Source organism: Dendronephthya gigantea, unplaced genomic scaffold, assembly GCF_004324835.1.
Source record: "Dendronephthya gigantea isolate DGI-Jeju-01 unplaced genomic scaffold, DenGig_1.0 000034F, whole genome shotgun sequence".
In the NCBI taxonomy this organism is placed as follows: Eukaryota; Metazoa; Cnidaria; class Anthozoa; order Malacalcyonacea; family Nephtheidae; genus Dendronephthya; species Dendronephthya gigantea.
The window spans coordinates 579,218-854,218 of NW_021163044.1; the positions used below are offsets into that span (position 1 = coordinate 579,218).

At 37.6% G+C, this 275,001-nt stretch overlaps 35 protein-coding genes and 2 long non-coding RNA genes across 93 annotated transcripts in view; 14 read left to right on the forward strand and 23 right to left on the reverse strand.

Moving 5' to 3' along the window:
* Positions 1-14,759: 14,759 nt before the first annotated feature.
* On the reverse strand, positions 14,760-16,941 carry LOC114525507. Its single transcript, XM_028546884.1, has 4 exons — positions 16,605-16,941; positions 16,072-16,344; positions 15,706-15,963; positions 14,760-15,611 (listed from the first exon to the last, which is right to left on the reverse strand). Exons 1-4 carry the CDS (start codon positions 16,858-16,860, stop codon positions 14,908-14,910), a joined length of 1,491 nt encoding a protein of 496 aa, XP_028402685.1. The 5' UTR covers positions 16,861-16,941; the 3' UTR covers positions 14,760-14,907.
* A 2,031-nt stretch (positions 16,942-18,972) lies between these two features.
* LOC114525374 lies at positions 18,973-22,465 on the reverse strand. The gene is made up of 5 exons (XM_028546696.1): positions 21,719-22,465; positions 20,756-21,118; positions 20,059-20,424; positions 19,689-19,961; positions 18,973-19,603 (listed from the first exon to the last, which is right to left on the reverse strand). The coding sequence occupies exons 1-5, from the start codon at positions 21,795-21,797 to the stop codon at positions 19,122-19,124; spliced, it is 1,563 nt and encodes a 520-aa protein (XP_028402497.1). The 5' UTR covers positions 21,798-22,465; the 3' UTR covers positions 18,973-19,121.
* A 562-nt stretch (positions 22,466-23,027) lies between these two features.
* On the forward strand, positions 23,028-24,216 carry LOC114525375 (protein trapped in endoderm-1-like). Its single transcript, XM_028546697.1, has one exon. The coding sequence runs from the start codon at positions 23,248-23,250 to the stop codon at positions 24,184-24,186; it is 939 nt and encodes a 312-aa protein (XP_028402498.1). The 5' UTR covers positions 23,028-23,247; the 3' UTR covers positions 24,187-24,216.
* A 36-nt stretch (positions 24,217-24,252) lies between these two features.
* Positions 24,253-25,804, reverse strand: LOC114525376 (ankyrin repeat domain-containing protein 66-like). Its single transcript, XM_028546698.1, has 2 exons — positions 24,905-25,804; positions 24,253-24,742 (listed from the first exon to the last, which is right to left on the reverse strand). The coding sequence occupies exons 1-2, from the start codon at positions 25,041-25,043 to the stop codon at positions 24,492-24,494; spliced, it is 390 nt and encodes a 129-aa protein (XP_028402499.1). The 5' UTR covers positions 25,044-25,804; the 3' UTR covers positions 24,253-24,491.
* Positions 25,805-25,900: 96 nt separating this feature from the next.
* On the reverse strand, positions 25,901-33,397 carry LOC114525373 (adhesion G protein-coupled receptor L3-like). 4 transcript variants are annotated; one of them, XM_028546693.1, is made up of 17 exons: positions 33,218-33,397; positions 30,998-31,168; positions 30,039-30,252; positions 29,727-29,824; positions 29,269-29,526; positions 28,993-29,110; positions 28,782-28,888; positions 28,353-28,646; positions 28,037-28,246; positions 27,699-27,905; positions 27,424-27,603; positions 27,108-27,314; positions 26,870-27,029; positions 26,642-26,778; positions 26,262-26,516; positions 26,102-26,180; positions 25,901-26,020 (listed from the first exon to the last, which is right to left on the reverse strand). In XM_028546693.1, the coding sequence occupies exons 6-17, from the start codon at positions 29,108-29,110 to the stop codon at positions 25,980-25,982; spliced, it is 1,995 nt and encodes a 664-aa protein (XP_028402494.1). In that variant the 5' UTR covers positions 29,269-29,526; positions 29,727-29,824; positions 30,039-30,252; positions 30,998-31,168; positions 33,218-33,397; the 3' UTR covers positions 25,901-25,979. The 4 variants fall into 4 exon arrangements, with proteins under 4 accessions (XP_028402494.1, XP_028402496.1, XP_028402492.1 ...); XM_028546695.1 differs by lacking the exon at positions 33,218-33,397 and adding an exon at positions 32,765-32,867; XM_028546691.1 differs by lacking the exon at positions 33,218-33,397 and adding an exon at positions 32,652-32,867.
* Positions 33,398-35,441: 2,044 nt separating this feature from the next.
* Positions 35,442-41,897, forward strand: LOC114525372 (adhesion G protein-coupled receptor L3-like). Its single transcript, XM_028546690.1, has 11 exons — positions 35,442-36,081; positions 38,641-38,789; positions 38,899-39,162; positions 39,346-39,747; positions 39,852-40,013; positions 40,094-40,318; positions 40,469-40,631; positions 40,798-40,934; positions 41,064-41,372; positions 41,470-41,548; positions 41,685-41,897. The coding sequence occupies exons 1-11, from the start codon at positions 35,526-35,528 to the stop codon at positions 41,879-41,881; spliced, it is 2,643 nt and encodes an 880-aa protein (XP_028402491.1). The 5' UTR covers positions 35,442-35,525; the 3' UTR covers positions 41,882-41,897.
* Positions 41,439-77,586, reverse strand: LOC114525371. 50 transcript variants are annotated; one of them, XM_028546635.1, is made up of 111 exons: positions 77,461-77,586; positions 77,286-77,353; positions 76,059-76,125; positions 74,559-74,807; positions 74,303-74,410; positions 74,118-74,198; positions 73,554-74,006; positions 73,131-73,376; positions 72,703-72,953; positions 72,473-72,545; positions 71,892-72,212; positions 71,439-71,771; positions 70,853-71,167; positions 70,464-70,784; positions 69,892-70,227; positions 69,340-69,648; positions 68,826-69,140; positions 68,329-68,661; positions 67,778-68,083; positions 67,287-67,595; positions 67,082-67,207; positions 66,858-66,974; positions 66,653-66,769; positions 66,453-66,572; positions 66,263-66,379; positions 64,845-64,961; positions 64,652-64,768; positions 64,452-64,568; positions 64,262-64,378; positions 64,062-64,178; positions 63,862-63,978; positions 63,672-63,788; positions 63,472-63,588; positions 63,281-63,397; positions 63,090-63,206; positions 62,899-63,015; positions 62,699-62,815; positions 62,508-62,624; positions 62,318-62,434; positions 62,127-62,243; positions 61,937-62,053; positions 61,737-61,853; positions 61,546-61,662; positions 61,355-61,471; positions 61,165-61,281; positions 60,965-61,081; positions 60,386-60,502; positions 60,195-60,311; positions 59,437-59,553; positions 57,742-57,858; positions 57,542-57,658; positions 57,342-57,458; positions 57,152-57,268; positions 56,961-57,077; positions 56,771-56,887; positions 56,571-56,687; positions 56,381-56,497; positions 56,190-56,306; positions 56,000-56,116; positions 55,790-55,909; positions 55,603-55,719; positions 55,408-55,524; positions 55,213-55,335; positions 55,018-55,134; positions 54,828-54,944; positions 54,635-54,751; positions 54,442-54,558; positions 54,252-54,368; positions 54,059-54,175; positions 53,865-53,981; positions 53,591-53,707; positions 53,401-53,517; positions 53,210-53,326; positions 53,021-53,137; positions 52,833-52,949; positions 52,489-52,605; positions 52,258-52,377; positions 51,991-52,107; positions 51,800-51,916; positions 51,613-51,729; positions 51,425-51,541; positions 51,081-51,197; positions 50,850-50,969; positions 50,582-50,698; positions 50,391-50,507; positions 50,204-50,320; positions 50,016-50,132; positions 49,673-49,789; positions 49,441-49,557; positions 49,233-49,355; positions 48,917-49,035; positions 48,769-48,827; positions 48,529-48,680; positions 48,215-48,443; positions 47,992-48,086; positions 47,589-47,816; positions 47,052-47,280; positions 46,853-46,947; positions 46,436-46,672; positions 46,206-46,307; positions 45,882-45,985; positions 45,497-45,727; positions 44,806-45,228; positions 44,418-44,594; positions 44,001-44,210; positions 43,751-43,907; positions 43,432-43,568; positions 43,079-43,333; positions 42,913-43,000; positions 42,641-42,835; positions 41,439-42,426 (listed from the first exon to the last, which is right to left on the reverse strand). In XM_028546635.1, exons 3-111 carry the CDS (start codon positions 76,114-76,116, stop codon positions 42,248-42,250), a joined length of 16,641 nt encoding a protein of 5,546 aa, XP_028402436.1. In that variant the 5' UTR covers positions 76,117-76,125; positions 77,286-77,353; positions 77,461-77,586; the 3' UTR covers positions 41,439-42,247. The 50 variants fall into 50 exon arrangements, with proteins under 50 accessions (XP_028402436.1, XP_028402435.1, XP_028402434.1 ...); XM_028546634.1 differs by having other exon boundaries at positions 77,286-77,586; XM_028546633.1 differs by lacking the exons at positions 77,286-77,353; positions 77,461-77,586 and adding an exon at positions 77,129-77,272.
* A 1,457-nt stretch (positions 77,587-79,043) lies between these two features.
* On the reverse strand, positions 79,044-81,356 carry LOC114525385 (proteasome subunit beta type-2-like). The gene is made up of 7 exons (XM_028546711.1): positions 80,809-81,356; positions 80,240-80,362; positions 80,054-80,124; positions 79,889-79,981; positions 79,714-79,783; positions 79,533-79,582; positions 79,044-79,453 (listed from the first exon to the last, which is right to left on the reverse strand). The coding sequence occupies exons 1-7, from the start codon at positions 80,897-80,899 to the stop codon at positions 79,349-79,351; spliced, it is 603 nt and encodes a 200-aa protein (XP_028402512.1). The 5' UTR covers positions 80,900-81,356; the 3' UTR covers positions 79,044-79,348.
* Positions 81,357-81,409: 53 nt separating this feature from the next.
* On the forward strand, positions 81,410-87,431 carry LOC114525384 (probable DNA double-strand break repair Rad50 ATPase). Its single transcript, XM_028546710.1, has 14 exons — positions 81,410-81,820; positions 82,547-82,931; positions 83,135-83,380; positions 83,452-83,676; positions 83,843-83,984; positions 84,096-84,400; positions 84,474-84,636; positions 84,738-84,875; positions 84,947-85,182; positions 85,277-85,436; positions 85,583-85,812; positions 86,050-86,250; positions 86,393-86,473; positions 86,698-87,431. Exons 1-14 carry the CDS (start codon positions 81,792-81,794, stop codon positions 86,836-86,838), a joined length of 2,682 nt encoding a protein of 893 aa, XP_028402511.1. The 5' UTR covers positions 81,410-81,791; the 3' UTR covers positions 86,839-87,431.
* Positions 87,432-98,275: 10,844 nt separating this feature from the next.
* On the reverse strand, positions 98,276-100,521 carry LOC114525408 (poly(U)-specific endoribonuclease-B-like). Its single transcript, XM_028546739.1, has 5 exons — positions 100,366-100,521; positions 99,571-99,764; positions 99,250-99,484; positions 98,907-99,060; positions 98,276-98,649 (listed from the first exon to the last, which is right to left on the reverse strand). The coding sequence occupies exons 1-5, from the start codon at positions 100,374-100,376 to the stop codon at positions 98,386-98,388; spliced, it is 858 nt and encodes a 285-aa protein (XP_028402540.1). The 5' UTR covers positions 100,377-100,521; the 3' UTR covers positions 98,276-98,385.
* A 4,954-nt stretch (positions 100,522-105,475) lies between these two features.
* Positions 105,476-115,312, forward strand: LOC114525264. The gene is made up of 13 exons (XM_028546496.1): positions 105,476-105,508; positions 110,563-110,982; positions 111,163-111,465; positions 111,679-111,975; positions 112,103-112,404; positions 112,589-112,727; positions 112,849-113,142; positions 113,235-113,525; positions 113,652-113,727; positions 113,818-114,121; positions 114,215-114,269; positions 114,402-114,692; positions 114,791-115,312. The coding sequence occupies exons 1-13, from the start codon at positions 105,502-105,504 to the stop codon at positions 115,084-115,086; spliced, it is 3,075 nt and encodes a 1,024-aa protein (XP_028402297.1). The 5' UTR covers positions 105,476-105,501; the 3' UTR covers positions 115,087-115,312.
* LOC114525263 (mediator of DNA damage checkpoint protein 1-like) lies at positions 114,623-122,192 on the reverse strand. Of its 2 annotated transcripts, XR_003687178.1 has the most exons (25): positions 122,014-122,192; positions 121,830-121,893; positions 121,654-121,703; positions 121,425-121,517; positions 121,253-121,354; positions 121,013-121,096; positions 120,818-120,896; positions 120,615-120,722; positions 120,244-120,526; positions 120,009-120,106; positions 119,281-119,898; positions 119,111-119,209; positions 118,858-118,904; positions 118,657-118,770; positions 117,750-118,457; positions 117,535-117,684; positions 117,368-117,433; positions 117,116-117,184; positions 116,672-116,771; positions 116,524-116,587; positions 116,290-116,381; positions 116,158-116,183; positions 115,907-116,070; positions 115,543-115,796; positions 114,623-114,679 (listed from the first exon to the last, which is right to left on the reverse strand). XR_003687178.1 is itself a non-coding variant. In XM_028546495.1 (24 exons), the coding sequence occupies exons 1-24, from the start codon at positions 122,080-122,082 to the stop codon at positions 115,733-115,735; spliced, it is 3,402 nt and encodes a 1,133-aa protein (XP_028402296.1). In that variant the 5' UTR covers positions 122,083-122,192; the 3' UTR covers positions 115,545-115,732. The 2 variants fall into 2 exon arrangements, 1 of the variants encoding a protein (XP_028402296.1); XM_028546495.1 differs by lacking the exon at positions 114,623-114,679 and having other exon boundaries at positions 115,545-115,796; positions 117,544-117,684.
* A 70-nt stretch (positions 122,193-122,262) lies between these two features.
* Positions 122,263-132,952, reverse strand: LOC114525338. Its single transcript, XM_028546597.1, has 4 exons — positions 132,597-132,952; positions 129,419-131,676; positions 127,929-129,142; positions 122,263-127,827 (listed from the first exon to the last, which is right to left on the reverse strand). Exons 1-4 carry the CDS (start codon positions 132,813-132,815, stop codon positions 122,384-122,386), a joined length of 9,135 nt encoding a protein of 3,044 aa, XP_028402398.1. The 5' UTR covers positions 132,816-132,952; the 3' UTR covers positions 122,263-122,383.
* Positions 132,953-133,196: 244 nt separating this feature from the next.
* Positions 133,197-137,902, reverse strand: LOC114525564 (zinc metalloproteinase nas-14-like). The gene is made up of 14 exons (XM_028546948.1): positions 137,693-137,902; positions 137,502-137,579; positions 137,078-137,215; positions 136,833-136,953; positions 136,550-136,734; positions 136,238-136,456; positions 135,876-136,046; positions 135,611-135,790; positions 134,822-134,968; positions 134,287-134,543; positions 134,077-134,170; positions 133,812-133,951; positions 133,525-133,664; positions 133,197-133,346 (listed from the first exon to the last, which is right to left on the reverse strand). Exons 1-13 carry the CDS (start codon positions 137,769-137,771, stop codon positions 133,527-133,529), a joined length of 1,947 nt encoding a protein of 648 aa, XP_028402749.1. The 5' UTR covers positions 137,772-137,902; the 3' UTR covers positions 133,197-133,346; positions 133,525-133,526.
* Positions 137,903-144,284: 6,382 nt separating this feature from the next.
* Positions 144,285-149,434, reverse strand: LOC114525383 (nucleolar protein 10-like). Its single transcript, XM_028546708.1, has 23 exons — positions 149,254-149,434; positions 149,038-149,083; positions 148,845-148,943; positions 148,555-148,632; positions 148,441-148,478; positions 148,311-148,355; positions 148,126-148,217; positions 147,970-148,035; positions 147,820-147,880; positions 147,574-147,656; positions 147,382-147,463; positions 147,029-147,178; positions 146,857-146,923; positions 146,692-146,744; positions 146,525-146,603; positions 146,172-146,299; positions 145,964-146,062; positions 145,804-145,878; positions 145,604-145,687; positions 145,424-145,525; positions 145,143-145,336; positions 144,973-145,075; positions 144,285-144,730 (listed from the first exon to the last, which is right to left on the reverse strand). The coding sequence occupies exons 1-23, from the start codon at positions 149,317-149,319 to the stop codon at positions 144,596-144,598; spliced, it is 2,025 nt and encodes a 674-aa protein (XP_028402509.1). The 5' UTR covers positions 149,320-149,434; the 3' UTR covers positions 144,285-144,595.
* A 218-nt stretch (positions 149,435-149,652) lies between these two features.
* LOC114525553 (Krueppel-like factor 11) lies at positions 149,653-154,034 on the reverse strand. 2 transcript variants are annotated; one of them, XM_028546939.1, is made up of 4 exons: positions 153,946-154,034; positions 152,027-152,230; positions 151,396-151,783; positions 149,653-150,480 (listed from the first exon to the last, which is right to left on the reverse strand). In XM_028546939.1, the coding sequence occupies exons 2-4, from the start codon at positions 152,144-152,146 to the stop codon at positions 150,053-150,055; spliced, it is 936 nt and encodes a 311-aa protein (XP_028402740.1). In that variant the 5' UTR covers positions 152,147-152,230; positions 153,946-154,034; the 3' UTR covers positions 149,653-150,052. The 2 variants fall into 2 exon arrangements, with proteins under 2 accessions (XP_028402740.1, XP_028402739.1); XM_028546938.1 differs by lacking the exon at positions 153,946-154,034 and adding an exon at positions 152,392-152,471.
* A 228-nt stretch (positions 154,035-154,262) lies between these two features.
* LOC114525426 (zinc metalloproteinase nas-15-like) lies at positions 154,263-159,932 on the reverse strand. Its single transcript, XM_028546759.1, has 10 exons — positions 159,851-159,932; positions 159,400-159,544; positions 158,994-159,187; positions 158,085-158,198; positions 157,460-157,576; positions 157,142-157,279; positions 156,016-156,165; positions 155,704-155,779; positions 155,414-155,594; positions 154,263-155,007 (listed from the first exon to the last, which is right to left on the reverse strand). Exons 1-10 carry the CDS (start codon positions 159,912-159,914, stop codon positions 154,942-154,944), a joined length of 1,245 nt encoding a protein of 414 aa, XP_028402560.1. The 5' UTR covers positions 159,915-159,932; the 3' UTR covers positions 154,263-154,941.
* Positions 159,933-160,499: 567 nt separating this feature from the next.
* Positions 160,500-162,133, reverse strand: LOC114525339 (protein PFC0760c-like). The gene is made up of 5 exons (XM_028546598.1): positions 162,109-162,133; positions 161,605-161,658; positions 161,446-161,505; positions 161,206-161,301; positions 160,500-160,996 (listed from the first exon to the last, which is right to left on the reverse strand). The coding sequence occupies exons 1-5, from the start codon at positions 162,131-162,133 to the stop codon at positions 160,500-160,502; spliced, it is 732 nt and encodes a 243-aa protein (XP_028402399.1).
* A 1,494-nt stretch (positions 162,134-163,627) lies between these two features.
* Positions 163,628-168,157, forward strand: LOC114525516 (sister chromatid cohesion protein DCC1-like). The gene is made up of 13 exons (XM_028546895.1): positions 163,628-163,641; positions 163,869-164,033; positions 164,375-164,505; positions 164,602-164,636; positions 164,770-164,907; positions 165,052-165,142; positions 165,370-165,508; positions 165,635-165,696; positions 165,877-165,959; positions 166,044-166,121; positions 166,467-166,552; positions 166,687-166,749; positions 166,912-168,157. Exons 1-13 carry the CDS (start codon positions 163,628-163,630, stop codon positions 167,021-167,023), a joined length of 1,197 nt encoding a protein of 398 aa, XP_028402696.1. The 3' UTR covers positions 167,024-168,157.
* Positions 168,158-168,260: 103 nt separating this feature from the next.
* LOC114525517 (eukaryotic translation initiation factor 3 subunit H-like) lies at positions 168,261-170,343 on the reverse strand. The gene is given in 8 exon segments (XM_028546896.1): positions 168,261-168,614; positions 168,732-168,867; positions 168,951-169,100; positions 169,179-169,278; positions 169,372-169,539; positions 169,774-169,794; positions 169,797-169,926; positions 170,260-170,343. Coding segments are annotated over 8 exon segments (999 nt in total). The 5' UTR covers positions 170,338-170,343; the 3' UTR covers positions 168,261-168,398.
* Positions 170,344-170,733: 390 nt separating this feature from the next.
* On the forward strand, positions 170,734-173,828 carry LOC114525402 (tyrosine-protein kinase SRK2-like). The gene is made up of 2 exons (XM_028546732.1): positions 170,734-171,297; positions 172,378-173,828. The coding sequence occupies exons 1-2, from the start codon at positions 170,957-170,959 to the stop codon at positions 173,540-173,542; spliced, it is 1,506 nt and encodes a 501-aa protein (XP_028402533.1). The 5' UTR covers positions 170,734-170,956; the 3' UTR covers positions 173,543-173,828.
* A 13-nt stretch (positions 173,829-173,841) lies between these two features.
* On the reverse strand, positions 173,842-175,922 carry LOC114525403. Its single transcript, XM_028546733.1, has 2 exons — positions 175,179-175,922; positions 173,842-174,641 (listed from the first exon to the last, which is right to left on the reverse strand). Exons 1-2 carry the CDS (start codon positions 175,287-175,289, stop codon positions 174,198-174,200), a joined length of 555 nt encoding a protein of 184 aa, XP_028402534.1. The 5' UTR covers positions 175,290-175,922; the 3' UTR covers positions 173,842-174,197.
* Positions 175,923-182,156: 6,234 nt separating this feature from the next.
* Positions 182,157-183,503, reverse strand: LOC114525340 (rho GTPase-activating protein gacN-like). The gene has a single exon (XM_028546599.1). It carries the CDS (start codon positions 183,501-183,503, stop codon positions 182,157-182,159), a length of 1,347 nt encoding a protein of 448 aa, XP_028402400.1.
* Positions 183,504-186,341: 2,838 nt separating this feature from the next.
* LOC114525415 lies at positions 186,342-190,524 on the reverse strand. The gene is made up of 2 exons (XM_028546746.1): positions 189,954-190,524; positions 186,342-187,778 (listed from the first exon to the last, which is right to left on the reverse strand). Exons 1-2 carry the CDS (start codon positions 190,452-190,454, stop codon positions 186,870-186,872), a joined length of 1,410 nt encoding a protein of 469 aa, XP_028402547.1. The 5' UTR covers positions 190,455-190,524; the 3' UTR covers positions 186,342-186,869.
* A 779-nt stretch (positions 190,525-191,303) lies between these two features.
* LOC114525427 (paired amphipathic helix protein Sin3a-like) lies at positions 191,304-200,460 on the forward strand. Of its 2 annotated transcripts, none has more exons than XM_028546760.1 (32): positions 191,304-191,653; positions 192,641-192,853; positions 193,004-193,061; positions 193,158-193,238; positions 193,342-193,448; positions 193,548-193,746; positions 193,882-194,175; positions 194,291-194,344; positions 194,478-194,564; positions 194,643-194,675; positions 194,802-194,825; positions 194,921-195,055; positions 195,134-195,212; positions 195,303-195,370; positions 195,486-195,575; positions 195,641-195,759; positions 195,834-195,952; positions 196,247-196,700; positions 196,871-196,958; positions 197,036-197,131; positions 197,216-197,281; positions 197,429-197,565; positions 197,728-197,777; positions 197,872-197,912; positions 198,032-198,094; positions 198,188-198,371; positions 198,592-198,698; positions 198,816-198,998; positions 199,079-199,162; positions 199,320-199,492; positions 199,657-199,810; positions 199,903-200,460. In XM_028546760.1, exons 2-32 carry the CDS (start codon positions 192,675-192,677, stop codon positions 200,149-200,151), a joined length of 3,855 nt encoding a protein of 1,284 aa, XP_028402561.1. In that variant the 5' UTR covers positions 191,304-191,653; positions 192,641-192,674; the 3' UTR covers positions 200,152-200,460. The 2 variants fall into 2 exon arrangements, with proteins under 2 accessions (XP_028402561.1, XP_028402562.1); XM_028546761.1 differs by lacking the exon at positions 191,304-191,653 and adding an exon at positions 191,678-192,219.
* A 233-nt stretch (positions 200,461-200,693) lies between these two features.
* On the forward strand, positions 200,694-203,356 carry LOC114525453 (centrosomal protein POC5-like). Its single transcript, XM_028546811.1, has 10 exons — positions 200,694-201,068; positions 201,202-201,377; positions 201,465-201,535; positions 201,620-201,749; positions 201,833-201,901; positions 201,974-202,093; positions 202,210-202,269; positions 202,349-202,565; positions 202,656-202,874; positions 202,972-203,356. The coding sequence occupies exons 1-10, from the start codon at positions 200,768-200,770 to the stop codon at positions 203,160-203,162; spliced, it is 1,554 nt and encodes a 517-aa protein (XP_028402612.1). The 5' UTR covers positions 200,694-200,767; the 3' UTR covers positions 203,163-203,356.
* Positions 203,357-203,932: 576 nt separating this feature from the next.
* LOC114525531 (stress response protein nst1-like) lies at positions 203,933-212,044 on the forward strand. Its single transcript, XM_028546912.1, has 26 exons — positions 203,933-204,085; positions 204,964-205,086; positions 205,270-205,317; positions 205,426-205,473; positions 205,566-205,598; positions 205,688-205,744; positions 205,830-205,912; positions 206,010-206,060; positions 206,324-206,390; positions 206,465-207,328; positions 207,424-207,536; positions 207,645-207,703; positions 207,816-207,958; positions 208,174-208,323; positions 208,523-208,789; positions 209,072-209,221; positions 209,304-209,330; positions 209,451-209,471; positions 209,568-209,591; positions 209,668-209,739; positions 209,914-210,057; positions 210,127-210,345; positions 210,419-210,543; positions 210,909-210,957; positions 211,100-211,291; positions 211,407-212,044. The coding sequence occupies exons 1-26, from the start codon at positions 203,992-203,994 to the stop codon at positions 211,634-211,636; spliced, it is 3,453 nt and encodes a 1,150-aa protein (XP_028402713.1). The 5' UTR covers positions 203,933-203,991; the 3' UTR covers positions 211,637-212,044.
* Positions 212,045-214,805: 2,761 nt separating this feature from the next.
* LOC114525488 (neuropeptides capa receptor-like) lies at positions 214,806-217,027 on the forward strand. Its single transcript, XM_028546861.1, has 3 exons — positions 214,806-215,142; positions 215,687-216,156; positions 216,235-217,027. Exons 2-3 carry the CDS (start codon positions 215,688-215,690, stop codon positions 216,621-216,623), a joined length of 858 nt encoding a protein of 285 aa, XP_028402662.1. The 5' UTR covers positions 214,806-215,142; position 215,687; the 3' UTR covers positions 216,624-217,027.
* A 343-nt stretch (positions 217,028-217,370) lies between these two features.
* Positions 217,371-232,697, forward strand: LOC114525324. The gene is made up of 35 exons (XM_028546582.1): positions 217,371-218,106; positions 219,357-219,530; positions 219,747-219,829; positions 220,147-220,253; positions 220,578-220,693; positions 220,815-220,918; positions 221,058-221,177; positions 221,296-221,437; positions 221,566-221,694; positions 221,905-221,955; positions 222,116-222,187; positions 222,408-222,484; positions 222,553-222,634; positions 222,812-222,966; positions 223,091-223,354; positions 223,531-223,644; positions 223,727-223,799; positions 223,884-224,102; positions 224,239-224,438; positions 224,597-224,731; positions 225,226-225,636; positions 225,830-225,899; positions 226,140-226,403; positions 226,567-226,818; positions 229,446-229,468; positions 229,567-229,593; positions 229,693-229,785; positions 230,175-230,234; positions 230,404-230,449; positions 230,541-230,612; positions 230,701-230,781; positions 230,886-230,942; positions 231,052-231,123; positions 231,367-231,396; positions 231,617-232,697. The coding sequence occupies exons 1-35, from the start codon at positions 217,750-217,752 to the stop codon at positions 231,701-231,703; spliced, it is 4,419 nt and encodes a 1,472-aa protein (XP_028402383.1). The 5' UTR covers positions 217,371-217,749; the 3' UTR covers positions 231,704-232,697.
* Positions 232,698-233,059: 362 nt separating this feature from the next.
* LOC114525460 (TBC1 domain family member 15-like) lies at positions 233,060-235,620 on the forward strand. The gene is made up of 10 exons (XM_028546821.1): positions 233,060-233,462; positions 233,687-233,762; positions 233,865-234,096; positions 234,225-234,328; positions 234,407-234,468; positions 234,550-234,696; positions 234,784-234,874; positions 234,973-235,121; positions 235,223-235,364; positions 235,502-235,620. The coding sequence occupies exons 1-10, from the start codon at positions 233,246-233,248 to the stop codon at positions 235,617-235,619; spliced, it is 1,338 nt and encodes a 445-aa protein (XP_028402622.1). The 5' UTR covers positions 233,060-233,245; the 3' UTR covers position 235,620.
* A 73-nt stretch (positions 235,621-235,693) lies between these two features.
* On the reverse strand, positions 235,694-236,765 carry LOC114525534. The gene is made up of 3 exons (XR_003687207.1): positions 236,556-236,765; positions 236,204-236,464; positions 235,694-235,901 (listed from the first exon to the last, which is right to left on the reverse strand). It is a non-coding gene; the product is annotated as an uncharacterized LOC114525534 (long non-coding RNA).
* A 114-nt stretch (positions 236,766-236,879) lies between these two features.
* LOC114525541 (cold shock domain-containing protein E1-like) lies at positions 236,880-243,751 on the forward strand. Its single transcript, XM_028546924.1, has 27 exons — positions 236,880-236,961; positions 237,756-238,070; positions 238,191-238,319; positions 238,446-238,542; positions 238,652-238,746; positions 238,832-238,906; positions 238,981-239,037; positions 239,124-239,221; positions 239,384-239,510; positions 239,615-239,701; positions 239,790-240,039; positions 240,146-240,231; positions 240,312-240,407; positions 240,521-240,568; positions 240,650-240,721; positions 240,795-240,883; positions 240,987-241,095; positions 241,275-241,367; positions 241,454-241,533; positions 241,717-241,834; positions 241,967-242,029; positions 242,124-242,270; positions 242,340-242,447; positions 242,656-242,742; positions 242,817-242,896; positions 242,981-243,049; positions 243,245-243,751. Exons 2-27 carry the CDS (start codon positions 238,050-238,052, stop codon positions 243,360-243,362), a joined length of 2,499 nt encoding a protein of 832 aa, XP_028402725.1. The 5' UTR covers positions 236,880-236,961; positions 237,756-238,049; the 3' UTR covers positions 243,363-243,751.
* A 214-nt stretch (positions 243,752-243,965) lies between these two features.
* Positions 243,966-271,741, forward strand: LOC114525470. Its single transcript, XR_003687194.1, has 4 exons — positions 243,966-244,091; positions 261,550-261,647; positions 268,507-268,599; positions 271,656-271,741. It is a non-coding gene; the product is annotated as an uncharacterized LOC114525470 (long non-coding RNA).
* LOC114525464 (receptor-type tyrosine-protein phosphatase F-like) lies at positions 244,190-255,267 on the reverse strand. The gene is made up of 29 exons (XM_028546825.1): positions 255,114-255,267; positions 253,630-254,049; positions 252,452-252,751; positions 251,925-252,221; positions 251,553-251,848; positions 250,966-251,101; positions 250,578-250,868; positions 249,964-250,254; positions 249,802-249,877; positions 249,392-249,686; positions 249,219-249,291; positions 248,972-249,071; positions 248,428-248,675; positions 248,086-248,189; positions 247,883-247,970; positions 247,704-247,771; positions 247,582-247,615; positions 247,326-247,423; positions 247,101-247,217; positions 246,865-247,013; positions 246,584-246,725; positions 246,272-246,418; positions 245,997-246,096; positions 245,852-245,928; positions 245,632-245,763; positions 245,308-245,436; positions 245,047-245,204; positions 244,805-244,940; positions 244,190-244,691 (listed from the first exon to the last, which is right to left on the reverse strand). The coding sequence occupies exons 1-29, from the start codon at positions 255,175-255,177 to the stop codon at positions 244,611-244,613; spliced, it is 4,647 nt and encodes a 1,548-aa protein (XP_028402626.1). The 5' UTR covers positions 255,178-255,267; the 3' UTR covers positions 244,190-244,610.
* LOC114525462 (receptor-type tyrosine-protein phosphatase F-like) lies at positions 255,458-265,187 on the reverse strand. 2 transcript variants are annotated; one of them, XM_028546824.1, is made up of 29 exons: positions 265,057-265,187; positions 264,044-264,466; positions 263,384-263,683; positions 262,898-263,194; positions 262,534-262,829; positions 262,165-262,300; positions 261,775-262,062; positions 261,334-261,624; positions 261,129-261,204; positions 260,735-261,035; positions 260,520-260,631; positions 260,189-260,303; positions 259,613-259,869; positions 259,362-259,465; positions 259,147-259,234; positions 258,966-259,033; positions 258,856-258,889; positions 258,634-258,731; positions 258,399-258,515; positions 258,163-258,311; positions 257,885-258,026; positions 257,573-257,719; positions 257,313-257,412; positions 257,168-257,244; positions 256,949-257,080; positions 256,642-256,770; positions 256,399-256,556; positions 256,139-256,274; positions 255,458-256,003 (listed from the first exon to the last, which is right to left on the reverse strand). In XM_028546824.1, exons 1-29 carry the CDS (start codon positions 265,118-265,120, stop codon positions 255,914-255,916), a joined length of 4,725 nt encoding a protein of 1,574 aa, XP_028402625.1. In that variant the 5' UTR covers positions 265,121-265,187; the 3' UTR covers positions 255,458-255,913. The 2 variants fall into 2 exon arrangements, with proteins under 2 accessions (XP_028402625.1, XP_028402624.1); XM_028546823.1 differs by having other exon boundaries at positions 260,514-260,631.
* LOC114525468 lies at positions 265,829-272,100 on the reverse strand. The gene is made up of 12 exons (XM_028546832.1): positions 271,431-272,100; positions 270,969-271,268; positions 270,138-270,437; positions 269,727-270,028; positions 269,361-269,496; positions 268,961-269,248; positions 268,291-268,581; positions 267,940-268,015; positions 267,559-267,862; positions 267,238-267,303; positions 266,862-267,149; positions 265,829-266,550 (listed from the first exon to the last, which is right to left on the reverse strand). Exons 1-11 carry the CDS (start codon positions 271,861-271,863, stop codon positions 267,132-267,134), a joined length of 2,514 nt encoding a protein of 837 aa, XP_028402633.1. The 5' UTR covers positions 271,864-272,100; the 3' UTR covers positions 265,829-266,550; positions 266,862-267,131.
* A 2,449-nt stretch (positions 272,101-274,549) lies between these two features.
* LOC114525341 overlaps positions 274,550-275,001 on the reverse strand; it is a 786-nt gene continuing 334 nt past the window's right edge. Inside the window, exon 2 of the mRNA XM_028546600.1 lies at positions 274,550-274,991. Within this exon, the coding sequence (XP_028402401.1) occupies positions 274,728-274,991 (264 nt within the window). The 3' untranslated portion in view covers positions 274,550-274,727. The remainder of the gene's footprint in view (positions 274,992-275,001) is intronic.

Consider the following 275,001-nt stretch of genomic DNA (forward strand, 5'->3'; position numbering starts at 1 on the left):
CGTGGCCTTTTGTGTCATCATTAACGTCCAAAACAGTATTTTTGTAATTTAAGAAATTGGTCAATGTTGTATCAGAGTTCGTGACAACTGATATTCGATTTCCACTTGACCACGTCTCAATCATAACTAAAGCAATGCGGATATGAAATACGTCTTTGTAAATCTAAAAAATACAAATGAGTTGAAGATATTGGATATTGTATGCATGACACATACAGATCCTTGCTTAGCTTTTTAAACTGATTTAGCCTGAGTTCAGGTACACCAAAACGAGGGTGGAACAATGACCACGCCCATCAATTGCACATTCAAGCTTATTCTTGGTATGTATAAATACAAATAACTAATCACAGAAGAAAATCACCATATTAACTAATACGAAAAGATCATCGTTAATCTTCATCAATCTTTTTTTGATTTGAACTCACCGAATCCACAACATTTGCAATACTGATAGCTCTGAGTTTCGTTTTAGCAATATCACTTTCATAAAACACAAACTAAAAATAAAATTAAAAATGATTTGTTAATTGATTTTATCTGCATCATGAGCTAAGTGAACGTCTTCAGAGTTGACGATGAAATAAATGAAGCTGTTACCTGAGTATAGTCATTCACCAATATCAATTCCACATATTTCGTCTCAGTTAAAACATCACGGCGAACCTGGAAGACAGAAAAAAATGCTAAAGGTGAATATTTGTCGCAAATACCACTTTGTGAAGTTCCGCTTTCTAAACAAATTTTAGAAACTAAACTATTTCGAAAACTATATGGAATATGGTATACTCCACATTGGTGATAAAATGATATTGGTATTTCAATTTTAAATCAGTACTCACTCGATGGTGCTTTTCTTTGGAAATCTGATTCAACAAATCGTAGTCGTGATGAGCTGAATGCATTCCGTCATGACCTGGAAATATAAATACAATTAAATTATTATTTGACCACCATATATAATAAACACTTTACTTTGTTAGCTGATAGCATTGTGATAAATCAATATTATCATAGTCTCTCATTATTCCACTCAGTGCAAACAATAACTAACCACATCGAAATTTCTTGCTTGAGAAAATACTGCATGTATTCTCGACATCTTATATAATCTGAACTCTGAAGTGTAAAATCTTATACCTTTTTTTTCTGGTCGAAAAGTGGGTGCATATAAAAAGCTTTGTCGTTTATTCTGAAGTAACCACTGCAAAAATGAAGAGATGACGTTTTCTGAACATCAGTAGAAACATTAAAAGCTGATGTTAAGGTGTATATGTCATATAGGTTTGGTGAAACGGACGGCAACTTACTCGAAACCTTCACAGGTGGCCAAAGCCAGATTTGAATCTTCTTCGCTTCTTGCATGACCGTGAAAAAAACAATCGTGTGTTCGCTGGAATGAAAAATTTAGCATAGAAATGATTAATTCAGGACTTTTTTATACGTGACAACAAATTAATGCATCTCATGGGTTGCAGTTAAGCATTCAGTTAAGTTCATGTAGATGGTATTCAAACCTTTCTTAACGCTGATTTTCCATCAGCAAGAAAATACCTCTCCTTATATCGAGATGAAAATAAGTTTCTAAAAAAGATTGGAAGCGATAATCGTAAGAAAGTTGTCCAACTGAAGTTGTATTTACCCTTAATTGTTGTTGGTTTAGACTTTCAGTCAGGTAAGAATTAAACGGAGTTGATACCTGTTTGGTACAAGATCAAGAACTATGTTCTTCTTGTTAAGCACAAAAGATATACTTCGTTCCACATTTTCACCCTGCATCAAAATATATTTGTTTTTAGAACCACCAAAAAATACGAACCAGCAAATGGCAACCGAAGTCTTCCAATTTTACCTCATCGTAAAAATCTGGGAATTCATTTGCAATTGGCGAGACATCGCGGGGATGAATAATTTCATAATCCTTCAACCTGTCCAGGAGTTCTTTATCTTTTATTTCAAGTTTGTTATAAATGTTATCAGGTATTTCCCTCTTTTTTGCTTTATCTGAAAAAGTTTAATTTTTTCGTTGAAACTCTTCGGAATAGGCAGTGAAGAAGCAGCTAGGTGTTGAACAGTTTGTGTGACGAAGGTTATAGTGGTTGTCGGTTTAATATAATGTGTTTTTTTGTGTCAAAAATGATTTATAGTTCGACATATTGCTGAACTAAAACACAACAGGTTTCTCTCTACATGATACTACACTTTGCTCCTGTAGTAACTGAGGATATTCAACAGGTATAAACATCTCAGAAAACAGGACTGGCCAGGTGAAAACATGCACAATTGAAATCACTAAATAAACAAATATGTCCAGTTATGAATATCCCAGCCTGACCGTCGCTATATGTTGCTTTCTATACAAAATCCATGCACGCCACATTTGTTGATACATGGATCTAAAAATAGGCTCTTTCATTTGGACAACAATGAAACGCAACATGGGTTCTTCAGCAATTTTCTTTAGTGCCCGAGTGCGGGCCTACATTAAGCATAATAATTGCCTATAAAGTACCGGCGCTATTGTTAAATGTGAATTTCAACGGATGATAGCTGAATATAATAAAGACTTTTCGCAAAAAATGAAAACTATATTAAGTCAGACAAAATTTCTTCTTTCTAGAACCTCAACTTAATAAATGGCCGATAAACTCGATTTACAAGTTCGTATTAACCTGAGCTTATCCTAATCGGCTGTTCTTGAAATGGTCCGTTAAAAATTCGAGCGAACGTTTAGAGGACTATTTGGTATTAAGTACGAATGTCAATTAGCCTAATGTCGTCAATTTAATGTGAATATCTGTCATCTCATCGTTTCTTACCGTGCTCAAATGAAATGGAATTTGAAGTCCAATAAAGAATTAGGATGACCAGCACCTACAGATAAATCAAGCCAAAATTAACATTTAAATAAATTTTTGCATAATGAGAATATTTCATTATAACTATAACTAGGTAATTAAAGGAAGAGTTGAGTCCGCAACCTGCCCACTTTATAATAACAACGCATTACTCAATGTCGTACTGCAGTTATGAGCTATTTCTGATTGACTTCCCTCGTCTGGCCTTTTCAGACGAAGAGCCATTTTATCCGACATGTCGAGAGTTCTCGCTCATGACGAACTTAACTCCCTCCGGCTGACGTTTTCTATTCGTCAGATAACCTGTTTGTCTGCCTGCGTTTCTGGACGGAATAAAAAGACAAATTATCCGACGACTTATACTCTTTTTCTGTCATAGTTTGCAATGACAGTTCATCTGGCGTAAATTCCAGTGGCCAAAAATGGGAAAAATCTACGATGAACATACGAAACACAGGAATAGTAGATGCCCAAAATAAAATATATCAATGTCTGACCGTTCTTATGTTAAAAAACGCTAGAAAATAAAACTTGTGGACTTATTGATCCAGAGAAATATCTGATTTAACCAACTCATCTATCTTTCCGAGCAGCTTTAATCCTAGCTCCGAAGAATGACTAAATAATTTTGACTATAGATGCTTATAAGCTCTTGAAATATTCTTATATAATAGACAACTGTTATCGTAAAATTTTCGACACCAACCTGAATTTTTGAGACCAAATGGAACATTTCTTTTTAGCTGAAATTCGTTAGTTAGCGTTAGTCTATACTGACTGTTACAATGTCTTTAAATAAGATTCTGTATTGTTGGTATTTTAAACATGCAAATATGCAGTTATTGGCACCATGTTTAGTGATCCATTCATTCTATTCAACTATTTCAAAAGATAGTATTTAAAACAAATGAGCGACAATTCAGCCGTTGCCAGGAGCTTTGACGAGGCGGGAAACAAACAGGAGGAACAAAAGTTAGCAAAAAAAGCAGTTAAAATGAAAAGGAAGAAATGCAATGAAAGTACTTGAAAGACCGATCTGATATTTTGTTTTAGGGAAGTAGCAATGCTGATGGTATTCTAGGGCGAAATTATGAAATCCTTTGCCACTACACGCACGCTCACCATGTTCTCAGCCAACGCAATGTAAAGACAGCATGATGTCGCTTAAACCAGTATATTGAATATAACAACTGCGCAAGCGATGGCTAGTTACGTAATGATGATGGCGGTCATTTTTGAAGACGCAAAGACACTAAACGGATTGAAAAGAAATGAACTCTAACAAGCCAACGATTTCGCAACCATCTTTCGACGGCGTCAAAATAAACCAAAACAGAATGGTTTTAAAATCTTTTTGCTATGAAATAAAACCACATATCGTAAGCATTCGTAAAACAAACCGTCTTTTAGAGCATATTTTTCATATTCCTCTTTTATTTTCATTGTCCATTAGTAATAAACGTCATCTATCAAAATATAGGAAGCATGTTAAATAACAAGTGTTTTTTTTTATCTTAACAAAAATCACATTTTGAAAAAGCGTTTTATCAATAAGATCTTGCAGTTCCTTACTGTGCAATAGTAGCCAAAGAATTCCGCGTGGGCTTCATCCTGGCATCCTACGCTTATAATTATTTAAACGCAACGACCGATTAAAATACATTTGCTGTAAAATTTTTTTATATCTAAAATTTCATTATTTATATTACTTACATGCATATAGAATATTTGAAGTTTTGTTTAGAACTTATTAGTCATTACCATTAATCGTATCACTTTGATATCATAACTGGATGGATGTAAATATTAGTAGAATAAAATGAGAGAAATATTCATATGGTTATATGATTGGTCGTTTCCTTTGACATTAATTTAAAGATCATAGTGTTTTGTTCGCATATCTGGGATGAAATGTATAAAAATTATTTATAATAAATATGATATATTCGCATAGATTATAACCAATTCATGTCACAGCAATTCCAGCTCGCTCGTGCACGGACAATTCTGTACATTAAATTGTCCTGATAGCCCAGTGCATGCAAAAAATGTTTAAATTCAATCAACATATTCATAATAATGCTTCATAATGCTCGAAGAGTTGTTGCGTTGAGAAGGCACGATCACTTTGTTATATATACTATTTATATCGTATAATTCCATTGGTGGTTTCTGAGGTGCTTCTGGTGCAATACATCTAGATGAAGGAATGATATGAGAATATATTTCTGATCATGTGTTGATTATATTTACAGTATTTTACTTACAGTAATATTGAAGCTGCCAGCAAGCAACATGTGCCACAAAGGAAAGACACTGCAATAGTGACTAGGACTGCAAGTAATAAATATTTCACTGTTTCCATGTCATCTTTGGATACTATTGGAAAAAAATAAACAATGTGACTACATATTTCAGCGAACCCCTTAAAAATGGAGCTGATTGCAAACACACTTACCATAAAAACTCGAGTCTATATCTGGAAACAAAATAAAAGGAAAAATTTTGTTGAAATTATGGCTGGAAGTGCCGAATATCATTACACATCAATTCTGCAACAGGATGATCTAGCAACCATTTCAAATCAAAACACACACCTGAAGACAGAAGGTTAACTTCAGAAACATTCAAACTTCCAAACGTTCCATTAGAAACAGCATCTTCAACCTCTTGTAAAGGTGCTGAGGAAGGTTCTTTGAAAAGGACTGTCACATTTGCTTTAACGCTACCAGGACTAAGTCAATGAAAAAAAGCGTTTCAAAAATACTGACATGCACTGATGTGACGTAACCTGGCTGATGATTTAGTTCAGGCTGTTCAGCTGCGAAAATTAAAAGTCATTACGTTTGTTCATTTCTTTAGAAATTCATTACAGGCTATGATTATGATTATGATTAACACCGAAATATTTGAATGGCTGGATAATCGTCAGGTTGGCAAAACGAAGACTGATGAGGGAAAAATATTTCTATATTGCTAGTTAGAAGTATAAAATATGATAAAATATGTTATTTACCTGAAATTGTTAACAAAAATACCGATGTAAAGCGGATTATTTCTGTATGCATTATCAAACTAAAGAAACAAACGAGGAATGGTATTTTATGACAATGACAAGAAACGACTGATCTAAATCCACTTACTGCAATTGTCACTTGAATTACAAGCGTCACAAATATCACACTGCGTCTATTATTCAATTCTGGCGTGAATATCGCGACAATTGTCAACTGGACACGATAAGACACTCCTAAAAGTGGATGAAAAAACAATAAATTTAAACTATAAGCGATCAACTCCTATCTGGTTTTAAATATAAATTAATCTATTGATACTAAGTCAGAGGTATATTATAATCAACGCCTGAAATCGCTTACGAAAAAGAAATGGAGCTTTACTTGTTGTTGGAGCTTTAGTTGTTGTTAGCTCTTCAGCTGTTGTTGGAGCTTTAGTTGTTGTTGGAACTTCAGTTGTTGTTGGAGCTTCAGTTGTTGTTGCAGCTTCAGTTGTTGTTGCAGCTTCAGGTGTTGTTGGAGCTTTAGTTGTTGTTGGAGCTTTAGTTGTTGTTGGAGCTCTAGTTGTTGTTGGAGCTTTAGTTGTTGTTGGAGCTTCAGTTGTTGTTGGAGCTTTAGTTGTTGTTGCAGCTTCAGTTGTTGTTGCAGCTTTAGTTGTTGTTGCAACTTTAGTTGTTGTTGGAGCTTCAGTTGTTGTTGGAGCTTCAGTTGTAGTTGTTGTTGTTGTTGTTGGAGCATCAGTTGTAGTTGTGGTTGTTGGAGCATCAGTTGTAGTTGTTGTTGTTGGAGCTTCAGTTGTAGTTGTTGTTGTTGGAGCTTCAGTTGTAGTTGTTGTTGTTGGAGCTTCAGTTGTAGTTGTTGTTGTTGGAGCTTCAGTTGTAGTTGTTGTTGTTGGAACTTTAGTTGTTGTTGCAGCTTCAGTTGTTGTTGCAGCTTCAGTTGTTGTTGGAGCTTTAGTTGTTGTTGCAGCTTTAGTTGTTGTTGGAGCTTTAGTTGTTGTTGCAGCTTCAGTTGTTGTTGCAGCTTCAGTTTTTGTTGCAGCTTCAGTTGTTGTTGGAACTTTAGTTGTTGTTGGAGCTTTAGTTGTTGTTGGAGCTTCAGTTGTGGTTGCATCTTCAGTTGTTGTTGGAGCTTTAGTTGTTGTTGCAGCTTCAGTTGCTGTTGGAGCTTTAGTTGTTGTTGGAGCTTCAGTTGTTGTTGGAGCTACAGTTGTTGTTGTAACTGCCCCACAATTAAGACCGCTATCGATGCTTCCACCTGGACCGTCATACGCTTGAGTACAATTCGGACATTTCCATCCTGCATCACAATGACAATTTCCATTTTCATTACAGACCTATATCAACATAAGAGTGAATGAAATTACTCATCACGTTGCCAACCACCAAGAAGGTCTGAAATAAAACTTACTCCTTTTCCGTTACAATTGTTCGCACAGGTTGGTTGACCAGCATAAGCAACTGTCAGTGAAACACACTCATTGCTTTTACAAACCTACAAAGAATGAAGAATCAACCATTTTAGCTGTAAAAGATGAATGATCTTAGTGGTTCCTTAAGAACTGTAGTATAGTAAACTGTATAGTTAACACTCTCCGCTTATTGAAAGCTCTTTAATCTTTCGCATGCAAGTAAACTCCTTGTAACATACCATCTCGTTTCCACATTTTGTTCCATCCAGTACAGTTCCTAACTCTGGTAAACCACCAGCCTGGAAGATTCTCGCAGACCTTAATTCAGGAACAGGATATTTTGTTTGAACTTGGAACTTTATTTATGTACAATGATTTATGATTACGACGTTCCTTATTTTTATTTCATGACGTTGACAAGTTATCTGAGTCCAGCCGTATAGAATTAGTTATAATTTTATAAAATATCATTGTGAATGTGAATGGCAGACGAACGCACTGAAGGCAAGAGAGATATTTCGTTTTGTCAAATACGTGGGGAAAAACATCAGCAAGGTAAACCAATAAATATTCAGTGATATATTCTTTGAAATAAACTAAACTACAAAGAGTTTCGCCAGTGATTTTAAGTATTTCTTCAGGCATGTAAAAATTTAATTTGTGAACGTACCAACACATGACCTTTCCGTCGCTACCAATAAGAGTTGTATATCGCCAGCCACTGCCAAGGTTCTTAGGTGTTATGGTGCCATTAACATCGATACAATGTAACTTACCGCATTGAACATTTCTAAAAGAAACATAACGATCGTTGCTTAGGTAGATCATTTACTGTCCAGGCAACACTCGAAGTGTTATATTGCATGGTGGCTGTTTGCCACATCACAGTTCCTCGTTTGAAACAGGCTTAAGCCTTACGCTTTTCCGCCACAAGGATGAGCAGATTATATACAAAATTACACATATTTGCTACAAAGCACATTCGCTGACAATTGGCTCATTGCGTCTCATGAAAGTGAGGAATATGCAATTAATCATCAAAAATTCAACTACATACTCTGAAGTACAAGCAATATATGAACCAGCATCAGTTCTCGTGCAGTAACCATTTTCTGACCCCAGCGTGTTTCCATACGTATAACACGATTCCTTTGCTTTCACAGCCTCTAAAGAAGTAGAAAACAACGTGTTAAAAAATGGCAAAGCCTGGGTTATAAATGAGCATTACATAAAGCCCGCAGCACACAAGAGCTATCAGCTAAGCCAACGACCTAGCTTAGCCCGAAGACCATCCACACACGCGATAAATTTTCCTCTCGAGGCGAAAACTATCCGCACACGAGAGTAACTTACTGAGCTAACAGCCTCGTGAGGTCTTTTGCTCAGCTAATATGGCTCTCGATCGTGTGCGACGGGGTTGAATATTACATACGCTGTTCACGTTCGGATGAAGAGCATGCATGCTATACTCTCACATTGTAGTACAACAGTTTGGCCAAACAACAAAGATATCTTTGTAAGAAAAGTTTACGTACCACCAATCCATAATTCGTTGCATTGATCATCGTGGGTTGAACATTTCCCTTCATAACAATATCCCTACAGAAACAGAATGTGAATAAAACTCATATCACACGTGGGAGAACTCCGTTCACATCACCTGTGGCGTAGCTGGCCTGACGATTTCATCCGCGTAACAAATCAGTTTAGGTTATCATTATTCATTTCTTTAGAAATCTATTGTTTTCACAGTCAATGAACACCAAACATAGCAGGACAAAATCGCCTATAGCTACTGCAATATAAAACATCCGAGTTTTAAACTTAAAATGTTTACTTTTTTCAAGCGATTTTGATTTCTATAAACGTGCCGATTCCTCTAAGAAATGATGAAAATTTTCACGGTCAATCTTACCTTATCATCACCGCACGATGCACCATTCAGTGTTACAAGATCAGGGGGACACTGAAATATTGAACAAGGAACTTGGCGTCATTATAATCTGATCTCATGATAGTTAGCGCTTAAACTACAAAGCTACAAAGCTAACTACAAAGCTAGAATCATTCGTTTGGACGGACTTTGTCAAAGAATTGAGATAGCTCTTTCCCTCTCTGCAAAGTTTGTCAGATTTCATTATCCGACAAACATTATCTCTTTCGTTCAGACAGGTGATGAAAATCCCTCTCTCTCCGGCAAAAATCGAGTCATTATTGTCACCAAAGACACTCACCACTTCGCTCGTACCATTGCAGTATTCCGGCACATCACATGAGTTTACAGCGCCACGGCAGACAGTTCCTCTTGTGATAAACTGGAAAAAAAGTCCAAACGAGAGTTAGTTCATACAACCAGACAAAACTACCTAAACTCTGACTTAGAGCTGTATTCATTTATTTCCTACCTTGCATTCACTACAGCAAGCGCCGTCTGAACACTGAGCATCGTTAAACAACTTACATGAAGTATGATTACAGCAAGTGTCATTAACACGTTGACAATCCTGAAACATAAGTGAAAATAGGAAATCAATTTCTGTAGTTTCAATACAATAGTGTTCACTTTATGAATCACCTCAAGAGTGCCACAGTCACATTCTTCTCCAGGTTCAATAAAACCATTACCGCAGGCAGCGTCTGTCGCAAACTGTTATATAAGAAGACGCACATAAATAACTCATACTTTATATAAACCTGAAATTACTTCACATCTTAATTCCAAGAGCTACCTTCGTTGGGTGGTTAAACAGACAATGTCCAACATTGTCAACGGCAAGGAAATTCTGAAGGTCATCTTTGCTGCATTGCGAGAACGTCACCGGTGGTGAACTTGTACTAAGATAATAAATTCAAGTTTCATATTAACGTCATGTGTCCAAGATTAAAACATACTGATAGAAAATGAAATTACCTTAGTAGAGCATTCATCACACAGCCATTAGAAGTTGGACAGCTTTGACAACCTAAGAAAATAGAGAAAGGATATTTAATGGATATTTAGTGCATCCCAAATGATTGCCATCAATTGTTCAATTGTGAAATTAGAAAGATATTTCTTACTGTCATCGTGTTGAAGACCAAAGTTGTGTCCCATTTCATGAGCCATTAGAGAACCAGTGAACGCGGCGCTGTACCCGAGATCCTGATCAATAAAAAGAAAAGAGTAATGAATGATCCCTCAATAACAGAACATGAAATACGCAGGTCATCGCTCTTCACTCACTGAGACAATACCAGCAGAATTTGAACGGCATATTGTTTTTATATACGCATAACCAGCGACATTCCCATCATAATCCATTTGTCTGTAATTTAAGAGAAGATTTTACCGTCAGGTTTATGCTAGCTATCATGATCGGAAACGAGTGCGCGAGTTGGAAACACAGCCGAAAGAACTATAGTACTTTCCAGTTCACCAACAATAATCGTGCTGGATCACCATGCATGCCACTATTACAAACAGTTCCTCTCCCTGAAGCTAAAAAATATATCGCTTTTCAAGACTGAAATCACGTACGAGAGTAATTGAGCATTATCATGATCTTTTGTCGTATCATTAACATCCAAGACATTATTTTTGTAATTCAAGAAATTAGACAATGTTGTTTGGGGGCTTGTGACCAACGATATTTGATTTCCGTTTGTCCACGTCTCAATCATAACTAAAGCGACACGGATGTGAAATACGTCTTTGTAGATCTAAAAAATACAAATGAGTTGGGATAGATACGACATATGCATATAGATCTTAGCGTGTAGAGACACTGAAATCATAGTAGAACGACGGTCAGCGATAATCTGCCAGGCCCTTGACGGAATATCCATGAAGTCTGGGTTCAAAATAAACTGATTATTTGCAGAACGGATTCCGATATTCAGATATATTATACTGGGGCCGGTTGTATGAAAGCCGGATAGCGCTATCCACCGGATAGTGATTTTTTCAATCGCTTTAAAATCGCCCATTGTTGGGTATAACTTTGATTAAATCTTAGTTTTCCTAAATTGAGGATCCTCTTTAACAAAATTTGGCTACAAAGCTGAAATTTTATAGCTATTCAAGCATTTTTAGAAGGGTTGAAAAAATCACTATCCGGTGGATAGCGCTATCCGGCTTTCATACAACCGGCCCCTGATCGAGAAGGCAACCATTTGTTTTCATCAATCTGTTTAGATAGATTTGAACTCACCGAATCTACAATATTTGCAATAGTGATAGCTCTGAGTTTCGTTTTAACAATATCACTTTCATAGAAGACAAACTGAAAATAAAATTTAAAAATATTCGTTGATGATTTTACCTCTGGATAAATGAAGAGAAATGAAGCCTTTATACCTGACTATGGTCATTCACTAAAATCAATTCCACGTATTTCGTCTCAGTTAAAACATCACGGCGAACCTGGAAGAGACGAGAAAGGTTTTCATAATTATTTTATCCACTTCCTTTCACAATATCAATCTTGATTCGAGACTCACTCGATGGCTTTTTTTTCTGGAAATCTGATTCAACAAATCGTAGTCGTGATGAGCTGACTGCATTCCGTCATGAGCTGAGATTAAATATATAAGATTAAATTATTGTATAACCACTGCATGCAGTGTAAGCGCTTTTAAATTACTCTACCTAAAGGTATTTTGTTGTTCTTATATTTTTTCATGCCTGGTTCTTCGTTATTTTGTAAACCTTCATGTATATAATAACTTACCACACCGAAGATTCGGCCCTGTGATGTCATCAGGAGTGTAGACAATATGGCTGGTGATCTATAAACAAATAAACAGTTCATTGGATGATACCATAAACACAATAAGGTCGTCACACTGTAGAATATCAAATCTTAAATTTTTACCTTTTGATCCTGGTCAAACAGAGGCTGGATAAAAAACGTTTTGTCATTTATTCTGAAGTAACCACTGCAAAAATAAAGAGACGACGTTAGCGAACTTCAGCGGGAACGGACATATTTAAATCTGGCGTGCATGATACTGGGGTATTCTTGTATGAAATATATATTTAGTGGGAAGGACGGAAGTCACGGAACTTACTGAAAACCGTCGCAGGTGGCCAAAGCTAGATTTGAATCTTCTTCGCTTCTTGCATGACCGTGAAAACAACAATCGTGTGTTCGCTGGAAAAAGAAATTTGGGATGGAAATTCAACTCTAAAAGTATTATAAAAAATTACCAGTACGTGGGTTATATAATAATCACACCTTTCTAAACGTAGTTTTTCCGTTTGGAAGGAAATACCTCTCCTTATATCGAGGTGAAAATAAGTTTCTGAAAAAAGGTAGGTATTCATAAAGATAAGATCGAATGTTGTCAATGATGCCATGCTTGCTCGTGTCGGAAATTTAGGGCGAAATTGATATACCTGTTTGGTACAAGATCAAGAACTATGTTCTTTTTGTTGACCACAAAAGATATACTTCGCTCCACTTTTTCATCCTGCATCAAAATATATTTGTTCATGGTTTTTAGAAAGTCAAAACAGAAAAACGTTCCAGCGGACGAATATAAACTGAAGTCTATTTACCTCATCGTAAAAATCTGGGAATTCATTTGAAATTGGCGAGACATCGTGGGGATGAATAATTTCATAATCCTTCAACCTGTCCAGGAGATCTTTATCTTTCGAGTCAAGTTTGTTATAAATGCTATCAGAGATTTCGTTTGTTTGTCTGTGGTCTGAAATTACATAGATTCGATCGTCTTAAAAATGACAAATAGAATTTATAGACGAAAGTATTGTGTTGGATAATTGATATGATAGAAAGAGCGTGACATAGTGGCCAGAAAATAGTTTCAAAACAACGTTTTACTAAACGAGGTTTCGCATTTTTTCTGTAGAGCTCACCAAACATAGAAAAAGTTCCACAGATGCGAATGACAAGTCGCTAGGTTGCCATGTCACCCATCATTTGTTTAAAGATGTTGTACAAAATAAACTCCTCGATTTGTATAACAAAAGAAACGCAACATGAGTTCTTGTGCCCCCACTTTTTTGTCATGAGAATGTGAGTGAAATTTTGAAAGGAACGGTATTTAGGGGTTCCTTACCATGCTGAAGTGAAAATAAACTCAAAGCCAAATGCAAAAGCAGGATAACCAGCACCTAGATATGAATAAAACACCACGCTACATATATTTTCACTTTTTATCAAATTTTTAATCATTACAACCTCCTAGGGCTCGCACTAATTGGGTTAGATGACTGCATGATAACAAGAAATTATCTCAGTGTTATTCAGTGGCTTTCGGTGTTTATTTTGTGGATTTTAACCTAACAAGTACTGACTATAATTTTAAAAATCCTGAGTCGAGAATCCATGCCGAGCGAAAGCTTTTGAAAAGTTTTTAAATTGGCTGTATTTATAATAGAGATGGTTCATTCGCATGGACTAGAGACAAATTGACCGCGTTCATGGATAAAGAATACAGACAAACTATCAGTTGAATCACCTTTCTTTTCACTGAAGTTGGCCAAATAAATCATCCATCTCTAGTATACACCTGGCCATAGATCGTATAACCATACGAGCCAACCTATTTTGAACTAACAGGTGTTCAAGCTTACTGACTTGTATGGCTGTTCGCTTGGTCAACCCTTGAACTACTCTAACTTAATTATTTCATTTTCTTTAAATCTATATACCCAAGTACCCAACCCATTTAAATAAAGGAATTTTGGACCCTTGGCCTTGAAGTTGATTTCATTCTAATTACCCGGGTCTTATTGGGTTAACTTTGTTTGTAATCGTAAATTTATCTCAACCAACCTGAGATTTTAAAACCAGCTGAGTCATTCCTCCGTCGCACACGTTAGTTAGCTAAAGTCTATACAGTGTAGTCAATAGTACAATGTTTCCAGTAATTTAATTTAACGTCACCTTGATCGTTGGTCATGCATGTGTTCAATTTCACAATGATTATGAAATTTATCTTGGTAAGAAACAATCAAAATGAGCAACAATCCAGCTGTTGCTAGGAGGTCAGTTGACGAGGCGAGAAATAAACAAGAGGAACGAATGTTACTAAAAGAGACCACGAAAATGAAAGGGATGAATCTGACACATTTGAGGAAACAGCAAAGTTGATAATATTCTCATTCTGCCATCGCAAGTCGTTGTTAAATGACTGAAATCGACGCAAGAATGACAGCATGATGTCGCATTTTTCAGCGGAATATTGCTTATATTAACTGCGCAATGATACTTGATTACGTATAATGATTTACTAAACCAATAGTTCTTAGTTTTAAGACGAATAAATAAAAGAAGACTAAACAGGATTGATACAAGCGTGTGTGTGGCTTCAATCTTGATAACGCTTTTGGCACTGCACGTTTAGTTCCTGACGTCAAAAGATTCCTGCGGAGGCGTTTGGCGCCATTCCTACATCACAAGGTGAATTAATTGGCAACCATATTCAGATAATTGTTCACCAAAATAAACACTTTATTAAATGCTTCAGTTGAAATCATGACGAAACGGAATATGTAAAGTGCGAAACTTAGAGTATAGAACTCGCTGAATAAACAGAAACTACAGCTCTTGAAGTGATTGAGTTTGTTGATGTACATTTTAATCAGTGGTTAGTTATAATTCTCCGAAAACGATATTTAATCCTTCACCTTGACTCGCTCATTAACATAATAATGAGATTTCGCATGACCGCTATTCGCTGATCTTAAACTATGATAGAAGTTTTCTTCAATCTCATCTGAGCTATCAAGATCTTGGTATCCTAGCATTGGTTCTGTGTTTGCGCGAGGCTTTGTAAGAACGCGCGGCGGGCATTTTTTCTTTGTTGTTGTCTCGGTTTCGGAGTTTGCCTGAACTTCTTCTTCCGCCTGATTTTCTTCGGATTCCTCCCCACCATCGTCTGTCAGTGACTCATCTGGTGACTGATACACCCGATCATCATCTTCCGGGGGCTTCCTTGCCTGTGTTTCCCTAAGATTCTGGTTCTCACCCGCTCTCGTTTCCCCCAGCCTCTCTCTCGAGGAAACAACGGTATCTGGATCAACATAGACCGCCATATTGTCATTCGCTCCCCCCTGCGGGATGCTTGGTAATACATGCACATCAATATAATTCAGGGGGTCCATCTTTCGGCCTTGGGAAATAGGCAGAGTGGCAGGATCAATATACACCGGGGAATTTTGGTCGTTTTGCTCCGCTTCTTCTTCAGATTTCCTGCAGTCAGATGACTGATATATTCTCAACAGCAAAAACCCCAATAATATCCCAATTAATGCGGCACCACCGACAATATACCACACATACTGTTGAAGGAAGGATTTTTGATTTCCGGCCGTCCCATCTGTAACGAGAGAAATACAAATCGATAGCCACGATTAGGTTGAAAGCCGACACCAACAGAAATAATAATAATAAGAGAAAAGAAAGAAACCCACCTTTGGAAATAGTTAGAATTCCATTCAACCGCCACTGATCTTCACCCTGACTGTTCTTCGCAATGCAAACATAAGTTGTATTAACTATAACTTTGTAATCCTTTATAACAATCACTCCAGAAATATCGGCAGTGTAGGACAAACCATTTGAAAGTTTGATAACATAAGTTGGTTTAGGCAGACCGTCCGCAAGGCAGGTCATCTTCATTGACTTATCTTCGAGAAGCTTTCCGTTGAATGAACGGATCTTTGGAGCATCTAAATGATGGATACTTGTAGTTAAAAACAGAACAACATCCATGTATCGTACAGTTGCTTCATACAGTAATTTGTTTTGCTATCATTGTATGAGATGTGAGAACTTACAGAGAACTGATAATGTCAATTTCTTTTCAACTATCATGGAGTGAAGCTGTGCTCTGCATATGTACGTTCCAGTCATGTGATTTTGAACATCTTGAAGAAACAGTTCAACACCTCCGTCTCTCCTCCTTCCATCCAGAAACGGAGGAGCTCCGTCCATTTGCCAGAAGGATTTTGGAGTAAAATAACGACTGTGCGCAAAACACCAGCATGAAAAATTCATCCCTTGTGGGACATTTACTCTTTCGGGGCATCTCATTTCTGCCGTTGGATTTCCTGAAATATCACAAGATGATTTAGGTTACTGTGTTTCCACGAAAATCGTGGAATAATTCACAGGATCGAATCCTGATCTAATATGATTTTACCATGATCTATGCACCATAAGGCTTTATACCGTTTTTGCTAGATCCGGTATAACCCATACCAAGCTAAACAAACTGTTGATCAATGTTTTCTGACAGTAGAACACACAATGAACGGCATTGTGAAGCATTCTTTCATGACTAAGTTGGTTTACCAACGCATATATGTACCTTGAACTGTAACATTAAAGTGCAACACAGGATAATGTTGCGATGGTAGAGAAAACACATTGCACCAATAGATCCCACTATCTGACGAAGTTGTATCAACAAGTACCAAACTTGCGCTGTCCAGTATCGATGCTCGGTCATCGTAAAACTCTTCAGACACAACGTGGCCTCGATCCCATGTGACAGAAAGTAGTCGCTTCTCAAAATTCGATTTGTCAGCGCGAAAGTTCCAATCAAGAAACACCAGCATTGGCATAGTATCATCTGTTCCTTTCAAGGAGATGTTCAGTTGCAATGTTTGCCCCTGTATTATGACGATGCGATTTGAAGAAGATCTTTGAACAGAGAACTTTCCATTGCTGAGTTCTAAATATTGCAAGCAAGCAAAATCACTTTATGCGAGGATTTTAACCTTTAAGTCCTTTAAAAGTTTATATACCAAACCCAAAAACTCTAAAAACCGATAACAACAGATTCATTGCACTCGCTAACCTGAGAACAGTTTCAAAGAAAATAAGATGAATAACACATTTCTGGGAAGGTTGAACCACATTTGTACGTTTGTTGGACTGTGTTAAAAACAGAATAGCAAAATATAGTAAGTATGCAGTCAGACCTAAAACCTTTGTTTAACTAATTAATATATTTTAAATCAACTGTAAACTAATGAATATTGTGTTTGAAGCCTGAAGTTGTGAGTAAACTTTCATCGACACTATCAGTAACATGAACTAGGAATTTTCTGGAAAATTTTCTCATCATAATGGTTTGGCAACTGCCTGAGATATATATACAAGAGCCTTCTCGATGTTTCGACTGAAGGGCCTTCGTCTGGAAATGGAGAAAGCCATACCAAAAAGATTTCTGATTCTTCTTGAATAGTACTTAAACAAGACGTTTCCAAACGTTTATATAAATGCATGAAAATTACTCCAATTACTTAGTTATCATTGCAAGACATTATTCAGGTACATAAATTTCAATCATCAAACAACAAAAGCACAATATGATCAAATACATTGAGATATGAGGCTGACTGTGCAGCTACATGGTCGCATCTTGACGTGCATAGCAACACGATCAATAAAAAACAATGACCATAATATCGTAACGTATCGTAATACATAACCACAACTTGTCTTCAGGAATACGAATTATTTAAACGAGTGAAACGAGTCTTCCAAATGGTAAAGCAAAGTTTGATAAATAATAATTAAGGAGTGGTGACGAAATAAATGAATATAGTCTTCCAAACGAGTGATTTGGTTGAGTTGGTTCGATTCATTTCGCATACAAATTTCACGCTACTTAATTACAAGTCAGTTTGCGCATTGAGATCAATATTGCTTAGAGGTCGGTGTGAACAGAACCGCCTGAAAAAATAAGCATATTTTGCAGATCTTTGACGTTTTGTACAAGAATCCCTTCGTCTAGGAATTGTTAGAAATACCAGGAAAACGTAGGAGGTAATCCTCTTTCATAATTTTGTAAACGTAGACATTTTCGCAAACGCAACAAGCAAGCTTTCTTGAAGAATGAGTTAACAATATTACATGGGTATAGCCTGCAATAAAAAGCAGTATTTAAATAATTCGTCATTCGACTTGCTTTAACATGATAAACTAAATGAAAAGACGCCTTCAAATAACTAGTGTACCCGAATACAAATTTTTCCATTACGAAACTTTGAGTTTCTCATCTCCCACGAAGATGAAACGAGCCCGAATAATATATACAAATTATTTCCAACAAAAGTTCAATATTAAGGAACAAATGAACTCACCTTTAAACTTTGGACTCAGTACAAAATTATGGAAAAACGAATTGAAGTCATTGGGAAAAATTAATCATCAAAGTTTTAAAACACTTTGTTTTCTCCTAGTATATGCATCGATGAAGCTTCTACTCTTCTAGTACTCACTGTTTTGAGTTGTCATGACTCATGAGGATCTGAAAGAGTGTTCCATCCACACTTGATATTCACAATCAACCCCATATCCACGGTCAATGCCTAATACAGAGTGACTGACCGATAAAGCCAAACAGCCTTACTGTACTGCTGATATGCTGGGTTCCCAAGTAAAATTTTGGCGTCGCGGCCACAAAAATTGCAGCAGTAGCCTATATATGAAGAAAATTATATTCATCACAGATATCGGGTCCCTAACATAAAAAAGTCAATGCAAAGCTTTGAGAGTTTAGAAAATACCAACGAGGATAAGGAATTCTTGGGATTTTTACACTTTTTCAAATGAATGTGAAATATTTTTGTCTAGCCCCGAGGGAAAAATGTCGGTAGAAGTAGTTTTAATATCGTGCAGAGTTAACGCAGGAAGACTTTTCCTATTACGACATATTTATTGATCGCTAACAATACACAATATTTTCATTATTTACAAGCTTCAGTTACAGTTGTTGCTCCCATCTTGTGGTTCTGAAATTGCCCAGACAAGCAGGAGACGGTCCATATGTAAAAATGGCAGCAAAAAATTAAAGGAAATCTTCGGGAAAAACTATTTACACCTCGACATTTTCTGGAAGGCAATATTGTTGCAGGTCCTGATATGGATGCGAGTCAACTCTGAATCGATTATCCAAGTCTGTGTAACCAGGAACTAAGCTCGTTTCATCTTCTTGTAAACACAGTTCCGGAACGATTTCCTGGCCTGGTGAGCTGGCTTGGTTGACATTAACATAAGTCGTATACGTTTCGGGAAGATCAGCAACTTCATACGGAGAAGCAGAGTCGGCCACTTCATGCAACGACATATTTCTATTCATGTCTTGATACTGCGCTGTTACATCCAATTCGAGACCGCTGCTGTTAAAACGAACGTCTTCATAAACACCTTTGGATTTACGACATTTACCACGAACATGCTTAATGACCAAAACCAAAACTATGCCAAGGAGAACACCAACGCCAAGTGATCCAGCCAGGTACAACCATGTAGGACGGCGCTTTACTGTTGGTTTCTCAACTTTCATTTCTTCTTTCACTGGTTAGAAAAAAACCCCAGTAACTATATCTTTTCAAAATGAGGTATCGAACTGAACCATTCTGCAAAAGCAAGAATATCTTACCTGGCAGGATAAGAACTTCCAGGGAGATTTCAACTATCGCTGTTTCGGTACGAACACGGCAGATATAAAATCCCTCATCGTTACGAGTGACATTTTCAAGATATAACTCTTCCTCGTGAAAAGGTCTCGAGTTTTTCAGCGTTTGGCCATTGCGTAGCCACATCGCTTGAGCTGTGACTTCTGATTGGGAAATGTCTTTGCACAAACAGAAAAAGCTTTGCTCTTCCAACAATCGCACGATACTTGGGCAAGTTATGCTTGCAACTGGTTTTTCTGTCAAATAGAAAGTTTATCTGGTAAATACAATGAAAAATCGAAGTACAACGTAATGCATTGAAACACAATGGAACAAATGAAACTCCAGATTTACCTTCAACATCAACGTTAAAGTCAACATGAATAGCTGTAGTGGTTGACTTCGGTTTCATCATGCGAAAATGATAAACGCCACTCTCATTCAAAGTAGTATTTCTCAAGACTAAAGTCGTTCCATTTTCTTCGAGTGATATCTTGTTATCTACGTCTTTTATGGAACTTTCTGTCCAACTGATAATTCTAACATCGGCGTTTTCTTCTTTCCTCGATCTCAACACAGAAGAAAAGTCCCAAAATTTTTCGTAGTTTTCGCCAGAAGAACTGACAAATACCTCTGGTAAACTTGGACGAAGCTTCAAATTTTGGCCTCTTGTAACGTGGACTATCTGTGGTACAGCATCGTATAAGTTCATCTCCTCCTCTACGTGGAAATTCAATACGAGCAACACAACGTTAGGAAAATACAAGGTGCAAAAAATAATTTTGATTTTCATTAAATTACGTTAAATAGCTTGAAAGTTTCACTACACGCAAAGAGAAACGTTTCCGTGCATGTATAAAAATGCTGATGAATTCCTCATCAGCAAAATGAAATAAGATTACAATATTGGCGGCAATAGCGGGCGGAACAATGTAAGGAGGTGCTAAATAGCTTAGAAGATTTCTTCTGGTAGAGAAAACAAACAAATTCTGACAAATTATTAATCTAATTCCTGACAAATTATGCGATTTATATCAACAAGTGATTTCACCTTCAACTATGACGCGAAATTCCACTCTAATGCTCCAAGGACGAGGTGGTCTCCGGAACTTGCAACGATAAACACCGGAATCAGCTAGGGTCATATTCTTCACAACTAAATCAATATATCTTTCTCGTGAAACTCTTGCAGTATCGTAGGAGAAATAAACTTCACTGCTTGAACCAAGTTGTCGTACCATCTGCAGCTCGCGAACATAGCTACGTTCCGTAAAGTCTGGAGAAAAGGCCCAGTATCCAGTTGTGTTCCCTCGATACAAATCCAGGCCGTCAATATCAAGTCTGATTTTCAAGCTTTGTCCTACTCTTACGAAGTCTGGGTCGGGCGTTACCTTTCTGACGGAGATCCAATCATCTGAAAATGGTGCAAATATATTGAGCCTTACAAAAACAAACTTGTTTGGATAGAAGGCTGATTAGAAGTGGCCGCCCTTTAGATGCGAAAGCCACAAAAGTGGGACGCCAACGCCTTCTATTCTTATAGAATTCCACTCGGAAACCACTTGGAAGAAAAACATGTGAGAGCCAATACTTGTATACCACCTCTAAGAGAAATTACTTTAAACTAAAACAATTTCCCTATTCTTTTGTGCCCGTCAATTCCGTATCATTTATTCCACGCCTGTACTCGTGTAAAACTAACTTCTTTTAAAGTAATCACGTTCACACATTATTTCTCTCTTTGTAGATAGCCATAAATCACATGATGAATACTGAGGTATGCAATCCGTGAAACAGCTTTAATCAAACATTATATTGTAGTATGGAGAGTGCCAAAAGCCTCATCTTGCAAAATAATGTTATTGCCAGAAGGCAAAACGTTTAAAAAAGAACGTTTCGTACTTGCTTTAAAAAGCCTTCAATATAGCTCTTGATCGAACGTAATCGTAAAAAAATCGTTAAATAATCAGCACTTCTGAGAATTACTTAACTTAACATGAAACAAACACATTACCTGAACTTCTTACAGCTGTCAAACATAAAGCAATGCAGATAAACAGGAAAGCATCACCAAGCGAAGAATCTAACGCCATTACTTTAATGAACTTCTTCGAACAGTAAATTTATACGAATTACGAAGACCAGTGATACTCTGGGTTGTGATGTTCACAGACTTCACTCCTACTCACACAAGGGCAAATGAACAAAATGTTCATATCTTCTCGCTGTTTAGCATTTACGTATTTTGTTCCATTGTGTAAGTACAATAAAAAACGTCACCGTTTCCGTTTGCTTTTGAAACACGAGAGCCTTCGTTTCTTAAGGTCTGCAAAACAATTATGAATATAATTAGGACATGTAAGATGCTGTTTTGCTTTATTGGTGTAATATTGAAAGCACGAGATCGCGGCTCGTGTAGTCAAAGATCTTTTCCTTGCAATTGTATTACATTTTAGTCAAAGTTGTTCAAATAACGCGTGTCTTTTGAAGGGTGTGTTATATAGTTGTTTTTCGGGAATGACAGCAACCGTATAATGATGATTTTATATGAGAGTCATTTCCATTGTTTGTGCATGTGTTATAGCGCTAATCGTTATCGACTTAGGAGATCCCTCTCAGGAAGCAATCTCCCCCTGGAAATTCTCAGCAATATGGCCTAAATCCAAGAGTGAGGTGCTCACTAAGTGGCAAAGCAAAGACAAAAAAGCTTAAGCAAGAATAAATGTTGAATAGGAGGATTGCATTCTGTGCCAAGGCATACTTGATCCAATATCAAGTATATAAATATAACCAGTATAAACCGGCGTAGACTAGTCTGATTTCAAACTTCGCCCTTAACCACGATAAGTAATTGATTACCATCCTATAAAGAGAAATCAGCGATAATTTCATCCGACCAAACCTTTTTGGGCGAGGCTTGTATTGGATGTTGGCTGAAAAACAGGAAACAAGCTTACTTGATCAAATGTGACGTAGTTCTTTTTTCTCAGCTAAATTTTCACCAGACGACCAATTGATGGCCAATCATTTAAGAGCCATATTCCATATTCGGACGTTTTTGTTTTCACTTTTGTCGACGGTATTGCAATGGCATTGTTCTGTTTGTTATATGAGCGAATATAGGCCTGTCGTGGTCAATACCAAGAGCGGTGTTATTAATATCTCTTTCTGTACGACACAGTCACGAGATTGATAAAAAGGATCCTTGGAAACACCGCAGCCGGTTGACAATGCCAACATCGACAGCGAGGACGATACTTTGAGAGATTTTATTTACCAGCTACAACTGTCATTGATTTTAGTAGCAGAATATTCCACTCTTCTTTGAAATTAAACAGTCTAACAACCAATAAATAACTTGATCGTATTAATATCAGTCGTATTTACATTGCTAGTTTGTAAAACATTTTAATATACTGCGGTATGGACATATGTCACTTGGATGATGAAGCGGCAGTGAGCTAACTTGTGAATCTATATTGCAGCTGTCACTCATTTTGTGACTGAACTAAAGAGAAGTAAAAGTTTGGTTGTTCAAGTAAAATGTCCGGAAATATCTCAATGTACACAGACTTGGCTATCAATGAGAGTGCGTCAGTATTCTTAATGGTATTAACATGTCTTCAAGTAATTCTTGGGTCAGTGGCCAACTTTATTGTAATCTTTATAATACTGAAATCACGAGAACTGACGAAACGCTCAGAAGATCGACTTATACTAAATTTGGCGTTTGCGGATTTCCTGGCGCTGACGACGTTCGTACCACTGCATATTTATGTCCTCTGGCAGGGGAAAATTAGCATTGGAATACAAAGAATCTACGAAGCGTTGAACTCCTTAGTTGTTTATTACGGAGGGAATGCAGTTATGTCTATTGCTTGCGATCGCTTTGTTGCAGTTCTATTACCTTTACGTCACTGGACATTGATATCAAAGAGAGTTACGTTTGTGATGGTATCGTTGACGCTTTTCGTAGCTGTTATCTTAGCAATCGTCGACTACGTTAGCCCAGATTTGACGCAAGAATCACGCAAACTTTTGATCAAAACAATATTTATTCCGTACAACGTTCTCTTTTGTAGCGTACTAGCAATACTTTATAGCTTCATCTTATACAGCACCTTAAAACAAGCGAGGCAAATTGCGAGGCAAAGAAGAAGTATCGGAGTTTCGTTTAGCAACTACCAAGGAAGATTATTTGTTAAAACAATTTTGAAAATAACTCTTTTAGTTGTGTTATACTATGCAACCTATTTGCCTTTATCAATTTACGTTTTAGTATACTCAAATTTGGTAGAAAATCAACAGAGAATTGTGCAGGCAACAGCTCGTTGCTGGTTATATTCATTTCTTTTTTTAAACTGTTGCGCGAATCCTTATGTTTACGCTTTGCAAACGGCAAGATTTAAAATTGCATTTTATAAAACTTTCCCAATCAGTTTTCGGCTGAAAGCTAACAAAACTGCAGTCATAGCAACTTAGAAACAAACACGCTTTAGACCTGTAAATAAATGTTCCTATAATAACATCATATTGTGATTGAAGTAGTCATAATTTTTTACAAATTTTAATAACGTCTCTGTATTTAAGTGTCACATCATGTTTACTAAACAATATTATAGCAAAGTCAATTATATGACAATCATTGCTGGGTCGTTAAAACGGCAGATGGTCGTCTATTCAGCTTCTTGTGACTGGCCTGCAGAAGATTGTGGGTTGATTGATTGTAATTTGCGCCATAACCGCGGTATTTGAATACAGTTCAATGTGATATTATGAGCCGTGCTTCAAGCCATAACTGCTACCGCCGCCTTTAATAAGGCTGTCGCCATCTTGTGACCATAGACAGCAGCAACATCAGCTGGAGTGTCCCCTGAATCATCAGTTAAATGCATAGGGCATTTGTGCTCGATCAATATCCTCAGTACTTCAAGATGTCCGCCTTCGGCTGCACAATGTGCTGGGGTCCAACCTCCAGTCATACGCATCCTGGGATCTGCCCCAGAATCCAGCAGAAGTTTCGTAACCGTTGCAAAGCCTGAGAGCGAGTTAACACAGAAGTTATCACTGTGATGAAGTGTACAGATTAGATTAGGCAAGTTTTTACCCTTGATCGCTACAGTGTAGGTGAATATAGGGAACCAGATTATAGGGAATGTGAAGTGGAAAAGCCAGTTTAAGGACTGCGGGCTCTACTCACCGTTGGAGGCAGCAATATGCAAAGCTGTACGCTTGCCCCAGTCCCAATCCTCAGCGTCGATATCAATGTCTGATCCCACTAAGACACACTGGAGTGTCTTCATGTCATTGTTCGCTGCAGCTTCGTGAAGCTCCGTCATGCGTCAAAACCTAATTAATTCAGTAGAAATGCGTTTAATATGACTTGGCCGCTTTATCACTGGATATTATAACAACTACAGATAAAAGAATAGAAAAAATGATTGAGTAGAGTAATGTAAGAGCCGTATATGTATTATAATATAGTTCGTCAATTGCAGTCAATAAAATGGGAAACTGAAAATTACGCTATGCACACAAACCATTTTACTCAAGTTAATTGTCTGGCGTTTCAACATGATGCGAAACTTACCTTAAATTGGACACAAAACAGCCTCCAGTAATTTCAAAACAAAAGATAATCGTCCAAAACTTCACGTTATTTGAGAAACCAAGGGAAACCACGAGATACAAGGAGGGAATTTAAGTTTACATGCAAGAAATTATTCGCATTGATAAGGATTGTTATGAAAGGAACCGACCACCTGCCGTTACCTGGGAAATTGAATAATTTAAAAGATAGCGGACTTAAAAAAACGGACTAATTTTATCGAAATATCTCTCTTCCAGAAACATTTCTTTTAATCGTGTTTTTGCGCAAAATTCCTTTGCATCTTCTTTCCATATTTCGGGACCGCCTTTTACATAATTTTGAACTCGTTTCAGACGAGATAATTTACAGATAATATACTCTATATATGAAAATATTTCCGCACTAAAATATGTCTACGCATGTCCGCTATAGGAGAATACCCGTTCACGTTATATGATATTGTGAAGTACTGTAGCGACACATCGCCGCTTAGTTTATGTTCAGTTAGTTCAGTATAACATACTTTTAACTGTCAAACCTTACTGAACAACCACCTCTGTATATTATAAGATGTATGACAGATTTTCTTCGCTGCTCGACCTTCCACAGCTAGAAATCCATGACTTTTCACGTTAACTCTTCGCGAAATCTTTCAGTTTCATTCAGAAACACAAATATAATCGTTTTATTTAATGGTTTCAAGGCTATCTTGGGATCCCGTCATACCTAAAGGTAGTATAGAATACACGTTTCACCTAGGGCAGAATTTTTGTAAATAAATGCCGCAAGCTGACTGCTAATACTCACGCAATTCTTGAGTTTTTACTCTATCTAAGATCCCTTTACGTTCAGGCGGTCTACTCTTCTTGAACATTGCTTGATGTACCTGCAGAAATATATAAAATAGTTGAATGCAGATATGTACAGGGTTTGACTCTCCCGGAGCAACCAAACAGGAGATATTTACCTGTTTGTTCATGACACAGTGGAAAATGAATATGAAAAGTCCTTGAAGAGAATTGAAGATTGCAAACAAGTATTTGAAAGCCAGTTCATCAAAGAAAAAGTCGAGAATTGCAAAGGTCCACGTGAAGCCGAGTACAGGCATAATGATGATTGAAGCTCGTGCGGTTGCTTTAACTTTTCCCAAAGTGTCTTCCTGTTGAACTTTGTGAGAGGTGAGGACACGATGTAGCATCAAGAAATATACAACGTAACTTGCCTAGAAAATGACGGGAAGGGGTTGCATCAAGAGAAGATATACCATGCATAGACAAGAGGATAAATGAGGCTATGTAAAGTTGTATTAAGCGAAAGAGTAGGTGTAAGTAGTTCATATATACTTACCAATAAGACCACGATCATCGGCGCTATAGCTGCCCAGATAAAACCTCTCGACCGGCTCAACCAACAGTGTCCATCGAGACCATAAAACGAAGCACCCCGAATACCAACTGATGTAATCACAATCAAGGCTGGTAAACCTGCAAAAGAATAAACATTATCAATCAGAACTGGAGAGCAGTGGACAGAATCTGTATGCTGTTTGGTAATATGATCGAGAAGAATATATACCCCATCCAACTAGATGAACCAGAAGATACCATCTTCGTCCATAATTCTTCTTAAACATATTCGTCAAGAGAAGACAAAGTAAAACTCCCTCACACAACATCCACATAAATAGTGCAAGGACAAAAAAATGAAGAAGAATTCCAATGGCAGTACAAGGAACCTATACGAACAACAAGGTGTTTATGATCATTTCAATGCAATCCTGTGTTTTCGCACGATTTTCATATCATATACCCACCTCATCGTCCTTGAAAGGTCCTCTCAAAACAGAAAATATATCCAGTAATGCAATCGCAGCGCAAAGGTTCATGAAGTTTACGAATCGTGGCGACCACAAAGCCTTCCAGTAATAAACATACACAATCATTGTCAAAATAATAGCTGCCAGCGAGATGGCAGATCCGACTGTTGATATGATTTCAAGTTTCGCTTGTTCTTCAGCGTCCTGGGAAAATGTATGAGAATAGCAAAAAAGAAAACCATTTAATACATATAAATATATAGCTCAAGCCATTAAATCTCATGTCGCTGAGATATGTTCATGCGAGTCTTACCATCTCTCCTTTACCACTTTCCACCATCACAGCAAACAGCGTCAAATGATCGCATTCACATGTTGTTACCTCTTTCGTGGTCTCGTTCCTAACCAGTCGGCAACCTTCGTCACCCCATCGGCTGTTGGCCTTTTCAGGTTGCCAAAACACACATTTTCTTTGATAACGTTCGTCGTTGGACTAAATGAAATAAACATGAGTAGACTCTAATTCTCTCTAGCGAGAACACCCATCCATTCAAGTACTCAAAGGATAGCTTCTTCTATACAACCTACCGTGCCATTATTCTCCAAAACAATTCTCACAGGTTGTTTAAATTTCGAAACACCTAAAGGCTTCACAGTGCTCGATATTATCCTCGAGTTTGAGAGAAGTTTGAGATGGCTGCTGCTTAAACTTCCAGACGTGGTGTTCACATCACCCAGAATGGATGCAAGTGTATTGTAGACCACACTGACCACTGTGACTGCTTCGCTGGTTGTCTGAAATCAATTTTGACAATTAATGGGTCGATTTATTACTTAAAAATGAATGATCTGAGGGAGGATTTTTTAAACCTGCTCCATCAAGCATGAAATATTAAACTTGGTAGAGCTGAGTCTTAATAAGATACCTGGTTGAACACAGCCTGCGGCAGAAAAATACGACTCTTATTCTGTTCAAAGACGAAGTCTCTTTTCCTTCGAAAACGACGCATTTGAAAAGCTAGATTCCTCTCCACACGGTTCTGAATGATATCACCATCTCCGGCAAAATCTTCTTCCAAATCAAAACCAAAATTATCCAGAGAGGTCACAAGATTGGCAGGCGTCTCTGGATTGTTCTGTGCAGAATTTGAGAAGGGGGTGAATCAGTATAACCAAGCTGATTCTATTATATTGCTAATTTATATCCCAGTTCAAAATAAAGACCACGGACATCGTCCTGACCTCTTCAATCTCCAACCAAGTTTCTTGATTCTCCAGGTCTAAAACATTGCTAGCAGTTTCTGTGTAGGATGAAAGGGTTTCTGTCGCCAGTGTCTTATTTCCTTTTTCTTTTTGAAAGAAGCTTTTCGTTCGTTGTAAGATGCCCACAGTTGCCAAAAGATCTTTCCCAAACAATCTCGCCGAGCCTTTCATGCCAGGTCGTGGCGGTTTCTTTGGACTCGTCAAGGATCTCAACTGATCTAACGCTTGTTTAATGTCCAAGTTTACTTTAAAACCTTCATCTAAGGCATCCAGCTATGCACGACAATGGAAAAACAAATGAAAACAGCTTAGTCGCCTTACCCGGGAGAGTATTATCGGTATTGTGACTGTGATGTATACACGATGATTCTAAGAAGCAAGCGAAGTAAGAATTGCGTTGATTCTTACCTGATCTTCCAGTGAAGAAAACGCAGGACTGCTGCAGTCTTTCAAGTTGGGTGCACGCCATCTTGGTGGTTGACCTGGAAAAGCTTCACAAACCCGTTTAGCCACACCTGTATTGAAAGACGAAAGCTTTAATCGTTTCTTTCACTGTTTTCAGAAACTTTTAGAAAGACTTCTGAACGATTTAGACAACGGAACTGAAACTTGCACCCACCTGAGTTTTCGTCACCTACTAAACATGACTTAGAATCCACCAATCCAAAGAGAGTTTCTTCCCATTGTATTCCTTCAGACGTTTCAGCCGGACAAGATCCCAGAGTCTCCGCTGACATCTGCAATCAAAAGTTGTGTTTGAAAACAACGGTGTTTGAAACCGTTCTCGCAGTGAAAACGAATGCGAATATAACCGTTCTCGCGTGAAAATGAGTGCGAACATGCACGAAAACGTTACCGTGTGCACATAACCTATATAAATATAGCATGTACATACCTGGTTTTGTAACCCGAATTCGCCCTATGGGACCACGAACAGTCACTCCTTTGTATGTGATTTGACAGTACATGTCATAAACATCATAGCTATCTTTCTCTGCGTGCAATCTCTCTGGGATCTTCCACCTAAATATTGCTTTGTTGTTGTCAATTTTTTTCCACGGTGCTTCTGGGAGCAACTTACGAAACCAAGAATATGTTGCATTCACCAAGCGGCCTTCGCTGTTTTCGCAAAACCATTCATAAATCCCGGTTTCTGTAAAACATTGCAGTTTTCATTAATAGCCCTAGTAACTGACATGATAAACACAGGAAAGTTTTGTGAAGATATGCAATGATGACGCCAAAGCGTTCAGGCGTATATGAGCAAGTAAACGTCGTATTTTTCGCTAGTGTATTTTTTCAATGGCGTTTTCTGCGGGTGTTCAAAGAAGAATTGAAATGAAGCTTGTTCACCTGTCGTAACTCGGGCATCTTTGGGCTTGATCTTAATCTTTAGTGGAGGGGTCACCTGCACAGCAAAACTTGGCGCCCATTTTGTACCGTTGGACAGGCTACGATAGAAGAGAAGCACAGTAAGGTAATGAAAGATAAAAAATCTTCACTACATGTGGTAAACAAACCGTCAAACAAGAAACTTTAATTAAGGCCGTTGCAAATGATGATCATGCTTAGAAAGAACGATTGTTTATGGTCGGTTTTGTAATTTTCACGCTAGGAAACTACGTCAATAGTAGAGCTTATGTAAATGTCAGAGATAACACATACGTTGCAGTACATCCGTAAATACCAGAATCCGATTTTCCAGCTTTTCGTATTTTAAGGTCAGAACTTCGGTCTTCACTTTGAATGAGAACTCTCTCGTTTTCATGAAGTGTAACGTTGTCAAAATTCCACAAGAAACGCACTGAATTTGTGATGTTGGCGATGCATTGTAGATGCAAGTGTTTACCATAACTATTTGCAATCACTTTAACTTTCACTAAAATGGGAGAGAGGTAAAGATGCAATGTATTTAAACAATTGAAAATCGAAACAATTGCATGTAATGTACGATAATGTCTCTTGCACAACGATACTCCGCGAGCGATGTTTTTTAAAAAAATTATTTCGTTTTAGGTTATTGCTTATCGTACTGTAGGATGGCCGTCATTTAATGCCAAGCAGAAAGCAGTAGAAAAATTACTGGACAAATGCCATAATTCATTATGCTAATGATTCCGGACGAGACCACTTCAGATGTATTTTCATTAAATCCTGATCTCCCTCTGCACACATTAACCTTTCATTTATATTTTACGTGGCGAAATGGTAAACAAGGAACAGGTACATGAAGTCAACCTTTCACGACGTGGCGACCAAACAAAACTTTATTTACATGACCGCATATTCTCTACATCGACCCGGAAAAAGTCCTTTTAATCTCTCTACTCAAAGTTTTAACAATCCTTGCCTTAAGGATATATTTTCCTCAGGACTGATAGTCAACTAGCCAAGGGAATTGTCAGGTGATGAAGTATCACTAAAACAACCCAAACAGGGACAGGAAAAGGAAGAATTTCTTTTTTTTAGTCAGATGGATCCAGTCGGATGGAATGCAATCGGGTTATACGAGATAATCAGTCTGGACTGTAAGATATTTGACATAACTGCAAGCCAGATTCCTATCGTATTGTTACTGTGACACAAGCGCAAACCATATTACTTTTACACCCGCATATATGTACCTGGTCCATCTTGAGATACAAACTCGTTCAAACGAGACAGCAATCTAGTTTCTTGTTCTCTCCTTTTCTTCCCCTTTGGTTTCATTTTGCACTCAATGAGCAGCAGAAAACCAACCAAAACGATAAAACTCAGCCTGATTCGTCTCATCGTCAATGAAATGTTGTTTATGTCTAAATAATTGTATAAATAAATTCAGAGCTTTATGTTTAATTTTCTTTTTAATACCTTTCACTTACAGGTGGTCAAGAACAATTATTTCCTCCAAATATAAATTTATTTATCACTAGTCCAATCTTTCTTCCCGGCGAGAGACGCAATTATTTCTGGTCATTTAAACATCATAAAAGCGGTATAGCTGATTAATTAGAAGATCTATATTCTACATGTTTATATGTAGTAGGAAAAGATGTTTTGCTCTTTTTGAAAACTTCACGAGACTCGTCAAGAATTCGAAAAATCATAAATCTCGTCCTTGTCTTCAGTCTCATCGCGTTGTTTTGCTAATCAATGACGGTCTTCAATTATCCTCTTTCATACAACTATTTTCACATATTATATACGAATTCAGTTATTCACAACCGCGGTGGATTTCAATGACAATTACCGGAGCAGGTTGACCGATTCCCTGTGATCTTATCTGGATGCCATAGCAATTAGCAAAAATTTTGTCTTGAAAGCATTCATTATCTCATAAATGGTTTCCTATATTAATTTCAGTATTTCGAAACAACTGCATGAATAATCTTTTTTTTCCCAATACCTAATTTGCTTTTTTGAGAAATTTGGACAAACTATTCGTATAATGAAAGAGATAACCGATATTTCTGCTTTATCAATTCCTCACATCTTTGCGAATTGTAATGCATGAATTATGTAAAAACTTTTCTTCAGTTAGACAAACACGTCAAAGAAATGACAAATATTTACATTGACTTCACCGCGACAACTGACATTAAAGTGTTCCGTGTATAACATGACGACAACAACACGCGAGCTGGGTGTTGATGATATTTTCACCACGATAATCCTACCTGGGTACACAGACTCGCAGAGCCATATATCTTAGTTATAATAAGGAGATTTTATGATATGATATAAAGCTATATATATTATTGCTTCAAACACATAATATAAGAATACGATATTGAGCGTGTGAAAATTTTTTGTTTCTTTTGAGAGTCAGTGTACTAAACACCATTAACCTGCATGCATATTTGATATTTCATCGGTCTAGATTTAGAGCTATGGCATGAATCCATCGTTACTCTGGAGGCTGTGCAGCACAATAGCTGTTTATGAAAAATATTATAAGCACATTTGCAAACTTGGTAAATTTAAAAGTCAACAAAACAAATGAGATTTTATATCGCAACGGACACAATATTTGAATGACTGTGAGCAAGAGAATTAGTTTTAGCCTTGAGGTAGTTTGGAACGTATATAGATAATATCTACTGTAGTTTGTATTGAGTTGCGATTTGGCTGCGATAACCGCAATACAAAAGTATGCAATAATCAAGAATACGATGCCACTTGTGAATCGAAGCGACAGATCAGTTGGATCTGTGTGTGATCACCACAAACCAAAGTAATGTATATAAAGTGGCATTGATATTGACCATATATTAGCTACGTAGGTGATAGATGACTTACACATCAAGAGAAATAATTAAAAAACGTATAGTCAATAGAAGTAAGGCCATTGATAAAATACATTGGTAAGCAAACCAGGAATAAGATGGCGTCCAGCAGAGAATCACGCTAACCTTTGCGATATTTGCTGTGGCTGAGATGATGAGAGTCCTTGTAGAAATATGAGTTATACGACCTTTATGGCCTTTGAAGTATAAACAAACGTGTTGCACCATCCGCGCGCGCAGTGTACCAACCGACAGGCAAATAGGTAGTGGTATCGGATATAATAACTCACAAAGATTTCTATTAACAATAGTTCTACATTATAATTTATTTAATGCCCCTAGGGCAATCCGTGCAGCTACAGTCTTAAGAATCTCGATCATACAGTGAGAATTTAGGTTAGAATTGCTGTTTTCAAACATATATCACGGTGATAAATATATCTAACATCGCTATAAATACAAAACTGGTCAGTTGTAGAGACATGTGTAATTTATTGGCGAAGGTAATTCAATTTGAAGCGAGATCAATTTTGAAAAGGCATTATTGCAGTATCTTGTTTACATGGCATGCATACATACCAGTACGATGTATTATAGCTCTGGTTCGCTGTCAAAAATACGTCTTCTGATACCACATAAATTTCATCAATCTCACAGTTTATGAAGGAATATTGCAATCGATTGTAACAAAAATGTTTTGATACCACGTATCCCACGAAACTTTCATAACTTATATACGATTCTGTCGATTCATAGCCAGACTCATTGAGCCTAATTGAACATAGCGTGGTGAGGTGATCGCTGTGACGTCATATGACGTAAGAAGAAAACAGGCCGGGGCACTGATACATAATAAAAAGTTTTCCGCCCATTTTGTCGGTTTTATTTCTTATTTTGAATTGAAAATACACAAATACGAGCTCTTTAGTAAATAGTAAAAAGTAGTCCTGTGGTTTGAACGTCAATAAATATTGGGCCAACTCTTCACCTTTTCTCTGTGGCTTATGGTGGGTGGTGATACCGTGACGGTGGTCAGTGGTTAACCTACTTGTGATGTCTTCCGGACAGACCAAAGTTGCATTCTTCAGTAAATCGACCATGGTCGAGTTCGCCGGAAAATGACGTATTCGACCATGGTTGAGTCCGCCGGAAAAGACTAAAATTTCTAAGAATATCAAATTTCTCGCTAAAATCACTTCAAAAACGTTCAGGCGTTTAAATCTTGACATTTCAAAGCGTGTGCATTATTAGTCGTTTTCTATGCATATACTTGTTAGAGACCGCCTCCCGAGACCAGGAAAAGCTTAAATACGTTAAATTTATCTTCGCTCTCAAGGCTTGCCACTGTAGCTGATTCGTCTATGACGCGCTAGGCGTGTGGCATACAGCCCACTCTGTTTCTCACTGAGACGTAACGGTTAGGTGCACATACATCATGGTCTGGGGGCCGTAGTGCATCTCCCCCTTAGACGGCCGTTAAGATGTGAGTTATGGGGGGGAGTTCTTCCTATAGCAACTGTCCTTGCACCTTTCGTAGTTGTAATCTATGCTGGTATATCGCAGCTGGTTGTAATATCACCGGTTAGATTGTGGCATAGAGCTGGATGATCTCTTTTGCGTGTTTTTACATTCTTTCCAACTTTTTTTTTTTGGCGTGCTTTCCAAATTTTTCTTTTACATACAAAAAAAATACTGGTATTAAACATGTATGGACCGGATATGGTTCGAAAAAAAAATTATAACGACTAAAAACCACCTTAATTACCCCTGAATACTCTCCCCAGTCTCTGCATCGCTGAATCTCTGAAAGAAACAATAGCAGAGATCATTCATAAACATCAAACATTTATTATCAGCATTTTCATTAACCTTACAGCAGTAAAACAGCAAAAAAGACATTCAGACAGTCAACTCTGCTTTCTCGTTAGTGCCTTCTCGTTAGTGCCTTTTCGTTAGTGCCTGTACACCGTTTTCCGGCGTTTTTGGTCGAGTCCGCCGGAAAATGGCGTATTCGACCATGGTCGAGTTCGCCGGAAAATGGCGTATTCGACCATGGTCGAGTGATTTTCACGGTGTTAGTCTTCCTAATAATCCCATGTTTTTGCTTTGTTCTCCTTGGAATGAGAACAACGAAGCAATGGCAATTTCTAAACAATTATTGTTTTTCTTCGGAAACGATGAATATTTCACTAAATATTTTATAAAACAAAAACAACCAACTAATTATTTCATTCGAAAGTCATCACTGGCGGGACGATTATTTTGAAATATGGCAACTAGCGTTTACTATTCTTTAACATCGTCCTAAATCCGAAATGATAACCAGATTTCAGGCAGCTGGTATAGCAATATTCTGATGTAATATGATATAAAGGTTATAGCATTTCTCCCCTTGGGTCATCTCTCATCACTTCACCCCGCGACACGTATTATGTCATTACACAACATTAAACAAATGATGAAAAACTAGGCCAGATTTAATCTTCAGCAGGCGAAAATATTTCCCCAAAATGTTGTGACAAGATATGCTAAAGAGTTGTTTTTTTTGGATCATATATATGCTATCGTTTCCACATTTTCATATCGCAGGGAATCAAATCACAGTTTTAAAGTGTGGATTAGATTTAATGAGCGTGTTACATAAGGTTTATCTCATTATGTTACGTTTTATCTCATCTTTTTTGTGACCTAACAGGCTAACACACGAGTTTCCATTTATCAACAATCGACGACGTCTGAATTTGATATCAGAAATCAGAATTGTTCTCATATTTTCCGTTTATGCCACGACAGGTGAAATGAGGTACTGTCGACATTTTTGTCTCGCGTCTGACCTTCTATAAACAACAGCGCCAGTCTCACGAATTGCAAAGCAAACACAGGAGTTATGCCTGGGAGAAGAAGGAATAAAACAATCACTATTGATTTGAAGTTATCCATTACGTTGCTACTTCTTGGAAAGCATATTATAGTAAATGTTTCTGGGTTTCCAAATCAATGTAGGAATCATCTTGAGCTCAAGAAAGGAAAACGTAACGTGAACAACAGTATACCTGCAAGATATTGGCAATGTGATAAAAAAATCTCAAAGAAAGCTTGGTATAGGTTCTCGGGTGATGCTGGGAATATAATAACTTCGATGGCGGTTACGCCAGGTATGTGTGGATCAACGAACCCTGGATGGTTGAATGGACAACATCCTTGTATGATGAATGAAACGAAAACCGGTGATGTATGCTTTGTTGATCAGCACGGTGATTGCGGAACACGAGTAGATATCTCGATAACACATTGCGGGGAGTTTTATGTGTATCAACTACCAAAGATGAAAAATTGTAGGAAGGGAATGGGATCATTCTGCGGAGAAACCAGCAAAATTCCCATCTCGTCCTGCAACACCACAAAAACATCAATATCAAGTTCCACTTCGACGACAAAGCAAAGTAAGTACATATGGTTACATTTTCGCTTATAAATGATGCAATTATTGTTACACTGAATATCCAATAGTACTTTCACACAGTATTTGTTTTGTAAAACCATCAAAGTTACATATTTTCCCTACTTGTTAAAGATATGGCCAACGAACTCTTTTTTTTTTACCTCCCCGTGTTATATAGAGATCCATTTATCTAAAAAATGTTCAAAGCAATCCGCCCCAAAATTGAACCGAAAGAAAGGTGATATAGATGTCACATCTAGGTCAAATTGTGTAGACGACTCTAACAACTAAGCTATTAGCCATTTTGGATTGTCCTGAAAAAAAGTCAGGCCTGGAACCCTCTGATCTTGTGTAGACCACCTACTGTCTTGAGCCAGGCTTCTGTCAAGCTCAGCCAGGTCAAGGTGTGCAAGACAAGGCTTAAACCAGGCTGCAGTTGAAGTCCTAGTCTAATTAGCTGTGTTTACAGCTACAGACCTAAATTAGGTTTAGTCCTGTCTTTGGCATTGATCTTCGTAGTGCAAGCTCACTTTGGAATGAGCTAAAATAAGACGTGTTGAATAAAGACATGTTACCTTCATATGAAGATAACTTATGCAAGAAAATTAAGAAAGAAAAGTTTAATTACAACGTTCACTTCACAAAGAAGTCTACGGCAAATAATTAACATAACGCCCACAGATTAAATGCAACAACAAATATCTCTTATCATCGATTTTCTGAAATGAAGTAAATGAAACGCACGTTTGCGTCAAGAATGCTCTCATTTCGCTTTGATTTTAGTTTCAGCCTTCTAAAACCCTCCTACACTGCATTACGCGCATGATAGACCTAAAAAGCTTTGTCCAAAAATTAAAAATTGCTATTACACTCCGAAAATCGTTATTAGATTCACTTTGGCGACTAATTACCAATAATATCAGTTTCCGTTTAAAAAAACAGACTATTGTTAAAAAAACCGGTATATATAAACACTGATGTCGCTAAAAAAATTATTTCCCACTTTAGAAACACGCTTACATTTTACATTTTTCCGGTTTCGTGTAAGAGTTTCGAAAAAAGATGTGACGACCTTTGCAAAACTATATCTTTCAGAAATTATAGTTCAGTCTTGAATTACTAGTTATAGCTTTGTTTAGATCTATTTTCCCGTGTTTAGATTTATTGGAAACTTCTCCTTCAGTTAAAATCGACCCAACTTTGTGTTTAATCATCACAAGTGATTCAACACGCTGGACATGGTGGGATTGGCCAGGAACAATCAAAGAGTTTTATCTTAGGTTGAGAGATAGAAACAATCCATCAGGGCAATCATCAACGTCTTTATGTTTACCTCCTTTATTTACCACAAGTCATGCTGACACAAGTCAAACGATCTCTTCAACAACAAGTGAATTCTTAACCATTTCGTCCATTGCAATTAAGACGGAACCAAGTCCAACCATTTCTTTCACTGCATTAAACTATTATTCAACTATTTCCATCGTTGTTAACAGACATGATCAAAGTTCAGATCATTTTCTTGACGCACGTAAAATTGATCTGGGTTCGACTTTCATAACAAGTAAAATCCATCAAAGTTTAACCATTGCTTTCATCTCATCAAGTACAACCGATCTAAGATCAACAATTTCACCCACTACAACGAAAGAGCATCGAAGTTCAATTTTTGATTCAACCGTATCTTTCACAACGAGTGAGGTAGATCCAACTTTAATCAGTTATTCCATCACGAGTGTCGATCTCAATCCAACCATTTCTTCAATCACAAACAGAGTCAAGCCAAGTTCAACCAATTCTTTTATCGCTCACAATATCTATAAAAGTTCAAACATTCCTCCAATCTCAAATAAAGTTGATCGAAGCATCACAATTTTAACCGCTACAAAGAAAGTCGATACAAGTTCAATCACTCCATGTGAAGTTGGTGCCACTATAATTTCTTCTTCTGTAGCAAGTAAAGTCGATCTAACTACAACTGTTTCTTCAATCACAAGTAAAGGAGTCAGTCAAAGTTTAGCCATTTCTTCCATTTCAAGTAAAGTTAATCCACGTTCAACTATATCTTCCATCACAACTACAATCGATCCAAATTCCACTACTTTTTCCATCACAAAAAAAGTCAAACGAAGCTCAGCAACTTCCTTGATTAAACACAACATTGTTCATCGTTCAAACATTGCTGCCATTATAAATACAGTTGATCCAAGCGCAACATCTTCATTCATCACAACGAAAGTTGATGAAAGTTCAACATTGTTTTATCCAAATTCAATCTATTCTTCCACAACAGCTAAAGTCAATTCAAGTCCAACCATTTCTTCCATCACAGCTAAAGTCGATCCATGTGCCACCATTTCTTCTATAAGTAGAGTTCATCCATGTGCCATTTCTCCCATTGCAAGTAAAGTTGATCGAAGTTCAACCTTATCATCCACCACAGGTAAACTCATTTCACATTCACCTCTTCCATCCATCGTAAGTAAGGTTGTAACGTTTGTAGACTTCTTTGAACACATATAAAGCTGATTCAAATTTTCATTCAACTTTTTTACCACAGGTGAAATCGAACAGCGTTCAACATTTCCAGCCGGTGATCAACGTTCAACCTTTGCTTTCACCAGAAGTGAAGGTTATCCAAAGTCAACATTTCCTTCAACCACAAGGAGCGTCAGAATCGAAAAACATTTGGCCAAACTGGAGAACGAGGCAAGAGAGTCTTATGTTGCTAACACTTATCATTATAATCAATATGAGGACAGGCCGGAAAACGTTTAGATATCTGTGCTGTGCTTAAATACCTTATTTCAATTTTCAGGCAGATAAACTTTATAGTAACACAATATCTGAAGCTTCTCGAAAGAAGATGGCGAAAAGGATTATCCACCAATTGTCAAACATAACATATCTTGAAATAACAAATGGAGGGGGAAATGAGAGAAAAGAAAGTGTTCTTGTTTATACAGTTACAATACTTCAAAAAATCGTTGATTTGAATATCTCTGATAGCAGCCTCGACGTTTTGGAACCTGCAAACTATGTGTTGCATAGCTCATATGCAAATTCCTGGAGACAAGTAAAGGTAAGTAATGATAGCATGATGAAACTGAAAACACAATCGAAATAGACCTCTAGCCCAGACCTCTCGTTTCTGTAAACGAATCTTGTACTGAGCGTATTAACTAGTGTGGTGTACTTTTAGATAAGAACGAAATTTTAAGGAGCTTTTCCTTTCAAAACTCTTAGTCGACAAGCTTTTTTTTAGGAGAAAAACACCATTCGTAAGATGATAATCACCTTGAAAAATTATGGTTTCCAGAATGGTGAGAACATCAAAAAGAATCCAAATGCTTCGAGTTTTTTTATATTCAAAAACCACTCGAATGTGCAGCTTTACGCGACGTATGCACAACACACAAGACGTTTGTCGAGAGAAGGAAGATCGTTCAAATTTCCGGATGCAACATTTAAACTCTCGTCTGATGCATTGCCTAAACATTCTGGCGCTTTGGTCGTTGTTATCTGGTTCAAAACTATGCATTCTTTCCTTAATGACGACATGCATAATCCAATGATTACGAGCAACATGATAAGTGCAAGTGTTAGACCTGAGCCAAGAACGAAGTTCAAACGACCTGTTCGCATCAGATGGGACATGAAGGAATTGGTAATCTTCCACTTGAAGTGAATTAAAGTTAGAAAAAGATAAGATATAAAATGATCACGGTAGCAAATAAAAACATGAAATTTGAAATCTTTCTCGGTTTTCAGAACGACTCAACAACGTGTGTTTACTGGAAACCAGAACGCAAAGAGAGTAATTGGGAAACAAGCGGATGTGTAAGAGTAAAAGAGAAAATGAAGAATAATCTTCTGATATGTGAATGTGATCATCTTACAGCTTTTGCTGCTATGGACATCTCGAGAGATGTGGTAAGGTTTGATATATTAAACAACAGAAATTACAGAACCGACCATGAATCACATCAGCATACTTCTTTCATTCTTTCAAGGAAAGCAAAGCTGAACGGCAAGCTTTGGAGGCGATATCGACTGTTGGATGTTCCTTGTCACTTCTTGCCATATTCTTGACAATTCTCGCGCACGTTTTGTTATGGAAAAAACTCCAGCAGAATTCAAAGAGCGAAATACCTTCACGAGTACTTATGCATCTTTGCGTAGCCATTGGAATGACTGATATCATGGCTATTTTAGCAGGGCCTGCCAGAAGTGATGAGGTAGACAGATACAGTACTCTAAGTCCTGACTCCTGAAACCTTGCTTGTCGTTCTAAATATAAAATCTATTACCAGATGCAGTTAGCAACATAGTGCTTTGCAAATGTTGAGTAATACCTACGTGAATGCACTCCTTTGTTCCTCTTTCAGACATTCTGCATTTCCGTGTCCATATTATTGTATTTCTTTGTGCTGGCTGCGTTTGGCTGGATGTTATGCGAAGGAGCGATTATCTATCTTCAACTTGTGAACGTCTACACTGGATTGGGCTTAGGAGGAAGACACATGAAAGTATTTTATATCATTGGTTGGGGTAAGTCACCGGAACTGATATTCATGCATCCCTTTATATATAGTATAAGTTGATTAAATATTAGTTGAAGGGAAGGAAAGGTTAGATTAGGGAAGAAAAGAAGAAACATTTGGTGATTTTTTAGACATGAATAACTCACAGCCTTGTTGTATTTTACATAAAATAGGTTTTCCAGTTGTTGTTGTGTCATTCTTGGTTGCTCTAAATAATCGGAAGGACTTTATTACTGAGCATGCATGCTGGTGTAATAATGATGGTGCATTGTTCTGGGTATTTGTTAGCACCATGATTTTAATTCTGCTGGTGAGTTCTGTTTTATTTTTTACTCATTTGAAATGGCTTTGAGGATGCATGAGAATCGAGGAGGAAGGAAGTATGAGGAAGGTTTTCAATCTAAACACAACTCAAAATAATGTATTGCATTGCTTTTAGATAAACTTTGTTATCTTCATTCTCGCGTTGCGGAGTGCCTTGTCCTCGAGCGAAGTGAGCACAACTCGCTCGCTAAGCAAACGAGTTGGTAGCAAGAACAGCATTAAAGCATCGGCCGGAGTAACATTGCGAAAAGCAAAACTTGGTCTCAAAGGCACAGCTATATTACTTCCATTACTTGGTCTGACGTGGGTATTTGGACTGTTGGTGTTTAATCGAGATACTATTGTGTTTAAGTATCTCTTTGCTATTTTCAACTCAATTCAAGGATTGATGATTTTCGTTTTTCATGTTTTAATCAATAGAAAGGTAGGACTACTGCTTTGGACTATAGTTTACTTACCTATACACTGGCCTCTCATATTAGTAGTGTGATTTAAGTAGTTCAATATTTCTCTTTTTTAAGATTCATGATGCAATCATTAAAGGAAAAAAAACATTTCACGCGACACACATCAATGTCACAGCTCTCAACAATAACACCTGTGAGTGATTTTTGAAAAGTTCGTTTACCATAGCTTGTCCTGCACAATACCAACATTAACAAGGCCGGTATTCTGAAAGATTACGCCTAATCTCGAAGTGTCATTTTTCGTTTTTCATGAGTTTAACCTTTTTCAGGTGGTACCCTTTCAACTAGTGACGAGAGAAGTCGAAGGAAGTCAAGTATTTCTGTCACTCCGGAATTTTTACAGAAAACATTAAGTCGACCTCTCGCAGTGAACAATACGTACACCATCAATAATAATAAGTACAAGAACAACATTAACTCAGAAAACGTTATTTTAGAAGATGTAGAACCTATGAAGGAGCTATAATGATCATATCCGGGTTGAATTTAATATTCAACAGCATTAGCACTTCAAGGCTTTGATTGGCAGAATTAGGTGCGATGTCAAAATCTTCAAAATCAAAACAAATTTTTGACATTGATTTAAAGCTCATGGCTAACATTGCATTGTTTGAGAGAGGTCGAAAAATTGACGCATCTCGATTTTACTTTCTGACATAACATAGTTCTTTATATATAAACTTATGAATTCTACTGTTCGTGAAATATGGGATACAAAAGTTACTTAATTGTGCACAATATTGGCGGATTTTAGTCATTTCACCACAACACTGTGTTGATTGCAAGGCAACAGCTTGCAGCGAAGCTTTGCTGATAAGAATATTTCATGAGATTATACATTTAAGGGGGCTTCCTCGTTGCTAGAAGGTCTGTCTGTTGAAGACGAATGCTCCTCAGAGCCTGCACTGTGGTAGCCCTTGCTGTCTGTTTCAAAAGCATCATTGTTCCTTTCAACAGGGTTTTCACGTCCTTCGGACACATTTGACAAGCTATTACCAGCTTCATCATCTCCTAATATGTAGAGAAGACATTAGGATGTACAAATGAACAGGCCAAATTTTTCTTTAACGAAGCCTTTACTCAACACAGTTGTCTTATACTGCATAAAACAGATTTAACTCAGTCCTACTGGGTACAGATAGGTGGCAATGACAATCTGGATTGATAAAATATCAATAAAAAATTATCAGGGCTGATTTGATCCGGCACTCGTTACATCACCAACCTTGAACGGGCGAAATGTTGTTTTCATTTTGATCATCATTTTCCTTCATTTCCTCTGCTACAGACACGTTGAAATTATTATAACCTCCGCTCTCAGAGGTCCAGTTGCTACTTTCCAACTGAAGTCTGGCATTTTGTCTCACCATCTTCTCGTTAATACCAGAATCGGAATTCTTCGTCGGTGAACTAGTTGAGTCTAAAAACAATTCAAGTTGAATGAATGAGGGAGAGAATATACGTAAAATGTCAAAACTGGACACACAGTTTCCTTACTCTTAGGTGCCTTTTTCATAGTCTTCTTGTCAAAACTAGTGGAGAATGTACTTCGTCTTATTGTACTGTTGCGGACAACATCTCGCATCTAAAATATAAAATTTTGGTGACTGGATAACTGGATCGGTCGACAACCATGCTTACGATGCAAGTACGTATCTTTTACCTGTTTATTTAGGACGCAATGGAAGAGGAAAATGAGCATGCCTTGTGCGGAGTTGAACACGGCAAAAAGATATCGGAAAATTAAAGTTTCTCTGTTGAATGTCATCAATCCAAACACCCAAGTTAAACCAAGAATTGGGAAAATGACAACAGCAGCTTTTACACCTGTTCTGACTTTAGTAATATTGTCCTGTGATTTCACTTTGTGAGATCGCATCATTGTTCGTAGGACCATGACAAATACGATAGTATTGGCCTAAAAAGTGGGAGAAAGAAGAAGGCATACATATATCCAGATAGCATTTTTTATATTGGTTGTAATCTATCGTATCTTAACAAGAATGAGATGCTTACCAATATAACAAGAAATGCTGGTCCAACAAACGCCCAAATCAAATTGTTGTCAATACTGAGCCAACACGAAGAGTCACTGCCATATCCTTCACCTTGAGTTGCTCCAAGTGACACGACAACAATGAGAAGAGGGATACCTGTAGAGATTTTTTACCTCTGCTTAATATTTTTCCCTTTCCTTGATCCAAAAATGAAAGAAGGGAATATGCCGAACTATGATACACACAACAGTGGCTCAATAAATGCCCTGAGTGTTTTGAATCAACTTTGTATTAGATGAACTCTTTCTTGCATTATGCAAGTTTGGCAGATCACTTACCCCAGCCGATGAAATTGAAGATTTTCCAATGTTTGCCACGTACTCCATCAAAGACCCTGATCAGCAAGATATACAGTAATATCCCCTCACACAACATCCATCCGAACGCAGAAAGCACGAAATAATGGAGAAGAGCGGCGACTGCTTTGCAAAAATTCTGTTGAAAGGAGAAATACACTATGTTTACATCCTTTGAACATACTCATCAAATGAACATACTAATTTACTCAGGTGCAAAGGACAGACTTACGGGACTATCTCTTGCAACGCCTTCAAGTATCGCGAAAATATCCGTGAAACCAATAGCCACACATAGACTGAGTAACACTTTAGCGCGAGGTGATTTTACTTGCTTCCAGAAGCAAACTTGCATGAGAGCTGTGAGGACAATCCCGAGCAACGATAGTGAACATCCTACGGTTGAAATCGTCTCCAATATTTTAAGTTCCTCCTCTGTTACCTGGAAGAGAAATCCTCATGATGTAATGGGCAATATTTACAAAGATACACGAGAATTTTCAAACTGATTTAAACAATGATGAAGATTTAAACAATGATTCTAAAGGTAGTGGTTTCTTCTGGTGTAATGGGCAATATTCACAAAAGTACACGAGAATTTTCAAACTGATTTAAACAATGATTCTGAAGGTAGTCGTATCCAGCTTACTTCTACTCCAGAGACATCCATCATGATGGCAAAGGCAGAGTTATGGTTACAATCACACGTCACATTTCTTTCGTTTGATTCTTCCTCGTTCAGTACACAACCTTCACTACTCCATTTACTGTTGTTAACGCTTGGTTCTGTGAACGCACACGTTCGTTTTGGATTCTTATAACCAGTCTAAAATGGTTGTATATGTTTTTCACTTGTATGAACACAATATTATTAACTCCTTGATTGTACAACTTGCATTGTATTGTGTATATCTTCATAGCCTACTCTCCAATTTTAATTTAATTTGTGATCTAATTGCTTCAATGTCAATACCTTTCACAAATATGTCTATATTAATTTGATTTTTAACTATATAACAACGAAGACCTGTTCGTACCTGGTTATTTTGAAGAATGATCTTAAAAGGCTCATCAAGCAATTCGGGCAGTCGTGGTTCTGTTGTGAAGGACATTACGGTACTTCTTATAGTCAGCGAATCACTCGATGTTATGCTGTCATCCACACTTTTCTCCAATTCATCCTCAGATAAAATTTCCTTAATTGAACTGTACTTTACCACCGTTGCTTGGGTGATGTTAGTTGTCACATTACCGGGAATAACAACGCCTTCGCCCACAGTATCCATTAAGTACAAGTCTTTAGGTTCGTCAGGTTTTACTGCAGATAATCGTATCCCACGGACGTCTATATTTGGGGTGGTATACGATACAACTTCTCCTGTTTTTCCACTTTGTGAAACGAAGTTTTTCGCATTTAGATCTGCACCACTAATAATCTTCTTAGCCAAACTATTTCTTGACTGTAATAAAAACACGTTTATAGTTAGGCTTTAGGGTAGGGCGAAAAGACTATATTCTCTTGAATAGCGAGTTTTCTGGTCACTGACATGATCTTTTACAGATGAGAATTTCGTTTCCCTGTTGGTGAAAGAATCTTGCTCATATTTTCCCCAAATATTCAAAAGTTTAATAAAATTAGGTTTAAAAATTCGATCCACCTGACTCTATTGCCAAAAAATATTTTAGTAAAAAAAACTCGTCTGATGCGGAATAAAATGTATTTCTTACCGGCACTTTCTTCCAAACATCTTTCCTTTCCGGATTAATGATATTACTTGATGAACGAATGAAATTCTCACGATCATTTTGGGTTTGGGTTTTCTGTTTTGTCTTCTCAAGAACATCGACGATGTCTTCCACGTCTTGAACAAAAAGATCATCTTCATTTGAAACATTTGTAGTCTCTTGAATTATATCGCTGATATCATCTGTTTTAAAGCCTTCGTCAAATAAGATGATCTGAAATTTAGTGAGATTTAGTTAGAACGAAGAAAAGGAATTCGTGATTCTGTATTATGAAATTCTTCGTCCTCAAATGGAGTTACCAGCAAAGCCACGACTCAAAAGGATAATGAAAACCACTTTAATTATCCTCAACAATATCATCGATTACCTTATCAAGGAGATCAATAACTTTATTATTTCTACAATTGTCTTGATTCACATCACCCCAGACGGGCTTGCCATTTGTGTTGCTGCAGGATCTGCGAACAGTTCCTGCAAAAAATATCATGTGGAAACCCACATAGTTACCACCTGATGCTACGTTACGCTGATTACGCTAATGCTTTATCCGGCAAAGATTCATCCTAGTTGTTCACGATATGATGGCCTCGATCTTTATTTAACCAAATCTCTCTAACCGAATCTTTCTAACCGAATCTCTTTCTCTAACATTTGCTCAGATCAACTAAAATAAACTATTTGGTTAGCATACCTGATGTCCCTTCAGGGCAATCTTTTAGAACTAAAGTACCAACAGTAGTCTTCTCCCAGTTGTAACCTCCCTTATTGTCACTGAAACAGAACTCGTCGAAATCTTAAAAGAAAGAAAGCAATGACAATCAAACTACTGCTTCAATGCCGTGTCGTACGCCAGGAGTTTAGGATGAAGAAATTTAATATATAGAATATTGAAAAGCCAACAAAAACAAACGGAACTTTCACCTTTGGAAACAATATTCACGCTAACGTCGTTACTCTTTTCACTTGTCCTGTAGGAATTCTTTGCGGTGCACCAGTATACTGCAGTGAAACTAGGTTCACTATCTGTCAATTTTTTACCAGATAAGTCCAATTCTTTGCTTTCAGCAATGACACCAGACTGTTTTGAATTGAACCATTTGATTTGTATATTTGGCTCATCGCCTTCAGTAACGTTGCATGTTAATTTTATTGGATCACCTGAATGCAAAAAAAATGAGTCTTCCGTTAGAGGATTTCAAAAAACACTTACGGCTGGTTAGACAACACTCTTGTTAAGGCTTGTTAGAGTCTTGTCAACGGTTTTTACAATCAAAAAGTGGCCCTTGCCTGAACTATAGAAAAACACATTTTAAAAGAAGTGATGCTAGTATACCGCACCTTCAGTCATAGAAACGGATAACGGTAATGCTTCAACAACAGGAATGATATTAACTTCTATCTGTACACTACTATTAATTGTATCTTTCCCTTTACTAGAAAATAAAAAAAGCTCAATAATTTCACTATATTAAGTTCGCCTGGTTTGTTTGAAGACGACGCTACGCTGCTTCTTGTTTGAAAAATTAAATCAACTCACTTAACAATACAGTAGTAAGTGCCGGAGTCTGATTTCTTTGTTTGGCGGACAGAAAGAATTGAAACTTTGTCGTTGGTTTCAATCTTCACTCTGTCTGATAAGGATAATATCGTATCATTGTGTCTCCATTCAAAGCTTGGTAATGATGGTCCACTAACGGTGCATGTTATTTCCAAGAGTTTACCAGCTTCACCACTGTACTTGACTTCCATTTTAATATCACTCAAAGCTTAGTAAATAAAAGAAATAATTTGTTGTTCAGTCTCGTTTAAGGACCATTAAGTAATTCTATTACTGAAAACACTACGACTAAGGTATTCTATATGTTTAAACATTCATTTATATCTATAAGAAAAAATATTATGAAAAATCACTCATGAGTTGCATAAAAAACGAAATTCAAACATACTTTATACCTTAAAGAAAGAAAGCAATGACAATCAAACAACTGCTTCAGTGCCGTTTCGTAACCAGGAGTTTAGGATGAAGAAGTTTAATATATATGAAAAGCCAACAAAAAATAAACAGAACTTTCACCTTTAGAAATATGTACGCTAACGTTGTTACTCTTCTCACTTGTCCTGTAGGAATTATTTGCGGTGCACCAGTATATTGCAGTAAAACTCGGATCTGACAGTTTTTTACCCGATAAGTCTAATTCTTTGCTTTCAGCAATGACACCAGACTGTTTTGAATTGAACCATTTGATTTGTATATTTGGCTCATCGCCTTTAGTAACGTTGCACGTTAATTTTATTGGATCACCTGAATGCAAGAAAAAAATGAGTCTGCCGTTAGAGGATATCAAGAAACACTTAAGGCTGGTTAGACAACACTCTTGTCAAGTAGACTCTTGTCAACAGTGTTTACCATCTAAAAGTGGCCCTTGCCTGAACTATAGAAAACACATTTTATAAGAAGTGATGCTGGTATACCGCACCTTCAGTCATGGCAACGGATAACGGTAATGCTTCAACAACAAGAATGACTTTAACTTCTATCTGTACACTGCTATTAATTGTATCTCTCCATTTACTAGAAAAGAAAATGTTCAATACTTTCACTGCATAAAGTTCGCCTGGATTTCATATTTACTATTTGATGGAAAGTTGTTTGAAGACGACGCTACGCTTCTTCCTGGTTGAAAAATTAAATCAACTCACTTAACAATACAGTAGTAAGTGCCGGAGTCTGATTTCTTTGTTTGGCGGACAGAAAGAATTGAAACTTTGTCGTTGGTTTCAATCTTCACTCTGTCTGATAAGGACAATATCGTATCATTGTGTCTCCATTCAAAGCTTGGTAATGATGGTCCACTAACGGTGCATGTTATTTCCAAGAGTTTACCAGCTTCACCACTGTACTTGACTTCCATTTTAATATTACTCAAAGCTTAGTAAATAAAAGAAATAATTTGTTGTTCAGTCGCGTTTAAGGACCGTCAAGATAGTCTATGTTTCACTTTTTGTTAAATTACCTGGTATATCCGTAGTGATATTAAATGAATCAGGTACGACTGTCAAGTTACCAAGATTCCCAGTCTTAACGATGTCGTCCAAAATAAGATTAATTTTTTCCAAGGAATCTGGCACCATAACGATTTCGACCTGACAAATCACACTTCCTTTACTTAAAAGACAAACATAAATCGTTGAGTAAATTTTAAAGCATTCATTTTGGACACGAGGCCACGTGGAGTTTCGCTAACAAGACCTACCTGAAACCAAGGACATTAGCTCGACGATATTCTGGCGTGTTAGCATATTCAGCATCAAACTGAGAACATAAGATAAAAAACAAGTTACCAAGAATACAAAGAACAGTGATGTTTACCCACTTCATCTACAAAGAATTGTAACACTTACATTTCTGGTAACAGTTTGTGCAAGAATTTTATAGTCTTCGGAGTTTTTATCGTTTAGTGATTCAGTGAACACTGCATTTTGTAGTTGGAATGTGATGTCAATGAACGTGTCGGGTAAGACTGCAAAAAAGTGATATTTTAATTCCAATTCGGGTTTCAAAATATGAGAAATAAGAATGGAAATCCAACGGGCACGTGGAAATCTTCAACGAAGATGCGGGAATAGAATTTTTGCACTAATTATAATAATAACAACCGCCTGGAAAAAAGCGTAGTGAGCACATTAGACAGTTATTCATGTCCAAAAGTACACTTACTTGTACACGATGATGATGACCCACCATAACCAACATTACAATCGCAACTATGAGAGCCTTGCTTGTTTACACATTTACTGTTCTCGGGACAAATGTCCGGATTATTAATACATTCATCGATATCTGAAAATAATGTGCTTAATTTTTCCTTATTATTTTAACATATACTGTGTCCAATTACATGTTCTTATTAGTAGCTTAATATTACCTTCACAAAAAGTCACTCCAGTATATCCTTGAAAACAGGAACATCGGTATGATCCAATACTGTCGATACATATTCCACCAACTCCACACGCAGTGCCAGTTGAACATTCATCAATGTCTAAAAGATTGATAAAAAATACCTATCATTAGAAAGCTGCCTGTAAGATTTGGTTGGCTCAAAGTTCCTGCAATATCACCCCTAATTTTTCTTGGAAAACGAAATCCAAACATACTTGTGCAAGTAAAACCATTTCCAGTGTAGCCATCATTACAACGACATTCAAAAGAACCAGGATTGTCAGTACATTTAGCGTTTACATGACATGGATTGCTTGAACATTCATCAATATCTAAAGGACAGGAAAACCTAAATTAATCATAGCATAATCTCACCCGAGTGAATTATATTTTGAAACAAAATAAAAAAATGTGTTTATGTTCATTTTGACAATTCGAAGTCCCAATTCACGTGAAGCCAGAGTTACATTTGTTAATTCAGAGTTACAAGTTGTTATTCACTTATTGAAATAGCAAATAAATGTCAAGCATCAGTTTATGAAAGATCATTATACTCACTGGAACAGTTCAGTCCATTTCCAGTATATCCGCCATTACAATGACATTCATAAGATCCTTGGTTGTCAGTACAGTTAGCATTTCTATCACATGGATCCATCTTACATTCGTCAATATCTATATATTTCAACTTATAGTTAGGTGAGGGATTTTAAGAAAATTACTACATATAAAATAATTGTACTCACTAGAGCAATTCAAACCATCTCCAGAAAATCCATCACGGCATTGGCATTGATAAGAACCCTCGTTGTCAGTACAAGTGGCATTTGCATCGCATGGGTTGTTTAAACATTCATCGATGTCTTAAAAACATAGTTTTAGGAATAAGAAAAAATCTAATGTTGGAAACATATTGGTAATGATTGCGCTTACTGGAACAATTGAATCCATTTCCTGAAAATCCAGCATTGCATTTACACTTATAAGAACCCTCGTTGTCAGTGCAACTGGCATTTGCATCGCATGGGTTAGTCAAACATTCATCGATGTCTTAAAAATACAGTTTTAAGAGTCAGAACAGGCTATTTGATTTCGGAAAAAATTTTAGTTAAGATTGTTCTTACTGGAACAATTGAATCCATTTCCTGAAAATCCACCATTGCATTGACACTTATAAGAACCCTCGTTGTCAGTACAACTGGCATTTGCATCGCATGGGTTGTTTAAACATTCATCGATGTCTTAAAATTACAGTTTAAGAGTAAGAATAGGATATTTGATGTTGGAAAAATTTTTAGTAAGGATTGTTCTTACTGGAACAGTTCAATCTATAGATTAATATTACCTTCACAAAATGTCAAGCATCAGTTTATGAAAGATCATTATACTCACTGGAACAGTTCAGTCCATTTCCAGTATATCCTTGAAAACAGGAACATCGGTATGATCCAATACTGTCGATACATATTCCACCAGCTCCACACGCAGTGCCAATTGAACATTCATTAATGTCTAAAGGATTGATAAAAATACCTTTCATTAGAAAGCTGCCAGTGAGATTTGGTTGGCTCAATGTTCCTGCAATATCACCTAATGTTTCTTGGAAAAAAAATCCAAACATACTTGTGCAAGTAAAACCATTTCCAGTGTAGCCATCATTACAACGACATTCATAGGAACCAGGATTGTCAGTACATTTAGCGTTTACATCACATGGATCGCTTGAACATTCATCAATATCTAAAGGACAGGAAAACCTAAATTAATCATAACATAATCTCACCCCAGTGAATTATATTTTGAAAACAAAATAAAAAAATGTGTTCATGTTCTTTTTGACAATTCGAAGTCCCAATTCACGTGAAGCCAGAGTTACATTTGTTAATTCAGAGTTACAAGTTGTTATTCACTTATTGAAATAGCAAATAAATGTCAAGCATCAGTTTATGAAAGATCATTATACTCACTGGAACAGTTCAGTCCATTTCCAGTATATCCGCCATTACAATGACATTCATAAGATCCTTGGTTGTCAGTACAGTTAGCATTTCTATCACATGGATCCATCTTACATTCGTCAATATCTATATATTTCAACTTATAGTTAGGTGAGGGATTTTAAGAAAATTACTACATATAAAATAATTGTACTCACTAGAGCAATTCAAACCATCTCCAGAAAATCCATCACGGCATTGGCATTGATAAGAACCCTCGTTGTCAGTACAAGTGGCATTTGCATCGCATGGGTTGTTTAAACATTCATCGATGTCTTAAAAACATAGTTTTAGGAATAAGAAAAAATCTAATGTTGGAAACATATTGGTAATGATTGCGCTTACTGGAACAATTGAATCCATTTCCTGAAAATCCAGCATTGCATTTACACTTATAAGAACCCTCGTTGTCAGTGCAACTGGCATTTGCATCGCATGGGTTAGTCAAACATTCATCGATGTCTTAAAAATACAGTTTTAAGAGTCAGAACAGGCTATTTGATTTCGGAAAAAATTTTAGTTAAGATTGTTCTTACTGGAACAATTGAATCCATTTCCTGAAAATCCACCATTGCATTGACACTTATAAGAACCCTCGTTGTCAGTACAACTGGCATTTGCATCGCATGGGTTGTTTAAACATTCATCGATGTCTTAAAATTACAGTTTAAGAGTAAGAATAGGATATTTGATGTTGGAAAAATTTTAGTAAGGATTGTTCTTACTGGAACAGTTCAATCTATAGATTAATATTACCTTCACAAAATGTCAAGCATCAGTTTATGAAAGATCATTATACTCACTGGAACAGTTCAGTCCATTTCCAGTATATCCTTGAAAACAGGAACATCGGTATGATCCAATACTGTCGATACATATTCCACCAGCTCCACACGCAGTGCCAATTGAACATTCATTAATGTCTAAAGGATTGATAAAAATACCTTTCATTAGAAAGCTGCCAGTGAGATTTGGTTGGCTCAATGTTCCTGCAATATCACCTAATGTTTCTTGGAAAAAAAATCCAAACATACTTGTGCAAGTAAAACCATTTCCAGTGTAGCCATCATTACAACGACATTCATAGGAACCAGGATTGTCAGTACATTTAGCGTTTACATCACATGGATCGCTTGAACATTCATCAATATCTAAAGGACAGGAAAACCTAAATTAATCATAACATAATCTCACCCCAGTGAATTATATTTTGAAAACAAAATAAAAAAATGTGTTCATGTTCTTTTTGACAATTCGAAGTCCCAATTCACGTGAAGCCAGAGTTACATTTGTTAATTCAGAGTTACGAGTTGTTATTCACTTATTGAAATAACAATCAAATATCAAGCATCAGTTTACGAAAGATCATTATACTTACTGGAACAGTTCAGTCCATTTCCAGTATATCCGTCATTACAATGACATTCATAAGATCCTTGGTTGTCAGTACAGTTAGCATTTCTACCACATGGATCCATCTTACATTCGTCAATATCTATATGTTTCAACTTATAGTTAGGTGAGGGATTTTAAGAAAATTACTACATATAAAATAATTGTACTCACTAGAGCAATTCAAGCCATCTCCAGAAAATCCATCACGGCATTGGCATTGATAAGAACCCTCGTTGTCAGTACAAGTGGCATTTGCATCGCATGGGTTGTTTAAACATTCATCGATGTCTTAAAAACATAGTTTTAAAAATAAAAAAAAATATCTAATGTTGGAAACATGTTGGTAATGATTGCGCTTACTGGAACAGTTAAATCCATTTCCTGAAAATCCACTATTGCACTGACACTGATAAGAACCCTCGTTGTCAGTACAAGTGGAATTTGCATCGCATGGGTTAGTCAAACATTCATTGATGTCTTAAAAACACAGTTTTAGGAGTAAGAATAGGATATTTGATGTTAGGAACATTGTTAGTAAAAATTGTTCTTACTGGAACAGTTGAATCCATTTCCTGAAAATCCACCATTGCACTGACACTGATAAGAACCCTCGTTGTCAGTACAAGTTGCATTTGCATTGCATGGGTTAGTCAAACATTCATTGATGTCTTAAAAATACAGTTTTAAGAGTAAGATCAGGATATTTGATCTTGGAAACATTGTTAGTAAAGATTTTCTTACTGGAACAGTTGAATCCATTTCCTGAAAATCCACCATTGCATTCACACTGATAAGAACCCTCGTTGTCAGTACAAGTGGCATTTGCATCGCATGCGTTAGTCAAACATTCATCAATGTCTTAAAAATACAGTTTTAAGAGTAAGAATAGGATATTTGATGTTGCAAAAATTTTTAGTAAAGATTGTTCTTACTGGAACAGTTGATCAATCTATAGATTAATATTACCTTCACAAAGTGTGAAACATCAGTTTATGAAAGATATCAGTATACTCACTGGAACAGTTCAGTCCATTTCCAGTATATCCGTTATTACAATGACAGTCATAAGATCCTTTGTTGTCAGTACAGTTAGCATTTCTACCACATGGATCCATCTTACATTCGTCAATATCTATATGTTTTAACTTATAGTTATAAAAAGGTGAGGAATTTTAAGAAAATTAGTACATATAAAATAATTGTACTCACTAGAGCAATTCAAGCCATCTCCAGAAAATCCATCACTGCATTGGCATTGATAAGAACCCTCGTTGTCAGTACAAGTGGCATTTGCATCGCATGGGTCAGTCAAACATTCATCAATGTCTTTAAAATTTAGTTTTAAGAGCATGAATAGCCGGATATTTAACGTTGGAAACATGATAGTAAAGATTGTTCTTACTTGAACAATTGAATCCATTTCCTGAAAATCCACCATTGCATTGACACTGATAAGAACCCTCGTTGTCAGTACAAGTGGCATTTGCATCGCATGGGTTAGTCAAACATTCGTCAATGTCTTAAATATAGAGTTTTAAGAGTAAGAATAGGCCATTTAATGTCGGAAATATGTTTGTAAAGATTGTTCTTACTGGAACAGTTGAATCCATTTCCTGAAAATCCAACATTACATCGACACTCATAAGAACCCTCGTTGTCAGTACAAGTGGCATTTGTATCGCATGGGTTAATCAAACATTCATCAATGTCTTAAAAATTTAGTTTTAAGAATAAGAACAGCCGGATATAAAAGGTTGGAAAACTGTTAGTAAAGATTATTCTTACTGGAGCAATTGAATCCATTTCCTGAAAATCCATCATTGCATTGACACTGATAAGAACCCTCGTTGTCAGTACAAGTGGCGTTTGCATCGCATGGGTTAGTCAAACATTCGTCAATGTCTTAGAAATAGAGTTTTAAGAGTAAGAATAGGCAATTTAATATTGAAAAGATGTTATTAGTAAAGATTTTTCTTACTAGAACAGTTGAATCCATTTCCTGAAAATCCATCATTACATTGACACTGATAAGAACCCTCGTTGTCAGTACAAGTGGCATTTGCATCGCATGGGTTAGTCAAACATTCATCAATGTCTTAAAAATAGAGTTTTTAGAGTAATTACAGGATATTTAATGTTGGAAACATGTTAGTAAAGATTGTTCTTACTGGAACAGTTGAATCCATTTCCTGAAAATCCACCATTACATTGACACTGATAAGAACCCTCGTTGTCAGTACAAGTGGCATTTGCATCGCATGGGTTAGTCAAACATTCATCAATGTCTGGAAACATTCACAATTCAGTGTTAAAGATTTAACAACTGATAGAAACGGGCGAAATATATGAAAAATTTTACCCACTTGAACAATTAAATCCATCCCCAGTATATCCAGCACGACACTGGCAGTCATAGGAACCATCATTGTCAAAACAATCAGCATTTGCATGGCATACATGTTTGCTGGTCAAACATTCATTTACATCTGGAAAAATAATAGCGTTAATGTTATAAAATTATTAATTATTTGTTTATACTTATGGTACAATTTACTCACTTGAACAATTCAATCCATTTCCAGAATATCCAAGATCACATTGACAATCATATGAACCATTACTGTCAGTACACTTGGCATTACCATCGCATGGTCGTGTCAGGCATTCGTCTATGTCTGCAAATAGAAAAAATGATCAATTGAACTGAATTCTTCTCTTTAAAAAAATAATGAGCATAATATTATATATTTTACTTTCACAAACAGTTCCATTTCCACTAAATCCAGATTTACAACGACAGGTGTACGATCCATGGGAATCCAGGCAATCTGCGTTAGCATCGCATAAAATTTTTAAGCACTCATCAATATCTGAAAGAGATGAAACATATTTCGTGGAGATTGTTCAAAGGAAAACTCTACCATTCTTTTCAATGCTTACTTGCACAATTTGAAATTCCATCCCCTGTGTAGCCAACATTGCACAGGCATTCATAAGAACCTTGATTGTCAGCACAGCTTGCATTAGCATGACACGGGTCAGCTAAACATTCATCAATGTCTATAAATATTCATAATTTCAAATTAGAAAAAAGTAACATAATTAAAACGGGCAAAATAATATTGCAAATATACATTAGATTGTTCTAACTAGAACAGTTGAATCCATTTCCTGAAAATCCAACATTACATCCACACTCATAAGAACCCTCGTTGTCAGTACAACTGGCATTTGCATCGCATGGGTTAGTCAAACATTCATTCATGTCTTTAAAACAAAGTTTTAAGAGTAAGAATAGGATATTTGATGTTGGATACATCTTAGCAAAGATTGGTCTTACTGGAACAGTTGAATCCATTTCCCGAAAATCCACCATTGCATCGACACTTATAAGAACCCTCGTTGTCAGTACAAGTGGCATATGCATCGCATGGGTTAGTCAAACATTCATCAATGTCTTAAAAACATAGTTTTAAGAGTAAGAATACGATATTTGACGTTGGAAACATTCTTAGTAAAGATTGTTCTTACTGGAACAGTTGAATCCATTTCCTGAAAGTCCAGCATTGCATTGACACTGATAAGAACCTTCATTGTCAGTACAAGTGGCATTTGCATCGCATGGGTTAGTCAAACATTCATTCATGTCTTAAAAATACAGTTTTAAGAGTAAGAACAGGATATTTGATGTTGGAGACATGTTAATAACGCTTGTTCTTACTGGAACAATTGAATCCATTTCCTGTAAATCCACCATTGCATTGACACTGATAAGAACCCTCGTTGTCAGTACAAGTGGCATTTGCATCGCACGGGTTAGTCATACATTCATCAATGTCTTTAAAACAAAGTTTTAAGAGTAAGAATAGGATATTTGATGTTCGAAACGAATTATTTGATGTTAGTAAAGATTGTTCTTACTGGAACAGTTGAATCCATTTCCTGTAAATCCAGCATTGCATTGACACTGATAAGAACCCTCGTTGTCAGTACAAGTGGCATTTGCATCGCACGGGTTAGTCAAACATTCATTCATGTCTTAAAAATACAGTTTTAAGAGTAAGAACAGGATATTTGATATTGGAGACATGTTAATAACGCTTGTTCTTACTGGAACAGTTGACTCCATTTCCTGAAAATCCACCATCGCATTGACACTGATAAGAACCCTCGTTGTCAGTACAAGTAGAATTTGCATGGCATGGGTTAGTCAAACATTCATCAATGTCTTAAAAACATAGTTTTAAGAGTAAGAATACGATATTTGACGTTGGAAACATTCTTAGTAAAGATTGTTCTTACTGGAACAGTTGAATCCATTTCCTGAAAGTCCAGCATTGCATTGACACTGATAAGAACCTTCGTTGTCAGTACAAGTGGCATTTGCATCGCATGGGTTAGTCAAACATTCATTCATGTCTTAAAAATACAGTTTTAAGAGTAAGAACAGGATATTTGATGTTGGAGACATGTTAATAACGCTTGTTCTTACTGGAACAATTGAATCCATTTCCTGTAAATCCACCATTGCATTGACACTGATAAGAACCCTCGTTGTCAGTACAAGTGGCATTTGCATCGCACGGGTTAGTCATACATTCATCAATGTCTTTAAAACAAAGTTTTAAGAGTAAGAATAGGATATTTGATGTTGGAAACGAATTATTTGATGCTAGTAACGATTCTTCTTACTGGAACAGTTGAATCCATTTCCTGAAAATCCACCATTGCATTGACACTGATAAGAACCCTCGTTGTCAGTACAAGTGGCATTTGCATCGCACGGGTTAGTCATACACTCATCAATGTCTTTAAAACAAAGTTTTAAGAGTAAGAATAGGATATTTGATGTTGGAAACGAATTATTTGATGTTAGTAAAGATTGTTCTTACTGGAACAGTTGAATCCATTTCCTGTAAATCCAGCATTGCATTGACACTGATAAGAACCCTCGTTGTCAGTACAAGTTGCATTTGCATCGCATGGGTTAGTCAAACATTCATTCATGTCTTAAAAATACAGTTTTAAGAGTAAGAACAGGATATTTGATGTTGGAGACATGTTAATAACGCTTGTTCTTACTGGAACAGTTGACTCCATTTCCTGTAAATCCAGCATTCGCATTGACACTGATAAGAACCCTCGTTGTCAGTACAAGTGGCATTTGCATGGCACGGGTTAGTTAACATTCATCAATGTCTTTAAACAAAGTTTTAACAGTAAGAATAGGATATTTGATGTTGAAACGAATTATTTGATGTTACGTAAAGATTCTTCTTACTGGAACAGTGGAATCCATTTCCTGAAAATCCACCATTGCATTGACACTGATAAGAACCCTCGCTGTCAGTACAAGTGGCATTTGCATGGCATGGGTTAGTCAAACATTCATTGATGTCTTAAAAATACAGTTTTAAGAGTAAGAACAGGATATTTGATGTTGGAAAGATGTTAGTAAAGCTTTTCTTACTGGAACAATTGAATCCATTTCCTGTAAATCCACCATTGCATTGACACTGATAAGAACCCTCGTTGTCAGTACAAGTTGCATTTGCATCGCATGGGTTAGTCAAAACATTCATCAATGTCTTAAAAACAGTTTTAAGAGTAAGAATACGATATTTGGTTGGAACATGTTATAATGTTCTTACTGGAACAGTTGATCCATTTCCTGAAAATCCACCATTGCATTGACACTGATAAGAACCCTCGTTGTCAGTACAAGTGGCATTTGCATGGCATGGGTTAGTAAACATTCATCAATGTCTTAAAACAAATTTTAACAGTAAGAACAGGATATTTGATGTTGGACATGTTTAAAGCTTCTTCTTACTGGAACAGTGAATCCATTTCCTGAAAATCCACCATTGCATTGACACTGATAAGAACCCGCGTTGTCAGTACAAGTGGCATTTGCATCGCATGGGTTAGTCAAACATTCATGATGTCTTAAAAAAAAGTTTTAACAGTAAGAATAGGATATTTGATGTTGGAAAGATTGTTAGTAAGATTCTTCTTACTGGAACAGTTGAATCCATTTCCTGAAAATCCACCATTGCATTGACACTGATAAGAACCCTCGTTGTCAGTACAAGTGCATTTGCATCGCATGGGTTAGTCAACATTCATCATGTCTTAAAAAACAGTTTTAAGAGTAAGAACAGGATATTTGATATTGGAGACATGTTTAAAACGTTCTTCTTACTGGAACAGTTGACTCCATTTCCTGAAAATCCACCATCACATTGACACTGATAAGAACCCTCGTTGTCAGTACAAGTGGCATTTGCATGGCATGGGTTAGTCAAACATTCATTGATGTCTTAAAAACACAGTTTTAACAGTAAGAACAGGATATTTGATGTTGGAAAGATTGTTAGTAAAGATTGTTCTTACTGGAACAGTTGAATCCATTTCCTGTAAATCCACCAATGCATTGACACTGATAAGAACCCTCGTTGTCAGTACAAGTTGCATTTGCATCGCATGGGTTAGTAAACATTCATCAATGTCTTAAAAACAGTTTTAAGAGTAAGAACAGGATATTTGATTGGACGAATATTGATGTTTAAAACGCTTGTTCTTACTGGAACATTTGACTCCATTTCCTGAAAATCCACCATCGCATTGACACTGATAAGAACCCTCGTTGTCAGTACAAGTGGCATTTGCATGGCATGGGTTAGTCAAACATTCATTGATGTCTTAAAAATACAGTTTTAACAGTAAGAACAGGATATTGATGTTGGAAAGATTGTTAGTAAAGATTGTTTTTACTGGAACAGTTGAATCCATTTCCTGAAAATCCACATTGCATCCACACTATAAGAACCTCGTTGTCAGTACAAATTGCATTTGCATCGCATGGGTTAGTACACATTCGTCAATGTCTTTAAAACAAATTTTAACAGTAAGAATACGATATTTGATGTTGGAAACGAATTATTTGATGTTAGTAAAGATTCTTCTTACTGGAACAGTTGAATCCATTTCCTGAAAATCCAGCATTGCATTGACACTGATAAGAACCCTCGTTGTCAGTACAAGTGGCATTTGCATCGCATGGGTTAGTCAACATTCATCATGTCTTAAAACAAGTTTTAAGAGTAAGAATAGGATATTTCATGTTGGAAGATTGTTAGTAAAGATTGTTCTTACTGGAACAGTTGAATCCATTTCCTGAAAATCCACCATTGCATTGACACTGATAAGAACCCTCGTTGTCAGTACAAGTTGCATTTGCATCGCATGGGTTAGCCAAACATTCATGATGTCTTAAAACACGTTTTAAAGTAAGAACAGGATATTTGATGTTGGAAAGATTGTTAGTAAAGATTGTTCTTACTGGAACAGTTGAATCCATTTCCTGAAAATCCACCATTGCATTGACACTGATAAGAACCCTCGTTGTCAGTACAAGTTGCATTTGCATCGCATGGGTTAGTCAAACATTCATTGATGTCTTAAAAATACAGTTTTAACAGTAAGAACAGGATATTTGATGTTGGAAAGATTGTTAGTAAAGATTCTTCTTACTGGAACAGTTGAATCCATTTCCTGAAAATCCACCATTACATTGACACTGATAAGAACCCTCGTTGTCAATACAAGTGGCATTTGCATCGCATGGGTTAGTCATACATTCATCAATGTCTTTAAAACAAAGTTTTAAGAGTAAGAATAGGATATTTGATGTTGGAAACGAATTATTTGATGTTAGTAAAGATTCTTCTTACTGGAACAGTTGAATCCATTTCCTGAAAATCCACCATTGCATTGACACTGATAAGAACCCTCGTTGTCAGTACAAGTTGCATTTGCATCGCATGGGTTAGTCAACATTCATTCATGTCTTAAAATACAGTTTTAAGAGTAAGAACAGGATATTTGATGTTGGGACATGTAAATAACGCTTGTTCTTACTGGAACAGTTGATCCATTTCCTGAAAATCCACCATTGCATTGACACTGATAAGAACCCTCGTTGTCAGTACAAGTGGCATTTGCATCGCATGGGTTAGTCATACATTCATCATGTCTTTAAAAACAAATTTTAAAAGTAAGATATGATATTTGATGTTGGAACGGATTTTGATGTTATAAGCTTGTTCTTACTGGAACAGTTGAATCCATTTCCTGAAAATCCACCATTGCATTGACACTGATAAGAACCCTCGTTGTCAGTACAAGTGGCATTTGCATCGCATGGGTTAGTCATACATTCATCAATGTCTTTAAAACAAAGTTTTAACAATAAGTATAGGATATTTGATGTTGGAAACGAATTATTTGATGTTGGTAAAGATTCTTCTTACTGGAACAGTTGAATCCATTTCCTGTAAAACCAGCATTGCATTGACACTGATAAGAACCCTCGTTGTCAGTACAAGTGGCATTTGCATAGCATGGGTTAGTCAAACATTCATCAATGTCTTTAAAACACAGTTTCAAGAGTAAGAATAGGATATTTGATGTTGGAGAAATGTTAATAAAGATTGTTCTTACTGGAACAGTTGAATCCATTTCCTGTAAATCCACCATTGCATTGACACTGATAAGAACCCTCGTTGTCAGTACAAGTGGCATTTGCATCGCATGGGTTAGTCATACATTCATCAATGTCTTTAAAACAAAGTTTTAAGAGTAAGAATAGGATATTTCATGTTGGAAAGATTGTTAGTAAAGATTGTTCTTACTGGAACAGTTGAATCCATTTCCTGAAAATCCACCATTGCATTGACACTGATAAGAACCCTCGTTGTCAGTACAAGTTGCATTTGCATCGCATGGGTTAGCCAAACATTTATTGATGTCTTAAAAACACAGTTTTAACAGTAAGAACAGGATATTTGATGTTGGAAAGATTGTTAGTAACGCTTGTTCTTACTGGAACAGTTGAATCCATTTCCTGAAAATCCACCATCGCATTGACACTGATAAGAACCCTCGTTGTCAGTACAAGTGGCATTTGCATGGCATGGGTTAGTTAAACATTCATCAATGTCTTTAAAACAAAATTTTAACAGTAAGAATAGGATATTTGATGTTGGAAACGAATTATTTGATGTTGGTAAAGATTCTTCTTACTGGAACAGTGGAATCCATTTCCTGAAAATCCACCATTGCATTGACACTGATAAGAACCCTCGCTGTCAGTACAAGTGGCATTTGCATGGCATGGGTTAGTCAAACATTCATTGATGTCTTAAAAATACAGTTTTAACAGTAAGAACAGGATATTTGATGTTGGAAACATGTTAATAACGCTTGTTCTTACTGGAACAGTTGACTCCATTTCCTGAAAATCCACCATCACATTGACACTGATAAGAACCCTCGTTGTCAGTACAAGTGGCATTTGCATGGCATGGGTTAGTCAAACATTCATTGATGTCTTAAAAACACAGTTTTAACAGTAAGAACAGGATATTTGATGTTGGAAAGATTGTTAGTAAAGATTGTTCTTACTGGAACAGTTGAATCCATTTCCTGTAAATCCACCATTGCATTGACACTGATAAGAACCCTCGTTGTCAGTACAAGTTGCACTTGCATCGCATGGGTTAGTCAAACATTCATTCATGTCTTAAAAATACAGTTTTAAGAGTAAGAACAGGATATTTGATATTGGAGACATGTTAATAACGCTTGTTCTTACTGGAACATTTGACTCCATTTCCTGAAAATCCACCATCGCATTGACAGTGATAAGAACCCTCGTTGTCAGTACAAGTGGCATTTGCATGGCATGGGTTAGTCAAACATTCATTGATGTCTTAAAAATACAGTTTTAACAGTAAGAACAGGATATTTGATGTTGGAAAGATTGTTAGTAAAGATTGTTTTTACTGGAACAGTTGAATCCATTTCCTGAAAATCCAACATTGCATCCACACTTATAAGAACCCTCGTTGTCAGTACAAATTGCATTTGCATCGCATGGGTTAGTTACACATTCGTCAATGTCTTTAAAACAAAATTTTAACAGTAAGAATACGATATTTGATGTTGGAAACGAATTATTTGATGTTAGTAAAGATTCTTCTTACTGGAACAGTTGAATCCATTTCCTGAAAATCCAGCATTGCATTGACACTGATAAGAACCCTCGTTGTCAGTACAAGTGGCATTTGCATCGCATGGGTTAGTCATACATTCATCAATGTCTTTAAAACAAAGTTTTAAGAGTAAGAATAGGATATTTCATGTTGGAAAGATTGTTAGTAAAGATTGTTCTTACTGGAACAGTTGAATCCATTTCCTGAAAATCCACCATTGCATTGACACTGATAAGAACCCTCGTTGTCAGTACAAGTTGCATTTGCATCGCATGGGTTAGCCAAACATTCATTGATGTCTTAAAAACACAGTTTTAACAGTAAGAACAGGATATTTGATGTTGGAAAGATTGTTAGTAAAGATTGTTCTTACTGGAACAGTTGAATCCATTTCCTGAAAATCCACCATTGCATTGACACTGATAAGAACCCTCGTTGTCAGTACAAGTTGCATTTGCATCGCATGGGTTAGTCAAACATTCATTGATGTCTTAAAAATACAGTTTTAACAGTAAGAACAGGATATTTGATGTTGGAAAGATTGTTAGTAAAGATTCTTCTTACTGGAACAGTTGAATCCATTTCCTGAAAATCCACCATTACATTGACACTGATAAGAACCCTCGTTGTCAATACAAGTGGCATTTGCATCGCATGGGTTAGTCATACATTCATCAATGTCTTTAAAACAAAGTTTTAAGAGTAAGAATAGGATATTTGATGTTGGAAACGAATTATTTGATGTTAGTAAAGATTCTTCTTACTGGAACAGTTGAATCCATTTCCTGAAAATCCACCATTGCATTGACACTGATAAGAACCCTCGTTGTCAGTACAAGTTGCATTTGCATCGCATGGGTTAGTCAAACATTCATTCATGTCTTAAAAATACAGTTTTAAGAGTAAGAACAGGATATTTGATGTTGGAGACATGTAAATAACGCTTGTTCTTACTGGAACAGTTGACTCCATTTCCTGAAAATCCACCATTGCATTGACACTGATAAGAACCCTCGTTGTCAGTACAAGTGGCATTTGCATCGCATGGGTTAGTCATACATTCATCAATGTCTTTAAAACAAATTTTTAAAAGTAAGAATATGATATTTGATGTTGGAAACGGATTATTTGATGTTAGTAAAGCTTGTTCTTACTGGAACAGTTGAATCCATTTCCTGAAAATCCACCATTGCATTGACACTGATAAGAACCCTCGTTGTCAGTACAAGTGGCATTTGCATCGCATGGGTTAGTCATACATTCATCAATGTCTTTAAAACAAAGTTTTAACAATAAGTATAGGATATTTGATGTTGGAAACGAATTATTTGATATTGGTAAAGATTCTTCTTACTGGAACAGTTGAATCCATTTCCTGTAAAACCAGCATTGCATTGACACTGATAAGAACCCTCGTTGTCAGTACAAGTGGCATTTGCATAGCATGGGTTAGTCAAACATTCATCAATGTCTTTAAAACACAGTTTCAAGAGTAAGAATAGGATATTTGATGTTGGAGAAATGTTAATAAAGATTGTTCTTACTGAAACAGTTTAATCCATTTCCTGTAAATCCACCATTGCATTGACATTGATAAGAACCCTCGTTGTCAGTACAAGTGGCATTTGCATCGCATGGGTTAGTCATACATTCATCAATGTCTTTAAAACAAAGTTTTAAGAGTAAGAATAGGATATTTCATGTTGGAAACGAATTATTTGATGTTAGTAAAGATTGTTCTTACTGAAACAGTTGAATCCATTTCCTGAAAATCCACCATTGCATTCACACTGATAAGAACCCTCGTTGTCAGTACAAGTGGCATTTGCATCGCATGGGTCAGTCAAACATTCATTGATGTCTTAAAAACACAGTTTTAAGAGTAAGAATGGGATATTTGATGTTGGAACATTGTCAGTAAAGAAGATTGCGCTTACTGGAACAGTTTAATCCATTTCCATAAAATCCATCATTGCATTGACACTTATAAGAACCCTCGTTGTCTGTACAACTGGCATTTGCATCGCATGGGTTGTTTAAACATTCATCGATGTCTTAAAAATACAGTTTTGAAGAGTAACGCCGGTATTCTAAGACCTCACTCACACTCTCTCTCATTGAGTGGATGCTCAATCTCAATTAGTGCAACTCACCACTCAATGAGTGTCCACTCGCACTCACATAGTAAATGCTACACTCACACTCCAGCTATTCAAAGACACCACTCACACTCAAATAAGGCTCAGATTTTGAGTGAAGTGTGAGTGAGAGGAATACGTTCCTCGAGCTCCACTCAGTTATTCTAAGTTGTACTTTGTGACTCAAATATAATGATTCAAATATGGCGGAAATGTGGTCACATCAAACACATCATACTTAAGCTGTTTATTTGCGCCGGAATCGTAAAAGGAAAAGAAGCAGCTTCATCGTCTTGTTTCGATGATGAAGAACCACCACCATTTAACTTTCTCTCTCTTCTCCATCGCCTGTTTCGTTTCTGTGCGGGTCTTTAAATTTTCCCAACACGTTTTTTAACCGTTTTGAATCCCTGTTTTTTCACACCTCATCGGGAAGTGATTTGGTCGAATAAAGCTTCCTCGTTTTATTTTTCTCTTGCATGGTTTTGTAATCGTTCTTTTTATTTTCTGAAAGATCTTTTTGCTGCCGCACTAATTTGGTTGACAGCGACCTTTCCAATTGCAAGAAATATTGTCTACTATTGCCTACTATATCAGTAACGTCATACGAACGCATTGTGAAGTCTAACTACAGGATTACATGGTGTCTTTTCAGCCGGGGCTGAGTTTCAGCCCGGCAAACTGGGGCCAAAGTATTTTTCAATTACATGACAAGTTTCAGCCCGGGCTGTGTTTATGACACGTCAGAATTATTTTAAAACCAGGCTGAAATTTCAGCCCGGGCTCAGTTTGTAAAGGCTGGTAGTAGAACTATTTCAATTCTTCCAGCGCTTCAAAATCCCGAATGACAATAACTTGACCTTTAAAACACTATGACAGCACATGCATAAAAGTGCAATAAACAAACGAAAAAGCATTGTCAAGGCGAATTTTTTTGTCCGGGTTTAAGTTTATTTACGATTACATGACAATAACACTATGTTTCAGCCCAGGCTGAAGTTTCAGCCCGGGTAACTCAAACCGGGCTGAAATTCTTGTCATGTAATCGCGTGCGCGATTTCGTTAAGATTTTATAACAACCCCAGGCTCCATGTAAAAACACTCCATGTAATCAGCCTCTTAAAGGCATTCGTCAATGTCTTAAAAATTATAGGGTTAAGACCTCTGTGAGAATAGGCCATTTAATGTAAAACATATCAGGTAAAGATTGTTCTTACCGGAACAGTTAAATCCATTTCCTGAAAATCCATCATTGCATTGACACTGATAAGAACCCTCGTTGTCAGTACAATTGGCATTTGCATCGCACGGGTTAGTCAAACATTCATTGATGTCTTAAAAATACAGTTTTAAGAGTAAGATTAGGATATTTGATGTTGGAAATATGTCAGTAAAGATTGTTCTTACTGGAACAGTTGAATCCATTTCCTGAAAATCCACCATTGCATTCACACTGATAAGAACCCTCGTTGTCAGTACAATTGGCATTTGCATTGCATGGATTGCTTAAACGGCATTCGTCAATGTCTTAAAAATGATAGCGTTAACACGTCAGTGTAAGAATAGGCCATTTAATGTAAAGCATATTAGGTAAAGATTGTTCTTACTGGAACAGTTAAATCCATTTCCTGAAAATCCATCATTACATCGACACTCATAAGAACTTTCTTTGTCAGTACAAGTGGCATTTGCATGACAAGGTTTCGTTAAACATTCATCAGTGTCTAGTAATTATAATCACAAATTATCAGCCAGAAGACAACAATACACAACATTTCAAGTTACATGGTATTTAAAACAATTTTGACCTACTTGTACAATTTACTCCATTGCCAGAAAATCCCGGATTACAAATGCATTCAAAAGAACCCTCGTTGTCAGAACAGTTAGCATTGGTATGACATGGGCTGTTTAAACATTCATTTATATCTACAAATTACCACAAATAAACAGAACAATAAGCTACAAAGCTGTATATTTGAACTAAATTACAGTTGCAAAATTCAACGGCTTGCAATGGAAAAAATCCAGCTTACTTGAACACGAAAGTCGACCATCACCGGAAAATCCTGGTTTACATCGACAATCATAGGAACCGATTTTATCTATGCATTCTGCATTGACATCGCAAGAACTATTTTGCAGGCATTCATTAATAGTATCTAGAGATATAGAAGTAGATAGGATTGCGATTACAAGTATTTTAACTTTCTACAGCAGAGACTATGCAGGAAAACTTACCAACAACAACGGCTTCAAAAAGTGGACTTGGTTGACTTGTGGCTTCATCAGAACCTTCACCATATATAACACTGACATTCCAATAATAGGTTTCATTCGCTATAACTGTAATATTCTCTACAATCTGATAACCAATTCCAGTTTCGTTATCCCAATTAGTTGAATTGAATGAGAGGACCACGCCACTTCCCGCTTGCTCAATTCTTAACTTCTTAACGCCAGCAAAGTTGCATCGTTTTGCTTTCCACGTAATTTTTGCACGGGTTGAAGAAAGATACTCGACTGATACGATAGACGGTGGATCAGGATCTAAGCGTAAATGGAATTGCTTTTGACAAAGTTATGAAAATCCTGTTGTGGAACGAAATGATTGCACTAGAACCTGTCCGGCTTGTGGTTGGTCAGATGCTAAACACTGAATGCCTTGAAGTGTCAATGTAATAGCAAATGGAACAACTAAGATACCATTGAAATGTTCTGCTTTTACATACCTATCAATGGTGTACGGTCCACCAAGTTTACAAAATGTTTCATATTCTCATCCAAAACAACAAAACGGATAAGACCAGTATCCGCACATGTCAGGTTACGTTCAACCTTAACCCTCCAATAAACATCTTCACTCATCACTCTTAGATAATCCGTATAGTTCATCCATGAACTGTCTGGGTGATCCAATCTTTCAGCGTAAATTTGTGGTCTGGGATAGCCAAGAAATAGAACCTTGATTGTTTTTAGTCTTCCACGTCGTACTTTTGACCTCAAATTATTCTCTACATGTTGCACAACAATAGGCGCTGAAATTTAGGAGAAAATTAGAATCTATAAAGCTTTTCGAATATCAGTCCTCAATTGGAAATGACTTGGCTAAACTATTTAATTAGAATATTCAATGAAAGGTTTTCTGAAGGAAACGCATGTCAGTGGTCAGAATAAAGTAGAAAACCTTCATAATAAGATTTAATAAACTTCTACAATAAAAATATGTATCTATGCTTGAAAACGCCTACTTGATGTGTATAAATATACTGGCGCTCAATACCTTCCACGGTCAGAGGGATTTTTCCTTCTTGAAACATCCCACCAGAGTTTATTTGACAAGTGTACACGCCACAATCGTGATAGTCGAAGTTATATAAAGTTATGGAACCATACAGATATTCTCCTTCAATCCAAGACCGTTTGTTACTGTTGTTCAAATGCGATGGTTCTCCTATCGTTTTCTTGTACCATAAGAAGGTGGATGACGTTTCCGTATCCAAGATTTGACAGGTGATGGTCACTGTCTCATTCCTTTTCAAAAGATAACCAACTGGACGTCTCTCAGTTGCTGTACTTGACGAAGTATTCGACTTAAAACTGATGGTTATGTTATCTGAAAATATCCAAATTAATTACACTGAAAATTCAGGAAGGTAATGAAGTGGATTTTCAACTCAACAATTAATCGACTACGTTCATTGACTAATCATTTGTTGGTGCATAGATTTGAATACCATGCAAGTGTCTTTTCAATTGCAATAAAGAATCTTTACATACCAGATAAAACAGCATAATATGACAGCGAATCTTGACTCCATACGGGATATGACACCCGTATGATCCACTGTGTTTTGAATGTTGTGCTGAACTCAGGTCCTTTTTCAACCATCGTAATACCGACACCAGATTCGGTGTTATAACTATTGTTGGCACTCGAAGTGTTTTGATAGAGAGTAGTTCCACTTATTACATCCGTCACAGTAATGTAGATTTGTTGAGGAGGGAGCATATTGCATAGACCAGCGCTCCACGTCAGTTTCACTCTTGACTGTGACTCGCTCGTCACAGAAATAATTTTTGGAGGGTCAGGATCTAAAAGTAGTTAGGATCATATACGATGCCATACGATACAATGTATCAACACCACATGCAAGTTATATCAAATACACAAAACATAACATAAATTGGGTTGCAACGTCTATAAAGGTGATCCAAAAAAAGACCACAGAGTCTAGCTGACCTTGGATTACAGTTTTTTGAAAATTCTATGAACCAGGAGGTTATACAGTACCTGTAATAATAAATGGTGAGGAGAATGAAAACCTTGACCGTGAGTAATCTGCTTGTTCCACAGCAACGAGATGAGGTCCAGTATTTGAACACATGAAAGAGGGATACTGGGCAGACAGTTTTAAGTAACCATCTGCAGTAAACTCGGATTTTCTTCCTCTGAAGTTGATGTAGTTTCCTGTCCTCACATTAAGTATTTGAATTTCGGCGTTATAGATCGGAAAACCTTGAAGAATCATTGCTGCTGTGTATGTGGAATTGTAAGCCGCTCCAAGAGGCATCAAAGATTGTTGTACAACCTTGACGCTTGCTAAAATTGTAGAGAATGCTCGTGTAAATATAAATATAAATGCTTGAAAGGACATGTGGAAGAAAAGAGGCAGAATAGTAATATCACTTAATATAAAGAAAATGAAAAGAGAATTGAAGAACAGTCATTAATAAAAGGAACTGTGCCAAATACAAGAAGGGAAGAACGATCACATCAGGAAATGAACAGGAATCGGAATTGAAGAAGGAAAGAAGATAGAGGATTGAAAGAAATAAGACTCACCATAGACATATAATGTTGCGTGGTCAGCTCCTTCATTATTTCCCGCAGAGCCAAAGCAACTGTAAGTGCCTGAGTCCGCGTACTCAAACTTGGAAATATTTATCACACTTGTCCATGCAAAGCCAGATGATGAAAATTCTGGATGAAATTCCTCGCTTATAACTGATTCATTTCCTCGATATGAACGCTTATTCCATGTTCTCTGGGGTGGGGTACTGGAGATTACTGTGCAAGTGAGCACTATACTTTGTTCCAGTTGAATATGGTATGCACCGTCATTTCCAGGTAGCACGTACGAATTGCCATCTTGTATTGATATTTTGACAGCAATTTCGTCTGTTGATGAAATGGAAATATATCAATTCCTCCTGCAGTTCTTTCTATTGTGACTGATTAGTTGGTTTGAGATGCACAATGATAATCAATCATGGCACATGTGTGCGACAACCTATGCTGTTTTATTAGAGAATTGCAGATGTGAAGAGATTTGCATGATAAAATGAATGATAATATTTTCCGTCAGTTACCAAATATATCACGTTTACTCTCCGCACTCAGTTTTCTATACTCACCTGAGATCTTTGTCGAAACAGCGGCACTTTCCTGACTCCAAATCGTCTCATCACCATAATTATAGAGTACAGCGACCGTCCACTTATACTCAATATTCAAAGCAAACTCATTTTGAGGCACAATGAAAGAACCTTTACCAGTGCTTGCGTTCCAGGACGTGTTATTTGTTTCAAAGAGGATCGGAGTATTTGAAGCATTAGGGTAGAATGAAACACGAACTGCTCTTACTGGCCCCCCATTACATCCGGGGGAGTACCACTGGACCACAGCTCGGCTGGTACCGTTGTATGTTACTGTGACGGATGTGGGGGGATCTGGGTCTGAAATTATAAAAAGATATTTTAATCGACAAATTCTAAAATTTACATCGCTGTTTACAATCACTCACCTTTTAATCGCAGTGTTTTCGGAAACAGATATCTTTTGCTGGTACCATCAGTCCTGACACTAAAGCTATGTTGTCCGGTATGAGCACATCTGCATTTATCGTAAACTCCAAAAAGAACAGCAAAAAATTGTAGCGTCCAACCTTGCCCAGCCCTTGCCGAGCTGCGTACGTACTGTCCTGTTGACCAATCTTTTCTTTCAAAGATAAACTCATCAAATGCTTCCCCCAAACCAATCAAGAAAAATACAAAACTGGAATCGAAGTTGGCGATATATTCGCTTGACGAACTCGAAGTGGCAACTGCTTCAAAATAACCTAACATGATAGAACGAATATTGGAAAAACATGAATGCAGTCTTTTGGCCATATTTTATCAAGGGCATCATATAATTATCGCTATGTTAACAGTTAACTTAATTTTTGTGGAACGAGACTTGCCATCATCTATCAGCCATAGTATCCAGGACAACAGACCGCAGGACAAATTTGTGAGCACACCCTTCCTTCCCAATCAAGAAAGCAGGCAGGTGTTTTGCTGCCCTTGCCAGACTTGTCGCGGTTTCAGTTACAAAAATCCATTATTTACCTTGTATATTGAGATACAGCTCTCTATGTTGAACACTCTTATTTCCAATCTTTGTTTCGCAAGTGTATTTACCAGCAACGTCTTTGTCGAAAGGTGGGATATCTATGTCAATTTTCCACAGATTTTTGCCTTCAGAGCGGGGATTGTTAAACGTAGCAAGTGTTTCGACTGGCCATAAAAGAATAGGGTCTCGTTTCAGTATTAAAGTTGGTTTTATTACTGAAGCAACTTGACATGTAGCTGTGAGATTTGTCCCTCTTTTCACCAACAAGCCACGAAACGAGTTTGGCAGTCCTGGGGCATCAACTTGGATAATGGAGGATATGAAAGAATCTAAAGAACATAAGATTGTTGGTAATAAGTGCGTTGCATTCAACCGCAGAATTTAAAATAACGTTTTCAATCAGTAAATTTAAAATTACTTTAGTGATATTTGTCTGCAAGATCGATTACCTGGAATCAGGAAATTGAACACCGCACTATCATCACTGAATACAACATCACCATTCACAACATAGCGTGTATTTAGTTTGATTGTAAGTGTGGTGTTAGGGTAAAGTAGAATTGAAGAGATTACATGAAAAGTGCTGTTTGTGTTGGTTAGTAGAGTCCAGTTTGTGGAACCATTCACTGTCTCATCTGTTGATTCTGTTTGGTAATATACCATGGTTGTAAAAGGAAATATGAGAGAACAACCACCATGTGACCACGTGATATTCACACCACCATTATCCTCGGCAGTTACATTAGTGACGTTCGGCTGAACATTAGGATCTATAGATGTGGATCAATTGTGAATATATGGGTAATTTTTCTTAACTGGGAGTTTTAAAATGAAGGGTCTGTATGTTTGAACCTTTTTAAGGTTCTAGATAGTTTGGTCAAACTGCATTAATGTAGAAAATTTTGTATTGATAGTTTGATGAAACTGTTGATAAATCGTTCTTCTTTATTAATAGAGCCATGCTTAGATTTATTCCATTTTTGTTTAAAGTTCTATTGTCATATTGGGCAAAAAAGTTAAAAATTCCTACCACAAACTTGAAGACTAAGATCATCCAAAGCAATCGCCAGATTTGGACCAGCGAAAAACGCCACTAAATTTGCCTAGAAGAAGATAACTCGATGAAATCACTGCACGACTTGTTGTAGAAGAATACACGCTACCATATGTGCGATATATTCTCTATTGCTGTCCGAGGGAGAGGCTGAAGTCATGAAGGTAACATGTCATGAAATAACTATGAAAATCAAACCAACCTACCGAGAAAGATGAATTCACTTTCATTTCAAATTGTTTATATTGCCAGTTCCTTACACCACGTGAAGTTGTGTTCCAGATTGATAAAGTTTCAGAAGCATGTTTAATAGAAGCGGACAAAACTCCTTCGTCCTGTCCGTAGATGAAAAACCAGAATCGTAAACGGAACAATTGTCCTCCAGAAAACTGAGAAATAGAAGAGGAGAGGCTGCCTCCAGGCAGTTGTCTGAATGTCAAAAATTTCGCAGTGGGATCTGAAATAATCAAAAAGAAATTGAAATTTATGAAAATTATTATACTCAGAAATCGGACTTGCTGATCGTGGTAGGCCTCAATGTCATGATTGGGATCGAGCAAAGTTAAAATGAAATAGCCGTCGTGGAATAAATGTGGGCAATGTCATTTTTCTGGGTCTAATAATAATTAATTACCTTCACATTTTCCAGAAGTATGATCATAATAGGGCATATTCCCCATAAATACATTCTGATTACCAATACCAGTTATCGCAGCACTGACATCTCCAAAACCATTACACACACTATTCTCAAAAGAACAATCTTGATTTGTGGGCTGCACACACTTGCGTGTATTAGCGGAGTAGTCTTGAGCACACCAGGTTCCTGAGTCACATGGTGTTGACAGACATGATGCACGACCAACACTAGATGAGGTTCCTTATGAAAGAAAGAATAAAAAAGATGAAACAGATGTTTAACCACCGACAAATGAAAGCAACAACCATTTGTTCAACTCCTCGATATTAAAAGGTAAAGCATTTATCATTTATCCTTTGTTCTAACATCATTCTCTATCATTTTATAAAAAGAAGAAGAAAATAACAGCGAGCCTACCATTCTTATGCAGTTGTTCGACTTCTGAAGAATTAAGTGCTCGTTTCCATATAATCAGGTCATCAATGAGCAAACTTGAAAAGCTTTCACCGCTGGAAGTTTTCTCATAGCCCACTGTGATGACATCATCAAAATATCCAGGAGTTTGATTTGCATCAGAAATATTGGTTGAGACGACAAGTTTCCCGTTTTCGTAATACTTCAATCCATCTGCCTCTTTCCACGTGGCTGTCACGAGGAAGACACCCATAGGGATGCAGCTACGTTCAATAGTCCAGCTCTTGTCCACACCTTGGTAAGTGATGAAGAATTTCCCTGCTTTAACAAAGACGTGAAAACCAGCATTGCCCATGCGCAATACGATCTCTCCAGATAAATACTGCAGCCAAAATGATACGGTTAATCCCTCTGTGCAATGTACTGGGTTTACCAAGCAAGGATCTTTAATTGTCGCTATGAAACAGAACGTTTACTGTCAAGATTATTTACATATGGAAAAATGGAAAGGATTGCCTGTTGCTGCAACCCTACGAAAACGGAACAGTAAGAACTTGCAAGGATTACCTGAAATCAGTGCTCCTGAGCCATCACGATCTAATTTTGCAACATTACCAAGGTCAACAGATTTGTAAATACGCGCATCTCCTAAAGCAGTGACATATAAAGTTGGATTGAAGTGGAAGCTATCTTAATAAAGCTAGTGATACGAAGTATACCTATATATAATGCACACAATGTCGGAGACGTACCATATCTGGTAAAATGAATACGGCTAACTTTGTCGATAAAGCGATTTCCGAATAGAATAATGTTAAATCCCCAGTAATGTAGTAATCCATTCGTTGAGACTGTGAGATCTAGAGAAAATGGAAAACTGGATTTAAAAACAAGGAGTAAAGGAATATACTTGTCGAGTGATAAACTTTATTTATTATTCATTTTCTCCACACCATTCAGCTAGTGTGCCACCCCCCGTAACCAATTATGTATTGAAATATATCTCACCTTTGCTGACACTCATATTGCAGTAAAAACCAGTTGCATCGTCACCACAATCACAATATCTCTGGCCGTTATACTCTTGACAAGTCTTATTCCCAAAGCACTGACTATCATCGTTGCACTCTATAGCTTGAGAACAGTCAACTCCGATGTAACTGGCTGGACAGTTACACCTGCTCTCTCCACTCCCATCATCAGTAACACAAGAACCTCCGTTGAGACAGGCGGAAGAACACGTTGCTGACGTTGTAACTGTTGACAAGAGCAAAAAAAGAATTATAAAGAGAGGTTGATTCTGCCTCCTCCACAGGCCCTCGTTCTTCCCATGAGGCAACTGAACGAGGGTCTGCGGAGGAGGCAGAGGTTGACTGGGGATGGCGGGTGACATTTTAGTTTAACCCTCAGTTTTCACACCTGTGTGTGCGGGTGAACTCGTAGGTCTTTGCCAATCAAGTCACTTCTTATAATCTGAAGTTATCAATTTCTATCAGAGCTCCCCCATGAAAAATACCCTCAATTTCATTCATTGAAGCAAGGCTGTCAAATGTGTTACATAATCGTTGCGTAGGTACCAAAAATTATTAAGAGAATTCAACAATGAAATGGCTGGTTGAAATGCGTGGAAGCCCTCCTTCGAGTGCGATCTAATATGTCCCTCAAGGTCTCAAAAATATATGCCTCAAACCCGCCTTAGTATAGAACGTGACGGTTGGTTATTCCAGGCATAATAAACTAGACGAGTAAGATCTAGATGGATTAGTCTCTCGGTGGCAATTTCACAGCAGCATGCTGAAGCATTGAAATATCACATTAGGTGGGATGAATAGACAACCAGAACATATATTTTATATCCTTGCTGGCGTCAGCTGCTTTTAAGTTTGGTCGATAAGAGTTTAGCTTTTCGTTTCTGCAAGAGTTCAGTTTTTAAACGATGTGGCAACAATAGCCTAGAGGGATTTTCGGTTAGGTTTATTTAGCGAACTGACTCAAACGAAGAAACAAAATTTAGGAAATAAATTGTTCGGCATTCTGAGTGCGTGGGAGAGTGACCGGCAGCTTTGACGTGCCTTTAGAAAACGGTAAAATCATTCAAATCCTCCGCATTGTGTTCAATTAGCTGTAAAATATGGCCAAATTGTTGCTGTTGCAAAATTTAAAAACGTCGACTTTACATATATCAGGCTAGCCACGTAGAGATATGAAAAAACTCAATTTTTGAGCATCTTAAGTATTTGTATGTCGCATTAATTCTACCTTAAAACAGCAGTTAATGTTAACACAGGGAATGTAAATATTGTTAATTCAGGATCAAGCAAAGTTCAATGACCTTCTGACAGAATATGACTTGCTATGTCACATTAAATTACACTTTACCTTTGTGACGATTCTCACTGCTTTTCCCTATTATTTGTGTTTCTTTGTAGCTGCACTTTCCCGTGCGAACATTACAATTATATATTACAAGCAGAGAAAAGAATATAAAAAATTAGCAGTCTTGCTTACCAATTATATTTGAGGATGACCACACTAGGAATAACCAGTAAAGGTTGGGCACAATCATTGCCCCGACCTGTAGAAAATATGAAATAGGTTTAATTGAGGAGATTGCAAAGTGAATGTTCAAAATTTTGTTAAAAAATGTTGTGGGATGGCGATTATCAGTTTGATTGCCGTATTACTGGATGAATGAGCGAAAGAAATTCCACTATCCCAGACCTTTCATCACACTTCGTCTTCAAGAAACTGGTAATTGGGTTACATACCAACCAGGCAAGCTAAAAATTAGCCTCACCACGGTAGGATCGAACCTGCGACCTTTGGTTTACCATGGACAAGTCTGATGCTCGACGAATGAAAGTTCCGAAATAACACCGAACCGTCTAAACCTAGTGGCCGCTCAGTTGGAGTAATCGATTGACCTGAGTAATACAATCATTGTCAATAATTGTTAGTCTTAATTTCTCCTTATACTTCAGTGAAAGAGGTTTCTCAGTGCATGATGACAGCGCGTGATAAGGAAACGACAACATATATTTCTTTACTTCTGGTCGGCTCGAAAATATACCGAAGCACTCGCAGGCTAAGTTTGAATAAAAATCATTACACATTACTTTGCAAAAGGCTATGAAGTTTCCTGAGAAGACAAAAAACAAGATTTGAAGTGCGGAAAGCATGTACGTATAGATTAAACACTCACTGTCGACAGCATTGGATATATTTAATATGTCTTATATGATCATTCTTCATTCAAATCAGTTCCCTTCACTCATATATTAAGATGATTTCAAATTCTTTCGATTGCTTTTTATCCTGAGAAGTCCTCAGACATAGAATCAGTATTTGGCAAGCAATCATGTTTACCAAATCTAGTAAATATTTACCTAACCCTATTAGTTGATGTCGAGAATTTTCAGTATCAACAAATCTTTGCTGATGGCAAAACAGTTGAAAAATAATTGGTTAAGCCTATAAAAGTCGAGTATCATCCAGAAAAGGTGGTATTTCTTCTCCAATATTGCTAAATGAATATTATTAGACGCGAGTACTTGTCGAATACTGTATGATGTACTTACAGTGAAGTTTTTAACCGATCATAATATACAATGCGGCCATTGGTAAAACTCATTGTGTCGTTTAATGAGGAATCAATTTGTACATTAAGAGGTTAATGACCACAACTGTTTTGTCAACTATAAGAGGTCGGCTGCCGCATGCCTAACACTTACTTACCAGTATTCCAGTGTCCTGAGGCTCAGTCGAGTTTAGTCGCCGAAATCGACAAGCAAGGCAAGTTTACGCTGAAAATACAAACTGTCAAGTATACAGATACAAGAACAAACAATACCGGTGATCTTCTGTGTTGTCACTCCAAGAAGTACGATTATAATATTTCGATACAACGTACCTTGGTTAAAAACGAAAATAAAAACAAAATAAGCTACCCACAACGCAATATGAAGTTCGTATCGATAATCTTTAGATTGATTAAATATCCTAAGATAGATATCCTGTTGAGTAAGACAATGCCGACTGTGAATAAATGAAATTCTCGGTCATAATAGAAACCTTGAAATACTCTCGTGATATGCTTGGAAGAACACCTGGACAAAAGAACGCTTACATCGGAATAATAAAATTGAGAAATCACGCTGTGCACAGCGATTATGTAGGTTGAAAATGATGGATAACGAAAAGTCTCTTTGTATAAACAGATTCCTAAATTCTATCTCTCATGTATGTGGTATATCCCGGTATTATACACAACGCAGGTTAGTCAGGTTTTGAAAATAGACAAGCTTGTTTATTTATTTCATTTCCAGGATTCGAAAGAGTTGTTTTTATAGGTCTGCCTAATTGCATCCATGCTTATCAATCCTATACCTTCATTCAGGGTCTTTCTGCAAGGAATCTTTAATAGAATCTACTGCAAGTAAGGTGTTCTGAGGAAATGAAAAAGCCTCGATCGTATAAACAAGTCCTTGCCTGCCGTACACGGAATGTCTGAGCAATATGTAATTACCGTGGGTGGCATTTGACTCAGTTGGTTCAATTCCAACCTCCAAAATGATATGACGTCATTTTCTCTTGATCAAACATTGAAATATGCTCTCAAATTAGCCCTAAAACTGAAGCTAACCCCGACCCCTGTCCCTTACCAAGAGGTTTATTATTATAATGTATAGCGCCATGTCATATTGGCGGATGGAAACAAGTGAAAATCCGGCTAAGAATGAAAGCATAAACTATTTCGCAGCAAAAATTCTCTCCAAACGTACGTGATACCCGATTGAGCTGTTCGTTGTCATATTAGCCCAGATCAGAAAAAATATTGTAACATCTTCAGCAAGCTTAAATCACTAGTGAGATATCAAAATACCTCAGTCGAATTGTGCGATAAAAATCTACGTAAATGATTTACCTAAATATAGATGGCCTTGTAATAAACTTTCCACCCACTGTCCACAGATAGCATCAGTTTAAAAGAGTGGATAATTATACCTCATTATTGCGTAAAATCCATTAGTATCATTGACTGCGTAAAATAGTCAGGTTTTGGTTTTAGATGCGAGCAGAAAGATCACGACGTTATGGCCGACTGCCATTTGTTAACCGTGTTTAATACCCCACTGGTTTACGCAGAAGTCTAGGTCTAGCCTTGCTTTGAACTATATTTTCGTACTAGATTTCAACCCAATTCAGCGTAGTCTTAATCAAATAATCATGATTGTATTTCCTTGAAAGGAGGCTCCCTAAAATCCAGTTGTCAATGTCTGTGTGTGTTCAGGCTCTAGGATTGATCTAGCCCAGCATTAGCCGTAGTGTAAAGTACGGCTTATGGTCCCCTCTTTAAATCATTATACCAGATGATTTAATTAATGAAATGCAGAAATTCTTTTGAATACATCCTGACTGCAATTTTTTATAACATGTGGGCGAAGTATAAGAAGAAAATGGGTGTTATAAGTGCCAAATTAAAAAAATACATCACACGCTAATACTTTTGATTTTATTTGTCATACAAATATGCTAACCAGTAACCATGCAACTGAAGTAGCTCTACTCAGCAATATGTGCACACAGTGTCGTTTTCAATCGTTTTAAACTATTTGAACTCTTATCCTTCATCACAGTCCAACATTAAAGACATACATTATTGTTTTTATCCATTTTGTTTTGTAAGAACACAAATTCGATCAGAAATAGAAAGGAAACAGCATAGTGTGTACATATTCTCAGCTACAGTTATCATAAATCCGTCAGAGTGGTGAAGAACGTTTGCATCAATATTTCTATTACAATGGATCAACAGTTGATGGTTTTTCAAGATCATGAATGCCATCTCCGTCAACGTAGCGAATTATAAAACTTGGCATGTTTATAAGGAATCTTTTTTGGATCTAAATGGTGTAAAAAACAAGGTTTTCAATTACTTAACATGTGTTTGGCATAAACAGACAAACAAACAATCTCTCATACCTCTGCAATGCACTTTTTAATGACATTTTGAGCTTCTTCAATCGACATATCTTCAATAAAAAGATTAATTAAGTATCAAATAAGTAAACAACTATAATAGATGAAATTTTTAAATAACTGTTTGGTAGTGTAAATACTTCATTTAAACGAAGAAATACTCAGTTTGCATGTACATAGATACCTTTCTTATAATATCTGTCTAAAATTCCCATGATGAAAAATGCCCCATAACCATGAGCAGCAAATGGTACCTGATTGAAAATAAACAAATTAGCATGAAGACTAGTCAGCGGTGCTTTGCAGCCCATCACCAGTAAATCCCCTAAAGTTCATGTAATTTCCTGGCTTTCACCTACTTTTTGTTGCGATGCCAAATAATCCATGAAATATAATTCAGGTCCTGAATGCTTGTCATAACCAGCCAACAGTAAGTTTACTTGATACGGAGTCTAAGATAAGAATGACTTTAGTGATTATCTTCTTATGATGAAAATCACGTAACTAAACGCAATATATTGTACCATGCTACGGAGGTAATCTGCAAGCTCTTTTCTTGTGAAATTAGCTGCTGCATGTGGTGATAATTCATATCCTAAATCAGAGAGAAATAACACTTGTTGCTTTGTAAACTAGATGGGTTAGAACTGTGACTACCACAAATTAAAAACTGGTCATGGGACAACCAAATTAATCCAACCAAGGCTTACCATTCCTCATCTTATACAGTTGAATTTTCTTCTTCATGTGCTCTGCAAACTGTACTGTATCACCTGATTCTCCAGTTACCAACATCACCAACTGATCACTTAGTTTAAACATCTTATCATAATCTAAAAGGGTTGACAATTCAAACATGCTGTAAAGATCAGTTCACACAATCCAATTTTGTTGGATCCAATAAACTTTTGATGGATGTTTTATAGTCTGTTAATGTGTAATATATACGGGCAGCAAATCAACTGCAAGCCAATGCCGTACTGCTCTATTAATACCAGACTACATTCCATACGTCAGAAGTGAATTGGACCCAACTGACCAACGAAATTGAATGGTGTGAACAAACCTTAAAAAGATGTGGGCACAATAACGCATGCAATACTACATGCTATTTTAACAACGTTAACAACCATATATATTAATTTACAAAATATAGCTGAGTAATAGTGTTATGTCATGAGGCAGAACAATTTGTGAAAGAATATGATTTGCATACGCGTGCACACCCATTTTGACACGAGAAAAGGACAACAGGTGATGATGTCTGAGTTATACTTACCATCTTTCATACGAACAATACTTCGTCCTTGATTACAATCGCTTGCAATCATCACAAAATCTTTTCCTTGAACTCCGAGTAGAAACTCCATTTTGAAATTATCTCACAACCGAGCATGCGGTCTTTGAGCCAGCGCCGCAGAACACCTGCCGTCCGGGGGGGGGAGAGCTTTGCTTCTGAGAAGTCAAGTTACTTTATATTACAAAAACATCGATATTTTCTGCAACTAAATAAAAGTGTTTGGTATGAAAAAGATTCATTTTATCATGCTGAATAATGTTTTCAGATTTCCCATCCACCGTGCACAAAACTCTGTGCAGACTGTAGGGTATTACGTTGCATCATTTTTGGTACTGAGATTCAATCTATATAATCCAAAGACCATTAATAGCTCTTCTGCAAAAGCAAAACTTATTTTGTTAAGGGAAAAGCTCGGAGAAAACTAAAATATTCGTACTTTTAGTGGTTTTAAAATAAACTTCATAGAAATGCTGCCTGAATTTTGGGTGAGCCTGCACGCCCGCAATTTAAAGTTGACTTTACCTTCGTGATCAAAGTGTAAACAAACGTGAATCCATGGAGTTGAAACGAAGCTAAAACAAATAATTTCAGAGTCATTTATCAAACAACGGCGGGCTAAGCGCATTCGTTTATCCGCGGATAGAAACGTACGTCTGAGAAAGTTTTTTCTCGCAAAAACGCGAAATATACAGGTGGCCGAAAATGGGAGTACAACATTTAGAGATGCGAAGAATGATCGATTCTGCCTTGGGACATCCCGAGAAAGGAATTGTCAATTTAAACATTCTCCACTCACTTCTTCACGAAATACTTAATCATCTGGACAAAAAGACATCGAATAACGACGCTGCAGGTTCTGGAAAAGACGAAATCGATTTTTTATCGGAAAGGAAACCGTATCAATCGGACGCAAATATAGACTCCGCGAAGAACGGTGAAGAGACCTCAAACGGAGTATTGGGATGACAGGAAGCAAAGAAAATCTTTCGAGGTAATGGTACAGTTGTATGATTTATTAAAGAAATATCGTTAGTGCATGGTTACAGGTTTAAGGTATTTGTAGCGCGCGATGTAAAAATGCGCGCCTAAATGTAGATGAATATAAACAACGATAAAGTTAATTGAATCCTAATTGCGTATTACTATCTACACTCTAATTGTCAGAGTATTTCTTATCATTTTGTTTTGGTAAAAGTTGAGATATTTCGCAGTGTTGGGGGTGGCTGGAAAAAGCTTTAAATAAAACCCCTTAGTGTCTTAACGACATTAAATATTTACAACTAAGTACTGCCATTTGCATTAGTTTAAAACTTCTTTCCTCAAACGGCTTATTTACGAATAATTAGGTTTATTAAGCGATGTCTTTTGCAATTTTAAGTGCCATCTTTATTGACTTGTGGCTTAAGTTTGGATATTTCGGCGTGCTGAAGGATTTGCAACACAAAAGATAGTGCATTCTGTAATAAATTTTTAATGATATGTTTTATTAAGCATGCATGGTTTAATAATCGTTGTTTATGCCGGGTGAAATTGAACCATCTGTAAGCTATTGTGTCTGCAATAACCAGACAGTCACATGCAATCACAGTGCAAAATGTTTATTGTTGTATTCTGTTGTCTGTACTGTTTTTACATTCCCCATACGCATGACACTTTAATAATAGTTCTAGTTGATGATATCGTACACAAGATGTTAACCACCTTTTAATCCACACAGCAGTGAATCATTGAATCTGAATGAGTTTGAAGCAAGACTGGCCTCTATTGAAGCAAAGCTTAGTACCTTAGAAAATCTGTCAGTAGACAAATCCTTTCTTGCGCAAAGTGCAAACTCAGATGATAGCCATAATACAGCTCAGGATAAAAAAGAAAATGCATTAGCTATGATGTGGAAATACATGAAAATACAGAAAAGAGTTCAAGCGACCGAAGAAGCAGTTGAGAAAGTCATGAACATTCTGAATGATGTGATTGAGGATGTTGGGCAACTAAAGAATGTTAAGTCCAATCTTGAGGAGTTACGCAAGGAACAAATGAAAATGTCAGGAGCGTTCGACACTTTAAAAAGTGGTGGAGAGTTGACATCAAATTCAAAAAGGAAGGTTGGTGAACTGTATTCTTAGGAATACTTTCCAGTCCATTATCATCACGATAACATATAATCTAGCCTTAATTAGATCTTAATTAATGCCACCCAAGGAGCACTAAAATGATGGTTTGCAAGGTCACCATAAATCCGTCCAATTTTCAACATAGATACACGAGATATCACTTGTGTAATTTCATCTCTCAATCTTTTCAAAAGTTGGATCATTCGGACGAGGTTGCATTCAAGAGTGATCTTGCACCGTTTGTCACGTGGACAGCTCTGGAACAAGCTTTGAACAAAAGAGAAGTTGAAGCAAAAGGGGTTGTAACAGCAGATGATGGTGGAGAAGAACATGTGATGCTGGAGAAACCAGACACTGCATCCGTAACACCGGGTCCACGCGATGTTCCTGTGGATCATGAACCCCCGACGACTGCAATGAGTCCAAAGGAGGATACCAAGGTAAAGACGGTGAATTAGGCAAACAAGAATCTTCCAAAAATATCTGACAGGTAAATAATTTCTTGTCTTAGCATACAGGTGAAAACCCCGATGAATCAAAGCCGTTCGTTGCAAAGGAAGCATCGTTGTCGTCGAAAGAAAACAGTCTTAGTGAAATATCCTTGAATCTTGATGAGAATATGATCTCGCAGGAAGAAACCAAGGACTCTATCACGAATAAACCTTCACCGGAATTGCTGAACCAGTTAAACAGGATTGGTGAGCTGCCGAAACAGTACGATGATGTAGCCGTCCAGGTCAGCTTCATCTTTTGAAATGTGTTTTGTAAAAGAACATTTTGTCCCTTGTATAGTCTTAGAAGTTTACGGCGACTTTATTTTAAGTGGCCGGCTATTTTTGCTGCCCAGAGACGCTTTTAACTTACTCAGTAAATCCAACAATGGACTTAATATTTCATTATAGGTATCCATGATGTCTGAATTACAAACAAAGCTTGCTAGTGATGTGCATAAAGTTGAAGTAGATATTCTGCCAAGAAAAGTCGACAAGGAAGACTTACAGTTACCCGAAAATCTGATCGAGCAAATTAGCATGCTAAAACAAGGTTGGTTTTATCTCGACGTTGCACGAGAACCCACAGAAACGTAGTGGTTAAACGGTTAGTAATCAACTTTTCAAAAGGATCACAAAAAGCACGAATCCGCTTCTATTTCAGGTCTTGATATGTTAAACACAAACCAAGATCTGAAGATGTTGGCAACTATCAAAGAAACTTCAATAAAAAATAAAGAAAACATCGACAACATAAGAGGTGAACTGTCAATGCTCTCGCAGCATCTCAAAAGACTTGACCAGCTCCGTGAAGTTAAGCCACAGGAAGATAACGCTCCCAGCTATGATCTGGAGGTATTGAATTCTGTCCGGGAGAAGTTGAACAGCGTTGAACAGGACCAAGAGAAGATGGTTTTGAAGAGTAAAGAAGATATTGATAAGATTCTCGAGAATTTAGATGAAAAACAAGTACGTTGTTCGAGCGTGTACTGAGTTGATATCAATAAGTTTTATATGATGCAGTTGTCAATCGTTTTTACAGCGAACAATTGATGGTTTATTCCAATATGTTGAGCGACTGCAAGAGAGGAAAGCAGATCGTGAAAACGTGGCCAACGAGATGGACATCAAAGCTGACAAGCACGCTTTGGAAGGCAAAGTCAACCAAAGCACTTTTGATGAAACTTTCCAAATGTTCGATAGAGGTACGTTGAGAGCTGAGAAGCAAGATTATCGAGTGACGATGTGATAAACCGCAAGTGTTGAATGATTTACGAGATGATTGACCATAGATTTTCTTCACCAGGTTTACAGGAAGCGTTGCAAAAGATGGAAGATTATATGAACGAAGAAATGGCGCTCAAAGACACTCTTTCGAGGATTTCGCGGGAGATGGAAGGAAAGATCGACAATGATTCTCTACAAATGATGAAAAATTACTTTGGTAGGTCTTCTAAAAGCATCAGTATGTGCCGAAGCTTGGAAAGAATACGAAAATCTCATTTTTCTTTTCAGAGAAACAAATCAAAGATGTTCAGGATTCACGTGATAAGATTGTGCGCGAAACACGCGTGGACGCAACCGCAAATGCTGCCGGAGTCCGCCGTAAACTTCCGATTCATTATCATTGCATCTCATGCAACAGGCCGGTGGAGTTGGCGGTCCGTGATTCAGAACCAACTTTACCTGAGAGCGAGAGTTTGCCTCTTAGAAGAATGAAAATTCCTTTTACCTCGTACGACGTAGAACAGGTATGAAGAATGTCAACGTGAAAGCCGATTAGCATCTCGTGATAATTACATGTATAATTTGCCAAACAAGAATACAATATATATATGATTTTAGTTACGTCAAAAGTCAATGAAGAATGGTCAAAATGCGGAGGAAAGCGCTGCAGCTATACGAGATCTTGTATCCGGAAGACCTTGTGGTGGTAGTCATACTCTCATCAACTCCCACCTCAGAAAGTCCACGAAAGTTCATCAGTATAATCAAGCTATGTCAGGTACACGAGTTATATATACCATACAGTTCTTACAGTACTATACCCATGCCACTGTATACTGTCTCATGCCCGACTATCGCCTAGCATACCACATAACACCATAGTGTTTTCTAGACTCACTAAATTAATTTATCATCTTACCGCAGTTCGAGAAGATTCACGTTATGTTCCAAAACTTGTGCGTGAAGTCTCCGTGCTCGACTTTTTGCGTGGTTCTGATGGTCATTATTACAAAGGACGTTCAAAACAGCTGCTGCCTGCAATCCCGAGACGTGCTAAGTATCCTAGTAACGCTGACGTGAGCCCAGACACTGGCTCATATATAGCCAGCGGCCCATTACAAGACGAGCCATCTCAAGCAACTGACAGAGAGAAGGTACATGCTGTACTTGTATTGACTTTAATAAATCGTCGAAAAAATACTTTGTGCACTTGAATTAGATAAACCTTCTTCACAATTCCTTATCTCAATGGGTAAAAAGGTTGACTAGAAACCCAAAGATATACTGTACACACTGAATTCGATGTAAATATATACCTCACCGAACAACGATTCTCAGCTTGTTATACTCTTCATACAGACATATTCCATTTTTTTATTTGAATTTCATAGACGGGAACACATTATTTTGAACGTACGCCGTCACCCCCCGTTCAGGACAATCTGTCGTCATCATATCCTGAAATATCGGATCCAAAGTCCACTCATATCCAGGGTCAACGTTACAGCTCGGACGACATCAACTTGCCCTCAAATACTGCGCTTAACAGAGAGTCGTTGAAGATATTTCGTCGAAAACGTGGACAAGAAAAGGTACGGAAAAAGCGAAGTAAATCCGCTTTGTTTTGAATGGAAAAAAGCGTTTGTTGTGTAGCTAGGTTTCTCGAGAACGCAAGTAGGGAAAACAGAATTTGATTATCTGGATTAAGAGTTAAACCAAAATGCATGTTTACAGGATTCGAGACGAGAGCGTTGCTGGAATGGTCAGTTAACAAAAGAAGAAGGCAATGAATCAAACGAGTCAACGAGTCCAAAGGTAGAAAATTATTGTAAAGTTGGATTTTGTCGCCCTTAAAGGTGTACAAAATGATGCAGAAATACTCCATTAAATATTGCGTCCTCTGAATTGGATTAAAGTTGGTTGGGTTAATTTAAGTGTGGATTGAGATCGGGATTATGGATCAGGAATACTTTAATTCACAGTAGAGCGATGAAAGGATCTCATTTAATTGTTCAAATATTTCTTTCTCATCATTTCAGAGTATGAAAAGAACAACACCGCTTGGAGAAGAACAGCCTCGAATATCTTCGCCTGAAGGATCACCTCAAAAACCGCAAGGCATACACAACGATACAACAGGGGATATATCTAGGATAACAGACAGTGACAAGGAGCACTAAGCAACGTCTGTTTTTAGCTGACTGCGTCACGCTGCTGTGCCTGACGACTGTAGAAAATAAACGCAATAAAGTAGTTTATTTAAGTTATTTAAGGTTGTAACATGGCTACTCTGTATTTCAGGCAGTTTCTGTGTTGTCAACGACAGTGTAAATATAAAAGTATTAAACATCTTCATAGTTCAAGCGATAACATTTGCCAAAAATTGTGAGACTGTAGCATTGAACTAAAATAGATATATAGTTCAATGGACTGTAGTAACAAACAAGTTGTATATTAATTATAATAACTTGTAGGTACACCACGTAAGTATTAAATACTGCAAAGCTTTCGGTCCGTTAACCCGGACCTTCAAGCCAACCTTCAAGTTAACCTTCAAGTTATTATAATTACTAAAGTCGCCATGCAATCATACAAGAAAATTATTAAGTTGTATATTGTAGATGTTTGTAAATGTATTCAAAGTATTTATCAGCATTCCGCATCTTGAATCGTGGTGTTTATGTTTAGCGCTAGAAAGCAAAGTGTCCATACGGACCGGCAAAAAGGAAAACAGGAAAAAGGAAAGTGAATAGGGTGTAATGATAGGATGGGAAACGGGTGACAGGTGTTCTGAATTTGCGTCTGTATTAATAATAAAATTTATTCGAACATTACTATAAATACATAATAAATCGATATCATATACTTTTTATAATGCATGCACAATACAAGAGGAAAAATATAAAATTACGCATATAAACTTAATATAAATATAAACTAGAGAAAACTACTTTATCTAATATTTGCGTCTGTATCCGCCTGTATGCAGGTTTAATAACCTGAGCTTCGTTGCTATGCAACAACTCTAAAAACAATATGGCGGCCTTATTTGTCAACATTTTGCGATAATTCGAATATTTTTATGGAAAATTACATTTAAAACCATTCAATAATGCCGATAAATCGTGTACCAGTTGTCCACAAGTTTGGAATCATTTCTCAAACGCAAAGAGTGGATTTAGAGAAGCGGATTGCAAAGAAAGCCTACATCGAAACACGACGAAAGTTCGAAGCTCAGCAACGTCCGGAACAGAAGTACTATCATTTTATACCTTTAAGATCTTATGCTTGTATTTTCGTTTATTGAGCATTGAGATGCAAGCCACTACAATATTCGAGAAGATGGGATACTCACAGAGCTCCTTACTGCTTTTATCTTTAGCTTTGTCACGATTAGAAACATCTTTCTTTATTTTTTACCAGACCTCTTCCATTCGAGGTGACGGAAGAGTTTGTCTACAAGGTAGGAGTTAAAAAACATGCGTATCATACAATGTGGTGTCAGATCTCGTTCCATATATGCGCGAGTTTGTCCATACTTGCATGATGATCGTTCAAATCAGCCGAAACTGTATATCCAGACCAGTGACGTATATTGTATACTGTATAGCATGAGCAGTAATAATTCCTCTATGCTGCTGTTTTGAATTTAGTTTAATGACAGTAATCAAGAGGAGAGAGAAAAGCTCGAGGATACAGCTATGAAAATGCTAAAACGATTGCAGGTAGTTTGTAGTAAATATCGCTGGTTTACGTCCGGTGCGATGAAACGTTGTCCTCTGGAAATATAACGTACTGAGGTACGTAAATCCTTCATATCTGAAAGTGAACAATTCTCATTCTCTAGAGATTAGCTGGCCTTAGACAAGCTGGCGAAGCTGATCACGTTGATCTTCCAAGAGCCTGGGTTGATTTGGCATTGCTTTCGCAATGTCGCAGCTCCAAATTAGAGGAAGGTCCGCGTTTCTGTGTCGTATAGGCATCACGACGTATAAAACAGCAATCTCTGACTTCTAACTCTTTCCTTTAGCGTGTATAGAAAGTCTTATAGCTTCGCTTGATCAGGCCGTAATGAACGAGGAACAGATTTTGAGGTGAATAAGGTTGCGTTAATTTGATTCAGGCATGTAAGTTTTCAAATCCATTGCCATCCAGATAACGCAAGTGCTCATGTTCTATGGCGGTGGAATCATGGAATTAATGCACGTATATTAACATTGCAATAATAAATTTTAACTTCTGGTTTCTCTGTCTTTTCTGCGTTTTATTAAACAGTTTATTTTACCTCGCAAAAAGTGGCGTGCATTGGCTAAAGAAGAATACAGGAAATTCATCCGTTTTACGAAGCAATGAAATTTTACTTCTCAAGGTAGTCGGTCAAAAAATACACCCGTGACCATTCTTAGGTGATATTCACCTCCACTTTATTATGTTATTTCGCTCTCAACTTCATCAACTGCAAACTTTCCTAAGCTCAAGAGAGAGCGTGCAATCAAATTCAATTTTCCTACTGATACATATTTCAAATTCCAGATGACAAGATTGGTATTCATTCGACTCTACTGTCACTATCTCCTGGATCAGTTACAGGTGAAACTCTTGATTGTCAATTTAAGAAACACCAAAATTTCTGTAGTTTTTAATGTGTTTTTTGTTTACAGGGATACGAAGATCAACAAACGTCTCTGGAACAATATTTAAGAGGTAGATCGATTACAAAATATTTGTGTTGAAATCACGTTATTTAAGAATGCACTAAGCTTGTATACAATTCTCTGATTCTCAGGTTTCTCGGAAAAAGCTTTAGCGTTTGACCAGTTTCCAGGAGCATATCTTTCAGTTCGCATAATTGACGAGGCCGTGAGTTAATTTGGGTGCTTTGTATTTATGTGACATTGTCCTTCAACACGATTTAAAAGTAAAACAATAAAACAATTTTCCCCAGGGTCGTATCATATGCAGTATGATCAGAAATTCTAAGAAAGAGGGGTTATCTCAAGACGAATCAAGGATTGATCCGGCTCGGAAAGGAGATCCACAAGACGCGACGATGAATATGAATGATAGTAGTCAAATGAACAGAGAGAGCATGACTGAAACAAAGTTTGATAAAGTTTCTAATCACGGTGTTTCAGCAGAAGAACCAGTTTGTGTAGCGGAAGATCCGAAAGATGATGAAACTGACTATGATAAAGGCATCTCTATTTTTCTTCAGTGCACTCTTAACGTTTGGCACGTTGTAAATCATGATGTCAGTTCACTTAGTGAGGTTTTGTGCGACTTACTTGAGAGTGCCACGCGATTACTTCAGGAAGAATGGTTAGTTTTACTCAGCAATGTCGTTTAGACAAGCATTCATCACAAGATGACACTAATATATACCTAAATCCACTTTATTAAAATCTAGGTTGGAAGTAGTCTTGGCATTTTATTTTCTCGCCGATGCCAGTTGTAAAAACGTGCGTGTTCTGAAAGCCTTCCAATGCCTCATGTCACAGGAATTCTCACCGGTGATAATGCCGTTTGAAAAAGCCCCTCATTTATGTGAAACCTGTTACTCCAGTTTACCCACCAGTCCGTAAGTAATCACTCGACTGTTTGCATGCTATAAACGGAAGTGTAAAAATTTGCAGCTTCTGATATTGCTCTCGTTTGACTGTGGAATTAAATGGACAAGACAGCTCTCAACCCTTTTAACTTTATCAATCAAAGCTGATTTTCTCCATTGCAGAGATAAAAAGGCACGTAATTCAACTGCATTTCGGGATAGTCTTCTAAGGAATGAACGCGTGTCAGATGAAGAACAAAACACAAGATCGAGTTTGGTGGAAACCTTGCAAGAATTTGTTGGTTTAGATTTAACTCAGGAACAGTTTACGACGGAAAACATGGAGTCGTATAAAACTCACGACTCGGCACTTTACAGCAGGCATCGGGGAAGTGCTGGCAAAGATATTCCTGTTTCCTCTTTCACAATGGCTACCCGACCAAAAAGACGTCATGGCTGGCCTTGGGAACTGGTTTACACATTTTGTGAATGTCTGACAACAGTTTGTTTGAACGGAAAATGCGCAGAAGTACAGAAAATCTCGATTGTAGGCACAGAAGAGAGAAATAGACGTGAAGTGAAACCAAACTGCGGTTTGATTGGATTTCTACAATATGGTAAGTGACTTTGGGAAGGTTTCCCGGTTTCCCAATGAACACAAACCACACACATTTTGACCCAAACTGATGGCTTAAGAGGAAAATAAATGTATTTTTATCATTTTAGATGACAACAAGGACAGCTGGAAAGTCCGTTACGGGGCCGTGAAGAGCCTGGTACAGATATGTCGTTACTTTAGAAATGACGCCACTAAGGATGGCGTGACCAACGCTGCTTGGTCTTCACTAATGCAACGTCAAACTACTGAGAGCGAACTGCGTGTTCTTGAGGCAATGAAAATAGCAAAGGTAATGTATGTAGCCTTGTGACACATATGAAATTTGGCTGTCCCCACTGTTGTGTTTTTGGACATGACAAATTAAGAATATTAAATTTACCAGCATATATCTCAATGTTGAGTACAGGCTGAAACGGAGCTTGCAAGAAAGTTTACCAAAGATGACATACCTTCATCACTGTGGACCACGCGACTTGCATCAGCTTTAACACAGATCCCTCAATATCAAGTTATCCCCGCTCAAACACATACACCACACGTTCATCCGACACGCTCGGAGCAACGTCGAACTGGAGACAAGCAGAAAGATCCAACACCAGGTCATCCTGAGGGATATAAAAAACCGACATTGAGGTAAACGAAAAATGAAAATATTTAAGTGTGCATCATATGCCAACATTGAAAGGCTATTGTATAGCAGAAACAATAAAAAGGGAAACACTATGTGTTAAATTTTCTCCATTTTTTATAGGCAAGACATAAATCTTTCGAACGCCTGTTTTGAGCCCAGAGCAGATTACAACACCCGGCAGAATCTTGAACTACGAGCGGTGATCGAGGAACAATGGAAAAAGAACTTCTGGAAGATATAGAGAATGAAACTAAACAAATATGAACAGTTAGATAAAGAACGAGAACAAGAACTCGAATCAAAACGAACTAAAAACCAAGAAAATAGGGATTACAAATAAATAAACTGAATATAAAATCAATCTATCTCTCTTTTGTCTATGGTATATTGTCGAAGACCATGCATATGTCAATGCGTGCTGCTACTCGTGCCCTCTCCTACTCAACGCCCCCCCTGACTACTCACCCGCTCCCTGACTGTTTGAAAACTCGCAGGGAATGCCAGGTGATTTATCCAGACTGTTGATCGACAGTTCTCGGCTGAAGCACTAACGAGAATGCAGAGTTGACTGTCTGAATGTCTTTGTTTGTGTTTTATTGCTGTAAGGTTAATGAAAATGCTGATAATAAATGTTTGATGTTTTGAATGTCTCTGCTATTGTTTCTTTCAGAATTCAGCGATGCAGAGACTGGGGAGAGTATTCAGGGGTAATTAAGGTGGTTTTTAGTTGTTATTTTTTTTTCGAACCATATCCGGTCCATACATGTTTAATACCAGTATTTGTTTTGTTTGTAAAAGAAAAATTTGGAAAGCACGCCAAAAAAAAAAGTTGGAAAGAACGTAAAAACACGCAAAAGAGATCATCCAGCTCTATGCCACAATCTAACCGGTGATATTACAACCAGCTGCGATATACCAGCATAGATTACAACTACGAAAGGTGCAAGGACAGTTGCTATAGGAAGAACTCCCCCCCATAACTCACATCTTAACGGCCGCCTAAGGGGGAGATGCACTACGGCCCCCAGACCATGATGTATGTGCACCTAACCGTTACGTCTCAGTGAGAAACAGAGTGGGCTGTATGCCACACGCCTAGCGCGTCATAGACGAATCAGCTACAGTGGCAAGCCTTGAGAGCGAAGATAAATTTAACGTATTTAAGCTTTTCCTGGTCTCGGGAGGCGGTCTCTAACAAGTATATGCATAGAAAACGACTAATAATGCACATGCTTGGAAATGTCAAGATTTAAACGCCTGAACGTTTTTGAAGTGATTTTAGCGAGAAATTTTAGTCTTTTGATATTCTTTTAAAAATTTTAGTGTTTTCCGGCGGACTCAACCATGGTCGAATACGTCATTTTCCGGCGAACTCGACCATGGTCGATTAACTTTCGAATGAAATAATTAGTTGGTTGTTTTTGTTTTACAAAATATTTAATGAAATATTCATCGTTTCCGAAGAAAAACAATAATTGTTTAGAAATTGCTAGTGCTTCGTTGTTCTCATTCCAAGGAGAACAAAGCAAAAACATGGGATTATTAGGAGGACTAACACTGTGAAGATCACTCGACCATGGTCGAATACGCCATTTTCCGACGAACTCGACCATGGTTGAATTACTTGAATACGCTATTTTCCGACGAACTCGACCATGGTTGAATTACTTGAATACGCCATTTTCCGGCGGACTCGACCATGGTCGAAAAAGACGTTTTCGGGCGGACTTGACCAAAAACGCCGGAAAACAGCGTACAGGCACTAACGAAAAGGCACTAACGAGAATGCAGAGTTGACTATCTGAATGTCTTTTTTGCTGTTTTACTGCTGTAAGGTTGATGAAAATGCTGATGATAAATGTTTGATGTTTATGAATGATCTCTGCTATTGTTTCTTTCAGAGATTCAGCGATGCAGAGACTGGGGAGAGTACTCAGGGGTAATTAAGGTGGTTTTTAGTTGTTATAATTTTTTTTTCGAACCATATCCGGTCCATATATGTTTAATACCAGTATTTGTTTTGTTTGTAAAAGAAAAATTTGGAAAGCACGGCAAAAAAAAAAGTTGGAAAACGTAAAAACACGCAAAAGAGATCATCCAGCTCTATGCCACAATCTAACCGGTGATATTACAACCAGCTGCGATATACCAGCATAGATTACAACTACGAAAGGTGCAAGGACAGTTGCTATAGGAAGAACTCCCCCCCATAACTCACATCTTAACGGCCGTCTAAGGGGGAGATGCACTACGGCCCCCAGACCATGATGTATGTGCACCTAACCGTTACGTCTCAGTGAGAAACAGAGTGGGCTGTATGCCACACGCCTAGCGTCATAGACGAATCAGCTACAGTGGCAAGCCTTGAGAGCGAAGATAAATTTAACGTATTTAAGCTTTTCCTGGTCTCGGGAGGCGGTCCCTAACAAGTATATGCATAGAAAACGACTAATAAAGCACACGCTTGGAAATGACAAGATTTAAACGCCTAAACGTTTTTTAAGTGTTTTTAGCGAGAAATTTTAGTGTTTTGATATTCTTTTAGGGTTTTGAAACAATCCCTGTCTCAGTCACAGTTGATATAATTTGTGCATCTAAAATAAATACGAGTAAGTTTCTGACGAATTATAGTCATGTCCACACATACATTTAATTAACAACAAGTTTAGTACAAACTAAGTCATCAATAATGATCGTCTTCTTACAACCAACTGATTAACAAACTGGAGATGTCCAAATTCATTTGAGTCGATGACTGAAATCACACGTCATTAAATTTAAGTGTGATAAATATTAACTGTAGCATGATTGGTTGTGGAGCCAGTGCACTTGCAAACAAACCGTAACGTGACGGAACACACAGGAACATGGAGAGTAAATTCGTCATAATCATGATGACTCATTTCTTGCCAAACCGCCTTGCCTCCAACGCCAACCCCCAGCTTATTCTTCCCTGAGGTCGGATTGCTGAAAGCAAACGTAATGGTTGTACCATTGATGTCATAACTGGTGTAGCCACTGCAGCCAGCCAGGGAGTTGTCTCTTTCGTAACTTAAGATATCCATATGTCTGCCATCTGCTACATTCTGAGGCCATTTGTACGTGTCTGCTAAGCGACCACTATCAAACCAATCACCCTTAAATTTCATTGCAAAACCAGACTGATTTTCAACAGTCAGTCGCACAGTATGTTGCTTTACCATTATAAAAACCCGAGCTTTTTATTTATCGCAGCAAAGTGAAGCAATTTTATTACGAAACTGATATTTTGATAAACAAAGCCAGCCTCGAATTTGTTTGTTTGCGTGGACTTTAGAAGTCACTCGAGTCAGTCATCCGTAAGCCTCGTGTTACACGTTTCTCGGTAAAACCGGATGTGAACTACAATTAGCATTAGGAGAATTCAGAGACGAGTCTGCATAGTAGCTAGTACACAGTGAACTGTACTAATGTGAGCATCTCTTGCAGACAATATAAGCAGACAATATAAGCTGAATCTATAAAACCTTGGGAAAACCCAATGTAATCTAAATTTAAAGTTTGGCCAAGGTTTACAGCATGTCAGAATTGCTCATTTTTACAGGCGATGTTTTGCTTGTAGTAATATCCCCACATATGTTTGCATTCTTCTAAACAGTGGCACCATTCAGAACTGCCCTCGGTTTCGTAAACAGTTCATGGTTATCGACAACTGAACCTCGCATCATTGAATCATACTCAAAGAAGCTCGCAAATATTGCTTTTAAGATCATGCATTATAAGTGCACAAACAACGATAATTTACATAACCACAACAGGTACCATAGGCATAGGCATAGCTATATCTGCCAGCCTGTAGTGTCAAAGTAGCATTCATGAAACACCAGTCTGTCAAGCGCTATTAACGAGACTGCAGTTTAAAACAACAATTTAAAACCAATTTTTGTTTGAATTGCTATATAGCTTGAGCCTTGAGGGGGAAACAGGACAACAAGGTTTTTGTCGTATCAGTATCAATGGTTTTACTGGAGATCGCGATATTTGGAGCACTTACTTCTGTGTATGTGGCTGTGCAAGCGTACTTCTGTCGACATCCAGAGATACCAAACGGAGTTCAGAATATCTTCCACGAAGACGGGGAGGAGGCATGGCAATACGCCATGTACAACAAATACACAATCTGGTGAATAACTTCACGAACTAGAATACGTTTTTGCTTTGGCTCCCTGAGAGTTTGGGGAGTTTTACTCCTTTAGAATTGGGATTAAATAAACCACCCGTCTGTTTTCAGACGCTTTAAGAGCTGAGTTCAGTATTTGAATATTTGAACACAGAGAAAAGTTGTGAAACATTTTCGTGTGCAATGACCATATAGTTGCTAATCATAGTTCAATAATTATAATATTATGTAGTTCAGTTCTTATAATAATATTATCATATTCGTGTATAATGATTTATACTATCTATGCAAAGTGCACATCTTCAGTACAATGGCTATTGTGAGTATTGTCGGTGATCATTGATGAATAAAGTGTGCTTTGTTATTTTGAATAGTTTTGAATAAATTTTCTTCGTCATTTAAAATAACAAATGAATAATACATCGCGGATGTCGGAACCAGGCTTAAGATCTACTTGTCAGTGATGTGTAAGTTTGTACAGGGGAGATTTTTCAGTGTTATAGTTGCCATGAGAACACTTCGAAAGGATCTTTCCAGGAATGTCTTCCTGTGTAGATATTCTCGTATCCTCATTCAGGAATTACGGGATGTCGGACTTTGCATTGAGACTCATTGCACAGTCCGACATTCGAAAGTCCTCTAATTTCACCGTCACTTCTTCATTTTTATGGCGAGTTGCGGCCAAAAAGCTCAGAGCGAAATACCCTATTGGTAAAACTGTATATGATAGGATTTATGGCAGAATTAGCGAGGATCAGCGAGACAGCAATGATTTCATACTCTGGATAATTTAAAGCCTTAAAACCATGTGCGATTGCTCGGATCCACAGAGGAGTGTAGCAAGCGTATAAACTTATCATAACACAGAAGAACATCTTAGCCACTTTCTTCTGCACGCCATGGTGCCACATTCTGTGATTGACCGCGGCGGTGCCGACTCTCTTTCTTATTTTACGTAGCTCATAATAGATCGCGATCCAACTGCAGATGATAGCACAGGCCACGCCGAAGCCAACAAATGCGCGAATCATTATAATGTATTTGCCAAAAACACCTGGAAACGTACATTAATGATTAACATGACAATAATGATCATCGTTTTAGTTTATGCAGTAGACTCAAACGACACCGGCTCAGTATATTAAGATACTTATGGTCTGAGATTCGCGGTCTACTGATCATTCCCGTCGTGTCCAAATAATCACGATAACTCTAAAGGCTAGTTTCCATTCAGGAAAAATCTCCTTTGGATCGGAACGGACAGGAAAATTTCCTTTGTCGGTAAGTTCTCAGGCGTCGTTTAGACAAAGGAAACTTTCCTGTCCTGTCCGATCCAAAGGAGAATTTTCCTGAATGGAAACTAACCTTAACTGAACATAAATTGGACCCCAAGAATGAATTTAATGATGCAAGATACAGAATGTAGACTGATACTTTTCTCTCTCGATGAATCCTAAAATTACCATATGATCTGAATAGCACAGGAGTAATTAAGCATTTAAGAAATAAATGACAAAATTTTTAATTGCAAATATGTTTCGACCTAACTTTAAGCCATTTTCAGTGCGAATGAATTAGTTATTTGCATTATGAAATATATAAAGTAGAAATATGATACAGGCGAGGTGATACTCAATGAATAACATAATTATTTAAATCATTCAAATGCTTAATCCTAAAATTATACTTTGGCAGAAACCTGAGCTAGAGTAACTAAGAGAGAGCTAGAGTAATCTTTATTTTCTGCGGCATGCAAACATGAATATATTAATATCCCCACCCCAGAAGTGTCAGAAGATCTGAAAACCATCTACATGTAATTCTTTTGAAAAACTGTGAAATCAAATAATATAAGTAGCGAAATGGTTTGTTCCATTACCTGGAAGAAATGGAAACCAGATCCATGTTGAGGCATACATCCAGGTAAAACAGATCCACTTGTACACTCGTGTACGGTATAGGGTAGTTTTATAACTCTGCGGCCATTTTATCGAAATAAAACGATCCACACTCGCTCCTAGCACGGTCCATATCGAGACTGTGGAGAGAAGTGGCATAAACAGAGATTCCAATACAGCACGAAGGAATAAAACGTGGCCCAGTGCAATAAAAATATCTGTTACGATCATAAGAGGAAGAAGAAACAAGCCAACAGCCACATCTGAAACGGCCAGATTTGCAACGAGCAAATCCGGTGGTCTCCGCGTCTCACGGCCGTGAAGACGTTTTCCATAGACCAGTAGAACTAGCAAATTACCGCTGATTGATATCACTCCACAAACAACGTGGAAAAGTATTGAAATAATGAGTACAGTGTACGTGTTTTGACTCAGAGGCAGCGCGAACTTCTCGTATATGTTTGTAGAGAACATACCGAGAAAATGGTTTGTTCTACTTCAAAACAGGTGCTATTATAATGTCTGAGGGCCCAGGGATGGGGCTTGGCCTGGCTCGTTAAGAATGATGCAGATGTATTGGGATAAAACACGTGATTTAAATCTTCCGGCGACCCCTTCATTTGCCGATTACTGAATTTTAGAGTATCGAAAATTGGAGGAAACACAAAGAAGTTTCATTTTAATTTTATATTAAATATTCTTAGATTGATATAAAAACACATTTTCATTGCCACGTTGCCATTTATTAAAATATGTAATAAAATACAAACTGCGTTGATTCGACGAAGATAAAAATATGAATATCGCGCATTTATTTGAAATTTCTGTATTCTGAACTTCCACAGAAGCATTGAACGGAATATTGCATCATTTCACATAGCTTTTGGAAACGAAGAAGCGATGAAATGTTTTTCTCTGTTATTCGATCCTCGGCCAATGAAGCGATGAGTGGTTATCGTAAGATCCATGTCTTCCATCTCAAGGCTCGTACTGCCAGACGAGTCCATCAACAAACAAACTGTATACAATGCAACCTCGAATTCCGGGCTGGTTCCTATGAATGAACTCCCCATTGGTTTAACTTGATCTTTCCATTGAAACTGAATCGTAATCAAATGAGTATCTTCACTTGGTTTCTACAAAGAAAACGAAGTGAAGATGTTAGAGAGATACTTGTCAGTCTTCACTTTTATACTGCATGTCATCATTCTGGAAAATAACACTGTCAATGCCATTGCGCGACCTAACAAAATATCGTACTTTTAGAATACACATCGATAGATAAAGTTGGGAAAAATCACCGACGTAAGAGTACCAAGGTCCAAGTGGACGTACATGTATTGGTGGTGCACATCAGTATAAAGATTTCTAGAAAACAAATTATCAATCTCACCCCACGGCATCCTCGACCTCTAATATAGCCCTGGTAATCAACATTTCCTCGCTTCTCTTGAAGATAAAACTGAATCCAGTTATGAAAGCCAATTACTTCCTTCGCTCGACTTTCCCCAACAAAAACGTGTTCAAATCCAGATGAATCTTTATTTCTAACCACATAAAATGATGAAAAATAATACAATATACTCTACAATGATCTACATGGCCAAAGATACAAAAAAATCCTTCACAGTTTAATAACATTGTTGATAAAAAACATCATGTTGTGTACTTTTTTAATTGCCTATTTCAATCACATATGTATTTCTGTGTTTTTGCTGAATAATCTGTATGATTACCTATTTCCTTTGGTTCTTGAGTACAGCTCAAACCAGATCTGATAAAGCTGATGCTTAAAACCTGGAACATCTGGTGGAGATTTTTTATACTTGGCTAATACTTCATGGGCAATTTTCATTGGTTCAGTTTGCATGATGAGATCAATAAACCTTCGATTCTCATTAATCTCCTCTTGGGTGACAACTTCAGCAAGGCCTGTGTCACGTTCATAGTTATCCAGTAATGCAATAAAGGCTGCGTAAAAGTAATATTTCATCTTTTCAGTTATAAACATAGTGTTTTTATTTACATACAAATTCACAATAACTAGATTAGATCACCTTTATATGTAGGCCTTTCAAAAACCTCAGGTTTCACCCAGCTAAAAAGTGGGTTTTCAGCTCGATCTGTTCTTTGGTAACTCTTAGTGTACCCCTGAAGGTCAAGGTCATAATCAACACCCGGGGTCAGTCTATTTTTATCAGCATTCCAGAGTCTGGTGGCAATTTGGGAAGCCTGTGGATGTGGTTTGAATCTAAAGTATTTGGGATATTTGAGGATATTTATTTTTGAAATGGCTTACAAGCATATGTGCACACAAAAGCAATGCATAGACAGCAAATATCAATTGTTCCAGTATTCTAAGCTATCATACACATATGTCACCTAGATTAGGATCAAAGATTAGATAAAATCAAGGTTTTAATTTGGGTCAAAGTGTTAAGTACATCATGTGTAAAGTGATAGAACTTAGAAGACCATATAGCAAACAATATATGATTTATATAAAGAAAAATTTTCCACAGTATTAAATTAATATATAATATATGTGATTAATACAGAAGGTTCTATCTAAAATCATAAAATCTAGATCATTCCAAACATTTATAAAGCAATGTTTAAAACAATCGCTAGTACAAACTAAAATATTATCAGAATATACTATAAAATAAACAAAACTACAGATGCAACGTGTCACTATAGATATTAAAATTTATGAAAGATGTCATTGTAATCTTTATATGCTCTCGGTAGACTAATAATTAATATTCTTACAACAATCAACACAATATTATAGTAACAATTCATTTCTAACGATTTATATGGAAAATAAACCGTTTCACAATCGTACTTACTCTGAAGCCATTCCGTAGTGGTTTATATTGATACTAAAAAATATTGGAGAAATGGTAGTTATTTTGATCAGTGCACAATCAGTGTAATCAGACACACGAATTGACACAAATGTGGCAAATCACTGAGTGTAGCAAATTAGGCGAATCCAAAGACCAAACAACGCCTGTTGTCGAGCCTGCGATATATTGCAAGTTCCAGTGAGATACGTCGTATAAGGTGCTTGAATGCAATATTTCGTTTCAATTAACTACGTAGGGGTGTGGCATATACGACATCACCAGTGACTAACCACCTCATCAGAGATTGAAACAAATGTTTCAAGTTCACACGTTAGTATCATTAATTAAATGTTAAATTGCCTGTGATCATTTTTTCCATAGAGCGCAGGCAGATACCTGGACGTAGAATATCGCCGATTAATACTTCCATACGTGGAAGTCTCACAAACGTTGAAACCGGAATAAAGCCTTTGTCACAACCGGTAACTCATTACAGACACCGCCGCCTATTGCCTAATATATTGTTTCACCATGAACCTATGACGTCACATGAAACTCATAAGCAAATATATATTGTATTACAATATTTCTCACTCTTTAGCGAGTTTTTTTTTCACATTTTTATTGGGATTTATATATAGTTGCATAAGTTGAAAGATGTTTTCGCGTTGTTGCAGATGGTACTCAACATGGATGGTTGTAATATACTTGATCACCTATATCCAAGGTAGTTAGTAGACTGTTAGTTTACTTCGTACGCTAGAGCGAAGTATATGAATATCCGCTTTCTTTGGATGAGATAATGCTATATACAAAATTTACTTCAAATATAAAAGATATCTAATTGTAATGTCCTTACATAATATCAATTACAAACACAATAAAAGTGGAACTGTGATAACATAGAAAAAAAAACGTTACAATGCATGTATGATTAATGGTAAATAATTTCTTGACAATATGTTGACCAATATATTAGTCAAGTGCTCGAGAATTCGTCTCTGTGAATGAATCCGACTGGAGATTCGAAATAAAAGAGCTTGTCACAACAAAGCTTCATGGAAGTCGGAATTCGTACGAGGTCGAGAAAAAAAAATACAAGATCGTTAATCAACCTATTGCTACACTATAACAATCTAAAATCAACATGGGTTTTGCTGCACTTCCGTTATCATGCTTGTTAGGTTTGGAACAAATATTAAATAAATTTCACTATTAAGCATCGCTGCTATACATTTGCAAAACTACCAATGACATGGGATTAATCGCTATAGACTCTTGTCTAAAGCTAACGCATCGGCTTAATACCCGAAAGTATGGTAAATTTACCCGCTAGCGCTTTGAAATGTTGCGATAGGTATCTATACCACCTGTAGTCTGGTATACTATAGATGCTGGTTGATTAATGTTTATCGTTCTGTCTGTTCACCTCGTTAAAACTATCTTGAGAAAAGTAACCACATTTGTTGCTAAAGCGAGTACGTAACACAGATTAACCCCCACCAAATTGAAGGTAAATTCAAAACTCTTTATCAAGATTTTCCAATATTTGCAACCTTTTCAAGTTTTTAGTTGAAATCACAGGAAAAAGTTTCGTTAAATATTAAGGTTGAAACTCCAGCTTGCTAATTATTTTTCACGAAAATAATGAATGAAAACAGAAATGAGATATTTTTCTGTACTACAGTACTGTTTTTTGGTATTACTTTTTATGCTGTGTTTCAGGTGTTGCTGGTTTCTTTGTGAAACATGTGAAGACAGGAAAGTGTATCTATGACACAGCACAAATACATTCAAACCGCTCGAGCTGGGGCAGCGTATCTTTTCTTGAACTCTCCCACAACTGTCTGGATCCAGCTGCTCAGTTTCGGTTTCGTGATAATGGCGCTATGTTGAATTTGAAACGACAAGGATGTCTTGCTATATATAATAAGGATCATGAAGATGAAATGTTTTACGTCTACGTTCCGCCAAACAAAGGAGCTATAGAATCATCTGCCTGTGCTGACCACCGGGTTATAAAACAAACCTCTTGGGGAGGTTTACGTGGGAAATTTAATTCTGCAGACAGGTGTGCAGACCCTGATGGATACCTAAAAACGACCACAAGCTGTGAAGACGGGAAGAAAAACGTTTTAATTTGGTAAATTCTTTCCTGCCGGTACGATCTTCGCTGATAGAGTGTCTGAGAAATGTATTCAACAGTAAAGAGAAGAAGTGCTCAGAACCTAATTAATATTCTCAAACCAAGTGGACATGCAAACTCACTGCATCTTTTTAAGTTTCGATCGCGATTAACATTTCGTGTTATCCTTATCAAGGTTCAGTGACATGTTATGGAAAAACAACAGAGAATGTCACTTGTCCTAAAGATCAGTTCATGGTGGTCAAGACTGCATCTTACCGTGGATTGTCTGACTCAAAGACATGTGGTTTGAGTGATGATTATAGTTGTACAGTTGATGTAACATGTCTTGTTAAGAAACAATGTGATGGTCAACATGAGTGTAAAAACTGTGGATGAAACCTTGTTCTCTGATGATCTGTGTCTTGGATGGAGAAAATATCTTTACTTTGAATATCAATGTGATTACACTGTCAGGTCTTTTACGAAGCCGTGTGGTAAGAGATAACAATCAACATTCACGTTCATAATTCTATGTGTAATTCATTGTATGTTGATGAAGAGTTATCAGAAGATATTACACCGGGTAAACTGTTCTAATTGTAATTTTTATCATATTTAGAACAACCAGAGGTGACCACAACTCGAACATCCACAACATTAACTTTCACATTGCAGATTCCTCCTGGAAATTTTTCGTACGTTTTTGCTTTGTCAGTCTTGAAAAGTACGGTCGAAATAGTAGTTTTAATTTCAATGCTGCACTGGATTTGTTTGTAGATATTTTACGTGGTAGCCCTGAAATTTAAGGACGAAGAAAGAACGACGATCAACGATAGTTATGACAACAATGAACTAGTGACGTACGCTGAGGCAAGAAGACACCGACCATAAACCTTATATTGCTGCTGTATTTTCATACAGCAGTGTTGTTGAAAACAAATTCATACTTGGTGATGGTAGGAATAGAAGTGATGCAACATTAGGAAGTTCAACTACTCAGTAATTATTACAATGGTCCGTTGGAACCTGGTACTAGTTATAGGATCTTTCAAAGGATTATTCTGAATAAAAAGGTGTGAAAACTGAAAACTTGCAGCATTCAAAAGGATAGTAACACACATAAAAACGAGACATGAACTAAACAATCCTTACTAATTATCACAGGACGATTTACTCCACAGACTGGAGTCGTGCTTTAAAAAACAAATGAATACGCAGGTGAATATCTTATTAATTTATCGTCAAAAAGATTATAATTCTTACAGCGATATTATGACTCAATTGATTTTATATTAACATCTCTGAAAATACTACGAATTTTTAGTAAAAATGTATGTACTGTTATTATTATTCAGAGAATAAGGCATGACTATTCCTACTGAAAGAGAAAGCATTGAGTTTGTCTTTATTGCACTTTTTTATGAGGCGTTTTGAAACGTTTTATCAATTTTCCCGTGTTCGTTTTCCAAGGCGGTCCTCGTGAGTTAACCAACATGTCCAGTGGTGACGTAATGGCAAAGGAAGGTGATCTTGTCAACTTGTTGTGTTCTGCTCAAGGTGAACCACCGATTACTCTCAGTTGGGAAAAAGATCAGAAGCCACTGAAAAGTTTTGTGGAGAAAGACGTGCCTTATCGTAGTTCTCTGCTCGTTGCATCAATGAAAGACCAATCAAGTTTTGGAAAATACATTTGTCATATCAAAGATCGATTTCAAAGCACTGCCACTTATACAATTTCAGTCGAAAAATTAAAAGAAACAGGTAAACTATACATGAATAGAAAAATATGTTTATATTCATTTTGCGAAAATAATTAAACTTTTTTTCCTCTAACACAATAATCACGGCTTGCATTTCAGGAAATTATGTTGCTGGAATTATAGTGTTATCAATCCTGCTTTTCATTTCACCTTTAATCATTGCTTTTCTGATTTATTGTAATCGCGCCAAATCATTAAACTCTGAGACAAACGTGGAGAAGAAACCAACCAACGACGAAAACGTAATCGATGATCCAGGGAATTATGATGAGATAAATGATGAGCAGGCGACTTACACTTCTCTCAAGTGGACTGGGAAGGAAGAAAAATGACGATGCTCAATACACTCATCTAAATGAAGTACCCATGAGTACTATCAATGTAAAAACTGAATGAAGGGGAAACTGGAAGCTCTCAGGACTCTGAGCTCCCAGGTTTTCAATTATACGCTATGTGTTTTTGAGTTTAGAAACTAGAAATAAAATACAGTTAGTGTTCTTAGCTTTCAACTCCTACTCGTAGGGAGTGGTGGTAATTGAAAGAACTCTGCGACAATGGTTGCTAAAGTTCTAACAGCTTAAATAACTTTTAAAGATAAACAGTTTAACACCGAGAAAATTTCTTTTAATTTGAATATCTGTAATTGTACAGACCTATACATTTTTATACAGTCGACAGGATATAATAAACTGAGTGGTAACACTCGTCTTATTCAATCATTATTAGATGTCGTCTTCATTGAGAGATCGTGGATCTTAAGTTGTCCACTGACACAATGGTGTTATCTTAATAATTACACTGTAATTCTACATCATTGCTATAGGAGTATTCATAATAAACCATCACTTTGACTATGGCCACTTTGACTTCAAGAACTATGTATTTAAGTATATCGTTATTTTCATCTGTATAGGACGGAAAATGGAGTTTCACTGCTTTATTCTTAACGAAATACTGTATTTTAATTCAAAATACGACCGGTTTCCCATTTTGGCCGCTCAGTCGCTTTAAAGGAAAGCGCTCTTAGCCTTAGACCACTTGAATGTATGACGTCACATGAAACCCAATAATACGAATAAGAGTTTATATTGTAACTATAAGCCTATATAATATAATCCACGCTTAAGCGAGTTTTTATTTTCACATTCCCATTGGGATTTTTATGTGGATTGCATTAGTTGAAAGATGTTTTCGCATGGTTGCAGATGGTACTCGACATGTATGGTCGTAGTGTACCTGATCACCTGCATGCAAGGTATGACTGTTAGTTTACCTCGTAACTTTAGTTAGTTTTACTTCGCAACTTATCGACTTCCTTTCACTGCGACAGTGCTTCATGCAAAATATACTTTTAGGGATAATTTCCTTACAAAATTATTAAGTGATATTTGTAAAAAAATGTGTAAAATATAACTCGGAATTAAAAGAAACGTCACCGTATTTATGTTGACCAATGTGTTATTTGGTAGCCATAGCTTGCTAGTTGCTTTCGCGCTAAATGCTCAAGGATTCGTCTCTGTGACGAGCTGTGAATCACGGAATTCCGCCGAAGATTCGTGATTAAAGAGCATTGTCACAACAAAGCCGGCTTCAGTTGGTTTGGGAATTTATAGAAGTCGGAATTCATACGAAGTCAAGAAAAAAACAAGATAGTCTATTGATCTATCGCATAATCGCAACACTAACAAAATTTATCTAATCAAGATGGTGATTTCTGCAGCACTTCCGTTATCACGTTTGTTTGTTTGTTTTTACTGAATTTCACCGGTGTGGATTTTACTTGCGGCTGTAAATTTGCAAAACTATGAATGACAATGATTTATTCAATGAATCTCGTCAAAACCAACGCTTCTTAAAACCCGGAAGTATGGAAAATATTTCCGGGTTTTAAGAAGTTGCGATTGGTAGGCTAGTAGCTTTGCCACTTCGGTACTGTTTTTTCGTTTGTATAACTACAATCGTAGGCTAAGGTGAGTTGCTTAAACTAGATTTACCACTCGTCCACTCCCAAATTGAATGTAAATAAAAAAAATTTAATCGAGATTTTCCAATATTTCCCACCTTTTCAAGAATTCTTCAAGGAAATTAAGCCTGGTTTCCATATAACGCCGACCTGTCGCCGACATGCCGCAGACTCGAGTCTGCGCAAATTCCAGGCATATGGAAACACGTTGTCGGTTCGTTGTCGGCGACATCTGCGACTAATTTGTAGTCGCCGACTCGAGTCGGGAAAGTCGGGACGGGTTCAACTTTTTTAATAGCCGGGGACTACTCGCAGACTTGTCGCAGTGAATTTTCGATATGGAAACACCAATCTGCGATGCCTGCGCCTTATTTTTCCCATGTTGCACTGGTGCAACAAAGCAGCATGCCAATTTTCAAAATGGCGGCAGAGAAAGCAAATTCAGTCCCAAACGAAAGATTAATGGAAATAATACAAAATTACGAAGCTATTTACAATAAAGCTTGTAAGGACTATAAAGATCAGCAAAAGAAGAAAAATGCGTGGGCGGCAGTGGCAGATGAATTGAAAATTCCTGTTTCCGAAGCCCAGTCAAGGTACAGTTCCATCCGAACGATGTTTTCTAAGTATTTAAAGAGCATCAAAGCAGTCCGTTCGGGATCAGGACGAAAAGACATCGAACTCAAGGAGGAGTATGAGTATCTGAGGTGGTTAATTGTTCATATCAAGCATCGTGAAACGACAAGCACTACGATGAAAATCCCAGATAATGAAGTTGATGTGACTATGTCGCAGGAAAGTAGTCTTGAGCAGCCAACACTGCCTCTGTCAGACGGAGAAGATGCCAGCTCTTCGACAAACAAAAGCCCAATAGATGCTGAAAAAGGCCAGGGAAAAGTTACACCATTGTCTGAAAATAAAAAAATAGCCGCGAAATCGTTTGGGCAGAAACGTCCATGGGCACCAGAAAACAAAATAGATTCTGTAGACAAAGCTATTATTAGTACAATGAAGATGTTCCAAGAAAATTATCAGACTTTGAGGAAAAATAAAACTGAAGACGAAGGGCAGCCGAAAGACGACGAGACTCTATTTTGTTTAAGTCTTGTTTCAAAACTCAAAAGATTGCCTCCACATTTACTTACTCGAGCGCAGCTTCAAATTTTACAAGTTATTAATGATATGGAAACAATGTCTAATTCTGTAGTTCAGGAAAATTCATCATCTCGTAGCTTTTTTCAAGGTACAAATTGGCCTTTTTCAGTACCAATGCCAACTCATCATGGATCGAGTAGCAGCCAATTTTTGCACCAGCAGGGTAGTGGTGTCAATGAGACATACACCAACCCTCATATGCGTCAGGGTCTGGACAGCTATTGCACACTTCAGCAAACGCAAAGACCGATGAACCATGATACCTCATCTTCACAAGGTGGTCAGGAGCCATAGAAACCAGTGTGTTATATGTAAGCTTTATTTAATGTACAATGGACCAAAAAACCATTTAATATTATGCAGAAGTTAAAAGGTTATGTTACACAGTGAATATTTTTCTTGCAACTTACAATATTTGTAAGAATAAATATTGCTAATGTTGTAATGACATGTGAAACAAGATTGAAACTTGTTTTGCAATCTGCAGTGGTGCATATAATTGCCACAGAAATCATCCTTATCACAGACTATTCAAAACCCTGAGTGGCTAATTTGCTAAGTACTGCAAGAAACGTTGCAGATTAGGGTTTAAGATGCTGCAACCTGCCACTCAGCATTGCAAAAAGTAAAAGCTGGCTCAATGTTGCATGCAACTTACTATGCAATTTTTTATTGCATTGCAAGTTGCCAACTAGAGGTGTTAGATGATGCAATCTGCTTTGCAACTTGCAATTTAAGCCATTGCATTGCAAGTGAAGTTGCTAGAAGAATTCCACTGTGTGACATGGCCTTAACTGGTTGTCTTGAAGTTCTAAAACAACTTTTAAAACATTCAAAGCCAAGATTGGTAAAACATTATTATTTAGTTTGTTAAATGTTAGATTAAAGTATCCTTTCAAGCCTAGCCAGGGGAAGAGAGGCACTTGGATTTCAATGTACAGGAACATACTGTCTTGATATTGCAACACAGTAACATAATGGCTTGTCCTTTGGATTTTAGAGTTAGTATTCTAGTTAAAGTTAAACTGTGAACAGCTGTTTGTTAACAAGTTATACATTTAAGGTAGATTTTAGCCCTTATTTTGTTTCCCACAGCTTCTAACGTGATCAATCTGCCATGGTAGTGCTCCTGTTGAACCATTGAAATATTTCTCAAACAGTTCTCTCGTATTCTTTGCCACATGCGTATATGTATTTGAGCCAACATGTCTCATATGCTGAAAAGCACCCTGTCCTTCAGTACTTCCATCAGAAACAGTCGCACGCCAGTCCCCTGGAATGATTTGACCTGAATTGTTCTCTGAGTCTACAAATCCTTGGGGAATATAATGGGCATTTTCTGTTGTGCGCAAGTAATTATGTAGGCAAACTGTAGCTTGTACAATCTTATCAACTGTGTCAACATTTGCCCTGATTGGTCTTCTAAATATCCTCCAGCGAGCAGAAAATACTCCAAAGGTGTTCTCTATGGTTCGTCTAGCTCTACTTAAGCGGTAGTTAAAAATTGCTTGTGATTCACTGAGTCCTTTCCCAGGGTACGGTTTCATGAGCCATGGTTTCAATGGGAATATTTCATCAGACACTAGAACATAGGGTAATTTATGGCCATCAATAGTTTTAGGACCAGGGATATTGTTTTGTCTTGCTTCAAAATATTTAGACAACTCTGTTTCTGCAAATATTGATGCATCATTGTCTCTTCCATAACTGCCAATGTCCACAAAGGTGAAACAATAATTGGCATCGCAACATGCCATTAAAACAGTGCTGTGAAAATTCTTGTAATTAAAGAACATCGATCCAGCCTTTTTGGGACAGTCAATTGATATGTGTTTGCCATCAATTGCCCCCAAACAGTTTGGAAAATTCCATTCCGTTTCAAATCCTCTTGCTATATCTAACCATTCTTTCAGTGTCTGTGGGGTTTTCAAATATTTTTCATTCAATGCCAGCCATATTGCACTGCATGTTTCTTTAATGATTTTGCACACAGTTCCTCTTCCAACTCTGAAATTAAATGACTGAGACTGTTGGGAGTCTCCTGTAGCTAGGTACCTTAGTGTGATAACTAGTCTTTCAGCAGGGGTAATTGGCTCTCTACTTCTGCATGGCTTTTTGGTGATAAGTGGTCCAACCAATTCCAAGAGATTCTCAAGCCTCTCTGGTGACATTCGTAGGAACCTGAAATGACATAATTAAGTAGTTGGTTAGTTATTATTCCTTCGTAAGTATGTTTTGTGGTGCAAAAAGACTACCTCTGGTTTAACCATGTCTCATTTTTAGACATATCTATTACTACTATTGATTTGAATCACATTTTTGCTTTTATATCAAGAACTTTTTTGGCATCCTTTAAATATGTATTGTTAAAAATCAAAATTGAAAAACAAAAATGACTAGGCTCTATTGAATTATGTAGTTCAAGATTTGTTAGAACTGAAAAAATATTACCTGAAAAAGTATTCTCTGTCTCCCAATCTCATCTCCTGAACCAAGGTGTAATACTGACTCATTTCCTTCCTCTTTTTAAGTATATCCCTCACCCAACATAAGTGCTTTCGTTTTCTCAATGTCTTCTTCCGTCGTCTCCTAAGGAGAACTAGCAGCGCAAAAAATTGGACTTCAAGCATAAACCTTTCGTTTATTGCCGCCATTTTTAAAACTCCCGCCCGCAAGCTAGTCGGCGACATAGTTTGCTTTCACCGACTCAATACGCCGACTCGAGTCCGCGGCATGTCGGCGACAGGTCGGCGTTATATGGAAACCAGGCTTAAATGTCCAGCAAATAATCCAGCAATCAAGTTTATGAAATCCACCGTGTTAATTAGTTCTCATGAAGCCATGATGAAGGTGATGAATGATAACAGAAATTAGGTATTTAGTTTGAGAAACTGAACCGCATACACAATTATTTACTCAATAAAACGAAATCTGCATAAAGTATATTTTGTTTTGCTTCAAATTAGGTTGTACAAAACATATAAACTCCCAGAAGTTCAGAAATGTCAAGGTCATCAAACTAATGTTAATAATAATAATTAACAATCATAATAAATAATAATATTATAGTGATTAGTGAATGATGATTTCATCTGTTGTTCTTTGGGGGGGAGGGCACATTGTGTTTTATATTCATCTGTACGAGTCACTTTCTTTTTTATATCGTTCTACCTTTTTGTGCTGTGTTTCAGATGTTGCTGGTTTCTTTGTGAAACATGTGAAGACAGGAAAGTGTATCTATGACACAGCACGAATACAGTCACAAGACTCGGACTGGGGCAGCGTATCTTTTCTTGAACTCTCCAACAACTGTCTGGATCCAGCTGCTCAGTTTCGGTTTCGTGATAATGGCGCCATGTTGAATTTGAAAAGACGAGGATGTCTTGCTATATATAAAAAGTACAGGATTGATGAAATGTTTTACGTCTACGTTCCTAATACCCCAGGAGCTATAGAAGTATCTGCCTGTGCTGACCACCGGGTTATAAAACAAACCTCTTGGGGAGGTTTATCTGGCCTTTTGCATTCTGCAGCCAGGTGTGCAGACCCTGATAGATACTTAAAAACAAACGCAAGCTGTGTAGACGGGGAGAATAAACGTTTTATTTTTGGTAAGTTTCTTTTCTGCCAGTACGATCTTTCTGCCTGATAGGGTTGTCTGAGAAATGTATTCAACAGTAAAGAGGAGAAGTGCTCAAAATCTAATTATATATTCTCAAACCAAGTAAACAAACTCACTTCATCTTTTTAAGTTTCGATCACGATTAACATTTCGTGTTATCCTTATCAAGGTTCAGTGACATGTTATGGAAAAACGACAGAGAATGTCGCCTGTTCTAAAGATCAGTTCATGGTGGTCAAGACTGCATCTTACCGTGGATTGTCTGACTCAAAGACATGTGGTTTGAGTGATGATTATAGTTGTACAGTTGATGTAACATGTCTTGTTAAGAAACAATGTGATGGTCAACATGAATGTAAAATAACTGTGGATGAAACCTTGTTCTCTGATGATCTGTGTCCTGGGTTGAAAAAATATCTTTACTTTGAATATCAATGTATTGATACTTCCACGTCTTTTACCAAGCCGTGTGGTAAGAGCTAAAAAAACATTCACGTTCATGATTCTATTGTTTAGGCTTGGTTCACACTATGTCCTAAGAATGGAGGATCCATTGTATTATTTTCCGATAGACAATTATTTTGAATTCAAACAAAAGGTCGCCGATTCTTAAGACAAGTGTGAACCTGGCTTTAATCTACCGTATGTTGAATAAACAGTTTTATTTCATTTCGTTCTACAATAGTTGAATCTGTCTCATTGACTTCGTCAACTTCACCAAACAAAGGCTTCCTGACCGTAACTATCAATAATAAGAACGAAATTGTCTGCAGCAAAGCTCTAAAATCTCAGGCCAAGGATATCGTGTGCCGTCAGCTGGGCTACTGGAAAAGACTTAAAGAAACTTCGACTGTTTCGGGGAAGAGAAAAGAAGACGTCTTTCAAGGAAGTATTGACTGTAATGGAGGAGAAGCAACTTTATCACAATGTCAAACAACAAGAAGTTCTGCCAACGATTGCAAGGAACTATCATACGTGACATGTAGGTTGATGTAGCATAGATAACGAAACAGACAACTTTTTCGACAACATACAACGTTGTTTATTGGGTCTTGTTTGGTTATCTTTTCCACACACAAATCTTATTCTTGGCAATTCTTGATTTCCAGGTGCAGTTTGCGAGAATCCTCTGTTAGAATACAAAGATTATTTTCCCGACTCCTTCTTCACGGCATCAGATTCACTGAGTGGTCACAATCCAGCCAAAGCAAGGATATCTAGTGGTAGTTCTTGGTGTGCTCCTGTCGCAAATGGTAAACATTATCTTCAAGTTGACTTAGGAAGATCTTATGTTGTATATTATGTGGCGACATTTGGTGATAGAACTAACAGCAAGTGGGTGACTTCGTATCATCTGAATTACTCGGTTGATATGATACAATGGAAACAAGCTTCAAACCAAACTGAAAAAGTAAGCTCTAAAAATCACTACATTTCATGTTTGAAACTGATTCCGAATACGTCCAGATTTCAGCTTCAATTTCTATTGTTGTTAATAATCCTTTTACTTTATAAACTGTGAAGTACTTAGCGGAATCTAGCTCTCTGTTGCTCTACTAAAATTGCGACGCCAATTATCTTTTATTTTCTTGCAGATATTTCGTGGCAATAGAAATGCTAATAATCATGTTGTCAGACAATCTGTGGACGATAATATTGAACTAAAAGCCTTGAGATTTATTCCGCTTGATTCAGTGGTTCAGCCGTGTATGAGAGTGCAGATTTGTGGAAAGTGTAAGCCAATTTTTGCAACTGTACTTATATCATAAACACAGATCAATAATGGCTGATCTTAATTAACCTTAACTCTCACCCTACCATTTGTTTGTTAAAGTTTTCTTGATTTATATTTTAGCCATAAAGCCAGGAAGACCATTCAACTTGACAGTCAACAAGATCACGTCCAGAAGCGCAGAAGTGTCTTGGTTGGATCCCGTGGTTTCTTCCAAGAATCCTGTTACCAGGTTTTGGATAATACTGAAACATGGCGGTGCTCGAGTCATAAACAAGGTTATAATATTTCGTGGTGAAAACAAGTTCTCAATGAAGGATCTGACTCCATTTACGAATTACGAAGTTTCAGTGGCTCTTGCTAACAGTAAGGCTTATGGTGATCGTGTTAAGATAGCGTTTAGGACTGGTGAAGAAGGTAAGATCATAATGCATCATTAGCATCCCACCTTCTTATCATCGTTTTCTTTATCACTATCAATATATTTACACAGTATTGTTCGTGCTTAGCTCCAGATGGTCCTCCACTGAATGTCAAAGTTATTTCAGAAAGTTCATCCTCATTATCAGTCACGTGGGATCCTCCTGAAGAAGAGAAAAGAAATGGGGTCATTATCAGTTACACTGTGTGTGTTTTACAGTCAAGAAATGAGCCCTGCCTTCAAACATTCACGATGGGTGCAAGAAAATGGGTCATAAGCAATTTAAATCCATTAACCAAATATTACGTTCGTGTCCTCGCCATTACCAGTGTCGGTCAGGGAAGCTACAGTAAGAGTAAAGAAGCATTTACAAATGGAAGTAAGTGTTCATTGTTCGATTATTTCTGCTTATTTATCAGAAGATATTACACTCATTTTTGAAAGGTTCTTTGCAAATAATTGTTCAAGGTAAATTATTCTAATTGTAATTTTTATTCGTATTTAGAACAACCAGAGGTGACCACAACTCGAACATCCAGAACATTAACTTTCACATTGCAGATTCCTCCTGGAAATTTTTCGTACGTTTATGCTTTGTCAGTCTTTGAAAAACTCAAAGAACGGTCGAATTAATAGTTTTAATTTCAATGCTGTACTGGATTTGTTTGTAGATATTTTTACGTGGTAGCTTTGAAATTAAAGGACGAAGGTCAAGAACTAAGCTCAACTGGTAGTTATGACAACAATGAACTAGTGACGTATGCTGAGGCAAGAAGATCACCTGGCCATAAACCTTATATTGCTGCTGTATTTTCATCCAGCAGTGTTGTTGAAAACAAATTCATACTTGGTGATGGTAGGAAGAGAAGTGATGCAACATTAGGAAGTTCAACTACCTCTAGTAATTATTACAATGGTCCGTTGGAACCTGGTACTAGTTATAGAATCTTTCAAAGGATTATCCTGGATAAAAAGGTGTAAAAACTGAAAACTTGCAGCATTCAAAAGGACAGTAGCACACATAAAACGAAACATGAACTAAACATATCCTTGTCTAATTTATCACAGGACGATGTTTACTCCACAGACTGGAGTCTTGCTTTAAAAACAAATGAATACGCAGGTGAATATCTTATTAATTTATCGTCAAAAAGATTATAATTCCTACTGAAAGAGAGAGCATTGAGTTTGTCCTTATTACGCTTTTTATGACAGAAACGTTCTGTGTTAATTCCCCCGTGTTCTTTTTCCCCAGGCACTCCTCGTGTGTTAACCAACATGTCCAGTAGTGACGAAATTGCAAAGGAAGGTGATCTTGTCAACTTGTTGTGTTCTGCTCAAGGGGAACCACCGATCACTTTCAGTTGGGAAAAAGATCAGACGTCACTGGAGGCTTTCATGGAAAAGGACACACCTCATCGTAGTTCTTTGCTGGTTGCATCAATGAAAGACCAATCAAGTTTTGGAAAATACATTTGTCATATCAAAGATCGATTTCAAAGCACTACCACTTATACAATTTCAGTCGAAAAACTAAAAGAAACAGGTAAACTACATGAATAGAAAAATATGTTCATATTCATTTTGCGGAAAGAATTAAACTTTTTTTCTCTAACTCAATAATCACGGCTTTATACATTTCAGGAAATTATGTTGCTGGAATTATAGTGTTATCAATCCTGCTTTTCATTTCACTTTTGATCATCGCCTTTCTGATTTATCGTTATCGCACCAAATCATTAAACTCTGAGACAATCGTGGAGAACAAACCAACCAACGACAAAAATGATATTGATGATGGGAATTATGAACAGATAAATGAAGAGCAGGCCGCGGCGATTTACACTTCTCTCAAGTGGACTGGGAAGAAAGAAAATGACGATGCTCAATACACTCATCTAAATGAAGTACCGATGAGTACTATCAATGTAAAAAACTGAATGAAGGGGGAAACTGGAATGTGATGCTCTGAGCTTCGAGGTTTTCAACTATACGCTATGTGTTTTTGAGTTTAGAAACTAGAAATCAAATATAGTTAGTGTTCTTAGCTTTCAACTCCTACTCGTAGGGAGTGGTGGTAATTGAAAGAACTCTGCGACAATGCTTGCTAAAGTTCTAACAGCTGAAATAACTTTTAAAGATGAAAAGTTTAACACCGAGAAAATTTCGTTTTATTTGAATATCTGTAATTGTACAGACCTATACATTTTTATACAGTCGACACGATATAATAAACTGAGTGCATGGTAACACTCGTCTTATTCAATCATTATTAGATATCGTCTTCATTGAGACGTCGTGGATCTTAAGTTGTTCACTGACATAATGGTGTTACCTTAATAATTACACCGTAATTCTACATCATTGCTATAGGCGTATTAATAATAAACCATTACTTTGACTATGGCCACTTTGACTATGGCCACTTTGACTTCAACACCATATCAGTGACAGCAAAACCAATTTTGCCAGAAAACGACCCCTAGCCACGAAGGTATCCGGGTAAAAACTCCTACGAATTCTTCACCTCCTAGACAGAATCAATGACAGCATCTACTGTATTGTCTGATCTGATTTGATACGAGTTTACTTTAGAGACTTTTGTCTTCGTTTTGACGGCTTCGTTTCTGTATTCAACGATAATTCATACCTGATATCGCTTGAGTGAAAGAAAACATGATTTAAAGCGATAGGATTCTTTGATAAACCCACCTGTACGTCAACTTGAAAATGATTAAAATATTCCGACAAAAAGGATACTGTTCTAGATCAAGCTGCTGTTTAAGAATGCCAGTCAGAAGCAGCTCAGCAGTGTATGCCTTCTTTATCTTTGCTTTTATACACAAGTTTTTATCCTCCTCACATGACAACACGATGACGTTGTCATTCTTAACATCACGTGTCGTTGGCATCCTTGTTAAAACCTGAAGTCAGGGCATTATTTGCATGTTTATAAAGGCACAAACATAGCAAAATACGTGTAAACATGAAAAAATAAATAGTTTCCTCACCTCTCCTTTGGCACTTTTAATTATTTCTGCAAAAATGATTTACGAAAAACAAGTTGCATTTCCTGTTATGAAAACGTAGCGCTGAGCTACTGTCGCTTGCTTCAGGTTTACAAGGTTATTTAGTTCTCGTACCTTTCATTTCCGGAGGGGATGGACGAACATTGGGAGTGACATGAATTTTGTAACCATCCAGAAGAGCATTATCCCGGGCGAGTTTAAGAGATCTGAAACACGGGAACACATCAATAACTTTAGTTAGTCGCAAGGATTTCTTTTACGTTTTAGAAATGGAAGAAAAGGACTCCTTATGATGAAAATATTTCACATCTATGGTAGTGTATGATAAAAATTCTATACAAAACGAACCTTTCCATAGAAAAACTAAATTTTTGCTGGGCATCGTCATCTTTTAAGATGTAGCTTTCGGAATCTGTAAGATGAAACCCAGTACTTCAGATGAAGTGGCTCAATGCTTCAAAACAAATACCAGAACAAAAAAGTGCCCGGCGATTACCAGCAAACGACTTTCTTTTCTTCGAAGCCTCCAACCAACACATATCCACGACTGGTATTCCCCGTGATATTGCACACAAGAGTTTCACTGTACGTCGAACCTGGAAATGAATCTCTATTAAGTATGACGGCACGGCTGTACTGGCTAGTGTGCCATATATATTTTATAGAATAACAGTTCACTTAAAGAACTCCGGAAATTTGAGAGCAAATTCCTCTCGCATACGACGTTCAGCAGTTGCCAGTATTGCAGGATTGAATAAGCTTTTCTTCGCATAACGTTAAACACAGAGACCATGTACATATTACACGGAGTTTGATTAGCTCGTTAGTTAGCCGACCAAACTTCGTATGACATTTGCATTCCGTCATTATGAGAAAGGTTTATACACGGTACAGGGTAGAAGCGTTAACATGTTTGTAAGAAGCAGCTTTGTTGAATTACCTTATCAGTGACCAAATGCGTACAGTCCTCAAGATGTTCAACAACTTTCCCGCCAAGTGCTTGCACAATCTAAACAAACCGAATTCACGAACGGCTGTGGATCATTCAAGGAAAGAATAACGCAGAATTTTGAAGCAGTATTTTTCGATAAACGTTTCTGCGTAAACTAGTATGTTCTAGATATTACGAGAGACATATTATAGCAATTCCAAAGGCCATCCTGAATTAAAAAAACTGGAGTTCGTTGTTTACCTTGTTTGCTTTGTTGAATGCACTATCTTGCAATCCCGTGAAAACAATTTTCACATCAGCGGAATCCTGTATCGAAATAAAACTTGATCACTAAAAGATATTCCTCCCTTCACGAGTAAATATCTCAGAAACACCGTCCGCTTCCTACACGATATAAAGCTACCTACATCAAGTACCTCGCTGTTTTCTTTCATTTGTTTCTTTCCTTTTCTTCCCGAACGAGAAACTTTACTGCTCGCGTTGGATGAAGTTGACGCAGTCGATGATGAACGTTTTACTAAAGAACTCGTTGGTGGTGAAATATCTTCTGTATCAAACTGACAAAAAATACTATCAGAACGATTAACAACAAGAAAAATATGAACAAAAACAGTCTAGCTACCTTTATTCCCTCATTCTCCGGCGAGATGACCTCTGTTCTGGTATTTCTACGACTCTTCTTTGCAGTTCCTTTCTTTTGCTGTTCGTTTTCCGACGACTTTCTTTTCCTCGCAGGTGTCCGAGGCTGTATCATTTTAGGTTCATCCACCACAACGTCTTCATTGACATCCACACCCTGAACATCTTCAAATTTCGACCCAACTTTCCTTCTTGAGGTCTTCGCTGCAGCTTGTCTTCCTTTCTTACCACTTGTTTTGCTTTTACTTGCTTCAGGAGTCCCAATATCCGCCAAATCCTGCCCTAATGATGCAGTCCTTTCTTCCGAGGCCTGTTTACCCGGCGTATCTTTGTTACTAACCTTTCTCTCATTCTTTTCGACATCTTCAATTTCTTTACCTCGACCTTTCTTGGTGTTTTTTACCCCACAGTCCTCTTTCTCACTCACTGTATGTTTCTCATCATCAATACTTTCATCTCTTCCTTCTTCATCAATGTCTAACTCTTTCTTTTTCCCGCTTCTTCCTTTTCTCACAGGCTTTGCAGCTTCCTTCTTACTATCACTTTTACCCTCTGATCCATCGTTGCTCTCAAGTTCTCCCTTACGTCCCTTCCTACTGCGTCGTGCCACCCCTTTTCCCTCCCTCATTATTTTACACTTCGGGACGAAATCGTCATTTTCCGCCGACGGGTCAAGTAACGAAGTCTGCAGCTATAAATTGAAAAACATACAACATAGCTTTAGTTTATTTGTATTTATGATTGATTGATTTCCTAAAGGTTTATCTCTTAATTTAGACTGGAAACATTCCTTTATTGCATGGAAATAGTTTGTGTTTGTAAAAAAACTTTTAGTTTTAACACATGACGATAAGGGATCAGGTCTTAACACATATTCAGGTTAGACAGACCTTTTCATCGCTTATTTCATCTTCCGGGAGTTCAACGCGGCATCGTTTTCCTGTACTCAAGGTTTTCCCCCCCTCGATTACGACGGACGATTTCCTAACTGCTGGCGTCGACGTCTAAAGTTTGAGAAAATCTATAAACATGGTTGTAAATGTGGCCTAATATTCTGGTGATTGCTGTGAAGGAGCGCAATCATAACTTACTTCAGATTTGACCTCCTCTTTTGTTGACATGAAATCACTGTCACTTTCTGTAAATACGAAAACAGTTAAAAAAGCAAATGAAACGTTAAAGTGCCATACATGAAGACACCATATATCTTTGTCTAGTGGCCACAACTCTTCCACAATATTAAATAGATGTACATACTGCAACTAAGTCAGTCGTCTATTGGCCGTCACAGTTTTGGTCAGTATCAACGAGTGACTCACTCTACAAGTGCATTGATGATCATACCTGACAGGAATCCCAGGAAACGAGACACTAATGGATTGTCAGGGTCGGAAGACTCGCTTGTTTCTTCCACGTACTTCTGTGTCGGCTGAAAATCCATCTCTGCCAAACAACAATCATTTCAATTTAACATTAGTTTCAGGACATAACTCAATCGTTCAAATAATCCCTACCATCATTATACTCTTCCTTTCCACCACCATCATCGCAAATATCTTTATGCAAATCCTGCGTATTCATTGCACCAGGCACCTTAAAGACACTCTTGGTTGGAGCAGCCAGTTTGGGAATTTCCAAATCACTTTCGACTCCATAGGCCTGCGTTTCCGCCAACTCGTCTTCAGTACCGGCCGTGTCGGTATCAAGCAACCCGTAGGCTTGGGTTGGCATATCATCATATTCATCTTGAGGTAAAACATACGCCTGAGTTTCTTCCAGCGTACTACAATTCGGTATTGTGTCCTCAGATGTCACATTACCAGAATCCCTACCATACGACTTTTTATCACCAGAGACTTTATTCTCTGGATTTTCGCCATCCGAGATTTTATCCTCGGAGAATTTGTTCTCAGGTTCTTGATTTTTACAGTTCGGTATTGTATCCTCTGGTGTTTTCCTCGCCGTTGTTTTCGCCGTATTTTCTGTGGTGAGTTCTTCGTCATTCTTGTCTGATTCTAAATACTCTGGAGACTCTGGTATCTCCATCGGCTCATAAAGTTGTGTCGCCAAAAGATCGTCAAATGGTTCGTCTTGTTTTGGAAGTGGACATGAAGGTCTTGGGCTTTCTTTATCTGTAATAATATACGTACAACACTTTTGTCAAGATTCAAAATTATGCAATCGAGTTTTAAAGTGGATAACATACAATTTCGAGTATCGTTTTCGGCTATACGCTGTATACCTGGAGTGTTGTCAAACAAAAGTTTGTTCTTCACTTTTTCACATTCACCAGACGTTTCTGACTTTGCGCTGTCGTTTTGGGAAACGTCAATCGACTCCCTAAAGTAAAAAGATCTTTATAGCCATTACCCAGGCAGGATTTACAACGAGAGATCAGAGAATATCAGCAATCAAAATGAAAACATAATATACGATAACAAAGAGTTTTACCACAAAATTTAATAAGATCACTTTACCGTGTAGTATCGGCCGGACTCTCCAAGGTCGACAAACCATAAGCTAGTGTGTTTCCTGCAGACACTCGTCTTGAAGTGTCAACTTTTACATCCACAGATCTTTTTAGTTTAAATGGCGACTCAGTGCTGTTGGTTTGAGGAAAAGGTGTCTCAGGAATGACGTCTGGTTCCTGCGTATTTGGTATGGTATTGTAAGGCATCGTAGTTTCTAAGGTTGAGTCATTTGCAGTGGCCTGAGCGGAATATTCGACTGTCTTTTCTTTACTGAATGATGGCTTGGTATCTACTCAATAAGGAATTATAAAACAATTAACTTACCCAGATTAATACTCTGCACAAGCAAATGAAAAGGAAACCATGTGTTTACTCACTACATGAAGTGTTATTGCCATTATCATTAGTTTCACTTTCATCATCCGTTTTATCATCATCTGTCTCATCATCATCTGTTTCCGCACAGAAAAGTGTAGAATGTTCACCTGAGTTAAGAGGAATGATGATAATGACATTTGAACAGTTCTACCTTTTCATCTCATATATTGATATAGTTATACTCATATTTAAGGTACAGTACCTGGATTTTCATAATCGTACTCTAGTGTAGGTTGGTCAAGATATTTTTCCAAGGATTCTTTCTGTGGTTCTTCCTTGAGCTAAATCATTAATACCGTACGTTATATGTGAGGAATATCAACTTCTTAGGCAGCCATCATAGTAAGGCAAAGTTTGCATAAATTTAGATGATTAAAAAGTATAAAAGAAAACGAACCTCTTCATCTTCATCTTCTATGGATTCTGGCATCATTGACTCAGATGCAGTTTCTGATCCAGAATCAGTAATTTCCTTTTCAACCTATCAATTAAAAATCATTATTTGACATTCAACAGTACCAACGTCACAGGTCTAGCAACTAATAACTAACAGTGGACCTAAAAGTTGCATATAGAATACAGTTGCAGTGAATTTAATATACAGTGGTATATGTTACATATTAGACTATAAACATACCACATCCTCAGTTTGTGCAAGTAAATACTGACATTTAACATCAGCAAACATCAGTTCAACTTCATTAACAAGTTCATAGAATGCTTGGGGCTTTAGGAACATCTGTGAAGACAAAGGTTAAGATATGGTGAGGATGTTGGTGTTTCCTCGGCACAACATAAGGTTTACTAACCTGATTTCTCCGCGTTTTGTTGCGACTATTGTAGTCACATATCAAGTGGTTCCTTCCATGCACATCAATACAAGCATGTTTCTTTGACACAGCCTGTTAATAATTATCACAATGATTATGTACAGATATATTAATTACAATTGGTTAATCAATATAGTAAGCAGTAGCGCTTTACGTAAGAGATGTCAAAGAGGATCAGATGTTAGGTAAAGCTGTGTCAGTTATTTACCTGCAGTGGTAATGTGATATCACAATTGTGCCTTCCAACTACGTTTTCACCTGCATTGTAAATGCAAATTATGTTATGATTTATGGAGAGAACATCCACGTCTTTCCTCTAATTCTCTTCCACGACATTCCTCTATTAAATTCTCTTCTATAAAGTCTAAAGAGTCCGCACTCTACCTTCATAAACTGGAAACAGGGTCTCTGGAAAACTCCCCACAGCAAAAACCTTTAAAAATGCAACCTATTAAGATGAAGATTTTAAGATTGACTGATTGATATTTGAGAAGAGAATGGTTTCACTGGTTTGTTGGTGGTCAACTTTCTAATCGCCTCCTGCCCGATCCATTCATTCAATACACACCGTTTTCTTTGTTCCACTGTGATTAATGTCTTCCTCGTCCAAATCTTCAAGAATCTGAGTAGCATCCATTCAAAAATCAAACAGAAAAATATTGTTTTTCGACGTAAATATTGTAAAGTGTAAACAAATTGAAAATTGTCACATGGACTACAGTTAGGGATACGTCATGTAAATTTTTTGAATTGGCGAAATATGTGTAATTTATGCCGCGCGAAAAGCCTGAAGATCAGTGGTAAAATAAATTCTACATAAAATTATTAAAATATATTTGATGAAAATAGCTAAATACAATGCCTTAACAAGCATTTGATCCTTGGTAGACTATAATACATTATGCAAGAGAGTTCATGCAACATTGAACGTTAAATCTCTATTTTCTGTTAAGGTATGATTCCAAGTATTTATCCATATCTTTCCTTCTGTCCAACTCTCTATTAACTGTCTCTCGTAACTGACCCAAAACTTCATGCAAGTCATTTGACCTGGGCTCATTAGTTGGCCTTTGCTGTCTGTGGTCAATATACGGCACACGGTTCTGCAGGAGCGGAAACCCGAGGGGACTTTGAATCCCTAGCTGAGTTCTTTCCCGTATAGGGGTTCCGTAAGATATGGGACTTTGAATTCCCAGTTGTGATCGTTCCCGAATCGGGGTTCCGTATGGGTATTCGGTGTATGCTGGTGGATTGGCGTAGCTATTTGGGGATGCTGTAGGTGCTTCCGATGGGGTGAGAGTGTGTCTGACATTATACGTATTATTGACTGTGGTCTGTGAATAATTTGGGGTTTGTAACGGAGTTGAATAAACGCTTGGAGATGGGCTGTTTGGTGTGTTGTTTGATGGTGAAGAAGGAGAGTTACCAAGTGAAGAAGCTGGAGTATTGTTTAAAGGTTTAGGAACCGGAGGTAACCGAAGTGTACCAACTTCGGGCGGTGTCGGAAGTCGTAATCTGTTACGACGTGGTATCGGGTCATCTTCTTCATCAAACGCACCCCATGTGTCGTTAGGTACCGAGAGAGGCGATGGTTTACGAGTCGCTTGAATCATTTCCACCGGTGGTCGTCCGTCTACTTCCGATTGATGATCCGGAATAGCTTCACTGGACGGCGCAACTTCGCGTTTGATCACGGGTATCTCGTGCATTTCAATGGCAGAATTTGCTTGGTGTCTCTCCCTAGGCTTCCGATCAGGTTTGGTTGCCAAGTGTACCGCGGCATCGCTGTATAGCGGCGGTGTAGGAACTAATACAGGCTCAGGCTCGACAACATCGCGCGTCGAAGTTGGCTTATCGCTCTGAATTGGACCCGAGGACAGGTCAGTTGTCAGGCTTGATTTTGAAGGCGAGACTCTCTTATCAAGGAAGATCTCGGGTAGGTCGATTGCGTGATTGCTTCCAAGGTAACCGTCGTTTATGATTGTTGTTGATGCGCTGTTGTACAGAGAAGCATTGCTGCGGCTTATTCTATCAGTGACATGAATCTCATTGTCTGGTGAGTCGGCTAAAATAACTTCCTGCTTTTTGCTCTCGTACGGAAATACAACACACCGACAAATGAAGAATATAAATGAAAACAACAAAAATATCAAAAGAACGACTATAGGAACAATGTACAGTTTCCATCTATCCTTTTCACCACCTTTTACCACATTTTCAAGAACTCCGGGTTTTGCCTGGCATTTTTCTTCAGATATATTCACTAACACGAACGTAGGTAAAAGTGCGGCCTTGAATCCTGTTAAGGCGCTGCCATTGCTGTCCGTCATTTTCTCGGAAAGCGACTGAAGCGTCGCATTCACTTTGAAGCAAACACCGCAGGTTCTTGCATGGCTCCAAACAATACTAAACGAATTGTTGCCTTCTGATGTCGTAGAAAGGATCGTAAAGTTTGTGTCAGTTAACCAAGTTTGAAAATACATTTCCAATTTTTGAAGAAATCTTTGATTTATATCCTCTTTATTCCCTGCGTAAACAACTTCAGAGAAAACTTTATAACTGAGCAGGTTTGGGCGGCATCTTTGTTCTAGGAATACCTCGAAAATATCAACGGCTTCGTTACCATGTTGATCACGGGCAACCAATCGAAACGAGTTTTTCCAAGCGTTCTCCACCAATAAGACACCTGATATAACCAGACTGACGTTATCAAATTTCAACCAATAGGAAGCTGGAACGGTGACTTTGTTAGTAAACTGCATTTTCAACGAGAGATTCAAGGCGTTGCCATCTTCGCTATCCACAAATGCATCCTTCGGAAGGGCATATGTCAATAAGCCACCAGAGTAAGCGAATATTCTACCAATTGGTCTAAGAAGTCTAGGAGGCGATTTCTCTGCCTCGATTCTACACAGACCATACTTTTCCAAGGTAATAAAATTGGGAACAAAATATGGAAGCATAGATTGAGAAAAGGTCCGATCCACATCGCCTGTGTTCAAGTTAAACTTCTCGCTAATTATCCTAATTTGGTTTGAATCGCACGAATTCGCAGCAACCGAGCAGTTTGTCCACGTCACAGATAACCTCGAATTACTGGCTGAAGTCTTTCTACAATACTTGGTCACCATTATCGATCTCGTCTCGGCTTTTAAGAATAATGCAAGCTTCTCAACGAAGTACTTCAAGTGATACACATCAGCAATGCTTTCTGCGACATAACTAGACATTTTTATCAACACTCCGTAATGGACATCTGGAGTTCTATCACCAAAGATAATCTCCAGCCTCATTGTCGCAAACTTTCCCTGTGAATCCCCTGCTATCAAGATGTACACCTCCCTGGTCGTAGTACTTGAATTACTGGAATTGCTCATAGCAGGAAACCCGTACAAGGTCTGGTTTTCCTGCTTCAGTTGAATCCACGAATCGGTGCTGATTTCAAGCGAGTGGATTGTTTTTAACGAAAGTGTCAGGTTTCTTGTTCCGCCATCTTCAGTGTCATGAAAGAAATCAGACGGTATTTGAAACTGCCACACTCCGCAAAAGTTCTTAATCGTTAGCTGGTAAAGAGAGTGTTTAGCTTTGGGTTGATGGTTAGTATCATCAACACATGATCCAAATCTTTGCTCAAACACAAATTGCACGTCGAAGTTTGGGCGAAAAGCTTCCCTAAGTTGTTCTGATATTTTCCCATCGTTCCTTAAACGTTTTGAAATCTCTGTGATTCCTAGTATGTCACAGCCACTGGGGTCCAGACTGCAGTTACTCCAAGTGAAGAAAGATGTTGTAGAATTCACACCAGAGCGTAGAAACGAATGTGCGCGAATTAAATGCTCAGTTCCACCCATGAAGCCTGCTAGAGCTGGCAATATAATCCTCATTTGATCAACAGAACGGCTCATATTTCCAAACTTTGCTTGTAATACCAACGTGACCTCGTATGTACTCTGTGGTATCTCACCTTTGTGGAAAATCTTTATGGGTAAATTCGTACTCAAGCCGTATTTGTCCCTGGCGTTTATTAAAAACTCGTACCCAGATTTCGGTTGGGATTTGAAAGCATCCACATTCGGGTACGCTACGATAGTTTGAGAATGGTCCAGTGTAATCCAGTAGTTGTCGCTCAGAGGAGTAGATGTTGAGGACAATAAAGATAGAGTCAAGTTTGGAGTGTACCCGTCCTCTTTATCAAAGAATGTGTTGTAGGGAATGGGGTATTTTAAAAGGCTGCTACACAGGGTTATATTGAGTCGTTCCAACTGATGCAACACCGTAGGTCGTTGGTTCAAACACGGCCCACGCATCTCGTCTTCCACGCTATCCACGATCAACGCCGGGGCAAGGGATTGGATGAATCTTGGATGTGGTAAGGTTCCGCTATGAATCGTCGCTTGTCGGATTCTTTCGATGTTCTGATAATCACACGGCGAGTAACGAAGAGAGCAGTAGGACCACACAACTTTCAACAATGATTGTGAAATCTTGGTAAACTCTGCAACACGAATTTCATTTCTCATTGAGCTATCAAGATAGCGTTCAGTTGCCTCGACAAATTCGATTGTTTTTAGAACTAGATTTTCTTTCGAGAGAACCAATGAAGGGACTTGAACAATAGCACTTGTCCTGTAGCTGTCCCGAAGAATTGTATCCTTCACTGACACAATCAAATCTATTGATGCGTTTCTTCCATGCGAGTCTACCGCAGTCAGCTTAAAGATTGATCCACCATCAGGCTGGTTAGCAACAGCATTTAATGTTGGAACAGCGTAAATTATTTGCGAGAGATGATCGAAATATACCCACTCTGAATTTTGAGGTAAAACACTTTCCAAATTCAGACTCAAGTTTCTGGTGTTGCCGTCTTCGTCATGAAACGTATCCTCCGGTATTTGAAATTTCAATATTTCACAAATTGTTATGTCAATTGTAGGAATTACCTTGGCGACTCTTGGCGGGTTATTTGGAGGATTCAGACAAGGCCCATGTCTTTGAATGTACGATTCCTGAACAACGAATTCCGGTAGGAATCTTGCAGTAAACTCGCTTTTGAGATTCTTTGAAGAATCTTGAAATGTATTTGTTACTCCAGAAATTACCGAGAAATCACAGACACTTTGATTGACATCTGAGGTCGAGTTAATAAAACCAGCCTGGAATTTCGCAGGATAACCTGAGGATCTCACATAGCTCGTGACTTGCATCCCACGAAAGGCTCCAAAACCATTTAATTTCTCCTGGAAATTTATAAGATGTTTGACGTCAGGCGAGGTTGAGCTAAGATAACTCGTGAAGGTCAAATATAATTCAAAGTTTTGTGATATAATGTTGTTTTCAAGATTTATATTAAGGAGACTACTGGCTGTCTTTCCACCACTATCTGTTGCTAGTAAGGTAAATCTCATGGAAATTGAATTAGAACTTATGTCCCTTTTCACGACACGAGAATTTGTCCTCAAATCACTCTCTGTGAAAATCCCATACAACACTTGTAGGGATTGGTCGAGCTGTAAAGATGAGTTTCTTAGAACCACTTTGTTATCCTCATCCAACAATGTCAAAATTAGGTTCCTGGTGTCCCCATCTTCTGCGTCTGAAAACACATTTCTTGGAACTTCGTAATGAAAAACTGTTGGAATTGTGGTGACGTTTAAACTCAGAGTTGGAACGACCACCGTTGGTAAAGAGTTTAGTGCATCTGCGCAAGATCCCAGCCTCTGTTCAAACACTATCAATATTTCAAACTCCGGAAGCAATGCCCGTCCGAATTCGGCATTTGGATGATTATTGTCGGAGCGCGCCTTCTCGGAAATTTCGTGCAGAAGCGGCAGATCACAATTCTCGTAATCCAGTTCTGAAACACTCCAGGATAGGATATCAGTAGATGGTACACCAGAACCTCGTTCGTAGGATAAGACCTCGAGGCTGATATTTCCACCAAAATAACTTGTTGCTTTAAAAAGAAAAAGTCTCATGATATCGACATGAAAAACGATGGACGAGAAATTACTTCTAAATATTACGTTCATTTTAAAACCAATGTTTTGAAGCCTCGAAGTGAGCTCTACAGTGAAACTTGCGTTTGCTTTCAAGCCATAACTGTCTTCAGCTTTCAAAAGGAATGTGTAGTTCTCGTTTGGCTTTATTCTATTTGTAACAACTCCGTATAGTTCGTCCGTGGTGTCATTAAATTGCAACCAACTTTCCGGTGGTAGAATATTCCCAGATGAACTGAACATGGTAAGACTGAGATTAGAAGTGAATCCGTCTTCTGCATCATAAAATGTTCTTACTGGTAGAACGATGGAAAAGAATCCGTGTGTTGGAATGACAAAATGTGGGATTGGATGAAGAAGAATCGGCGGTGTGTTGGAACAAGATCCTGAAACGATGAAATAAATTAGTCTTTTTAACCAAATCCATGTAAATAAGTTACAATTGTTATGAAGTCATAAGTGTTATGAAGTTACTTGCAATATTTACCTGTTTTGTATTCCGTTACACCTAATATTAGAAAATCTGGCTCCATCGCTCTGGTAAAGTTTTTACTTGGTTGAAAGTTATGGCGAGGTTTCGTAGAATTCATTCTCCCTCCCACAATTTCACTGCTGTTTTCTTGGAGCAATAAATGGCGCCTGATCTCCTGGAGTTCTGCGAAATTACATTCAAGTCCACGAAAGTTCATTGCTGATATTCCAACCCTTAAAGTCGTATTGCCCTTGAAGTAACTCGTGACAATAATACCAGAGTTTCCTAAGAAAGCCTTTACCTTGTCTAGAAATTTTAATACTAAGTCAATATCTTGATATTTCTGGCTGGTATTGTAAGCCATATTGAATTCCATCACGAAATTCACAGCATCAAAGGTGTCATTAACAATGATGCGTATGGTAGCATTTGCCGTGTTGGAGTGGCTATCCATGGCAACGATGTTTATGTCGTAGCCGTCGGTTGGTTGTTCCTTAGCAACAATTGACGTTGGCAAGGCATAGAGCTGTTGAGTCGTTGCGTCAAATTGAATCCATGAAGACCTGTTAAACGGTTTGAAAAACTGATCTAGAGCAGTCACCGAGAGATTCTTTGTATACCCGTCTTCTTTGTCATAAAACAAGTTAGCTGGCAGCTGGAATCGTAGTGCTTGATAGAGAAGGATATTTAGAGATTTCACAGGTGATAACAGGACTGGTGGAGTATTTGAGAATATATAATTACACGTTTCCAGGAATTCTAATCTGATCTCTTGCACAAGAAAATATGGTAGCAAAGCTTCGGAAAACGATTGAGTCACTCCACCTTCGGGATTGGTAATTTGCTTGAATCTGTCTCGGATCATTTTGTGATCACATGTGTTAAAATTAGCGCTTTGATTGGTCCAAGAAACGGTGACGTCAGCTGGATACGTCTTTGAAATATTGTAGGAGATTACTCGAATACGATCTGTATCTTCACCAAGAAATAGACTTAGTTTCTTCAGAAATTCAATAACGTGATCCACGCACGGCAGTGAGGCGTCAATATAACTGCGGAGATTGGCGGAAATACGATAATTATAAGGCTGAGCAGTCTCTGGAAGATAAACAACTACAACAGAACTTGCAATTCTTCCGCCACTGTCCTGACCAACAAGCACGTAACGGTACCCGCCACTGGGCTGTGCCTGAAGGGCAGCTTCATCAGGCAATCCATATATGGCTTGTCTACGAGGGGTTCAAACACGATCCACGAGTCAGCAGAGAGCGGTTCAAGCGAAGACAACAACAAAGACAATTTCAGGTTTCTTGTATTCCATCTTCAAGATCATTGAAAGTGAGCACTGGAACTTTATATTCAAAATACGTCAGATTTAAACGTAAATTATGCACAGGAATAAGAACATTTGGTGGTTCATTGGCGCCTTCCTTGCAATGCCTTCTTCCTCAAAGATGAATTGAACCTCAAAACTCTGGCATCATGATCATCAAATCATCCTTAACCGGCCATCGGCAGCTTTCAGTTTCTGTGATATGTTTGCAATAGCGAGCGAGTCGCATGGCTTGAGTCGTAGTCCTGCTAGAGACCACTTAAATACAGTGACGGTATTTTCTCGGGAATACGACAAAACACGAACCTCATCCGATGTCACACCTTTAAAGTATAAACTCAATTTTTGAATAATGTTAAGTATTTCTTCGAGTTGGGTTGAAAACGAGTGAAGACGCTTTAGAAAAAGTGAGACTTGGTAGTTGGAGGTAGGCAATGGTTGCAAGACAGTTATTGTGACGGAAGCATTGGCTTCAAGTCTACCAGAATCAGTAGCGATAATGTAAAATTGTTCAAAGACAAGGCCAGAGCGTTTCTGTGCTTCGTCGAGAGCAATTACACCCTCTATGGTTTTTGCAGTGTCGTTCAGCATGATCCAAGTTTCTGAAGGTGATCGTGAAGCACTCGTGTAACGAATGCTAAGCGAAAGATTTCGAGTATTGCCGTCTTCTTTGTCGTGGAATAGATCAGGTGGAATGGCGTAACTGAACCTCTCACAACAAGTGATATTCAGACGTATATCCTCCCCTCTGGCCACGGGTGCTTCGTTTAAACACATGCCTAACTTTTTAGCACGAGCATCGAGCAAGACATTAGGAACTAGGGCGATAACAAAATGTGGATTTAGGAAGCTCTCGTCAATTCTGATTAAATTTAAAGTTCTCTCTACTCGTCTGGCATCACACACGTCTGTAACGGCTTTACAATCACTCCATGTTAGCTGTGTTTTTGTTGAAGTTTGGTTAAGATTTAAAATTTTCATAGTTGACTTGTCACCATTGTACAAATACCCGATGATATCTTCAAAAAGCCGCACGAGATTGAACTGGGTCAAAGCGTCTCTAACTTCTATTGAAATTTCTTGACCCGATGGGGTGTGGTCGTCGTATACCGTCAAAGTTAGACTTGCGTTTACCTCACGACCACTGCTGTCAACTGCTGACAATATATATTCGAAATCAACTCGCGTAAGGTTATTGGCAAAAATTTCCGGAGAGACTGGTATACCGTACACGATATTACGAGTGGGATCGAAGCTGACCCAGGAGTCAATCGAGAGTTCACGGAAACTCTCCGTAAGCAGCCGTAAGGTTAGGTTGTTGCCATCTTCTTTATCCCAAAACGTATCCTTTGGGATCTTGTAGTACAAGTATTGACAAGAGGTGATGTTGAGGGTTGCTAAGGGACGCTGTACGACTGGATCAGTATTTACAGCCAGAGAAGTTGAGTGGGTAGTTTTTAGAACAACTTCGCTTTTTGATGGTGATATATTAATATGAACCAGGCTGGTTCTTGTAGATATACGATATAGAGTAGAAGAGATGGACATCCCGTGTAGCGGATTTGTTGAATTGAAGCGTGGAGTGGTATTAATAACAACTGGGTGTGGAGACGCTGCGTTTATTGAAGTGGAAATTCCCAGAGATGAAACAAAGGATGGTTTCTCTTGGTCAATTGCTGATAGCACAGACGATGATGGCGTTGTAGTTGTGACGTTAGTTATTTGAACTGATACGTATCTTACCAACATGCTATGATGAATAAGGGAGGCAGTAGTACTTCGGTGTGCATCAAAATCAGCGGAAGATGCAACGATACTTCTCTGTACACCCAACAAACATGAAGTGCTGTCATTTCCATTTAAAACTTTCCAAGAAAACACGGGATAGTCAAGGACAGTTCTATTGAGTCTCGCAGTTATATCTGACATATTAGTAGAGACATTCAAATCACATCCTTCAAGCCACGAGATTGTCAACACAGGCCCGGAATAACTCGTATTTGCTTCAAACGTTTCCAATATATCACAGCCAGTATGACTGATGTTTTTTGGTTCATATTCATGCTTGAAATAAAGCGAGGCAGTGCGATTAGCAGAAAGATCAAACTCTGTTACAAACCAATGAAAAAGCTCAATCCTTTGTGTCGAATTCAATTGGGTCGCGTTCACAGAAAGAGATACTTGTGTCGCAATGAAATTTGCGTTGTTATTACAGTAGGAGAGGTTTTGGCTTCGTAAAACATTGATTTCAAAATTCTGTGCGCCAAGTAGTTCGTTTTCAGTGGTCCGCGATGTTTTATTGCATCGCATTGCAACAACAAATAACTGGTAGGAACCAGCATCGGAAGATAATGGTATTCCCGTTAATGAATAATCTTCATCGTCGTAGGTGAGCCATTTGGGAAGGTTCTGAGAGCCAACTGCAGATACCTTAAAACAATTCAGAAAACCCAACGTTGACTAGGAGACTTTACACATGACACGGAAGAAATAGACTTTTCCAACAACTGGGGACCAGAAATTTTTAAGAAAACTATTCACGGTTTTCTTATTTTCACCGTAGTGAGAAAATCTTATTTTTTTGCGTGCATGGTCGTTTAAAATGAATTAAACTACAAGTACAAGGATGATAAAAAACAAGATTTATGCGTAGTTAAATTGAAAGCAAAAATTGAAATGCCACGTTACATATTTAACGACGACCAAACTACACTGATATAGTTAACCAGAAATCATGTTAATCAACTTAGCAGGTAGCCCCAGGTACCGGTCACTTTGACAGTCCTTTTACTACGATTTACAACGCGAGTCTACACATTTTTGCTTTAAAACAGAGGAAAAACTGAATGGATTATAATAGAAAATAGATAGACAGTTGTCAGAATGTTTGCATACATAACTATCGCATGTACAAAACCCATACTCCAAAAGCGTAACTATATAAGAATGTTTCTGTTTAATCAGATAGCTTGTAAACAATATACCTGATTCAGCGTCTACACTTTAGGAAATAAAGTTAATTCTAAAATTGCTTGTTGCTTCAGCTCAATTCAATAAAAATTGCAAAACATTATAAAGAAGTTGTATATTTCTTGTCTTTTCTGTGCTTTATCTCATAAAATGTTTTAGCATATTCTTGAAGCGAAAATTATGCAAAAGTTGCGAAATAACAGAGCAACTTGATTTGAGCAGAATACGAGTTCAATTCCTAAGTCCATTTCATTTTTATCTATCTGAAAATACGTCGGTCATTTCATATATGGCATAATTACTTACATGCATCGTTATACAAATTGGTTAAATTACTAATATTATACAACGTACGATTAGAATGACATGTCCTGACTTACCAAGAATCGTATATTGTAATCACGTAGACTTGACGATGCAATAGTAGTTCGATAGAACTGGCCTGTGTATGCATTAGGAACCTTCACCTCTGGCCAGATACTCGAGAATTGCTGTCCTTCAATTTTGCCATTATCCAAATAATATCCTGTGGTTGGGCGATTGCATTCTTGCCAATACAGTACGATGAAAATAGACAATATATTCGGGAAACTGATCATTGCGGATAAACAATTAAATTCACTTCGGAAAACGAGAAGTCAGCCTGCATTTTAAGAAGCAAAGCCACAGGGAAGCTTAGAACATACTTCCGTAGACTGTGTTTAATACGATATTGGCTCTCATTGCTGGCAATCAAACTTTTATTTCGTCGATTCAATTTTTGTTAATTAATATGTAGCGGTATTGAAAAGCGTCAATATATTTTGCATACTCATTTGCAAATCAGTGAAGATGTAGTATTCACTATATTTAGAAATGCCATCATATATACCTGCATGTCAAAAAAATATTTCCAGTCGTATGCAGAATATGTAATATATATAAATGACATGCGATATTTGTGAGAATATTCTAACATATTTATTGAAGTTTTTCACACCTACAATTCCATATTTATCTATATTCTATTATATCTGTATTTTATTTTTTAGAATTAAATCATTTTTACTTGGAATAAACTATTGAACAGTGAAATTTACACTTTTCATGATTCATCTTTTTCGAGTGTTCAACTGCATGACAAGACGTTTCTAAAACGAATAAATAAAGGAAACATTATACAAAGGCTATTTCGTTTTTCTCAATAGTTGTGTAAATTCTAGATTATTCCGGCAAAAAATATATTAAGCATTTACTTAATTTCTTCTACTACAAGAAGTTAAGAAAAGAGTTTCACTCCAGCAACAAACTTGGGACTTATCCACTTACGTCTACAGCAGTTCATATGCTTGAAATGCCCATTCTTTTCCAACACCATGCCAACATTCATTACTACGGCCATCTCTGTTGTAAATATCTTTAGCTTTATCCGAGGACCAGCATTCGCCATAAAACTCCACACCAAATACCTTTTAGGACATAATTTTTTAAAAAAAAAAATGATAAAGAAAAATATACTTGTCGTGGACGTCATTGAGCTCCATCGCGCAATGGACGAATATCACTCAGACTTATTGTTGATGCCGAATTTTTCCATTGCAACTATAAACACAAACCTTGTAGCCATTCTCTTTAGCTGCTTTCGCACAGTCTACGATAGTCTTACTCATATCAAACCAATCTATATTACTCCGAATGTTTTTAAAATGATCATCAAGAGGTCGTGTATCATCACGATAGCAACCAAGATTCCTCACTGAAAAATACGGTTGAATTGATTACCATTTTCCGGCCGACTCGACCATGGTCGAATGCGCCATTTTCCGGCGGACTCGACCATAGTCGAATACGCCATTTTCCGGCTTATATAATATGACTTACTCGGAGTATCGCTGCATGAATCATGTATAAAAGTAATGTCATCAATGGCTATATCACTACGGAAGTTCATACCACGAACACCTTCGATAATCACCTGTAAAGAGCGGTAAAAGAAATATGAAAAGTGGCTTAATGGAGCGAGACTTTGACACTCGAGTTCACCGCACAGAGGACTGTCTTTCCTGTATAAATTACGTTAGTTTTACATACATGATAGTCACTGGTGCTGCTCAGATCTAAATGAACTGTTTGCCACTGTTTCCCTTGATCTCCTACTTTTGAAAACACCAACTTCTTTCCTTCAGCGTTACTTAGGTAGATATTCAGCGATCCCATACCACTTCCGTACATATTATAGGAGAGTATAAAGCAAATTGATTGGTTGGATCCTGAGAATGTTTTACTGATCAAGCGTGCCTTGTGCCCCGTCCTGGCTGGCGAAGATGATTCGATGAATAAATAGTGGCCTAGAAAATTTATATTTGTTGTGTTGATGGTGGATAAAAACTAATGCATTTCGAGTCTGGTATTGATCAGTTTCACTGCGTGTTTTGGGGGAATCAGAAGAAAGTTAGCTTAGGGAGAAGTTAAGAAGAAATATTGGCGAAATAAAACTGACTTATACGAATTACAGGAACGACTAAAATTATTTGCATATTTTATTAATTCAATAAGTGCGGTTGAAAAACGTGATAAAAGTCTTCTATGCAGAAAGGAAATGCAAGTAAATAGAGCAGTTCCTCACCCCCACCACTTGTGTGGTCTGCCACAGGTCCAGTTTGTGAGCTGGGTGTGGGCCCTTGACTACGTTTCCAGTCCAAGTTATCATTGACATCTTGCGTCCAACCGCAAAAACCATTTGCATCCACTTCAAACTCACAATCATCCGGTCCTTCCACAGAACAAAAATAATTTTGCTATTTTAAAACACTGAAGCGTTTTAATTTTTCTTACCCACCCTTCCCCTGGGAAATGTGGAAAACGCTTGCTTCTTCAAGGGAAAAGCAGATTTATTATTGCTATTCGAGACCAACAACCTCCATTGATAGGACACCGCAGAAATTGGTGTTTAAGACGTTTCAACCCGAAAATCTAATCGCTGGTTCACAATTGTGCATTTCTGTATCGCCCTATCAAAGAGAAACCTTTTGAATATCTTAAAAAAGTTCAATTTTTCTTCTGAATACGCATTCTGCAATCTTTTGACAGCTCATCAAACACATCTGACCGCTGTGAAATGGCCATTTTGAGGCTTAAAGTATACACAAGGTTATTAATTCAGACGATTCGTTTTTACCGTGAGCAAGCTTCAAATCTTTTGTGCAAGACATATTTTCTTGAATATTTATAAATCTTTTTCCTCACCAAGTTTGAAGTCTAAGTATCGAGAATTGCGGCTAAGCCTATACCAATTTCCGCGGTGTCCATTGATAGTAATCTTTGTCAGTAGTGATGAAGTCCAACTCAAGGAAAGCTCAGGTGAAACTTATTGAAATCCGCAATTAAACAACAAAACAGGTGTCCAGGATCCTACCTAAGCCACAAGACTGGAATACGCACGGATTCTCTTCCTTCCCATCGCCGACGCAATTTTTCCCGCCATTCCTTGGCACGGGGTCATCACATGTGCGCGCACGTGACCTGGTCCCAGGTCCACATCGCGTGCTACATGAACTCCACGATGACCATCTTCCCCAGTGTCCAGCAATCGGAGCTGTCAAACGTTTGAACGTGGAATGAGGTGACTTCATGCGAAAACATGAAGCTATCCATCAACTCAAATACAACCTACTACCCACCATTACACTCCACCACGCTACACACGACAATCTCCTCTTCCACTCCATGAGAAATTGTACCAGGGCAATCTTTAGAAGGATTTGACGAGGTACAAAACCTCTCTCGTTTCTTCTTACAGCCGGCATCACAAGGGGTGAACGTTGACCAGGAACTCCAGCCGACATTCGTCGCTACAAGGAAAGAGAAAATGCAACTGCAGCTATCTCTTCTGATTACAAAAAAATTAAACCATCAACAACAAGAATTGCTTTGTGTAGAAAATGAAAAATGAAATGGGCAAAACGTGTCTGAAGTTTGCAATTGTTAAAATGTGCAGCTGTAGTTTAGAACATGAATATCATCATGCAAGAGAGATACGCACAGTTACAATCATACAAGTCATTAACTTCGTCAATATCTAGTTGAGAAAAACCATTTCTTTGCCCCAATTTAAGATCCGTTTGTATTATCGAGCGAATGGTGTCCATGCCGTTCTTCGAGAAATACGAGTTTCCATAATGCATCAAGGACTGAAAGTCGTACGGTTTGTCTTGATGGTCGACTGTGAAATAATTTTCCTTCATAAAATTGTGCTCCTTTCCTAATAAAACAATGTCGTTGATCAAACAAATTGAGAAAACGTAAAGTTTCGCACCCAAAATGCCAAATGACGCAGAGAATGTAATGAAAAAACCTTCTCGGATGTTTTCCCAAAAAATTTCAACGTAATTATTCCGATCAGCTCTTGATTGTTCGTGCCAGAAACCCAGGGCATGAAGTAACTCATGCATAACAGTAGCTGTCATGTTACAGCCAGCACCAAGAGACAACTTCTGGGGACCTGACATCCAGTAATTTTGACCAACCGATGACCAGCAACTGCACAATGTAAAAATGTTTTAATATTCATATTCCCCCCTTTAACTTTCTACGAGATTGTTAAAGATTGTCTCAAGTGCAGGCAAGAAAGCACGTACCCTTTTTCTTTAACAAATTGGATCCAGTTTTTTTCATTCGTATGAGAAACAAACTGGACACAAGTGTGCCGGTGAAATTCATCGATAGCTTTTAAAATTGTCGGTCCGTACCAACTGTCAACTGAAGAGAAGAATAATTTGAGTAGAGCATGCAGCTATCTTGATGTGGCCACATGTACCCGTTCAGACAAAAATAAAAATTAGGTTTTAGAAGAACTTGGCTCGATTTTGAGAAGTTGACGTACTTAACTCCTGGGTTATCTCATACGGTACTTTTTTGTTTTGCCATAAAAACTTCCTTGACCTGCGAGCATTCCTTTTTGTTACCGTATTTTCCTCTTTATGGAGGACGATGTCACTTTCAAAAAGATTAAGATCATTTTCTACAAAATAAGTTTCGAAATCAATCTTTTAAAAAAGATTTAGAAACTCTTGTGGGTTACCATAGCAAGGTCCATGGACATGCGACAAATCCCAATAAAAACACGTTAAAATTAATCATTAATTACTAATTATCTGAGATATACACTTTTTATTATATTTTATTAAATATTTTTAAAACGCAACCTGGTTGGCAAGGCAGTTAAGACGGTGATGTAACTGTTTCATTCTCTAGATCTCGTAGCACAATATCTTAGTGAGATTACAATTTTACACTGGAAACCAAACCTTCATTAACGATCGCTATTTCAGTCATGACATCCGTTCCACCATCATCTTCGAAAGTATTGGAGTTGGAATTGCTACCTACACGATTCGAAAAAAAAAATTCTGACCGTTTATTGATACAGGTCAAACACTAACCTTTTGAATTCAGAAATGTAAAAACGGAAACAGTTAATCGTGTGTGAACAACGTACTTGCATCGGGCAGTGGTCCGCCAATTGATAACGGGGAAAACACGAGGAATAATAAAACCACAAATATAATTTTAGCCATTTTTGTTGAACCAATTAAGCAGAGCGACTTTTCTTCAACCCAACAGACTAACTATGCTTTAGTAAAAGCCGCTAAACCAGCCGCACTTTTAAAGGACACACTATATATAGGGAAATTTCCTTTTTAATTACAAGAACAAATAATACTTTCGAGACATGCTAATGTTGACTTACAAATTCAAGGATTTCTGTTATAGTTCCCACGGTATGACATCTGATATATTACAAAGGATGTACAATAGAACATTAATTACTAAGATAAACGACTTAACTCATACTTCAAAAGTCAACGGCTAACTACGTTACATGTATATATGAGAAAAACAAACACGTTTGAAAATCATATTTCTGAAATTGCCATGTTCTTAAATTGTGAATTGGCGGTAAGAAAAGACGAAACTGATGCTGTTTATAAAACCAGAGAGATGTATAAAAGAAAGAATTGTCGGGATATTTCTATTCATCAAATTGCATGCCATTGTTTCGTTTAATTAGTGGAAGAACTAGGCACAAATTATTCGTTCAACAGAGACAAACCGCAGTGGGTTGTAATATGCCGCGAACTGCCTCCTGGCGCTATGAATGTTATTCGACTCGTTGGAACTCGCTGGATGATTCAAGTTAAACGACCGTCGCTAAATAACTCTTCATCCTTCGGCATGGCCATGATTAAACTTCAAAATTTTAAAATTGAAATAGCTTCCAATAATTCTAAATTTGATATATCGGCGTTTTAGCTTTTGAAATCATTTTTCGACGTATAAAAAGATAACTCTCTGGGCCAGTTGATAACTTTTACCGCCTTTCAAAAACAAGATTTAAGTTTTCGTTGATTTTTACTCAGTGTTCTGGGAATTGAACCCAGAGGCCAGGAGATGTAAATATGATGGATTTGTCGCATCTAAGCTACTACAATGAACTGATTCAAGTAAACAATGAAACCGTAAAATTGTAAAAATGCATTAACGATCACTTTGGCCCCAGACATGGACACTGTTTTTTTTAAGGAGGGAAACCGGAGTACCCGGAGAAAAACCCTCCGCCGAAATCGAAAAGCCGAGTTCCGAAACCTACGGGGACCCCCCTGTACTCAATTATTTACAAAAGTTTACATGTTTTGTTATTTTATTACTACTTAGATATCTATTTACACACTACAGCCTGAAAAAAGAAGAAACAATAATATGTTATTAAAAAAAAGCCGCTGCATTGAAGATTTTAAACCGCCATATTTGAAGGTTGAAATGGGAATTAGCGCGCGCAATGTCCGTCGTGTGTCAGATAAAACCCAGATGTGGATTCTCAATCATGCGCTTAACTTAACTTAACCTATGGTGCATCCTATATCGCACCCTGGTGATCCTCCACAAACTGGGTTGTCATGCGCCTATACGATTGTTCAAAGTAAAGTCAAACTCCCATCCAACCTTCGCAGAACCAACATTTTAAATCTAAAAATGTCGTTCTTTTTGCATGATAGCGCCTCGCGCATACTTTAACGAAGTTTCATCTCAACGTTAACACAAAGCCTCGTACTCCAGTTGAAATTTTTTTTCGTTAAAGTACTCAAGTACCATGTATCGGACACATTGTGATTTCCATTTTTTTATTTCATTTCATTTTTCGCCGCGAGCGCTGCATTTTAACGGTCTGAATGAATCCGGATCATGCACGAATGTCGTTGTCGGCCGAAACAGATTACGAATTGCGTCAATTGTTTTAATCGTCTCGTCAGTAGTTCCTAAGACAGACCGTGCGAACTCCACTTACTCCGGCGAAGATTTAAAGACAAAAATCTTCATCCGAAAGTGCGCAGCGTGCAGCTGAAAACACTCCGTTCCATATTATTAAAGAACAATACAGAACAGGTGCCTCAGCGCGAGAGATCTTTACAACATGGTACTTAGCGCCACAACAGTTTTTCTAATAGAAAAACGCTGCTAACGGCGCTTATAACGTTTACGCCATAAGCTAGTTTTCACTTTTAAAATTTCAAGCGAAAAATATCTCGGAGCATAAACGTTAACCGAACGCGTGCACTACGATACCGCTCGTCTGACTGAAAATCAAGAACAACCATGCAACCTGGATTTTTGCAAACCAGTTTTCAAACGATTGCAGCTGTGCTTGGTCTTCCTCAGACGTTCCTGGTGGTTTGAAAAGACTGCGCTGCGCGCGCTGCTTTTAAAGAGTCGTCGCTGATTGCCAAATTGGAATCAGAATTTGCCAACTCTTTTTGCGCGAACGAAATTCAAAGTTGCATCATCAAATTTTGTAGTTTTGCACATTTTTATTTTTTTAAGTTTTTGAAAATTGCCATCATTACGATGGTCATATACTGAAATGCATGCAGCTTATGTTTTTTAATCAATTGTGCCAAACTTAGTTGAGGTATAAACATGCAACTAATTCAAACCTCGTGCATGCAACCGAGGAACCATGCAACCTAACGATTAGTCCTCAACCTTCAGTGTGAATGGTCGTTATTATTCATTCACTTCACTTGAGAGATTTTACTTAGAAATATCATGCACAAAGAAATTTCCTGATAGCCATTTGACTATCCCTTAGCAATGCGCCATCAATTGCATTTACGCACGAGTGAGAATTTTACAAACAAACAACTGTACAATTCAACTGTACTGTTAACTGAAAAACCGCGTTCAGTTTCCGAATAGTAATCAAACGGACAGTTCAAAATTTATCATGCAATGCCAAAGGGTGAGGATCGGTCATTCAAGTGCGTAAAATACATTTGACTAAAACCACCAGGAGATCTCGAACCCAGACTCAATAAAAGCCTATTTGATAGCATGCACATGCAAACTTAACTGGAATTTCTGGATTCGAGATTGAACTACAGTAGCTATAGTATGCAACATAATATGAACCTGAAAGCAGACATCATCTTTATCTGTCGTCGCAGGCGTCTTTGGCGTCGTCGTACGGATGTGGTCGTCGTCATCGGTGTAGTCGTCACATCGGTGCTCGTCTATCGGTCGTCGCCACGAGATCTTCGTCGGTCGTCGTCAACACATCAGTCATCAACATCAGTTTCGTCTTTACAATCCGATGAACACTTGAAGCGTGGATAAATCATGTACACTTCGTTCTTATGAACCGGCTTCCGTTCTGTCGTTTTCAGAGGAACCCCTGAGCTCGTTTTTGAAAGTTCAGTTCGTGTTTCAAGCTTCGGTTCGTTCTCAGGACCATAATTCATGTATACCAGATATCAGTTTTGGATCTTCAGTTCATTTCTTTTTAAACAGAATATGATAATGTTTATCAACAGCTACTCTTGACGTAGAAAGGCGATCCAGTCGTGGTTCGGTGCGGTTTTTTGCTGGACCTGTTTTTCTCTTTCATCATGACTTGGTACTTCATATGTTAAGATTGGATTTAAAGGCAATCACATTTCGCACGCAAATGCATAATTTAGCCTACATTTTTGTTGAAAATGTTAATCGAAATATCGTATACTCAAGATTTAATTCTTTTCAACTTTCATGTTTGTTGAAGAGACACAGACATTCCCGCATATAGTCTGGGAACAACTCCAAATTCTACAATCGTTGTTCAAGATTTTAAACATTTTTTATGCAAGCTTTATCATGTATACTTGCGATTTTTTTCATTTTAAACCGATGCAGACTAAAGCATTATATACTGTAAACTCCTTGCAAAGATCATTTTTCATGCCCCTAAGTTTAGGCGCTCACGAGAGCGGAAGGTTTTGCCTATAGCTTTAACACAGAAATACGAATGAGGGGCCCCTTTCATCCGTATTCCCTTTGTTAGAAGCGACCAGTTAAATCCAACTGGTTGGAAAGCTTATACTGTATGTTTGAAAATTGAAACTCAAGGAAAGAAGACAGAATATTACGCGATAGTCTAGCATCACATTACATGCATGTTCGTAATCAAAATGCCAAACAAGAAATGAAAATGTTCCCGTTAGAAACGACTCGCGTTTTGAGTGAGATCCAACCCTTAGCATATAGCAAAGTGTGGAAATAAACTGCACGATATGACCGTGAGCATATAGCAAGGTCTGAAAGCAAGTGTATAACACGACCGTGAGCATATAGCAAAGGTCTGGAAGCAAGTGTACAACACGACCGTGAGCATATAGCAAGGTCTGGAAGCAAGTGTATAACACGACCGTGAGCATATAGCAAGGTCTGGAAGCAAGTGTATGTGTTGACCATGAGCATATAGCAAGGTCTGAAAACAAGTCTGAAATTTGACCATATGCATATAGCTTGGTCCTACAGCGAGTCTAAAACGTGACCATGACCAGAGCATATATAGCAAAGATCTGGGAACGATGCCAATCAAAAGGACAACTCCAAAGACTCAAACAAGCAAGACTTCAATTTGGCAAGTTTATGAAAGTCATTTCATCGGTGTACACTGAAGACCTTCTGCTCAAATAACAAATACTTTCGAGGTTCCAGATGTGCTCCTGAAGTACGAACCTTCGTAAACACCCCAATGGCTTCACAGTTCAGTTGCTTGCACCAAAACACGCTCCGGACGCTCGGCTGAGCTGCAGACTCTCCCCGAATGCCAATCGGGCCCGCAGGCCTCCCGAAAGATGCACACACGAAGGGCGGCGCCTCCCCCCACATGAACACAACTGACACCCGGGGAAAATCAACATCACAGTCGGACATTCAAAGCATACTCCGGTGCAGGCGACTAAACTGTGAAGTCACTCGAATATTCACAAAAATTCCTACTTCAAGAGCACAACTGAAACCTTAAAAACATTTAGAATTTGCACAAAAGGCCAACAATGCACACAAATAAAATAATCTCCATGCCCTCACCCCAATGAAGTCCCAACATGCTATCGTCTATTTCTTTGCCCTTCAAAATGGCTCATGCAATTTTTTAATCAGAAACGTTTTCCGCATTTGCGCGCACTTAGGGATTGCCTTTAGTCACCTTTCTTTCTTTCTTTTTTCCTTCCTTTTCTTTTTTTGAAGATAGCGAACGTTTCTTTCTAAAATTAACAAATGAGACTTCGATGAGTGAAGAAATTTGGAAGCCAACTGATTTTAAATATATTAAACATCATCATGAAAGGCCAGCGTTAGACCATGCAATACGAGATTTCTAGACAAACACTAATTACAGGGAGCTTACAGTGGCAAAACAGTGAGAAAATCTGTCTATGTGGTGATGTGCTGGTAACCAGCAAAGCTGTTGTTTGTTCACAGAGAGCTACATGGTAAAATCATTTGCATAAACTCACCTTACACGTGGTCACATTCCCTCAAAATTTTTCGCTTTTTTCCCAGGATTTTGATCTAAAATGATACGAAATACAAACATGAGTTACAGGAAGCTTATGGTGGCAAAACTCGTTCAATATTTAGAAGATTTAGCTGCCGAAAAAGCGGACAAAATCCGTCCATATGGTGGCTATTGTTTGCCGTTTGAAATTCAACAAAGCGCATTGGTACATTTAGAAATTGGTTGCTTTAAATAATTACCTGTAAAGGCGTAGTTATCAACGGCGCTAACAAGATAGACGACTTGTTAGTTGACCATGAAACGTTCGCACGTAGACTTTTTTCAGACTTTAGATTTTTTCAAAAAACGTTGGGCAAAGCGTCTTACCGCAACAAGAAGATGTTTAAGAATGACGTTTGGTTTGGCGTGAAAGCACACCCATCTCGATGCTCCAAATTTCCTTCAACAGACGTCATCAAATTCCCTGGGTTCTGATTGGTTGGTGAAGTCGAAGAATGCATGCTATTGTTTTCAACAGGAAAAGCATTTGAGTGATTTGCATATTTTGAAAAGATTTCAAAAGAAGGAATTCGAGATTCGTTTCTGTTAAGCTGTCAACAAGGTCGTGCAGATAAGGCGACCATTTCATATACGCAAAAATCGTTTTCGTTTTGGTAACTTCGAACCTAATTTCGCTTGCTACCTAGTTTTATCATTCCTCGCACGATCAGAATGCATTTTAACCCCCGATTTATGTTTTAGGATTCATTAACTCTATGCAAATCAGTCTGTCAAATTACAGCCGTTGTATTAAGGTAAATTTGCATATGAATGATATAAGTTTTTTACTCACATGCATTACGCAGCGTTTAACGCTACACTGACTTTGGCCACGTACACGTAATCCACCTCAACAAAACCAAGCTTCGTTTACACTACGCAAACTCAAACCAGGGTCGACCCTCCCTGATTTGATTGCCTTATCGTTCTATCTAACCCGGGTTCGAACAAGAACGAATGCACCTTTAAAGCAGGGCTTAAACTAACCTGGGTAAAGTGTGCTTAAACCTAAACTGAAAACTAACCCAGGCTTGAGTTAACTAGGGCTCGTTTGCGTCGTGTAGAGGGGGCTTAAATGTTGGACAGTTCTAACACATATACCCATTCCCATGTAATCATGTACACACTCGCACTGCCTCAAACGGACATTTTGATCAGAAAAAACACACACATTAAAACAATATGTTTCATTCTTTCATTATATTCTTCGGCTGTACAAATAAATTAGTACACAGGCTTTCCATCTGTGCTAATATAAGCTACTCCGACAGTAAAAATGAGAAGAAATTTACAATGTAAAACATTTCTTTAAATTTAAAACGTTTCATTTTTAGTCCTTGCAATAAGAACGTTACTTCAAACCAGTCCAAACTATTAAAAATAATATATTTTTCGGCTACAAAGTGTTCCTTCACTTCGAACAAAGTCGGCTTGGTAATGTTCCTCGTACTTCTTCATACATGCAATGACGTTATGTCATGACGTAATGTTCTCTGGCGTTGTATGACGTCACACAGCACGTGATCACCTCACTCTCTTTCCTCTCCAGTAGACAGCACGTTTCTCTTTCGGCAAAATAGATTTGGCTGAGCGACGAAGTTTTTGCCTCTCGTTCCTGTGAGCCTTTGCGACGTTTTCCTCCGCAATCTCTTGTTGGTTCTGATGGAAAGAATGTTTTAATCAAGAAACAGACTGAAAAATCTGATTAATGATAGACATTGAAGATAGATGTGAACGAGCGAGTAGTTATGAAAGGTCCACGGTACAAGTGCTCTCATTTGAACATCCGTAATTTATCTACTCGTTCACATCTATCAAAAGGATAGAATCGCAAGAGCGAATTATTCGCATCGTTAAAAGTACTGAAAACAAGACAAAACATCACAATTCAAAGTCTCTACCTTGCCAATTTTGAATACGATTTCTTTGCCACCAAACGAGGAACCGCTGGATTTTATAATGCTCGTGTCCAATCCCTCATTCAATCGATCTCCTAGGGAAACACTGAAAGATAAAAATAAGATGTGACACTTGTGATGCAGTTTAATCATCGTAGCAGCACGATACTAACTTTTTCTTTCGCTTGTCATCCTCTGGTTGTTTCACGGATGTGAATTCCTCGCCAGATTTCAGTTCATAAAACTTAGGCTTCCTGTTGGAGCCCTGTTTATCTCTCTGCTGTTTCTTGTACTCCAGTCTCCATTCATAATCATCATCAGAACTAGACTCATCCACGTCGCTTGCAACACCTTCAACTTCACCATCCTAAAACGAAGTATTCAAGTACACGTACTTACGAAAGGCAAACAAAGTTTTTCAAAAATTTAAATGTACAAATCTTGTAATATTTACCGAAATCTCGTTGAAATCTTCCAACCTTTTGTCCAGTTCGTTCTTCTTCTCTTTCCTTTCTTTATCTCGTTTTGAAATTATAGGATGAAGTAGTTGGTATTGCTGAAATGAATCCAGTTGATACAGAGGTCAACGTGATGAGTTGAAAAAAACGCGAAAAAATTCACTGACATGACGTACCTCACTGTCCTCATCCACTTCGAAATCTGGGTTGGTAAATATGGCGGCAAAACGTTCATCGCCAAGAGGATTGCTGACGTCAACCTATTTCACGAGGCAGAAAAAAAGTCGTTCAAACTCAGAGGTGATTAACTCGTGTTACATAAAGTAGCCAGAGAAACAATAGTGAAGGTGCCACTATCTGATATATCTCGCCTTACTTTTCCAACGATTTTTTTCTCTGACACTTCGTCCAAAAGCTTCTCTGCGAGTTGACGATTGACTTTTGGCAACTTCTAAATAGATGAACAAGAAAAATATTGCAATACAGTACGTAGATGGTCCTCGTTTTGACACGTTTCACTTGACATACAACACTACCTTAGCAACAACCCTGTTTTCTCGTTCCTCGTCGATTTTCTTCTTTATCAAATTCTTGCGGTAGTCCTCGTAAGCGAACGGCTCTGCAATGGCCTTGGCCTGAAAGTTTACGCACATAATAAACATTCACAGGTGCCTCAATAAAGGAAAATATTCTTTCAAAACTGACAACAAATGCGAGCAAATGAAAGATATCAAATTAAGTTACCTTATGGTACAATCGTATATCAATGAAGAAGCCATGCATGTAAGCTCGAAGAAGATTTGTACCAACTAAATGTGACAATCCTAGACTTGTCAAGTCTTGCTTCGTTACAAATTTGTAATCATCATATACTAAAACGTTTAATGGAAGAAACGTATACGTTAGTTTACCACCATATAGACCACATCATGAGGCTTTGGTTACTGCAAGCGCAAGTAAAAGAAAAACCGTATAGATAGCGATTTATTTAACGTCAGCGGATTAGATTAAAAGGTTAGAAATGAGGTTAAAACTGGGGTGAGTTAGGATTATGTTTAGGATTAACTTTATTAATAAATCCATGTTCAATACGATACCCGCAGGCTGAGAATCTTCCTCTAACTCTTCAGTTAAACTGTCAAGGAATGAGCACCATCTTGGGGCTGGTCCCAGAGACTGGAACAAAAACCATTACATGAACGATGCAAGTGGTTGAGGAACAAACAAATGAAACAATAAACTAGATTATGAACAGATCACATACCGGAACATAATAGACGAGCATCTTTGGAGCTTCCGTAGCCATAAATATCAAACCTGTACATAGATTTGGAGTCAATAGATTAGAATGACTACCTTTGCTGATAGTTTTACTTCAGATCTTTCAAGCAAGATCATTCAGCACATTCCATTCAAAAAGTAAACCCACCTGAGTTTGGGTATGAACACAAATTATTTATGTTAGTGCCAGGTTCAATAGCTGTGAATGGTTTTCCCTAAAAAAATAAGAGCTCTCTTAGTACGCCGATTCTCCTAACGTTCTAAAAAAGACACATGTATGTCATGTAGCTTATTTTGATTCTTCTAACACCACAACTTACTGAATCTCTGTGCCAAATTTTAAGAATTTTAGAGTCAGTTGAAAGGACCATATTCACATCATTTTGAAATGCCAGACTGTTGATTGGCAGACCATATTGATGGTCCTTTACCAGAACAGGTTTATCAGAACGTATGTCATACAATAATACCTGGAAATGGATGAACTCTGGAATTTAATAGCAGCCAAAAGAATGATTTGTACATGAACATATGATGAGTTATTTTTAATGATAGAATTTGGAAAGATTTGGTCAGGGTGAGCAAGTGGGTAGAGCATTTCATTGAGCAAGATCTTGAATAGCCCAAAGCTTAAAGCTTAGTAGATAACAAATGGTATCTGATTTAAACCTACATGTCCAGTGCTGGTACCCACACCAAGAAGAAGACCATTACAGTATTTCATACTTGTTACTTCTGGTATCCGAGTTGAACCACTAGAAACAATTCAAATAATTTTTGCAGAAGGTGTTTAATAGAGAGGTTGGTTTGGCATTTATCCTCTTGAGAGAGAGAAATGCAGAATATAATTGGAGAATAAACACACCTTTCTAATCCTAAGTTATTTGTGGCGACATCAACTTTACCGACCCGAGTCCTTGAACGTGGGTCCCAACATTCCACATGGCCCTTGGAAGGAAACAAAAGGCTTATGCAATCAGAATTCGTGATAATACCCATACATACTGAACAACAGGAAAACCCTAACAACAACAGCTTGACTAAAAAAGCAAAAAATTGAATCAGCCACTACTGGTTCTCTGATGGAGCTTTTTTATTTGTTTAAACTTACTTGAGCAGTACCGACTGCAAGAAGTTGGTTGGCAGGATTAATGTCACAACAGTTGATGGATCTATACAGAAGTTTCACATTTCATTTTTCTAACTTTTGAATAAAATATGAAAGCACTATTAATCCACAAAACAGCTGTATGTAACTTACTCTGATTCTGTTTGCAATGGATTTAAAAATCTTCCTTGTTCCAAATTTAGTCGATAGACTTCTGAACTGAAAATTCCAGATTTTATCAATAGATATAAATTATATACTCACAGATATAGTTTAGTTATTAACTCAACTACATCATTGGATTGGTACCTTTCTCCAACTAAATATAAATCACATGAAGGATAATGATACACAAGATCCCTGCCAAACTTTGGAATTCTTGTTCTGTAATAACGTCCATACTAATACAAATTATATATATTAGATATATCAAATGATGTGTCAAATGATCAGGTTATAAATGTAACCAAACTGTTATAACTGAAACTATATACCTGTGCATGAAACTCAACATATCTGTCACAATTCAGAAATGCAATCTAATGGAGAAGAATAAAATATTAAAAATTTGAGGCACATTTACCACAAGCTCATTCGTGGATCAAAAATCATTTTGATTTTTACCTTTGAGTAGTCATCTGACAAGACTTGAAATCTAACAACTATAAGAAAATATTTTGCTCATGTATGCAACAAATATATGTTAGATGTGGAATTTTTAAACAACTGGCTACATACTATCGGAGTCCAAACAGCGCTCAAACTTCATGGACATTTGAGATAAATCATAGCACCTAACACGTGGTTTATAGCAGCCTTAAAGAAATTAGAAGATTACATAAGAATTACATCCTTGCAATTTTGCATGTCAAGATCAGTTTGTATACACCACAAACTCATTGCTAAACCTTTGGTCTTTTAAACCAATCTTTGCACCAATAAAGGCCATACTCATGGCATACTCACAATACAATATTGTAAATGTGTAAATAGCTAAAGAACATGAGTGGTTGTGGCCTTATAGTTACCAGATGCAAGAATATAATTCCCATCTTGTGATATTTCTATATTGGTTGAAGCTGTAGGCATTTCAAAATCCTGAATGAGTTCAATTCGTCTCCGTATATCTAAAAAGAAAATAAAAATCAATAATTGTAAATAATATGTCTAAATGATAATATAAATAATGGCTGTATATACTGTCAGCCATTTGCAACTGACCAACATCTTCCTTTTGGAGGAGCCTTCTCCGTCTTTCAGACAGCCACTACAAAGTGAAAAAAATGCACAACTATAGAATACCCCACACTTGCGGAGATGTTAATTGTGGGCCAGCTTTTTCTTTTAAGCATGAAGCATTCCTCGCGCATAAAGGTTTAAACCGAGGTTTAAAAACTGTCGAAATGTGTTGCATGGCAGTAAAAAACGACATCTTACCTCTGGTAGACTTTTTCCAGCAGAGAGATTATAGATCTTGACATCGTTAGGTTGGGAAACCTGCATTTTCCAAAAAACAAAAACCAAAACAAAACAGTTTCACATCAAGCCAAAAGAAATATTGCAGAAAACTTGGTTTTCACCACTTGGGCCGCCATATTGAATTCCAACCCGTAGAAGTCTGGGACCGGGCCTACTTAGCTATATAAAGGACAGGACAAATAAAGGGTGACAAAAGGGCATCTGAAGGGTATCAGAAGGCCAACTAAAGGGTGACAAAAAAGCATCTGAAGGGTATCAGGCCAACTAAAGGGTCACAAAAGGGCATCTGAAGGGTATCAGAAAGACACGTGGACAACAAGAAAAAGACAACTAAAGGATGAAGGACAAAGTCCTATGTTTTGCATTTCTACACATTTTTTCTCCAACATGTATTGTCATGCCAATATATTCAATAAATATGAGTATTTATCACAAAAAGATATCCTATACTACAATAGCAAGTCTAGACTATCAAAATCTATCTAAATACACAGGCTTGGAGCTATATAATGCTTAAAATAGATGAATTTACACTGTTAAATTATATAACCTTTGTATAACAACTCGAAGCTCCAAAGGATTTTAACACCACAGCATTATGAACTATATTTATGTTCTCTCGGCAAACCACATTAGTAGTTTCTAAATGCTGTACTTAATATGTTTTTTCCATCACAACCTTGAATGTCAAAGTTCTGCTTGACCAGACAAAACTGCTTAGAAAAGACACTCCTTTCCAACACCCACAACTGTCATTCTATGTGGATGCTGAAACTGTACTTGATGTCACAGAAGTGGACGATTGTCCTCCGAATTCAGAAGAACTTGCCATCACTGCGTCCAAAGATGAATTTGGTGATGTCAATGAATACACTTGCTGACATGTTGGTGGTAAGATTGGCTGTAACATGCCATCGTCTGTCCGGGGGAGGTTGCCAGGCAACAATGAAGCTGCAGCAACTTGATTAAGTTTATTTATTTCAACTTGCCAACCCGGGAGTTTCTTTGCCGCTAAATGACGTCTTGCATGTTTTGTGAGATGATCTGATCTCATGAAGCGCCGTCGACACAGCGGACATTCAAATTTCTTTTCACCTGTGTGCGTTCTTCTGTGACGAGTAAGCTCATCTGACCTTGCAAACTTTCGATCACAGGACTCCCAAGTGCAAACGAATGGTTTCTCACCTAAGACAAGCATCAAAATAATTAGTATTGTGACTAGTTTAGTCAATAATAACACAGGATGGTGAAAATCATCCTATTTCAGTACTAAGAATGACATTGGGACCTTCAGCTCAAATGAAACTCAAGAACATGATTATGCAATCAAATATGTTAATTTGAATGGTGAAACTGACACATCCGATGAGACATTTAATCCATAAGTATTTAATCCATAAGTATTTAATATATAAGCATTTAATATTTTAATTTGTAGAAGCAGGCAATTTCTATAGATTTTTTTCATGAAAGTGTAATGCAATTTAAGAAGGTGGGTCAATGCTATTACAATAATAACACTAAAACACGCAAACGAAAGACTACGTGCGTAATTCTTTTACGTAGTTCTTGAAAGCAGATTTATTGAGAAGTTATTAATAAACATGTGACTCTTGAGAGGGTACAAGGTTCAATCGCTAAGGTCAAGGTGCGTGACGACAAAAACACTGAACACTACATGGGCACGTGAAAGGCAAGATTAGGGGCGTGCATTAGGCGTAAAACAGAGGTAAAAAGTAGGCGGAAAATGCATAAAAAACGGCCGCGAAACCTTCAAAAAGTATACTACACATTATGCTACACGTTCTTTTCGTTCAAACCTGAAGTATTGACTGCAATTCATGAGCATAATTGCCATAAATAGAGACTAACGAAGGTTATTAATACATGGACAAAGCATGCAAATTTAACGCCCTGTAATTATTGAAACGCGCCGAGGAATGCTGCAATTTTCTACGAAATACTTTTACCGTTCGGTATTTTCATGGCTAAATAGAGATATGTCAATTTCAGAAACGGACAATGTTCGAAAAGAACAAAAAATCGGTTTTCGAATATTGTCAATTTCAGATACAGTATTCTATCATTTTATTTATATACCTGTGTGGGTTCGTAAATGCGCTTTGAGATGGGAGCTTTTGAAATACGTTTTGTCGCAGTTTTCATAGGTACAGACGTAGTTACGTTTTCTGCTATCGTTGTTTTCAGGAGTGGTTTTTTGGGCGGCGTTTGGGACGACGGATGGAGCAATATTTCTTTCACCAGCGCTCGTTGTTGCCGCGGATGTTACATTTATATTTGCGTTACTTGTCGGGACGGCAATAGGACAAATAATCATGATTGGCCCTTGGTTTCCAGTATTAGGTAAATTAAGACGATTCCCCGATAAAAGCTTGCTAAAATCGACCAAGCTTTGTGGCGGCAGCCCGAACACACCAACAGGATTTGGCAGGGTATTTTGACTTGGAAGAACCGACGAATTTTCGACCTAAAAAGATAAAGTCAAGGTTTGCTTTACTATTGAAATAAAAAAGAAAAAGAGGGTAAACTTTTTTTAAGGATTTGCATATTTTAGCTTTTAAAATCGACTACTCGGCAAGCGCCTGAAGATTTTGAGTATTATGTAAAGGGAACTTCGGGCTGACCGAGGTTGGATTATATTTGAGTAAACGGAGGTGTTTATTGAGTTCATTTGTTGAGAACTTTGTTAAAAAAAAATGAGCAAAATTACCTGGTCGTGGTTGAGTTGAGTGTTGTTTATAGGTTGAATTGGTTCCAGAACGGAGAATAGAGGGTCGTTTATTGTGGGAGATATAGAATGGTCGGGACTCGGAGGCGACCACTGACTCATCGCTAGTAAAGATTGAACAGCCGTAATATCCCTCTCAGTTTTCACTTGAACTTTTCTTGCTTCAGACTCGGTCACAGCTTCATTCTGTTTGAAGAAAATATAGTAAATCGTCGGTAGTACACAAAACGCAATAGACATTTTAGAATTCGATTTGCAAGCGCAGATTTTTGCAATTTAGGCGAAGTTTTTCGTCAGGAAAGCCGTCGAACACGAGAACGATAAAATTCAGTATCCTGTCTACTTACTTCGCTGTCTCGGTTAGAAGAAGTCGGTGTCGAAGGCGGAGAGAGAGGCAGAGCATCCATTCTCGAAGGGAGTTTAGCATGAAAATTATACAACTTTGACAAGGTAGTCAAAAATAGCACGAATTCATTGTTATGATCACGTTGTGCCATCTTTCTGTCCATGCACTCTGTGGGCGGGTACGGGGACGGGCCAATCAACGTCGAGAATTTAAATGCTCGGCCAATCAGCGCGCAGAGAGTACATGTGAATAACGCGTGAAGGGGAAATTATATGTAAGATGCTAGTTACGGACTTTGATCGCATATAGTGCAAGTTATTTCCGTTCATGATCTGAGCACGCGTATTAGACTCAGGCCCAAAATTAATAAAACAGATCAAATTTCACATAAAAACCAGATGTTTTTTATATTAGCACCTGCCCATCGACTCAATTTTGCAAAGTGCCGTAGTTTTCGCACAACGATTCAACTTAAAAAGAAATAGCATTTCGTTTTTATAAATTCCAAAATTCTAAACTGTTGCAAAATAGGTCGCAAAGGTGGTATTTAGCGTCAAAATGTCTCTATTCTGTCGCAAATGTTGCAAGAATTCATTCATAAACCGTCTCAAGAGTATTCTAGTAAAATTGCGTGCTAAAATGTCACGAAACATTCAGAAATGTTGCAGAAATGTACAAAAAGGTTTCTCAAAAGTCGCACAATCCCTAAGGACAAAATGATGCGAAAAGTACACGCAAGACGCGCGCGCGAGTAGTTTATTTAGTCATAATTCAGCGTTCAGTAAAACCTAAATACACAAAAATAATCCCTGCGATTAAGTTAGGATTAGTTACCCCTAATCATAAATTTAATCTAAGATCCAATCCAATCCTAACCCTGATCATAACCTAATCTCTGGTCCATTTCCTCTACTTCGTAGAGGGCCATTTCATCATAAAGCCTGCTTTTATATCCTCTGAGTCAACTCAAAATTGAAAAACATTAGAAAAAAGGTACAAGACTTTCCTTGTTCACTTGGCATATCTAAGTTACCGAGAAAATACAAATAAATACTAAAATTTATAAAAAAAATGTGAATCTCGACAACCACAAGTGCCTTAAATATTGCTATTAGGAATCATAAATGCTTGTTGCTGTACGGCACAGAACATAGAAACAGATACAATTATAATTTGATTAATAAACACCAACTGACCAAAGCACTGTACTGTACAGACAACATATGTTTTATATTTGTTCATGACATGTCATCGTCTTTGACGATTGTTTTTAGATTAAATACATTCATTTTTAATAACGGACACTTTAAAACAAATTTATACAAATAAAACTGATCAATACACTGATAGATTTTGTATCAAGTTTTAAGATAACAAAGACACCTACAAATACTCTAAAAACATGCAAACTAGCACGTGTCAAATGAATAATAACATTGTTGTGTTTAGTACAAGTTAGTACGAAGTTTTTATCGATTTCAGACCGGTTTAGTGTGCTGTTCCAGTTTTGAAATCGCGCTATTCGTTGTAATATAGTTTTCAAGTATTCACATACCTGTGAATGTACAAACAATCGTCGTACCTTTCCCCTTAAAAATCTGATGCAATTCGACTGAATGTTTTGAAACTAAAGTTAAATTCAAAATGGTGGGCGAAGCAACGTGTAGGGATTTATTTCCGGCCGGCTAGTCACACCCTTTCCCTTGCCCAGGCCGTGCCTGGTGCCCATCCCTCGACGAAACACGGAAATAAATAAAAGGAATGGACCGAGATTGTAACATTACAGTGATGACACTGGATTGCAAATCATTATGACGTTTCACAACTTTATTTAACCATTAAACTAAGGTATTACTTTGCAATTAGCCCTAATTATTCTAGTCCACGTATATTATTTACCCAAGTGCCTCATTGGAATCTGCATTCAGCTACTTATTGAAGTCAAAACCACCCCAAGCACCCCCGCGCGTTTGCTTTTTCTAGTTGATCTGTATATAGCGCCTGAATGCGATGTTAATTTCCAGTACGTGGGTACGAGGCCGGATTGTAGATATAGCGCACTTTACAGACAACGGCAGGACAGAATCATAGGCTAACCACCAACTATAATATAACCACCATTTCTTGAGATAGGAAAATAAAAATAACTCTGTGCCCTCCTTAATCTACTGTACACAAGGCTCTTCCCAATATTTGTTAAACAACAGACTCAGAAAGTACAGATAATACTAATTTAATTACGGAATAACTGAACTTATGATGTAACTCTGATTACTGATCTACAACCCGTTATAGGGTACGATCCATTCAACTTGTGAACCAGGGTATCAGTTTCGCTATGGTTTACAGCTGAGGCATGCAGGTGCATATAGTTGCAGGCATAAAATATATGATACATGCATGTTAGTTCTGAACACTACTCTTGTTGTGGTGATTACATCACAATGTGCTGGTAATTTATCTACGATCACACTTGCCAATTCAGTTTATGTGTGCGTATGTGCTTCTTGTGCAGTAATTACGATATATAGGAGTATTCATTCAGAATCCTTCATGCCAATGGGAAATAAATTTTCCTCGAAATGACACTTGGTCCTCTTCTGGCATTTGTATAAACCTAGAAAATAGGAAAACATTATATTGTTGATAAAAGGATTTCAGGGAGATTTTGGCCACGTTCAATTCGCCAGTCTAATTTGGGACCGTACTCAAAATCAGTTCAGGGGGCGGTTGTATCAAGCCCGTTTAACTTAATTAAACGGTGGTTAAGTTCAAAATAGACAGCAAGTCTATCGTTCTATTCAAGAGGCAAACTAAGCATTTTTTAACCTTAATACAAAGATACTGTTTACAACTATATATTCAGGGCAAAAAATTCAAGTAGACTCATTCAAGAGTGATGTAAGAGTGTTATCTAATTTTGACTTATCCGCCTTTTAAGCCAAACAAGCTTGATACAACCGGTCCCATGCATGTGTTTACATGGTAAAACGGATAAACCGATAATAAAGATGATTTCTTACTCCTCTAGTGACGCTGACTCTTCCCGGGCCAGACCATCCAATAAAAGCAAATGATGCGTTGCGGAAGTAAACTCGTCGTCCTAAAACACGAAGCCTGTACAAATAACGGCGAAGAATGCGTAAAGAGCGACGATCTCTTGGCGTGGACCACGTTCCCTTTACTGTTCCGAGGATCAATTTCCTGTGAACACAACAACAATCGTGATGCTATAGAATCACCTTAATTTCTCAAATAGTTGTGTACTACTGGGCCACTTCTCTTCATACGCAAAATAAAATCGGCAACTTACTTAGGTTTGCTCGATAATATAGGTAGATAGTCTACCAAGTCTGTTGACATCTCGTTTATTGTTTCTTCTATTTCCCCTGAAAGTAGCAGTTTATTCATTCTATTTTAAAGTATTCAGCAATGTGATTTATAACAAGTTCTCCGGCTACCTTGGAGATTGATGGCAAGAGGGTTGTCATTCAACTTTAAAGAGTTTTATACAACCGGCCCCAGCTCATTGACGTTAGCTTTGGCACACGAAAATTTCGACATCTGAAACGGGCCTTAGATTACATTTGACAAACTATGTGACGTCTTTGTTTAAATGTTCTACCTGTAACTCCGTCAAGAATTGTTAAACAGGCGCCTTTAGGATTTGGACATGACATTACAGCATCGTTAACTTTGATTACTGCTTCCGTTGTGTCGCAATTTGTCACCCCTGGATCATAGCAACCTACACTTTTGATGAACACACGAACCCCTTAAAAAAGAACGAGACAAATGACTGATCTGTACCGTGCATATAGCGCATAACTTATAGTATATAATTATAGTACAGCTCAGTCGAATGAGACCGACATTCAGCGATGTATTTCTTCTTGATCATTGAGGGACTATTCTAAAACTCACAAGTACAAATGTCCCTAAATTTCAGCAAAACATTTTCTAAATTTCGGTACAATTCGTCTACCTTGTCCGGATTCAAATTTTTCTGGATGTGCAGTTCTCCCCTTGCCTCCCCTTGCCTCCCTTTGCCTCCCCTTGCCTCCCCTTGCCTCCCCTGCTCCCCAATGGCTCCCTTCCCGCCCCACACGCTTCTTTCTGTCACATATGTTTAGGAACGTACTTTACTGAAAATGGCCCGAATGGGTTCCGGTAAAAAAGGCAGAAAATTATTTATATCCGGTAGCTGGAGTAGACAAAGAAAAAAGACAAATGATTTTGCCCATCAACTAAAAAGAAGTGAAGGTTGGCAAATGGCAATTGAGTTTGTCGTCCGATGTGTAAATATCATGCAGGATCTAACGATTATCTAGTACGACTGCAAGATTTTTTCAGTTTATTATCTGCCACTGCAGGTATTTTTTGGTCTTTGTCTTGAATACGAAACCGTCATTCACAACATTTGTATTTTACTGTGACTATTATCTCGTATTCTTACTAGCTTTTGTTGCAGTGGCAGCATCTAAAGTTTCCTGTTTATTCAGGTTAGTACAGGACTTCTACATTCCTTTTTTAGTGAAACTGATTCCTACAGCTCAAGGATCGGCAAGATCTATTGCAAGGTCATAGATAAAAAATGGACGAATGGGAAAAGCAAAGATTCTATCTTCGGTTTAAAAGTGTCCCAAGGCAGCCATTTTACCACCGATGAGCTGTATAGCTCAACTGTGATCTTACTGGCAAGTGTTTATTGCGTGATATTCGTCATTTCTGCTGTAGAAAAAGCAAAGTACCTGATTCAATCTCGATAGTTGGTGGAGGTGAGATTGAGGGTGTTGTCGGAGGTGAGGTTGAGGGTGTTGTCGGAGGTGAGGTTGAGGGTGTTGTCGGAGGTGTGGTTGAGGGTGTTGCCGGAGGTGGCGCTGTTGTTCCTATAATGGAACAAACATAAATTATTAGATTTATTCATTTTAAGTATATATATATAAATATATATATATATAGTAAGTAGCAGACCAATTTGGGAGAAGGAGGGGGTTTGTTACCCGTAGCCCTTTTTGTTAAATCATGCCATATTGCCTGTATGCCATGATATTGCCTGTAGCACTTACCTGGAGTTTTACAGTTATAAAAAATGTTAATTTCTTCGGCATCTTTAGCAGACAATCCGCCGTAAGTCCGTTGGCCAAGTGCACCTTCAGGGTCATCTTTCCTTACAATAGTGGGTTCTGAAAAGGATTTATGCTGCATTTTGAATCTTTAAACTGGACTTAAAAAGATCAAATACTTGAATCTGGATTCCTGGGGCTGGTTGTATAAAACTCTTAACTACCTTTTAAGTAGTTAAATCGTAGTTAACTAGAAAATACATTATTCTGATTGGCCAATTCTGCCACCGTTAACTATAGTTAAAAGTTAACTACCTTTTAAGGGGCTGTTTACATGAGCCCGGTTACCCGAGATTCAGCGAAGCGTGAGATGATTTTGAGGTATTGAAATGAGCAGATAACATGATCCTGGCAGTCGTATAATCACCACAACAATAGCATGTGCTTGTTTGGTGTCATAAAAACTTACTTCAATACCTCAAAGTCCTCTCACGCTTCGTTGAATCTCGGGTAACCGGGCCGATGTAAACAGCCCCTTATACAACCGGTTCCTGCTATATTTATAAACTATATTTTTTCTTATTATCTAAAATAAGTATTTCTTTTGTTACGATTAATCTTTCCTTACGTCCGTTTACGCTGAATGCTGTCCTCCCATAGTGCATCACGCTTTCATAATCATATTCCACACCAAGGTTTGTAGTTTTTTCTGAACCATGTTTCTGAAAGTTATTCTCTACACCTAAGTAATTTTGATAAAAGTTTCATTATCTTTGCTATTTAATTGTTTGTGTGAAAGTTAATATTAGAGGAAGACGCTATATCGTTTTTCTTATGGATTTGATGACGGTAGCTAACCTCAGGCATATTTAACTGATATGAGTCTCGTCAACAAAACCCCCGTGTTTCTACACAGTTATAGAAACACGCTTCTTGACCAATCAGCACGCGCGTACCATGAATGTTATATTATAACAGTATATGTTGCACTGATAAAAAATCTCACTGCCGGCTGCTTTGTTGATAGATTACTACTTCTGTGTTGACGTCATGAGTTATCCTAAGAGACTAGAGATAATAGAGCGGACCTTTTGAATTAGGCCCATGCCCAGGCTCCATGTCGTCCTCCTCCTCCTCGTCTGGTCTGCTAAACCTCGGCGGTCTCAACAGTAAACGCGTGTTTATTCTGTCAAATTTTCGGAAATATCCACGCGGCGCCTATCATGATCATTTCAGTCGAAAAATATACATAGTCAAAGCCAGTATCATGAAAAACAATTCTCTTAATTGTTTTTCAAAATAACGCGAGAAAAAGCGACTCATATTGCTTTTCAAATCACGTAATGAGGACTGAGGAGGGAACAACTACGACGTTTTCTCAAAATACCGAACCCCGGGAAAGGAATCAAATTCATCAATGCAATTAAATGTAGAAAAAAGATGTTACACAAAATATACTGGAGATAAGAGGCTTCGCATGCAGCTTTTAAATTCTTCAAAGAATAAATAGAAAGCACAAATCAATAACTGGTTTTACCTCGCCTGATGTTTTGCCACAAAATTGTAACATAGTCATCCCGATCTGGTCTGCTCTGTTCATGCCAAAATCCTAATGCATGGAGAAATTCGTGAACAATTGTTGATTTGAAGTTGCAACCTATACCAATGGAGATATCTTGACTTTGGCTAAAGCCACTTATGCCGGATAGTCGTCCAATGTATGAATAGCACCTGGTAATCAAAATTTTATCCATTAGTAATTAGTATTGTATTATCGTATACTGATTAGGCGGGAGTATTGCTAATGATATCCACATTTCGACTAATTTAAGCCTGGATTTAGGATTAGTCATAATTGTGGCCGCCTAAATATCTATGAAAACAACCGCAGAACACTTCATTCAATGCAATATCAGTTTTAACTGATTCATGATGCAGCTTACCCACTATCGCTGATAAGATTGACATGATAACTCTGTCTTCCCGGCGGTAGTTCTTCAAGTTTAATGCATGTTTTTGAGGCATACTCAGCTTTAGCAGCCTCGAGCTGTTGAGTATTAGATTTATGATCCCTCAGGAAAGTAGAATCTACAAAAGGAATGTAAATAATAACTGATTATTGACCTCGCTTGTTCGGTCTGTACTGTGAAATATCAGACCGAGGTTTTTTAGCATGGAATGAGTGACGAATGAGCGAGGTTCATGTAAAATACCTCGTTCTGATATTTCACAGTACAAGATCGAGCAAGTGAGGTGAATAATCTGTTATTATATGGCTGAGCGGCATAAGACATCCGGGATACTGGTCCAGATACGGAATATACGGACATTGACTGCTTGTCAACCAATCAGAATAGAGGATTTTGAAAAGCCAAATGATAATCACGATCTTACCAATCTTATAGGGCACCAGTCCACCCGGCCATCTGTACTCCCGATTATTTACCGAGGTCGGCATGCGTTTAGTGATGTCATTTTCGGCCCCCATGAGGCCACTTCCTGCACTCGAGAGGGATCGATAAGTATGTCTTCTTCGAAAGTGTTATGCATCAAACCAGCATCTGTAGGATATGTGAAGTATAAAGTAGGATAGGGTGAGTGATGAGCTGATGTAAAATAACTAAGGGTAATTTAAAATGGTTAATGTAAAATTTTTATCTAATATTATTGACAAATTCATTTCTACTGCGAGAAGACCTAATGATCATCATCCATTACATTAAATAACTTCTAAGCTTACTCGAATTGACTTGATATATAATATCGGACGCGGATATGTCTGGATCTAGAAAACAAAAATATCTGTTGGATGGAAACGTCGCGCTTTTTATCTCCCCCCCGGCCCCCCAGGACATTACTGGACTCTATCTCGCATAAAGTACTTTCCATTTAGAATGGATAACACATTAGCATAACATGTCATGATTTAGGGAAATTATGAAGCAGTGAAAATTTAAGCAGTTATCATTCTGATCCAAATAAAAAGCATGGCTATTATACTCACTATCCTCAAAATTGAAGGGATGTGGACCGTCCTTGTTAACTAAGAAAAAGACGGGAAATGTGATATTAGATGCTCATCTTTGAAATAAACTTCATAATCACCTTCTTCACCTTGATCATCATCTTCATAATCACCATCATCTATACCCTGATCATCATCCTTATAATCACCATCATCTTCACCCTGATCATCATCTTCATAATCACCATCATCTTCACCCTGATCATCATCCTCATAATCACCATCAGCTTCACCCTGATCATCATCTTTATAATCACCATCATCACCTTGATCATCATTTTCATAATCACCATCATCTTCGCCCTGATCATCATCTTCATAATTCCCATCTTCACCTTGATCATCATCTTCATAATCACCATCAGCTTCACCCTGATTTTCATCTTCATAATCACCTTCTTCACCTTGATCATCTTCATAATCACCATCATCTTCACCCTGATCGTCATTATCATCACCTCCTTGATCATCATCTTCATAATCACCATCAACTTTACCCTCATAGTCATAATCATCTAATACAAATTTGAAATATCTTAACCTAGAGCGGTACGTAGTAGAGATGCGCTGTTCTACCTAATCCTGAATCCGCCATATGCCCCTGTATGTCCCTGTATGTTACTCTATGTCACTTTACGTCACTTTATGTCACTGTATGTTATTGTATGGCTTTTGTTATAAGTCCTGAGAATGTCCTATGTAAATGCATGTTGCAAGATTTTACCATTCTTCTTATCATCATTTGTAATGACGATGTTTCCAGGTGGATTATCACTCAATGACGCTCCACCATCATCAACGTTAACGACATGATCAGAATCTAAACGAAAAATGGACAAATGTTATATTGCTTCCAAACGACCCGAGTTTCTTTCATTTAATGATCTTGAGTCTCTTTCAATCTGATTTGCACAAAAATTTTTCTGAAAAGTCTATTCAAAATGTCTAACAATCCTTAGATAACCTTCGTTGTTGCTGCCGTGTTCCCTGGTCACCCATTCTTGAAATGCTTTGCTTTCATCATCTGAAAATAAATTAGAATCATTTATGTGGCGATACTCTAATCATTTTTTTAGCATTGCCGTTTCCCGTCTTCAATAAGGAGTAGAGGCTTTAAACTTACTTGCATCACGCTCGCTTAGCTCGTGATTAAAAAGACTTTTGAAGAAATTCGAATCTGGAAAAGATTAAAGATGACTGCTTGCGTAGCTATTGATTTGTCATTAATTATTTATCCAAAAACAGCTTGTGAAGACCATTTGTCATTTACAACTGACGATTCGTGCACATTCTGTATTTTAGTCAAATATATTCAAGTTTACCAAACAAGCTATGTTTTTTAAACGTTCCAATTCATGCGATTTCTGTGCATCTAAAAAACCTTTACCCTTTTTCGCAGTTAAACAAGCATCTAACAATCATTTAATTAAACACATTAATTTATGGTATAATATGATATATGTTTGCAAAAAAATGAATGCAACTGTTGAAAAACAGAAATCATACCTTTAGATGGCCTCGCCTGAACTCCGATGGAAAGAAGAACGGAGATTTGGCATAAAGCATAAAGCTTTGAAATTACTTTCATATTGCTGCAGTTCTCCTCACCAAGATGACTTGGGAATACCAGCAACCTCACTGTGTCTGTACATTTTTATTTGTCAAAAATGCACCGGCTTGTTCAACCCACGCGAACCCTGGTGTGCCGATTGAGTTTTGAAATAGAAATCCGCACGGATTTGTAGGTCCAGAAGTGTATACACCTGTATAACCCATCTTCCATGATTTCGCTCTCCACGGTACTTTATCAGCAATGAACAAACACAAATTTGTGTAAAAAAGTACGAATTATGATATTGATGAAAACTATTCATACTTTATGTGGAAATCATAAAACATGGCTTACTCCAAGCTCTGCCGAGCTCAGGTTCCGGCACCGTAATTAACAACCAAAATTTCAATAAACAATGATATCGATCATTTTTTGCGGAGGCTGCCGTCTGTTGGAGCAGGAATACTGCTGAGTTTTTTGAAAACTGTTATTAAATGCTCTTTTTTTACTGACAAAATACGAAAGGATGAAAATGTGTTGTTAAAAGCCGTGTACGTATTGAATATTAAACGGAGTTTACCTCAGTAAGTTAATGATGCATTTATGAAAGACACGCGATGGTCGTTACTTGGGCCAAAAACGAAGTGATTTGTATCAGATGAAGTTTTCGTTTTTCATTCCCATTTTTGGACTCAAGCTAATAACCGTGATTACTGTCGCACTGAGAATATCACCTGAGTAAAGAAAAGATCTTCTCCGTGAAACATTAAAAATTGGACAGGGTTTAGATCAAACCTGACCGCCCTTGGTTATGGTTACCCGATTTCTGGTATAAGTCGTGCTAAATTAAAACATCTCTGGAGGCGAGGTCATCACCCATCACCACCCCCCAAGAGCCCCACCCTGCTCCGCTCCACTTCCTCGCTCCAAATTCCGCTCTATCTAGCGCTGAATTCCGAGTGGGACACTTAGCGTCTGGTGAACTGCAAGACAATGCCTTGTGAACAGGTGATCGATGACTTACAAACAGTAAGACCCAGCGTGAGTTAATTAAGATCGTGTGTTATGTTCAACAAAATTCACCCATATATAGGTTAGTAGGTCACAAATTCATTTCGTAATTAGCACAAATTCCGCGCAATGCCTCAGTAAGGATTTTTTTTCATAATATGAACCGGGTTGTTCAACATATATAAATGCAAAAATGCAAATATATATATTACAATCATAACGATGCACCCATGCTGTTTACATTACAATAAAGTCGCCCACACAGTCACAAACACATAAGGATCATGTCTTACATAATGTCGAGTTTTTATCAGCGCTTTTATACAAATTTATACAGTATCACGTGTATCACGAAGCATTGATTTGGTCCATCTTGGGTCTGCTGTGCGCAGTTAGGCATGCGCAGTTTCGGAGATAGACATCCGCTTCTCTCTAACAACTTTGGATTCAAGCGCGGGAAAGTGGCGTATTTTTATTGGCTGATGCGCATTTGCATAAACGGTTTCCTATTGGTCAATCAGGTCAGTCACTATCAAATTTGCGCGATAATATATATTTGTTATATTTTGAAAATCTATCCAAGATGGCTGCGACAAGGTGCGGGGTTTTTGAATTTTTAAATGAAACTTTTTACTTACGTCGGCCTTCACATTATCACCTATGAACGAAGTAATTTCTAATCAAAATTTACCGGCATACATTACTGTTGTACAGACATTGGCATATGTACAGACATTGGCATATGTACATGCCGTATAGCTTTATAACAAGTAGAATTAAGTACACTAATACAGTACAAGTATAAAAGCGCTGTGTTCTTTTAGACCTAGAACTTTAGACCAAGTTACAGATGCAGCCAATGCTGCAGGACTAAAGAAAACAAGTGGTGTCATTCAGGTGCTAAAATTCTCAGACAATCTTATGAGCGAAAATTATAAACTGTTAGAGTTACCTTCTGGAGTATTGGATAGCTTTGAGAATGGTGAACGGTAGGCAGTGTGTTGTATTCAATGTTATTTTGAGATCCAGTGTAGGTGCAGATATACTGACTTGTGGGTAGTCTGTGGATGCCTTGCAAATCATTCTTCACATTTTCTCCAAAGTCAGAGCCAACGAAGGATTTTATAGGAATATGGGTATAATTGGTGTTTCATTGTAGTGGTGTACCATAGTATGTGGTTTTTGTCTGAGTGCCATATAGCTTCTTACTGGGCCTGCAAAGTGTTGACAAAAAAATCTGATAGATTGTCAAGAGTAAAAACTTATCACAATAAGCCATTGCTTTAAACGTCACAGTTCTGCATAATTTTGAATCTTTTTAATTTGCGAGGATTGTTATCCGTGGTGATGTACAGGATGATGCTGTGCTGTGTACAGAGAATGACACATTTGATCTGAAGCTTGCTGACATGTCCAATACAATGCTACTGACTTCAAACACACTCTTACCTACAATGACAGGTAAATGCAGTTTCCTTAAAATATGATAATATCCATCCATCTGTATCAATATCTATAATCCCAGCAATATCTTGCACCTGTTTCTTTTACTCCTAGAATTTGATTCCTCAGAAGTCCTAAAAGAAAGTGAGGTTGGAGTAAAACTAAAATAACCACATCAATTTTGAAATAACTGTTGTGAAATGTTCCAGCATAGATTCCTATAGCTGAACATCTATAACCAACAAGATATGTACAAATCATTATATTTTGTCTGTTTTTCAGATATGTGGATGTGTATCAATGTATTATGAATTAAGACACTGTCAGGCAAAACTACAGGGATTGAAGAAGCTGTTAGAAGAGACGTCCTACAGGGGAGAGACATTTGAAAAACAAGTGAAAGATGGATTATTTGTTAGAGTGGGTACCTACAATTTTAGGGATTGCAAATAATGACATACTGTATTGTATATTATTAGTAGTTTTTATGGGGGAAAATCTACTCATTATATTGACTTTGAACAAAAAAATAATAGACATTCACCAAATTTGATGGTTTTCTAGTATACGCTTGAGGATTTACGCGAGAGAGTCCAGGCCAGTGAAAATGAGCTAAGAAACGGATTAAGGGAGATGGAAGCACTTGAAATAAATGGTCAGTGACAAAAAAAAACGAGCGTTGTTTACTCTGAGTAATTCATTATACATAATTTCACTTCGCTCTCTGAGATTTCATATACCTGTGTTCTGATTTATGTCGTTTGTGAGACGTGTGTTCACTTTTTCCCTATCAAACGCCGGGATTTCGTACCAATTCTGTTCACCCTGCTGTAATAAAAGAGAGGAAAACATGTTTATTGAGGGTGGTTTATTTACACACAGGCTACTGGCGGATATTGGAGACAGAATATCGTGAAAAAGTCGTGGTCGCCATCCTTAATTTACTGGATGAAAACTCCTGGAGTTATGATCGCGTACCTATGAAAGAAACATGCGACGTTTTGGAAGAACTGGAACCAAGGTAACTGAAACAGAGGCTAGGTTCACTGCTCATTCAACCCAGTCAACACTCTCAGTAATCATAACTTACAACATAGCAGAAACAACTATAGTGTTTAGTCTTTTAGTCCAATGCGTACTTTCACAGATTTGTAATTTCCCATTGCCTGAAGTGCTATGGAGAGGTTGTCTCAATGAAAACAGAAGAAGGTAACTGACACCCCATGCACACGATACGATTGTCTATAATCAAAATATTGTTTGACTTTTCAAAGAATCCGCTCATACATACCAACACCTCAAATACAATCACGCTTACACAGGGTCTTTTGTCGCTTACCAGAAACGAGATACAATCACGCTTACACAGCATCTTTTGTCGTTTACCAGGTAACGAGGAAACTTACTATAAACTATCAGAAGCCAAAGTTTGTACATTTTATGCGGAGTTTCTTTTACGACCAGCAGGAAGGGTTGGTACAAACTACAGTTTTACAGTACTTTTCTCTCAGAATACTTCTCAGATTTACATATAACGAGCTGTTTAAAATATCTAGTTCAACTATTATGAGTTTATGGAAGCCTGGAAACAGACGGTCCCTGAGGGAATGCACGTGGACGACACTCATCTTCAGGTAGTTGGCCATTCATGGTATATTCATATCAGACACTCGCTTAGGGCGCTTTCGACTGTTTCCAGCTTGAAAGATTGTGATTTAGACCAGGAGTTTCTTTCCTCCAATACAGTACTAAAATTTGGTTGTATTAATTTCGAGTTTTTAATTTCAAGTCGAGTAAAAAGTGCACGTAATCACTGTTCGCAAAAGTTCGAGTCTAGACTGCAAGTCTTTTATTCGAGTATTTGGCGTCTCTGCGGCTAGCTTGTAGTCTGTAGATTGTCAAGATTTGTGGTAAACCGTATTAGGAATATCTTGCCCTCAATATGAAATACGTCTCTTCATATCGTACCTCTGTAATAGGGTATTGCTCTAAGCGATATGGCGTCATCACCAGCTGTCATATGGCATTTTCCAAAGGATAATCTTCCCTCTGATCCGGCAATGAGGTAGGTATAGTGTATCTCTCCGCTACCCTCAGTCACTATGGCGTTCAGTATGCTAGAACCATGGCTAACAATAGTCCTCTCCCCCCACCCTCCCGCATTGCTTCTGTCCTGATTCTCAATGTTTCTCGTCAAAGATTTAATAAGCTGTTCAAGACCAGAGAAAAATGGACGTTAGATGACATCCAGCCATACTTAGCGTAAGTTTCAGTATAGACCAAACTTCTATCTGTTGTTTACACAGGAGCACAGTATCAGTTTCCAAGTCTTCTATAGCCAACATGCACAAAATTTCATACCGCAGAGTTTCAAAATAAGCCAGATCATTTTTTTTGAATAACATTTGTTTTCGTTTCATTCAGAGATTTGGAATCGCCTGGTCAGTCATTGAAAGCTTTATTACTGAAATATGCCCGCTGTTCAACAGACGCGACTGGAAATAAAGTTTACAACTCAAAGCGACCACTGAACTGAATGGTTAGATAACGCAAAAGTAAAAAATACAAAATCGGAAGGAAGATCCGAAGATAATCCCACGATTCCATGTGGAACTAACGTGAATGTTGGTAGAAAAAAAAACAAGTGGACAGTAATACTAAAACCTTCGGCTTCACTCGATTGGCAAAGAAATATGTTTATTATACATGTACATACTGATATAGCAACTAGTTCGCAGGGATAAGGTTGAGAATATTGAAGAAATATGAAGGCAGGGACTGGGTTGAGTATTGAATGGGATTACGACGTAGCAGGAAGAGATATTGACGTCATTATCTGTGACATTACCATCAGATATAACCACTGGATATAACGGATTTATTCAACAGTGTTATAACCACTGGATATAACGGATTTATTCAACAGTGTTATAACCACTGGATATAACGGATTTATTCAACAGCGTTATAACCACTGGATATAACGGATTTATTCAACGGCGTTATAACCACTGGATATAACGGATTTATTCAACGGCGTTATAACCACTGGATATAACGGATTTATTCAACGGCGTTATAACCACTGGATATAACGGATTTATTCAACGGCGTTATAACCACTGGATATAACGGATTTATTCAACGGCGTTATAACCACTGGATATAACGGATTTATTCAACAGCGTTATAACCACTGGATATAACGGATTTATTCAACGGCGTTATAACCACTGGATATAACGGATTTATTCAACAGTGTTATAACCACTGGATATAACGGATTTATTCAACAGTGTTATGACCACTGGATATAACGGATTTATTCAACAGTGTTATAACCACTGGATATAACGGATTTATTCAACGGCGTTATAACCACTGGATATAACGGATTTATTCAACAGTGTTATAACCACTGGATATAACGGATTTATTCAACGGCGTTATAACCACTGGATATAACGGATTTATTCAACGGCGTTATAACCACTGGATATAACGGATTTATTCAACAGCGTTATAACCACTGGATATAACGGATTTATTCAACGGCGTTATAACCACTGGATATAACGGATTTATTCAACAGCGTTATAACCACTGGATATAACGGATTTATTCAACAGTGTTATAACCACTGGATATAACGGATTTATTCAACGGCGTTATAACCACTGGATATAACGGATTTATTCAGCAGCGTTTCAAACGCCACATCTGAATATTTTTTAAATGAATATACTAAATGCCATAGTTGTTATCTTTTTTATTTATTTATTAGTTGCCTGTACACCCAATGACCTTTCCTGTGGCAGTTTACCTGTTTTTGAAGGAGAATTGCTTGTTCCAGAAAAGACGTTTTAAATAAATCAATCCAATGTTTTTTCTGGGTAAATTTCACTTGGAGATCATTGAGCTGCATCTTGGAGTGCCTCGGAAAGGAAAAGTTTAGCAAAACTTTCTGAAGCAAACCCATTGATTTCATTACAATAATTTTCTGCCTGTCCAGACAATAATAAGTTATCCAGTCGAGAAGGAACTTGCAATGGCTTGAATAATTTTGACAGGTCTTCTTCAGGTAATGGTCGTTCTCCTCGTTCTTTGCGTGCTTGGTTTTCTGCTTTCTAAACAGAACAAGAGACAAATTGTTAGCCGAAATTTTCCATTGCAAATGTCACTTAAAATCCTGTCATACCAGTATCATTTTTCATTCGTACCAGAATCATCACATTTCTCCTTACCCTTTTCATAAGATAGGCATCTTTCTGCTGCTGTTGCCTAGCTGAGTTGCGTTGATAGTTATGGAATTTCTGTGTGTCTTGGCCTAGTTCATCCACAGTCTCCATTAAGAGTTGAACATTCTTTTCAATAAAGTTCCTGCATTGGTTTAAATCAAACAAAATCATACAAATTTGTTATAATTATGCATTTGGCTGCATTACAAGCTAATAGCAACTAACCCTCTCGCCAAAGACAAGAAATCGTTTTGTTCCGGTTCCGTTGAGTTTTCATCCAATTTACACAGTAGTGTGTTCACTAAGTTTGAATTCTTTATCACCAATGGTATCTCTTCAAACATTTCATCATGTTTCATACCAACTTTGTTTAAACTATGAACATAAACTATTGGTAGGTACTGGTGCATGTCTAAGATATACAATTATATCAACAGTAAATAAAATTATTACCTGCTAGGAGTGAATTCTTTTTCTGAATACAAATCCATCATTTTTTGGGAAAGCCGAAGCGCTCGAAATGACAATATACCTTGTGAAGTCTTTAACGGGTCTGAAATATATGATTGAAATTCAAATAACAAAAATGTATAAGATGAATGTCATCTGCTCTCTCTTGTAAAACCACAAAAGCTCCACAACTCACCATATACTAGTACCACAGATTCTGAGATAGAGTTCTGGTAACCATATTGCGAGTCAAGCAGGTTTTTATTGACAAAGGCTCCAAGGTAAATGGATTGATACCAACCAACATGTAAATGGTCAATATTTACTGATCTTAAGTTTCTCATCATTTCCATTTGATAATAGACTGGGAAGGTAATGAAATTGTGCTGTGAATGTGTGATGTGTCTTCACAAAAGTATGAGGAATGAATGGGGTGAAATGGAATGAAGGTGGAGAGTGGAAGGAAGGGGTGTAAATGTGAAAAAGTGCAAGGGGTGTAAATTTGAAACAAGGGAAGGGTGAGGAGGGGGCTGGTTAAGAAGGAAATGGTGGTACAGAAGAACTGAAAAAGTTTTATCAAATTTCCATTTTGACTTACTATCCTCTTCATCATTTTTTCAGAGTTTTGAGAGAAGGGAAAACAGTTTGTAATTTCAAGTTTACTTCCTTCAACCAAACCCAACAACACTCCTTGAACAACATCACCTTCTGCCCCTTCTTCCTGACAATGTTGAATTATCTTAAGAACAACCTACAGGTTACAAACGTCCAATGAATATAATGATAAGCTTTCTGTTTTCTGTACTTTGTACAACATTTTTAAATTAAATTTCCCTCAATATGGTTATCATCTACACAACCAGGCTCATTCTATCAAATGAATTCATCTTTGATCATTGAAATGAAAAAAAACATGTAAAGTTGTAAACATCTCTATATAACACGTAATGCATTTAAAACACGTGTGAATTATGACGGAAATCAGAACCTTGTATCATCAACTTATATCCAAACGCGTGAGGCATAATTCATTCCGGCCTTTCCCTACATTTATACTTATGCTTTGTGGTGTTTTTTTACATACCAAACCTTCCAAATTGACAGATTCAATCCTTTGTCTTGCAGGCATTGCTCGACTAGAACTTCGCTCTTTGCTCGCCATATTGGAAAAGACACTTGAGGGACAATCATGTGTCAAAGATGAATAGAAAGGACTGAAGATGGATAGATTTGGATGTGGATATCTACAAATGGGTACAGTTGGGAGTAAAGATAAATAGATATCTATATGAGTGATCCAGACAGTTCAATTAACTATTTAGTAACTCCTGACTATGAGCCTACATTGACCCAGTATGAAAAATACGACTATTTTGGGGCAAAGACAAAGACAAAATGTTATATAGTATAACATAACGATCAGATATGAATGGGGGTCCAAGATTGATGGAGAGGTTCAAAACGGATACTTTGACTACTTCGATCTTAATCTGTCCATCGATGACCCTCTTCTTCACGCAGTTGTCCCCTGGTGGTCGAGTGGTCGCCCACCTAAATTGTTCACTTCAGACATCCGCAAACTAGTTTCAGACTGAATATAATCTGTCGGAAAAATATTGTCAAATTATTCAGAAATTAAAGTTGATTCACAGAAGATTGTGATCAAGCATGAAATTATTACGACGTCGTTGCTTCCTCTAGGCTATGTATGATCAGTTTGATCACGACATGCCAACATTTATACATTTCTGAGCAGAGTAGATTATTAAAACTTTTATATTATGGGCGGCGTTGTCTCAACGCCAAGGCGTCGTATAAAGTGGACTAAAAGTTTTCCATTCCTGAGAATCATACGTGAAAATGAGAATGGGGAAAATGGTCAGGAGAATAACGTTGAAGCAAATCCTGGTCGAAGAACAGCCGAAGAAAGGCTGTTGTACGTTGCTTTGTACAACTACAAGGCAAGAACGGCCGAAGATCTCAGCTTTAATAAGGGGGAAAAAATGGAAATTATCAATAACAAAGAAGGTGGCTGGTGGCAAGCAAAATCATTGGTTTCTGGTGAATCTGGATACGTACCAAGTAATTATATCGCTCCAGTAACGTCATTACAAACAGAGGAGTAAGTTGAAATGTGTTTGTTTTTTAACACCAAGTATTGCATTTTAAACTGGTTTCGCCCACTGGGAATGTACGTCAATATACAAACACTCGTAATATGAATGAAGCATTTCGTCATAAAGTTGTGATCAAGTACAGCGATCACTTGCATGGTGTTTGTCTCGATCTGAAACTCGTAGTTTGCTACATTTGTACGAAACTCGAAATTCCTAATTTGCTACATTTGTAATGTTCGATTTTCATTTTCCCTTCCCATGGCCATATAACCAAGTGAATATTGCGTGAATGGGCTTGGTTTAAGATAATAATTTCAGTTCAATGTTCCGGTGTAATTGTGGTCTTTCTCTTCGTGAATATAATGCGATGATCAACACTTATTTCTTATCCGATCTCCTGAAAGAATCTAAAGTATTTAAATCGCATGTTTTATTTTGCAAGTCAGAACCTCAATAAGATCAATATGACTCGAAGTTACAAAATATGAGCGAACGTTTTGCTGGGTTTTGTCTTGTGGTTGGAAAAAGATATCGAATTTTATGTGTTATGAAAATATGACAATAATATAAAATATGCATTTATATATGCATTTATGAAAAAATAATCAGGCATACGGAAATCTTTCAACTGGGTAGTTTCTAAGCGATCTTTGATGTTGTCCTAATATTTCGTTCGTATCTATGCAAGATATTGATAGGCAAAAAGTATCGTTGGTAGACATTATTAATATGGCATAATAAAATATCTTGAAATCATCAGGAAATAAACGAAATATTTTTTACATATATGTCGTAAATATTATTCGATGCCATTGTATGCCTTTATAATTTGGCAGTCAGCCATCACTTAATTGTGGTGTGTTTAGGTTATGACCAAATATTGAGGATGTTCATATGAAGGCCAATACATTATTATGTATCATACGTTTCAAATTCAAGAGTGTTCTTATAGAGGTCAAATGATAAATGCTATCAGTGCTGTTTCATCAACAAGAAAAGTTTCGTTTTGTTAGATAAAATGTAATGCTATTAAAGTCAGGTGTTATGTTATCAATTTATAAAGGTTCCAATATTTTTATATTTAGATGGTTTTTTGGACCGATGAAGCGAAGTGATGCTGAAAAGTTGTTGATCAACCACGGGGAGCAAGGTTCATTCCTCATCAGGGAAAGTGAAACCCAACAAGGTGGTTATTCCCTATCCTTACGTGATGGTGAAAGCATCAAACATTATCGAATTCGTACTCTTGATCAAGGTGGTTATTTCATCGCGAGAAATGAGGTGTTCACTACGTTAAAGGAACTGGTAGATTTCTACAAAATCAATGCAAGTGGCCTATGTGCACAGCTTCATCAACCTTGCCCTCATATTGATACTCCTACCACCATTGGCTTGTCCCATGATACAAACGACAAGTGGGAAATCCCACGTGACCAAATCCGTCTTCTCAATAAACTTGGACAAGGTCAGTTTGGAGAGGTTTGGCAGGGGTTATGGAATGAAACCACAGCAGTTGCTGTAAAAACCTTAAAGTCTGGTTCAAAAGCAACTCAGGAAACTGCTAATGCATTTTTACAGGAAGCACAAATCATGAAAAAACTCAAACATGTAAAACTTGTTCAACTTTTTGCTGTTTGTACAAAGGGTGATCCAATTTACATTATCACTGAACTTATGACCAATGGAAGTTTGTTGGAGTTTCTTCAAAATGATCATAATCGGAGGATAAGTCTGCCAATTTTGATTGACATGGGTGCCCAAGTCGCCAAAGGCATGGCATATTTAGAAGAATGTCAATATATTCATCGTGATCTTGCTGCGAGAAATGTTTTAGTTGGTGAGAAAAATATTGTAAAAATTGCTGATTTTGGTCTAAGCCGTATTATCAATAATGATGAATATATCGCGCATGAGGGTGCAAAGTTCCCCATCAAATGGACTGCACCTGAAGCTGCACTATTTCATAAGTTTACTATAAAATCTGATGTGTGGTCGTTTGGGATTCTACTTACTGAGCTGGTAACCCGAGGGCGTATTCCATATGCTGGAATGACAAATTCTGAGGTTTTGGGAAAGGTTGAAGCTGGATATCGTATGGAGCAGATGAAAGACTGCCCTAATGCTTTGTATCAAATCATGTTGGAATGTTGGAAGGCAGTTCCGGATGAACGACCAACATTTGAGACACTGCAATGGCAACTTGAGGACTTCTTCACAACTGAGGCAACTGACTATTCAGATGCACAGTGACATTTTAATCTAATACTAACAAGCGGATATGACTGTAAAAAAGAAGGAGACTTGCGATCCTTGCAACTTCACAATCCTTACTGTTATGAAAAGACTCAAATAGTCCACAGGTAGTTTAAACTATGCTGGGTATCAGTGCATTTACTGCATGTCACAGGAAAGCAAATGGTCGATAACTTCAGTAATATTTTGCTGATGAGCATAGAGGTTACTATGAGGACTACTACCAATGAAAAAAGGTCAAGTATTTTTCCACTCAGGTACCAAACAAATAGTTTTTTGTGTGTGCTTTTTATTTACCATTACATGATTTACGTGAAATAACTATGCAGAATGTCGACACTTTGCAACTAGTATTTAATAATCAAACTCTACATTGTTACTGTATTATAGAATAACCTGCAATATATATATTTTGCTCCTAGTAATTTACAACTTAATATAATATGCAGCTAATATCAATGCTTTATAGTGTTAGTGGAGCTCTAACTAATAATTTATATGAATCATACGTCTTAATTGACAGAAGCTTGGGAAATATATCCAACTGTAGTTGTATGAACATTTGAAAATAAAAATTTTAAACGAAGACTGCCTGTTCCTGTGGTTTTCACTATCTTTTCCTGATCAATTGGGTAAAGTCCTGATCATAATCTTACAGAATAACACAACAGCCGGAATTATTTCTGCTTGGGGGCGTGTAGTATATTGTAGGTTGTGGTGGTGGTGCTTGAATAGCTGGTCTATATGCCGGTGCAGCGCACATTCGTCTTGAGAGCATCATAGCCATTGGTTGTTCGTAGTAGTATTGTAACCATTCTCTGGTACAAGTCATTATCTTAGCTACGCGTCTCCGCTGCCCGCCGATTATCACATCTCCAGCCACCAGCATGGAGCTCTTAACGGCAGAGAGCTCAAGGAACCTGTTGCGGGAACCGAAGCTACTGTTGTCATAAAAAAAGACCTGATCTTTGAGGACATCTGGTGAAAATAGGATGCAAAGCGCCATCAACTCCGTCATCTCATCTGGTGTTAAATGATTGTAGGTGGTGGCATGTTGGGTAAGCCGATATGGAACATTTTGTTGCAAATCTAAAACCTAAACACAGTTTGAAAATCAAAACTAAATTAAAGCAAGTTTTGTGGGGGTTTTGCTAGTTCTTTGTTAATATTTTGAAGTGTTTCCTATATAGGAATACGAGAATATAGATTCTTAGATTCTTAGAGATTGTCAATTAACGTGCAGTGTTGAAACTCATATTCCGGCTGACCTTTAAAAATTCCGCACTTCTGGCTATAACTATCAGTGCTTACAACGTATTGGCTTTTTCTATTTTGTAGAGCCATCGATCTTGATAGATTCGAAGATATAAAATAAGTCGACGGTGCAAGATTTGTTTGCTGAATTAAGCCCGAATACATAGTGTTTGTTTCTTTGTTTTTATTGAATATTTTAGAAATGACCTCATCTCTATACCGTGGATACAAAGTGATAGTTTTATTCCCACAAATGGACCGAACTGAGTGGTGACTCATCAGTAGGATGCGGACAGTTGTGAAAACTAATCCGAAATCTTTTCTAGAAGAAAAACGGCCCGTCAAGCAAACACGGAAGTGTTTTAACTCGTCCACTTACGGAGCAAACGCAGCTCAAATAGTACATCAGCTTCGCTCTCGGGTCGTTTTGCACGAAAGTTGCGCTACCAAATTCCTTCACACCAATTTGGGATCTTTCCAAGAGAGCCATCTTTATTTAATCAAAAATTATTTGTACAAAGTCACGAACAATTTACTCTGTCTGTATGTTGGTTAAGCCTTGGCTTAGATTACTTAAACAACATGATATATTAGGAATATATTAGAAAGTACTCAGGTTTCGTGTCACGAGGTCAGGACATGCACTGTTCTTAGAACTGTTTACAAAGAACATATTTTATGAGTGTATTGTAGTAATTTCCGTTCAATGTTGTCTGGGTGTGTGTGGAAAAAATGAACTAAGTTCACTGGTAGAATATCGTGAATTTCTTGCATGATCATCTGTCTAACGGTCTGGTATCATATATACTTAGCGACTGTGGAATCTATACCACACGTTAAAAGCCATATATAATCCAATTTCTGGTTCTCTGAAATTCATCTCACTGAAGCTTGTACCTGAACTAGTGTATAGCTGTGAAACAAGTAAATTTCAAGGTTAGGTTTAGTTTCTATAATTACAAAATTTGGTTAACGTTTTCTCAAGCTAATCTTAAACAGTTAAACTCTATGCATTCCTCATGAATTTGCTCGTTAAGCTGACTTAGTTCCCACTCAGGAAAATTCTCCTTTGGATCGGACAGGACAGGAAAGTTTCCTTTGTATGAACGCCGCCTGAGAACTTACCGATAAAGGAAATTTTCCTGTCCGTTCCGATCCAAAGGAGATTTTTCCTGAGTGGAAACTAGCCTTAAAGTCCATTGTCTATAGACCCAGAGACACTGACCTTTTAATGGATTATCTGGTATAGGTCAGTGCCCCCGAGACAACTCATGTTAGCTCGGAATTTCGAATGCGGCTACAGCTGCATTGCAAATCAATTTACAATCAAACATACATGCACTAATGTAGAAAGCAGTTAAGACCTGCATGAAACTGCCTCATATCCGTAAAGATTACTTTCAAATATGTACGACATCGTCAACAGATTGATAATGTTTATTTTAAACTGTTTCAGTAACAAAGATATGATCTTGTCACCAGAAGTACGAGTATTAAGAGAGTATTCATTTTCAATATTTCCGCAGATGCCTTGGCTAAATGTTTATTAACAATATCGCGTAAGTCTTTTATGTCCTCCTCAAGCTTCAGTCTTTTCTTTTTCTCTGTGTTTAAATCATTTCTTACACGAATGTCCATGTTTGTAATCATCTCTATTTTGGCTGCAAGAGCAGAGATATTTGTATCGCGCCTGCTTCCAACAACTTCGAAATTATTTTTTGTTTTCGACAAATCATCTTTAATATTTCCCTGTTGTTCCTTCAGATCCGTGAGATTTGTTTCCAGTTGATTTTTAACATTGTCTATTTTCGTCTCAACTTTCAAGAGTAAGGACTTCAACTGAGTCTCAGAAGCCTTGATCTTTTTCGACATATCAGCGTTGGTCTTGAGAATTGCCTTGCGGAATGTCGCTTCAAGACTGCTCCGTGTCTTGTTCAACATTGTCTCGACATCCTGCAAGTATTTCTTTCTAAAGAGCGTGTATTTTTACTCAAAAGTTCAAGTTCTTTCTTAACCATATCGATTTTTGAATTGAAGATACCAGAACGGTATTTGACTGTTAAATGTAGAGTGGTGTTGTGGTGGGCCAAGTCATCCAAAGCTTTATTGAACTCAGTACTGGTTTTATTAACATAGTCCCAAAGTTCGTTGTTTTCCGATGTAGTTGACCCGACCAATTTGCCTAATTCGTCTTTGAGGTTTTTCACCGACGCCCGAAAAGAATTATCACTTTGAGACAAATCGTTTCGTAAGCTTTCATTAACCTTCGTCAATGCTGCGCGCGTCTGGCTAAGGTCATCCTTAATGACCGACAATGCGGTGCGCAAATGAAGCATTTTCTGCGCAGAGGATGAATTGACTCTTGATAGACGGCTTGTCAAATTATCCACAGACGAAATGAGATTTTCCACATCATGCGTTATATTCTCAAAACTGTTGTTCACGTGAGATCGTAAGACTTTGTCAGCTTCAACTTGATTTAGCATATTGCGATCGATAGACAAGAGACGAGCGTCAACTTTGCGTTTCCATGTATATTCGGAGTCGTTGATTCTGTTGTCGATCAGTGGCTGTAGCTCACCGTTTCCGACATACCCTTCCTTGAGAGATTCGTATTTATTTGTGTTCATGACGGAAAGACTAAGAACGACGCTAAATAATATCGTCAGCGTAAAAAAAGCTACCACGGCAAGAATACAAAAAAATCGTCTACCAGGCTTACAGCGTCGTCGGTCACGTTCAGGTTCCTCTGGTAAAAACATAGCCACTGTGTCGCTACTATCCATTATGTTGTGTACGGGAAGGATACGAAATAAGTCAATGGCGCGCTTGTATAGTTGGATATTGCATGAACAGCAAGCGAGTACATCGTCATCGATTGACTTTTGAAACCTAATAATTATTTATCCACATGACAACGATATAACCTGTCACACACTAGGTTGCCTGTGGGTAGGTATGCTGCCTGAAAGCATGATGTCAGTTTGGCTTGTCAATCTCGTTCTCACGAGAATTCTTGGCGATAAAAAGGCAATGCTCAAGAAACTAGATTGCCATGTTCTCTGTTTGCCAAACTCGGAGTGTAAACTACACTCGCACTTCTGAGGACGGTTGTTCAAAAGACGATTATAGCTTAACCCTGGGCTAATATTCTCATCACCATTTTAAATCCCTTGTTTACAAATTTTGATATCTTTTTCCATAGATATTTCCGCACTGATAGATGTAATTTTTGTGATTGTATTAAAACAGCGATACAAAAGCACATAAACTATAAAACTGAGCGGGACAGTGTTCTGGGAATCCAACCCAGAAGCCAAACACTCGCGTTTTTAACAGCTAGTTCTGGCACAAATAGGATTTCTCGATGCTGTGAAAATGTGCAAGAAATCTCTTCACTATCAACGAACACGTTTTGGTTTGGCCCCAAACATGGACACTGTTTTCTAAAGCCAAACGAAAAGGAGGGAAACCGGAGTGCCCGGAGAAAAACCCTCCAAAGCAACCTGAATTTCAGGTTACCTGACCGGCGGTCCGAATTTGGTATTTTCATTTAGAAATCGTCCGCAATGATACTTCAGGTTTTACTCACAGTTGACCGTTTTAGTTCCCAGGAATTGCATACAGCTATGCAATTCTTGAGCTTCGTCAATCGAATCCTGGTGGTGGTCTATAACGTGCGCAGCGCGCATATCGTTCATTGCAAAACGTGCAGCAGGCTGCCAAAATTTAATAAACTGCGCTTTGTCCGACAATGGCAACAAAAATCATTTCAATTATTCAAATACCATGCATTTTATGCTCATGCTTTTTTTGAAAAGAAATGCTCCGTGCATGCTTTTTCATCTGAAACCGATGTAGACAACAACACTCTTCTACTACCCGCCCCTTCTTAAGACATGCTCCTCATGCACCGTGTATATATTTTTTATTTATAAAGTAATTTATAAACGTAATCGGGCTCAGCATGCAACTTACTCAATATGGCTAAGCAATAATGTACCTCACCTTTCGTACAGTATAATTACCTTTGGTAAACATAGTGGCGAAATTGATTTGCTTCGTTGCTCCAGACAGTTGCGTTCTTCTTCAACAACATCTCGACGGTGTGGCGTGCAAGGAATAAAAAACATAGTAAGTGTGTCAAATACAAAGCCTCTTTATAAAGAGGTTCACTTTTTATATGCAAGAGGTTACTATACAATATTAACCTGCAGTTAAACACTATATCCCCAGATCCCCCCCCCCCCAAATATTATAAACGTGTTGTTATGCAATGTAATATATCCATGTAATATATCAATGTAATATATCAATGTAATATAGTAGCTAGGTAAATTTTACTTCTTATAGAAACTTTAAATTAGTCAAAATGATTAGATTAAGTTTATTTCCTTCATGCTCTAGATAAAACAGATCTTCAGGGATTAAAATACAATCCCAAAAATTAATAGAAGTACAAGCAAAATTGAAGAGTGTTGGTGTGCAATCATCAAATAGTCATTTTTTCTTCGTTTCAAAGTTTAATCATTCGAATTTCAGATTAAAGTATAATTTTTGTTGCCATTGACGGACGGTCTTTCGAAATGGTCGCATTATAACAGGCTGAACAGAGAAACTTATATAATCATATAAGTACTCGCGATTACCTTCGTATTAATCTAAAATTAGGCTAATACGAATTTGATAATATTTTCTCGTTGCGCGCGCGTCGCGTCGCTCATGCTAATTGCGCTTTCTTACTTTCATTTCAACGCCATCATGCATCTTCCGCAGCTGTTAAGTCGTTCACACGCAAGTGACAAAACTAGGAATGTTTCATCGAGAAAGCTCGAAAACGTCCTCATGCATAAGAGCTGTGAGAAATTTGCTGTTATCATGCATTGTCGAAAAGGGTGGAATGTCACTTGATGTGTGAATATACTAGGTTAGACCACCAAGAGGATCCGAAAATAAATCATGCACTTACATTAGGCATGCATTACTCTAATTAGTATATCTATAGTATATACCTCAACCAGCTTCTACTTGTACACCCGTCTCGTCGTCCATTCTCTGATTCTGCGACAATCCTCCATTATGGGATCCTGCGACGATCGTTCATCATTTGATCCTTCGACGATAGTTCATCATCTGATCCTGCGGCGATCCATCATCATCTGATTCTGCGACAATCCTCCATCATCTGATCCTGCGGCGATCATCCATCATCTGATCCTGCGACAATCCTCCATCATGTGATCTTGCGGCGAGCATCCATCATCATCTGATCCTGCGACGATCCATCCATCATCTGATCCTGCGACGATCCATCATCATCTGATCTATTAACGGCATACGAAAATTACAATATCATTAATTTCCAAAGGAGAAATGTCACTTATGTAGAAAGCATCAGAATAAAATGATCAAAACCCGATTATAGACCTCCAACATCTCCTACGCCACTCGTCCAAGGCCTTCGCATCGCGCACGCGAATACAAAATGTCATGCACGTTTTGTAGGAAATATTCATCGTTTTCTTCATGCTCCTGAGAAAACTAAAACACTCGACTATTATCTCCTTCTAGAAATACAATTTCTCATGCATTTTGAAGTTTTAAACGCTCTCTGAGCGATAGTTTTTGTTCCGGACTATTGTCGTTCAAGATGGAGAAAAATACAAGTGATTGGGGCCCCAGAATCACTTGTATTTACTCCGCATGCGCTTGACACGACCTGGTAAAAACTCATGCAAAAACAACAAGTCGAAAAGTTGAAAATCAAGGAGGTAAATAGAAGAGTGCTTAGGCATATCTCAGCTAAACAAGCCAAATGCCATGCAATTTTACTCATGCATATTTCACCGAAATCAAATCGAGTTGTATTTGCGTGCATAATGTCCCAAGGCAGCTCCGACACTCTTGACTCCAACAATTCTTTCATTCTAGAGAAGAGAAAACCTCGGTAAAACAAAAAAATACTGACGTATAAGGCCTAGTCGAAGCACAAGTAAGTGTTATTTCAAGTCACAAATGTAAAATACACATATATTACTAGAACAATACCTATTATTCCCTGCGAGCAAGCGTTTGTGTTTCCCCTTCCCCATTTTTCGGCGCCGTAGCTCGTTCTGTGATAAAATAAGCAAGGAAAAACAAAATCAAGTTAACAGCTCACTCGCATTTTATATTTTGAATCGAAATATACAAGATATAGCAGTGAAAATCAACTAGAAATATGCCTCAAGGCGCTAATCTCTTCTGGCTTCTATTCAGTCAAATCATGCAACACGACGATGGAATTTAATTTGCAAAGCCAAAGATCAAGCCAACGAGTTCTTTTAACCACGACCACATATGTACCTGAGCAAGATTCTTCCAACTTTTCCCTAAACTTCGTCCTTCTTGAAGACTACCAAGTCTGAATTTCTAGTTTCAAGTTTCAACTCGAATTCGACCTTCTTTTATTGCCTCAAAGAACATTCCAACGAACAATGCAGTTTTCCTGTTTCCATGCATTTTAATTTTAACGTAGTGAAACGAAGCGTATTCCTTTGTTTTAAACCCATCAATTGCTGTGCTTTGCTACGATCTCAGCCGGACCAGTGACTACGATACGGTTGAAGTAGAATTCACTCCAATAACGGCAGAAAATAAAAGCTTCTCAATAGATTAACTATTGTTTTAAATGCGTTCGTCGTATGGAGCAAGACGTTTGAAACAGGCTACTGAAAACTGCTATAAGGCACGTTCATGAAAGGTTATGTAACTTCAGAGAAGATGTGTATTGGGGCTTGCGTGGTAGTAGCACCTTGTGTAGTCGTGTTGATATTCTTTGATAGTTGCCATAGCAAAGTTAAGATTTGGCTAAAAGTTTAGCAATGCAACCCTGTATAATTGTTAGTATATTCGCATCATGTCTAGCGTGTTCATCGGTTCACTAGTTCTTTTTGGTTCTACCTGTATAAAATAAAATTTTGATCTCAGGAGGAGTAGAGGATTGACTAAAACATCACCAGGAGATTTAATCTGTTTGACTCAAATTGTCTGCTCACACAGTGAGACAGACCCCTTCGCAACATTTGTTGATAACAAAAACATTTTATTAACTGAGTAAAAAAATTAGAATATATACAACACAGAACATTATTTATGAGTATTAAAAGTATTCTTAATTATGTATCTTTTATGTCTCTCGTAATTTAACATTACATGCATTATTTATCTCTAAAGTGATCTAATATTTAATAACCTAAAAATCATGTTATTTACATATGCCAAGACATGAAGACCACAATGAACAACGCCTATAAACTATCAGCCAATCAAGCTCTAGGTCCCTGTGGAGCTCCTGTAGTTTTATTGTACAGCCTGATTAAAGCATGTATCCTAGTATCACACAGACAAACAAGAAAATGAGTCTAACATCTGCTCTCAGGATTCTGTTTGCTCCATTTTTAACGCCAGTAACTTCCCGTTTTAAATCATCAATCTCTTTTTGTTGCTTGTTAATCTTAGTCGAGTCCAGTCTTCGATTTCGCTCCAGGTTATCAATCCTTCGTTTCATACTTTCCATCTTTGCCACCCGATCAGCATTGCTTGCGTCATATTTCCTGTGTTCTTCTTGGAACTTTGCTTTGGTTTCGGCGAAATCCTTTTTCATTTTTTTCTGTTTGTCGAGAAGATTGTTTACGTGTGTTTTAAGATCATTTTTAATTCCGTTCACACTGGCATTTATCTTTTTAATGGACGCACGTACGGACCCAACTGAATCTTTAACTACTCGAAGCTCTTTGTGAAGAATCTCGCTAGCTCGTGAGATTTCGTTTACGATGTTCTGTTGTAGTTTCACCCTCGTTTGGTTCAGCTCGTTGCGAATATTCTTTAAGGTTTTGGCCGTATCATTATGAAACTTCGTTTGCTTTTCTTCAACGCGTTTCACTTCAGAGAGGAGGGCATCCGAATGATATGCTATTTTGAAATGAAGTGTCTCATTGTGCTGTGACAACAACTTTACGATATCATCAATCTCTTCGTCTGTTCGCTCCGAAAGACGTCTAAGTTTCGTTATGGTTTTATTCAACTCTTGTCTCAGGTCATCAACAGCCGATGTAACGAATGACGTTATATCTAAATGTACGGACTTGTTCAATTGCGCCAGATCGTTTTGCAAAAGGATGATGTCATTTTGAATGGCGTTCAAACTTCCACTCAAACGAGACAACTTCGAGTCTGACGAAACATTCATTCTTGACACATCTTTGCTTAGGCTTCGGACTGTTAAAAGAAGAGCATTCAGATGACTTTGGATTTGCTTTAAGTTCGGTCTCCAATTCCCTTCAGTCATCCGTGTAGTGTTAGAGGAATTGGGAGATTTCATCTGGCGAATTTCCTCCTGAATTGTGTTCATTTGTTCGTTAGTGAACCGTCGCAAGGATTTTTCTGTGTCATTCATTGCTTTCATTTGCCTTGAAATAGACGCGAAATTCTCGTCGTCATTCCGTGATTTCTGTTCTAATCTTGCTTCGAGGAATTTAACGTCTCCACGAAGTTTGTCGAACTCCACGCCAAGATAGATAAAACCACCAGAGATAATAAGAATGAACAAGATGATTAGAAGTACCTTCAAGAAACATGCTTTAGAATATGATTTTTCTGATGAGTTCTTGTTTTGGAATTCGCATGGCCACGGGCTCGGCAAGGATACCTGAAACTTCTCCATATTCTCTTCTCGGGATGACTAACATCAAAATACCCAACAACCTCGGGTATATTTTGCTTAAAACCCTCTATGCTACGTTTGCACGTGTCACACTTGTTGCCATCTGATTGGTTCAGCGTGACAGTGCAATATATTGGGAAAGTACCTAATACGTGAGCACTGTTTATTTCATCATTGACGTTAATGGGTTTGCTGAATATGCACAAAATGCAATTTCAAGTGTTTTCAACTCGTTCCCCGCTGAGCTTGAAAGCTGTTCAGCACATTCCGCTCATTCCTTCCAACCAATCTGAAATATGATAGATGTGCCTCGTGCCCCATATAGATTCATGAATTTACACCTAATGCCGACAACACCGTCTTGAAACGGTCTCCAAAACATGAAGGCGTGTTGCAGTCTAGCATAAACAACTTTGTGTTCAGTTGCTGCCAAATACGGTAGCCACAGCAGGTGTTGAACAGGTTTGATAAGAATGCCTTAAGTTGCAATTTTCAAAACTTGTGCTGCTTAGGTCCAAATGCTGCTTATCAGGACAGTAGACTTTACTTCGAGATCATGTTCAAAATTATTGTAGTTTTCCCGAATGTCTTCCGGGGAATATTCCTGTAAGATCTAAGATCTTGCTCATGAACTAAACAACATATATATAGACAAAAGAAGTGCTAAAAAACTCACCTGGTCATTAATCAATGAAAATTTAAAATAAACACAATGAAACAGTGTCGATCACATAAAAAAACTTTATTATAGTGTTAGACACAGAAAATTACAAATATATTAAACCTGCCATTTTAAGGACTATTTACATGAAATTAATGAAGATACTGCAACGCCTTGCTAACAGGTGTTTTATTAAGTTGATATCGGAGTTGTTTCGGATCAATTTACCTCAAAAACACAACAAGAACTTCGACGTTTCGAGCGAAGAAACTTCGTTAGGAAGGTCGAAGCCCTTGTTTTGCTTTTCAGGTAATATTATATGAATTGAGTTTTTGGTTATTTGTGATTTATTGATGAGCTTGAGAAGTCGTTTCATTGATCCAAAACAACCCGGTGGAGTGCTTCCATGCAGTAGCCTCACTGCCTTATACCGTCTTTAGATGTTTGATCAACTAAAAAGTAAAATCCGCCATATTTATACACCTTATGATTTCATCTATGTCACGCAGTACTTCTTAAACCATTGTGATTCTATATTACAATTTTTAAATATCAGTATTTATCAGTCTAATTACTCTAATATAATCAACCATAGTTTTAATTATCAATTTAGATAATTATGGAAAAGCGCGATAAACACAGTTAAAACAATGAACTTTATATTAGATCCAGTTATTGAATTCGCTCCGTTTTTTAGTTCTTCAATTCTTCTTGATCTTTAATAATCTTTTTTTTGCTGGGCTTCCCTCCTTGAATTCAGTATTTTTTCCTGTTCCAGGTTCGCGACCTTTTCTTTCAGTGTTTCCGTTTCCGTCTTTTGTTTGGAAATAGCAGAATCGTGTTTCCTGTCCTGTTCCTGGTAATCTTTGCTAATTTCTTCGAAATCTTTTTTCATTTTTTTCTCTTCCGTTTCAATATCGTTGATCTTTGTTTGTAAATCGTTCTCGACCGTGGCCACTTTTCGACTGAGGTTTGTAACTGAGGATCGCAAAGACGCAATGGAATTCTCAAAAACTTGAAGTGCGTCATGCCAGCTTTTGTTGGCCTCGGTGATTTTATTGTGGAAATTTACCTGTAAAATGTCGCGAGTGCTGTTCAAGTCGCCGCGAAGATTGTTCAAGCTTGTCTTAGTCTTGTTATGAAATTTCAATTGTTTTTTCTCAAGATCTTTGACTTTCGAATACAGGATATCTGAGTGATACGCTATTTTGAAGTGTAACGTTTCATTTTGTCGAGTCATGAGTTTAATAACATCCTCAATAACTTGGTTCGTTTTGTTCCAGTGTCTCCAAAGTTGAGTTACATTTGTCACGGTGGAGTTCCTTAGCGTATCAAAATCTTTCCTCACGTCTTTGACGGTAAAAACGAAGTCGGACAGTTTTCTATGTACAGTGTTATTTAGTTGCATCATCTCGATGCTAAGTCTTATAAGGTCATATCTCGCCTTCTTTATATTGATGCGCAAATGATTTATTTTCGAGTCTGAAGATCTGTTCATTCTCAAAACACCTTCGCTTAGATTTCCGATCATAGAAATAACGTCATTTAAACGTTCATTCATGTCCTTAAAACTCGCACGTAACTCTGGACCGATGCTTGGTACAGTTATGTTGTCATCTGCTGTTTTTATAGGTTCCTTCGTATTGGCTGACGTTCGACTGTCTATGTACTGCCGCAAGTCGTTCTTCAACGCTGTCTGGATTCTAAATTTCGTCTTATTTGCTTCCCGTAGATTAAACTCGTTCTCTCTCTTAAGAGAATTGATTTCATCATCGTGTTCGATGTCTTTTAGAGACAGATAGCAAACAAAACCAACCAGACCAACGACAACACAAAACAGAAATCCAAAGAACACGCGTTGTACGGAACATTTACCTTCATTGCTTGATGAAGCCATCTCTACTTCCAATTTGCCCATCAAATTTTTTCAGTCTTCGTAGGGAGAGACGTATCACCAAAATACTGAACAATCTTGGCTATATTTTGCCTTTAAGTAGCCACAGGTAGCCATTTGATTGGTTCATATAGTTGAGATACAATGACAAGGGAAAGTCCCTTGAGAAGAGAGGAGGGAAATTACCTCATCACACCGCTTTGAATAAGGACTAAATTAAGGACCTTAAAAGAATAAATTAAGGACCTTGAATAAGGACTTTAATTAAGGACCGTCTTTTCGTAACATTCAACTGTAATGGCTATCTTAAGAAACACTATCCATTACATCATTTTGATTCACTTGTCTTTCCTTTCTAGGGACTTTCCCTTGTTACTGCGCCCTAATGATTGACCAATTAGATAACTACACGTGTGGGTGACATAAAAAAGTAACAACAAAAACCTGGAGTTATCATGAACTGATATTCATGAATCTGACGAAGGACTATAAAACTGGAGTCTGCATAACTCATCCACTGTACGCGCTTTGCATGATGGATGTCACAATAACAATCAATAATTAAGATAGCGTATACTTTAAGTAAAGTTCAATAAAAAATCAAATCTATACGCAACTAAAATTAATTCCTATGTAAGACTAAATATGGGCAAAAATAATTTACTTCCGAGGTCAGAATGGATGACATTCATATACTGAATATCATCTAGTTCAATCTTTCCTCGACTGGTTCATCTTTTCTTAATATAATTTTTTTGTTCATCAACGAATTAAACAGATCAACCTTAATATTTCTAGAGTAAGTGAAGTCTTAAACTGAAACAATCTTTTTCCGAAAATGTGTTTGTTCATTCAACGCCAGGTATCTTTTCCCAAGAGGTTGTAAGTTTAGACTGTTTAGTTCGAAAACTTTATCGAGTTTTTCTCTGCATTCAATTGAGCCTTTTGCGTTGAAGCATCCCACCCCTCGCTCTAATTCGACGTCGCTCCCTGTCGACGAGCCTCCGTAACATCCCGATGTCGAACACTCGCTGTCACTCGTCGACCCTTCCGTGGTCTTCGTCACATGTCGTAATGTGGATAAAGATAAAGACTTTTGCCGGATGTTGACATCTTTTGCCTGTTTGCTCACGTCAGCGTCTATTTGTGACAAAGGACGTTCTTTCCGTGCAGGCTCTGATGTCTTTCGTGTGTTTTTTCCTTCAACAACTTTATCCTGCCGTCCAGAATCTAAAAGTTGGCAACTCAACGATCTTCTCTCCAACCTCTGCAGAGATGCAACTCTCTTGCGAGAAACATCGACAATCGTCGTCGATTGTGATCGGCTTGCATTCGCCTTTGGACGGACTTGTCTCGGTGTTGAAGTATCGCGGGGGGCTTCGACGTACTCGAAGGATGTCTCTTGTAGTCCATGAACGCCATTCTTTATCTTCTTGCTCGAATTTTGTTGCTCATTTTTTAGGGGTTTTGAAAGCGGCTCTTTCTTGCGAGTTTCAAAGCTCTTCTCTCGCTCCTGTTTTGTGCGCGTTCTTCCATTGATGAGAGTATCCTTGTTAGGACTACAAGGGTTTGTCAGGGATTTTTCAGGCGAGTCTTCGTGTTCGTCGTTTGCTCCGAATATACCCCCTTGTGCAGCGGCGATTACCTTGAGATCTTGGATATGTTGGTTAAGTGATGTCAGCTGTGTTAACAATGCCTGATCTTGCTTGCGTAGCGACATCTATGAGAGGTAGAAATATAGACAAATTAATAACCTTAAACTGACACGTTAATAAACAAAGAGGATAGATAAAGCAAGTGGTATAATTTAATGAACTAGCTGATAAAAACGAAGAGAATGATATGGTTCTCAGAACGATTAGATCATTAGTAAATGAATATGGTCATATATTTGAAATCATCTTTACCTAAATTCTGACCTCTCGCGTTTAAACAATCTACATTGCTCCATACAAAAAAGTATTTTTTTGGTGTTGTTTTTAGGAAATTATGCCTGTCTCTGTTTGCCTTAAGTACATTCATTTCATTGTCTAAAGTCAACACTCAAAGGGCATCCCGTGACGAATTGTTTTTGCAAAGCTGTATTTTAATATCACAAACAAAATAATTCACCACGCAATTCTCGTGGTCATTTAGGCACAGATCAGTAATGCAACTTTGAATTTACCGTCCAACTACGTGCAAGAGAGTAAATGATAAAATAATTGAAGTAAATTGTATGAAAATGAGTCTTTCTATCAAATTTACGGATACAAACATGCATGTCTTTTATGTGTAAAAAAAGTCTGGGTGTGGAAACATATATTTGCCAAATATCGCATGCCGGGAAGGTTAAAGATGGTTTAATTGTTACAAGACCTTGTCATCGCCAATTATTGTCTCATCTCTTCCATATGGACGTCATAAAAACTAGGCGTATACAATCATTTAGTTTGAAAAACCATTTTAATAGCAAAGACAAAATTCCGAATGGAGCAGAGAATCCGTTCGATAACGAATTCTAATGGAACTGAACAGTATCGAGCATGGATTAGCGCGGAAAACGTCGTTTATAGTTGCATTATAGGTTCTTTTCTTATAACATTTGAGTACATCTGCATGACTGCATACTGAACGACGATAGTTCACTTACAGTATTACTGTAAATACTGCATCAAACTTAAGAACGAACACAATCTCCTTCAATCAACAGTGGCAATTTCACTTCCATGCAGTCCAGTGAATCTCAATTAACTATTTTTATTACCCTTCTTCAAGAGTTAGAGATCAGAAAAAATGGTAAAACGAGCAAAGCCTGCCTCAAGGAGTTGATTGCTGTCCTGTGGTCTTGCTTGCTGCCAACGGATTAGCCGGTAATGTAGGAATGTACACAAATATATAAATTAAACCTTTCATTGTCAACCCCCCGACATGCATACATTTACTTTCCATTTGCCAAACACTTATTAATCGTGCTTCCTGATCGAGTTATAGGTTTGGCTGGAAATGATTGAAGAGCACTTTCCCTCCTTTGTTACTTCACAAAAATGAAGCTATGCCAGGTACAACAATTTTGCAAAAATATCGTAAAACAGCAACAGTCAGCACACTGGAAATCATGGAGCTTCTAAGTCAAAGTCGTTCTGAAGTATTTCTACCTGGGCATCTATACAACGCATGCGTGACAAACACGTTTAAAAGAAGATGTTTCGTTCTTATCTTTCAACACAGATTGTCTTTTTATCTTTCCATATATAAGAATCACGTTTTATCGATTTTACACGAGTAATTTCCTGCTAACAGCTTTTCTAGGTCATAACGATCGAATATCAAGGATAATGACCTGATGTGCTAAAATATGCAAACGTTGAGAACAAGCAGATATAAGTACATCGAATAGGATCATCCTCAATCCTATCTTCCTAATTTAGATTACCCAACCTATATTCAGCAGCTTATATCAGGTGTGGCTATCGAGTCTTATTAAACGATAATACTTAATGAAGCTTTTAGGAAGGCCGTCAGAAAATAGACACCATAAACGCCAGCCGAATGTAGGCATTCGAATATCTTTGAAAAACCCACCGGATCTCAGTGACCTCAAATTACCTAACTTAACTGTAGTGATTAGTGTTTGTTGTGACTCGAGGCTACGTTGTTGACATTAGAAGCACTAAGGTATGACTACAATGCTCCACTTCTGAGTTCTGACCAAAGACGTGTGTTTGAAATCAACCGCGCATGTTGAATACCCCGGCTATTATCCGTAGTAAAATTGATTTAAGCTCATGCGGAAACCGCCACGGCTTGATGGCTATCATTTTATCACTACCAACCCTTAATAAACGCTAAATTGCAATAAAGTATGCCTTCATTAGCGGGTTCTTTGAAATTAAAAATGAAAGAGCTGTCTTACCATTTCACGTCTTAACGTAGCGATACATCGCCCCAAACGTTTTCCGGGATCTTGTGACAGATCAACTGCTGTTTTTTCATCGACACTCCGACGATCTCGTTCCGTTCTTTTACTTTCGACTGTGAATTCGGGAAAGAAGTCCGATTGCGGCCTGGCGGTATTTACTTTTCTTTGAGATGCGTCTCGTCTTCGTACAACCGGTTTCACCAACCCTTCGTCTCTTCGTTCTTCAAAAACATCCAGCGAAATATCACGAACATAATTCTTCCTACGCAAGCAAACTTCTGATCGGCTTCTTTCTAGACCCAATGATCTCTGCGTCTTCTTTGTGTCCTGTGTATTATTCACGCCACATCGAGCGACATTGTTTGTAGAACTAAACCCGAGGCTTGTACTTTTTGCTTTTGATCTCTTCAGCAACAATCGTTCTTCCACTTCCTTCAACGGAACAATGGTTTGCGATATTGTTCTTCTCACAACTACAAAATTCCCGGCAGCCATTTTTGAATGAAGGGTTTCTTCAGCCGTCTTCGCGTGGTCCTTGCTCTACATCAAAGTTGTTCAAACGCCGGCTTAGCCGTCAATATTGAACGTACGTTGCTAGCTGATGGATCAGTCTAGCACCTCATCACTTTGCGATGAATTTTTAATTAAATCACTGGCTGTTTGTCAGGTGTCAGCACATTCAGTCAAGTACGGACAAAAGTATTATGTGATATCGCGGCTATTAACCTACTCTTGACGAATCTCCACACAATAGTCGCTTAAATATCACCGTGATTTTAATGACTGTATCTATTAAATGTGATATTGTTTCACGGACGGCGTTTTCTTTTATTGTGGGCGGATTAAAACAAATCTAATTTAAGCTGACTCAGCTGTGACAGAAATGGTTTCATATTTCACTTTTTAGGTGGCGTTATTCCGGCATGCCACTTGACTGTTTTGTAGTATGATAGATGAAGCAGTGAAATCTAACACAACATTTTAGATTTCGTTATTTTAGAGTTTACGAAGATGAACAGAATGTCGGCATTTCTCATTTCTCTATCATCGTCATGAAAGGTGAAGGGAAGAAACATCAAAGTTTGTATGTTTTTTGTCCCCAACTGTATAGAAAAGTGTCCATTGCTCACGTTTGTATAAAAAGATAAGCAACCTCTCCGAAAAAACATGAAACAACACTCTCCCCTGGAATATTTCGAGTGGAGTAGGGAAAAGAAAGATAGCATTCATTTATTTATAATTATATTAAAGGTATTAAGGGATCGTTGCCCCGAAGTACAGGACCAATGAGAAGACAAATAAGCTACGTTATAAGGATTCTATTCTGTATGGAGGAAGACTTCGGAGTGAAGTAAAAATTCACAGTTTAAACTTAACTCTCTCTGTCTGTGACCACCATGGACCAGTGGTCACCACTGACTTTCCGATGACCACTGAGCTATACAGCTCAGTGAGTAATGTTTCCACAAAGGACCATTCTATTTTTAAATTTTTTTTTAATCCGTTTCCTTTTTGACGGCGGAAACAGCGGAAATATTCTCGACGCGCGAATGTTTTGAAAATATCTACGGAGCAATCTGATTGGTCAACTGGCTATTTCGACGAGATTACTTCCGGTATTGTTCCTGACGTCATGTTGTGATGGATCTTCGCTTTGAGAGAAGTAAAAATTTCTGAAGATATCTTGGCCTTTGGTGAGTAATCTCTCGATTTCTTTGCAATCATAGCAAATAATTTGCATTTTTTTCTTGAAAATAAAATGCTGAATGATTTTTCCAGCGAAATCTGCGCTTATTTCCTTAAATCATTTTCGTAAACGTTAAGAATTCTTTATCGACCTGCGTTCTGTTGTCTTGCATTTTTTGCATTTCATGCAAAATTCTGATGTTTATATAGGCATATTTTCCAGTAAACTATGCCTGTATTCCCTCAGGGAATCTTGTATTTTTTAGCTAATCACACAAAGCGGGATATCCATGCACTTACTGCTCGTTTTTGCTCAATTTTTTTCGAGGTTTGAAAAATATCACGACGTATGTAAATACGACTTTTATCCACTCGATTCGCGGAATCGTTCAGCATTTGTGGTCTAAAGCTTCCTTTTATATACCTTAGGACTATTAATATTCGCTTACAACGATGCAAACACAACAATTCTACCCAGATCTAAGATTTAACATTGTTGCTTTGAAAAAAAAAGAATGTAACGTAGAATAGTATTCAAAATTACACCGCTTCACTTCCTGTCAACATCAATACGGTTTGTAAATTTCAAACCTTGTTCAAATCCTTTTCTTAACCGTATCATCTGTGAACGTTGTTTGCTAACTATGTAGTTAAATGATTGAGTAAGGTTTCCTTTCTATGTTACTGCTTGTGCAGGAGTGAAAACTCGTGGGGGATACGTAAAATATTCACGGATATTTACTTTTCTAACACACAGAATATGCCTACTTCAGTTTTCAAACATGATAGGAATTTGCCAACATATTTGACACTTTATAGTACATGTCATAACAGATGTTTTAAGGATATTTCTGCCCCTAAGTGTACAGTACAGATATGCAAAACAATGCAATACTAGATGATATACAATATTACCTTCCCATTTTGCAATTTTCCCTAACATTCCTGCTGTGTCTCGCAGACCTGTAGGCTGTAACGGTTTCGTTTGTTGGCAGGTGTGCAAGCATCAGGGCCATGTGATTGGATAAGATGAAAAGAACTCGAGAAGAGCACGAGAAAGTTTACGGTCAACACAGGGGATTTTCGCATCCAGTTTTAGCACCAGCTCCAGTTGGCCTTCCTGGTAATTTTGATCCTATACCAGAAAATATTGCTGTATCCATGGGACAGTATCAGTCTAATCCACAGATACCTCCTCAAAATTATCCGTAAGTTATCTTACTTTTACTAGCTTGAAATCAAGTACGGAGAGTGTTGTGTTTTGAAGGGAAAAATTTGTCTGCCGTACTAAAATACTTCGTGTTGTAGTCTGTCACACCAATTTCCTCTGTGTGCGATTGATTGTTCTTATTCTCTAGGGTTGCAGGACCTGCTGGTCCAGGACAAGGTCATAGTCCATTGCCTTCTCATCCACAGGTAAAAACAATACATGAAAATTTAATTTCAAGTGATTCATCTTGTTGAGAAACGAAAAGTTAATCAGTTATATGATATGAAATGTTTTATTTCTAGGCTCACATTCACCCGCCTGGAGCACAAGCTCATATGCAGGGACCAGGGGGCCCCGGCCAGCAACAATTTCAACGACTAAAGGTCAGTCAAATGTGTGATCAACGTCAACATTCTACCAAGTGCTGATTACTGCTTTAAGAAACATGCCAATGTTCCTAAACCACCATTTCTATCTTTGCTTCAGGTTGAAGATGCTTTGTCCTACCTTGATCAAGTGAAAATGCAGTTTGGTAATCAACCTCAAGTGTACAACGACTTCTTGGATATCATGAAAGAATTTAAATCGCAAAGGTGCTTACAGATATGCTCAGAGTTTTACAATAACATCAAAAGAATGTCCTCAAACTGTTATAACTAATCATCTCTTATATTTATTTCTTTTTCTCAAAGTATCGACACACCTGGTGTAATCAGCCGTGTCTCCAACCTCTTCAAAGGTCATCCTGAATTGATTGTTGGTTTTAACACCTTCCTTCCTCCTGGCTATAAAATAGAAGTTCACCCTAATGACGCAAACTCTATATCTTACACAACCCCACATCAAACAACTTTACAGAAGACGTCATTGACTGGTCAGTCTGTCCATACGGTAGGTGCTGTACTTAGGAGATGCTGGTGCATTTACGGCGGTGTGATTTGAGGGATGTCATTGAGGGGTGTGATTTGAGGGGTGTGACAAGATGTGGGGAGAGTAATTTATAGTTTGTCATCTTTTGGAAAATAGATCAGCCTGACGGGCAATCATGGTGCTCATAATGTATCCCATGTTCCATCCTTCCCACTCCATCCTTCGTCACAACAACCGCAGCAACAGCAAACCTCTCAACAACCTCCCACAACTCATGTCCAGCAACAGCAGTCCCAGCACCAGCAGTTGTCAACATTATCTCAACATGCAACGTCGCAACAACAGGGGAAACTTCCAACCAACAATCTTCCACAACCACAGCAGCCAATACCACATCAGAATCAACAACAGCCAAGAGGTCTTCATTCACCTCCAACAAATCAAAATCAGGTATGTACAGAGTTGCATAACATTGTTATCTGTCTGTGCATGTCACCATCATTACTTGGTCCACTATTAGAACTACCACTGCCGTGTTCTGACCTGTATCATGATTGATTTTCAGCCTCAACAACCCGTTGAGTTCAACCATGCAATCAATTATGTAAATAAAATAAAGGTATGTGGATAAATGGGTAAAAAACTTTATTACTGTGTCAACTAATTGAGAACACTAGGCATGTGCATCATTCACCAACTGTCAAGGCTTCAGGAGACAACAATGAAGACTTGTTTTCATTGTTTATTTCTAGACTCGCTTCCAAGGACAGCCAGATACGTACAAGGCTTTCTTGGAAATACTGCACACATATCAGAAAGAACAGAAGAACATCAAAGATGTATGTTTTCTAGAATTTTGATAATAAAAGGAAAATCCAAGTCTAAAATAACATCTATGATTGTTGATATTGATATAGGCTGCCTCGCAAGGAGGGATCATAGACCCAGACGTATGTATACAGAATCATCTTGAATCTGTTTTCCTACATATTTGATGCTTGAGGTTTGCTGCAAATAAATTTACTTAATTTAGCATATATCTGGCTACAGCATTGAATCTTTTCCTTTATTTTCAGGGACCACATATCACGGAGCAAGAGGTAGGTTTGTCAAAGACACTGCTTAGAAATGCTTAACTGAAATCAAATTGTTTAGTGAAATATGAATTAATATAATGCATTTCTGTTGCATTTAGATGTATGTGCGTGAAGCAAAACTTGCAAACGATGTTTACAAACAAGTTGCAAAATTGTTCAAGAATCAAGAAGATCTACTTCAAGAATTCAGTCAGTTTCTTCCAGATGCTAATGGCGCTCAATTGAGCGGACTGGTGCGTTTCCTTTTCAAGAATTTGCCAGCAATATTTCTTTTTCCCCCGTTCTTCATGTTACAATAATTCTCTCCGCAGAGTGCTCTTTCTAAGCGAGCTCACCATCAAATTTCAAATTTCACGTCATCGTATGGTCCGCCGAGTAAAAAGCAAGCATGTAAGTCGAGATCTTGTCAAATCATAGCTCAAATATTCCGTCTGTAGTTGAAACGATTCGTAATTAACATACCTGGTTTGTTTACTGTAGTGAGTTCAAACTCTGTGAAGAGAAATCTTGGCCAGATACGAAGGTCATCCACCTCTCTCCAGGGCAAGGTAAGGCTGACGAAAATGAAAGGTTTTGTCGTTTCGCTGCTTGTAAAGTTTCCCAAAATTCGCGAGGATGTCCAGGCATTAAATTGAAAGACGTTATAACTATGTTTTTGTTTAGGTGAAGTCAAAGTCATCTGGAATAAAGGAGATAAGTTTATCTGATCCAACTAGTTTTGGTTCCGTTGCAGAGTTCGCTTTCTTTGACAAGGTATCCCACGTTTAACATCACAATTTCTAGTCTAGGACAGCTTCTTAAACTGTCTGTTTTTCCAGGTGAGGAAGGCACTGCGCAGTCAAAAAGTTTACGAAGATTTCCTCCGTTGTCTCAAGTTGTTCAATCAAGAAGTTATCTCCAGAGCTGATTTGGTTCAACTGGTGTCCTCTTTCCTAGGGTACGTGCATGTAAAGATGTTCTTGAACCTCTGATGATTTCAGTGTTTAAATAATAATACGTTGCCTTTTGCAGGAAATTTCCCGAGTTGTTCAAATGGTTTAAGGAATTTCTCGGCTACAAAGATTCAAGTCCGATGGAGACTCCAGGTTTTAAAGAGCGCACCTCGGGAGAGCTAGCCCATCTTGAGATTGGTAAGGACATATGATAAACAGCCGGACGAGAGTTGGCCGTATCCAACGGTTGATTCAAGGCAATAATTGGCCGAGAACATTGGCCTATCAGAAACATGATTCATGAAGGTGTATAACCCGTTTTATGAAGGTCTATAACCTGTTTTATGAAGGTCTATAACCTGTTTTATGAAGGTCTATAACCTGTTTTATGAAGGTCTATAACCGGTTTCATGAAGGTCTATAACCCGTTTTATGAAGGTCTATAACCCGTTTTATGAAGGTCTATGACCGAGCGATGTCTGTCTTGTGTAGATTACTCATCTTGCAAACGTTGTGGTACAAGCTATCGAGCACTTCCCAAGAGTTATACTCAACCAAAATGCAGCGGACGTACCGCCTTATGCCGCGAGGTCCTCAACGACACCTGGGTGTCTTTCCCGAGCTGGTCCGAGGACACGACATTCCTGGGAACGAAGAAGACACAATACGAAGAGTACATCTTCCGTTGCGAGGATGAAAGATTCGAGTTGGATGGAATTCTTGAGGTGAATTTGTCGACGATACGCGTCCTTGAGGCGGTGCAGAAGAAACTGAATCATATGACATCGGAAGAGCAGCAGAAGTTCCGGCTGGATAGCTCACTTGGTGGAATGTCCGAAGTGATTCATAAAAAGGCAATTCAAAGGATATATGGCGATAAAGCCCCGGATATTATTGATGGCTTGAAGAAGACACCTGCTGTTGCTGTTCCGCTGGTGTTGAAGAGGTATGGTTTCAAAAAAAAACTTGTCTCGAACGCATGTCGATAAAAACGTTTGCCTGCATGTGATTCTTGTCACGAGCTGTTTCAATACGATGGACGCTTTTGTTGATGTTCTTTGAAATCAGATTGTTCATGCAGACATTCAACATCTAAACTACGATGTATCTTATCAGGTTGAAGATCAAGGAGGAGGAATGGAGGGCAGCTCAGCGTCTCTACAATAAAACATGGAGAGATCAAAATGAAAAGTATTATTTGAAGGTAATCTATCAGCGGCTGTCATCTGACTCCAGGTTCCTCTTCCCTGTCATGATTGTGAATATCATTTGTATTCTTAGTCGCTGGACTACCAAGGAATGACGTTCAAGCAAAATGACCTCAAAGCGATGCGGTCCAAGAGTTTGGTGACAGAAATTGAAAATATATATGACGAGGTAAGAGCGTGGGTCTTCTTGCTGAAGCAATGATGATATCCCACGAATTATTGCAAAATAATTTACTCCGATATTTCATATCAGAAACAAGAGCAAGCGGCAGAAGGCAATGCTGATCTCAGTGGACCACACATGATCTTTACATACAAGGTATGTATGTGGTTGAAACGGCGACATAATAGTCTGTCTTTGATTTGAAGACCTTTTAACTGCAGTGAGACCACTTGTACTTGCTTGTCACGAGGAAAAACAACCAGCAAGATTGGTAATGTCTCTAACAGATCACTTTCGTCGTAGGATAAATCTATTCTTGACGATGCTGCTGGTCTAATTGTGCACCACATGAAACGCCAGACCGGAATACACAAAGAAGACAAGTCAAAGATCAAATCTTTGCTCAGCATTTTTGTTCCAGATTTATTCTTTGCACCAAGGTTCGTACGAGAAGTATATGACAGAAGCGATAACTCCAGCGATAATGGTCCAGTGCACCTTAGTTACTAAAGAAAATAGCTGGCATTCTTGTGGTTTTCGTGTATCAAAGATGTTATGAACCCGTTTATCATGAAGTATTCAAACTTTTCACTTCTTTTTAGAGGTGAATTGAGTGATGACGAAGACTCTGTTAAAGACAGCAATGGCAATGGTAGCATTTCTCGTTGTAACTACTGGGCATAGTCATTTCGCCTAATTTCAATCACTGTGAACAAAAGTGACATTGAATATTTTTGTTGTTTTAGGAAGAGCTGAGCTTTCCAACGGACTGCCCGAGGCTGAGTCGGTAAGTTGACCTGAGTAGAGTAGTTTTGAAACAGCCTAAAGGTTCTACGAAGAAAATGAGTAATCTGACTGGGTATTTTCTTCAAGGCAATACATGTTTCACATTCGTTGTGTTTTCAGGATGATGCGTATAACCTGTATTTTGTGAACAACAACTGGTATATCTTTCTAAGACTTCATCAGGTCAGCACCATGTCATCACCTTCTAGTCACCCCTATAGTAACGGCTGTTTTTTATGCTGAATACTTCATGTAAATTCTCACTTGCACTGACAGATGTTATGCGAACGGTTGTTGAAAATGTACCAGCGGTCTGTCGAGATCGCCGAGGGTGAAGCTTCCGATAAGAAGCAAAGAAAAGAATCAACCGCTGTCGCGTTACGTCTGAAGGCTCCAACGGATATTGACGTTGAAGAATACTACCCAGCATTCCTTGATATGGTGCGAAATCTTTTAGACGGTGAGCTTTGATACTTTCTATAACATATAACATATACATGTCTTCTCTGGGTGTGTTTTCGACAGTTTCCATATATCAAATACGATGTTTCCTTAGAAAATATTGTTGGCTTAGGATTGTAGAAAGTTTGAAGTTACCTAGTATGTTCTCAGCATGGAGTTCGGTACTGCACAGATTGCACAAGTAAATTTGCATTGATGTTTCCTTTTTTCTTATCCAGGCAATATGGAAATGAGCAGTTTTGAGGATACGTGCAGAGAAATGTTTGGTGTACATGCTTACATCGTCTTCACCATTGATAAGCTAGTACAGAATATCGTACGACAGGTAACATGAATTTTAAAACAAAACTAAATCTATAAATATGTTCGTTTTGTGCTGCACTAACTTGATGCTGAATAACTCTATCAGTTCTAAAGTATTCTTCGTTTTATTCGCGTCCAGCTTCAGACCATTGTTGTTGAAGAGACTTGTGTTCAAGTCAAGGAACTTTATCAGCAAGAGCAAACACGCGAAGGGGCTGGGGGAAACTCTGCTACCCAGGTTCTTCGCCAAGAAGAGGAGATGTCGTATCAAAAGAAAGCTGAAACGTTGTTGAACGACGAGTGTTGTTATAAGTTTATCGTGGTGAGTGCACGCTGTAATATGAATTGTTAAATGTTATTTCTCAGGCACAAAATGTTGATTTTGATCTCTCCTCGTAACAGCACAAAGACAAGACAATTATCACGATTAGTATTGAGTTGATTGAGACGGAAGACACCCATTCTGAAGATATGTTGGTGATCGGGGTTCGTTGTTTTCCTTCCTTACAAATAATAGTAAAACTTTAACAGGAATGGTGCTTGAAACAGGGATGATACTAGATAAACGGGGATGATACTAGATAAACACGGATGATACTAGATAAACAGGGATGGTACAAAAAGTTCTTTCATCATTTTATAGAAGTGGAATGATTACGTGGACAAATATGTCATTAATCAAGAGATACCACCGGAGGTCACGGAACGGTTGAAAGTAAAACCAATATTTTTGCCAAGAACTGCGAAGCATAAACGCTCAAAGACAGCGACAGATGGTGAACGAACTGGCGTAGAAAGTGATGAACGTGGATGCAGGTACTAAACCAGACTGAGCCTTTTCTTTAAACGTTGCATTTCGTCTCTCAGAAGGCGACGAAAACAGTGGATTACCAGTTCAATGCTTTTTTTTGCAAAGTCCTCTCTGTGTTTAAGCAACTGTCATCGAGACTAAAATATGAGAAATTCTTTTTTACTCGCAGTCCATCGGCTGGCGAGGGCGAGGAGATGCCTCCTGATATCGTAAACGAAGATGGTATGGAATGCAAGATCTCTTCTAATTCCTATAAACTAGAGTTTGTCGCAGGTGGACTGAATTTCTTCTACAGGAAAAAGTCGTTGCCAAGAGCAAGACAGGTTTGTTGATCTGTCAATATCTGCCTATATTCTATGCTTTCACGTATTTTAAACAATGTACAAAGTTTAACCTGGAATTCTCTGCACTTCAGAACTACCCGAAGGTCACTCGAAAGTTAACGGAGAATTTCCAACGATGGCTCGAAAGTTGGGCGATGGATAACGTATCACGTGAGCAAAAAAGCACGTGTGACCAGTGGTTGGTTGGGCACTCCGAGGGTCTGCAACAGTGTACCACGACCAAGACAAATGTGCGGGACAATTTTAAGAGCTACACAAAATATCTTGTTGAATGGCCAGCTCCGCCTGTTCCTTCGTCTAATTCTACTCAAGCTCAGTAAACTCTGTCTGCATATGTAAAATATAGATTTGTATAGATCCTTTTAGATTTCGCTTGAGTGTATACAATACAAGAGAAGAGCGGTTTTGATAAGTTATAGTTTAGTCGCTAGAGGCAACTGCACGTTTCCTTGCACGTCATTTATTTGAATAGCGCTCAAGCAAATTTGAAGGTGTCTATTGATAATAATGTACAGTTTGCTTGCGTCAGCGTACGATAGAATTGCCTGCGAAATTGTTGACTCAATTCTGTTCTTTGAATTGTCGTGCGCCTGTTATGTATAATTATCGCTTCCTGGATAAAATATTTACAAGAACATCGTGTTTTTGCAGTGCTGTTTTTTGGGGTTGGGGCAGATGGGATCCTGAGGTGTACCACACGGTATATGTGGTAATAGTATAGTACCAAAGTACACCAAAATTCGTGCATAAATTAGGATTTTCAAGTTTGCAAAGGATTGTGGTATAATTTGAGGAACGTCGCATTCAACCAATCAGAGCGCAGTATTCGAAATTTGATTTAAAACTTGAAATATTGCTTGTGATCATCAAAGAAGCTGTAAAGTTTATCGTTTTAAAAAGTGTTTTATAAAGATCTGACAATTGTTAATGTGATAAATGTCGACCAGCAGTGAGGTTTCGTCTGTGCCCGAGCTACCGGTGGAATCTGTTGGCAGTTCGGTGTCAACTTCGTTGCAAAAGGAGTACGAGGAATTGCTACGCTATGCTGTAGTCACTCCAAAAGTAATAGTACCACAAATGAAAACACATATAAGTAAAGTACCTGAATCTACAGCAACTGAAACAAGTAGAGGCTCTTATGAACAGGATACTGAGGATGTACAGCAAGAGGTTACTGGTTTGCCAACCACTCCGATGAGGGCTGATGCTGGCCTATATAAAAATCATGGATCAACTGGTTTGTAGATTATAAATAAAATAAGCACCTATAAATTAACTCAAGGTTGAACTGTATTTCAGCTATGATTTTTAGTCAAATTGGTGTTTATTTTATTGTGTTTTTATTTTGAAATTTCAAACCACCTCTGCAGAGAATTCATCAGAAGTGAAAGAAACTGACAATTCCTTCACCTCAAGTCAGTCAACAACACCAGATAACAGTATGAATGATAGTCCAAGAATGATTTCACCAACTGTTGATACTGATCTTGTGAGAATGGAATCACAATTGGATTCATGGTGTTTGGATTTAAAAAGAAATATTCTTGTTAGTTCTACATCTTTTGATCTTTTGATAATTATTAAAACTGTGAAAAAGCAATAAATTGTGAATTTTAAACTAATTATTTTTAAGGCTGAGTTTGCTCAATCAAAGATGGCACTTTTGGAAAATCATAAACATGCACTAAGGGCAGAGAAACAAAGGTAGCTTACAATTACAATATCTGTATAATTGTAGTTGTGATAGAAAATGATATCAAACTAACATTTGATTAAACTAAATTTTAGGCATGCAGCAGAAATGAACAAGAAGCAAAATGACATTGAAAGTCTAAAAGAGCTGTTGTACACTTATGAGAAAACAATGGAACATAAGGATAACATTATTTCCAACATGACTAAGGCCATACAAAAACAAGTGAGATGCCATTCAATGGAAAACAGGATATCCTTGGTGAAATTTGCTCAGTGAAATCATGTAAACATTTCTACTCTTTGCAGAAAGAAAGGTTTGATTTGCTACGAAGATTTAACACTTGGAAAATAAAACATGTGGATGAGAAGAAAGAGGTAAGAAAGCAGGTATCTTGGATTTTTTATAACATTCTCTGTGATTTCATTAGATGTAACTATCGACTCCAGGGTTTCGGCACCAATCTTGCAAAGAAACATCGTAATCATGTGATGAAGTGTAAAATCTGGAGTGCTTGGCGTTCTCTGGTGGAGACCAGGTGGAGACAGAAAGTTGAGAAGGCTTGTCAGGTAAACCTCTGGAAACTGAAAACGTACATCGGATTTTTTAGCAATCTTTTCTCCTTTTGTTAATACTAAAACAACAACACTTAATGCTTTCCTGAAGTATTTCATATCTGTTTTAGTCAAAAGCGCAGGATGTCTGTGTCAAATTGACAGACGAATACGAGGCAAAGCTCCTTGACGTTAGTGAATGAATGTTCTTCAGATGACATAAACACGAGGTCAGTTGACCTTCAACTTCTCAATACTCTCTCCTGACAGGCAAACAAGACGCTGGATGCTGCCAGGGTCGAGGTAAGCCGGTTGCACGCAGAACGAGAGATCTACGAAGAGACGATGAAGAAAGCATTCATGCGAGGAGTGTGCGCCCTCAACCTGGAGGCAATGCACATGTTCCGTGAACCTGGTGACGATGATGTACCCGCTGGGTCACGTGATACCCAAGGCAGGGGGGATGCCGGAGGATCTAGTGATTCAGGTACTTTAACTGTCATCTCCACGCAGCTAAAGACCAGTAATTTCCAAAACCACCTCTTTCATTAACGACAGTTATATCACGTTTTAATAGGAAATGAAATGAATCCTCGATCCCAGCTTCCCAGACCATCCACATCAACCATTCCCAACACGTGTATACCACATGTTCCACACACGACGGCGCCGGTTAGAACCACAGCTGGTGGTGGTATAAATCCCACCACAACACTGGTCCAACCAACTCGGACCATCAACGTGAAAGCAATTGGCCGTGCTGATTTTAGATCTGCTGGGAAAACTACGACGGCAGGTAAGATTTGGATTCGATCATATAACGAAGTATGTGCGAAAGTAAAGCTAGATAACGTTGACGCACGCGCATTAACGTCTACGCCACTCTTCTTCAGGTTCCGGTCCTCCTGGCGCGAGTACGGTCAGTTCTGTGTTGGTTCAGAGACACTCTGGTCCTGATGCGGTTCAATCCAAACCGATACGTCACGCTCAACCGTCGCAGAACGCAAGCAAGACGGGAAGAACGAAGCCAAGGCAGACGGCAATGAACGTGAATCATCCCCCACCTGTGAAAGTCGTGCAATAACTGCAGAGTTGAACAATATAATATACGTACAATGTGCAACGAGTAATACCTCACTGCATGCCTTAAAACTATCTTTTCCGCTTGGACCGCAAATTGTTGTTCAACAAACGACGTCACTTTATTCTAGGAAGAAAGATTCTTATGCAAACAGATTTAAAGTCACACATCTTGTATATACTGTATATATATTCTACGTACCCTGTAGATATATTTTACAATCTAGTTAATTAGTAATAAAGGTTTTTAATGTCAGCTATATATATATATATATATAGCAAATATGGAACTCGTATATTTATTTGCAAGAGCAATGCTTGTTTGAGTTTTTTAAGTTTTTAGAAACTGTTGCAACTTGGAAGGGCGGTGTTTATATAAACGAGTCTTTGTCGACCTGCTGACGAGTAACAGGTTCGGGAATGACGTCATTTATCCATTGTGAATCTGTCAGTCACTAAAACCCATACGCCACAGTTGTGTTTGGGACGAAATTCCTAAACCTATTGATCCTGTGATATCCAATAAATTCTGGTTAATTAATCGTTCCTGTCTTCAAATTTTAGCGTATGTGGCCATGCAAATAAAAACTGCAAACATGCAGCAGCAAAACCTAATTAAAAACCTAATTTTTCTTGAAATCTCAATGCTATAGCATAGGCCTACTATTATTGGTCTGTTTTTAATAGTCAGTGTTACTTCTGACACCAGACGAGGGCGCCAAAATCAATCCGTGACCTCACAGCAAACAGCCAATCAGCTGAGAGTATGTGATCTGGTGCTCATCAGGGCGAAGAATCTCGAGTGAAAAGTAATCTTAGTGAAAAGTGAAAAGATGGCTACTAAAGCCAGATATAAATTAACTGGATTGCTGTGGATAACGACGTTATTTTGTATCGTAGTTCTTGTCCAAAGCCGTCCGCAAACGGGTATGTCGTTTTCCGTAGAAAATATCATTTAAATTTTGTTTTATTGACGTTTAAAGTTTCCTCAGTAATCCTAACAGCAGGTACTTAACAAGCTCGCGTGAACTTCGTCCCTTTTACAATTTTCAACCATTTCATTGAGAAATGAGCTGAAGAATTGAACAAATCTTTATATGTCAAATCTCTCGTCTTGTATTAAATGTTTGTATGAGTGGAAGCGATCTCTAGATATAGACATATGAGAAAATGAAGATGAATTTTAGGTAGTTTGGGCTATGAGTTAACGAGGCGTGACCGGCATGAGACGCATCCTTTCTCTGTTCTCTGTGTGTCGACAAATACAATAATAATCATATAATATAGGAAGCTCATTTCTGTTCAGCTAATCTTTAGGATTATAGCCGGGAAAATCGCGTGTATAAAATCATGCGTCTCGTCAATTCTTGTCAAAGAGTTGAGAGGTAGTATAAGTATTCTTTTTTCCCGAGGAAATTAGACTATAGAAAATAAAGATTATGGTTCACTGTGCCAAACAAATTCAATCAAAATCTTTTCCTAAAATAATACAGGAGCTCCTGTACTTCTCTATACATAATTTTGTCCAAAATCCTAACACAATTAAGTGCCTGGAGTTCTGCTCGTTGCATGGGTGCAATTCTATTATATGACATTTAAAAGCGCGAGTTTGCTGGACCGTATATAATAAACGAGATTAATAAATCGCTTTGTACCATTCTGACTGAAAGAGGAATAAGAAAAAGCGCATTGACATTTAGGTTATGAAGTACGCATGCTAGAAATCTATAGTTTAAAAGCCGATTTACTTCTCTACAAGTTAGCAAAAGCAATCTTTCTTCATCTTAATTTCTTGTTCAAACCAGAAACTAATTTTATCGAGGCCGGTGCTGATCCGTCAGATCGAACATTGATTCGCGTCCTGAGATCAGAATTTGATGAAGAAGAAGAGGATAAGAAAGGTTTAAAAGCAAGAAAACCAAGAAAAGGTAAGTTAATATATGTGTTGCCTTTTGACCTGCTTTCAGTTGAGGAACTTGAAAAAAATCGACATTTTACCGTTTTAAAAGAAGGAGATCCTCGAGAGATTTTTGATTGGATAAATTGAAGCCTTTTTGGACGCTTTAAATGTCTTTCCCGTGCCCATATTTTACCTTGATTTTGTCTTTTAGTTGAGCAACATTTTCCGCCATTAAAGAAAAGGGCATCGGAAGAGGAAGGTTGGTTACATTATCACGAAGTTTCTTATCATATATATTCGCAGTGCAGAATCAATGATATGGCTGGTGAAAAAGTAGAAATAATTGACTGAGTAATTCTCATTTTAGATCAGTTCTTCCAAGCTCTTCTTTCCCGAACACAGGACAAGCCTGTGGGTATGTGCAAAATTATAAACAATTCTTTAGTTTCTTTGTCCATAGATATGTGATAAAATTCCTTCATGGAATGTTTTTCACTTTCTTTCCAGAGAAAAGATCATACGAAGCACAACCAGAGAAAGGTAAATAAAACTTCACGACTTGTGTATTGAGTTGTACGTTATTAGTTCAAAAAACTATCGCCTTAATTCGACTCATATATATTGTTTAGATGATGTTGGAATGAACTGGAAAGGAGACTCTAAAATCTCGGATGCAGACAAGAAAGGTGCGTGATATTTGATGAAGTTATGAAAACCATGAGCCTCGATCAAATTTCATCCATGATTTACACTTGTTTGTATCATTTTCAGAGCTTGAACATCTTTTCAACAGCATTGGCATGGTGGAAGATGACAAAAGCTCCAAAGGAAAATTGGAGACCAAACGATCTACAGTTAGTATATATGATAGCGAGAAGTCGTTATTAAACTCTGATTTTTTAACATGGAGGTCCTGTGTATAATTAATATTCTTGTGTTATTTATCTCCAGGGAAACGATGGTAAAGTTCAGGATTTAGTGGAATGGTTGATGTCCAAACCGGTTAGTACAGTAGTACTTACATCTCCAATATGAAGTGGTGTTAAAGAATATAGTTCAATGGGTGCTTTTTTATATCATATGCATATCTATCAAACACGTTCGCCTTAAATTGGAAATGTCTGCGAAAGCTTTTGAGTGGAACGCGTGCTTCCAAAATTCATAATGCAGCGAGGTTAAAAAAGCGAGGTTATCTTAGATTTATATAATAGTCTTCAGAGACATTCAGTTTTTAATCATCGTATTGATTGTTTATGTCACTACAGCCAAAGGAATTCCACGAATCCCTTCGTCATATCATCGACGTTGAACACCAAGTTTCGGATATATTTGGTAAGTAAGTTGTGTTTAGTATCGACGCAGTTGATGATCGCCAAATTCTGAATCGATAGTTTCATTTGCTCTAGCCGCTGGTGACATAACAACACCGAGTGCAACAGCTTCGGAGACGGTCGTAAACGAACCAACGACCTCTACTGAAACCGTTTCCACTACATCATCAGACTCGTCATCAGTCTCCCCGCCCGTTGCGGGTCAGACGTCTGTGTCTAGTCCAGTTGCTGGTAGTTTCGCATCGCTACCTGGTCAGCCAGTTTCAGGTTCATCAGAACCAGTAGCCTCCGTTGTATCACAGCCTGCAAATACGCTTGGATCCCAACCTGCGGTATCAGGCGTAGCTCAATCCGCACATGCAGGTCCACAACCATTGGCTAACGATATGCCCGCATCATCGTCAACACAAAACGCACCATCCCAGGCACCCGGAAAGAAGCCTAATGTCTATGCTGATGTAATGAAGGCCTCGAAAATGCTTGCTCAAACTGGACCAGGGCCTATCCCTATTGAGGCGATGAATTACTTTAACAAGTTTGGAGGCGTTGGAAATCAAGTACTGCCTGGAACGCCGGGATACGGTGTTCAGGCTCAGCCCGCAGTTCCGGCCGTACAACAAGCGCCCGCGATACAACCGCAGCAAAATCCAGCAGTACCTCAACCTGTTCCTGCACAACCTCAACAAAGTAACGTGCAGCAGTTTAATCAACAACAACAACAATATCCACAACAACAACAGTTGCAACAGCAGCAACAACAACAGCAATATAACCAACAAAGAGCTGCGTACCAATATCAACAGGACCAAAGACAACAGAATTATTATTATGACCATATGTACAGACCACCCCGACCATACGTGGGCAAGAATGGTAACTATCATCCTCCAGAACCAAGACCATATCCTTTGCATAAAGATCAACTTGACAAATCTACAGGTTTGTATATTTGAATTACGACATATGAAAACCAAGCTTTAAACTGGCTCAGACTAGTTCACAACTGATAAATGTCCATATGTTATCTTTTGAAGGCACGAAAAAGTCCGTAATTGCTTCAATTCTCTTCAAACAAAATTGGTCGGCTGATTTTGAAAAGAAGAGATCGACCCGTTATCGTGTATTCAAGACGGAAGCAAAACGCGAGGTTTGCACTGTCCTAAATTCCTATTTCCATCTTTATTCATTCCACTCTTCTCTTTTTTGTAATAACACGCATCTGACGCACGTATTGCTGTTTATTTATCCTACCTAGTTGGCACGCGTCTTTGAAGCAAAAAAGAACTTTAAAAGTGTGTCCATTGAGAAATTAAGGTAATTTAGAACCATTTGTGCATGTGCAGATAGTCGAAGAATATGTCCCACTGCTTGCTGGTTGTCTGGTAATATAAACTCACCCGTACTATCCGTTGCTAATCCATTACAGAGAGGACAGGGGAAAGGTTGCTGTGACGTTCACAGTTCACTTCAAGAAGAAGACGGAAACACCTCTGAAACCATTGTATGAACAAATAGTGCGGGATGCCTTAGGAAATATGCCAGTGTATCGGGATACACTAGTACGAGGAGGTACAATGTCCGTAATTTTTATCGTTACATTTTAGTGGCAGTACCAGTTCTATAAGCTCCTGTAATGCAGAAGAAAACCAGAATACGCAAAAGTTGAATTGCAAGGACTCGATTCAATATCGTGATTAGAAACTTTATTTCACCCTAACCACATTGAGCTCCCTTTTAAGATGAAACGAACAAAAAATTAATATATTTCAATACTTTCTCTTCAGACAAACAACCAAAAATGGCGCCCGTAAGAACTGCCACGAAAATGGAAAAGGCTCAGTCAGAAAATCCAGCTACCGAGTTTGCGCAATTCGCCGATCAAGTTGATAAAGAGTTGACGGGAGAAAATCTACCATTGAACGAGAAGCATGAAGGTGCAGATTCCATATTAATACTAAGATCTATGGTGTTTGATTGAGTCAAAATGGAAAAATCTATCTCCTTCATAAAGTAGTCCTTCATAAAGTCCCACTGGCTACACGCATTTTATCCAGGCAGTCGATGCATTAAGTACCCTGCCAAACTACAATCAGAAACTTGATCAAAGTATTGTTTTGGTTTGACTTTCTATAGCTTATCAAGGTTGTTTCAAGGATAGAAAACCTCATCGTGACATGAAAAAACATTTCTCCAAGTTCGAGATGACACCTGAATGGTGCCTGCACACCTGTAAAAAAGAAGGATATCGCTTTGCTGGTGTTCAGTATTCCTATCTGTGCTTCTGTGGCAATAGATTTGGTAAATATGGCCGAGTGCCTGATTCTGAATGTAGCAGCCGTTGTTATGGCGACAAAAATCGTTTCTGTGGATCGTTCTGGCATAATTCAATTTATTCTGTTGGTAAGTTAAAGGTCTTTTTCGAAATCAACTCTTCATCGAGTACTTTGTTTACGTTTTGGCCAGTGTTTTAGTAAAGATAAATTAGAAAGCACCAATTTCGGTCTGATAACAAAAATTGCACATCCATTCGTCTGTATTAAAACACTCCTCAAACGCGGATGAGAGTGAATTCAAGACAGAGAGAAACAAGCGGTTTCGTTGAGAGGTGACTGTTAATTGTCTTGTCAAACGCATCTCGCGACGGGAATTATTTTCTAAAATAATTTGCTGGACGTAATTTAGATGGCCAACATCACGATGTGGATGAATTCTCAGCTCTGCCAGACGAGGATGATGATGAAGATGATGATGATGAAAACGATAAGAAGAAACACGAGGACGAGGAGGAGAAAGACGATGATAAATCTGAAAAAGATGATGAAAAAGAACATGGTATAAACGTATTTTGATACTCTGAACTACAGTAATTGTATTTGAACAAATTCTCAATTTATATTATTATAATCATTTTTAGCTGAAGTTGCAAATCATTTGATGAAAGGTTGGTGTTTATGTCTACCCTCATTGTTTAGTTGTTTTAATTCTACTTTTGAATGCAAACGATAATTTAAGACTCTTAAATGCTAAGCAATGTCATTTCATCTACTTTTTTATACTTTAGCGGCTTCTTCCGCCTTGAAAGGTAAGTTTGATAAATTATCTAGACGTTTAGAATTGTGTGTATTATTTGACATATGACGAACAACACCTAAAGTCTTCTTCGTCTTTTTATGGACAGCTGCCAAGAAGTTACTGCCATCAGGTAAAACATATCTTTTAAAAGTTTCCTTCAGTCATAGCGTAGCTGTAACTTGATATCCTGACCATTTTATTCGTAGGAAAAGATAAACGACAAATTGATAGCGAAGATCTTATGAAAAATAAAGAAGAAGCGAAGAAGGCTCTGAAAGGTAAAATATAAAAGAAGAATACAAGATTTATCATTTACAATTATCATCACACTGCACAAACGAGGGGACAGTATTTCAGGGAGGAACAAATTGGTTGAAGCTCTAGATTGGTCTGATATTCTAAGGTTTAGTAAACAACTTATTTGTTTGTATATTTCTTGGCCCCTTCTACAGCTGTGGATGATATTGTTGAGGAAAAGAGCGTTGATAAAAGGTCTGCAGAGAATGCAGATGGACGAAATCTTCTCATGGCTTACCTTGGTAACGTTGGGGGTTATGACAGAGAATACAGGTCGGCTGAGGATGAAAACAAGCCAGGTAAGAGCGTTGAAGTTCAAGATGTGGTTTAAGCGAGTACATTCATTGAACCTTGCAATTTCTTTCTAGTGGAGAAGCTAAAGTTTGAATACAAACGTGAAATTATTGACGAGGAAGGAGACGGGGAGTTTATATCAAAGCCTACAGATGGGAAAAAATTAACACGAAGTCGGCGGTCTTTGGAATCCGAAGACTTTGATGGTCGTAAGAAGATGGCGTCGAGAGCAATGGCGGACAGCAGTGACGCTACTAACCCAAAGACTGCATTCGCTGAACCGTCGCGACGAGGTTTGGGATTTTCAACCCAGATCTGATCTCATCGTTTACGGTTTGGTAAACAACTCTATTTTATATCTTTTAGAGCTACTAACGAAGGATATGTCAGATAAAGAAGTGTCAAGACACAGTCGTGATGTTGACGACGAGGAAGAAGAAAAAGAGGACAGAGAAATGTTGAGAAGAAGAAAATCAAAAACAACCGAAAAGGTTTGTATTCAATATCAATCATATTCAACACGTCATCTTAACTTCACTCATAGTAGAACCAGCTGCCAGGAATGAAGTAAATAGATTGTCTTCCTGGAAACTTGTGTATCAGTAGATTCGAACAAAATCATGGATGAAACAAAGAATATTTCAGCCGCCAAAAGTCGTTGATTGTGGCAGGCAGCGGGCTTTGTGTAGCGATGAAATAGTTCCTAGAAGTTCCTAGAAGACTTAACGTTGAGAGGACTTAGAGCTAACGTTGCCTAGTGAGAGCTTGCGTAGAAGTTTAGTGAACTTTTATATCATAATCAAGCCACCAAAGACACTTTATTGAGGTGTTAATGGCCGTTTCTTTTTCATTTCAGAGAAGCGTCGCTTTTGACAAGAGTTTGTATCACGACAAAGTCCAAGAAGGTCAGTTTTTTATTGTTTGACAACAGAAAGAAAGATTACTGAATCTTGAATGCATCACCGTACTGCATACGCTTTACGCGAAAAATCTGGGAACGAGGATGATCACTGTACATGAATTTTTAACTTAAACCCGTGTTTCTAGGAATCGAGAACGTTATTGGCGGTGTTATTGACGTCATGAAGGAGTCAACTTCGATTGGTTCATTCAAAGAAGATATCGAGAAACTGGCCACAGATGTTGCTAACGGACTGGCCATTCCACCAGAGCAAAAAGATCAGGTGACCAGCGAAATACGGAAAGATATTAAAGAGACTGGCACTAGCAGCGTGAACAGTAAGTTATTCACACTAAAAAAATATTACGCTGAAATTCTTTGTCTGGTAATCAACAGAATAAAGTGTAAAGGAAACTAAGCACAACCTTAAAATTTCCAATTTCTGCACTTCAGACCTCATAACGACAATCCGCACGGAACTTAACGAATACGGAGAAATGCACCCGGCAGTCGGTCCCCAGGCTGAAGAAGCAGCGCATACTTTCTCAGACTTACCGCTGGACGCAAATAAAGCGGAAGAGATAAAGACAAAAATACGCAAACGATCAGTTGACGCGAGTGACGAGGGAGAACAGGAATTCCTATCTGACATTCTTCAGGAACATTTCAAGCTAAACCCTTAGAGATAAATGAAGATTGCTGCCGTTTTTATACTAACCTCTTATACTACTCGGGAAGCAAACCAACCCATGTTACTTCTGAGAGAGACCTTAGACACTAGACAAGCGGACTAAATTTGAGAACCACAAACCACAGCCGCCAGGACAGCGGGACATATTCGTTGCTCTAGCATACAAAACCCTGATAAATATTATAATGATAATGATAAACTACATACTATCTCTCCCGTATCGTAATAGAAAAATGAATTTTTGTAATCAATGATAACTTGAAGTAAAAAACAAAAATATATTTGATGTAACTGGAGGAATAATAAACCTGTATTCGTGCCTGCTTACGGTTAAACAGCGACTGATCATAAGCTTGCTAAAATGATAGCGAGTTACAACAAAATTTCTACGATTGCCTAACAGTGTGAATTAAAACTGTTTGAAGTTGTTAAAACTGCATTATGCTTTACTGCGTACAGTACATATTCATTTGCTGTAATCCGAATGCTCACTAGAAAAAGTATATCGTAACTATTTTCAGTTATGTTAATTAAGATCAAGTTGGTTTTCCAACTGACGCTACGGAAATTTTCAACGCCTCCACATGCAGTTTAATTACTGTGCAATATCCTGTTTAATACATTTGCTTTGACTTACTTTGCAACGTAATTTACAACCCGCACGTGCAAACGACATCATTACCAACACTGACAGCTGTATGGGTGTGATTGCGCCGAGCCCGGTTTAATTTTCCTCTGCATGCCTTGCAAATTACATGCTTTCGTAAGAGGCTGTCGAAAAAGTCGAAAAACAACAAGAAAAATATACGGCCAAAAAACAAATCTGAATATGCCGTTGATAACTCGTAATATGGTTTTACTATTAACAATAACTTCAACCGAAGAACAAATAAAAACGAAATATATATGGATTGACACATGCAGAGATAATACTCTGTTGAAGTGTATAGAGGCATATATAGAAAATTTAATTGAACCGTATTTATACATGCAGTCGTTGTACATCTGCCATTCAAAAATTTTATAGCCACTGTCCTGTTTCAAATTGATAGACACATGTTGTGTATTATTCAGAAGACGATACGTGCGTTTTGGTGTTTAGCTTTTCGTAAATGATTATAAACTGAATTATATATTTGTTCTCGGATAAAACTGAGGTTTATACTGTGATTTGCTGTGATAGAATTAAAGGTATGTTTACACAGGGTATGTTTACAACTAAAGTGCTTTTGATATTTCTAGATATATAGCGAAAAAAGAACAGAAGCCCTGCTCTAATTTCTGCTCTAATTTGCAAGCCGGAACGTTTTAACTGAAACTTGTGACTGTGATTGCATCTTCGGGGCTTTAACAGCGCCGCTGTTCAGATCCCCCGATAACAAACCCTGACCTCAATGGATAAATTCAAAGCCAAAGTTTTGATTTTAGACTGCCGGCTTGTAGATATAATTACACTCAATGCATTTGCAATCTTCAAAAGGCTTTATCTCATCTATATCAATTTTGGCTACGTCGACCATATTATATCCTGTTGTTTTTCAAACAAGAGGATTTGGCAAAAGGTTTTTGTTAATTTACATTCAAATCATTTTGATCAACACTTTTAATGAACCAATTTTCTTTTGATATTTTTTCCAAGCATATTAATTCACCTTATCTGCCTCTCCAAAAATCCTGCAATTCCCGCGTGTGATTGATGAGATTTCAAACTTGAAGTAATAAATAAAGGTATTGAGATCTTATAGTTTCTCTTATTTATCGTAAATTATCTTCAAAAATGAACAGAGCCGAGACAATAACGTTGACCAGTCACCAAGCTATATTATAATAAAAGTTGATATATATATATTCTGTTCATTTTGTGCTCTAGAAACAATAATCACTCATATATGAATCTGCCCGCTGTCAATGGCAACTATAGTAGTTTTGAATTCATGCGGTTTTTAATACGAATCAGTTTTTTGCAATCTGGACACTGCTTGCTTAACGGATAAAAATCTGTAAAAAAAATGAAGATAAAGAAAACTAATGCAGTCTGTAAAGATACATGCAGGAAACTAATGCAGAGATCAGTGCACGTTTCTGTAAACAGCATTCGACATGCTTCATTGAATTTTCAACCACATCAGTAGTTTTAAGTTACATAAAACTTGTGTCATGTCGTGTATAAATAACATCTTTTTTATTTCCATAATTCCAAGGGAAGTCGTGATTGTGCGTCTGTGCCTGTAACTGAATCTAAACATTATAAACAGTACGTTGTCAGGTTGGAAGTTATAGTATCATATATCAACAGCTGACATGAAGTAGCTGCTATTTAAGGTACAACACATGAAGCACTTGATAATTTTACGCTGCGTATATATATATATATATATATATATATATATATATATATATATATATATATATATAAGACTGAATGACTTTTGTAGCATGAATTGAAAAATACATTTCTTATCTTAAAGCTGAGCTTGTTACTCATTTTTCTAATCAGAATATACGCGCTGTGTTTGAAGGAGATGGATTAGAGATTGAAGACAAGAGACGGGTAAGACTTCAGTTAATTTTATTTTTACGTTTTTTGCTAAACCTCCGTTTCAGGAACGTGTCAAACTGCGTGCGCGTGTCGTTTTCTGCAAAAGTAGTAAATTTTCATTCCAGCTCCAAAACGTGACAGTGTTGACAATCGTGTATCTCCTCGTCTCTCTCTTCGAAATTTACACGAAATGTTGCACCTAAATGGATCCGTTTTATCAGTTAAAGAAGCCGGACTTGGTGCATGTTCGTTTGAATATAAAATAAACTTGTAAAATAATATACTTGCATTGCATGGCATAGGATATAATCATAAGCTTCTTCGCGGTAGGCCGGCACCGACTGCATAATATAATATCCATGAGAAAGAGGTTTAAATTAATTAGAATGAATAAAAGTCAAAGCTATCCATTTTGGGGATGCTTTACAGCTGCGAGGGACGTCAGGGACAGCTGGTTCTCTTGCTTTTCATCGGCAGGAGTAACGAGGGGGTCGTAGGAAGCTCTAAAAGATCGATTTGCATATTGGTTATAATGAATCTGCTGCAGACAACCCCGGAAGGCAAGCGAAGTTCGACTGCTGTATCTCGAAAACACTCACTAGTGTCAACACCTTCCCACCATCAAACACCCGCCCTCTCCCCATTCAATGGCAGTTGCAAATGATACCAGAATGGTTTGAGTGCAGATAAATGATCCCGGGTGTTGATCAAAGCGACTCGCAGCTTCTGTGCATGCTAACTATCTCTATCTCTTTGTGCAGATATTGGACTTGTTTGCAATGACAATATAACAGTATACATTAACACATGATGCGCACGATTTAAATTGATTGTTAAGTACTGTTCAGTTGCCAGGAGATCCAAGTCAATTTATCAATTTATGAAGTAAAATTTCTCTTGAAAAGGCTGCAGGAAAGGTCTTCCACACCGGCATAAATCGAACGTGGATTTATAGGAAGGTAGGTTAATCTGACTTGTTATACGCTGAGTATATATATATAGTGTGGTTCGTTGATGGGGTGTTTAAGAAATTGAAAGTGTTTTAGAAATTGTTTTTTATAAACACTGTGATGTAGCTACTAGTGCACAATATACAGCGAAAATGAAAAAACAATATTTTCCCCGATTTTTTCCCGATACCGTACCAGGTTCCTTTGACAGGTCACAAAGAAAGTCAAGCAAAATACTTTGTTCAATCTTAAAATTCAGCTGGTGGCAAACTGCTTTGCGCTCTACAGCCGCGCGAAGGTGAATGACAGTCGTTTGCGTGTGCGTAATCCTTGCATATTGCCTCCAGTGAATATACGAAATGCCAGACTGCATATGATATGGTTTATATTGGTATCAGACACAATCAACCACTGAATTTTTTCTCAAAATCTATACTATAGAAACATGCTGTGCCCATATAGTGATCTCTTATGAAGGTGATCTATTAACGACCCAGGCAATCGAACTAGAACGGTTTGTCTGAGAATAGCAAGTTTTATATTATTTTTACAGGATGGGTCTTCAAGGAAATAATCCTGGAACATACTTTGCCTTCTCTTTGATCGTGATTGTCTCAATTCTCGGAAACATGTTGGTACTTGGAGTCTTAGTCTTGAAACGGGACGCGCTCAAAAAACCGTACAACATATTCATCTGTAGTTTGGCTTGTACAGATGTTATTACAGCTTTGTTCCTAATATTCAGTCGCTACCTGTATCTTCCTGACATGCCCGAGAGTAAGTTCGCGGCATCTCTCTTCTGCAGCACGATCTGGAACGCGTGCGTCTTATTCGGCCTGGGTTATGTCTCTATTTACACATGCCTCGTTCTAACGATTGAAAGATGGTTGGCAATCGTAAAGCCGAACACTTATCGAAAAACGAAACCGAAGCACGCTGTTGTGGTGGTTGGAGTTGTTTGGTTCTGGGGGCTCCTGGTTCAGGCGACAACACTCTTCCGCGCAAAACCTGATTTCGAGAAAGGTTTGTAAAAGTTTAGTTTTTGATGAAATCCTTGATGCGCGAAATCCCTGGTTTATTCCTAATTTCTTTCTTTGGCAGGAACTTGTAAGTGGGTGAAATTGAGCATCGGTGAAGGTCCATTTCCGTATATTGACATGACACTTCAATGCATCATTCCTTTCTCAATAATGGTTGGTTTATACTCTCACATGCTCTACAAGGTGAAGAAACTGCCATATCTACTACAAGGCCGTGGCGCATCTATCACAAAACGTATCACAATCCTAGCCCTGGCTGCTTCCTGTGCCCTAATCATTGGCTGGCTGCCAAGTCGTGTTAGTTTCATGTTGAGCAAGCTGAATCTCAACGATGCTAATGGGCTACACATTTCTGGCTGGTTGTCTTCTCGTTCGCCAATTCCTCTGTCAACCCTGTACTTTACGGCATTTATAGCTCGGAGTTTCGTAATGATTACAAAGCGTTGTTAAGGAGGATCTTCTGCTGCATCAAAGGCAGCACTACAGTCTCACCTGTCGCAGAAATGTCGCAAACTGATTGCTCGGTGAATTGTGTCACGGTTGCTGAATTCAAAGAAACAAAGACGGCAAACGGCGAAGGATCTCCGCCTAAAATTGCATGGAATAAAATGCAAGACACTTTATAGACTTACTTCTTCAAATTGTGTGAGATACAACGAGGCAAATTGATATAAGTATAGTAACTGCTAGTCAGCTAGGCCCCTGCAGTAAGTGTAGTCCGCTTATAGTTCACCTTATCGGAGCAAAATTAAATGAGGATTCTCTTCATTTTGTGCTCATCAGTTATTAATAAATGGTGAAATGTTTGTTCAAGAATAATATGTATATATTTGATTAATATACTCGTAGTATGGAGTTGTAATAATGATCTTATATGCTGAAATTTTGTGTGATGTAATAAAAAATTGAAAGGTCTGCAACTTTCATGATTTTCGACTATCAATACAGAGCAAGGTTCTGAATGGTGGTAGTGATGAAGGCGATTACTTCTGGTATAATTGACCCGGCCCAGCGGTAAGTCAGGAACCCTTATGTATGACTACCTCTAGGCAGAAATTCTTCATAAAATGTAACTGACATCCAGTTTTTACAGAGATCTGTGATTACGACATAATCGGGGCTCCGGCACTAAAAATGACACAATTACCGGTGGGATATTAGTGCCTGTATCTAACGGGTTCAATATCCGGTGTACATTAAATTCAGTACTTGTTACTTTGGATTGTTAATAAATGTTTACCAAGCTAAAACAGCTCTCTTTTATTGCTTTTTATATAAACTTGGTTGAGTATTGTAGCGTCGAGAGTATAATATATTAAACACGGAAGAGAGCATCATTATTTTCATTTCAACACCTAAATCGGAGGAATTATTTCAGTGGAAAATGTCATAATATATTTAACTTCGAAAAGTGCTATGTGTCTATTTTGTGGTCTGTAAAATATGGCCCAGGATCGTCACCGTTTTGTTGTTATAAATGGCATTTAAATACTGGAAATGTTGACGAGAAATGGTGTGATACACCGTGGACAATGTAGGGGCAAATCCTAAAGGATTTCGCCTTGCGTTGCGCTTTATGGCGGCTGTTGAACAGCCGGAAAAAATTGACGAGAATTCGACTCAAAACGAGGAACATGACAATGTTAAGCCCATATCAGGCAGTGTTTCGTCCACAAATTTGCTCTCTGTATCGGCTTCTTCAAACGTGCATCGTTTGGTAGTTGTATCTTCAAAGATTAGACATCCTTCGGCATTAGAGACCGCAGCTCTGAACGGTGTTACTATACTCATTTATCAACAAGATGGTGAAGAATTAGATAGTTTGCTTTTGAAAATAAAGGAAGCTTGTACTCGCACGAAGCCCGTCAGCATCGCTTTTTTGGCTCATGGACATCCTGGCAGTATGGTTTTATGCTCTGGGAGAGGAGAAAAGGTGAGTGAATATGCGGAAAATGAAATAATGACAAATGTTTTGACGGGCATATGATGATTGATGCAGCTAGACAACGTTTAGAAAGAAATTAATTACGGAATATCAATTCACATAATTTCGGTTTATGTAAGTTCCCTAAAAGTTGTCGATCTTGTGAAGATCTCGTACCTCTAAAACTCTTGGGGAATAGTGGTTTATTCCTTCTAAGCAATCGTTTTATTACACAACTTATTTGTGTTAGCAACACGTTAGGTTTAATATTAACTGAATGGCCATAAATTCACCTGTTAGGATTGAGTAAATAATCTGAGACACTTAAGCCGCAGTTAATATGTAAATATTACAAAGAATGTATATATATTTCTTCAGCCTTTTTGTTATAATTCTCAACTAACACCTCTGATGTAGAATTACTTTCTATAATACAGTGAACTTAGCCAAAGAGTAGAAATATTAGAATATCATTCTGAATAAATACTGCATGAAACAAGATAATCTGATTTGTAAAATTTGCCTAAATATGCCTGAAGGTCATGATATTCATTTCAAAAGAAGGGTATTTTGTTCTTCATTTCAATCTGTGTTTTTTAAATTTTGATTGCATGCTTTCCCTATTTTTATTTGTAGAGTATCTGCAAGTCTGTATACAATGTTCATTTACAGTTGAGTTCAATGTCATACAATGATTACGAACCCTTTTGTAGATTCAGTTCTTTAGAATGTCAATATTGTATAGAATGTGGTGCATTTAAACAAACAATGTCTCACCCTAGTAATTGGTTGTATTCTTGCTGAGATATTTCTAAAAAACTTTGATAAACATTTTTATGTAATCTATTAAACCATTTGTGATTGTATCGTTATCCTGCATCCTGCCTAGCAATTGTACTTGTGGGTTGAAGAATGCTATCAATCTCTTGCTTACCTATCAGTCAACAGTGCACTTGCTAGGTCTTATGTGGATTGTATTTATAATTCAACAAATTAACCTCGCATATTAGGAAATCCAGGTTTGACTGAGCTAGGATTGTAGATATAAGAGTTTGTGAATGAGATATTCAGCCTAATCACCTGTAATCTGTGAGTTTTTCTTGTAAACAGTAAAGTATCTTGATTTAAAAACCAATGAAAGAAACAAAGAAGAAATTTTGATATACTTCAATAAAAGAGAGCTTGTGTTAGTTAACAAGGCTTATTGCTAGAGTTAGTGTAGAGCTGTGCATAGCTAAAATGAATGTAATCTGTTTTAGGTATTATCGAAACCATCCTTGGCCGAAGATGAAGACATTAGAAACTTTTTCAAAGAAGTTGCGACGTTTATTGATAGAAGCGACTCTTCAGCACGCCTTGATTTTCTAAATTGTCCAGTTTTACTGTCAACAGACTGGAAAGAGGTTGTCGAGGAGTTGGAGGCTATTGTCGAGGTTTGATTTCTTAATTGATTGATTGTAAAATATCTATACAAAACTGCATTGCAATAAGAGACTAAATTTCACAATTATTTACATTAAATGAAAAATGTACAAGGTTATAGACAAATTATCATGTACATCATATATTAGTAAAGTTTTCCATAAAGTTATTTGGTTTAAATCGCTGTCTTAATTTATAAAGTAATCTCATTTTCATGATGTCTGCAGGGATTGAATATCAACATGACCAAGGACATCATGGGGCCTGAGATATCTGGCAAGAAGCAGTCGAGCTCTGAACATGGAACAAGGTGGGGATTGTCATGCTTATTATAAACAGGGGTCAAATTTACTGGGGGATGTGGGGAGGCATGCACCCCCTAGCCTAGGCCAGGCCAGGTGTGGGAAGCCCTATAATCCAGCCATCTCCCTCCTATGTAGAAAACCTCTCTGGATCTATCCTTGCTTATCAAGGCAAAATCCCAAAACTGCATTTAATTTGGGAAGCTTTATTAACATTACTGTAAAACAATTCAAACATTCTTTCCATTGAAGAATTTGAAAGTAATTGCATTTATTTTCCCTTTTCAATTCTTTATGTATTTTAAATTTCATTCACTTGTTTCAGTTGCGAGCCTGGAGATCTTTATTTCCAATCAGAGAAGCTCAGAAAATGGTCAGGTGCAACCCCAAGAAGCATCAGCAATTTTGAAAGAATAAAAATTGTTGGAAAAGGTAAATACTTCATGAAGAAACTTTCATTTATTTTGAACGTAAATTACATCAAAACATGACAGGATATCGTTTGCCCTGTGGCTATAAAAGCAGTTGGTTATAACGGTATCACAAAATTACTTCTGTCTCTTAGAGTTTCGTTTTGTACTTTATAAAAATATGACAATTTCAAGCGTGCTTCCTGAGGAACTGTCTCTTGGACTTTCAATATTATTTTGCCTTCAGGCAAAGTTAATTGCGTCGATGTTTGAAATATCATAAGATAGCTGTTCAAGAAACGAACGTATTTGTAGTGTAGCTAAGCGGTAATTTTACTGAACTTAGGGTCTTATGGCGCGGCTGTTTTGTACCGGAAGAAAGATGATGATTCGTTGGTGATCCTGAAGGAGATAAACATGCACGATCTCACTGCACAGGAACGGCAATTGGCGACGAACGAGGTAGCTGAAACAGCACTACATAATATATGCAATTCGGAAGGAGTGCGGTTAAGGATACTCCAGTTTTCATTGACGCAGTATTGCACCTCTCGTATATGAGTATATTTATGTCACGTTTTAGGCAAAGATTATGTCAAAACTAAATCATCCAAACATCATCAATTGCTACGATAGTTTTGAAGAAGATGGCACCATTTGGATAGAAATGGAATACGCTGATGGCGGGTATGGCCTCAAAAAACTTTCATCTGGACTTGTAGAGAGTGAAGCTATCTCCCTCTATCGATGGTCCACGAAGCGTCTTTTTCACAGAAAGCTTTTCCTCGTCCTGTCGTTGCATAATATTCTGTATTCTGTTTCCTAGAACCCTGGCCCAGTACCTGACGAAACTTGATCGGGAGATGGAAGAGAAGGAAATTTTGAAAATGTTTTACGAGATGGCGCTTGCTTTACAATGCATTCACCAACATAAGATTTTACACAGGTGAAGAAAAACACACATACACACGTCATAAAAATCATTTCTATTCTTTGAGGACCGTGGTTCGATCTCTCAGAGTCCATGGCACAAGACCCGGTCTAACAACTTTCCTTATTCCTAGGGATATGAAAACGCAGAATATATTTTTAACGCTGGAAGGCCACGTAAAGTTAGGTGATTTTGGAATCAGTAAACAGCTTGGGAACACTAAGAGCAACGCTAATACTGTCCTTGGAACTCCGTACTATATCTCGCCTGAAATTGTGAGTTTCTTCTCTGTTCATCGTGTTTATATACCATACCGTGTATACTACCCGACCTTCTAAGTGGTAGAATGTGGCTCAAGTGACATACGTGGTTAATCAGTTCGTTTCTTGTTTTGGTCTCATAGTGCGAAGGCAGGGATTACAATGAAAAAAGCGATATTTGGTCTCTTGGTTGTGTTCTCTACGAAATGGCAAATAAACAGAAGACATTTGAGAGTACGAACTTACCCGCACTTGTGAATAAAATTGTTAAGGTACGCTCAAAAGCCGCGTGCATTGTTTTACCATGTGTAGGCCTAATACACCTCTCTGGATTTCCTTGCCATTTAGTCCGTAGTCCATCTAACCTTGGGGAGCAAAAACTGAAAAAAGCTTGGAAGACAATTTTTATAAAAAATCAAGCTTTGAAAACAATCTTCACTATACTTTTATGCATTTTGAAGTTTTTATGCATTGTTTGACAGGGTCAGTTTGCTCCCATTCGTGGAAACTACAGCCAGGATTTCAAAGCGTTGGTATGTGCGGTATTGCCGCTAAAGCAGTAGACATCTCGTTTCTTTTACACCTTTCATAAGTTCAGTTTGAACAAGGAAACTGTTTGAAACAACATACTTGTTCACAAATGAGTATCGTAGTTCTGCAGTGGAATAAAAAATACAATTATTCCCTTACCAGGTTCGCGATTGTCTGCAAATTGAGCCACAATACAGACCAGATGCTTCAGAATTAGTATCAAGAGTCCATGAAGTAAGTGGGTGATTCTCTGGTCACACACGTGCATGACATTGCTGTTTCTTCAGCCTTCATATATTGCATGTAGCAAAATAGAACAGCATTGTCACATGTGTGACCAGAGAATCACCCAGATCAATGCAGCGTGTTTTTAGATAACTCTATAGTTGAAAAACATGACATGCGATAGTCCACTGGAACCATATGATGACTAACCTTTCTTTTTAAATTCTAGTTGCTTTGTCAGTTCGACATGTGTGATGAGGAATCATTGAAAAGCGCGCTGAATCCCAAGAGAAAGGAGAAACGAAGGTGAATTTTCTCTTCAAATTTGTCGTAGTTAAAATGAATCTTTTTTATAACTTTTATTTTGATTTTAGATCAATACTCTATTATGTCGATTTGGGATCAATGTCTGGTGTGGTGCCAATTAATCTTCCGGTGAAAATCTTAATTACTGATGTAAGTGCCTAGGAAGATAGTTGTATCAAAACGGCTGCATTTCCTTTAGATCTTCTGTAGAGGATGTGCCTAAGAACCACCTAAAACAGTATTGTTCTTCATTTGATTTGAGGTAAAACTTTAAGACAACTGCAGCTAGGAATCAAATTTTGGTATTCAGTGAGTTTGTGTTTTTAGGTGAGCGTTGGTCGAAATCATGTTTGTGTCGTGAGCTCCGACAGTCGCGTGTTTACCTGGGGCGATAATAGCAAAGGACAGCTCGGTCATGGAGATCTTGTGGCTAGAGATCAGCCTACAGAGGTCGAGGGAGTGAAAGGAAAGAACGTTGTCACGTAAGTACATGAAGTATTGAACTCAAGCTGTCTAAAAGTGGAAGTATACGTGGGGGAAGTATACTACCTCATCCAAGCTAATATGGATGCTTAAATATTGTTTTTTTCTTTTTTGAATCATCAGGGCCTGTAGCGGTGATCGGTTCACAGTTTTACTGACAGACAACGGTATCGTGATGTCATTTGGTGATGGCGACTACGGTTGCATGGGACACGGTGATTGGTCCAGCGTTTCCCGCCCAAAGTTAGTTGAAGGGCTTCTTGCTGTGGACACAGGCAGCCTTAGCTGTGGTCCACATCACGTGTCCGCCGTCTGCGATGACGGTAGCGTCTACACGTGGGGCTGTGGCGCTGATGGAAGGCTGGGGCAAGGTGATGAGGATAGCAGGTGAGTAACTTGGGGTAGTTGGGTATTTTTTGGAGTATTTACAGAATCAATGTAATATAGATAATTTATGAGTGAAATACTGTTATTGTTAGAGAATGTTCAATACATGAGGTCTCTACCAATTCTAAATGGTTCATTTAAGGGTCTAACAATAAATAATAAAATTTTTTCGTCAGAAAAATTCCCACAAAGGTTGAATTTGGAGATAAAGTTATGATCACTAAAGCGCAATGTGGAATGGATGGCACAATGTTTCTAACAGACACAGGAACCTTGTACGCTTGTGGAAAGTAAGATGCTTGTTGAAAACGTTTCAGCTTTCGTTCTTGAGGCAAAGAATGTCATATCTAACTCTTTCTTTGTTTCTCCCAGGAATACAAACAATAAACTCGGACTGAACAACAGACAAGGATTTCTCGTGCAAATGAAGAATCTTTTGACTAAGGTAAGGCAGTGGGGATCTTAAAAATTATCAAAAGAAATATTTAAACAACTGCTCATCCTTGATGTACTTTTCCCCTTTCCCCAGGTACAAGTTGAAGGGCGGACGACACCCACAGCCCTGAAGATTCTAGCGCGCCACAGTGTTGTTGATATGTCCCTGGGACCAACCCACAGCTCGGTGCTCATGGAGTCGGGAAACTTGTATACATTTGGGGATAATAGACATGGTCAGCTGGGCCATGGCAATGTTAAAACAGTCGAGTCCCCAGCCTGTGTTAAATCTCTGGTTGATAAACGTGTTACGGTAGGTTTGGTGCTTTTGCAGAAGATTTGAACTTGTGTACTGCAGATTGTTTTTTTTCTCGTAGTTATATCTCAATCAATTTATACTTTTATAAAATAATCATTATCCTAACACTATGGCTATTACTTCCTTTCAGATGATGAAATGCGGTGATTTATTTACTCTGACTGGAACAGATGAAGACACGATATATTTCTGGGGGAGCATGCCTTATGTTCACGTGGATTGCGACGAAGTTGGACCAAGATCTGATGAGGCGTTTGAGAAGAAACATCGTCGAAATGCAAGCTCTAGTCTAAGTTCTGGAGCCTCCGAGAGTACAGTATCCTCACCCAGGTAGAATCCTGATTACAAATTTTTGCGACGAAAGGCGACAGCAAATCTAGTTTCCGGATTTTAATTCCAATTGCAACTAAAGACCAGCTACAAATTTACCAGTTTATTTAGATAGAAAGTTTTGATTCTAACCAGTAACAAATCCATGTTCTTTTCAGACCCAGTTCAGGCAAGTGCGATTACTCTCGTACGAGGCCAAGTTCAGGCTTGGATCACGATTATGTTGGCTCCCGAAGAAAAGACACTTTGTCCGAAAGTACAAATGCAAACCTAAGCGTGGATGGAAAACCCAGGTGAGCACGTATTTATTATCCTTGTGCTTGCATGCTTAACGCTCATACATATATATAATTCCTATAAGTCTAATATTTCGTATCTCTGAGGTCAATTCTCGAAACGTTATTACTCTCTTCGGGCGAAAGGTTGCCAACTTTCCCATATATGAATATATCATCTCGTACCATTCGCGCGAATATATTAGCGAGTTTGAGTCTTTAAGATGCACCAAATCTACGACGCAGACCTGACGTAATACTGCCGTTATTTCCATGCACAGTTTAACAACAGGTATAAAAAAATTTCCCTTTGGTAAAATGAAGTCAAAGCCAAAGTATATGTAAACACTAGCGGCTGTTTTCATGTCACGTCTGCCTCGTAGATTTGCTGCATCTTGAACTCCCTATTTGCCTGGTGGAAAACGGAGCTAAACTGCTAAAGCTCATGCAATATCACTTAGAAGACCTAATGATCTGTCTAATGATTTGATGTACTACTTTTCGTTTTCAAGTTCTGCGAGTGGTGATCGACCTAAAAGTGGTTTCTGGCGAAATCAAGGCAATTATCTCCGAGATTGCGTGTCTCGAAGCAACCTCTCACATTGTCGTATCGCCGGCTGTCTTCGTGTGAATGATTGCGATCCAATCTCTGTCCCAACCCTCCTCTTCCAGTGGGACGCGATCTGTGGACCGAGCGAGAAGGACGGGGATTATCCCGTGTTTCTTAAACGCATCTCGGGTTACGCCGAAAACACGTTTGTTCAGATTGACACGACTGCGCCGGCGCCACGGAAGAAGTCGAAGCGAAGGTCGACGAAACGCGAAGAAGGTCCGATGAAGACCGTAGCCGAACGAAGAACGTCGTCGGAAATCAGCCTAAGGCAGCAGCAGTCGAAAAATGGACTCGATGATTCCGGAACGAGGTAAGATTTCTCGCCTTTTTGAAGACTTAAGCTTCAGGGGACTTCTGGGGATTTCAGGGGACTTCTGAGGACTGTTGTTGGGTTGCTAAAAAGGTGTAAGCAAAGTTACCGATTAGTTGAAAACGAATATCCTCCTGGTTGGATTTCTGTGATATGCAGTTGACTGATCTCAATTTCACTTGTTATTTCTTAGTCTACGTCGTCATACTGATTCGTCCACCGCGGATCAATCCAGTTCGTCAGAAATGGACACGATTGGAGATGTGAGTAATGTCAAGCCTACGACTTCTATAATTCTGTCACATGTAGCGAAGTAAATAGTAAAGGGTATTGGTTTTCCCACCTGGATACACTCTAGGTATGGGTTCATGATTTCAATGAAGGCAAACTTTTCATCTCAGAGATATTTACTTGCTTTGGTGAACATATATTTATATGCATGCACATCGTGTAAAGCAGAAGCCTAGTAAGAATAGTATAACGAATTGTGTCTTGTTCGCCAGGCTCCGACATGGTTGAAAGACGAGCTGAAAGACGGTATAAAGAAAGATAAAAACTTCGACGTTGACGACGGTATTTCCTCCGTTGACGAGAGCGCTGGCTCGGACCTTGAGGAAGAGGTCTTTATAAAACCAAAGAAAGATCTCGCGACAAAAAAGCCGGGAATATCGCAGGGAAAACCTTACACAAAGTATCGGACGAAGACCAAGGGGGGCGCCGAGACGAAGAATGTTGGAGGTGTTACCTTGGAAACCCCTGCTGATGACGTAAGTGCAATTTTGAATTACGATTCCTATGAATCGAAGAGCAGATAGCCTGCTCACAGAGTGAAATACGGGGGAATTAGAAGACCTCTCGAAGAGCAGAAGACCCTGGGTACGACGAGATCATGTCACGAAAATCATAACATGAAGTTTTGCTTTTTTTCAGGCTGCGGTGTTGCCGGGTCAAGTGCCCGCAGATGGTGCCCAGTCCACGCAGTCACGTCAACCGCGGCGAAAACGAACAAAAGTACAACTGAACTGTGACGTGTTTTATCAACCTGGCGTTCCTCGTACGAAGCACAGTGGCGTCACGGCAAGCCTTCGTGCTCCGGTAGGCTCGGAGAAATTACGACCAGCCAGTGTTACCTCAGAGAGCGGCGTCGAGATGACACCGACGGAACAACACGGCTCGATGGAGGTTAGTTTGTCTTGAGTTGTCATGACGCTTGCTATAACGGTGCGATAAAAACATCTCATGTTTCCAACATTGATAAGTTCTGGAAGAAACGCGAAGCATGATAAACAATAGAACTCGTTTTGAATGCGATTAGTGTGCGTACAAAACACAAGAGTATGCACACACATGGCGTCTGTCTTTGTTTGTTGTGTTCAGCAGATGTTCTGTCGCTCTGCGCGTTATAGTTGAGCTACTGTAGTGTACGCATCACCTCGTTCTTTAGACTTCATCAAAGCAACGCAGTATGGTCATGTGGATTAACAGACGATTAGGCGTTGATAGTGTTAAAATGTTAAGCTTTATGAGTGACCTCATAATATGTTGCTAAGTGAAACTCCTCTTTAAAACCTTTCTGGGATTTTAAATCTCGCACATTTCGTTTTGTCGTCGTCGAAGGTAACTTTATAATTGGATGTACGTTACGCGTGCATCGAGCTCGCAGCGGCCGCCGAGCGTCGTACGTTTAGCCGGCATTCGTATGGTAGGATATTGCGTTAGGTCAAGATGACTCCCGCGCCAACCAAGGAACAAGCATCACGAAAGGTAAAGAATGTCTGTAGGCGAACACGTTTCAAGTCTTGTGGGGGTGTAGTCGGAAAGCTTTTGGCATAAGCAAATACCTCTTGTGGCTGAAATAATGAGAACTATTTTCAGTACGTGACTCACTCTTTGGAGGAAAATGTCTTTGTTCCAAGTACTCGATATGAGTCCTCGGCATTCCTCGTTTTTATTCATCAGTCTTGTGTTATTTTCTGATGCTCTCTCGTTCTTGAGACAAGAAATCCAAGAAGCCAGTATTCTTACATATATTAGCAACTCCAGTGTTAGGTTTCACACACAACTTGTCAAAATGTAAAAAAACAACGGTACAATCCCACATCCATCCATCATTGTATCATATCAAAGTTGCTGAAATGTTCATATTTCGTAGTTTCTAGAAGTTCTGCTTCCAATTGATAAATTTATTTTGAACATGGGTTGACTGGTATTCCAATCATTGAAAAAGCATTAAGTACATGCTTAGCTTTATTCTATAATTCTATAATTCTTGCAATTTCCGTTTGAAACAAACTTACTTTTCGCCCAATTAATTTTCACTTTGAGAGTGATTTTCCACTCATTTCATCTGACCAATTTGAGTGATCGATTGTGGACAGATAAAGAACGAAGAATTGACTTTATCTTTAATCAAAACTATTATTTGGTGGCAGAATGTCTAGGTTTGCATTCATCTTTCACAGGATATTCAATGCTTTTAACCAGGGTTATTCACGCTTTGCCTGCCAGAGACTTTGTCACACAACATGATATATAAAGGTAGCTATAAACATTGGATTGAATCGGACACACCGAGGTCCTTGCCAAGTCGAAACAGCTCTCTAAATATAGAAATTTTTAACCTTTTGTCACCTTTGCGTTGTTAGCTAGTAATAAGTAAACAAACTGATGCTGTTAGGGGTGGTTTTGAAAATAATAATCGCACTTGCTCGTGTTGGGGGAATCCTGGACGTTTGTGAAGCATATCACGACCATGCAGTGGCCGGCTTTTTATTTCCTAAAGTTTATCCTATTATCTGATTTTGCGGACACAACAGCATAAGCATGCAGCTCTTGTAATTCAATACGTTATCACAAGTCAGAAATGTGGGCAATTCGGGCAGATTAGACATATTTTGAGACTTTCGTAAACAGAGAACACGTATTTCCTTCGTCGTGAATAGAAACTGAGGATTAGGGGTTTCTTGGCTCTTTGTCTCTGATGCGCCTGAAGTGTGTGTGAAGCTTTGATGCATGGCTTGGGTTGTAAACTCTGCGTTCTCAATACTTGCTTGACGGTATTAAAAGTCGCGAATGGCTTTAATCAAAGGTATTGTCTTTAGATCAGCTGTCTTTATTAGTTCTCGCGTCTAGACTAACAGCGCATAGTTTGACGCTATTGATAAGCGTTTTGTTGAAGATTTGCGTTCGCCATAGTGACAGTTTTAAACAAATACACAGTTTAACAATAACCAACAATGATGATGCTCTGTGGGAGAATTCACAACACGATATGAGGTGGGATCTGTGACTATATGCACGAGCCATTGCATGCAATACGAGTGTAAAACGTCTTCTGCGATTAATTCTTCGATTAAAGTCTTTAGCAGCGCATCACGGCAGATATCGCAAAAGATTGTATTGTCTTGCGATAAAACACCCGCGTTAGGATTTCGCTATTATTACGAGGAGTTTGCGGAAGAGTTTCGCGACAATAACAAAATGTTTCATAGTCATTTTCAAATATGTCAGATTTTTGTATTGTATTGTAATGCGTGGAGCATGATTACCAAATTTGACGAAAGAATATGGTTGAAGTATGATGTGGTATTGCCATAGAGTATGTTGTGGTATTGGTATATGAAGTATGGTGTGGCATGGTTGAAGTACGTTGTGGTAATGGGACAGTATATATATATGGTGTGGTAGAGTATAGTACATCATATCGTGTGTTATTGTATCATAATCGTATAGTTGTATGGTGTGGTTTTCTATGTGCAAGTATGGATATATTCTATTCAATTATTTATTTGAGTTTCTTTTCTTCATAGAGCCGGATGAAGCAAAATAACGGGTAAGTATTGCAGGTGAAATCGTAGCCTGATATCACGTTAGTAGCCATATTTTTACTTCAACAATATCATCATTTTTCTTTGTCCTGTTTCATCATAGGATGGCGAAAAGTGTCTCAAAACGAGGGTAGGTTTATATCGCGTCTTCTCAATTGCATGTGTGGGACATACTAGAATACGAACCAACGTGTTTTTATAAACATTTTGTTTCATGTGTTTGTCCTAGATTATCCCCTAACGCACCTGGAAAACCTCGTGGGACCCCAAATAGCATCAAAGCATGGGGCAATCCAGCACCGCCGCCATCAATCGAGAGCAGGTGAGCTGTACAAAGTAGTACTTAGTTCATTTTGTTCTCAATCTCAGCGCTGTCAGACCAAATGATGAATGGTTTTCTAGCAGTGATTTATTTCACTATTCATCTGGGTCAACATCTTCAAGAAGTTTCAGCACTTTGTTATTCGGTTACAACCTTGTTTTTTTTGGCCTGTTACAGCTTAAAAGGCTGTTAGAATCGCAAAAAAAATCGAGCATTATCTTAACTACTTTGTAAGAGACGATTTTTTTGAAGCAACATTGTTACAACTTACAACTTCCTAATATAGGTTTGGGGCACTTGGCGCGAGCCTATTATACAATTACATGCTTTCAGTGGGATGTAAACACTTAACTTTCTATGCTTATGTCTCTATTTAATATTGTCTTTAGGCAACGACCCGCAACAAGAACGTCATCAACGAATGGCTCAATTCCAGCGAAACGAAGAGTGTAAGTACCTCAGCGATGTCACAACATTCTCGCGTCTTTCTCAAGCATATTGCGGGGTACTTCATGTCTGACAATTTTATAGCACTTGGGCAAAAGACGTCTGTAACAATGCAATGGTAATGATCCTTCATTGGGTTCTTACGACTATTTATGTTTTTACTTTATATAGCGGTCCAAGAGAAGATATTAAGACAACAAAAATGCCAGCGATTGTGGTAAGGACAAGGATTTTTATCCCCGAGTTATGCCACTTTATCCTGGATTTGTGACCATTGGAATGTTTGTAAAATTCATGTCTTATTTTAGATTCCAAGTCAGACAGGGAGAAAAGATTCTCGTGACAAGAAAGAACTTACTCCAATAAAACCAATGCCAAAGGTAAACTAAGCCTGATAATTTGCGTCAATTCTTTAGTAGAAATAAACGAAGTTCGTTAATTGTACATTCTGCTGTATTCTTTCTCTAGTTTCCTAAACCTGGTATTCACACTAATGGCTGTGTGTCAGATAGTCACGTTGACTACAACGAACAGCTTAAAGAGGCCAAGGTAAGACAAAACACGGCCGAGGTCGTTGTCACAACTCCCCCTTTTCCCTTCAACTATAAAATGTTTATGCTTCTCGTTTTTCAAGTTGTTTTTCCTTCTCAAAGGTACGCGAGAAAGGTCTTGTTGACGAAATACAAGTGCTGAAAAACGAGCTGTTAAAGGTAGGCGACATTGCGACAATATTATTTCCTTGTTTCAGTAATTTCAAGGAAATTACCGCCAGGATGTTCAGTCACGTCCCGGTAACGTGAATACTTCCTGTATCTACAGCAAAGTAGTCAACTACAAGAAAACTTTCACATCGTTATTTCACTGCAAGAACAAGTTGCACGACTGCAAGAGGTAAATAAACAATCCAGCTGTAATTCGTTTATCTTCATCGACTTTTCAAAGTCGGGATTTTTCTCCCTAAACGTTCCGTGTCTGATTTCAATTGTTGTGTAAACGAGAGAACGCAGACGTACAAACACACGCATTATTCAAATGCTTTTATCTTTTTCGAATCAGAAATTAACTTGTGTTAAAGTTCATGTTGTTGTTGTGTAATATTCGTTTGAAAACTGAGCATTTTTTTATTCGTTTCAGGAACAGTTGAAACAGCAAGCTAAAGAGAAGGTATATAAGATTTCCGTTTGTGCATTTCACGATATATCATCATCTTGATATTCTTATCACACTTGTTGGCAAAGTAGACTCCTAAGAAGACTTTTATTCCCTTCTTTCATTCTTCCCTTCTTCCATTCTTCCCTTCTTCTGATAAGAACTCCTAGTTTTACTGCGATTCCAGGTGTCTTCCTGGTTCGCTTATTAAGATAACTATCCTTGTGTTTCGCAGCGTCAGAATATCACGAATCAGAGATCAGACATCAATCAGTCCCTGCGTCGTTCATCCTTAAAGAGCACCGTTTGTGCCATAATGTGATGTGAAGATCGCTTCATGCTAAATCATGGAATTTAAACAGCTTGGCTTGCCCGAATGTCCAACGTATACCAGCATGCACTCGCGGCTCGCACCATTCATGAAGTGAATTTATGCAGAGCTGCTTAAATCCAGTGACCTCTAAACCAACCTGGAGTAGGATCTTACCCCAAAAAGGTTGACTCAGCAAATCTTTCTCAAGCATATTATGTTAAAACGCCTGTCAACTATTATCTTTGCAATTATAGATTGGTAGAATATTAGATATTCTTACTCCAGGTATAAGTTGAGCTCACTGCCTGAATTACGCACACGTGCAAGTGAACTACAACAGAAAAATAATCACTGTTCGCCCGATTAAAAAATATAAAAAGGAAGGTAAAAATAGTCATATTTATATGGGCTGAACAGGGCATATTTGAAATGTGTTTATATAAATATTTGAAAAGTGTTTTTAAACAAAGAGTTTTGAAGAAATAATCATACTTTTCAGTATCAAATAGGAATTTATACTATCAGGATGGAAACAAATAGCTGTTCATTTTTTGTTCCTAACTGAATTTCACTTAAAAAACTTTGAATACTTCAGTTTATTTCATATCGTGAACGTATCTACTCGGTTGAAAATTTGTATTTAATAAATTGTTTTTGTGTAGGTTTTACTTATTCAAAAATAATTTGCGATGGAAAGGACGAGCCAATATGTTAACGATGCCTTCTTATCCCAGACTTTTCCCACACTTGTATGTCTGGTTGCCACACTAATATACTCAGGTCGAACGGGTAAAGGATGCGTGCGTTAGCAGATGAGGCTTGACCTAGTTTTTAGGATATCAGTCGAGGAAATTTTATGTGCTTTTCTAGCATTTATTATTGACATCGTGGCCAGTTTTTTTGGCCATTACAATTTGTAACATAATAATATTTTCTATAAGAATTCATAGTATTGTAAAATGTACTACTTCGCGAATTTTCTCAAAGAAAAAAAGAATTTTAAAACACCATTTTTGTGTGATATTTTGCACCATCTTCCTAGGACAATTTACTCCCAAACTCGAGTGCAAAAAATCTCGTTCTTTTGAGTCGTGAGGACACAATATCGGTATTAATTTCATGTCCAGAATCAACGAATATAATCCTTGATTCTAATCCTTTGGTATAAGTGGTTGGGTAAAGGTTAGGGTCAAATTTAGGATTAAAAGTTCGTGGTTTCTGGGCGTGAAATTATTACCAAAATATCCACCCCCCATGGTCTTGCACCCAGGCTCTTCGTCTTGCCGCACATGGGAACTTCTCAGGTGACTTGGTTTGAAATATTACGAGCCAGGTGTGAGGTGTACGAATCGGGTGTAGTGAAGTTGTATATTGTATAATGTCATTGTTTCTCCTTCCTTTGTGATTTATCAACTTATCCGTCAAATATGATGAGAAATAATATGATTTTATACAACCCTGCGTACACTTGGAAACTTTGACGGCTATAATCGGGATGGATTGTATAAAATACACTAAAATTTGGCGATTGAACCTCGTGATTCAACTCTGATGTATACCCTGCTTATAGATTACATGAATTTCCAGGACGCAAAATCTGTGGAAAGTGGTGAAAATCGCGTGCCTTTGGCGGCCGCTATCGAACCTTCCTCTCCCACATCGAACGTGGAAAGGGAGCCACCTCTCTGTGAAACCGAATGGAGGTCATTTTTTAACAGCGATGGAAGAATTTTGAACGAGTCTGGACTGCGGAAAGCTATTTTTAAAGGTACACAAATTTGTTACATTACAATGCACAGATTTGTTTGGACAGAACATGTGGAAGATTGTTACAGAAAGATTTAAATTTGTAACGAAATATTGATTGATTAAGTGTTAAGTTTCAATTATTGCTTGCTGATTAAGTTCTCAGTTAATCTGATGGTTCTAATAATGACATCATTTCCTGATGATTGATAAATGAGGTCAACATGAAACAAGTGTTTATTTTAGGTGGAATAAGTCATGACATTCGTGCGGAAGTCTGGATGTTCTTGTTTGGATTTTACTCTTTTAGCTCAACATCAAGGTATATATATATGTATGGGTAAATGATTTCGTCATTTCGTGCTTGCCAATGATGCATGGTTGGCAAATGAGTTTTTGTGTTGATGGTATAATTTGTTACTAGAGAACGGGAGGTGATAACAGTGGAACGAATGGTTCAATATGATGTCTTGAAAGAGAAATGGCATGAAGAACTTCAAAATACTTTAGCAAAAGAACAGAACAGTTCAGAAGAACTGGAAAGATACTTGAACCCAGCCTATTGTACAAACAACAATCCAAATTTTGGTGTCAACAAGGAAAACCAATCAGTTGAAGTACAACAGCAGTTGATGTTTGCAAAAATAGAAGCACAGGTAAAGATAACATCAAGTATTGGATTGTAGGGATTTTTTTATCAAGGAAAAATTTCTCTTTGACCTTAAAGTCAAAAAGAAACCTTCTAGCTCTTGGCTCACTACCAATATATGCATTTCTATTTTAGATCAATGTGAATAAGCAAAAGATAAATGTGCCAAATTTACGACATTATTTAAGAACTATCGATAAAGATGTCCCAAGAACTGATCGCAATTTAAAATTTTATCAGTATGTCCAACAATGCGTTCCTATCTTTGTATTCTTTGAGTATATTAAAAAATATCAAAAATCTATGTTTCATTGTAGAGATCCAAAGAATCTATTAGCATTGAGAAATATCCTTTTAACTTATGTCTCATTTTCACCAGGTTTGTCTTGTTTATTTGATGCTAACTGATTATTACATATTTATGAATTTATGACATATATTAACATCTTTTTGTTCATAGACATTGGATATACACAAGGAATGAATGATTTGGTCAGTCGATTTCATGTTGTGCTTAAGTCAGAGTATAAAACATATTATTGTTTTCTCAACTTTATGGAAAGGGTCGAGAGAGAGTTCCTTGAAGATGGAATGATCAGCAAGCTAGGTAGGTACATTATTAATACAGAAGCTGTGTGGACAAATTCTCAAATAAATAGTACATATTGAATATATAGATAAACATATTTCATAGAACTTATCCAAACATTGTTGAGAAAAATGGATTCACAACTCTATGACTTCTTCAAAAGTCTGGATATCAAAGAGTTACTATTCTGTCACAGGTGATGAACAAGATTATCTTCTGTGTTTCCAAATTACAAATGTACCCTCCATTAGGCTCCATATGCAATCATTTTAACAACCATTTAACTCTTGTTAGATGGCTTCTGCTTAATTTTAAACGAGAGTTTAATTACGAGGATTCTCTGAAAATATTTGAGATCATTAGTAGCCATCATCTGGAGCTATCGTCATTGGAAGCAGAGAAAGAAAGGAGACAGAAAAGAGCAGAGGAATTAAAAAACCAGGGTAATGTTCCTGATCATCTCCCCTGCTATTGTGCCATGATACAACTATATGGTAATATTCAAGCATTTGACAAGTGTGTTTAACTCTTCTTTTTAATTCAGATGGACAATTGTACACTGGAATTGTTGAGGTTAACGCAGATTTCACATTCGATCTATTTATCTGCTTGGCGATACTGGTATCGAATCGTACACAATTAAGCAACTGTAGTGATCTTGCTTCAATATATAATACTATCAATGGGTAAGTTTGTGATTTGAATTCATGTAAACCTTGATTACTGTAGTAGTAGTGAAAAATGAAAATGCCAGTTTTGATTAGATAGGGTACTTGAAAATGACTTTGTAACACTCCTGTATTTGTGTTTTGTTTTGTCGTAGATTATCAATGAACATGGACTTGAACATGATGCTTGCAAAAGCAGAGACATTGTTTCTGAGTTACTGTCGTAATTCTGTAGCCGACTGCTTTCAGGTAGTGGACATAGAAAGATATTAAATTACTGTATAAATATTAATGTATATTTATAAATTTATATATAAAATTGTTAAAAAACCTTTATAAAGCGTGAATAAAACATGAACTACTTGATAACGGTTTTAGTGTAATATCAGAAAAATTAATATATGATTTCACAATCTCCTCTTATTATGTACATAATCCTTGCGAGTTTTTACTCTTCGTTTTCCATACACCTTTGTAGCTTCTTTTCGTTCACTCTCAGTAATAATTGTGCCATCCAATATTTCAAGTTTGCAAAGTGAACTAATCACAAAATGCCTGAAAATAGAGTTCATAAATGTGTATAAACTTTCATGTGATTTAATTTAATATGGTGTCAAACTTCTATTGCTCATCTTGGGTAATCATTGACCATTGCTCAAAGTTTAGGGAGAGGAGGGAAAGGTTTAGAAGGCATGAAATTTGCTGGCAATGAAATTCCCTATTCCCCCCAAAATTTTCAAAAGAATCTGTAGATGAAAAGCTGAAGCTGTAGTTTTTTACTTACTTTTTTGTTCACAATAAGTATTTTTAGAGGTGCCCCCTTCGCTGATCCCCCCCTGAAGCATACTATCACTAACCTGTAATCTGTGTACGAGGTGTAGGTGCCACCATTGAAGTAGCTTGGGGCAGCTTTATTATTGATCATGCTAAGATATTTAAGATTTGGATAGCTCTGCGAGATTTTCTCAATAAATAAACTCAGGTTTGTAATTTGATTATGATTTAGCCATAATATCTCAAGCGTGTCCAATTGGGGAAATGTTGATCTCGCTGATATTGAGTTGTGATCTAGGATGACTGTGTTTAACTTCGTGAAGCCGCATAAGGACTTTAAATCACTGATATATGAAGTTAAGGAACAACTTCTTTTCATTGTTATCACATTATTACAGTTATCCTGATTTTAAAGATCAAAAATGCAAAAGATACAAAAATTTATTGTAGCTTAGATCAAGTTCAGTGACCACCTTTCCATACTTTTTTATAATTCTGCTTGGGATATCTTTCCATTCACCGTAAGCCAACGAAATACGCTCTGGCCTTTTCGGATCTCGTGGGTCCGAAAAACGTCCAAGTTTCTGGCTCATATCGCAAAGATACGATTAGAAATTAGCACGAAGACAGTCAAAACGCAGACCATCTTGATGTTTTGTTTACAAATTAATTTATAATTCGTGTAATTTATGTAATTATGCAATTAGAATAGATAATTATGCACGTTTGTGACGTCATGCGCAGGAAGTCCCCATGCGACTAGAGTAGACCGGTGTAATATGGCGGATCGCAACCTCTTTCATTGTGTTGTGGTTTTGGGGCAAAATTTGCCCTTTGAAAGGTATGAAACTTTGTGATCAATCATTATAAAGTACTTATAACCTTCATCTAACATACTGCATCGTTTTTGTTCACTTTGGTACGTTATAATAGCATGATTATTGCAAGTGTATAGCGTCGATGTTTAACAAAGGTTTTCTATGTCGACACAAATGATAAAGAAGTCCACATGCTATTAGTTTTTATTTCCTTTTGGGACAATGTTTGCCCCTCGTCTTGTATTTTTAAAAAAGTAGGGCACCTTGTCAAATTTTCGATGAAGGCGATCGTCCCAGTGTGGTATAGAAATTGATATTTCGTGGTGAGAACATTCAGTTTTCATTAGAAATATATATTTTGCTGAGTTTTAAATTTTATTGTAATATGACACGAGGTTCTCATTAATCTCGTACTCTCCGTTGTACCAAAAACTGTATCTTTGTAGATAAAATACAAAAGACTTATGTAATAATTTTGATCGCGTAAAAGGGTTAAAGGAAAGAATGAATATTACTTTGAACTTTGTAGTTTGTAATATTGCATATATTATTTTTCAAAAATAAACAATATTTGCCAAATATATTCTATTTAGGCAGCTTTCCCTATTTATTTGTAACTGTCTTTGCTGACTGTCTTATACAGAAGTTCTTTTTAAGAGAGAGAGCAAAAGAGATTTGCACGCAAAGAATTATGCAAGGAGAAACATTCTTTTTCTTTTATAATTCTCAAGTCCAATCCATGTTTGGTGTTTGTTATATTTTGCCTCTTGATGTGCAAGGCATCTTTAAACACAAAATGTTTCTCCCATTATTCTAGGAATAAATATCAACAATGGAGAACAAGATGAGGAAACGGCCGCTTGGATTTCATAGAAATATCCACAGAAATTGTATTGCCCCCCACATTTCATAGAAAACATTCATTCAAAGGCAGAGCCTGACTATATTTAGAAGAATATTCATAAAATTATATAAATGTTCCAGTCATTTGGAGCAAATGGATTAGATTTTTTGATGAATTGAAAAAGTAAAGGAGAATTTTTCTACTTGTTATTATATCTGCTGGCAGCATTACATTGTAAAATCTTCACATTTTTCGTGGTCGTTCAAAATGGCAACAGATGCTTGGAAGGTTTGTCAAATTACAATTAAAACCTTGTTAATTAAACAAGTGTCATTAACGTGGAAGTTAATCCATCCGTTCTGACTTTGTTTTTTATAGTATTTCAAAACAATATATTTTTTATTGTAGAAGCATTCTCTTCAGAACTCTGAATCTCGAGATTATCATCATAACACTGACTACTATTTTTCTAATGGCAAACAAACAAATAACTTTCATCAGAGGATAAGAGAAACTGGAGTGATTGAAAAACTTTGTGTATGTTTTCCCCTAATGTTTTTGTCAATATGCTCTTAGACAACTTCATTCAATAAAAGCATACAACTGTGTAATCTAATTTTACCTGCAGTCAATTTCATGTGAGTTATTTTGTTTCTTTGACAGCAAACCTATGGCTTTATTGAGTGCGCAGAGCAGGAGTTAAGAGTTTTCTTTCACTACAGCCAATACAAGGGGAATGCTAATGAACTTGAAACAGGAGGTTAGTTAAAAAAAAATTATTATATCTTCAATAATAATAAACAAATGTCTAAAACAATTGTATTTCCTGAGAATCAATAAGTAAAGTGTTGCTTGTCTATCCCTTTTAGATAACGTTGAATTTGAGGTATCCTCAGATACACGTACAGGAAAGCCAATTGCCTGTCGTGTGTTGAAATTGGAACCAGGAACTGTGACTTTTGAGGTAAGTTTCTGACTGTCAAAACTCACAACCTTTTCATTGTTCATTTACACAATTTCTGATGAGTTTTGTGATGGTTGGTTGCTAGGTGAAGAGTGAGGAAAGAGTGGTTGGTAAAGTTGAAGTTGAGGCTAAGCCACCAAGGTTTAGTTATCCTAAACAGGTATTAGAGTTTTGTAAAAATACTGGACAGTTTTGCACAGGTTGTTTAAAGATCCATTGTTTCATGCTTTTTAGTCTTCTTCCCGTAATGGTGACTCGGAAGCTGGTCGTGTTTGCTACGAAGTGAATGGCGTAAGTAGATTAGTGAAAGATGTATAGAAATATTCTCAATATTATTTAAACATCCCTGTATATCTTTGTTGCTTTTCTCTTGAAAGGAGTCGTTCTTCCTGCCATACTACCACTCAGATGTTATTTCAAACTCTCAACTATACAAAGGCGACAGTGTGTCATTTTTCACTCTGGAAAACAAAAGGTTGGTTTTCTGTTTTAAACCTCATACCCACAAGGGGACTCAAAAGCCTGAATCAACGTTAAAAAGAGTATTTGTGTTTGAAATCTTATAGCCACAACTAAATCAATCAAGGCCTGACTTTACAAATCTAACAGCAGACATGCTTTATCTCAATACTTCTAGAAATGGTCATCATTGTGCGGTTGAGCTGTTGCTTGTCAAAGCAGCTCCTCCTGTTTACGTTCAAGGCATTGTTTGCTCATTGAAGGAGTCTTTTGGTTTCATTGAAAGAGCTGACAAAGTCAACGAGGTTTGTGCCAGAGAAATGAACTATATTCTGTGGGTTAAATGAGTTCTGCCTTGGTAAAACAGGAATTCTAGGTCGTGCACTAACTCTGGGGAATTTTCTTGTAGATTTTCTTCCACTACAGCGAGTTCCAAGGTGGTATTGGTGATCTCTTGCTGGGAGATGATGTGCAGTTTGTTGTTCATGCCCGCAACGTACGTTAACTTCGATATAATCAAGTCTTATTCATTCTCATATTTACATCAATCATTGAGCATCTTCATATTTCTATAATCCCTACAGGGCAAAGAGGTGGCAGTGTCGGTGGAACCTCTTCCGGAAGGCACGGTGAAATTTGAGGACATCAGTAAAGACACATTCCAAGGAACCGTGGAGAAAGTGTTCAGTCGTAACAAGAGACAGGAGCCATTGAACGGCAAAGTATTGTACAGCACCAACGATGGTACTTCTGAACTGCCTTATGGTGAGAAAGACGTATTGGGTGAATTCACCATCCTTCCTGGCGATGTGGTCGGCTTCAAAATTGCAACTGGTAAAACTCTGTTTTACAACCATCTATAAAAGCAAAGAAAACTAGATTTTCCCCTAGTCAAATCATCTATATTCTCCTCTCACAATTACCTCTATTATTTGCCTAGATCGGCGAGATTCTTTGAGAAGAGCAACAGAGATTTATCTGATAAAAGAGGCGGAGAGTTCTAACGGTGGCAGTGTCAGAGAAAGGGTTGGTATATAGCATAATCTCTGCGAAACACCTGATATTTTTCCTCGTCTTGTTAAAATTGACTTCTTGCTGTGTTCTAGGGTTTTGTATCCGCGTTGAAAGATGGTTTTGGTTTTATTCAATGCTGTGACAGAGACTCGAGGTTGTTTTTCCATTTCAGCGAGCTTATTGACCTGGTAAGTGTAAAGGATCATGATCGAAGCCACTAATCTTGTCCGTGTTATTCACAAACATTCATCGTATAAGTCGAACAAAGATGATTTGAATTGATTTTCACCGAACCATTTAGGAACAAGAAATCAACTTTTCGGATGAAGTAGAGTTCAGTATTGTCGAGGTATGGAAATGTTTTATTCACACCAATAAATATGACATATTGTCTCAACGGTGATTCTGTTAATTCTCATATTCCGTGTAGGATTATGTCGCAGGTGGACGTCTTCATGCAATTCGCGTGCGAATCCTGCCGAGAGGAAGTATTGGTTTAAAGGTAAGAGTTCGTTTGTCCGCAATATTTACCATCTTCCACCTTCTGTTTACGTATTGCGTGTGTTCTTCTTCAGCCAATGACAGAAGAGTGGTTTACCGGAATCGTGGAGCGTGAGTCAGCGCCGTGGATGGGACGAAGTCCAAGGAAGGTGGAGCGGGAAAGGTTGGTGAAAACCTTAAATCAAACTTTCATTAGTTTTGCCTGGTGTAGAAGGTCAAAAACCATGCTTGACTTCCAATGATTTACAATGTTTCTTGGTTTCCAGGGACAGCGAGTGTGGTTTGATTGTTGCGTGTATTGAAAATGAGAAGATTGCTTTGCCATTCTTTCCCGTTGATTCTGATCTCAGAACGATGGCGAAATTTGGAGATCAGGTACTCTATAGACCTTCATAAAAAACTGACGTTGTTTGCCTACCACGCATCTTTCTGATTGGCTATTGTGGTCGGTATCCAATCTGGTTTGGTCGGTACCCAATCTGGTTTGGTCGGTACCCAATCTGGTTTGGTCGGTATCCAATCTGGTTTGTGTAATAGTTGTTGTGTAATTTCAGGTCGAGTTTCAAGTTTCGGTCAGTGAGAGAACTGGACACCAAATGGCTGTGAACGTTACTGTGATGAAACGAAATAGTGACGTCAAACATCTCGTACGTAATGACGTCATCGTATTGGATTGATGAATGTCGTATTCATATTGTGCAATTGAATAACTTTCATTTTTCATCTTTTAAAGGGTTTTGTTGCTGCGTTGAAGGATACTTTTGGTTTCATTGAGTTGGCAGATCACGAGAAAGACATCTTCTTTCGCTTCATGTAAGTAAACATTGCATGTTTTCATGTAAATAAAGCCCGGTTCTCGTAATAAAGTCCTCGTTCAAATATGCCATTTCGCTGATTGGGGTGGTTAGATTTGAACGGGGCCTGAATGAAGCGAATCTTCAACATTGTTAACGCTGTACAGGAAGCGCTTTAACGATTCTTGGTTTTCGTTTCTAGTGAGTATGACGGAGATCTTTCTCTTGGCGATGAGGTGGAGTTTAATATCACGGCAAAGAACGGGAAAGTTGCTGCTGAGAGGCTGATCAAGCTAGCCAGCGGTACTATTCCACAAGAAGTAAGATACTTTGTTTTAACCTGAGAAACGAAAGATTTTATAGAATGAAGTGGACTTTCTCAAAGTCTCCTTCCATTTTAGTCATTTCTTAGTTTTGGGAGAAGCTGATTTTGTTCTTTATTTTTCTTGCAGACTGTTATTTCGGGAACGTTTGAAGGAAGAATTCTTCGTCCATTGAGACGAGCAGACCCTCAGGTTAGAGAGACTTCCATTATTGATCACTGGCATGAGTAGTGTTAGGAAAAATCATGTCGCCATTGATCGACTGACCAGTTTCTGTTTTTTACAGCAAGTTGATTACCAAGGTTTGATCGAATATATGATAGAAACATCGGATAGTGAGAGCAAAGACGTGGAGGATGATGTTGTTTATGTTATTCCTTACGGCATAACTGGTTTGGTTGACAAGAACACTGTACTGCAATGTGGAGAGAAGGTAATGAGAAGCATCTGTCCTTTGTCCTATCGATTCCTATTCATTTAACATTTTATAATCTTCACATAGGTTGAGTTTCGCATTGGTTGTTCAGAAACCTCGGACAAGCAGTTTGCTGTCGAGATCACTGCTAAGCGAGAACGTTTGAGAGCAGTTGTTGAGTCTGTCAAGGGTGAGGTGGGTTTTCTCCTGGATTTATCTGTAACATGGGGAGAAATCAGTTGATATACAGTGGTGATGGCCTGTAAATATTGGCTCTGTTCAGCAGTAAACCTCAATTGTTTGTGTTTGAAGATGAAACCACTTCGAACGCTTTTTGCCTTGACCAAGAATGAGAAGGCTGGGAGTTGATGATTGAAATTCATTTGTGAAATTTTTCTTCCAGTATGGTTTCATAGCTTATGAAACTGACGAGGCCAAGAATTTGTTCTTTCATACAAGCGAAATTGAAGATGATACAATATCGATAAAGGTAGTGCGCGCGTGTGTGTTTTAAAACCCTAAACATTGTCTTCATTTTCTGATGAACGATATTTTGAAATGCAGGCTGGTGATACTGTGGAATTTTCAATCATCCACAACACTCGAAATGGCAAACAGAGTGCGTGCAAGATTTCTGTTGTTAGGTAAGTGCATGCTTTCGGAGTTCATTCCTTCTTGACTGTTGACAGCATGCAATAAGCTCTTTCTCACCTTTTCTTTATTTACAGTGAAAGACAACGACCTGAACGTCTTGTACGACGAAGTTTGGGCCTCATTGGGGATGATCAGTCTCTCAAGTATGTCAGATTACCTCAAAGTTTTTTAATAAATTCCACTGCATGGGTTTGTTGGGTTAGTTTAGTTCTTTGCAAGTTTAGGTATTATTCCATTAATCATCTAAACTTTTGTGCTATCCCCCCTAAAACGCACAGGGTGAACTTCGATGAGTTGTGTTCGGGGTTTTTTATGTATGTCTCTCATTTTTCTCACAGATTCACCATCATTCGACAGCCAGCAGGACCTGACAGCAATACTATTGGTTTTAATCATCAAAGGGCACTCGATTTGGGCAATGCCGTCTCTAATCTGTCATTAACTGAGCAAGAATGAGGTCGTCTAAAGCTGTTTTGTAGAGGAATTGAGGATTTCGTATTTTAACCATTTAACTAGTATACTTATAGGAGTTATAGTGTATTCCTCGAGTGGCATTTGTTTGTCTGTATTAAGCAAGACAAAGTGTAGGATTTCAACTTAGTAAATGAGTTTTACTGCAAGCAATTATTGTGTAACTATACATGTAGACATTTGTAGAAATAATGAACCAAATCTTTCTCGAATTCGCTTCAGAATGTGACGGCAGTTTTGATGATGATTCTTTTCTGTAACGTGGTTAGTTATGCTAGCTGAAGCTGAAGCGAATTTACGAAGGGTTGTTTAATTGAAACACATTGGAAATAATGCGAATTTGTGAAATTGCAAAATAAAATTGTTTTACTGAAGCTGTGTGGGGTTTTTTCGAATTAATATTTTTGTATCACTCAATGGTCCAGGCGCCATCTTGAAATGTCATTTTGGCATATGTTTTTTTTTGTAAAGTTGTGCTTTAAGAGAGCACGTTTCTTCACGGGCATGGCGGCCGTTTTAAATTTTTTAGAAGTTCTTTTTCACTTGCGACATGAATATGTAGCAAATATCGTAAAGAATACTTGCCTTACTATGTATTCTGGAACTAAACTGATCAAACGAACACTCGGAGCGTGCAAAATCGAGAAGAAAGGAGAACTAGAGCGAGATGAAGACTTTGAATGACCGAAGCAAGGCGTTCACATGGCTTATTGGGTGAGTATATACAGCATTTTCTTCGATGTTTCTGTGTTTATTTCATATTTGTTATTAAATATTGTTACAAATAAAGTATTTAAACTTGTTTAAAGTCGCAATTTTTTATTCTAATTTAGTGGTACGTTTATATAATTATATTATGGCGCTATATAGTGAATACAATGCGAACAGCGAACTATATCTTGTGTTACGACTTACGAGGTTTGATTAAACCGATAAACCCTCTGGATTCTCTTGCCTCAAGAAAGGTTACATGCAACTGTCGTAGAATATTCATTCTATCATTCTTAATGTTATAATGCCTGGCATATGTTGTGCTATTTTTAATTAATAAGTTACTCGTGGAAGATGCCTATAAATTTAACGTCGTCTACGTACGGAAATGGTTCAGAATTATATACTAGTTTGACGGACTAAAATGTTTAACTGTACAAGTTATTTGGGTTATAAATGATGCAATGTAAGTGATCTTTGTGGTATAGTGACTCCAATACATATAACTAGCCTAGTTACTCTTTAAGTATTACCAAAGTTTGAGTATTCATTAAAGGAATTCAAAACAGCTGAAACGGCTTCATAACAGAGCTTGAATTGAGTCTGAAAGTAGGAACAAACAACATCTATTCACTGTCAATGTTACCTTCATCTTACTTTAAATCATTTTATTAGAAGCACAATTGAAAAATAGTTTATTTTGTGCGTTAACTTACCGCGGTCTCAACGAACTGTGGACGCTTTGCACGGATCAATTTGATGCACTGAAAGACGTCAATGACTTGAACAACTTTCACTCTGTCCACAAGATTAGAAATTGCAATGTACGTTCCACTTCTTCCAGCACCATCGCTAGAAAATAAATTAAATTGCTTAAACTAATTGACAAATACTCGTTAATTGATTCTTAATTGACCGATTAATTGATTCTTAATATATTAATTCCAGTAAAAAGTACCTGCAAACAACAATGATTGGTCCCTTCTTTTCTGCTGCTCTTTTTGCGTCTTCAACTTCAGACAAAAGTTTCACAATATCGTTAACATTTTCTGGTACTCCATGGTCTGGCCACGTCATGTACTGAACCAATCTTACCATGTGACCATTTTTCAAATCCTGGTCGCGTATAGAAGAAAGTTCAAATCAATCATTATTAGCAGTGAACCCGTCATTTATGATAATGTTTGTGATATAATCGAGCTGTACTGATGATACATACCGCTGAGGGTGAAACGATGAATTTTCTAACAACAATATTTTCTTTTTTGACGAAAGAATCCAACATTACTGTGGTGGTTCCAAATGACTGTGGTTTAGCTCTCTGGGTTGGCCAAAACATTGGGTATTCCTTTAATGATAAAAATTGTGTTAACACGATTTAAAGTGAAGAATTAGTAGGGAACATTGTTGGACCTTCACAGTAGCAAAGATAAAGGAAAATCCCAATATTTACTCAAGGACAAGAATTTTTAATGATTAATGATTTATTTCTCCAATGACTTGACAGATTCCTCAGTTAGGATGGACACAATTGTCAACTGACCTCGTCTTCACCCAACTGATTCAACATGACGATTGTTGACGAACAATATTTTGTCACCATCCTCCAAAAGTCGTTAATCGTCTCCTTCAGAGGTGTTTGTGTAGCAATAAAATAATTCTTGCCAAGATAACCCTATTTAGATAAATCGGTTTCGAAAGGGTTTTCGTCACTTTCGATATTTATTTTACTATTTACTCGGTTACCATAATAATAAACTCACATCGACAAAACAAGCATTTATATAATCCGAATTCGCGACATTTTCAAGATGACTCAGACAAGCACGACCAGACTCAGCTGGAACAGAAAGATAAACACAAAATATTATCATGCAACACTTCAAATTAAAACACATTTTAACCTACATGGATAAATGTGTTCCTTTCGATTCTTTTTCTTGTTCTCCTCCAAAAGTCCTGCTTCGCATTGATCTTCCATCAACTTCGGTGAGACTGTGTTCAAACGCTGTTGACAAGGAAGAATATCTTGCATATAATGTTATAAGTTTTGAAATGAGTCCTTATTTACACTGTGGCAACGAACTGATCTGATTTCTCACAATTTCTTTTAATCCCCTGATAGTTGTGGATAGAAATGAACAACAGCGTCCAACTTGCAACTGAATCAAATGTTGCTTTACCTTAAATTTCTCTTCGAATCCAGTCTGGCCTTCCTTAGTTTGCTCTGATAATTTCTTGATCTCGAATTTCACATGCGTTGCTTGAACTTCATTCGCTCCACACTTGATGTGATCAACGATTGCATCATGAATAAACACATATTGATCCTGGATAGTAAACAAAATAAACCTTGTTTCAATATTGGGCTGGTGTTTGGTTTTGAGAGAGTGAATGTCACAGGCATCTTGATTGGTGTTTCTTTTCACTTCATTTCGCTATACTAACAGTGGCTGATTATGGACAAGTCAATAGCTCTGCTACCTAACACTTACAGCAGTTTGTACCATGTTCATTCGTCTTGTTCTCATGTCTTTCACAAAGCCAAAGATATCGATCACATCTTCCTTTTCTTTGTCAAGATCATCCAGAATCTTGTCCACAGCAATGAACACTCCTGTTCGACCAACTCCGGCGCTGTGTTGAAAGTATTAATGGTAAACGTTCACTAGAATATCGCTTTTATCCCGTCCCAACCATTCCTGGGCAACTCTCATCTATCATAATTTTCACAATCTTCATCACTTGCTCTAATAGTAATATACTAATTTCCTACCTGCAATGAATGACAGCTGGTTCAGTTTTAGTCTCATGAAAAGACTTGAAATGTCCTCTGAAAGTTAAAATCTGTGTTGGATAGTAAGGAACACCATAGTCTGGCCATGCTTTGAAGTGAAACTGTTGAACTCTGTGTTGGTCACCCCCCTGGATTAAAGAGATTAATTTAAAAAAGCATTCATTTACTCATCTTGTCTGAGTTAATAGAGCTAATTTGTGTTTATAGTTAGTTACCTTCTCAACAGTGAATAGGCGAGTAACGTAGTCAGCAAATGTTCTTGTTTCTTTGGCTGTCACTTTGATATCTCCATACAAACCAGAGTCATCGGGCCAGTATTTCTCACATTTTACCTGTGAAAAAGAAAGTCGTATTTCATTTTTCCAGAGATTAATTTGAAATTTTTATGTAACTGTAGTTTTTACATAGCTGTCTGATGGTAAAATGTCATAATAAAAAACCTTTCCCATTTCTTTCAATGTGGTCAACATGACAATTGTTGGACATTTTTGTTCAAAAATCATCCTCCAGAAATCATTCACTGTTGCTGGTTTTGGTCCTAAGTAAAATACGTTAACTCAGATATTTACACTCTAGTATTTGGGCCAGCTGAAAGAAGAAATTACAGTTGTATTTTTCATGCCACTTCAAGAGAATGAAACGTTGTGAATAATGTTTTTAATGAATGCGTGATATTCATTGCGGTCTTCGTTGTACCTTGTGTGGCGATGTAATATTTCGCTACCAATCCCTAGAAATAATTACACATCATTACATATCAAGTATTAGGAATAACGCGTTGGTCAGACCTCTTCATACGTCATTGTTTTTGCACTCACGTTGATGTACGAAGCATTGATGTAATCTGATTTTTCGTCACCAGACAAAATGACACGAGAATCATTATCTACAACCAGAGAAAACGTTCAGTACTCGTTGATGGCTGAAGATTACCATCGTTCATTGATATTCTTGAATCTTGACGATGTCTTCAAAACATCAAGTCTAACTAACTTACATGTGACTGCGTTGCCGTATCTGTTTTTCGGTCGATTAAACGCTCGTTTTGAAATATCTCCGTTGGAAATGTTCGCATTTGGCAAATCCTGAAAAGTTGAATAGGAAAGTTGGGTTAAATTTAGAAAGCTATAACAATGACGCTAAATGGTTTGAGAATTATGATAAAGAAATCATGTTATGGTAGTGAATTTCTCACTTCACCTCAAATTCCAGCTTGAAACCTTTTCTATCGTTTTGTCTCAGGTTGTTCACGTGATCACTGAATTCGTCAACAGGAACAGGATTATGAATCCTCGCAACAACAGCTGGGAAAATATGCATTTGAGTTAATGAGGATTTAACGAAATACAATATTCTGTAATTAAGCGCTAACTGGTTGCCTATAGTCAGTGACAGGGAGAACTTTGTTAAGTTTGTTTTAGTAAGGTGCCTCCACCTTTCCCCATTAGGGTCCTGGGGTTAGGGTGGGGTGTCCCCTGGTGTAACGAGAGAGAGCAACCTCTGACTTTGGCGTCGCAGTAAGGAACAATTAGTCTCACCCACCTTCTTGGTTATCATAGATATTTTTATTAGCAGCAGCAAGATTTGAAGGATCTATCTTTTTCTCCTCTACTGGATTACCCGCATCTACTTCATCTGCAACGGTGGGGTTCGGTTGTACTTCAGTAGAGCTGTTGGGACCGAGATATCTGTCGTTAGAATCAAGATATGCTTCGTTGATCGCAGGTGGAGCAACTTTTGGTTTCTCTTCCATTTCAAAATATGGTTCTGAATCTTTCTTGCTCTTGCGTCTGAAATACAAGATGACATTCAAGCAGAGAGCGTAAAACAGCAATGCGCACAATCGGAACGTTGAGGAATAAAACGTTTTTAAAGCGCCTATTAATCTATTATATAATCCATTTTAGAGCTCTCCTCACAGAGACATGATACAATTTCTTCACTCGAACACTCTATGAAACTAATCTATTTGAAAGCCTTGAAAGGTGTCGTGATACTTAGATGTAAATAATGATTGGAACTGGGGAATCGAGATCGTTCCCCTGCACTAACGATCTTTTCGTAATCTGATCTTGAAAATGATTACCTTCTATACAGAATGATCACAACTATAACCAGGATGAAAAGAACACAACCACCAGCCACTGCACCAGCAATCATTGGAATATTATTGCTTTCTTCACTCTCTACATGATCATAAACAAAAATATCCTTAGTCCTATAACGTTAATCCGGCGATTTTAAATTGTCTTGAATTGCTTAGCCTTTTTACAAAGGGGATGAAGTTCGTTCAAAAACTTCTGCACATATCTTTTTCACCATAAAATAATTACTTGTGCTTGTTGTGGGATTGCTTGTTGTGACTGTTGCTGAAGCAGGGCTCCAATCCGTGGAGTAAAATTCACCCTGGAGTGAAATATTAAGGTGAGACTGCGTTAACATCTGTAGAAGTTTCTATCTTCAATGTGTTTCGATAACCTCACTTAAGATAAATTTCCAGCAATACCTTGTCATCAAGAAAGATCCTTTGAAAAATACTGTAACTCGCTCCAGACTCCAGTGGTCCATTATAATAATCATTTGTTGTTGACCTTCGTTTTCGTGTTGTTTGAAAACTTGTATTTCCACCATCACCAAGTATAAACATGGTTTTATTTCTGCTTGTTATGACGGCAGCAATATAAGGTTTTGGTTCAGCTGACGTTTTAGCTTCTTTGTACGTCACTAGATCATTGTAACTGCTGGATGGTCGAAGACTGTCGCTGCTTTTTCTCAGTTTCAAAGCTACTACGTAAAAATACCTAAAACATATTCCGTTTGTTCAGTAAGACACAAAGACTGTAGTTGGTCATCCAATTTATTTCATTCATGCAATGCAATTCTCTGTAATATTGCTTTACGAACGTTTGAACTTACGTAAAATTTTCTGAAGGGATTTGTAACGAGAAAGTTAATGTAGTTTCTGTTCTATTTGTGGCCATCTTTGTTCCTTCTGCGGGAAAATATGTAAATTCGTTGGTGATCTGAGATGAAATTTTTGACTGTAAGAATTTTACTTTGTGAAACGACGGATCTTACCTCCATTTGTAAATATTCCCTGACTTTTACTGTAGTTTCCTCGACCAACTTTAGTACTTGCAAGAACACGAACAAAATATTTGGTTGATGCATTCAAATTGTCGATGACTAACATCATCATCTTTGTAGTATGTTCTTTAAAGCAAGGTTTAGTTTCTTCATGTGAGATACACACAGTATAATTGACGATCACGCCATTTCTTTTCTCTTCTTCAGGAGGATCCCACGTGACTGATAGTGAGGATGAACTTTCTGCAGTGACTTTGACGTTCAGTGGAGGACCTTCTGGAGCTAAATAGACAAATGTAAGTTGTTTCCTAAACCTTTCTTCGGTTGAAGGTGTGTGTGCGTGTTTGTGTGTATTTAACAAACTAGTTAAGATTTGTCATGTCCAGGGTTGCTGCATTCCTTTATTTGTAGCGTTGTGAAAAATGAAAATGGAAATCATGGAAATTCGGCTAAATTATTTCTCTCAGAATCATTAAAAAAAGTCAAATGATATGTATACTTTAGAGTACCTTTTTATGAACTTGTTTGCAAAAAAATGAAATCCGCGAAATGGAAGATATTCTCACAGTACGTCAAAGATATTTTTGTCCATGCATCATTCTTACCGTCCTGACGTGTGGAGAACATAATCTCAATCTCTTTACTAAAACCATCGTTATTTCCAGCAGCTAAATATATTTTATAGTTTGTGAATGGAGTGAGCTTATCTATTTGATAGTTCATTCTATTTTCTGTGGTGATATTCAACACGAGAATGCTATCATTCTTCTTCAATTTGATCCAATATCGTGAGACAGCAGTAAATCCTTCATTCTCAGGATCTTGCCACGATATTTCAGCACTTCGTGACTTTATGTTCACGAAAGTAATGTTTCTAGGTTGGTCTGGATATAAGCCTGTTAAGAATAAAAATAAAATGAGATAAATATCCTTTCTGCCGACTGTTTATTAAAGCCTTGATGGGATAATTATAAACGGTAATGTATAACTTACTGCGACCACAAATCTCAATTCTCATACAAGGTTGAGTTGCAGTTGATAATGGCATAAACCGTAAAGCTCTTGTTGTTGTGTCATTTAAACTTCTTATGGCTGCGTCATTGAAAGCATTCTTGTTGCCTTGAAATATCTATGAAAAAGTGTTTCAAAAACTAATTAATAATTCATGTGGTGGCTTTATAGGATGAGACATATCATATGTCACGTTCATTAGTATTCTTTATGTAATGTTTCATCCTAGTTAGCATTTTATACATCGAGCAAATTTACTGGTCGACAACATTATCAAACGAATGTGATAAAACGCTTATTCTCGTGTTTTGAATACAACAGAAATATGTATTTCCGAAAAGTTAACATTAATTTTAAATGATTTAATTATATTGTTCTTGAAATATCTAAAGCTAATGCATAATAACGTGAACCCGTCTAAAAATGTTTTGCTATGAGAGATTTAGTTGTTGAAACAAGAAATATTTCAGTGGAGTTTGCCGTTTTTATCCTGTGCTTTTATAAGCTCCAATCAACTACGCGATATTTATTTTCTTGTTAAAAACATCAAACTAGAACAAAAACATTACCGTCCCGTTTTGTACTCGTCTCCAGTTTATCAGGTCAACAGTGTAATGAAGGTTAAATGATGTCAACCATTTAGAGCCAGTGGTATCGCCAAATGTCGCTATAGCATATAACACATAAAGTCTTCCTAGGTCCACTTGAAGATAATGTTTATCATCTGAGACAGGAGCACACCAAGAACTACCGCTAGATATCCTTGCATCAGAAGCTCTGTGACCTTCTGAAGAAACTGAGGCAGTGAATGACGAATCTGGAAATCTTTCTTTGTCTTCTAACAAAGGATTGTTGCAAATATGACCTGAAATAAAGAATGTTAATCCATATTTGTTCACGTAACCTGCACCAGCATAATTATCCAGAATATACTAGCTTACATTTGATGTAAGAGAGCTTTGAACAGCTTTTTTGAGAATTTGTAAGTGAACATTGAGACAAGTGATGCTCTTTGCCATCACAGTCAATGCTTCCAGAAAATACTTCTTTCGTGCTAGACATAGCAGTCTTATTAAGGACAGAGGATGCTCGTGTATAACCCAGTTGACGACAAACAACATCCTTGGCGTTGTTCTTTAAACTCTGCCAACAAACTGTCTTGGTTCCATTATAATTCTCATCTATTTGTATAAAACCCTCTTTTGGTAGAGATGAGTCAGACAAATGCACGTTATCCACTGCAAAATAAAATGCTGTAAATGTTTTAACATGTAGTGTTCAACCAAGAATTCCTTTTCGTTTTTTCAAAGACACCAGTAATTATAGATCGCGCATTTTTGGATGCTTTTTCACTTCAGACAAGAGACGAATTGTGATGAATTATGCTATATGAAAACCAGCCTAAAGCGTTAAGCCTAAGGTAGTCATTATTGCTCCAACGCAACTTCAAATTGTCAATCAAACATACCACATAATGAGTATTGTTTTGATTTATCAATACATTGATATTCAAAGTAAAGATATTTTTTCAATCCAGGACACAGATCATCAGAGAACAAGGTTTCATTCACAGTTATTTTACACTCATGTTGACCATCACATTGTTTCTTAACAAGACATGTTACATCAACTGTACAACTATAATCATCACTCAAACCACATGTCTTTGAGTCAGACAATCCACGGTAAGATGCAGTTTTGACCACCATGGACTGATCTTTAGGACAGGCGGCATTCTCTGTAGTTTTTCCATAACATGTCACTGAACCTTGAAAATAAAAATTGATGCAGGGACTGTGTGTGGTCTTCCAAATTTGAAATCCGCTTCTTATCCTCTTTAACAACTACTGCGGCCACGGAAGATCGTTAAGGGGAGGGGCATATATTCATTTATTATGGGTATAGAGATTTATGCACAGGAGAATGATGAAATAAAAATCGTATTTCAAATTGTATTTTAAATCGTGAAATACGATGGCGTCAAAATATAGGATATTACATTCAGCACATTATCAAATCTTTCTGAAAGAATATTTAACTTCAACTGAACAAAATTACAAAGAAACTGAACAGTAATAAATATGTTTTGATGCATAAAATTTCCATTTTTGTTGCTCGCTGTGTTTTTGTATATTAAAAGCGTTTCGTTGTCAAATTGATCTCTTTACACGTTTAATAGCTAACAAATTACTTCATGGTTGGCTTGGTTTCTACGCTTTTTATTATCCACTCGATGAAATAACTTACTCGTTGGCTACGCTCACATGTTCGTGTTGAGATTTTTCACAACTATGAAGTAATCTCTCTATCGTTCTTCAGCATTATTACTTATTGGTATATTTTGAAATTGATTATTTTTACGGTCTGCCAAAGCCTTGTTTCCATATGACCCGACGATCGGCAAAGTATTATTGTCGGTGATTATTGATGAGTGAAATCTTTTGTCTTTCTGAAATCATTTTCTCCTTGGATGATTACAGACAATGAGTCGGCGACAGGTCTGCGTCATATGGAAACCAGGCTTTACATGAATATGTTCCCACCCCCCACTTAACAATCCTCCGCGGCCCTTGACTACTATCGAAATTAAATCCGTCTCAGACAATTGCAACACTGACAGGCAGAAAAGATCGCACAGAAACCTACCAAAAATAAAACGTTTATTCTCCCCGTCTAAACAGCTTGTGGTCGTGTTTATGTATCCATCAGGGTCTGCACACCTGGCTGCAGAATTATAAAAGCCACGTAAACCTCCCCAAGACGTTTGTTCTATAACCCGTTTGTTAGCACAGGCAGATGATTTTTTAATTTCTGGGGTGGCAGGAACGTAGACGTAAAATATTACATCTTGATTCTTTTTATGAAATATAACAAGACATCCTTGTCTTTTTAAATTCAACATGGCGCCATTACCACGAAACCGAAACTGAGCAGCTGGATCCAGACAGTTGTTGGAGAGTTCAAGAAAAGATACGTTGCCCCAGAGCGCGCCTTCTGACTGTATTCGTGCTGTGTCATTGATACACATTCCTGTCTTGATATGTTTCACAAAGAAACCAGCAACACCTGGAAAATTACAAAATACCGTGTGGATCCAGTGACCCGATTTATTCTAGAAACGGATCATCCATCTAGACGAACTTGGGCAAGCGAAATATAGTTCGTGTTCTAGTTCAGACGGATCCGATGGATCATCTGTCTCTAGTATAAATGTATAATTATATAAATCCGGCCAGTAAGCATTTGACCTACCTGGTACTGCCAAAACGGCAAACAATATTTTCTGATTATTAAATAAAAATGTCCCGAATATGGCGTATTGAGAATATCTCTAACAACCTTTAAAAAACGTTCTCTACTAAGGCTAGTTTCCACTCAGGAAAAATCTCCTTTGGTTCGGAACAGACAGGAAAATTTCCTTTGTCGATGAGTTCTCAGGCGGCGTTTATACAAAGGAAACTTCTCAGTGCTGTCCGATCCAAAGGAGAATTTTCCTGAGTGGAAACTAGCCTCTAGAGGAAATTTTGCGCTCAGAGCAAAATTGCTCTTTGCGTGTGATTAACGCGAGCTTTCATGTAAAGCCCACACAGACAGAACCCAATTCGAGATCGCAATGTCCTTAAAAAATCACTGCTAGTAGAATATATTGTGTGATAAGTGCACCATGCATGCAGTGTTTGCGGATCGCTAGTTTTATAGACGTCATGAAGTTAGAAGTAAGTTACTGAGCACATCTTGCGTAGATCAGCCAGTTAAATCATCAGTCAGTAGACGTAAGTGATGTCTCAGCAGGTTTAATTCATGGCGAAAGAAGGGTCACATATATTCGTCAGGTAGCCATAGTCATTCTAATAATCAGTATACTTATATATGCTGGCAAATATCGTCTGACTCTGAACACTTGTTACACTTTTAGGCTACCAAACATATACAGTCAAGACGAACCATATTAGCGTACAAGTCTTCTCTTTCCCCAAGTTCGTTCCCCAAACTGATTTTTATCGGCTCTGAATATAAATCGAGCCCAAAGAACTCTTTAAAGGCTTCTTTGTGAAACACAAATTCAATCGCGACAATACTTATAGTCCATTCTCAAATAGTTCCTGGTTGCCTTAACAGCTTATACTCACCCTGAAGATACACAAGGATGACAATAATCCCTGTCAACTCCCATTTGCAACACATGACTAACATCTTATCAATTAATTGAGGCGACACTTCATAAAGATTGCGATATATTACATGATTTAGTTGTGCAAGGAAACGTCTTTAGTGAACGGCGAAGACGGAAGAGGAGATTAATTCTGTTTGACCAAGATAAATATTCATAGAAACTCAGCATGAAGTCTGAATGCTGCTTTCATAATTCAAAAGGTTAAACGAAAGTTCTGACATTCTTGAACTAATTCCTGCTGAGTTCTACCATACAACTCTGTTATATTTTTCAAAAGCAATTTGAAAGTGACATGGATATATTATGAATGACAGTCGATGTGTTGATTTAGGACATGAAATATAAGCCAACAATCGCTAATGCTATAGACGATATTTAGATTTCCAAGGAAACTCTATTTCTAAGGTCTGTTTTCCTCTTTAATTGTTACGAAATGCAGCGTATTCATTAGTGCTATAGTTGAGTGCCCAGGAACAATAATGTACGCTACGATCTCGCTGTCATACGGTGGAAAAAATCCCCAAATGTTGATATTATTCAACTGACTCGTCAGATGGTATACATAAATTCATCAGGCGATATATTTTAGCCTGATCTTCAAAATATATGGAGGTTTCTATTTTCATTATCTCAATAATATCTTATGAACTGCATGTCCTTGGTCTTTTCCTAATTCCCATGATGATTAAATTAAAACTAAGCGGTTATATACCTAAGTATTTAACTAGCTGATTCCGAAGTGCTGATTTTGCTGTGTTACTGAGTCTGAGTATCGCTAAAGTTTGAATATTCATTAAAGGAATTCAAAACAGCTGAAACGGCTTCATAACAGAGCTTGAATTGAGCCTAAAACGGGAGAAAACACGAACTGAATCAACTGGTTTTCTCGTGTGAATAATTTTGCCTTGATGTAGCTTTATGCACAGTATAGTTTCATTAGAACTGCGACTGATTGGAATAGTTCATTCTGCGTTAACTTACCGCGGTCTCAACGAACTGTGGACGCTTTGCACGGATCAATTTGATGCACTGAAAGACGTCCATGACTTGAACAACTTTCACTCTGTCCACAAGATTAGAAATTGCAATGTACGTTCCACTTCTTCCAGCACCATCGCTAGAAAATATATTAAATTGCTTAAACTAATTGACAAATACTCGTTAATTGATTCTTAATTGACCGATTAATTAACTAATATATTAATTCCAGTAAAAAGTCACAATTGTATATAATTCCATACCTGCAAACAACAATGATTGGTCCCTTCTTTTCTGCTGCTCTTTTTGCGTCTTCAACTTCAGACGAAAGTTTCACAAGATCGTTAACATTTTTTGGAACTCCATGGTCTGGCCACGTCATGTATTGAACCAATCTTAGCATGTGACCATTTTTCAAATCCTGGTCGTGTATAGAAGAAAGTTCAAATCAAGTGTTCATCAGGATGATAATGTTTGAGATACAATCGAGTACTGATAATACATACCGCTGAGGGTGAAACGATGAATTTTCTAACAACAATATTTTCTTTTTTGACGAAAGAATCCAACATTACTGTGGTGGTTCCAAATGACTGTGGTTTAGCTCTCTGGGTTGGCCAAAACATTGGGTATTCCTTGAATGATAACAATTGTATTAGCACGATTTAAAGTGAAGAATTAGCAGTGGGCTTCACAATAGCAAGCATCAAGGGATCCCAAATTTTCCCGAAGAACAAGCATGCTGATGTGGTGATAGAGAACAGACTTGACAGATTCCTCAGTTGGGACTGAAGAACCCAATTGTCTACTGACCTCGTCTTCACCCAACTGATTCAACATGACGATTGTTGACGAACAATATTTTGTCACCATCCTCCAAAAGTCGTTAATCGTCTCCTTCAGAGGTGTTTGTGTAGCAATAAAATAATTCTTGCCAAGATAACCCTATTTAGATGAATCGGTTTCAAAAGGGTTTTCGTCACTGCGATATTTCTTTCACTAGTTACTCGGTTACCATAATAATAAACTCACATCGACAAAACAAGCATTTATATAATCCGAGTTCGCGACATTTTCAATATGACTGAGACAAGCACGACCAGACTCAGCTGGAACAGAAAGATAAACACAAAATATTAAAATGGAAATTTTAAAATAAAAACACATTTTAACCTACATGGATAAATGTGTTCCTTTCGATTCTTCTTCTTGTTCTCCTCCAAAAGTCCTGCTTCGCATTGATCTTCCATCAACTTCGGTGAGACTGTGTTCAAACGCTGTTGACAAGGAAGAATATCTTGCATTTATTGAAGAGTCCTTCACATACACTGTGGCAACGAGCTATATATCTACTCAAAATTACTTTTAATCCTATGATAGTTGTGGATAGAAATGACATCAGCGTCCAACTTGCAACTGAATCAAATGTTGCCTTACCTTAAACTTCTCTTCGAATCCAGTCTGGCCTTCGTTAGTTTGCTCTGATAATTTCTTGATCTCGAATTTCACATGCGTTGCTTGAACTTCATTCGCTCCACACTTGATGTGATCAACGATTGCATCATGAATAAACACATATTGATCCTGGATAGTAAACAAAATAAACCTTGTTTCAATATTGGACTGGTGTTTGGTTTTGAGAGAGTAAATGTCACAGACATCTTCATAGGTATTTCATTTCATTTCATTTCGCTATACTAACTATAGTTGATTATGGACAAGTCAATAGCTCTGTCACCCAACACTTACAGCAGTTTGCACCATGTTCATTCGTCTTGTTCTCATGTCCTTCACAAAGCCAAAGATATCGATCACATCTTTCTTTTCTTTGTCAAGATCATCCAGAATCTTGTCCACAGCAATGAAGACCCCTGTTCGACCAACTCCAGCGCTGCGTTGAAAGGATTAATGGCAAACGTTCACTAGAATATCGCTTCTATCCCGTCCCAACCATTCCTGGGAGACTCTCATCTATCATAATTTTCACGATCTTAACCTGCCCTAACAGTAATCTAATAATTTCCTACCTGCAATGAATGACAGCTGACCCAGCTTTAGTCTCATGAAAAGACTTGAAATGTCCTCTGAAAGTTAAAATCTGTGTTGGATAGTGAGGAACACCAAAGTCTGGCCATGCTTTGAAATGAAACTGTTGAACTCCGTGTTGTTCACCTCCCTGGATTAAAGAGATTCATTTAAAAAAGCATTCATCTACTCATCTTGTCTGAGTTTATAGAGCTAATTTGTGTTTATAGTTAGTTACCTTCTCAACAGTGAATATTCGAGTAACGTAATCAGCAAATATTCTTGTTTTTCTGGCAGTCACTTTGATATCTCCATACAAACCAGAGTCATCGGGCCAGTATTTCTCACATTTTACCTGTGAAAAAGAAAGTCATATTTCATTCCGCTAGAGCAAGATCTACACAGTGAAAGATTACTAATTTTATGAGTTTAGTCTTGCTTTAGGTATAATAAAAGTTGCGATAATACAAAACCTTTGCCATTTCTTTCAATGTGGTCAACATGACAATTGTTGGACATTTGTGTTCAAAAATCATCCTCCAGAAATCATTCACTGTTGCTGGTTTTGGTCCTAAGTAAAATACGATCATTCAGGTCTTTTTTCATACTTTTTAATTACTCTTTAATATCCAGGCTGAATGAAAAAAGTTCGTCAACTTATTATGTTATAGATTCGTCAACATATTATGTTGTACCTTGTGTAGCGATGTAACTCTTCTCCACCAATCCCTACAAATTATTTTTAAAAAAGCATTTAGAGAATCATGGTAGAGACATTACCCTACGTCATTGTTTTTGCACTCACGTTGATGTACGAAGCATTGATGTAATCTGATTTTTCGTCACCAGACAAAATGACGCGAGAATCATTATCTACAACCAGAGAAAACATTCAGTACTCGTTGATGGCTGAAGATTACCATCGTTTATTGATATTCTTGAATCTTAACGACGTCATATGAAAACATTAAATCTAACTAACTTACACGTGACAGCGTTGCCGTATCTGTTTTTCTGTCTGTTAAACGCTCGTTTTGAGATGTCTCCTTTGGAAATGTGGGCAGTTGGTAAATCCTGAAAAGTTGAATACGAAAGTTGGTTCATATTTAGAAAGCTACTACAACGATGTCAACTAATTTCAGAAATATGATAAAGACAGCTTGGATGAAATCGTGTTATGGTTGTGAATTTCTCACTTCACCTCAAATTCCAGCTTGAAATCTTTTTTATCGTTTTGTCTCCGGTTGTTCACGTGATCACTGAATTCGTCAACAGGAACAGGATTATGAATCCTCGCAACAACAGCTGGCAAAATATACATTTGAGTTAACGAGCATTTAATCAAACACAATATTCTGTCATTAAGCACTGCCTGGCTGCCTATAGTCAGTGACAGGGAGAACTTTGTCTTAGTAAGATGCCCCCACCTTCTCCCATCTTTGTTTCACCCACCTTCTTGGTTGCCATAGATACTTTTATCACCAGCTGCAAAATCTGAAGGATATGTTTTCTCTTCCTGAACTGGACTAACGTCTACTTCATCTGCCCCAGCAACGGTGGGGTTTTGTTGTACTTCAATCGACCCTTTGGGACCAAGATCACCGTCGTTAGGATCAAGATATCCCTCGTTGATCGCGGGTGAAGCAAATCTTGGTTTCTCTTCGAGTTTATAATCCACTTCATCGTAATGATCTTTTTTGTCTTTGCGTCTGAAATACAAGATGACATTCAAGCAGTGAAAAAAAGGCACAAAACAACGGACGTATTTACGTCAAAATGTCGAGAAATAAGATGTCATCGTCATCATCACCATTATAATCTATGGTAGAGTCATCATATAAGAGAAACTTGATACAATATTTCACATGTTCACGCACGCACTCTATAGAAACACTCTGTGACAGTCTTCCTCGTCATTCCGTGATTGTTGTGATACTCGGATATAAATAATCGCAAGGACTGAAGGACAGAGTTCATTCATTCCCCGAGAGGATGGATCTTTCGTAAACAGAACTTCAACATGATTACCTTCTTCTACACAGAATGATCACAACTATGACCAGGATAAGAAGAAGACATCCGCCACCTGCTGCACCAGCAATTATTGGAATATTATCGCTTTCTTCATTGTTATCATCACTCTCTGTAGTGGGCATAACAAGTATGTTCATTTACATGATCATAAAAAAAATCGTTAGTTCTGGTAAAGACAACGTGCAGTCGATTTTGAATTGTTTATCCTTTTTACAAAGGAAAACAAGTTCGTTTAAATCTTTGAATAATGATTCACTACCTCCCTTTTTTTTACAGTATAAGTTAAATTTGTTGTACACAGGAGGTTTTAAGTATTTACGTTTACTTGTGGTGGTGCTTGAGTCAGTTCTGATTGTTCTGGGAGTGTTTGTTGCTGATGTTGTCATCTTTCCAACTGTTGTTGAAGCAGGGCTCCAATCCGTGGAGTAAAATTCATCCTGGAGTGAAATATTAAGTTGAGACAGCGTTACATCTGTAGAACTTTCCATTTTCGATATGTTTCGGTAACCTCATGTATTTAAGATCAATTTCCAGTAATACCTTGTCATTAAGAAAAATCCTTTGAAAAATACTGTAACTTGCTCCAGACTCCAGTGGTCCATTATAATAATCAATTGTTGTTGATCTTCGTCTTCGTGTTGTTTGAAAACTTGTATTTCCACCATCACCAAGTATAAACATGTCAGTTTTATCCCTGCTTGTTATGACGGCGGCAATATAAGGTTTTGGTTTAGCTGACGTTTTAGCTTTTTCGTATGTTACTAAATCATTGTTATCGTAATTGCTGGGTGATGAAAGTTTGTCATTGTCTTCTATTCTTAAAGCCACAACGTAAAAATACCTAAAAAAATTCTGTAGTTATATAGACATCTGAATAGTTTCTTCTGAAATTCTTTGTATATTATTAGTTCAGTAACGTTTACTGATAACTTACGTAAAATTATCCGAAGGGCTTTGTAATGGGAATGTTAATGTAGTTATTGTTTTATTTGTGGCCATCTCTGTTCGTTCTGCAGGAAAATATGCAAATTTGTTAGCAATCTGAGATGGAATTTTTTTCTATGATAATTTTAGTCAGTTGTGAAGTTTACTCTTTCCCGACTAATTGGCAGATCTTAAGAATAAACGTCGGATCTTACCTCCATTTGTAAATATTCCCTGACTTTTACTGTAGTTTCCTCGACCAACTTTAGTACTTGCAAGAACACGAACATAATATTTGGTTGATGCATTCAAACTGTCGATGACTAACATCATCTTCTCTGTAGTATGTTCTTTAAAGCAAGGTTTAGTTTCTTCATGTGAGATACACACAGTATAATTGACGATCACGCCATTTCTTTTCTCTTCTTCAGGAGGATTCCACGTGACTGATAATGAGGATGAATTTTTTGTGGTGACTGTGACGTTCAGTGGAGGACCTTCTGGAGCTAAATATATCAAAATGGCAACCGTAAGACGAATTTTCTTTGTTTGGACGAGTTCAAGCATGTAACAAATGAGGCAGGGTAACAATTCGTTATTATTTTGCAGAATATCAGTCAGTTAAAATTTCCATCGCGAGTTATGATCATTCTTACCATCCTCTCGTGTTGAAAACATAATACTTTTCTCTTCGCCAAAACCATCGTTGTTTCCAGCAGCTACAGATATTTCATAACTTGTGTCTGGAGTGAGCTTATTCATTTTATATTCATTTAATTTTTCCGTGGTTATATTTAGAATAAGTGAGTCGTTTTTCTTCATTTTAATCCAAAATCTTGATACGTTGGTAAATCCTTGATTCTCAGGATCAATCCACGATATTTCAACACTTCGTGACTTGATGTTAAAGACGATGAGGTTTCTAAGTTGGTCTGGATATAAAGCTTTTAAGAATAAAAATAAAATAAGATAAATATCCTTTCTAAATTATCATTGCTAACTCTTTATTAAAGCCTTGATGGGATATAAAGTAATGTATAACTTACTGTCACCACAGATCTCAACTCTCATACAAGGTTGACCTTCATTTGATAGTGGAATAAACCGTAAAGCTCTTGTTGTTATGACATTTAAACTTGTTATGGCTGCGTCATTGTAAGCATTCTTGTTGCCTTGAAATAACTATTAAAAGGTTTAAAATTAAGTAAATATTTATTTTATTTTTAATTATACCGTTCTTGAAATATCTAAAGCTAATGATAATGTAAACCGTCTAAAGAATATTTTGCGTATTTGCCGGCTGTGAGAGATTTAGTTGTTTAAACAAAAAATATGTCTCTAATAAGCTTTTTAGAGACTTTTGTATTCAAGATAGCTAGTTTAGTAAAAACATCAAACTAGAACAAAAACATTACCGTCCCATCTTGTACTCGTCTCCAGTTTACCAGGTCAATAGTATGATTAAGGTTAAATGATGTCACCCATTTAGAGCCAGTGCTATCGCCAAATGTCGCTATTGCATAAAACACGTAAAGTCTTCCTAAGTCGACTTGAAGATAATGTTTATCATCTGAGACAGGAGCACACCAAGAACTACCACTAGATATCCTTGCATCAGAAGCTCTGTGACCTTCTGAAGAAACTGAGGCAGTGAATGACGAATCTGGAAATCTTTCTTTGTCTTCTAACAGAGGATTGTTGCAAATATGACCTGAAATATGGAATGTTAGTCCAAATTTGTTCACGTAACCTGCACCAGCATATCCAGAATATACTTACATTTGATGTAAGAGAGCTGTGAACAGCTTTTTTGAGAAGTTGTAAATGAACATTGAGACAAGTGATGCTCTTTGCCGTCGCAGTCAATGTTTCCAGAAAATACTTCTTTCATGCTAGACATAGCAGTCTTATTAACAACAGAGGATGCTCGTGTATAACCCAGTTGACGACAAACAACATCCTTGGCGTTGTTCTTTAAACTCTGCCAACAAACTGTCTTGGTTCCATTATATTTTGCATCTATTTGTAAAAAACCCTCGTTTGGTAGAGATGAGTATGACAGATACACGTTATCCACTGCAAAAACAAAAATAGTAAATGTTTACGTATTTTAAAAATCATTCTTTTGGGGTTTTGAGGTTTTTGGGTTTTGGAAGTTTGACGGGGTGGCCCCAGTTAGTATTATTTTGCACTCTTGCACTTCGCACGAGAAACATGCATTAAATACTAGCGCTCAAACGCAACTTCAATCCAAATCAAACATACCACATAATGAATATTGTTTTGATGTATCAATACATTGATATTCAAAGTAAAGATATTTTTTCAATCCAGGACACAGATCATCAGAGAACAAGGTTTCATCCACAGTTATTTTACACTCATGTTGACCATCACATTGTTTCTTAACAAGACATGTTACATCAACTGTACAACTATAATCATCACTCAAACCACATGTCTTTGAGTAAGACAATCCACGGTAAGATGCATTTTTTACCACCATGAACTGATCTTTAGGACAGGCGACATTCTCTGTCGTTTCTCCATAACATGTAACTGAACCTTGAAAATAAAGATTGATGCAGGGAGTGTGTGTGGTCTTCCAAATTTGAATTCCGCTTCTTATTCTCTTTAACAACTACTGTGGCCATGGAAGATCGTTAATAATTATATAATCACATTCCCGTCCGATCTGGTTAATTTAGGACTTAAAAGACCTACTTTTTTAAGGGGGGTGTCATATATTGATTATATTCATTTATTATGTGTGTAGAGATTTATGCACAGCAGAATGATGAAATTGATTGTTTTACGGTCGGCTAACATGAATATCCCCCCCCCCCTACTAAGCGATCCTCCGCGGTCCTATCGAAACCCGTCTCAGACAACCCTGGCAGGCAGAAAGATCGCACAAAAACTTACCAAAATTAAAACGTTTATTCTCTCCGTCTACACAGCTTTTGTTCGTCTCCATGTATCCATCAGGGTCTGCACACCTGGCTGCAGAATTAAATTTTCCACGTAAACCTCCCCAAGAGGTTTGTTTTATAACCCGGTGGTCAGCACAGGCAGATACTTTTATAGCTCCTGGGGTAGCAGGAACGTAGACGAAAAACATTTCATCAATCCCGCGCTTGTCATATATAGCAAGACATCCTTTTCTTTTCAAATTCAACATGGCGCCATTATCACTACGAAACCGAAACTGAGCAGCTGGATCCAGACAGTTGTTGGAGAGTTCAAGAAAAGATAGGCTGCCCCAGAGCGGGCCTTGGTCGTGTATTTGTTCTGTGTCATAGATACACTTTCTTGTTTTAACATGTTTCACAAAGAAACATGCGACACCTGTAAAGAACATCACCGCGCTTGCTTATCTGGCATATCGTTAGATTTTGCATGTCGGGTATTGCGGATTGATATTGTCATCCATCAGAATTTTTGTAGTACTATCTTGAGAAACACAAGTTCGAAAATGCTGAGGCGAATGATCTGTGGGATGCACACAATTTTTTTTATCAAACCATCGCGAATGAATTCGGCGAAATGACAAAAAGTAGGGCACCACCTGCGATACACAGTAACACTTTCACATTCACAGCAAATATATTTCTAACCTCTATAGTGCATACATGTTTAACCTCTATAGTGCATGCATATCTATGTATAGCTATGTGTAATGTGTATTATATATACATACACAAATATATATCTAGTTAACTGATCACGTAAAAGTTATGTACTCGAATATGAGAGACTGAGGGTCATTCATAGATACTTCAGACGCTGGTTTTTGTCCATGTCGTATAACTGAAAGTAACCTCTTGAGATATCACTTTATTGCGACAGTACATAGATTCATCAGATAAGTTCATCAGTGCGAATTAAGCCAAATATTCAGTTGTTATAAATCGTAAATGATATAGTTTAATACTTACCATGAAGATACAAGAGACTGACAATCAACTCTATAAATTTGTACTCAAAGCACTTGAGAAACATCTTCAAAAAGATACTTCATTAAGAACGAGATATACAAATATAACCGAAAACGACTTCGTGAATTGCGATTGCGGAAGACGAGACTAAATCAATCTAGCGAAGATAAATATTCATAGAAAGCCAGTGCAAAGTCTGAATGTTGCTTTTAATTTTATAATTGCATGCCCAAACCAAATTAATAACATTCTTTCACATCAGATATTTTAGAAAAGTTATACTTGGGTTACACTAGTCAGTATTATTCAAAACTTCAAATTATATATCAAGCGTAGCATATGTTGACTATATCGTGTTATATAACTTGTATATCGTGGTATATATGTAGCTACTGAATAATGAACGATAATCGACCTATAGTGATAATCGTTTTTAATCGTTTGTTTACATTTCTTACATTACTTCCTTAAGCACCCTTAAACGAACAAAGACAACATTTTAATGAATTTAGTTGTAGTCTCTTAGCCAAATCAGTTATCAAAATAGTTGCAAAATCTTTTTCTTTCATATCGTGATAAAAGCTTCTGAGGGCCTCACTGGTCTGCATGGCGGTTATTAGGTAATAAGGTGCGATACGAGACGTTTATATATAGCGAAGAAGATAATTTGAATCTCTTTTTTATCATTGGTTTTATCATTCAACGGTTATAATACAGGGATGTATACGAGTCAGTATATAATTCGATACTGATATTTTATATCAACTCAGTTTTTATCACCTCTTTATCAACTTCAACTGTCAATTCTTCAGTATTATTTTTGTCAACTACATCATGGGGACCTACGTAAATTCCATACATGCACATGCATTCATTTCTTAGTTGTACCATTTTTCTTATTTATATTTAACGGTTTATTATATTTAACGGTTATAATACGAGTCAGTATAATTCTATACACTGATATTTTATATCAACTTCTTATGATAATCACTTCAACTGTCAATTTTTTTGTGTTCGGTTATGTACGGAGTATACATTGCACGAATAGTCGATTTATTCAGGCTGGAAATTTCTAATTTGACAGCTCTTTTAAGTTTATACTATATGACTATATCAGTAGTTTATCGACAAATGCGTCGTAAAAGAGCCCTTGTTATTAAAGTCCAGTTTCCGCCTGATTTTCATATTTTTGGGGCGCTTCATTTAAATGACTATAGACATGATCATCATTTTCCTCCTTTCCAGGCCTTTTAAGCGCTGTATACGTCGATTTTTCATTTCCCACTTGTTCATAATTGTCGACGTCATCTTTTCCAGGATTTTCATAAATATCTTTGGAATTGTCCTTGCTCTTCTCCATGTTTTTCGTAGTGCTTGATGATTTGAGACGACCAACACGTGCACGGTAGATTAAATAAGCGATAACTACGACTGAAATGACAAGGAGAATTGCCAATACAATAATCCCAACAATTTCATTTCTTGCACCGTCTGAAATATAAAAAATTAAGAAGATGCATCGATCATGTATTGAAGAGTGAATGTTCTACGTAGCCAGTGTAAGAAATCCAACCATGCAGTTCCTAAATAATAATATACATGCAGAACTCGCGATTAAAAAGCTCGTGCATGGGTCATCTATAATGGGATCCTAAAATTTATTTGATTTTCGAATCAAGATTGATGAAATCGAGATCTGGAACTAACGATCCAGGATTCCGTTCCAGGCATTCCGTTCATTTTTGCAAGTGAAAGCCAGTGTGCATTTGTTAATTTCTCAATTTGTTAAAAATTCAAGTTACCTGTGGCGATTTGTTTTTGGATAAAAAATGTATGATTCGTGCTCTGAAACCTATCATGAACATGACAAATATATTTTCCAAAACTTGTTTCGTCTTTCACTTTTACAACTAGTAAAGAACAACGGTAAGGCTTTTCTATCTCCGTTAAACTATCCAGAGGCTTTCGATCTTTCTCCCAGCTGAAAGTAATTGGTGGTTCACCTTCAGCAGAACACAACAGGGTGACAAGATCACCTTCCTTTGCAATTACGTCACCACTGGACATGTTGGTTAACACACGAGGACTACCTGGGGAAGGAAATTAACAGGCATTTACATTTAACCTCAATTTTCTAAAACAGGTTTTTGTTTAATAAACCCTTTAAGAGTAAGTTACCTTGGGATGTACTAGCTGATTCATCTTTGTCTTCGAAACTGGGCTCCAGTCTGTAGAGTAATAATCCTATTTAAGGAAAATGATCATTATATATTATGACCCAGAAAGACGGATGATGACATGAAATAATACTTGTCCTGCTAGTTGGTGTAACGATGTTCCTCTTCCAATATTTGTCCTTTTCCACTCTTTAGACTTCAGTCTCCTTGTCAGCCACATTTTTTTTCCTCTCAATTTTTGACATGTAAGTAAGCCTGGTAAACTGAAACTAGGCAAAGGAATTATTGTATCTAGACTTTCATTAAATTTACATAGAATTACCTGGTCATTGAGTATCATCCTTTGAAAAATACTGTATCTAGTGCCAGATTCAAGCGGACCATTGTAGTAATCACTCGCAGTTGATCTGCGTCTTCGTGATGTTAGATCACTTGTATTCTTACCATCACCAAGTATAAACACGTTTTCATTCACATCGCCGGATGTAAAGACTGCGGCAATGTAAGGTTTGGGATCAGATGATTTTCTTGCCTCAGCATACGTCACTAGTTCATTGTTGTCATAACTACCAGATGATTTAGGTTCTTTACCGTCTTTAAGTTTTAAAGCTACGACGTAAAAATGCCTGAAGAGAAACATTTACCTCTTCAATAGCACTTGGTGTCTGTCTTCGTACACTAATATTTAAATAAATAAACTTACAAATACGTCATTGAAGGAATTTTCAATGAAAATTTGAGTGTACTTGACGTCACGTCAGCAGCCTCTTCTGTCGCTCCTATGAGAGAAAATGTTGATCATAAAAAACACAAAACTAAGTTGATGTGATACGGGCTTGCGTGTGCATGAATAATACATTCCCGCGTTTAAGAACGAAATTTTAGCAATTTTCTGCAGAGATGTTTTCCAAATCTGCGATTGAGATGTATCTTTAGATATTAGGTGAAGTTTCGAATCGGTCACAAAATGAAAAGCTTATTTTCGATACTTGAATATATCTGAACCAATTCAACATCACAGAATGGTGTTGTTCAACATTATTGTTCAACATACCTCCATTAGTAAAGAATCCTTTACTCTCACTGTAGTTACCACGACCAGCTTTAGTACTCGCTTGAACACGAATATAATATTTGGTTGATGGATTCAAATCCCGCGCAACCCAATTTCTTTCTGTGGTTGTAAATGAGTGAAAGCAAATTCCATCGTCTGTATTCGAAACACACACAGTATAACTGATAATGACGCCATTTTGTTTACTTTCCTCAGGAGGATCCCAAATGAAAGACAGAGATGATGTACTTCTTGATGTGGTTTTGATGTTTAATGGAGGACCACTTGGTGCTAAAAATCAAAATGGAGGTTCGTATAGTTGATATTTTGTATATTATTAGACAATTGAACCAAAACAAACAGCTCCGGGCGAGGTTCATATTTGAATTCCACCAGCACTATCTTTGAGAGAACATGAACCAATCAAATGCAACTAATCTATCAGATTAACTAATAACGAGCGCAATAGGTCAGCGAAAGGGTAGTGTTGTAAGTCAAATTTGGACCGCACTATAAACAATTATAAGAGGATTGTCAAGAAGACAGTTTTCTCAAGAAAACTAATTATGTTTCAATCAGTCAGGCTTCAATGTCGTAGGCATAGATTATGTCCTCACTAACGTCATTAATCACAACGTCGCCAATATAAGAAATATATTTCAATTCTAACCAGTTTCCAATGTTATAAATGAAGAACTCGTTTCTTCGCCAAAACCATCCTTGTTTCCAGCAGCTACAGATATTTCATAATTTGTGTATGGAGTGAGCTTATCTATTTTATATTTATTCATTTTTCCTGTTTTGATATTCAGAATAAGTGAGTCGTTTTTCTTCATTTTAATCCAAAATCTTGATACGCTGCTAAATCCTTGATTCTCAGGATCAATCCACGATATTTCGACACTTCGTGACTTAATGTTAAATACGATGAGGTTTCTAGGTTGGTCTGGATACAAAGCTTGAAAAAGAAAGCACATGAAACTGTGACAAATCTTTACTATGATAACTTTTTTATATCATAATTGTAAACTCATCCTCGGAGCGTCAATACTAAAATGAATGTAACTTACTGTCACCGCAAATCTCAATTCTCATACAAGGTTGATCTTCATGTGATAGTGGAGTAAACCGTAAAGCTCTTGTTTTTATGTCATTTAAACTTCTTATGGCTGCGTCATTGTAAGCATTCTTGTTGCCTTGAAATATCTTTGAAAAAGTGTGATGTGTTTTGCGTAAAATACCCAACACTATGATACTATATGACACAATAAAATAACCGTTATATTTTTTAAACCCCTTTGTAATTAAGATTGACATGAAATATTAAACATTCTATTAATATTCACTGAATACGAAAGAGCTATTGCTATAACTATATCGGGAAACGACGCCAACGTAAATTTTTCTGCTTCAAAAAGTCACATATAGTAAATTACCTTGCCACTCCCAGCCTGAACTTGCTTCCAACTTTTCAAATCAACCGTATTATTTAAGTTGTAAGTCTTCACCCATTTGGCACTGGTACTGTCACCAAACGTTGTCACATTATATAACACGTAAAGTCTTCCTAAGTCCACTTGAAGATAATGTTTGCCATCTGAGACAGAAGCACACCAAGAACTACCACTAGATATCCTTGCATCAGAAGCTCTGTGACCTTCTGAAGAAACTGAGGCAGTGAATGACGTATCTGGAAATCTTTCTTTGTCTTCTAACAGAGGATTATCACAAATATGACCTGAAATCAACATAAAGGATAAAGTTGGTCATTGTTAATAGTTTTCATTCTTTATGTTCTTTCAATCTGGTTTCCCTTGAAATTTCTAAAAATTAAAGTATTACATTACATTTAATGTACGAGAAACCAGAGCAATTTCCAACAAAAGCATTCATTGAACATTCAGACAAATCTATCTCTCCGCCATCACAGTCGATACTGCCAGAAAATATTGAATCTTTGACATCCGATGAACCAGTCTTATGAACAAGAGAGGATGCTCGTGTATAACCCAGTTGACGACAAACAACATCCTTGGCGTTGTTCTTTAAACTTTGCCAACAAACAGTCTTAGTTCCACTGCGTTCTGTCACTAGTTGTATAAAACCCTCATTTGGTAGAGTGGAATTAGACAAATGCACGTTATCCACTACAAAAACAAAAACAACAATAGTAAATGTTTACATATTTTGCAAAGAATACTTTTCGTATACCTACTTCTAAATACACGTTTTTCCTTATATCGTTTATCTGCAATATAATCGCTTTTCTGCAATTTTCACATGCATCATATCGAGGAATTTTTATATTTTGTTTATCTTCACTGATATTCATGATGGTTGAGAACCTATGATGAATTGGAATTTATTGGGGCCAATAACTGGTATGGCGCTTAGAAGCTACTTCCATCGGTTATTTTTTGTAATCGATTTGGCGTTGAAAAACAGTAGAATTATTTCGCTTAATCGCATTTACATTTAATTTAAATAGCTATAGGATGTCCATATACGCTGGTTTCTAGGTTAGGTTTTTACTAAATAAGGGTCGCATCAGTTAGTATTAATCTGCGTTAAAATGAAGGTTAACAAAATTATAGATTGTGTACGAAGTTTCTCGCGCGCTAGAAACATGCATTAAATACTCAGCGCTCCAACGCAACTTCAATCCAAATCAAACATACCACATAATGAGTATTGTTTTGATGTATCAATACATTGATATTCAAAGTAAAGATATTTTTTCAATCCAGGACACAGATAATCAGAAAACAAGGTTTCATTCACAGTTATTTTACACTCATGTTGACCATCACATTGTTTCTTAACAAGACATGTTACATCAACTGTACAACTATAATCATCATTCAAACCACATGTCTTTGAGTCAGACAATCCACGGTAAGATGCAGTCTTGACCACCATGAACTGATCTTTAGGACAAGTGACATTCTCTGTCGTTTTTCCATAACATGTCACTGAACCTTGATAAGGATAACACAAAATGTTAATCGCGTTTGAGACTGGAAAGGACTCGGGGAGAATACAGCTGTAGCTAATTATACGTTCTTTTTCTCAATTTTTTCTCGTTACTGTTGAATTTCTCAGACAACTCTGGCAGGCAAAAAAGATCGCACAAAACTTACCAAAATTAAAACGTTTATTCTTCCCGTCTAGACAGCTTACGTTTGTTTTTATGTATCCATCAGGGTCTGCACACCTGGCTGCAGAATTATAAAATCCACGTAAACCTCCCGAAGAGGTTTGTTCTATAACCCGTTTGTTAGCACAGGCAGATTTTTCTTTAATTTTTGGGGTGGCAGGAACGTAGACCCAAAACATTTCATCTTGACCCTTCTTCTGATATATAGCAAGACATCCTTGTCTTTTCAAATTCAACATGGCGCCATTATCACGAAACCGAAACTGAGCAGCTGGATCCAGACAGTTGTTGGAGAGTTCAAGAAAAGATACGCTGCCCCAGTCCGGGCCTTGTGACTGTATTCGTGCTGTGTCATAGATACACATTCCTGTCTTGATATGTTTCACAAAGAAACCAGCAACATCTGGAAAAAACATGAACACAAACACATCTCGCCTGGCTTACCCCTGAATGTATGAGACTGAAAATTTAAGATTCAAGAGTATGCTTGATTTTCTTGCGGTGTTTTAACGAAATATTAGAAAGTTTAAGCTTCACGTTATACCTCAACCGGCAAACAACAGGCAAAGAAAAATATAGGCAAAAATGTGATAAAGTGTAAACGAACTCGAAGTTTTAAAACTCCAGGCGCAATTGTTGTTTTCTTATAGGAAAAAAAATAGAAAACGAAGAATCTGGACGAAAATTCTGTCAAGAAAGTTCAGTCTTTCCCGTTTCCGCTTTCCAGAATTGCGATGCTTGAATTAACTCCTTATTTAAAGCTCTAGTTATTCATATTTTCCAAGTCAATCACGCAGATAATTAGTGAACGATCATTAAGCGAAATATTGCCATTGGAAACTCTATATAGTTATATAAAGTATCGGCAATATAATAAGAACCATCCCCAGAGATACGAAATATCGAATCTAATTACTTGCTTTGCCAATATATAAAACAATGTAGTATGATTAACAGAGGGCGGCGGACATATTTTTATAACCTAACTTGTATCCAGGTAAAAAAGTTACAGTAATTCATCACGTAAAAAATTATTATAATATGTGTATTCATATTTGCGTAGTCATGAAGATTAAGTTTGCCATCGTTTGATCAGTTTTAAAACGAGAATGGGAGTTGATGGAAGTTATAAGACATGTTTACCTTCGCCGTCAATAATGTCAGTAATCGTCAGTACTCTTTAACTTTAGACTTTCGCAATTTTGGTAATGAGCGGTCTAACGCAAGCGAAACTTGCAACTCACATCAACTCGCATTAATCATGAGACAGTGCACAAATCATTGTGAATTAGACAGAATTTCAAAGCATGGTGAAATATTTTAAAAGCTAGCCTACTTACTATGAAGATACAAGAGACTGACAATAAACGCTGATAATTTCCACTCATTGCACTTGAAAAGCATCTTTTCTTTTTAAAAAGTCGATTCATGCATCGACAAAGATATCTGCAGTAAAGATGTAAGTTTAAACGAAGGCGGAAGAAGAACTAAATCGTTGATGTTGCGAAGATAAATATTCATAAAACTCAGTGTGAAGTCTGAATGCTGCTTTCATGATCTCAAACAAACAAAACGTCTGACATTCTTTAACAGTTTTAGCAAATTGTGTTTTGTTCTTGTTAAATTACTGTAAATAATAGCACCAATCACAAATCTATCATCTTTCTCAAAAGCTATCTAAATGACATGGTCACGTTATATTAAGAGAAGTGATTCTCTCTAGACCTTATTTGTTTTCGAAGAGTCTATTTTTAAAATTAAATAAGCAACAGTTATTTATGGTCTGTGGCCCTATTTATTTGTTTTCCGGTATGCTTAGTTTAGAACTGTTTATATGATTTATTTTCCATGTTATATCTTTCGCCATTTCTTGCTTATATGTCGTACGTCATTTAATTGGTTATAAAGGTCTTAGCATTTCTCATCTCGTGTTGTGTTGTGAATTAAATGCTCACTGATCATATGTATTTAATATTCATAATTGCATGCCTGTTGGCACTTTCCATCAACCAATGGTGATAAAACGATAAGGTCGAAATATGAGCTTAAACCAACAGGTGGTCTTAACTAGATTATAAATAACACCTGGACGTCTTCATTTCATTATTGAAATATTAATCTTAAAGGACATTGGCAACGAAAATTTTTATTCGCTATTTTTAAAGTGTTCAACCGTCTAATTATGGATATAGTGTTAATTTGTTCCAAAAATGTTTCGTTTATGAGTTATTTTCACCACAATTCAGCCAAAATTTGGACCTCGTCTGCCATATTGGATCAATTTTTGAAAAAATTATATTTGGCGGAAGTGACGTCATTTGATGGGTTCCCTAAACACATCAATATATTTTACTAGCGTGTTTACTGTGTTTATCGAGATTTTTTGCTTTAAAAAGGGAGTTGTAGTTTTTTTATGATTGTCATGGAACATATTAACGAAAACCATGCAGTTAGAGGAAGTGTTGCCCTACCAATATGAGCCAGAGGCGCAGGGAAAATCTTGTGATATATATCTAACGATAGCGATGCCGAAAACGGTAGTGATTCATCTTCCTCTGACGAAGATTTCGATCGCGAGTTCGAAATAGGGAATGCGGGCGCCTTGAAAAACTTACTTGGTGTAAATGTGGACATTGCGCATTATTAACAAGGGCTGTAGAATGTTATTGCTGCTATGAAAAAGCACTAGAGTACGACGAATACGAACATTTCGCAAACTCGCGCTTCGTCGTGTGGTCACTCAAATAATATTTTGTCGTGTCGTATGACATGTTCATTTGATTTCTCTCACATGATACGGCAATTCCTCTAAAAGGAACAAATAAACCGTGCGTTTGATGCTGTTCGATTAAGTTTCGATTTAATTGGGGAAAGAATATATTAAATACATGTAGATTCTGGTCCTATTTTAATATTATCGCTGCTATTTCGCCGTTTAATAACAAGATATGATCACTTATGGTTGCGTTGACACGTCGCAGTTAATTTGCACAGGATTGAAGATTTAATATATAAAGCACGAATTCCAAAGTGTAAGACAAAGTGAACGTATCATGCGGTTTATTTACATTTTTGAACAATTAAACTTCTATACTTTTTAAAGTACAATGAGCTTCTGAATTTCGCGATCGAACAACATTTAGGTTTGCAAGGCATCTAAATGAATATGAACTGTATAAAATGCACCGCATATAATGTCAATTGCACGGCATATAAAGAGAAATGCACCGCGTATAATGTCAATTGCATGGCATATAAAGAGAATGCACCGCGTATAATGTCAATTGCATGGCATATAAAGAGAATGCACCGCGTATAATGTCAATTGCACGGCATATAAAGAGAAATGCACCGCGTATAATGTCAATTGCATGGCATATAAAGAGAAATGCACCGCGTATAATGTCAATTGCACGGCATATAAAGAGAAATGCACCGCGTATAATGTCAATTGCATGGCATATAAAGAGAATGCACCGCGTATAATGTCAATTGCACGGCATATAAAGAGAAATGCACCGCGTATAATGTCAATTGCACGGCATATAAAGAGA

Excerpts from the sequence above, each read along its gene's own strand:
- LOC114525507 (XM_028546884.1), bottom strand. The coding sequence starts at position 16,860 with ATGCCAATGCTGGTGTTTCTTGATTGGAACTTTCGCGCTGACAAATCG. Across the intron at positions 15,964-16,071 it reads ATTGACATTATCAGTTCTCT|ATGCTCCAAAGATCCGTTCA; the intron begins GTAAGTTCTCAC and ends TCCATCATTTAG. Across the intron at positions 15,612-15,705 it reads AATTCTAACTATTTCCAAAG|ATGGGACGGCCGGAAATCAA; the intron begins GTGGGTTTCTTT and ends CTCTCGTTACAG.
- LOC114525374 (XM_028546696.1), bottom strand. The coding sequence starts at position 21,797 with ATGGCGTTAGATTCTTCGCTTGGTGATGCTTTCCTGTTTATCTGCATT. Across the intron at positions 20,425-20,755 it reads ATTTCGCGTCATAGTTGAAG|AGGAGGAGATGAACTTATAC; the intron begins GTGAAATCACTT and ends ATTTCCACGTAG. Across the intron at positions 19,962-20,058 it reads CTTTAACGTTGATGTTGAAG|AAAAACCAGTTGCAAGCATA; the intron begins GTAAATCTGGAG and ends TCTATTTGACAG.
- LOC114525375 (XM_028546697.1), top strand. The coding sequence starts at position 23,248 with ATGTCCGGAAATATCTCAATGTACACAGACTTGGCTATCAATGAGAGT.
- LOC114525376 (XM_028546698.1), bottom strand. The coding sequence starts at position 25,043 with ATGACGGAGCTTCACGAAGCTGCAGCGAACAATGACATGAAGACACTC. Across the intron at positions 24,743-24,904 it reads GCATATTGCTGCCTCCAACG|GCTTTGCAACGGTTACGAAA; the intron begins GTGAGTAGAGCC and ends ACTCGCTCTCAG.
- LOC114525373 (XM_028546693.1), bottom strand. The coding sequence starts at position 29,110 with ATGTCAGCGGAGACTCTGGGATCTTGTCCGGCTGAAACGTCTGAAGGA. Across the intron at positions 28,889-28,992 it reads AGTAGGTGACGAAAACTCAG|GTGTGGCTAAACGGGTTTGT; the intron begins GTGGGTGCAAGT and ends CTTTCAATACAG. Across the intron at positions 27,030-27,107 it reads GACCTTTCAAGGACGATGAG|GTTCCTTGTACTGCCATTGG; the intron begins GTGGGTATATGA and ends TTGTTCGTATAG.
- LOC114525372 (XM_028546690.1), top strand. The coding sequence starts at position 35,526 with ATGCCTGGGAGAAGAAGGAATAAAACAATCACTATTGATTTGAAGTTA. Across the intron at positions 39,163-39,345 it reads ATTCCTGGAGACAAGTAAAG|GAGAAAAACACCATTCGTAA; the intron begins GTAAGTAATGAT and ends GCTTTTTTTTAG. Across the intron at positions 41,549-41,684 it reads AGCTCTCAACAATAACACCT|GTGGTACCCTTTCAACTAGT; the intron begins GTGAGTGATTTT and ends AACCTTTTTCAG.
- LOC114525371 (XM_028546635.1), bottom strand. The coding sequence starts at position 76,116 with ATGATTGTGCCCAACCTTTACTGGTTATTCCTAGTGTGGTCATCCTCA. Across the intron at positions 69,141-69,339 it reads CTCACCATTTATTATTACAG|ATCCTGACCCTCCAAAAATT; the intron begins GTACTGTATAAC and ends AACTACTTTTAG. Across the intron at positions 61,282-61,354 it reads AAATGGATTCAACTGTTCCA|ACATTGATGAATGTTTGACT; the intron begins GTAAGAACAATC and ends TGTGTTTTAAAG.
- LOC114525385 (XM_028546711.1), bottom strand. The coding sequence starts at position 80,899 with ATGGAGTTTCTACTCGGAGTTCAAGGAAAAGATTTTGTGATGATTGCA. Across the intron at positions 79,982-80,053 it reads CAGATTACCTCCGTAGCATG|ACTCCGTATCAAGTAAACTT; the intron begins GTACAATATATT and ends TTCTTATCTTAG. Across the intron at positions 79,454-79,532 it reads TTAAAAAGTGCATTGCAGAG|ATCCAAAAAAGATTCCTTAT; the intron begins GTATGAGAGATT and ends TACACCATTTAG.
- LOC114525384 (XM_028546710.1), top strand. The coding sequence starts at position 81,792 with ATGACAGGAAGCAAAGAAAATCTTTCGAG. Across the intron at positions 81,821-82,546 it reads AGCAAAGAAAATCTTTCGAG|CAGTGAATCATTGAATCTGA; the intron begins GTAATGGTACAG and ends TAATCCACACAG. Across the intron at positions 86,474-86,697 it reads ACGAGTCAACGAGTCCAAAG|AGTATGAAAAGAACAACACC; the intron begins GTAGAAAATTAT and ends TCATCATTTCAG.
- LOC114525408 (XM_028546739.1), bottom strand. Across the intron at positions 99,485-99,570 it reads TGAAAGGCCTACATATAAAG|CCTTTATTGCATTACTGGAT; the intron begins GTGATCTAATCT and ends ACTTTTACGCAG. Across the intron at positions 98,650-98,906 it reads GAGGTCGAGGATGCCGTGGG|AAACCAAGTGAAGATACTCA; the intron begins GTGAGATTGATA and ends TTTTCTTTGTAG.
- LOC114525264 (XM_028546496.1), top strand. Across the intron at positions 112,405-112,588 it reads CTTCAAACCAAACTGAAAAA|ATATTTCGTGGCAATAGAAA; the intron begins GTAAGCTCTAAA and ends ATTTTCTTGCAG. Across the intron at positions 113,143-113,234 it reads GTTTAGGACTGGTGAAGAAG|CTCCAGATGGTCCTCCACTG; the intron begins GTAAGATCATAA and ends GTTCGTGCTTAG.
- LOC114525263 (XM_028546495.1), bottom strand. The coding sequence starts at position 122,082 with ATGGATGCTACTCAGATTCTTGAAGATTTGGACGAGGAAGACATTAAT. Across the intron at positions 121,355-121,424 it reads ACAAAACGCGGAGAAATCAG|ATGTTCCTAAAGCCCCAAGC; the intron begins GTTAGTAAACCT and ends TTGTCTTCACAG. Across the intron at positions 116,772-117,115 it reads CGCATTTGGTCACTGATAAG|GTTCGACGTACAGTGAAACT; the intron begins GTAATTCAACAA and ends ATTCATTTCCAG.
- LOC114525338 (XM_028546597.1), bottom strand. The coding sequence starts at position 132,815 with ATGATCAGTTTCCCGAATATATTGTCTATTTTCATCGTACTGTATTGG. Across the intron at positions 131,677-132,596 it reads ATTACAATATACGATTCTTG|GTATCTGCAGTTGGCTCTCA; the intron begins GTAAGTCAGGAC and ends AATTGTTTTAAG. Across the intron at positions 129,143-129,418 it reads CTGAAAGCTGCCGATGGCCG|ACAAGCCATATATGGATTGC; the intron begins GTTAAGGATGAT and ends AACCCCTCGTAG.
- LOC114525564 (XM_028546948.1), bottom strand. The coding sequence starts at position 137,771 with ATGGCTAAAATTATATTTGTGGTTTTATTATTCCTCGTGTTTTCCCCG. Across the intron at positions 136,954-137,077 it reads TGAGATAACCCAGGAGTTAA|TTGACAGTTGGTACGGACCG; the intron begins GTACGTCAACTT and ends TCTTCTCTTCAG. Across the intron at positions 134,171-134,286 it reads GCAGCACCAGTGACTATCAT|GTGATTATCGAAGGTGTTCG; the intron begins GTATGTAAAACT and ends CGCTCTTTACAG.
- LOC114525383 (XM_028546708.1), bottom strand. The coding sequence starts at position 149,319 with ATGCAGGTTTCCCAACCTAACGATGTCAAGATCTATAATCTCTCTGCT. Across the intron at positions 147,881-147,969 it reads CCATTGCAAACAGAATCAGA|ATCCATCAACTGTTGTGACA; the intron begins GTAAGTTACATA and ends ACTTCTGTATAG. Across the intron at positions 145,688-145,803 it reads AGAAAAAAATCGTTGGAAAA|GTTGACGTCAGCAATCCTCT; the intron begins GTAAGGCGAGAT and ends CTCGTGAAATAG.
- LOC114525553 (XM_028546938.1), bottom strand. The coding sequence starts at position 152,451 with ATGGATGCTCTGCCTCTCTCTCCGCCTTCGACACCGACTTCTTCTAAC. Across the intron at positions 152,231-152,391 it reads CTTCTAACCGAGACAGCGAA|AATGAAGCTGTGACCGAGTC; the intron begins GTAAGTAGACAG and ends TTCTTCAAACAG. Across the intron at positions 151,784-152,026 it reads CTCAACTCAACCACGACCAG|GTCGAAAATTCGTCGGTTCT; the intron begins GTAATTTTGCTC and ends TTATCTTTTTAG.
- LOC114525426 (XM_028546759.1), bottom strand. The coding sequence starts at position 159,914 with ATGCCGACCTCGGTAAATAATCGGGAGTACAGATGGCCGGGTGGACTG. Across the intron at positions 159,545-159,850 it reads ACTGGTGCCCTATAAGATTG|ATTCTACTTTCCTGAGGGAT; the intron begins GTAAGATCGTGA and ends TTCCTTTTGTAG. Across the intron at positions 155,595-155,703 it reads ATATTATCGAGCAAACCTAA|GAAATTGATCCTCGGAACAG; the intron begins GTAAGTTGCCGA and ends TTGTGTTCACAG.
- LOC114525339 (XM_028546598.1), bottom strand. The coding sequence starts at position 162,133 with ATGTACAGACACAGTGAGGTTGCTG. Across the intron at positions 161,659-162,108 it reads CAGACACAGTGAGGTTGCTG|ATTCGAATTTCTTCAAAAGT; the intron begins GTATTCCCAAGT and ends AATCTTTTCCAG. Across the intron at positions 160,997-161,205 it reads AAATGATGATAAGAAGAATG|ATGATTATGACTATGAGGGT; the intron begins GTAAAATCTTGC and ends AATTTGTATTAG.
- LOC114525516 (XM_028546895.1), top strand. Across the intron at positions 164,637-164,769 it reads AAGTCCTAAAAGAAAGTGAG|ATATGTGGATGTGTATCAAT; the intron begins GTTGGAGTAAAA and ends TCTGTTTTTCAG. Across the intron at positions 166,750-166,911 it reads GACATCCAGCCATACTTAGC|AGATTTGGAATCGCCTGGTC; the intron begins GTAAGTTTCAGT and ends CGTTTCATTCAG.
- LOC114525402 (XM_028546732.1), top strand. The coding sequence starts at position 170,957 with ATGGGCGGCGTTGTCTCAACGCCAAGGCGTCGTATAAAGTGGACTAAA. Across the intron at positions 171,298-172,377 it reads ACGTCATTACAAACAGAGGA|ATGGTTTTTTGGACCGATGA; the intron begins GTAAGTTGAAAT and ends TTTTATATTTAG.
- LOC114525403 (XM_028546733.1), bottom strand. The coding sequence starts at position 175,289 with ATGGCTCTCTTGGAAAGATCCCAAATTGGTGTGAAGGAATTTGGTAGC. Across the intron at positions 174,642-175,178 it reads ATTTGAGCTGCGTTTGCTCC|GTTTTAGATTTGCAACAAAA; the intron begins GTAAGTGGACGA and ends AACTGTGTTTAG.
- LOC114525340 (XM_028546599.1), bottom strand. The coding sequence starts at position 183,503 with ATGGAGAAGTTTCAGGTATCCTTGCCGAGCCCGTGGCCATGCGAATTC.
- LOC114525415 (XM_028546746.1), bottom strand. The coding sequence starts at position 190,454 with ATGGCTGCCGGGAATTTTGTAGTTGTGAGAAGAACAATATCGCAAACC. Across the intron at positions 187,779-189,953 it reads CTACGTTAAGACGTGAAATG|ATGTCGCTACGCAAGCAAGA; the intron begins GTAAGACAGCTC and ends TACCTCTCATAG.
- LOC114525427 (XM_028546760.1), top strand. The coding sequence starts at position 192,675 with ATGAAAAGAACTCGAGAAGAGCACGAGAAAGTTTACGGTCAACACAGG. Across the intron at positions 194,176-194,290 it reads CTCCAACAAATCAAAATCAG|CCTCAACAACCCGTTGAGTT; the intron begins GTATGTACAGAG and ends ATTGATTTTCAG. Across the intron at positions 198,095-198,187 it reads TCTTTCTAAGACTTCATCAG|ATGTTATGCGAACGGTTGTT; the intron begins GTCAGCACCATG and ends TTGCACTGACAG.
- LOC114525453 (XM_028546811.1), top strand. The coding sequence starts at position 200,768 with ATGTCGACCAGCAGTGAGGTTTCGTCTGTGCCCGAGCTACCGGTGGAA. Across the intron at positions 201,536-201,619 it reads CTAAGGGCAGAGAAACAAAG|GCATGCAGCAGAAATGAACA; the intron begins GTAGCTTACAAT and ends ACTAAATTTTAG. Across the intron at positions 202,566-202,655 it reads CGGAGGATCTAGTGATTCAG|GAAATGAAATGAATCCTCGA; the intron begins GTACTTTAACTG and ends ACGTTTTAATAG.
- LOC114525531 (XM_028546912.1), top strand. The coding sequence starts at position 203,992 with ATGGCTACTAAAGCCAGATATAAATTAACTGGATTGCTGTGGATAACG. Across the intron at positions 207,329-207,423 it reads TCAACTTGACAAATCTACAG|GCACGAAAAAGTCCGTAATT; the intron begins GTTTGTATATTT and ends TATCTTTTGAAG. Across the intron at positions 210,346-210,418 it reads CGCTGAACCGTCGCGACGAG|AGCTACTAACGAAGGATATG; the intron begins GTTTGGGATTTT and ends TATATCTTTTAG.
- LOC114525488 (XM_028546861.1), top strand. The coding sequence starts at position 215,688 with ATGGGTCTTCAAGGAAATAATCCTGGAACATACTTTGCCTTCTCTTTG. Across the intron at positions 216,157-216,234 it reads AAAACCTGATTTCGAGAAAG|GAACTTGTAAGTGGGTGAAA; the intron begins GTTTGTAAAAGT and ends TTTCTTTGGCAG.
- LOC114525324 (XM_028546582.1), top strand. The coding sequence starts at position 217,750 with ATGGCGGCTGTTGAACAGCCGGAAAAAATTGACGAGAATTCGACTCAA. Across the intron at positions 226,819-229,445 it reads AACAACACGGCTCGATGGAG|AGCCGGATGAAGCAAAATAA; the intron begins GTTAGTTTGTCT and ends TTTTCTTCATAG. Across the intron at positions 231,124-231,366 it reads AAGTTGCACGACTGCAAGAG|GAACAGTTGAAACAGCAAGC; the intron begins GTAAATAAACAA and ends TATTCGTTTCAG.
- LOC114525460 (XM_028546821.1), top strand. The coding sequence starts at position 233,246 with ATGTATACCCTGCTTATAGATTACATGAATTTCCAGGACGCAAAATCT. Across the intron at positions 234,697-234,783 it reads TGGAATGATCAGCAAGCTAG|AACTTATCCAAACATTGTTG; the intron begins GTAGGTACATTA and ends CATATTTCATAG. Across the intron at positions 234,875-234,972 it reads GAGTTACTATTCTGTCACAG|ATGGCTTCTGCTTAATTTTA; the intron begins GTGATGAACAAG and ends AACTCTTGTTAG.
- LOC114525541 (XM_028546924.1), top strand. The coding sequence starts at position 238,050 with ATGGCAACAGATGCTTGGAAG. Across the intron at positions 238,071-238,190 it reads TGGCAACAGATGCTTGGAAG|AAGCATTCTCTTCAGAACTC; the intron begins GTTTGTCAAATT and ends TTTTTATTGTAG. Across the intron at positions 242,271-242,339 it reads TACTGCAATGTGGAGAGAAG|GTTGAGTTTCGCATTGGTTG; the intron begins GTAATGAGAAGC and ends ATCTTCACATAG.
- LOC114525464 (XM_028546825.1), bottom strand. The coding sequence starts at position 255,177 with ATGTTAGTCATGTGTTGCAAATGGGAGTTGACAGGGATTATTGTCATC. Across the intron at positions 254,050-255,113 it reads CATCCTTGTGTATCTTCAGG|GTGTTGCTGGTTTCTTTGTG; the intron begins GTGAGTATAAGC and ends GTAATTTTCCAG. Across the intron at positions 245,929-245,996 it reads AAAGGAACACATTTATCCAT|CTGAGTCTGGTCGTGCTTGT; the intron begins GTAGGTTAAAAT and ends TTTCTGTTCCAG.
- LOC114525462 (XM_028546823.1), bottom strand. The coding sequence starts at position 265,120 with ATGTTTCTCAAGTGCTTTGAGTACAAATTTATAGAGTTGATTGTCAGT. Across the intron at positions 262,063-262,164 it reads AGTTGAGATCTGTGGTGACA|CTTTATATCCAGACCAACTT; the intron begins GTAAGTTATACA and ends TATTCTTAAAAG. Across the intron at positions 256,004-256,138 it reads CACAGTTCGTTGAGACCGCG|GCTCAATTCAAGCTCTGTTA; the intron begins GTAAGTTAACGC and ends CTCCCGTTTTAG.
- LOC114525468 (XM_028546832.1), bottom strand. The coding sequence starts at position 271,863 with ATGTTTTTTCCAGATGTTGCTGGTTTCTTTGTGAAACATATCAAGACA. Across the intron at positions 269,497-269,726 it reads TTCAGGCTGGGAGTGGCAAG|ATATTTCAAGGCAACAAGAA; the intron begins GTAATTTACTAT and ends ACTTTTTCAAAG. Across the intron at positions 268,582-268,960 it reads ATTTATAACATTGGAAACTG|CACCAAGTGGTCCTCCATTA; the intron begins GTTAGAATTGAA and ends TTTGATTTTTAG.